Genomic DNA, 287,774 nt, shown 5'->3' on the forward strand with positions numbered 1-287,774 from the left:
TCCCCCTCCTCCCCCTCCTCCTATGACCTTCCTTCGGAGGAGTCTTCTGTCCCGTCTCAGCCTTCTCGTGTCAAACTAGCGGCGTCCAGCTAGCCCGGTTCCACTCTGGTTCACTGGGTTATGGGTTTTGCTTTGGTCAATTACATTTCAGCTCTCTGTAGAAGTGGAGGTCATTGTCACCACCACCCTCAGCTTGGGGACTTCAGCCAAAACTCTGAGACAACAGGCAGAGTATCAACACATCTTGCTTGAAGCATGCAGTCACGTACACTGTAGTTTATTGTACTTTTGACTGTTGTTGATCTTCCTCCTTCACTCATTTACGTTAATCTCTTGGCCCCTGTAGGCATTTGAGATGATAACTCCTGCTCTATATTTTTACTTATTTGAAAAAAATTGTTTATTTGACTCCGACAGAGGTGACTTAGTCTCCCACTGCTATTGTTCTGTCAGTTTTGCTGCATGCCTAGGGGTTTTGTGTCTGTGTGTGTGTGTGTGCGCACGCTCTGTGTCTGTAAGGGAAGTTATCTGCACCTGGGAAATGGGCAGAAGAGATGGCTAGGTGTTCTTTCAGTGTAACGCTGGGCTGACTCTATTCATTAGGTATTTCGAACGGCCGTAGGGGCAGAGGTTAGTTTGTAGATGTTTGTCGGAAAGAGATGAGGATCATTTCTGTCCAGAGGAATAGATAGCCTCAGAGGTTATGGTTTTTGGCCCTGTGGGACATTAACTAGTTTTGGGTCTAACCCATAATCTGTTCACTGTGTGTGCCTATCCAGCTTCCCAAGTGGCCTTTTGACCGGTTTTAACATCTTTCTGGTTCCCTCTTTATTAAATGAAATCTTTGCCAAGTGTTCTTTTTATATTTGCCTGAAAGTCAGAATTTTAACTTTTTGAAAATTATACTTTAACCATTTATAAATTTTGATACTGTTACTTGGCACATAGTGATTGATGAAGTTATGACCTCATTGTAGGTCACCAGCTCTTTCATGATAAAGTTTTCTTTTATGGCTTTAATATTTGTAAAATGTTTTTAAGGTTTTATGTATAGTATTAATGCCTCAAATTCAGCTTTGTCTGTTAGTAGCATAATAATTCCAGCTTTTGCTTTTGGTTGATATTTAATAAATTATGGGTTAGATACTTGTTCATTTTCACTTAAAATGATCTTAAATATCTCATATTCAATATCTATTTAGTGTTATCATTTGATCTAATATGGGTTTGCTCTACTTTTATTTGTTAAAATTATAAGTATATGTTTGGTCTTAATGCTATAATCTTTTGTTTTGTCTTTATTCCCTTGCAATTTTATTTATTTCCTTTATGACTTTCCTTTTTAAAATAAGTCTATTTTCCAAAGTGAAATAAAATAGTGCAGGAAAGTTTATATACTTCAGTCTCCCGTCCTCATTCTTTAGATTCTGTGGTCTGTTCTGCACCCTCCTCCCCTTCTGTTCTTCTTGCAGATTAGACGTATATAGACTGTTTCTAGTTCTTCTGTTCATGATCAACTAGAGCTTCAACCTCTGTTTTTGATTTATCAAGTTCAAAATGAAGTTCAATCTATTGATTCTTGCTATGAACTATGAGGGAGTGAATGTACTTATATCTTTCTTCCCTGTGTTTCTTCCACTTCCCAATCTTTATTTATAGTTGACTTTCTGTCCTAGCCCATTATATTATATGCTAATCCTCTTGTATTTTTTTTAGCCCTTTAAATATAACAAGGACATGTTAGAACTTTGAGTGTATAAAATGTATATGAAGTACAATGAGAAGTAAAATGAACTGGGTTCTCATCACAGCTGTAGGAAAGCCCTGTGTGTGCCTCCCTCCTCATAGCCTCCTACCTCCCCATCTGCCTGACTTTGTGCTCATCACCCCTCATGTCTCTGTCCACCTGTGTGCATGCGTTTTTATAGCTTTATCCAGCTGTGTGAGCACAGGGCGATTCGCTGCTCTGAGAGGAAGGCTCCCAGGAGAAGATGCGCTGCACAGAGACTGGCCACAGTCTGGCTTCAGCTGCTCTGAGACTTCACAACCGCCTCTTCTGGAGAAGCCATTGGGTAGGCTCCCGATCAAGTCTTTGGAAACGCAGGACTCCCATAGCGAGGTGTCCTGAAAGACCAATCTGGGACAGGTACTGGACGCCTGGCAGGAACATGGCTGGGGGCAAGAGGCTGCTTTGTGCTTTCTGCTTCTAATCTCGTCATGACTGACCTCTGAGAATTCAGGCAGTGGGGCAAGGAGGAGCACAAACTTCATCTGCATGTGGCAAAGACAGGCTGGGTGCAGATGAGGGTCTGGGACAGGCTCACGTGGGCATTCTGACCTCGGGTTATAAAGAGGGTGCAATTCAAAAGCTGACCCATTCCCCAAGTCCCTTGGCTGAATGGCACCCCTGCTTTGTGCTGCGGATGGTCTGCTCTGCCTGCTCTGCTCTCTGCTCAGGCCTCGCTGGGCCATGCAGCTTCCAGGTGTTCCCGGGCAGGCTCCCTGGTTGAGGGGCTGGGAGCTCCATTCAGCAGTGAGCAAGGCTGTGACTCAGCTCCCCCGCCTGGGTGGGGGCAGACCAGCCTCTACAGCTGGGACAGCACTTTGTTTGAAGACCTGCATCCCACTAAGTCCCTTGGTCCCTGTGTCACTCTCTTGGCTCTGCAGATGAGCAAAGCCGCTGCGATGGCTGGGACTACCACTCGGGCACTGTAGGTAGGAACTTGGTCTGCTGAGAACCCAGCTGGGTTGTTGCAAGCTCCGCCCCTTTCCATCACAATCAGATCCCCAGTGCTTAAGCCCCACAGAATCCCCTGCCATCCCTATGGGGTAAGACCAGGGTGGGGATCCCATGAAGTGACCCTCAATCCTGAGTGACCAGGGGAGCAAGATGTTCTCCCCAGCTCTCTTTCCCCACTGGAAGAACCGCAGGGTCAGGGGAAACCTCCTGGTGTGGTGTCGCACTGGCCCCGGGCAGGGCAGCGTGGCCAGTGCCCAGCCGCTCCTCCTGTCCGCGCGTGTGATGTTCTGGCGTCTGCGGTGCGGGGGATGCTTCAGCCTCACCCGTGTCCTAGAATTCTCTCCGAGGCACCTTGGCCGTGTTTGACAAGAAGAGTTGTTCGTTCTTCTGAGGAGGAGCAAAGTCAGGAGGGTCTTCTGTCATTGTCTTGGTGACGCCACTCTCCTCTGTTGTCTCTTCCTGTAAGGACACTAATATTGGATCAAGTCTGCACCCTGTGACCTCACTAACTTTGCCTTCAGGAAGGCCCTGTCTCCCAGCACAGTCATGCTGGTGTGTGTGGGCGGGACACGTTCAGCCCCTAACAAAGGAGCTTATTGATTTCTGCTGTGTAGTGGCCATCGGGGTTGTTCCTTTAGAATCTTGTATATGACGGTACCCTGGGGTCTTTTCTCCAGCGCTGGTTGGACTGTGCTGCAGGCCTGCAGGGAGAGGTCTAGCTGCCAGTGTCCTGAAAACGGACTTGGGGGAACGATTACGTGTCAGCACTCACTTCATCATCCTGTCCTTGGAGGTGTTGCCTGACCTCCAACTTAGTCTAGAGTTCTCTCGGACAGAGGTCCTGCGTGACCCTTTTCGGAGGACAGACCTCCAGACCGCAGCTTGGGTGGGAAGGGAGCATCTCTCTGCTTCGCGGAGGGACGGGGGTGGGGGCCCAACCGCTGCCACACAACTCCCATCAGTCTTCCTCGCTCGGGCGGGCGGCGCCCCTCACCCTCCAGTGTGTGATGCTGCTTGCTGGGGCTTTTGAAGTTTCTGTGCCACCGTAGGCGGTGTTGGGTGCACCTGTCTCCCCTGCCCAGTCACCGCCCAGTTGCTACTGGCCATCGGCTGTGTAGCTTCTGAAATGTTACTGCTTTTGCCTTTGGTCTCTTCTTTTGTTCTTGTGGGTTTATGGTTTTTTTTAAATCCCTGTTTGTCTTGTGAGAACTTTGGGCGGGGGCAAAACTGGATGAGGATTCAATCCTATTATTTTAACCCAGCTGTCATTCGTTCTCATAGCAGTAACTCACTGTATTTTGCCGTGTATAACATGCACTTTTTTGCCCCTGTTTTTGAGGGAAAATTAGGATGCGCATTACACGTGAGTACAATGATGACTACCATGGACACAGCCTGTGTATAATGAGCACAGAGCACAGGCGTGCACTATGCACAGAAAAATGCAGTCGTTCTGGTTCTCTAGAGATGGGTTACCTACTGCTGGCTCTCTCTTTCCTTATTGTCCTTGTTCTCAAGTCCTTTAGTCGGATGTATCTTCTGGCTGTATTTTTTCATTAAGTCTTTTTTCAAGGAAAAGCTCATTGGCAGTTGTGCCAGGAAGTGGCTGAAGGATGGCTGGGTGCAGGGCAAACAGCATCTGTTAGGCAGATGTAGCTTCAGGAAAAAAAACTTTTTCCAATCCCATTACTAGCCGGAGACCCTTTTGTTTTAGAAATTCTAGAGCCACCGTTGCCCATAGCCTTGCAGCTTTGTGAGTTTGTGAATGTCAATTTGTTGCCTTTATACTCAGCTCTTCTGGCCCTAACTGTAGACTTAATTTACTCACCGGCTTTGAACTCCGGTTTCTCATTTGTAAACTGGAGATCGTATGTAATTCCCACCTCTGAGGACTGTTGTGAGGGCAACACTAGGCCTATCCGCTCAACAGTTACTGTTTCCTTTTCTTTCTCGCTTCCCCCCCCCCCCCACNCCCCCCCCCCCCCCCCCCCCCCGTGTTTCCCCCTTTCCCTTTCTTCAGGGAGGTGTAAACGATCCTTTGCCTGCTGCCCCGACACCCCAGTCACACAGGGGTCCAAGACCTGAGCTCTTGCAAAGCTAGGCAGGGGCAGAAGCAAGCCCCAAACCCCAGCAGCAGACCACCAGGCCTGCTCTGGCAGGAGTGCCGGGGTGCACGTGCTGAGCCCTCCCCAGGGCGCTGGTTGAGACTCGACACTCACCTTTCCGGAGCTCACATTCACTAACCTGCCAGGTTAACTCAGCCCTGTGGCCATAACCTCCTCTGCGGGCTTAGCAGGCAGGGGACTCTGCCTCGAAGTGGTAACTTCTATCAGGGGAGAAAGCAGAAGACACAGCCACCTTTAACCTCAATAAAAGCGTGTTCACGCACCAGTGCCTTCGGTGAACCGGCAGCTCAACATTCAGTTTGACCATCAAATGCGCTGCTGCCTTCTCCCCGAGAAAGGCCAAGCCGCCAGACAGGTTTGTGCTCCACCCCTGCCCCACCCCTGCCGCCTGGAAGGTGGGTGATGAATGAAGGACTGGGAGAAGTGGGGGCAGAAGAACTAAAGGGAGGGACACCGAGGAAGCCTGCCCTGGTTGAGTGAAGGCCTGTGGAGACCCAAGTTTAAAGCAAATCTTAGTATCGAGTCTAGTGTGTGCAGCCCTTATGCTTACCACACGATTCTAGCTATCATGATAAGATAAAGAAACATAAGAGATGGAAGACCTGAAATAAACTGCGGCATCTGCAGACAATGGAATGTTAGTCATCAAAAAGGACGAAGCAGAGCCACATGCATTGACATGAGACGCTCTCATTACATTCTGTCAAGAGGTGACAAAGGAACACGCAGTGTAATTGACTCTGTGTGTGTGTTTGGGGAGAGACGGATGGAAGGGTGTGTGTCACACAGTTGTCTCGGAGGGTGGCATTTCAGGTTACATTGTGCTTTTCTGTTTTATTTCAATAGTGAGTGCACCAAGTTTTTAGAAAAGCTTTTTTCATTTACACACACAGAGTGGACTCTCTCTGCTTTGCATCCTCTCTTGATAAAATCATTCAAGTCCACCACCTGCAATCGTGAAAACCGAGATAACAGGATCCTCCCCACAGCTTAGCTGCTGTGAGGATGAATACAAAAGCAGAGACTTGTTGCTCAGTACCTGTTCGGGCCTCTTTAAACACATGCTGCCTGGAAACGGTTTTCTCTCTAATGAAAGGCACTGGGAGGTGAGTGGAGTGAGAAAGCCCGTGCCCCAGCTCGGGCATCGTGATGGCTCAGTCCGTTCAGTGGCCAAGACCAGACCTGCTGGGCTGGGCCGCTCCGGGGTCACTGTTCCTTCCCCAGTGCCTGCGTGCGACCCACAGACACCTTAGAGCCGGCCAGCCTGGTGGCCCCGTCTGACTTTGGGCCCTGGGTCCTCACTCATTGGGAGACCAGTGTCTAGCTTTAGAACTGCACTGATGACGACACAGGTCGAGAAGGGGAGGGCTCTGGCGTCGAAGGCAGCACGCAGTGGGACTTGGTGCAGTGGATGACGGGTGGTGGCTTCTTCCCTGGAGGAGGAGGAGCTGTTTCCCGGGTGGACGAGGGGGCTCCTTGAGACAGGTGAAGACACAGGTCGGAGTCAACACTGCACATCTGGATGTAGAAAAACAGCTGCTTTGCTACTTTTCACAGGCCTGTACTTGATTACTTGTCTGTTAAAATCAGTTTCTTTAAAAGGCTAGTGAACTTAGTTTCCTTGGAAACTTCCTTCACAAGGGTATTGCTGGCACCCACAGCTCCAAAGCACAGAAATTCGGCGCTGCCCGCTCCACCCCAGGCCCCTCGATGCGGCCGCCAGCACACACGGGCCAGGGCGGCAGTCCACACCGACACTGGATGGCTTTCTGGGGAGCCCCCAGAATTACAGGGGTATTTAAAGGTGCTTTTTGCTGGTGCACATGCTCAGTGAGTCTCTCACCCTTCAAAGCATTACGTCTGACCATTTGTAACCCTAGTGAGTGAAGGAAATAGGACCAGCTAGACTAGAATGGAAGAAAAGGGCGTAGAGCACCAGATACTATTCTTCTGACATTGGCTTCCAGCAAAATTTAGATTCTAGCAAAAGAAAACCACATTCTATTGCCAATAGATAAGAAACTTCATTAAAATGGGCGAAATACTGTCCTGGTCAGATATTAGTAACAGCTGGTACCTCTAGTGCGTTCTCAGTTCCACAGGCCCTGTTCTCGGAACGTTACGTACAAGCGCTCATTCAGTCCTCGCAACCGTGGCCTGAGGGAGGTTCCCAGGTTACAGACAGGAAACTTGCTGAGAGGCAGGGAATTCTCCCGTCCCAGGGCGCACAGGCCTCGGAAGCCACTTCAGAGTAACAACTGTTCATACAGAAAACGTCAGGGTTGGTGATGCGATGTCTCTGAAATGTGACCACACCTGGGCCTTGCACTCTACCCTGAGACAGGTGCAGTTAAGTGCAGCCACAGCTCGGGGAAGCTGTGGCCCGAGGCGAGGAGCCTGTCCACGGAGCGGAGTTTAATAGAGGGTCCCAGGTTTGCAGAACCTAGATCGCGAGGTGTTTCATCAGCTCAGGGCTCTAAGTTCTTTACGGACAAATGTTTGTTTTCAATTAAATGATAATCTTTAAAACCCTTGGAAATGAAAATTTGCAATTTGAAAGATGTTTTCAGAGAACAGGCTTTGGTTTTTTAGTAGTACATTTCAGTATTGAGTCAGTGAAAATGTTTCCCTTTGACAAAAGTTCATTCATTCCATTTGAGAAACAGCTTTATCCTTTTCACTGGGTGATAATGCATTTTAAAATCTCCTTTTTTATTCAAATAGATTTCCATTTGCTTGATATAGCTTGATTTTTTTTTAATATTCTCCAGGTGATTTCCAAGAACTTGAACTAAGCAGAGCTATTTGGATTGGAGGTGGTTGGTGGCTAACACGTCGTCCAACACAGACCAGAAACATAACTGCGGCTTCAAAGGTTTCACATGGAGGCCAGCAGGGTCATGCCGACCTGGCCTTTTTTAGGAGGCGGCCTGTTGTACAAGGAGCACACGCCTCTGGGAGGCCAGGCCGGCCAGGCCATGAAGTGCCGCGTCCCTCGAATGCCAGGAGAAGTCCTCGGCAGTCAGGAGAGAAGCTGGAGCTTCTGGTGACAGAAGGCTGCGGCAGCCCCAGCCCCGTGGAGCTGGGAAGGTTCCGCGTCTCCGAAGGAGGCCGGGAGACTCTCTCCCAGGAAGGCTGGGGACGAGCTGAAAGAGGTAGGTACTCTCCTGGGCCCTTAGATGAAAATCCACACGAAACAGTGATGCGATTAGCCATGAGAAATGGTTATGTTCCTAGACAACTTAAAATCTTGCTTTAAATTGTTATTTAAAAATAACCCTTACACACAAATCTTTAGTTTTCCCAAGGACTCACCTGCACTGCACATTTTGGATGCATTTGGGTGAATAGGACGGACGAGACACTGGGGCCCAGAGGCTTGTGCAGGGCGTCCTGGTCACGCTGGGGGAGGGGCCTGCAGGCTCCCCACTCTGGCTTGTTGCACGTGGTCCCAGCCACCCCAGTGCATGCTTTCTTAGTTTCATTTTTAAAGGGAAAACACACACACACGTGAGAAATAGCTCAATTCCCTAAGTGACACTCGTGGAAAGTCTCCGTGGCTCCACGGAGGGCCCCGAGGAAGGCAGTGCCATGGGCCTCGTGGCCGGTGACTGGAGGGGCAGACTGAAGTGAGCGGGGCTGCAGACTGGAAACTCAAACCTGGGAACCCATGGTCAATGTCACTGCACCTGGAGGGAGAGGACAACATGGGTCTTCTTTCTATGGGTCTTACATGGGTCTTCTTTCTATGTCGAAGATTTTACTTTTTATACCTTTTAGAGGAAAGAATTCCACTTAATAAACGTTTGTAAGATGCCACAGAAGCTGGGGCACACGGCTAAGCCACACTCTTAAGAACTGACCCTCTCTAGGCCAAGTCTTCTTAGTAGATGACCCGGAATTTACAAAGAGACGGGTCTGTAAGCCAATCCTTTTCCTATTTTCAGATTTGGGCCCGCGTTGCATTTTTTTGTTTCATGTATGAATTGAATGTTTCTCCATTTAAAACCAAAATTCATCATTTTAAAAAAGATTTATTTATCTATTTTGAGAGAGAGGGGAAGGGAGGGAGAAAGGGCGAGAAACAGCGATCAGTTGCCTCTCATACATGCCCTGACCTGGGACTGAACCCCCAACCCAGGCCTGTGCCCTGAACAGGAAATAAACTGGCGACCTTTTGCTTCGTGGGGCAACGCCCAGCCAACTGAGTCACCCACACCAGTCAGATTCATCCTAAATTCATCCTAAAGAATTAAAACACAGGGAACAGCTCCTGTGGGGAGGAAATCTTGACTTAGGGCCACACTCCCTAAGTCACAGCAAGTCAGACTCCGCCTGCTGGGGACAGACAGAAGGGAGGCCCAGCGTTTCTCCGGGTGGAAGTGTCCACACGACTCTGTGGCAGTCAACAGGAGGGAGTACAGGCGAGAAACTGTGGAATTCGGGATGTTCGCGACGGCCCACTGCGGATGGTAGGTGGAAACGTGAAAATTTGTAGATTTCTGTAGATGAAAACAGCGCCTTTCAAGATGGGAAGACGTACCTCAAATTCTCCCTCCCATCACATGATCACCACAGATGTCAGCACAGAAACCAGAATACTCTGCATTAACACAAAAGCTCACGTTCTTCTTGTGCTGGAATGCTTGGTGTGTAGTTCAGGTCCAGAGGTCAGATTCTGTCAGTTTTCACATGCTCACCCTGATTTTTTGTCCCTACACCATACAAGTAACTTACTCCTAACTTTGCTCCTCCAACAACACCCCTAGTTTATTTCAGTAATTATGGCATCCAGATGAGTTGATTCATTTGCTTGTCAGTGTGCTTGAGTAAGTCACTTGCTGGCCTCACGCAGAATTCAGAAACTAGATACATGACTTAAGCTCTGAAAACCGAAGTGACTCCTTGAGAAAGCGCAGAGGGTGGCACATCGTGCTTGGACCCTGGATGCAGGTCCTGCCTGGAAAGCAGTTTCCAGTCTCCACAGGTGCAGGGTGAGGGCGCAACTTCTTGCCAAGGGGACAGGGTAGGACTAGCTGCTTTGCGCAGCCTCTCTGTCGAGTAGTCAAGACATCTGGACTCTCTCCCGCCAGAGACGCTGCATCAGGGTGGGCTGTTGTGGCCATTATTTTAGTGTCTTTACCATGTACGGGCCTTGTAATCTGTAGCCGATCTTTCTGTAATAATTCCTGGTGCCAACCCCTGTGAAGAAGCAAAAATACAAAAGTAAGAAAAGAATCTCTCCTAAGCACAACTATAGCAGCCCTCAAAAATCCAGCAAACACTCCCCTCATAGCCACGCTCATCCCCACTCTCATTCCCAACAGACCAAACTACATCTCAGACCGAATCTCATTTTAATACGTATGGACCACTTCTATCATTTTGAGTTCAGGATGCATTAATGTATAGAAACTATTTCAGAGCCTGTGCATGTACAATCCTGTTGGCGGGGCTCCTTCCACGGGACTGAACCACAAGATGCCTTCACTCCGATGAAGCCCCTCAGCACTCCAGGAGGCTCGGGCAAACGCTGCTCCATGGAGCCGCCAGGAGTGAAGGTATGCTGTCCCTATGCTCACCGCCACACTCGCTGCTCATGAGCAGCAATTTCAGCAACGTGTCGTCAGTCCCATTGAATTAATGCTACTTAATTGTAACAGTTTTATTTGGTACATTTATTCGATACATGGGCAACGTATGTACCCAGAGTTTTTACCAGTTTTGTGTTTGCAAACATTTAAGGGACATTAGCTGACTTAAGGCCATCCAAAATACGACACAACCACACAGAAGCAGCTGCACTCACGGGGGGACAAAGCACGGCACACACGGCAGGACCGACTGGAGCGGTTAAAAGAACGGGTGTTCAGTCAGTGGGATGAGGCCCGCACCTGCCGCTTTACAGGTCTGTGGCGTGGGCCCATCAGTCAATCTCCCCGAGCCCCATTCCATCACCTGTAATAGGTACCCATGTTTAAGGATGCTAAGTACTAAATGGGGTGGTCCACGAAGTGTGACTGGTCCAGAGTCCGGAGAGGCCGGGTCCACAGAAACACTGGCTGCTATGGTTACTATTGCAAAGCTCCTCACGACCCGGTTTCCGATAACAGTCCCAACTTCATCTTTTGCTATGATCTCCCCTTAAACACTATGCTTCGGGCTTGGTAAATTTTTAATTTAAGTTCCTGTGTGTGTCTGGCTCTTTTTCTAGTTTCCAGGTCTTTGCTCATGTTGTTCCCTCTAGCGAGTGAACCGAACCTGAGGAGGGGGCTGTGGCAGCCTGCAGTTTATAGCCCGCTGGTTAGCAGCACAGGTAACAACCTGGATTTGCGACGGGAATCGGAAGTGGAAGCAGTCTGTTCGGACTGAACCCTTACCCTGCGGGGTCGGACACTACCTCCCTGGGGATAGTGTCGGAACTGAGCTAAGCTGCAGGACACCCAGCTGGCGTTGCAGAACTGCCTGATGTGTGGAAGACCCACACGTGTGCGTGGGTAGGTGACAGTACGCAGAGAGGAGCATGTACGGTGAGTGTAAACCACAGGGATTGTCTTTCCAGTGCTTCGCCCCCCACAGCGAACCGTGATGGCTGGTCTGCCTCTACACAGGATGAGCTCTGTTTACCTTGGGCATCACCTTGTCCTGCCAGTGGTCGGTACCGTGCACGAAATCAACTCATCGTTAGCTCTTTCAAGCCTAATTCTGTAGCCTAAACATTTGCTCTTTAGGAACAGGATTTCCCATCACGTTTTGTGTCCTACTCCCTTCGATGGAGGTAAGAAAACCGTATCCTGTGATAACAGATCGTGGGAGAATCTCCCATTTAATCCAAGGACTGCGATGCTCATCCTGCACAGCACCACCTGGTCTTTGCATCCTATCATTACTCCTGCTCAACACTATGGCTTCGGACAGAGCAAGGGGAAGGAAGACAAAAACATGAGGAATAACAGGCCAGGCAGCAGCTCAGACCCACTGAATACAGGAAGACATCTCAAAACCCTCCAAGGGGCACACTTCATTGTTTGTACTATATCCTAAAGTTCTGTAACTGTTAAGCATATCCTGCGACCCACCAATTACACTCCCAAGTGAAAAGAGAAGTGAACTCTTACATCCATTCTTACAAATGACTTGTTATTCATAAAATCTTAAACAGGAAATAACCTAAATATCTATCAATAGTAGAACAGATAAACTGTGTTATTTTCACAGAATGGAGTACTATGCAGCAACGAAAAACTACAGCTATCTGCAACAACATGGGTGATCTCGCATGTAATTTTGCATGAAAGGAACCAGATTCCATCAACGCAGAGTTCAGGCACAGGCAAAACCAGCTTTATGGCGACAGAAGGTGGAGTACTGGTCACAGTGGGGAGATGACACGGACTGAGGAAGGGAACATTCACATGCAAAAAGGAACCCAGTGGTACTTCACTATGTGTACGCCTCTCAATGAAAAACATCACATTCATTTAATAGATGTTTCTATGTGCTTTGAGAGCTCAATTTGCCCAACACGTTCAGTGAAAAAAGGTAGAAGGAGCAGAAAGACAGGCAGGTGGTTAAGAAACCACTGTCAGAATGATCACTACACCACACAGGTGCCTCTGGAGTCATTCAATGCGGCGCTTCATCCTTCTAGGATCCTACTTGCTAGAAACTATTTCTCTACCTCCTTTTCTCCCACTTTAAAAACGCACATTCAAACTGAACTGTGTGGCATGACAGCATTCAGCTGAGACACAGGTACCTCAGTGTGAAAACCTGACTCCCTCATCTTCAGTTACATGCAGAGACTATTAGCACAGGCAGGTGAACCTCAGGATTCTGATCAAAGGAGAGACGTGACTGACTTGTGTTTGAAAGAGATCAGTGTGACTGGTGCTCTGAGAACAGAGTGGAAGCTCCAGGGAGTCAGGGTTTTTGTGTGTTGTATTCACTGCAGAGTTCCTAGTGCCCGGAGAAATGCCTGGCACATATTCAAGAACTCAGATTATTTTTTCAATGGACAAGTAAGTGATCAAGGGCAGAAACAGGGAGACCAGGTAAGCAGCTACTGGGATAATCTAGGAAGATACGGTGATGCTACAAAGCAAAGTCATGGTGGTGAAAAGTGGGTGGAGTCTGGAAACATTTTTAAGGCAGAGTTAAAAGAACCTGTTGCTGTACACATGGTGTGACATAAAGAGAGGGGTACAGGTGACACAGGGTTTTGACACGAGTCAAGGAAGGGTTCTGAGAAAAAGGACTGGCCATTTACGGAGACTGGGAAGTCAGTGAGAGGAAGGGATGGAGGGGACACCAGGAGCTCAGTTTCGGCCATGCTGCTGATGAAATGGCTGTTAGATGTCCACATGCAGATGCTGAGTGACATGTGGCTTTGACAGCCTTTCTTGGTCTTAAGAGACATGGGGGTGATAGTCTCTTTACATGGGTATCATCTTGGAACGTAGTTTCTGCTGGGGCAGATGTCTTGGAAGGGGAGCTGGCCAGGGACGAAGCGTTTGTGTGGAGGGTGGCAGAGTAGGCAGAAGACAACCCGGGTCCCTTGTGAACACCGCCGACACCACGCACTCAACCTGACGCTGTCGATGCCTCTGAAGCTGTTATGAAATAATACATTTTCCATTTGGTTTAAGCCATTTTGTTTTGGAAATTTTTGTGCTATGGTAAAATAGATAAAATTTACAATTTTCACCATTTTCAAGCACACAGTTTAGGGGCATGAAGTACATTCACATTGTTGCACAACCCTCACCACCACCCGTCTCGGAACTCTTCATCCGGACAACAGAAACCACACACCCCAGTCCTCCTTCCCCCGTCGCTGGCAGCCACGTTGTACTTTCTGTCCCTATGGATTTGGTTCCTCTGGGGACCTCTCTCAAGTAACCTTAAACAGTATTTGTCCTTCTGTGACTGGTTTGTTTTGCTTGGCCTCTTCAAGGTTCTTCTATGTTGAGTTTAAGCCATTTTGAGTTTTCCGTTACTTACTAGAAATACTGTAACTGATGTGTAAGCAGGAGAACAGCAAGTGACAAATATATGAGATCAAGCCACCACTTAAAACCGCAATTCAGAGTGGTAAACTGACCACGTTGCCCTCCCACTTAAACTGCTAACGGTGTGTCCCAAGAGCCCACATTCCTCGGCCTGCTACACAGTCTTTCATGCCCAGTCTGGTTTACTCCTGCTTCAGTTCCTGCCACAAAACACCCTGCTACCTACAGCCCAGGATCACCCGACCAGGCACAATTTCCCCAACTCGCCAGGCTGGCTCTCCTGCTGCCCGTCAGCAGCTCCCCTCCTGAGTGCACCCCCATTCATCAACTAGGACCCCACATCCCCCACCCTCCAAGACATCTCTGCACAGACTTCACCTATCCACAAAGAAACTGGGACTCATAACCGCCCCCCTCTCAGTGCTGGCTGTTCTATTGTTTTGGTGATCACACCGTGCTTTATTTTACTTGTATGTCTGCATCCCCTCTTAGAATGTAAGTTCTTTGGAGCCAATAATGTCTATCATTAGGGCTTAGTACAATGTCTGGCATGTAACACTCAATTAATGCTTGCAGATTTATTGCACAGGCATACCACATTTATCGTGCTTTGCTTTACTGCTTCACTCTATTGCACTTCAGAGATCACATTTTCATCGACACTGAGGCAAGACCCCCCACCAGCAAAAAGGTTATGCCTTGCTAAAGGCTCAGATAAATTAACACAATTAAAATGTCCATAATACCCAAAGCAACTACAGAGTCAATTTAATCCCTATAAAAATACTAGTGGACTTTTTCACAAATCCTAAAATCCATGTAGATTTTAGGATTTGTGAACCTAAAAGACCCCAAATAGCCAAAGCAATCTAGAAAAAGAACAAAGTTGGAGGTATCACACTACCTGATATCAGACTATACTACAAGGCTATAGCAATTAAAACAGCATGGTGCTGGCACAAAAACGGACATATAGACCAATGGAACAGAATAGAGAGCCCATACATAAATCTAAGCCTATATGGTCACTTAATCTACGACAAATGAGGTAACACTATACAACGTAGTAAAGACAGTCTCAATAAATAGTGTTAGGGAAAGTAGAGAGACACATGCAAAAGAATAAATTGGACCACTTTCTTATACCACATAAATGAATAAACTCAAAATGGATTAAAGACTTAAATCTAAGACCCAAAACCATAAAAATCCTAGGAAAAAATAGGCAGTAAATTCTTTGACACTGCTCTTAGTGATAATGTTTTCTTGGGCAAGGGAAAAAACAACAAAGGGGACTACATCAAGTTACAAAGCTTTTGCACAGCGAAGAAAACCATCAAAATGAAAAGACAACTTACTGAATAGAAGACATTTGCCAACGATACATATGATAAGAGGTTAATATCCAAAATATAGAAAGAACTCATACAATTTAATACAACCCCCTGCCCCCACAACCCAAAACTGACCAAAAAATGAGCCGAGAACCGCAAGATATTTCTCCCAAGAGGACATACAGCTGGCCAATAGACATATGAAAACGTGTTCAACATCACTAATCACCAGGGAAATACAAATTAAAACCACAAAGAGACACCACCTGACACCTGTCAGAATGGCCATCATCAATAAATCAACACCTGTTGCAGAGGCTGTGGAGAGAAGCAAACCCTCGTGCACTGTGGGAATGTAAAACGGTGCGGCTGCTGTGGAAATCAGTATGGAGGTGCCCCCCCCCCCATTAAAAACAGTACCACCATACGATCCAGCAATCCCACTTCTGGGTATTTGTGTGAAGGAATCCAAAACACTATTCCCCAAAAGTATGCAACCCCATGTTCACTGCGGCATTATTTACAATAGCCAAGACAGGGAAGTAACCTAGGTGTCCCCCGACAAAGAATGGTTGATAAAGATGGGGTGCATCCGCACAATGGACTGCTACTCAGCCATAAAAGGGAGGGAAAGCTTGCCATCTGCGACACTGGAGGGTACTATCATGCTGCATGAAACAGGGCACACAGAAAAAGACAAATACCATACGATTTCACTTTTATGTGGAGTTTGAAGAATCAAATAAATGAACAAACCAACCAGAAACACACTCATAGGTGCAGAGAACAAACTGATGGCTACCAGATGGGAGGGGCGTTGGGTGAAAAAGGTGATGGATTAAGAAGTACAAACTGTCAGTTACACTGTAAAGTACAGCAGAAGGAATACAGCCAGCAATACTGTAGTAACTATGTAAGCTGTTAGATGGTTATTAGATTTAGCAGGGTGAGCATTTTGTAAGTTGTAGAAATGTCTAGTAACTTATACACCTAAAACTAATATTGTATGTCCAGTGTAATTTAAATTTTTTTTTCTTTTAAAGACTTTATTTTTAGAGAGACAAAAAGGAAGGGAGAAAGAGAGGGAAAGAGATGGATGTGTATATGAGAGCTACACCGACTGGTTGCCTTTCACATGCCCCCAACTGGAGACCTGGCCTGCAACCCAGGCATGTGCCCTGACTGGGAATTGAACCAGCAACCCTTTGGTTTGTAGGCTGGTAATCAATCCACTGAGCCACACCAGCCAGGGTAATTTTTCTTAAAAAAGCAAACAAACAGTTGACTCCTGAACAGTTAGGTTTCCCCTTGTACAAGTGGACCTGCACAATTGAAACCCGTGTTGTTCAAGGGTCAACCATAGTTGGGATGTGCAAATGTGAAAGGCTGACTTGGTTACATGTGGATTTTTGAACGTGCAGGTGGTCAGCACCCCTAACACCCACCCCTGACCCACGCTGCTCAAGGGTCAACAATACTTCTTAAAACATGGCACAGCCTACATCTGCCCACCGTCAGCAGCAGCAGTGAGAGAGACACAGTCCCTGGGTCTGACGCAGGACTAGACAGCTGTTGGGTAACCACAAAGTTCAGGGACCAGCAGAGCCCTGACTTGCTCTGCTTGCCGGCTAAAAGAACATCTTCACTCCTCAGCATTCCTCAGTGATGACCCCAGCCGAGCAGCCAGGTGCCCTGGGCTCTCCACTGGGTGGGCCCGGGCACCAGCACCTGGTGAGGAGGCACTCAGGTGTCCCCTGGTGAGGGGAAGGCATGACGTTGGAGCTCGCGTCCTTGCTCTTTCCGATGGCACGCTGTAGTGCTATGATGGGAAGGCTCTTTCTGGACCCTCCGGGAAGCTCTAAGTATTCTGAGGAAAGAAGTTTGACCTCTAGCCAGTCTGAACTCCAACCTCTTTTTACTTAAAAATCCCCATTTGCTTTCTTTGTGCCTCTTGCTCCTTGAAAAAAAAAATTTCCCCCGCCATTTCTGGCCAAGGTATTAGTATGTTAGCCAGCTTGGAAAGGATCACACCAGCACCCGGGCTGGAGGAAGACCATACCGAATCTCTCTCCATGCTTAGGAGGGCTCCCAGACAGCCCTTGTCACAGTAACTTTCCTTTTGTTTGCCAGCCAAGAAAAAGCAATTACATTTCATGGCTGACGTCAGCCAACCTCCTGCACTGACGTAGGCAGGCTGTCTCATGAGCCTCAGCGTAATGCCACTCCCGCCCTTGAGGAGAGTTACTCAGTCCCCCACCTGATGGCCTGAGTGTGGTTCTGCTAATCCCCGGGCTGGGGAGTGAGCAGGAGCGAACTTATCCACGCCTGTGTGACGATCCCCAGGGCTCCAGCAGCAGAGCCAGCAGTCGCTGGAGCCCTGGGGACTGGAGGGGGAGAGGAGGGCACAGTCCCAACATTTGCTTTATTTTATCCCCCAAGTGACTTAACTCACTAGAATTTACCTGTATCTGGGGGCCTTATTTCTGTCCTTAGAGACAAGATAAGTACTATTATCTTCGCCACTTCACCAGCTGTGCTGATGATAAAATGAGATAAGGTGAAAAAGAATGCCTGGAAATGTGCTCAGAGTGAAATTCTGAGATTTGGCTTTAGTGACCAGTGTTGGACACAGGTATTTACCTTCCTGGCCTCCACCTCAGGACAAACATATCTTTTTGGGAGAAGAAAATAAACTTTTCTGTGAATGCACAACTTTAGATACTAAAATGACAGGTGCCATCACAGCTGCAGATACCTTAGACAGAATGCAGCCCCTGGGCAGAGTGTTAACTGAATGGAAGGACACTGTCTGCTCAGCTGGCGGGGAGGGCGGCAGAGAGCCCAGGAAACACCTCCTTTCTGAGGCGGCTGCCACGGCTGGCCTCCCGGGAACTTGCAAACAGGGGCCCGTCCTTTCTCTAATCCCTCTTCTGTACCAAACGCCTTCAAGCCTCAAGCCCTTAGCTGTGGGGAAAAAAGATCTCTATGCTTTCTGATCCTGCTCCCCCTGCCTCTGTCCTCATCTCTCTTTTTAAATCCTCACCTGAGGATATCTTCACTGATTTTAGAGAAAGGGGAAGGGGGGGAAGTGCAGAGAGAAACATCGATGGGTTATCTCTGTAGGCACCCTGACCAGGGATCGAACTCACAGCCCTTTGGTGCGTGGGTTGACCCTCCAACCAACTGTGCCACCACCCAGCCAGGGCCTGCTCCCGCTCTTTGAAAGATGTATACCATTTAGCTTAAGACACAGTTTTGTTTATTCTAAATATTGAGGAAGAAAGGCAACCACACAAAATGCACATGCCAACTGCCTCTTATGGAGATTAACCAAAGATGAAAATGGAACAAACCTGGCTATTTACTTAAATTCTGCTGATTAGAACACAGAGGGAGAAGCAGGCAAAAGGCACAAGCCAGCTATGTGGCGCCCGAACTGGCTGCACAGCAACTCCGAGCCTCTCCACGTCGCTGCCAGCCCTTCCGCTCTAAGGGGATAACCGACAGGGTAGAGGCTCAGAACACTGAAAGTTCATGCATTTTCCCTTTAACAGAAAGGCAGGAGCAGGAAAGGAGCCAAAACCCAAACTTGCTTGTGATTCTAACTCCATTTAAAACCAAACAAATGGAGCAACAACCTTACAGTTGTTCATACTGAAGTACACTGTAAAGCCAGAGGAGAAACACACCTTTTCAGTACTTAGACACTCACTGTAAGGCACTGTAAGCCAGGTGCTCGACATGTCCCAACTGAATTTAAAACCAGCACGGCTGGAATGATCACCCCAGGAGAAACCTGCGTTTCAGGAAGGGGCGTCGCTCAAGTTCACACAGCACTGGAGCTCAGCAGCGGCCTGCCCACTTCCGACGAGCGCCCGTGTGACGGCAGTGCGGACACCGCTTCCTCCACGCTGGCCTGAAACACCGAGCCTGCTCCATAACGCACGTGCCTTTCTTTACAGCACAGAGAGGACACCCGACTTACCCAGATCACTGCACCTCCCATACACGGCACCAGTTTTTCAGTGCCCTCCGTTGGACGCACCACTAGATGGGACAAACTCGATGACCTTACTCCACCTCACTGAGAGGGTTCCTGAGAAACAGAAGAGCAAGGCCCACCGACGGGGCTGATGGCACAGGCAGGCAGTGAGACACTTTGTCAACAGACACGGTTTTACAGACTGAGAACAACTGGGGGTGGGGAGAGCTTTTCAGTAACAACTGGGTAACTTGTGGCCATCCTTGTTAAAAAGAAGATCAAGACAATGTGAAGTTTTGAGGGAAAAGGCAATAAAGATGGAAAAATGATGGGAACTAGACCCTACAGGAGGAGCAGACAAATCAGGAACATTTAAGCTCCCAGAAAAGAAGGTGCTGAAAGTGCAGACAAACTCGGAGCTCTTCACTCCGTGGAAACCTCCGTCAAGAATGAAGGAAAATGAGGACACTGCAGACAACCAATACCAGCAGATTATTACTAAAATAAATTCTCTAGGCACAAAGAAAACAATCCTTACAAATTACACAAATACCCATCAGTAGTAAAACAGATCTACTATTCAGGATCACTTAATATCATCAGAGAATCATATACACGTAAGTGAAAATGAACCACCTTAGAGAGGCTGCAAAAACTGATGAGCAAAGAAAGTGGTAAGTACACCAGTATAAATCTAGATGAATACTGACTCTACATAACAACAGTAATAATGTCTTGTTGACTTTTGAAAATATATCACACACAGAAACTTCAGAAATGAGAATAGCTAAATGGTCAATAAACACATGAAAAGACAGCCAACTTCATTAGTCATCAGGGAACATAAACTAAAACTACAAAGAAAACCCACTACACACTCACCACATTGAACTGAACATCTGACCCAGTCCTGGTGGGAGTGAGAACTGAGAGTACTTCAGACAAGTGCTTTGCAGACGGTCACAGCTGAACATTCATTCTCCCTACAGCCCGGCAACGCCAGGCTACATGTTCCGGAGTGTGTGTTCATGGGTCCCAAGACATGTACACAAGAATAATCCCAAGTCCAAACCGGAAGCTACCCAAATATCCAGCAAGAGTGAAACATATCAACTGTGAGTTATGTGCACAGTAGAACCCCACTTATCAGTGAAATGAGTGAGCGTAGCCACACACAATGTGATCCTCACAATGTTGCACAAAAGTAGCCAGAACAGTAACAAAAAAATACTCTAAAAAGGATCCCAACAAAACTATTCACCTAAGGGAATCATTATTAGGTAGTAAAATATAAAGAAAAACATGGAAGGAAACACCAAAACCATTAGGCTCCGAGGGGTGGGGCTAGGAGGGGGGGAGGGGACCATGACTGGGAGGAGCCAACACGGGGCACTTCCCAGGGGGGGCTGATTACGTTCTTGACCTTCTTTAACTTCTGATGAACTTTCCTATCTATTTGTTACAGTTTATTGTCAACTTTTGAAAATGAAAAAGAGAAAAGATTTAAGTAATTCTAACTCTGCAAATGCCGGTACAAATGGGGGGACAATTCTCCACGCACATGGAAATTCAGACAAAGCTGGGTTCAGTGGTTTCAGCTCCACAAAGAGAAAGAGTGTAACATTACTAATGTGTTTTAATATAGAAAAAAACACTGAAAAAATTTATTTGATTAAGTATTTATTGAGTGTGTACTAGAAGCCTAGATATTAAAGTTTTATCTCCTAGAATTCTTCAAGGAAAAGAAAATTCTGGGCTTATAAATTAGACATTTTCAAGTCTGAAGCAGGAAAATGAACTGAAATCTAGAGGCACATTCCTGTTATTTTAAAAATTTTTTAAAGAATTTATTGATTTTATTGAGATGACACTGGTTAATAAAGTTATGTAGGTTTGAGATGTGCAACTCTATAGCACATCATCTGTGGACGGTAGTGTGTGTTCGCCAAAGTCAAGTCTCCTCCCATCATCATTTATCCCCTTTCTCTCTCTGAGTTTCCCCCCCTTAATCCCTTCAGCTTTTCCACCGACACCCCAAAACCCTCTTCCCTCTAACAGATGTCAGTCTGTTCCCTGTGTCTATGAATCTGTTTCAATTTTATTTATTTCGTTCATTAGATTCCACATATAAGTGAAATCACATGGTATTTCTCTTTCTCTGACTGGCTTGTTTCACTAAGCATAATAATCTCCAGGTCCATTCAAGCTGCTGCAAAAGGTAAGATTTTCCTTTTTCACAGCCAAGTAGTATTCCATCATGTGACTGTACCATACTTTTTTATCCACTCATCTACTGTCATGCACTTGGGCTGCTTAAAAACCTTGGCTATTATAAATAATGCTTCAATGAACATAGGGGTGTATATATATTCCTATTCTTAGATATTACTGTTGTTAGGATATTAAGTTGCCCCTCATAGCTAGTTATGTGTTATTAAAAATGAGCCCACATCATATTCCTAAAGCTAAACCTCAAAAGAGAAAGAAAATTTGCTAATTCTACCCTTTGAAATTAGATCTGACTTTTCTGATTAGATGCACAATTGAGATGATTCATGATTACTTAATAAAAAAAATCAGTAAAATAAAAACAAGTAAAAGAAACTGTGTTTTAATACTTCAGGTTTCAGTTAATCAGCTATTTATTGAGTGCTTGATATATGCCTACCAGCATTAATTCAAGGCAAATGTATTCATTAGTTTAATTCATTTGCTACTGAAGTGAGACTATACATCTCATTGATCTCTTAGTATGACGACAATTTTTCACTCTTTGACAATGCACACTGATATGAGAGTTGGGCAAAGGCTTTTATTATGCACATTTAAAAATGAACCAATTAACTCAATGACCCTAAGTGCCTGAAATAATTTTATCTTGAGCTATTAAAAAAACTTACAAGGTTACCCGTATATAATGTCAGCTCTTCAAAGTAGCTGGTTATTGCAAGACTCTATTACAACACATCAGCACATTATTCTCCATCACTTTGGAAGACATAGAGACCATCTCAGGAGAGATACAAGGAGCAACCCGCTACCCAGTGGCCTAAGGGTTCCTCTATCCATTCTGAGGTAGTGTACTATGATGACAAAGTGAAAATGAACCAAGAATAAAAGCAGGTAACTTACAGAGCAAGTACGGAGAGTCTAAACAGAAGCTGCTGGGATAACTTGCTGTGTGCATGTGGTGATGCTGATGGGTTGGGCCCCTAGTTCTTAGGTCCTTCCCTCGGAGGCCGTCTGCTGGAGGAGGGCCCACACTCACCTCATTCAGAGCCGGGAGGCTCTGTTCCCACCGGTGTGGGAAGTTTGCTGCCACAGACCATTGTCACCACTTTGCTCATGTGCCAAACCCTCAGTGTGCCATCTAAAGAGGGACCCCTTCTATCTGTGGTCTTTTTAAAAAAACAGACTTTAAGAGGGAAAATGGGGGCACAGGTAGTTCCAGAGACCATCCCTCCACAGAAGCCACCCTGAAGCTCGGAAGAACCAACTACTCTGGGACACCAGGACTGATGGAACTCTCCCAGCAACCAGGGGCAAGTGCCTGATCTTTGGTGAGACAGCAGTGGGTGAGAGCCAGCTACCCCTCTTTCCAGGAGTGGCTGGCTGCAGCCCCCCAAATCTTTGGGCCTGTGCAGATGCTTGCTTGCTTTTGTTCTGTTCCCTCACCACCCCCTTCCCTGCTGTGCTGGCTTTCCCCAGAGTGTCTAGTTTAAGCCTGGAAAAGACATCATCCCTTCCTACTTCTCCTTTAAAGATCCAGACACTTAAGGGTATTATTAAGGAAATAATAATAAAGGATATCATTTAAGGAAATCCCTGTCAGGTCACAGGCTGATGATAGAGATAACGGAACAGAAACCTCAGGGGCCACACGCAACAAAGAATACGCTCTGTTGGGATGACTACAGTCCTCAGGAGTAATCCCCGAGGAGGGGGAGAATTGTGACCTTTATAATACTCAAATGTGCAGTTCTCAGAAAACAAAACAAAACAAAGCATACAGATAACAGGAAAATAAGACTCCTTCACAGAAAATAAAGAAATGGAGAGAAACTATTCTTGAGGAAGCTTAGACACTGGGATGAACAGGCAAAGTCAACTGTATGAAATATGCTCAAGAGCTAAAGGAAACTGAACAAAGAACTAAGGAAACCCAACAAATGTGAAAATCAACAAGTGCAACTACATCAAACTAAAAAGCTTCTGTACAGCAAAAAAATAACAAGGTATAAAGGCAACCTAGAAGATGGGAGGAAGTATTTGCAAACCACAAAATGGTTAAGGGGTTACTAACAAAATACGGAATGTACAGATGCAATATACAGATCGTGGATCATAGGAATGTATACTCGAAACCTATATGATCTAATCAACCAAAGTCACCCCAATAAATTTAATACATTTAAAAATATATAAAGAACTCACACAACTCAATAACAAAAAAAATCAGATTAAAATATGAGCAGAGGAACTGGATGTAAAAGAGCTTAAATGCAAATCAGAAGCACAGGGAGGTATCACCTCACACCTGTTAGAATGGCCACTGTGATGAAGACGAGATAAGCACTGGTGAGGATGTGAGGAAAAGAAACCTCGTGCACTGCTGGTGGGAGCGTAACTCGGTGGAGCCACTATGGAAAATGGTATGGATGTTCCTCAGAAAATTAGGAACAAAACTACCATTCGAGATAGCAATTACTCCTCCACACATACATCCAAAGGAAACGAATACAGGGTACCGAAGCAATACCCCTTGTCTGCTGCAGCATTACTCAGAATAGCAAAGATACAGAAACAACCTAAGTGTCTCGTCAAAGGATGGATAAGAAACGGTGGCATATGACTACAATGGAATATTGCTCAGCTGTAAAAAAGAAGAAAACCCTGCCATTTGTGACAACATGGATGGACCCTGAGGACATTATGCTAAGTGATGTAAGTCACAGAAAGACAAATACTGTTTGATCTCACTTGTATGTGGAATCTGAAAGAGCCAAACTTGTGGAAACAGACTAGAATGGCGGTTATCAGGGGCTGGCACAGGAAGGGGAGAGAGATCGTTTAAGGGCACAAAGGGGCAACTTGGGCAGTCCTGAGGATCTTATGCACAGTATAGAGATTACAGACAACAATATCGTATTAAAGTCATCAAAACTGTTAAGAGACTAGAACTTAATTATTCCCACCACACGTACACACAAAAAGAAAATTATGTGATGTGTTAGAGGTACTAGTAACATCACAAGGGCAATTATTGGGTTGGCCAAACACTTTGGTTTTTTTCCCCCCATAAGATGGCTCTAGTAGCACTTAGTTGTCTTTAACTTAATTCGACAAAATTTTGTTAGATTGTATCGTGACAGAGGTCATTATCAGGTGCATTTAAAAAAACATTAAAATTGGTTAATTTTTGTGTAGACATTTTAATATTGAAGATGGAAGAAAATAAACATTAAGCAACATTTTATGCATATTATGCTTTATTATTTCAAGAGAGATAAAAACACAACTGAAACACAAAAAAAAGTTGTGCAGTGTATGGAAAGGGTGCTGTGACTAATGGAACGTGTCAAAAGTGGTTTACGAAGTTCTGTGCTGGAGAGTTCTCACTGGACGGTGCTCCACGGGTGGGCAGACCGGCTGGAGTCGATAGTGATCTGAGAACCATCGATGTTACACTAAGTGGGAGGGAGCCAACATACTCAAAATATCCAAGTCAATTAAGTCATTGGTGAAAATAAAATCCGTCTTTCTTTTATGGAAAAAACTAAATGAACTTTTTGGCCAACCCAACATACTGCAATATATAAATGTACAAATCAACACGTTATACACCTTAAAGTTACACAGTATGTCAAATATATTTTAATTAAAAAATAACTACAGGAGGTATCACAACACTACATGAACAACAAAGGAACATCAATAAAGGGATATACATTATAAAAAGAAGCCAAATAGAAATACTAGAGCTGCAAAGTACAACAGCTAAAATAAAAAAAAATTATTAAAGGCGTTCACGATAGATTTGAGCAAGTAGAAAATCAGTGAACTTAAAGGTAATGCAATCGAACTTATCTAGTCAAAGGAGCAGAAAGAAATAAGAAGTGATGAAAAATGAACAGAACCTAAGGGACCAGCAGGATGCCACCAAGTGTACCAACACACACATCTGAGGGGTCTCAGAGGGAGACGAGAGAGATAAAAGGTAGAAAAAAGTATTTAACAAACAACCAAACCCTCCCAAATTTAATGACAGACATCACTCTACATTTCCAAGAAACTCAACAAGTTACAAAAAGTATAAACTCAAAAGAAATCCACAATGAGGCGCGCCGAGTCGGACTGCTGAAAGCCAAAGACAGAGACTCTTGGAAGCAGCCACAGAGAAGGGACCAGCCACACACAAGGGATCCTCAGTACGACTGACGGCTGATACCAGAAACCAGGGAGGTCAGAAGGCGGCGGACGACAGAATGAACACCTGTCAACTAAAATTCTAAATCCGGCAAAAGTATCTCTCAAGAATAAAGGAGAAACTGCTAGCCCTCCTAACAAAGTAAACCTAAACAACTTTGTTACCATACGACCTGCCCTACAAAAGTCCTTCAGGCTGAAATAAAAGGATATCAGACAGTAACTCAAAGCCCAGTGAATAAATGAAGACCACTGGTAAAGGTAACTACATACACAGATAAATGTAAAAGCAGTGTTACTACACTTTTGGTTTGTAAATCTTTTTATCACCCCTATGTCATTTAAAAGGCAAATCTAGAAAACAGTAACTTGTACATTTATGTTAATGGTCATACAATTATAAAGATGTAATCTGTCACAATAATGTAAAAGGGAGACCGGACGTGTTGGGAGCACAGTGTTCACATGCTGTCAGAATTCAGACTGGGCTGTTGTAAGTTTAAGATATTAACTGTAATCCCCAAGGTAATCACTAAAATCTAAAAAGACTGAAAACATACAAAGTATGAAAAAATACAAAGAAAAAAGACACGCATCAGTAAAATCAGAAATGAAAGAGAAGACATTAAAACCGACTTTACAGGCCTAGAAAGGGAAAGAGAAGACGAAGAACAGTAATGAGAATGTGCATATGCACGAACACACTGGACGACCTAGTTGGAATGGACATATTTCTAGAAATAGAAACTACAAACGTAAGGATCAGAAAGTCTATATAGTCCTTCAACAAACAAGGAAATTGAATCAGTCACCAAAAACACACCCAAAAGAAAAACATGACCAGGTGGCTTTACTGGTGATTTCTACCAAATGTTTAGAGAATTAACACCAATCCTTTTCAAATACTTCCAAACAAACTGAAGAGGAGGGAGGGACACTTCCTAACTCATCCTACGAAGCTAGTGATACCCTGACACCAAAGCCAAAGACACTACAAATAAAATTACAGACCACTACCCTTTGTGAATATATATATAGGAGAAAATATTTGTAATTTACAGATCTTAAAAGAGTAGTGTCCAGAAAATAACAAAAAGACAAACCCAATGAAAAAAATGAGCAAAAACATTGCTCATTTTTGAGCAGTAAAGAAGATACATAAATGAGAAGCACACAAAAAATGTTCAACATCATTAGTCACTAAGAAAAAACAAGTTAAAACCCCAGTAAAACAGCACTTCACACCCAGCAGGATGGATGTAAAAAAAAAAATGAAAGTTACAAAAGTGTTGGCAAGTATATGGAGAAACTGAAACCCTTACGCATTGCTGATGAGAGGGTAAAATGGTGCATCCAGGGTGGGAAAGTTTGGTGATCCATCAAAAACGTTAAACAGAACTACCATTTGATTCAGCAATTCCATTTCTGGGTATGCACACAAAGGAACTAAAAGCAGGAACTTGAATGGATATACACCAAAGTCATAGCAATACTGTTCATCTGGCCAAAAGATGAAAACAACCCAAATACACACACTGAATATTACCTTAAAGAGGAAGCAAAATCTGATACATGTTACAGCATGGATGAACCTTGAAGATATCATACTAAATGAAATCAGCCAGACACAAAAGATCACAAATTATATGACTGTTCTGTAGAGGCAGAAAGTAGATTAGAGGTTACCAGAGGGACTGGGAGTTACTGCTTCATGAGCGGAGTTTTGGTTTGGGGTGATAAAGATGTTCTGGAGATAGAGGTGAGGGTTGCACAACATTGTGAATTTAATGCCACTGGACTGCATGCTTAAAAATGGTCATAATGACAAACTTTGTAATATACAATCTACTACCTTCCTAAATTAAAAAAAATGACTCTAAAGTGCATTAACTATCTTCAGGTGTTTGTGGGGGAAGGAATGTGGTTTTAGGGTAGGATATGCCCAGAGGAAAATGAGGTACCCTCAGCCCAAAGATGGTCTCCTGTGTTCTGAACTTAGAAGACATAAATGACCACTATCACAGACCTAAAGCATCGGTCAGACAAGGGGGGACAGAGGAACGTCCTCATGGAAGAAAGATGGCAGACAAATGCAGGCGCTACCTGTGGGGTGGCCAAACTCCACCTAGGACAGTGTGAGGTGAGGCACAGCTCTGCTGCCGTGATTGGCACATGGAAATCTGATACTGCCATTGGGACAAGAAGCCTTGAAGGTCCGTCCAAAGACAGTCAGTCCTAAGAGAAGGCTAAATGAAGTTCCCTATAAGAAAGATGCTGGATGCCTATTAACTGCAAGTTAATGAAAACTCATTCTATCACTTGGCATCCAAAGATGGCCACCAGAACCACTCTCTTTGAGAAGTGGAATTCGCTTCTTCTCCCTTTAAATCTGGGCTGGCCCAGTGATTTCTTCAAACAACAGAATGAGGCAGAAGCCACACTGAGGGAGGCAGTCTCAAAGATGACCCCCAAAGTTCACTGTCCACTGATGTTAACAGTGTGCAATCCCTTCCCTTTGAGGATGGACTGGACTTACCGACTTTCTTCCAGACTCGGTTCTAACGAGTCTTCCATCTCAAGGCTCCCTGTCTCTATGGTCACTCGGCTGGGGGAAATGAGCTGCCATGTGCTGAGCAACCCCCATGAGAAACTAAGACCAATGACCTGTGAGGAACAGAAGCCTGCCAAAAACTGCAGTGAACTTGGAAGTGGATTCTTCAACCCCAATTGAATACTGAAATGATTACAGCCCTGGCTGACACCTTAACTGCAGCTTTATGAGATATTCTGAGCCAGAGGCACCTAGCAAAACCACTTCTAGATTCCTGACCTATAGAAGCTGTGAAAAAACTGCTGATTGTTTTTCAGCCACTAAGTAAGCCAACAGAGAAGAAATACGAGATGACCTGGGGCTTCTAAGCCTAGGCCTTCTCTTCCTTCCCCTTAGAATCCAGCTTTCCTGCTATCAGAAGTGCAAGTCACTCAGAGAAGAACCAAGGCACTCATGTCGGCAGTCTCAACTGAGCATCACTCATTGGCCTGAACTAAGACTATACACCAGCCACCTGAGCCAGCTGCCAGCCAAGGCCCTAGACACCCTGCAATGGGGATGAGCCAGCCTCTTTACGCCCTGCTGAATTCTGACTCACAGAATCACCCAGCAAACAGAATGGTTGTTTTGTTTTAAGCCACTATATTTTGGGGCAGTGTGTTATACAATGATGAATAGCAAAACCACCACTAATCAGTAGAACGTGCAGTAAAAGGTCACAGACCCTGACAGGGTACAGATCGGGGGCTTTTGGACTGCTACACCGAGCAGCAGTGATTCATTCAGAAATGATGGATAACTGGACAACCAGATGCTTAGGCAGGTAAAGGACGGGGCTGCGCAAGAAAACATTTTCCAATGGTCTAGCAGGTAATGTCTTGGAAATGTGAGCTACTGGCCTGAGATGACAGTTTAAGCTGCTGACCACATAAAAAATTGCCTGTGTATGTCCTGCTGGCATTTAAAATGCCCAAACTAAAAGGCTCTATGGAAACCAGTATCTTGGTTGCTACTAAGAAAGGCAGCATCAATATTTTCCAGGGTTATTTAGTCATCTGCTCACTCAAAGGGGAAGGATCTGTCAAGTCCCAGTCTCTAGCAGATCTAAAAGAGAAAAGTTTTATCAAACTGAATGGATTACAGCAATATCAAATACTTAGAGACAAGAATAGTACTACTGTATGGAAGTTACACTGAAAAGGTGTTCACAGTACAAAATGAACTGGAAAACAAAGTGTGCAACAGACAGCAGCTGGTGAGGAGGGTAGACGAATCCAGCAGGTGGTGAGGCAAGAAGCAGGTCCTTCCTCAGAAAAGGACCTGTGAAGTGTCTAACTCCACAATAAAGGCAGCCTCTGATATCAAAGCTCCCAGAGCTCTTGGGAATGTCATTAAGAACTCCGTGATACAACCTATTCCTAGCACCAAGGGAAAGTGTACGGCCGTGACTTCCTACAACCATACACTAAGGAACAAAGATGGAGAGAAAAAGCCTACAACTGCAAGTGCCCCCATTAGCAGGGCTACCCTCTGCGCCGTTAGCCTGTGTGTTGCCGAGACACAGGAACACTCGACAGCACGGACCTGGGAGGAGCCGTGGCACTTGCCAACCACTGTCCCTTAAACGCCAACAAACCGCTGCCTGCTCGCATCACTGCTTCTGCCTGGAAAACGTCGCCCACAAGGTGCCTATTCAGAGATATTTGAAAAATATGCACTGGTCAAGGCAGCCATGTGATGCCGAGTGAGGAACAGGTCTCAGGCACCTGATACGCCGCATACTACAAAACGGTACCCGACTCACCTACGGATGGGGAAACACCAAGTGGGGAGGGACGAGTGCTGAGAAAAGCTGCGCCACACGCCGCCAGAGTCCAGCTGCCACACGGACACCAATGAGCAAACAGTTCACTAATCTGTTACCTAACAAAATAGCATTCCATGTCATCACTGCCAGCCTGATTAATAATGATGCTGAAATAATGAAGTTCTTATAAAAGCAGGATTTTACATTGTATTTATTATCTTTAATAAGAAAGATATTAACCACTCCAAAAACAAAATCCTATTGGGATGTGCACCAAAAAATAAATGTCTATGATCATTGTGAGAACACCAAATGGAAGAAACCGAGGAATATGTGGAACCCTAACAGTATGCATTTAATTGGGGAACAATGCACTGAAAGATAAATTATGTGAAGAGATGAAATGGAAACCAGAAAGGAGCGAAGCAGCTTTTCCTTCCTTCCTGACAAGCCCACAGTAACACACATACACGCAGCCAGAGCTGGTTTGCATCTGGCAGGCCTCCTTTGTCCATTAGCAAGCTGAAATGAGGAAAAGCTCTTCCAGCATTTTGGTAAGGATTATGAGTCCATTACCAGACAGATCTAGTTACAAATGCACCCTTCTTTTCAAGTAGGTTATAATGCAAAGAAGAAAACTGCCTTTTCTTCAAATGGAGGGGGATGGGTTGCAGACTAGAACACAGGCAAAGTTTCTGGGGTCCAGTAAGTAAATCTCAACTATTTGTAGTTTAATGAAACAGAACAAATGTTATCTTCTGCCCATGTATCATCTTGTTAATCAGTGGTTGTGGGGGAGAAGACCATTCTTCTCAGTCCTGAGAAGCGACACCGGACTATACATGGCACAGGTGCACTGACCTTTGTTCACTAGGAGGAACTGTAGACGTGGCTTTAGAGTCTAACTGAGCATCACGACTGAGAATGATCTCATCTCCACAGTGACTCGTTTACTCACCCTGAGTTTAAGCGCCTCTACTCCCTTCTTTGCCTTTTTAATGGGTTTAAACCAAATGGCAATCAGTCTCTGACTTCTGAGAGTGATTTCTGTCATCAACCATTCAGACACTTCCTCATTTCTCATCACCATTGTGTGGTATCAACCTTGTACAATTCTTGGCCAATGGCCACATTAATTTTCTACTTGAAAGAACACAAATAGAACACTGCTTATGACGAAGGAAAGAGAGGGAGCTTGGGGGATAGCTGTTCGTCCAGATGCATAGCAATTAGCTTTGCGAACAGAAACCGTAACATGATTGGATCTGACACCTAACCAAAACTGCCAAAAGGAAAATAAACCCTATTCTCAAAGCCACCCTATTGAGTGGCTTTTTGAATAGCGGCCACTGACAGTTATATTTGCCTTTTTGGAAATGGTATGAGCAGTGTGACATCAGAGATCTTCAGTTTCCATGGTGATTATTAGTGATGGCATTTCAAATGTGGTTAGGTTCCACTGTATTATTTTTCGCACTTTACACCATAAGAGAGGGAGGAGAAAGGACTGCTTCATCCCAACATTTTTAAAGGAAAGAATGCTGATCATCCAAGTAGATAAACATCATGGCTTTTAAGTAGCTATTATTTGTTTACCTTAAACATGTGTGTTGACAGAAGCTACATCAGTAAGCTGGTGAGAGGTACTAAAGCACTTGGACTTAATAATGGCTAATTAATTGCTTAGACATTTACAGTAATTAACTTTTTTTTCTGCCTACAGATTATTTTATAAGCCAGTTTTTCTTTTATGACTGATTTACCCACATTTTACATGCAAAAAAAGATCATTTTCTTACTCTTAAGCAATGAATCCTGAATTAAGAAATAGTTTAAGGGAGAAAAACTTATCTTCCTCTGCAGTGTAGGACAACCTCTGGGGTGAAGACTCAGAGCTCTCCAGCCCAGTAAGAACATCCCTCAAGACAGGCCAGCATCTCGTACTTCCTTCATTTCCCCTCTCAGCCCTGGACCCCTTGCACATAGGAGATACTTAATATACTTAGTGATTCTGATGTTGATGAAGCTAAATATTTCATTTTTGCTTTAATTTTCACATTTAGAGTTGATGGTTTGGTTTGGTTACTAAGTATTATATAGAGTTAAAAATAAAGAAATAAGCAGAAGTCTAAGAATGTGCTTCATTTGATTCTGCTGAAAAGCAAGTGTTTAATTTTCTCATGTAGCTGTACAGTTAATCTTTTAAAAAAGATAAATCAGTTATAAACCTTATATTAACACCATGCATTCTTTTTTCTGTTAAAACACAAGTTCATCTGTAACCCTCAATATATTTTGTGTACAGAAGATATATCCTAGTTTTTCTGACTAGTGATTTAAATCAGATCTGCTGTGTAGTTAATACTATTGTCTAGAGGCAGAATCAAAGATTACAAATCCAAGTACCAGAGAAAATCGGCTGGCAAAATGAAGGGAGGTCATACTGAATCAGAATGTAACTGAAAAACAAATGTTACGTGAATGCAGCAGAATGTAATTGAAAATGAATTCTATGTGAATGTATTCAGTAGCCACAGTGAGGAAGGATCTGTCCCTCCATTACTCAAGCTCCTAGTTATGCCAGGACAGAATATCTGGGCTAGCCGTGTGTAAGATGAGTTTCACAAAGGCCTATAGACAAGAACAAAGATGCATTTACAAATAGATGACAAGGTCAAAAAAATGTAAAAAGTAGGACATTTAGCTTACAAAGGACCTGCAGTTGTGACGGAAGTTAAAATAAGATTAAGCTCCTTAATCTTCATTTTCATCATCAAATACCCAGCACACAATGAGACTGAGGTCAGTTACAGATGAACTGTAAGTCTACCCTAAAAGGGTGTCGAAAAAAATTTACTTAAAAGGCAATCAGTAGAACAACTGGTCATGTGGAGAGCTTAAAAAAATTAAGATACTAAGGGGCAGAATGCAAGGCCGTTAGGATTATAAAATATGATGTAAGCCACTTTTTAGTAAGAAAATAAAGGTCCATGAGGAGCAAGTGAAATGATACAAGGACACAAGGGCTGCGGTCAATGCAGAAATGGAATCCAGGCCTGCGTCCCTTCTTACACTCCACAGACGCTCGGGACGCACTGAGTGAGAGCCGCACACGAACTGGCACTACCGAAGAGACATGCAGGCTAAGGGTCACCCGACGGCGAGCAGCTGCTCCCCTTTTCACAAAAACCAATTTAAACACACACACACCATGGTACATAACACACTACATAAAGTCTATGGCTGTCTAACCACTAAACTGTATACCTGGAACCAATACAAAATAAAAAGAAAGCAAACTGTGAAAACACACACAGAAGTAAAAATGAACAAACATGGAAAGATAAAAAAATATACAAAGCATGTTATAAAAATAGGGAGTTCTGGCCAAGATGGAGGTGTAGGTAGATACGCTTTGCCTCCCTGCACAACGAAAAGGATAACAACCAATTCAAAAACAAAAAACAACCAGAACTGCCCGAAAACTGAACTGTATGGAAGTCTGATAACCAGTGAGTTAAAGAAGAAATATTCATTCAGATAAGTTGGAGGGGTGGAGATGGGCAGCCAGGGCAGAGAGCATGCACGGCAAGGCGGCGGCTGGTGGACTCACTGGTCATGTAGATAAACCGGGAGGAACAACTGGGGAGTGAGACAGACTGCGCAACTGAGGGTTCCAGTATGGGCAAGATAAGGCCTCAGAACCTCTGGCTGAAAAATCTGTAGGTGTTGTGGTAATGGGAGAAACTGCCAGTCTTCGGAAAAAAAAGGCGAGAGCTGAGCAAGTGGCAGTGCCCCCTCTCTGACCCCTCCCCTACCTACAGCACCAAAACACAGAGATGTGGGTTGTCCCACTCTGGTGAATACCTAAGGCTCTGCCCTTTACAATGCAACAGGTGTGCCACGATAAAGACATATGGCCCAAATGAAAGAACAGATCAAAACTCCAGGAAGAGAACTAAGTGACAAGGAGACAGCCAACCTATCAGATGCAGAGTTCAAAACACTGGTCATCAGGATGCTCACAGAAATTATTATATCTGCAAAATAAAGGAAGAAGTGAAGGTTTTACAGAGTGTAACAAAGAAAAACATATGGGGAACCAACAGTGAAGGGAAGGAAACCGGGACTCCAATCAACGATTTGGAACAGAAAGAAGAAACAAACATTCAACCAGAACAGAATGAAGAAATAAGAATTCAAAATAATGAAGAGAGGCTTAGAAACATCTGGGATAACTTTAAAAGTTCCAACATCCAAATCATAAGGGTGCCAAAAGGAGAAGACAAAGAGCAAGAAATTGAAAGCTTATTTGAAAAAATAGTGAAGGAAAATGTCCCCAAACTGGTGAAGGAAATAGACATAGAAGTACAGGAAGCTCAGGGAATCCCAAAGAAGTTGGACCCAAAGAGACACATCATAATTACGTTACCCAAGATTAAAGATAAGGAGACAAAGGAGTTCCCATAAGACCATCAGCTGGTTTCTCAAAGAAGGCGCTAGAAGGAAGAATTTAAGTCACGAAAGGCAGGGACCTACATCCAAGACTATTCTACCCAGCAAAGCTAGCATTTAGACAAAGTGCTTCCCAGATAAAGTCAAGTTAAAGGAGTTCATTTTCACCAGGCCCTTATTATATGAAATGTTAAATGGGCTTATCTAAGAAAAAGAAGATCAAAACTATGAACAGTAAAATGACAACAAACTCACAACTATCAACAGCTGAACCTAAAAAAACCAAAAACAAAAACTAAGTGAACAACTAGAACAGGAACAGAATCACAGAAATAGAGATCACATGGAGCATCATCAGTGGAAAGGGGGAAAAGGTGTAGAGATTAAGAAGCATTAAGTAGAAGGTACAAAATAGACAGGGGGAGGGTAAGAATAGTATAGGAGATGCAGAAGCCAAAGAACTTATATGTATGACCCATGGACATGAACTAATGGGGGGAATGCTGGAGGGAATGGGGATACCAGGCAGAGAAAAAAAGAATAGGACAACTGTAACAGCATAATAAAATATATTTAAAAAACAAGTAAGTTATAAAAATAAACACCTTAAGTCTGCATTCCTTGAAGTTGTGAATAATGGACATCTCAGGTGTCTGACTCAGAGATATAAACAGAGCAGTAATATATTACTAAATTACAGAAACAAAATGCATCATACATAGAACAAAAGTTCTAGCTTATTCATTTGAAGGGTGGCCAGATCTTGAGTCAAACAAAGTCAAGTTCTGATGTGGTTTTCCCCAAAGAAAGTGATGTGGGCTGACAGACTGCAGTGACAGGGAGCAACGCTTCCTTCCCCCCACAAGGGTCATCTAGTTCTCCCAGGGCCACTCCTCTGGAACCCCACCAACCGAAAGAAACACCCTACAGAAATCTGGTAGTTTTACTGCAGGAGCTGATAAGGACAAAGGCTCTTCCCTGTTATTTCTAGCAAGTCTCTTGTTATTTTAAAAATTCTACAAGCAGAGGACCTGAAATTGAGCTATTATTTAGATTATAATAAAAAAGCTAGAAAGAGTACAGATGCTGATTTCCATTTCCTGCTCATAAGAAGTGGAAACTGAGGTTCTTATGGGCAACTGAACATGCCCAGAGGCAAGTCAGGGGCCCTCTCTGCATGTATTATTCCTAAAAAGAAGAGATACCAAGGAGCTGAATGAGAAGTGACAGAATACCGATGCCCTCAGTTTGAAGACGGATCAGGTCCCCCCCCAGATACCAGAAAAGCACATGACTGCACTTCAGACCCTCAGAGTGCAGGCCAGGCCAGGGTCACAGACAGTATCCCTACCTTAATGGTTGGAAGAGTGCACTTGTAGGAGAGTACTGAACCCCTGCTACTCAAAGTCAGGTCTGAAGATAACTGGCATCGGTAACGCTGGGAGCTGGTTAGGAAGGCTGGCTCTCAGGCCCCAGCCCAGACCTAACGAGTCAAAATCTGCATTTTAACAAAACCTCCACGTAATTCACAATCACACCGAAGCTGGAGTTCTCTACTGGGACACCACAGTGCTCTGGCAAAAGGCTCCTGAAATTTCAGGTGATGCATGCGGAGAAGGAGTTCTGAGTCAGTCTGGCTTACCAGGAAAGGCTGACTTCTGGTCAACCACAGATTAGTCAATTGAGAGGTAAACATTTATCATCACATGTATCAATAACAATCAGGTGAACCTCGTTTAGTTCCCTCCTCTTTAGCAGGATTAAAGATAAGAGAAAAAAATTATAAAGCTAGCCATGTTAAGAAACGCTCTCTTAATCTGTCTGGATAATGCCGAAAACCATGGCCAGACTAAATGATGAAGTGAGCTTGGGTCATTACATCTTCATAATTATAATCATTAAAGGCTAAGCAAGGACATTAATTTATTGATGGGCAACAACTTACTGATTTTTTAAAAAAATCTCATTTCAACTTTCATTTTCAGAAAAGAGATTATTTTCTTTGAAGACAACAATCCGTCTTTAAGAATGGAATAGTCTAACGAGAGAAAACAAACAGTGCAGGAAAAATAGCCTAAATTCTGATCATGGTTTTCACCACATTCGTGCCTTCCTGGGGACAGCGATTTCAGTAAGCGCGCACTACTAAGGAGCAGGAGAGAGAGGGTGCGTATGTTACGTCTTGGTCGCACTTACCTGGAATGTCCTCTTCATGCCTGTTTCCCCAATTGTCTGATACCCTAGATAAGGTGTGGGGAAGCTTCCAAACAGGGAAAAGCTGTTCCCCGAGAGCAAAGTTACTGTAAACAATATTTATGGACCAAGAAGCTCTGCCTTTAAACATCTTGTACTGGCAACTGAGATTCTATTTTAATTTTCTGAACGATATTGATAACCTCCACACTGGTTTACATTTTTCTTGGCTCCATACCATCAAACTCATGTTTTCCCAAAGTAACTGGCACAAAGCACAAGACAGGAGATGAGCACAATGACCAGTACGACAGATGGCAAGGAAGACGGCACACCGACCCCTGGTCTTGCCACTCAGAGACGGAGTGCTCCTGAGAGCTCTATCCCACTGAACTGCGTAGAGGGGTCTTCTGTGTGTTTAAGCGCAGGTCGTGTACTACTCGGTTCTGTCTGATTTTGAACATAAACAGATGCAACAGAGGCCTGAGGTAGTTTTAATTGTGCTACCAAGTTAAAAATGTGAATGAATCTTGAACTTTGCACCGCCCCCCCTTACCTGATATAACAGCTATTTTCCCAGATCCATGTTCTTCTCTAGCTATTCTTTCTGCTTCCTCCATCAGCAGCATGCCAAATCCCTGTAAGGAGCAATAAAGAGGGTTACAGAATTAAGGGGGAAAGAGGTCACTAAGGGGGATCACAAAACAAGAAGGCTAATATTTAGCACTTGTTAAAAAATGTTAAGAGTAACAAAAATACAATTTATGGGAGTAAGAAAAGAGAAACCATTCAATTACACCAAAAGGACACTATAGCAGCCTAGTAACGAAAAGGGAAACTCTGCAACAAAAGACAAGAAGTATTTTGTGGATGACGTAATCTACCTAAGAGAAGGGAGTAATTGCCTGTTATCTTCTGCCTCTTTTTAAACAAGTTCTAGGCAATCTCCAGGCAATATTCTTAATTCATCAATTTTGGGGTCTATGCTATATCCACCAGTAGTTTTTTTCTAAAATTTAAAAAATGAGTTATTTATTTCTTTAGGTTGTTAGGGAAAAGTAGAACAGTTCCACGATATACCATACAGGCTGCATTTATGAAGTGGTTTAATACTTCGTAAGTGCTTTCACATTATCGTCTCCTTTGAGTCTGTAAATCAGTCGAAATTGCCGGTATTACACTATTTCTAATTTTCAAAAACAGCTATGTCATATGGTTCAATCTAACATCATATTTCACTTAGCTGAGTCTCAATTTGCCTCTTCCTCCTCCCTATCACACCCAAGAGTGTGTAATCTGGAGACGACATCTCTGAACCACTAAAACACTGGTTCCTCCACTTCTGTACTTCCCTTCGCCCTTTCTTCTTTTTCTGTCCCTTTCTCTGCTCTCTCCCCGCCCTTCCATTTGTCTTTCCCTCCTCTGGGCAATTTCTTCATTAGAGTCAAATGAAATACAGGATACCTGATGCTGAAACTTGGCGGGATCCCGACTGCTCACAGGGACTACACTTCCATACACATGCAGCTCTCGGACTATGGAAACACCACCAACCAATTCGAAACGGAAGGTTTCCTCTGAACACTTTCGTAAGCGTAGAAGGCCAATCAAAATGTCTTGATCTGGGTCTTCGTATGACAAGAATGTTTCCCAGCCACCATTTGCAACGTAATCTCTCCTTACCAATTCAACCTATGAAATAAGAAAAAATAAAAATAAAAATGTCAAAACACATTTTTTTAAAAACTAGACAACCAAGTTTATTTGTACAATTATGTGTATTTATTTAGGATAATATTCACAATTAGGAATAAAGAATGGATAATCATGACTTAGGTTTCTTTCTGTCTACTCTCAAATGTTAATAGGAGTCCGTGCCTTGTTAATGAACTTTTATAAAAGAAAAGCAATTTGACAGTTTCATAAGTACTTGAACTTCATTAACTTGAGAACCCTACAAAGATCTGGCCAGTAAAGCTCCCGTGCAGTGAAATCTCCACAGAGTCTCTAAGGTAAAATCACACCCACGTGGGGTGCACAGCTCTGGGTGGACCCCAGGCCCCAGAGCTGCCAGGTGCTCAACGGTTTCATTTTCTATTCCTTACCTGTCCCACTAAAAACCCACTTTTGGGAGAACATGTGTCAGAAGTTACTTACTTATCCCTTGATAGCACACCACAATGCCTTTAAAATATGTCTAGTTATGGGATGAAAACCCCATTACTGGAGAGTGGCTTTGTGGTAGCAATCCACTTAGGCTTTTGATTCTTCCACTCATTGTTCAAGTGGCCCTTACGTTTTGTATAAATACAAGCAGTATGTAACCATATACATACAGAAAAGGCCTGCACATGTGAGAATGGTCACACTCAGACACATTCTGAAAATGGCCAGACTGTATCCATAGTGAGGTGAACCACTCGGACTAATAGTATCTTCTTAATTTTTTGTTTGCTAAATAACAGGACTGCTGAAGAATTTGGCAAAATGATTACCTGTGGGAAATGACAATAAAATAACTCGTTTCGAGACCAAAAGTATCAATGCAGATCTCAACAATCCTAGCCTTCCAAACAGGGTTCCACAAGAGCTAAATCCCCCAGAAAACTGGACACACAGCAGACACACAGAGGAGAAGGTGATTCATGACAGACAATAAGTGCCTTTGGGTGTCAGACTTGGGTTTTGTGGAGCCCCTGTCTGCTGATAAAGGCTGGTCTAGCCACCTGATTACCACCAACGGGCGATCATTTACCAGTTGCACGCAATCAGATAAGCAGATGACGTCCAGCTTCACCTGAATGTGGCCACTAGTCACAATGTGGTTATTTACATTCAAATTGAAATTAAATAGTATTAAAAACTTAGTTCCTCAGTTGTACTTGCAACCTTTCACCTGCTTAAACGTCACATGTGGCTGATACCATGTAGGAAGGCAGAGATTACAGAACATTTACAACACTGCAGAAAATTCTACTGAACAGTGCTGATCTGGAGTGAAGTTCAGACTTGGGTTTTCCTAACCTGGCTCTTCTAGAAATTCAGCCCCCTTCATACTTGGTGTTCTTGGCTTGACATCTATATCTGATTCACAATTACTCTATGCTCTTAGTATTACTCATTAACTTCTAGGGTTCAGTCCCACCGGTAAGAAGGTGTGGATCCAGGCTTGACTAAAGATGAATGAACAGGACCTAATCTCTCTATGAAATGAAGAAACTAACCTGGTATGGCCGTACTTTGTGATGAATTTCTTGAATTCCAACCTCTCTGGTTCTTACATCTCGACACTGGCAAAAAAAAAAAAAAGAAAGAAAAAAAGAGGAAAGCAATTAATTACAAAACCAGTAAACTAATTTCATTTTTACTGAAACCTCTTCACCAAACCCTGGGCTCAAAATTAAGTTTGGACATAATTTACATTGAGAAAAAGAACTGCATTTAAAAATGAAGCCGTCTTTAATAAATCTGAGGATTAGAAACATGGAATGAAAAATATATGAAGTTAGTACAGTATTGCTTTCAAATTAAATTTAGAATTCAAAGATCTCTACCTAATATTGGAAGTAAAGAACATACATCCTAAAATATGATAATAGTTTTAACCAGGGAATATAACTATTCCTGACTTTTAAAAACTCTCATCACTTTATGACAGTTAATATTTTTACCTGCCATATATTTTTAACTGCATCATCATATTTGTATCACTTTAGAGGGATGCTAAAGACTGCTTGGTTTTTGTTTTGTTTTGCAAAGATGGGCACTGTGGGGAAAAAGGATGGGAGGGAGGGAGGGAGGGAGGGAGGAAGAAAGGGAAAAAGAGGCCTAGACCCATTTATCATATGACCTGGGCCACAGTCACAAATGGCTCTTTGAGTGTCCTTGGGAGGCAATGAGCTACCTGCCTGCAGATGATGTGGATGCAATGGCTGCTCTGTGCGGCCAAGCATGTGTGATGCCTCTCTCACTTCTATTCCACAGGCTACACAGCCTGACACTTACACTTACAAAGTCCTTCCAGTACTCAACCGTGTGTTCTATGGTTAATTTTCCCTATCGAATACATTATAAAAATTATTTTCTGGATTCTAACATATTCTACCAGAAGAAAAAGATCATCCCAGGAAATGGGATGATGTCATGACATGCAAGCGAAACTACCAACAGTGTTTAAGAAGGACTGCTATATATGTACATAATTCCACAAGAATTATTAAGAGCTCATTATTCAGTTCTATAAAAACAAAGCTATTTCCATGTCCCAGGAACCAGTCCAAGGCAATAACACTCTGCTGATGTGGAGTTCATGAACTCAACAAAAATTTATAGCAAACAAGGATCACAAGTCTCCGTAACTGCACAGCTATCATATTTATACCTCGTCTTTTATTAAAAATGGTAGTTCTATATAGTAACATGCATGTGAACATACTACATGTACATGCTCTTAATCGCAGTTTACTGAGAGGCTCTCAAGGTTTATGAGGGCACAGGGTTCAAGACAACAGCAGGATGACGTGGTTATTAGGGTAGCGGGGCCAGACCAGGCACTCCGCGGCAGTGTTCTCAGAGGGGGTGGTCAGAGAAGGCACACTGTCGTGCTTGGTGCTGGTAATTGCCATAAACACCACGAGCTGTTTCTCTAGAACTTAAAATTGTTTAAATTTTTTTGGAGGGGGGATAGGTGAGAATAAGCCAATAATGTTCATAAACTCTCCTGTGGACAAACAATTTTATGAAAAATTTTCTCCATAGTAATTTGGGTAAGAATAAAATTGGTAAGTCTTCAAACATGATTTACAATCCTCAAAACAATTTCCTAGTGCAGTCCAAAAAAATAATAAACCCCAGAATTCATAAAAAATTGCATATTTATTCTTATAGTCGAACTGTTACCTTCCAAGTACTCTCCATTAGATGCAATATACCTAACAAGACATTTTTTCCACTGCTCAAAACAGTTTTTGAACTCGTTGATTTTGATGCCTTTTAGTGCTTCTGCTGTTTTGTTTCACCTTTTCCATATCAGCAAAATGTTTCTCTTTGAGGACTTTTTTTATCCAGGGAAACAAAAATGGTCACTCAGGGACAGACTGGGTGAATAGGGAGGGTCATAGGGGCCATGCTGTTTGTGGCCAAAAACTGCTGAATACTTAGTACAGTGTGGGCAAGTGCCCATAAATCCCCCATCACAAAATAGGCAATCCTGATGAAAGTCTTAAAAACAACAACAACAACAACAACAAACCACTGAGGTCGAACGCAGCCTCTCACAGCACCACCTGCTAGTACACGGGTATAGATGGGTTGCTGGAACACTCACCTAGCAGGAAGCCTGTACTATAATGGGCCCACCCTCCAGAAAGTAATTCTGGTTTTTCTGGGCCCCACCTCGTACTATGCACGTGAACACCCCACAGCTCCATCCTAGACCTCATGAATCAGAATCTTGGAAGGCAGAGCCCAGGAATCAATGCTCAGGTTGACACCACTCCTGGCCTTTTCTCTTCAGCAGCTGTAAGCAGTTTCTAGGACACCAAGTCTGAAACCTTGTGGAGATTTAAGAATCATCTACAGAGCCCTCCCTGGCCAGGTGGCTCAGCTGGTTAGGTTGCAGGTTCAGTTCCTGGTAGGGCACATACCTAGGTTGTGGGTTTGATCCCCAAGAGAGGCCCAGATGGGAGGGAACGGACAGATGTTCTCTTCCCTCTCCCCTCCCCCCATTCCTCTCTCTAAAAGCAATACACAAATCCTCGGGTGAGGATTTAAAAAACAGAATCATCTACAAAGATTTAAACTGCAGACTCCTGGGCTCTTTGTACTTCCAGGGGCAGCAGAAAGGCCATGTTTAGTAAATACCTGGGAAACAAACCACTGAGTGGACAGACAAGAGGGTGAAGTGGGATGAGAGAGCCTGGTGTGTGTGGCAACTGCACTGTTGGGTGATTACTTCACGCGTGTAACCTTTTTTCTTTAAATGTTGTATTCTCATATTCTGTAACTATCAGTCAAGAATTGAACACTCGATACCTCAAAAGAAAAATGTTTTTTAAAAAGGGAGTTAAGCACATAGTTGGCAATCTGAGTAGATAGAAAAAACCCATTAAATCAACAATTCTTTTTAGAACAGAAAAGAAGGGGTATAAGGAATGAGATGCAGCCTTCAACATGTGCAAGCTTTTGGACCAAACTCACATGTTTTTAAGTGTGAGAATATCACAGTTTTTTGTGTTTCAGATTCCTTTGATCTCAACAGTTACAGCCAGACTCTTACCTGTATTCCAAGGTCTTTCATTCTCGCAAATGCCAGCTCTCTCAAGTTGCCGTGCTCGACTCCGGAGCTGACTAAAGGCATTGGGATATCTCTGCAGGAGAAAAAAAGACCAGCAGTTGCAAAATATAAATCATTCTCTACAGCAGAAGGGTAGAAATATTTTTAAAAGGAAAAAAGCAAACAAAAACAGAAACCAAAAAAGAAAAAAACCCTACCATGCAGATCAGAAAAGCAGAGGCTGAATGTTCTACCGTGGAGGCAAGGCTCAGAGCCCCTCTGTCCCTCAGTGTCCCCACCTGCGAGATTATGCCTTTCACCTTCCACTTGGGGCTTTTGTGAGAAACCCCTGAGGAAAACCACTTTATGAGATTACAAAGTGAAAATAAGTATATAACAACCATTAGTAATAATTTTTGACTGAAGAGACATTTGTACTAAACAAAACAAAAACATATAACTATTTTTTCTTTTTTCAAGCAAAATCCATTTTTGTTTACAGTTGCTGAACGACAAGTAACCAAAAGCCTGGCTTACTCAACAACTGGTCTCAAGGAGTAAATTTTTTTCCCTATTTCCCAAAACCCTAAATTAGAAGTGAGTCTGCATCAGAAGAGTAACAGACTGCCTACAGATGCAAGGAGACAGAATTTATTTCCCAGAATTAATACAGTGTCAAGGGCCAAACACGAAGGAGCCTTCAATCAAAAGCTGATGCCCCGAGTTCCATTCTGCATTCTTCTAGACAAACACCAGCATCTAAAGATAAAGCAGTTTTCAAAAATCTGAGGAATATGCTCAGCACACCCTGCTTTCTAGTCAAAGACAAGCCCCCAATTTGTTTTGTCTACTATCTGGTTGATCAGAAGAAAGATGTGGAACACACAATTTATCTTTTCTTCTCATTTCTGCTTTTGAATCAACTTGAATCTTTCCCCTCTCTTTTTCCTTACCCCTTCAATTGTTAAGTAAACACAATTAGCTGCTTTGTCCATTGATTCTAGTAAGATATTTCCCACTCACTCAGAAGCATTAAAAGCCAGTCAATTAGCATTAAAAACTAGACACAATAAGTCTATTGGGCTCTGGAAGTCAGCAATTTCCATAAAGGCACTATAAAGCAATGATAAATCAAAATTCTTTAAGATAATTCAACAGGGAATTCAGAGCAAGAATACCAGAGCCAAAGTTAAAGTCTTCTAAATGCCTTTTTTTACTGTAAAATACTTTATAAATAACTTGCAAATATATGCACGTACTTTCACAACTTGAAGTAAAAATATTTCATATATGATATGAAACAAATAAAATCAATGGCAATCACCGTTAGTACCATACATGACAGACACATTCAACCCCTGGTACTCATGGCGGTTCTGTTGCATTAAAGGTGCCACAAACCCTGAAGTAGCAAACCCTGAAGCACTGATCCTAGGAAAGCGCAGGGTTAGGTTCCTGCAAGCCTTGAGTCACATTTTCTTTAACTGATCAATACACAACCGTGCTCTATTTGGGTTTCTATTTAAAGGAACTTTATTTAACATTGATTCACTACATTGCACTTAGGGCCAGTGGCACTATAATTCATGCCCCAGTGAAACTCAACTAACCCTGTATCTTCTTCATGCGGCACATCACAGCCTTCTTGTGCTTGGAGCACAAGAGAGACAGCACCCCAGCCCTATGCGTGGGGGGCTGTTTTTAACAGCACAGAAATGTAACAAAATGTGTTATCCACTAGGCTGCAGAGAGGACACCGTCCACTGAGTGGAAACACACACACAGCACCCCACCACGTCCTGCCCCTCCCTCATCACCCGGCAAGTGCCCGTCCGGCACTCACCAGTGACTCCTCTCTCTGTCGCCCTCCCTGCGATGGTTGTCCAACAGGGCCTATTTCTACCATCACATCTGCATTTATTCGACGAGCCTGTATTGTAAAGAAGAGCCTTCCCTTTTCCCTGTTTATTCACTTATTTATGAACTCATGGATTCCTGTTTTATTCAGTGAGTTGTGATCTGATATTCATACATTATTTTGCTGCTTAAATTAGATTTGGCCAGTGGGCATGAATTCGGGCTGGCTTCTGGATTCTTGCAACACATTCCCATCATCCTCTGGATAGTTCCTCACTTTCTGGAAATAAGATATTCCGAGTTTATCTTGTATGTTTAGCTGCACCAGCCCTGGAACTGGTCATTTTCCCAGGCAGCCCTGATTCCTTTCAGTGAAGAGTGGTGTTTAGACATCAAGATTTGGGCACTTGCTGTGCTCACAACAGCTGAGGTGTCACTGTCTCTACACACTCAGTGCACACCACTAAGAAACGTATGTATACACATTTATACACACAAACCGTGCACATGGATGCCACGCTAAAAATCAATGGTGACCATTCTAGTATTAATTACATGACAAATACAGGTAAGCAGATTCCTGTAACTATTTCCATATATAAATTAAAAAGCCCGTGAGTTCATGCTGATAATTACAATTCTAATCCAGTACCTAAGTAATCTTTCCAGCTTTCCATTATTCAGTGTTTATAAATCCCTTGAGAAAGGGACTGACAGTGAGAATCTGGCTCTTATCTTTAGCACATTTACTTACTTGCTAAATCAGATAACTTATGTGTTCACAGTAAGCACTCTCCCGAACGTCCTGGCTGCCACCTCTACACCCCCTTCCCTACTCTCCGTTTCTTCAGATGCCAGGGACGCGGCTGTAAGTGCCTCTGTGGTACTGCTCCACAGGGGAGGGATTGGGAGGGGGAGGGGAAAGGATTACTGCCAACCACAAATGGCTCTACAGATATTGCCAACTATGGGCCACTACTTTTAAAAGACACTAAAATTTGCAATGAGAGTAAACACTCTAAGGAGTAGGTTTTATCATATAGGGTTGTTAAGCATTAAGCAGACAGAAGAATTATCAGCAGGGCCCACTAGTAATTTGGGGGGCCCAATGCAAAATGAGAAGAGGGCCTCATGTTAAAAAATTATTAATAACCTTGAGATAGAGCACAGCATCAAGCCAAGTAGAAGTCCCTACTAAACTATACAGGTCGTGTGTCCCTGAAGGGGCTCTGTTATCACAGAGCACAAGTCAGTGAGTATCTGATAAAACAGGACTTTAAAACGATGCTGAAAGTTCATAAATGTCTTTAAATTTATGAACTACAAAAATACAACATGGCTCTAAGGGCCTCCGGCGGCGGCATGCCTGTAGTACACTAAATGGGAGCTTTTCCTCATTAAAGAACAGAGCCCTGGCTGATGTAGCTCAGTGGACTGAGCGCGGGCCTGCGAACCAGAGTGTTGTGGTTCGATTCCCAGTCAGGGCACATGCCTGGGTTGCAGGCCAGTTCCCAGCAGGGGATGCATGAAAGGCAACCATACATTGATATTTCTCTCCCTCTCTCCTTCCCTTCCCCTCTAAAATAAATAAATAAAAATCTTAAAAAAAAAAAAAAAAGAACAGAAATGTGGCAATCTCCACTTTCAGTGATGAAGTCTTTGTCACTGAAAATGAAGGAGGATAATTCTATATATGCAGAACATCTTCTGTGGGCAGAGCAGTGTGTATTAAGCAATCTGGAATATATAAAGATAAAAAGACAATGTTATAGTCTTCCAGAACTTCAAAACCCATGTGAGATTACTGGCCATATGAACTTGCTCCATCCATCTAGGGAGGAATGAAAATTATTTTTAGGTTTCTCAATTTGCTTCAATCTAGTTGCATTTCCTTGGCTTGAAGAAAAATTACATTTGATAATATTCACTTTTCTATTTCAACAGGTAGTACTTCTTTATTTAAAGTTTTATTTACTGATTTGAGAGAAATATTTATTGTCTCACATATTTATGTACTCTTGGCTGATTCTGGTTCGTGCCCTGACCAAAGATCAAACTCACGATTTGGTGCATCCAGACGATGCTCTCATCAACTGAGCTACCTGACCAGGGCTCAACAGGTAGTATTTCAATCTTAGTGGTGCTAATATTTGCAAACTGCTCAACAAAAAAACCCTTCAAAGTGACGTCTAGCGCTCTTTTGGCCTAGTGCGAAGTTCCTCACACTCCAGAAGCAGGTTTGGTGGCACACTGGTGTTACTTCTCTAACGCTCTGCAGGGATTTAAATCTCGTATTGAGGAGGCTGCTGCCAAACATCGGCGGGCAGCCACAATTTCAAGGGCTCTGCCGTGCGTCTGGGCAGGATCTCGCGGACTGCACCCTTCAGGCCAGCCCTGCAGACCATCTATTAGGGTGCTGCTTCATAAAAACACTGGTAAGATGTTACTGACTCAACTGTCATAACATTAAAAGTGTAAGTTAGTTAAGGGGGAAAAAAGAGGGAGCATGGGAAATGATCAATTAAAAATATCAGTAATCAATTAGTAAAATATAGTATTTAAGAAAAAAAAGTGTAAAATGTTGTATTTTCACTTGAAATATCTTCCCTTCTACTTTCCTTCCTCAGTTCCTCTCTCTTAATACCTGTCTAAAAAAGTTTCTAAAGTTTTATGAACACTACTTACAAATAGCCTACAACTGGTAGAAGCTGTCACAGGAGAAATAAAACAGCCAGATGTTCTGAAGGCACAAAACACAAAGACACATGATCTCCCTTTACTGTGGTTTAAGTAAAAATCAGAAATAAATCAACTGTAATTGTGAAAATTGCCTGGATGAAACACTCTAGAAGGTGGCTTTTCTCTTTCGCCAGTGGTTTCTACATTCTCAGAATTTCTTTAAACGTATAAAACTGAAGAGAGAAGAAATAAGGCGGAGTCGAAACCCTGCGATTCTCTTTCCTTAAATCGGAAGGTTTCTCAGCCACTGAACACTGTCTACACACCCTGCTCCTCCGGCGCAGATCCGTACACACGGCACTGTTTTACCAGAACACAGCCGGCAAACTGCCGCTGTACTATGTGAACATGGACATGGCTTTTTGGTTCCCTCATCTTCTTGTTTGTGCAGGAGGAGAAAACTCAAAGGCCCAAAAAGGAAAAGGGAAAATTTATGAAGCTTTTTTTTTGAGCTATTTCAATAAAAAGTGCATCTCCTTTTTGATCCAAATTCCAAGACTGGAAAATTATATATAAACAGACAACTGATATGAGAAGAAACACAAATAATAAGTTACATGGAAAAATGTTAATCCTTGTTGTAACTAAGGAAATGCAAATTAATACCCCTAGGTAAATGAAATAAAAAACATAATCATCTGTAGTGTTGTGGTAAAACCAGTAACTATTTATTTACCCTAACTTGGTATTATCCTTTTGGAAAATCCTATCAATAAACTTAGCAAAAATTAAAACATTCACTTATATTCCCCCTTTTCCAGAAATAATAAAAATAACAATAATAGTAAAGATGCTTAGATCTTTCATCAGGATCTGTTGGACTGCACTGCTCTAACGGAAACCTTTGACATAGTAACAGTTCTATGTACATGCATTTTGGCTGTACTGGAGGCCAGGAAGACTAAAAAATAAAAAACATGGAGGCAACTAACATTAGAGAACAGTTTACTGAATAAGACAAATTAAAATGCTAGACTACTATCTACATTAAAATTGTAACTATGGAGATTATTCTAAGTCTTTAACCAAAAATTGCCAATGTATAAAATGTATTTCTGTGTAAAGATGTATCCCAATTTTACAAGGATTTTTGGAAAAATAATGTAAGCCTGTTATGAATACATTGAAAGTGATTTTAAAGTAGCTTTATAGAGAAAATATTTCTTTGCTTATATCAATATAGTACTATATAGCTGGAAATTAAGAAAATATAAGTTCTGGATAATTAGTAACATTCTGCAGACTTCTGGAAAAAAGTATAAAATCACACTGTTAAAAAGAACTGCACACGGACTTATGAACAACTGAGGCTCACGCCTCAGCACTGCAAAGGTCTGCTCTGGAATTTCAGTGATTACTGACAACGAAAAGCAAGTCAATATAAACTAAATCTTCATCATTTTTATGCAGTAATATACAAAGAAAACAAATAAAAGTGGGTAGAAAGTAAGTAGCAGATTATAATTAATTTGAATAAATTCTTATGCAGGTATTCATAGTAATAGTTCAGTAATAGTAAATGCAAAACATAAAGTAACAACATAGCTCAAGAAATTCTGCCCATGCTTATAGAACAAATGCTGAATTAACATTAGTCCATCCACAGTAAGTTACATTAAGTTAATGTTACATTAACTTACACAGTAAGTTAGTAACATGAAGAAAGCCAGAATTCTAATGGAAACTTATATACCAAAATAACAGATGTATTAAAAACAACAAATATAAAAATAAGGTGGGAAAAATACCATAAAGATATTAATCTTTACACTAAAAAACCTAGAAAAGAGTCACAGTCAAAGTGAAGTAAATTATCTGTCCCAAAGCATGGAAATCTGACACCGAGCTGGACTCCACATGACTTGCTCCACCAAAGGCATTCACTGTGTCAGGACTGAGTCATCACTACCTTCAACGAACAAATGTCCTCAAACTCACCTGAGACATTGCTAATTCCACACTTCTATGGAGATTTTACCTCCTGCTTTACAGCGTGTATTCCATTAAGTGCTAATTCACCTGCAACGTGTAAAGTAACAGAGTGGCACTTTTGAATGTTAGGCCTGTGCTCGCCTGTCCCCTGGGAACCCGGTACATGACAAGCTGCTGCAGGAGAAACAGAAGGGCCAGCTGGGCCCCGGGATTAGCGCCAGTGGGGGCGGGGGGGGGGGGCCTGCTGCTGCCGGAGTCCCCAGAGAGCCAGGGGTAATGGGGCCACAACAGGAGAACTAAGCACGGGGAAGTCTCTCCAATCAGCCTCAAGGGGTTTCCATACTCACGCCTTTCTCACAGCTGTTTAGTGTGCATGTTCCTACTTCTTCCTGTCACGGCCTCTTCACAGTCTTTCTATACAGACTGTATTTGCTGCTCCCGTTTTCTCGAAATCCCCTCAGGATAGTGCCCACAGTGATATATCAGTCTAGAAAATTAAGCTTTTAATGTTATAGCAACGCTTCTGTTGCTTCTGACTCACTGATTACAGCAGAAAGTGCAAAGCTGAAAGCGAACGGGCGAAGGCAAGCTCTTCCTCTGACTGCCCGTGTGGTCTGCGCCTCGTTACCTAACTGATGTCTACGGCTGTGCAATTTCTGTCCTGTGATTCCTGTTGCTGTGCTGGGAGGTATTACCTTTCGGTTACCCTGTGATTTAAGTGCCTGACATTAAGCATTTTCATTGCAGTATGAATGCTTGACATTAAGTTTTTGATTGCCAAGGCGTCCATTTCAGAAGGCATCCGTCCTGAATAAATGCGTTAGCAGCTGTCGCAGCCACCAGCAAACCACCATGTGAGGACTGAGGTGCCCCACCCATGAAGTTCACTCTTCCAGAAAACCCTGGGTAACCTGGATAACTGACCATTTGAGTGACCCCATTTCTCCCTTCCTGTACCCTAACTCCCATTTTAGGCTTTAAATTAGCCAATGAAGAGTGAACCCGTAAAAACCTAGGCCCCACCCTCGACTCCTAATAAAGGCAGGGCTCCAGGTCTGTGCTCTCTCCCAACCCCGCAAACCTGCTGTGCCCGTGGGCTTGCCAGGCACCCTCCAGGACCATCATGAATCTTGCTTCTCACAGGGTTCCCTGACAACTTTGGTGAAGTGCCCCTTGCAGTCATGATAGAAAGCACAAGGGCTTGTCCCACAACTCCGTTGCCCCCCCCCCCCCCCCCTGGGTAAAGTCTGTGGGGGTCCGCCACAAGTAATCAGGCCAAGGACATGCCTCAGGCATTCCTGGCTGAGACCCACGGAACAGGGACACTGCCATGCTCTGCTGTCGGGAAGGGGTGTCTTCACTCTGCTCTGGCTGCCTGCGTCCATTAAATGCAAATAATCTTTTTTTTTTTTAAACATTTTATTCATTTATCTTTAGAGGGGAAGGGAAGGAGAGAGGAAGAGAAATATCAATGTATGGTTGCTTCTTGTGCATCCCCTGCTGGGAACTGGCCCCTGCAGGGAACTGGCCTGCAACCCAGGAATGTGCCCTGACTGGGAATCGAACCGTGATTGTCTGGTTCACAGGCCCACGCTCAATCCACTGAGCTACACCAGCCAGGGCTAAATGCAAATAATCTTTTTTTTGGTCTTTCCTAATAATGCTTACTGCATCTTTGTTTTCCACTATATTAATTTCCATTTTTTGAAACAATCTCAAAGTTACAGAAAAGTCCCATATGCAGTACAAATAACTGTTTCAAATATTTGAAAGTAAACTGAAACAAGATGTCCCAACACCACTGGAACACTTTGACTATTTCCCACAACAAGGACATTCTCTAACATAACCACACACGACCACCAAAATCAGAGGATTTGCACCCGACCACTGTCCAACCCCAGACTCCATTCGGGCCTCATCAGTGTCCCACTGATGCTCTTCACAGCAAAAGGAAGCAGTAGGAATATTGCGTTGTATTTAGCTGTCACGTCTCCTCAGCCCCCTTTCAAAGTGGAACCCTTTCCTTGACTCCCCTAATTTTGAAGATTATAGGCCATTTATTTTCTTAGAAAGTTCCCCAGTTTGCGTTTGTCTGGTGCCTCCTCGGGACTAGATTCAGAGTACGGAGTTCGGGCTGGTAACACAGAAGTGACAGCGCAGCCACCATGTGCACTAACCACAACTGCTGACATTCGCCCTGACTGGCCGCCAGGCTTCTCCAAGGTCAGGCTCCTCTTGTCCACATTGTAGTCAGCAGGCACACTGTGGGAGGCACTCTGAAACGAGGTGCAGCCAATCCCCACTACTTGTGGTAGTTATGTTCTACAAAGTCGCCCCGAACACTTACTGACTGAATGCCATAACACTGCTCCTGGAGGAAATATAGGGCTAGGTCACATTTTCATAAGCAGATGAATACATAACCCATGTTACAGTACGTACGTTTCTGCGTAAGGACACACCCACACACGCTAACAGTGGACTTGCAGCCAGTGGTGCTGTAACCATGGCTGAGCACATCTAACACACGTACTTTCTCATAAGGCGCAGCACGGCCTGCCTGCACACAGCACTACACAACTTCCATGACTACACCGAGGCCATTTTAACAGCGAAATCACCAAGAAACAGCACAAAGATGCAAGAAAGAAAATGTGACATTAAACAGACGGTGAAAAAAGGACACACACAGATGGTCCCCCCTGCCATCCAAAACACCACAAAGTACACTTTAATATTCTCCTTTTTTCACAGCTATAATTTCCTTTTCAGATAACAAAAAACCCAGCTCCCGTTATAGTTAATATTATGTACGTATTAGGTCATGCTCACTACATGAACCCTCTGTAAGCACCCTATGTTTTGTTGCCATCCTCTCCTCTGCTCCCTGGGCATCTCAGAGGCGCCCTCCTCACTGTCAGCTCGGGCATCCTGTGCCATCAGCCCTCTGTGGGAATGCCCACTTCGCCACATTTGGGCCGCAGCAGCTGCACCATCCCACTGCCCCCTCCACAGGAACACGCTTCTCACCCTGCTCTGGCCCCAGGGCTCCCTGCTTCTCCAAGTGACAGGCCTGCAAGGTTCAGCACCTCCCAATGTCTTGGACTCCACTCTGCCGAAAAGGTTGAAATAGGGGAAGGACAATGCAAACAATTCTGACAACTGAATTTTCTACTTAACTGTCTACTTAGTATTTTTAAGTGTATTTTAAAGTACAAAGATCATAGAGGGAATGTGGGTCCTTAAGTTGGACCAATAATTCAAAGAATTTAAGAAATCAATATGTTGTAGCAGAAGTATCGTCTCAATGTCCTTTGACCTGTAAGCAACTCCATTATTTTATAGCCTTGGTAATTCTCCTTTGGTTGACAATTCTGCTCTTCTCAGTGGGCATTATTTTATACTATTTCTAACGCAATTTTTGTGCTCAGTGAGTACTAGCTGCAACAATAGGCTGTACCTGCATTTTCGTCACCTTCTGACCTTGTACAGTAGCTCCCCCCTTATCTGAGGCTTTGGTTTCCTCAGTTTCAGGTACTGCTGGGAACACCCTGCCTGGTTTCAGAAGCTGTAACCCCCATGGCTAAGGCTGAGTAAAGGACCTTGGGACCATGAGCCACTAAGGAGACAAAGCTTATCTTCCTGGTAGGGGCGCCACCTCTGCCCCCTTTTACTTCACCCTGCTTGGCCCCGGGCGGATGACTGGTTAGCCAATGACAGGTAAGATTCCTCAGGGGAGGGACAACCTAAGATAGGCATGTTCATGAAGGGGCCTCAGGGAAGGACTTGGGGGACTACAGAAAAAAGGGGTGATGGGCCCTCAGCTTTGACATAGCCTGAGTCCTCTTTCTGTCTGCAAGAAGTCTCCTAATCTCTTGGCTTCCTGACTTCCTCTGTCTGACTTAAGCCTGAAACAATGCTGGAGGGCGGTGCAGCCCTGGGCAGAAAGGGCAGTTCCCCAGGCAACCTAAGAAAGAATCCTGTGAAACCTGCTTTGCTAAGAATGCCCTCAATTTTCTGATAAGGGTCCAAGCATGAAATGAGTTTGTTTCCCCAAGTTTTATAGCCCTTTAGCTAACTGACCCTGACTCAGAATAAGCCCTCACAGTTCTTTGTATGTTACCTAGTGTCTGATCATTACTGCCTGACAATGACTGATGAGCTTTACCTGTATTCCTGTGCAAATTGAACCCAATACAAGCCCACTGAGGAAAAGGCTCCTGGCCCTTCTGCTTTGAGAGTCCAGCCACCTTTCCTCCCCAAGCAGATCATGTCTTGGTAGACTTATTCTCATCTGTGGTGGACAGCTGTGGGGGGGCGGTCCTGTGGGCAGAGACCCCCCTCCCCGACACCTTACCTGTGGTCAACCTCCAAACAAAAATATTAAATGGAAAATTCCAGAAATAAACAATTTATAAGTTTTAAACTTTGTGACACTCACACCACACCCTTCCCCCCCAGGATGTGAATCATTCCTTTTTCGGGCACATCTTCAGTGCGCACGCTGCTCACTCACTAGTCACTTGCTGGCCATCTCGGTCATCAGACTGACTGTCACACTGTGGTGCTTGTGTTCAAGTAACCCTGGTTTTACTTAACAATGCCACATCCATGTAACTTTTATCACTGTATAGTGTTAAAATTGTTCTACTTACTATTAGTCATTGTTGTTAATCTCTTACTGTGCCTAATTTATAAACTAAAGTTCATGGTATGCATGTATAGAGAAAAACACAGTGTATGTAAGTTCAGTACTACCCTCGGTTTCAGCATCTGCTGTGGGGCTGGGACACACCCCCTGCTGGTAAAGGGAGACTGCTGTATCTGTAATACAGGACTCCAGGCAACTTGTCACAGGGTGGTGGAAATGTGCCTAATAGCCAGCAAATACAGGAATGGTTTTGTTCAAATTGTACATAAGTAGCTAATTTTATGGCTTCTAAATTTTTTCCCCAATGTTCTATTTCCAGTTTTTTTTTTTAAAGCCCCATAATTGCAAGGGAGACCTTAATTTCTCTCTACGAAAAAAACAGTTGCTTTCCTTCACGCCATGGGGAATATGTCGCTCTTCCCCTATAGCTCCATTAATATCTGCAAAGAATGATTGCTGGCACTCACTGCTTTATCTTCAGAGGCTCCAGAACAGGGTGACAGACACGTGCCACACTGCGCCTCTCCACTCACTCAGTGTGCACCGAGACTGAAGTAGGCCTGGAAAGGAAATCCTGCTCTGGATCACAAGCTCCTGGACCCAGGCACCATACCTACCACCTTCATGGCTCCACCTCCTGGATTATGAGCAAAGGAAAAGAGGAATCCATGAATAAATATGACTCTGGCAAAGCAGCTTGGACATAGTGCCCTTTCATCTCCATCCCTCTCTAGTTATGGTCGGCATTCCAGGTGTTCCTTTTTCAATTAAAAAAAATTCAAGTCCCTCCATATGAAATCAGACTACTCTCATTAGAAACTGGCAACAGGCAGTCACAGATTATTTCGGACATAACAGATAACACACTACCTCTGCACTCGGTACACTCGAGTCCATGGAGGCACCAGGGCAAGAATCCGAGCCACCAACTCGATCAGGTCACTAGGGGAGTAGCTCTTGTACCTCCCTGATTTCCACAGCTCATACAGCCCAGTTCCACGAATCACCAGTGTAGGGTAAAGTTTTAAACCATCAGGACGAAAAGCAGGGTTTTCAAAAAACTCCTGTGAATAGAGAACAGAAAATTCTCCATTAGCTGTGTGTAGAGATTACATGTGCAAGTTTCAAACCTGGTCCAGCTTCTCTCACATACCCACCTGGTCCTTCGACTGCCTTTCTCTCCTTCCCATCAAGGCAGGGGATGCAGACAGAATTTACTGTTCATACAGACTCACTGGAGCACAGCATATGTCTGCTGGACTCCAAAGTCCCCCTCCATCCAGCCTGTCTGCTGCTGCACCCTCACCTCACGCCAGTCTCACCACCTTGCCTTTCTGCAAAGGCAATTTCCTCTGCCTGGAAAGTTCACCAATTTTTCTTCATCTAGCTAATCTTCAGGCCTCAGCTTAAATGTCAGTTCTTCACAGAGGCCTTCCGGACCTTCAAATGTAAGCTGCCTCACTTAAAAAAAAATCCTACTGAATTGTATATTATTGCTTTTTTAACATCATCATACTGACAATTCGTCCAGTGCCCACCTTTACCTCTCAATTGTATCCTCTTTCAATAATGAATTATTTAAACTTTTAAAAAGCTGTGACAGAGATCATCATCTGGCCTGCAAACCTAGTATGTTTACTCTCTGGCCCTATGCAGAAAGTATACAGATCCCTGATTGTGACTGTTGTGTCCTCTGACCGACTGGCACCATTCCTAACCTGAGATACACGCTGCCCATTTATTCTGGACATGGAGCAATATGTCTAATCCATCTACTTTGATAGTCATTTCCTGCACGATATCATCCCCGCTGGCTGCCATATTTCTTTATTTGGGAGATAGCAAGAAGACATAAGGCATTCACCCTTCCATGACTTTGCACTGCTAATTTGTTCTAATCTTGATTTTGCATGATACATGATGAGGAGTGAAGGTGGACTCACACGGTTCCCTTTCACTCCCACGCTAGCATTAGCATCTCTTCAGCCAGCAGTGCTGTATCTTGTGAGCTGTAAAAAGGCTTTTTGTCTTGTGCTATACCATTCTTGCAGAGCCATCCATTGTTTAACTTGCTTTACAAAGAAAGATAACTGTAGAGTATTTGATCTCTCTCACCGATGAGTCATATTCTTAAAGTGCTGTATTCTTTGTGCACAATTTGGTCTTAAGCATATTCTTCTGTAATTGCACGTAATTTTCCTTGTAACATTTTTATATTGAAGACTCATCAGGTCTTTAATAAATATTCTATCGCCACCCATAATGATTGCATGTATGCAATCATTCTCATCCTAGTTTGAATCCATGTTGGAACATGGGATTTCAGAAAAGTACTTCTGTAAATCTCAGAGACAGATGCACTGACATGCTCCTTTAAAAACACTGAGAGATGAAACTGGTCCTGGACTTCTGGTTAAACATCAAGAATTAAAATTTGTTTCTTTTCCAAAACCATAGTAAAACAACAGGAAAGAATTATTTTTTTAAAAGTACAAACCTAGAAGAACAGAGAACATCAGAAGAGACAAGAGGGAAACAGGTGATGATGATAAATTCCTGAAAGCCAGAGAACAGATGGAAGACTGGCAAATGACTTTCCAAGTGAAGAGAACTGCAAATCAAGCACCTGTAAAGGGGGACAGACAGCAACGAAAGGCCAGCTCAGCCACACCACAGTCCCAGAAGTGTTCATAAATCACGAGCAACAAGAATGGGCCGGATGGAAGAGAGCACTGGGTCAAATCAGTCCAGGAAGGGACTGATCCCTCCCCTTGTCCCTTCCTACAGCAATTACCTGCCTATGTTTTCACTGGAGAAGCTGGAAAGCCGCTGGACTCTGAAGTCCCAGCCACAAAGGAAGGCCTGGGAGAGGATCAAGAGTGAAAACACGGAGCGTAAAGTGAAGGCCAGCACACGACTGGGGGACTCCCTGCCTGTAATTTTGTGACAGGAAGGTAGACAGTTCATCTCTGGATCAATTAAATGGCACTAGATAAGAGTTCAAGACACTGACATTTGGGATTTCCCAGATGAAAGGAGAACACATCACACGAACACCTTCAGTGAGGTGCATTAGCAGTGAGCCACACCGAGCCTGCAGTCTGACTTTTAAGACCCTCACTTTGCAAGTGTGACCACTTGGCTATGGACTATTAGAAACTTGAAGGCAGCCTGGGACATAAAAAGCAGATCAAAACAAAAAGAAAAAAAGGATGTGGAGGACAACTGAGGCATTGAATAAAGGGAAAGAACTTAAAAAAACCAACTCTAATTCCATCAGAAAGATAACAAAAGCTATACTGACCCATAAAAAAGGAACAGGATATTAGAGAAAATCACACAGCCAGAATACAGAAAGAACTCTTAGAAATTAAAACTACAATAAAAATAAAAAAATTAATAGGTAGGCTGAAAGATAAAGTTGAGCAAATAGTAAGAAAGCAAGAAAAGGGGCAAATAAAACTAGAAAATATTGTAAGATCAATTTGGGATAGCCAACATTTGCTTAACAGGTTTTAGAACGAGAACATAAAAAATGGAAGGGGGAAAATTCCTGTCCAGCTGGCTCATATCTGAGGATTCCACATGCACAGACTGAAAATATTCAGAAAAAATGTTACGTTGTTACTGATGCATACTGTGTAGTTAGGCCTACAATGGTTGCATCTGTACTGAACGTGTAGGGACTTTTTTCTTGTCAATATTCCCTAAACAATATAATGTAACTACTATTTTCATAGCATTTACACTGTGTTAGGTATTATAAGTAATCCAGAGATGATTCAAAGTATACGGGAGGATGTGTGTGTTAAATACAAATACCACCCCTTTTATACAATGGACTTGAGCATCTGTGGATTTTGTTATCCAGAGGGGTTCCTTGAATGAATCCCAAGAGTACCAAGGCACCACTGAAGTAAAAAAAGTTCCCTTGTGACAGGATCCTCCAATATCCAACACAATTTAAAAACTCTTGCCAAGATACACCACTGTAAATGTGCACTACATATGGGAAAAGAAAATTTCCTAAAACATTTGTGAAAAAAAAAACAGGCTTAAATACATTATAAGATTAAAGGATGAGAAACATGGGATTAAGAAAAAACATAGACTTGTTGGCTATCTGAATATCCTATTTGTGAGGCACCTGTTCAAGTTGTTTTGCCCATTTTCCTACTGGGCTTTCCTCCTGTTGGCTTTTTCTAACAGATATGCAGAAATTATTTTAAGGCAATTTATAAGTTAATTTTGCAGAGAATTTTCCTTTGGAGAGAAATCGGACTTCTCATTTGAGCTCTGTTTTGTCACTCATTTGCTAAGATGTAGTTAGAAAAGGCATACAATTGGCTCCTCTTCCCTGTGGGTTTCTCTACAAAGATTACAAACAAGCAGGTACATCTATTCACATGAGGGCTGTCTTTGCAGTATTATTACTGAACTCATCTTTAAGGCAGTCCCCCCTTCTCTACGGTTGTGATTTCCAGGGTTTCAGTTACCTGTGGCGTGAAATTTTAATGGTCTAAAAATATTAAATGGAAGATTCCACAAGTAAACAATTCATAAGCATTAGCCTGCCTGCCGTTCTGAGTGGTGGGATGATGTCTCTCGCCCAGACGGGGCTCCTCCCTTGTCTTGCACATCCCCTGTGCACACTACATACCCACTGGCCACTTGGTGGCCACTCAGCCCCCAGACCAACGGCCAGGAACTGCAGTGCTGTGTTCAGGTCACCCTCGTTTTACTGAATAACGGCTCCAAAGTGCAAGTGTGGTGATGCTGACAAGTCAGATGTACCAAGAAACTGTAAAATGCTTCCTTTATACGAAAAGATGGAAGTTCCTGGAAAGAAAAATAATCATACACTGAGGCTGCTAAAATCTACAGTAAGAATGAATCTTCTATCAGTGAAATTGTGAACAAGGAAAAGAAATTTGTACTATTTTGCTGTTGTGCCCCATACTGCAAAGGTTATGGCCACAGTGTGTGGTAAGTGCTTAGTGAAGATGGAAGAGGCACTAAAAGTTTGGGTAGAAGACATAAACAAAAAGACAGCGATGTGCTGTGCCAGAAAGCACTGAGCCTAAACAAAGACTCAGTGAAGATCCCTTAAAAATGAATAACTACAGTCATACGACTTTTATTATAGCATGCTGCTGTCCTGTTCTGTTTTTAGTTATTGTTAATCTCTCACTGGACCTAATTTATAAACTAAACTTCATCCTAGGTATGTATGTGTAAGAAAAACAAAGTACACACAGGGTCCAGCACTGCCCGCAGTTACAGGCAGTCAGGCAATGTGGGAAGGCGCCCCCTGTGGACACGGGAGACTACCGTATTTTAAAGACACTAAGGAAATGAGCACTTAGAGACTCGGCTACTTGCTACTGCTAGAAACATGGCATATTTTCTCCCAAAGGTACATGAAAGTTGGCTACACCACTGGTCCACCTAGGAGCTGCGTTAAAGGACGTGCGCTTCAGGTGCCTTTTAGGCTTGGGGTCTGAGTTCCCAGCTACTAACCACCGAGGACAGAGCCTGAAAACCCGCTACCCAGCCAATACAGGGGACCAGTCCCAGAGCCATCTGTGAATCAATGTTGTCTCATAAGTAGGCCTTGTAACTCAAAATAATAAACTCCTTAAAAGGAAAGAATTACTAACTTCACAAATAAGGCACAGTGAATTCCATACTTTATTAACAAAACAAAAGGTAAAGTATTTTTGTGGATGAAGATAACTTGCTAAGTATTTTCATCATCTTCTCCAAAAGGAAACCCCTAAGATACTTTCCTAACCTGAGAATCTGAAAAAAAGTTTTGACCAGTGTCATTTCCCAAGACAAAGCTAACACGAATTAAGTTAATATGTGATAGAGTAGAAAAAAATCCTCAAAACCCCCAGAATTAAGTGTCAAAATTCAAAAAGCAGAAAGGGTAGATGAAAACAGTATTTTCTTTCACTGATTAATGAAATTCTGGAAGAGAAAGGCAGTTCTAAGCTTAGATGCATCAGGAAAAAAACCATCAAGCAAACAAGCGATTTAAACAGGAACAAAAGTAAAAGGCCAAAGAGAGGTTGGCAAAAATATCTGTAACAAATATAAAGAACAATGAATCCAGAATGTCCTTCCCTAGGTGTTCACAGAAATTAATGTTAAAAACATTCAAACCCAATAGAGTAACTGGTCAGAGGGCACAAACACACAATTCTCAAAAGATAAATGAATTATAATTATTTACATATAAATATAAAAATCTGTTACTGTTGTTATAAGCTGCAAGTTGAAGTGGCACTTTTATCCATCACCTCAGCAAACATAAAAATATCTTATACAAGTATACACAGAAAATACAGAAACAGAAGGGAATTGTTTAGAGGACAGATAACCCTGCTGAAATGGGTGTAAACAGCTACAACTCTCTAAAACGCAAGTAATACGGTGAGATTTGCTTAGTACTTATACTATTACCTGATAATTCTACCCCAGGGAATTTATCCTAAAGAAATCAAATTATTTTGCATAATTTAATGCAAAATAGGCATAAAAGTGTTCACCTGTAGTGCTATTTATGATACAAAAAAACTGGTAGTGCCTTTGATTTTAAAAAAACCTGAATGTGATTAAGCAAAGTATGACATGTTTATTCTATGGAGATTAAGCAGATATTTGAATATGCTAACATTTTAACAGAGACCAGGCTATAACATGGGTAAATGCTTGTTACAATGCTAAGTGAAAAAGCTTTTGAAGTAACCACTTTCATGTATAACTGTGTATGTGTGTGTATGTGTGTGTGTGTGTGTGTGTGTGTTAACCACCACACACTCCCACAAAAAGCCTGAGCACAACATCCTAAAAGGGAATAAATTAAGATGTTAGGGTTTTACTAGGTGTTGGGGCTGTGCGTGGCCCCTCCTGCTCCAGTGCCTTTCCGCTATTCCACAACGAGAATGCATTGTTTCAACGTGGGAAAAATAACCAACGGTAAGTCATCAAAAGAGCAGAGAGGGAGCAGCAGCACGCAGAGGCGTTCCTCGTCAGGCTGGTTTAAGGGAACACTTACCGTGAACTGTTCGATGTCTCTCTCCAGGCCCACATTCGGCAGATCGGGCATCATATGAGCCACAACTTTGAAGCCAGAATCTTTGGCCAGGTGAAATGACTCACACACTGCCTTCACGGTGTGGCCCCTGCGGAGAGAAAACCCACTACGTGTGACACAAATCAATGGGCACCAAGGTTAACAGAGGATAAACAATGTCTGAGATGTGTAATGCAGACAGTGCAGCTGCGGGAAAACCTCAGAAAGTCATTTTTACATCTCTGCCTCTGAGAAGGTCTGGAAGTAAATAATGTTTTTTTTAAGCTTTTTTAAAAGTTGGTTTTAGAGAGAGAGAAAGGTAGGAGAAAGAGAGGAGAGAGAGAGAGAGAAACATCAATTTGTTTCATTTATTGATGCACTCACTGGTTGATTCTTGTATGTGCCCAAGCAGAGACTGAACTCACAACCATGGTGGCTCGGGACAATGCTCTAACCAACTGAGCTACTCAGCCAGGGCCTCATTTTTACTTGAGGTATTTCTCAAACTCCTTTATGCACCTACTCAAAGTTCTGACACTAAAATTATCTGGTTTAACATTATCAGGCAAAACAAGCTTACTAATGTAAATATCTAAGTGAAAAAACAGAATAATGAGCTCAAAAACCATGGAGAAGCAGTATCCTCTTACTTTCTCTCCTTTTCAAATCTTTTGAAATGAAAGAGAGCAAGAGAGGGAGGGAGGAAGAGAGGAGACACACAACACCCACGCACAAAACAGATTTCACTCTGGAGGGTTGGAGGGCCCTTAAAATAGTGGGAAGACAGAATGCCGTAGTGGGAAGACAGAATCACTCGGGGCCAGCTGGGTAAGTCATCTTCACGTGCTCATGCTCCATTCCCACAGGAAACAAGCCCCAGTGAGAGTCTAGGCAACTGGAGACCAAAGCCTAGAGTCAACCTTTCCCCAACCGTGTTCCTGTTCTCCGCAAGACAGTCCTGGAGACCGCGGACTCCATCTCAGGCTCTGGATGTTCTCATCCATTTCCAGGGCTTCACCTTCTAATCTCTTTCTGCTAAGAACTTCCCAACTGATATGACTATGCTAGGTCTCTCTCCTGATAACCACACCCAACTACCCAATACTCCAGGGTTGCACTGTGGAATACTGTAGTTCATTAGGGACATGTGGTTACTAAAGTTTACATTTAAATTAATTAAAATGAAAAAATCCAGGACTTCCGCCAAGATGGAGGCATCGGTGGAAACACTGTGCCTTCTCCCACAACCAAGTTTGAATACAACAAAGGTTTGGAGAACAAAGACACAGCCAAAGAACAGAAAATGGAATTATATGGAAGTCCGACAACAACGAACCATTCAACCGGGACAGGTAAGAGGGGCGGAGCCAGGAGCAGAGCAGGGTCGGGCAGGAAAGAGGCAGCCCGGATCCAGTCACAGTGTGGGACACACTGACCGCGGTCGCACATTCACGCACAGTGAATGCACCAAGCAGACCCCAGTGGGCGACCCAGTGGTGGAGGGCTGAGGGCGATGGCACATTCGTGTGCAGTGGGACGAAACTCGAGGGCCCGGGTGGCGGTGGCGGTGGCGGTGGCAGCTGCAGTGGCAGCAGCGGGAGGAGGCACACGGGATGCCATTGCTCCTCTTTGACTCCGCCCCCACGTACAGCGTCACAACCCAGCAACTGAGTTGCCCTGCTCTGGTGAACACCTAGGGCTCCGATCCTGATCCGTAACAGGCACGAACAGTCCAAAAGATGGCTCAAGAAGAACTCAAAGCCCCAGAGCCGATAACTCTAAGCGACCAACAGATTGCCAGGCTCTCAGAAGCCCAATTCAAGACACTGTTTATCAGGATGCTAACAAAACTGGTTGATTATAGTCACAAATTAGAGGAACATATGAAGGCTAAACTAATTGAAATGAAGGGAGATGTCCAGGAAACCAATAGCGATGGAAAGGAAACTGGGACTCAAATCAATGGAATGGACCAGAAGGAAGAACAAAACATCCAACCAGAAAGGAATGAAGAAATGAGAATTCAAAAAAATGAGGAGAGGCTTAGGAACCTCCAGGACATCTTTAAACGTTCCAACATCCGGATTATAGGGGTACCAGAAGGGGGAAAGAAACAGCCACGAGTGGAAAACTTATTTGAACAAATAATAAAGGAGAACTTCCCCAGTCTGGCAAAGGAAATAGACTTCCAGGAAATCCAGGAAGCTCAGAGAGTCCCAAAGAAGTTGGACCCAAGAAGGAACACACCAAGGCACATCATAATTACATTAGCCAAGACTAAAATGAAGGAGAGAATCCTAGAAGCAGCAAGGGATAAGGGGACAGTCACCTACAAAGGAGTACCCATCAGACTGTCAGCGGATTTCTCAAAAGAGACCTTACAGGCAAGAAGGGGCTGGAAAGAAGTATTCCAAGTCATGAAATCCAAAGACCTACAGCCAAGATTGCTTTATCCAGCAAAACTTTCATTTAGAATGGAAGGACAGATAAAGTGCTTCTCAGATAAGGTCAAGTTCAAGGAGTTCATCATCACCAAGCCCTTATTATATGAAATGCTAAAGGGACTTATATAAGAAAAAGAAGATGAAAAATATGAACAGTGAAAGGACAGCAAACACACAGTTATTAACAACCACACCTAAAACAAAAGCAAACCAAGAGGACAGCTAGATCAGGAGTGGAACCATAGAAATGAAGAACACATGGAGGGTTAGCAACAGGGGAGAGGAAGGAGGAGAAGGGGGGAGAAGGTACAGAAAATAGCATAGACAGTAGGTAGAAAATAGGGGGGAGGGCAAGAATAGTAGGGAAATATAGAATCTAAAGAACTTGAGACACGTGGTTATAAACTAAGGGGGGGAGAATGGTGTGGGATGGGGTGTGCGGGTGGAGGGGAATGAAGGGGGGAATAGAACAACTGTAATGGTATAATCAATAAAATATATATATATTAATTTTAAAAAACCCAGTTCCTCAGACGTGCTATCATATTGGAGAGCGCAGAAAAACACTTCAATTATCACAGATCTGTTGGACAGTCTTGCTCTAAGCAAAGTTTCCAAAGTATGTGAAACTCAGTACATGTAAAATGAAACTCATCTTCCCTCTCCTCTTCTTCCCGTTCTCTCTTACCCTCCCTTCTACTCAGTCAACAAACCCTGTCCCCTTCCCTTTTCAGGACATCATTTCTGGCTGAACTTACTGCAACAGACTCTTAACTGGACCTCCTTCTAGCTCGTTCTTCTTCATCCACCCCCATACCGTGCTCCTCATAAAGCGATTTTTCTAAAATACAGATGTGCTCGTATCACAGGTTAGCTTACAACATGTCCTTGGATTAAAGCCCGAACTCCCTGGCCTGATTCTAAGACTCGTAATTTGGCTCCTCTGCGCACCTTTAAGCCTCACCTCTTGCCACCTCGCACCCTACCCCTCTAACCAAACGGAACCACTCCGAAAATCTAAATGTGCCAAGTGCTCCCACCCTCGGCACTTCGCTCCCATTTTCCTTTCTGCCTGAAGCATTGTCCTCTTCCCCACCTAACTCACACTCTTTCTGTGAGTTAGGTGTCAGTTTAGATGTCATTTTCTCAGGAAGCTTCCCTAACTTTCAAGAGACTCTTTTCCTCTCCACAGGCCCCTCCTCAGCACAGCCCCCCGCCCCCCCCCCCGCATCAGCAGCCCCACTAGTGTTCCCATCAGAGCACTCCCCGATGAGAACGGTTCTATTTGCATTCACTTTTCTCAAGCTGATTCTTCCTTGTGCTCAAAAATATTTAATAGTGCTCTGTTACCTAAAGGAAAAATCCCCCCTCATCTGCCAGGCACTCTCCCCGATTGGTCCTAGGGTGCTGTGTGCGTGTTTCTCCGCTTCCCCTTGACTTCCCTCTCCTTGCACAGCCCTCAACCATGTCTACACAAACACTATTAATGTAGCCTGGAAGGTCCAATGCAACCTCCTCCTTGAAGCCCGCCTTCACCACCCCAGGTCAAGGATTTCTGCTGCTCAATAAACTCCTGAAATCTTGTGATTTACTAATTTACCAATTAATCACAAATCTCAGTTAACCTTCCATGTGTATCCTTTCTTCTCAACCCAGTGATATGTTCCTAGAGGGAAGAGACCTTCATGCGGCTCTATCAACCTATACTTCCTTCCTTCCTCGCAGTTTGCACCCACTGCCTCACCAGCCTTCTCACTTACCACCCTGGCACCTGGTATCTGCTTCACAGAAACTGATCTCTTACATTTCACGTCGACTTCCTTGCTGTTCAAACCCCTTTCTCTGTTCCCATTCTCCTCTGCCTTTTCTCCTTTTTTTTTTAAAGATTTTATTTATTTACCTTTAGAGGGGAAGGGAAGGAGAGAAATATCCACGTATGGTTGCCTCTCATGTGTCCCCTGCTGGGAACTGGCCCGCAACCCAGGCATGTGCCCTGACTGGGAATCAAACTGCGATCCTTTGGTTCGCAGGCCTGTGCTCAATCTGCCACTGAGCTATACTCGCCAGGGCCTTTTCTCCTGCTTTAAATTACTGACCTTGAGACCTCCCTTCTGCTTTCCATTCTGGAAAAGGCTGTTTATGACAAGACTAGGAAGAGATATAAGCATGTGTATGGGCAACTAGAAAAGAGGCAGCAGGGAAAGACAGAAAGACAGAATGGAGTTAAGAGCACAGACGGAAAAATAACTCCAAAGGAGGAATACTTGTACCTCTTCCTCTAAGAGCAGGAAGAAGGGAAAACGAGCAGAACACATGCAACTGGTGGGCGTGAGGAAGGCTTGTGCAAGACCATTTGCCACCATCTCACCTGTTGGTATCTCTGGCCACATCTTCATAGACACTCTGCACCCCAATCTCCAGCCTCGTGCAGCCATAGGTCAACATGTCACTTAAATGCCGCTTCATGCAGTAATCGGGTCTGGTCTCGATGGTGATCCCAATACACTTTGTGAGGCTCCTCTCAGAATACCTGTGGAGCAAACCTAAGAGTAAACGACCTGCCACAGCTTTAGGACGTGTGCTTTGATTTAGGATGTTGTCTTTTCTTTGTCCTCCCAGGGTAAGGCAGTGGTGAAGACCTCGGGCTTTGGAGTCAGAGCACCTGAATTCAAATCCTGGCTCTGCTACTCCCTGGCACTATAGACAGGAATGGCATTAACCCCTCTGTGCTTCGGTTCCATTATCTTCGAAATGAGGATAACAGCACCTACACCTCATAGAACGACGTGACTGAAGCAGCCTAATACCGTCCTCATCATCATCGTCTGCACTATGCCTCGAACATAATTTCCTTAAAAGCAGTCATTTCAACCGTGAAAATCCTATTTTTCAATTCCTAGCCAGCAATTTTTCATACAAGTGAAAACCATCTGCATTATTTATTTCCAATTCTATATTTTTGACATGTGAATAAAAAAGGGAGGGAAGGTATATATAATAATAATCACAGGAATAATTTAGGTGAAATATCTTCTACATACAAAAAAGTCTTTCTGCCAAGCCTATTAATCTTAGCGATGATTTACAAAATTAGCAACCTTTTTTCTTTTACTAAAGCCACATATCAGAGTAGTGAGTACCACATTAGATTCAAGCTGTTTGAGCTAATGGCCTTAGTGCTGGCCAAAACCCCAGATAAATAAAAATGACTCGCTAAGGGGAGGTGTTGACGTGAGGGGCCAGGAACTAACATTCAGAGGCGCTGCGCTATATACTCCATACTCACGAAGTGCTCCATCCGCCCTATGGAGTGTGTCTAATCAGCCCCATTTTACAGATGAAGAAACTGAAGTTCAGAGCCATTAAATACTTGTCCAAGGGCGTACAGCTCCTAAAATGCAACGTAGGACTTGACATGGAGTCCGTCGGACTTCCACATCCCTGCTCCACACCTCAGCTCCTCCCACTGCTTAGACAGCACTGCACATCAGAGTTCTCGCCCCTTCACCTTCTCGGACGCCCTAGGACCCGGCAGTTCCTCAGGACGCATCCTTCCTCAGCTTCCTCACTTCTTTAGGGAGGGTGAGGGGAGGCTTTTTCTGCTATTAAATTTAATTTCTTTCTTTCCAGAGAAATTCATAGCTCTTTCTTAAAAGCAAAAGTCATAAAATTTCCGTAATTTTGGCTACTCCTTTAGGTATATTCCTTTATTAATTGTCGATTAAAACTGACTTAATGTTGATGTTAATAATAACCATTAAGAAAGTTAAGACCCACAGAACTGGTAGACTAATTTTGAAGTTTTTCACTGTAGACATTCAAACTCTTTGGTACTGTTTACTACTGTATTCTATAAGGTTTCGTATGGGATTACAGAAGCAAGAAGACTAAAGGTAAACAACCAATTCAAAGTTACTGTCAGATGAACCATAAGACAGAAAAAGGGCTCATATTTTATCAAAAATTCTAAGAAAAGAGTCAAAAGAAGTCATTTGACTTCTTAGAAACAACTGAGTCAGAAAGTCCCATGCCTCTCCAACAGGCAGACACCAAGGCCTGCAGTAATGGAGATACATAATGCCATATAGTACATGTATCTGGGGAAAAAACCATTTTTAAAACCAAAACAAACACACATATTATGGAGAAAAGAAACTACATGAAAGTTGATTTAAAAAAACAAAAGGCAGAAAACTCTGAGCATATTTAATTAGGTCCGTGAGAGCATCTCAGAACCAGACATTCTGCCCTGACTCGTGTGGATGGTAGGGCACTGTCCTGCAAAGCAGAAGGTCACCAGTCGTCGCCCAGTCAGGGTACACGCCTGGGTTGTGGGTTCAGTCCTACATGGAGTGTGCGCGAGAAGCAACACATTGATGAACCTCTCCTTCTGTTTCTCCCTCCCTTCCCCTTTCTCTAAAATAAATCTTAAAAAAAAAATCAGACATTCCAAAATCATGTCATAAATCTTCCCACTAACTGATATTTTTCAAAGCCTCCAGTACTTGTTAAAGGACGCCCTTAGGTCAGGAAGCTCAGCAGCACAAAAGGACCTCGCGCCACCGGGAAGAAGCTAGAGGGCAGTCAGTCACACTCATGGGGATTTGTCCACAGGAGAAAGAACATTCACTAGCTAATCCTTGTATTGCACAGCTTGTCAAAGGCCCAACCAAGACATACAGAGGAAGCTACAAGGATGATAAGGTCTCTGCGTAAGTAGACAGAATCTAGTACAGGACACAGAGGCAAATCTTATTGTCAAAACAACTCAACTCCATTTTGAAAATATCTTCCATCTGGGGAAATATTATTGCCTTTTGCAGGAGCAGAAATGGAGAAATAAAACATCAGTCAAGTTTTTAAAAGCCACATTTTATTTATGAAAGGTTTTTTATCACTATTTTCATTTGAAAAGCAATAAGCAGAAACGAGAAAGAATAAGGTCATCTTTCCTACAAAACCACTGTATTTTATTAGAACTTTTTGCTAATGTTATATTCAGTCCTACACATCACTGAATCTGACTTTTCATTTAATGGAGATGCAGATATCAGTATGACCGTTAATATGTAAATATGTGCACACTGGTTTTCAACTTGTCGAAGTAACATATTTGGGCTGATGTTTTATGGCCTGCTATAATTCTCTGTATCATTTAGACAGTCACCCAACAGTATGGCTAGCTTAGTTCAACTCCCATACCTTCCAGGAGCCACAGACTTCTTAAGTTCTTGGTCATCCAGGAAATGTGCCAAACATTCTCCAACCCTGACCATAAGCTTCTAAGAGACAAAGTCAGGACTTGTACCCAAGTCTTCTGATTCCCATTTTATTGCTCTTTTGGGGGATAGTACAGGGTCTCAAAGGCCTCTACCCATCAGTACAGGGCTATGTTTTCTGAATGCCGTAGGAGGGGCCCTGACGACAAAAGATGCTGCTGTTCTCTCAAAGCACAACTGAAGCCAATGATGTATGTTGACAGCATTCTTTCACAGAGGGGAGGAGGTAGGGGGAGTAGACTGGACAACAACCTGGAAATTTAAAAGCAAACAAAAACCAAATGCTACCCACCCAACCTTCACAACACAGGTCAAATCCATTTCTCCTCCCGGGCACCTTCCCACACCTCCCAGTACCAACTCTGCGCTCCCACTCCCAAAGCACTCTGCCTGTACTATAAATACAGTTTCCTTCTTATTCGTGGACATGTCTGTCTCTCCATTTTGACAGGAAGCTCCTGGAAGGCAGTATAAGCTTGAATACATTTGAAAGTAACTGCTTAAGGACTTCAGCACTAAAAACACTCCTTCAATATAAAAAAATGTAAATGTGAAGAATGAACACATGAATTCGACATAACTGAAGATAAACGAGGTCTCTCTTCACTCCTAGAGCAGCCACTAGATAATTCCGTTTACCTTTCATCTCGCAAACGACCAACCCTAGAAGATACCTAGCACTAGGTCAGGTATTCTATAGCAAGTAGAAATAATAACAGTTCTTATCCCAGGTGTGCTTAATAATCTAGCTGCAAGGATAAGACATGAAGATAACACCAGGGACCACTTAAGAACAAAGCTAGAAGTGGCAGAAATAACAACAGACGTAGACTATCTCTTGGGAAGCACACTTCTACTTCAGAAAGGGAGAAAGTGGCCCCATAAAGTGACTTTAATGTCTGCTTGCTCCGAGGGACACTGAGAGGATACAGCACATCGAACAGTAGTCTCTTTGTAATCTCTGGAAACTGGTTTCTGATCCACTCCAAGAGGGCTGTGGCACCAAGGAACACTTCTCATTGCTGTCACTGCGCCGTAGCCCTCCTTAAAGCCTCTGCCACCATGGAAGCTGGAAGTGCCTCAGTCTAGTCCTGTGTGAAGCCTCGCCAGCTCTAGGCCCCACTTCCTGAAAGGCCCATGGAAGTTTCCTACATGGACACCTCTCTACCTCCAACTCCACCTGCTAAAACCACGCTGCAAATAATAATAGTAAATGCTATTTACCATTATTAAACTAAGTAATAAAAATTAGAGTAATAATACAAATGAAAAGGATAATGGATGAAATATCAATTTTCATTAGTCACAATGTACAAACTCTTTTCTGCACCTACAGTCCCAAAATGAGTAGGCAGATTCGATAAACGGCTTTGGACGACCAAAGAGCTGAACTGGGAAATAACACCCGGGGCTCTGGTGTAACGCCCAGGAAGCAGCACCACAGAACACAGTTTTCCTCTCTATAACCAAACCTGGAAAATACCCGAATAAAATTCTATGTTTTACTAAGGGTGTCCAACCTTTCAGCGTCTCTGGGCCACACTGGAAGAAGAGTTGTCTTGGGCCACACATTAAATACACAAACACTAATGAAAACTGATGAGCAAAAAAAGGTTTTAAGTAAGTTTACAATTTTGTATTGGGCCGCAAGCTGGACACCCTGAGATGATACCGTGCTAGTGATATTCTAGACTTATGAATGACTGAGCTAAGTGCTTGGTGTGTTTGAGGATTAAAAATTAACTATCCCCCCACATCTTGTTTGAGATAGTGGTCACGTTTCCTCCCTGGCTTTTGGTAGTTATGCCAAGATCTATAAAATAAGATGGTTCTGCCCAACAAACTGTGGAAACAGAAAGGGACAGAATTTTGATTTCTGAATGAGTCCTACCTATGAAAAACTAAACTGGTGACACTGGGTTAGGAACTAGTCAGGGACCCCTGCTCCCTCATTCATGCTAGTTGACAAGGTTTAACACGTATGAAAAACATTCTGTAACATTTTGAGTTTCGATTCTTTCAGTTGCTGACAAGAATGCTATACTTTTATACTCCAATCAGACAGCAAAACCTCCAATAGCAACACACTATTAACAGAAAGAGAAAAAAATCAGTTATTTCACTTCTTTTAATATTATATTCACATTCAAATATAAGGGCAATATGCAGGATCCTCACTCCTGCTTGAGTGTGGTTGATAAGGATATAATAATTTACAGTTTTAATTTGAACACCTTACCTAAAATGCCATGTGGTGTGCTGAGTGTGATATTGTTATGCTACAGAATTCCATGATTTTGTAATAAAAGGAGGAGCGTTACTGTGCCAGAACCTGTACACAAATGAATCACAGAAACTTTCCATGGCTCAATGAAAACTAACTTGGGAACACATATTTTAGATAAAAATTCTCATGTCAATACATATCTTTAAATCATAGAATGTAAGAGAAAGAAGTAATTTTAGAGATAATCTAGTTCCACTTCCCACTTTTATAGATAAATAAGCGGCTTGAAGCAGGACACAATGCCAGTTAAAAGCAGCAGTGTGGAACCTAAGCCTGCTGCTTCGCAACGCACAGCTCCTTCCACGGCACTCATCACACACGTACTACACGCCATCTCGCCTTAAAGCACTGAACTAGGTCTAAGGGCTCCTCTCTCATAAGAAGATTATTTCTTTAAAAGATATAAAAAATGCATTATACAAAATTAGACAGTAATAGTGTTCATTAACACTATTATTCTTGCCGACTGAAAATCACAGGGAGAGGTAACAGACATTAAACTGACAGATGAAAATGCAACTACTTTAATAATTATAGTGTTAACAGACAACTAAAACACACACACTGTAAAATTGGATTTAAAAAATATATCCATCTACCATAGACTGCTGTCTGCAAGAAACCCACTCCCAGCACAGAGACGGATGCAGACAGAAGTACACACATGAAGAAGATGATACACGGGAAAGACAGTACACACATGTATGCTGTAATGGCTAACCTAACCTCAAATAAAGGGACCTTCAGGGATAAAAGATGTTTCATAATGATAAAAAGGTCATTTCATAATGATATAAAGCTCATATATCAGGAAAACACAGCATTCATAGTGTGTATGTGGCTGATAACAGATCTTTAAAATAAATGGTCATAATATAATTCAAGAAGCAGATAATTCTTCAACCACAGTTGGATACTTAGTATCTCCCTTTCAGCAACTGATAGAACTGGACAGAAAAAACCCCAGAGATAATGTGAACACTACAGCCCACCACCCTGACTGAACTGGTATCTGCAGAACACTCCACCCAACAACCACAGAACACACGTTCCTGCAAGTACACACACAGTGCGCTTACCAAGAGACACCACATGGGCCAGGCGACGAAGTAAGTCTTAATTAAAAAAACTTTAAAAACCGTAGTCATACAAAACAGACCCCTCTCTGACCAAAATGGAATTAAATTAGAAAACAGTAACAAGATGTCAAGAAAAACTCCATGTATTTGGAAATTAACCCATTTCTATATACTCTATGGGTCAAAATATAACAAATTTTAGAAAACATTTTTAACTGAACAAAAATTAAAATACAACATATCAAAGTATGTGAGATTCAACTACAACAGGAAAACGTAAAGCTTTAAATACTTATATTAAAAAAAGGTCTATAAGGCTGGCCAAACTTCTATATCTTACTGAAGTCAAAACAGAGCAAAGTAAACCCAAAGAAAGTAGAAGATAAAAATAAAAGCAGAAAACAATGAAGTAGAGAAAAGCAAAAATCAATTCTATAAAAAGAACAACAAAACTAATAAACCTCTAATTAATCAGGAAGGAAAGAAACTACAGATTACCAACACCAGGATTTTAAGAGGGGTGATCACAAGCACCCTACAGACAGACATTAAAAGTATAATAAAGGATATTATGAACATGCTCTGGCTAATGTGGCTCAGTGGACAGAGTGCTGGCCTGCAAACCAAAGGGTCACTGGTTCAATTCCCAGTCAGGGCACATGTCTGGGTTGTAGGCCAGGTCCCCAGTAGGGGGCAACCACACATTGATATGTTTCTCTTTCTCTCTTCCATCTAAAAAGAAAGTCTTTAAAAAAAGGAATATTATGAACTTAATGCCAAAAAGTTTGGTAACTTGAATGAAACAGACAAATTCCTTGAAAAATATTACACGCCAAAATGGATAGAGATGAAAACAGAAAATCTGAATATCCCCGAATCTATTAGAGGTGCTGAATTAACCGCCTAAGGTCTCCTATAAAGAAATCTCCAGCTTTGGATAGTTTTACTGGTGAGTTCTTGCAGACATTCATGGAAGAAATAACATTCATCTCATAAAAACACAGAACACTTCCCAAGTTTGTTTTCTGGGGCTGGCATAACACAAACACCAAAGCCTGACAAAGAAATTATAAACAAGGATATTACAGACCACCATCCCTCATGATCACACACACAAAATGCTTTACAAAGCATCAGCGGGTTGAACCCAGTGGTAAATGAAAAGGATATGATGACCAAATAGGGTTTATCCTAGGAATACAATTAGTATTACAGTTATTTACTATTTTACGCTATTTGCTCTGAAGTGTTCCAAAGTTGTTTCTAATTTTGTAAATTCCAGAACATTTTTTTATGTTCACCTGTTAATTTTAGAGAGAGGAGGAGAGAGAGAAACTCGATCTGTTGCCCACTCACTGATGCATTCACTGGCCGATCCTAGCATCAGCCCTGACCAGAGACGGAGCCTACACACCTTGGCACAACTGTGGGACAACACTCCCCAACTGCGCTGCCTGGCCAGGGCGAGTGCTCTGAGCTTTTAACAATCCAAATCTCACCCCACTTTTTAAGAGGAATGACAAGCTAATTCTAAACTTCATGTAGAAACACAACGGTTTGGACCTAGCATATCCAAAGCAGTGTCAGAAAACAGTGTCAGCATGGGTTTGTACTACTTGACTTTAGGGCACACTATAAAGCTACAGGGATCAAGACAGTGTGGTACTGTTACAAGGACTGAAAAGCAGGCCAGTGGACCGGGGGAGAGGCTAGCCTCACAGACACAATCAGTTTTTGACAAAGATGCCAATACAATCTGAGTGAGAAAGGAAAGTATATCATAGTTAGATACCCATACAGGAAAAACAGAAACACAGACTCCGACCTCAACACTACACATAAAAATAATTCAGTATGGATCACAGCTTAAATCTGAAAGCTACTTATAAAAACTAGAACTAGAAGAAAACATAGGAGAGTTATTTTCTCTCCTTGGAAGCAGGCAAAGGTTTATTAGAGACAATACAGAAAGGCAAAAACTGTAAAAGGAAAAACTATGAAATCAGATTTCATCAAAATAAAGAATTTAGCCCTGGCTAGTGTGGCTCAGTTGGTTGGAGTGTGGTCCCATGGACTGAAAGGTTGCTGGTTTGATTCCCAGTCAGGTCACGTATCCAGGTTGCAGGTTCAATCCCTGGTAGGGGCACATATGAAAAGGCAACCAATCAACATTTTTCACATCTCTCCCGCCCCCCTTCCTTCTCCCTTCCTCTCTCTCTAAAAGTGATGAAAAAATGTCCTCAGGTGAGGATTTAAAAAGTTTATGCTCAAAGATTATCATTAACATAATGAATAAGTCAAGCCACAGACTGGGTTTTCCTATTTGCAAAATGGAGTGCTAACAAAAGACTGCTATTCAGGATATATATAACAGACAAAACCCAGGAAAACTGTAACAGACACTTCACAAAGGAAATATATACAGAAAGCATAGGCATATAATAAAGTGCTCAACATCATCGGCTAGAAAAATGCAAATCTAAACCACAATGCGACACCACTGCACGCCCACTAGGATGACTAATGAAAGACTGACAGCAGCGTCTGTCGGTGAGTATGCGGAACTGAATGCTCATGTATTATTACCAGTAGGAGTACAAATGGTACAACCACTCAGAAAAATGCCTGGCAGTTTCTTATAAAACTTAACATACGATGCAGCAATTCCACTTCTAGTTATTACTCAAGAGAAATGCATATATATATTCACAAAAGTATGTTCACTGAAATTTTATTCATAATAACCACAAGCTAGAAATGGCCCAGGCAGCCACCCACAGAATGAATAAACAAACTGTGCTCTCTGCATACAATGGGATACTACTCAGCACTAGCACAGTACCAACTACTGAAATACCCAACAATGCTGATGAAGCTTCCTGTGACCGAAACCTTGCATGAAGACACACGCATACCTCCTTTCACTGCACATCACAGACACCGCATTTTCTACAAACGGAACGTTTGTGGCAACCCTGATTTGAGCAAGTCCACCAACATTATTTCTCTAACAAGCTCAGACGATGGTTAGCATTTTCAGCAATCAAGTATTTTTAAATTAAGGGATGTACATCGTTTTTTGGACATAATGCTTTTGCAAACTTAACAGACTATAACACAACATATATGCACAGGGCAACCAAAAAATCCACCTGACTCACTTTACTGAAATGCTCTTCATCTTCCTGCGGTGCTGTGGAACCAACCTGCAGTATCTCTGAAGCATGCCTGTATATGCTGTATGGTGCCACCACACAAAATTCTAGATTAGGAAAACCGATCCACAGACAGAAATGCAAACAACAGCTGCCTCTGGGAGGCACGGATGAGAATTTACCAGGAAGGGGCACAAGGAAACTTTCTGGGGTGACGGCAGTGGTCTCTATCTCAGAAGGCTTTGCTGCACCGGTATTTGCGTTTGTTAGAGCTCATCAAATGAGACATTTAAGAACTCTGCATTTTACTGTATGTACACGAGCTATAAAAGACACTACAAACTGACAGCGAGTTAATCAAGTGCATGATAACGTACTTGGTACTGAAGTCTGTGACCTAGTTTGAAATGTATCTCAAAACAAAGTAAGAAAAAAGAGGGACTGATGGGTGGATAGAGGAATGAATAGTTTAATAAGTATGTGATACATATGTGTGGTGTTCAATTTTTGTTTGAAACAAAATGTTGGAACAAAACAACTAATACCACTCTTTAAGATCTCTAAGATTGTATCCTAGGTTGGGCTGCCAATGAGAATACGGATCCTGGTCACCATCTACCCAAATCCGGCTGACCAAGGGAGGAAGTAAAAGAGGCCAACACATAAAGGATGGGGGCAGCACTGGAGCCGAAACACAGAGAGGCGTTTGAAGCCCACCAGAAGTCAGGCCCAGGACGGCAAGGCAGGAGACGGCCACTTTCAGACACTTTTGGGCTGCCTTTGCTTTCTTCATAACTCGGCAAGTCTATGAAATAGTCCCCTGGGGCTGGTACCCAGCATTTCCTAACACCTAGCTTTTCTAATAAACACAAGACATAGTTGAAGGGTTCAAAGTCACTGACTGGGGTGGAAGAGGGAGAGGAAGAACTGGAAACAAATAAAAAATTCCAATGGGAGAGGGTATGACTCACCCACTTCTTGATGGGTAACTACCCCTTAAACTGCATTTTGTGAAAAGAGCCAAGGAGCATTAAAGATTAAATGTAAAACTGCTTCTGGGCAGGTCTGATTAAAAATGAATAAAACAATTTAAAAAGGCAGTTCTGAGTTATTTGGCAACATTTGCATTCTGGTGAATGCGTGACTCAGACCCTACTGCCAGTCCTTTTCATCTCCAGAGCTGTGCCGTTTAGAGGACAGTCACCAGTAATTGTTCTCTCTGGAGATAACGGAAGAGTCTCGGTCTAGCTGATAGAAATCAGCGGTTATCACTTTGCTCCATTTAATGAGTCTTCACAGAAACTTCACCTGCTTTGTCCTTGAGCTTTCTGTTCACTCAACTTTCTGATTTTTCTACCTGCAAGGATATAACATACTTTTTGCTATTAACTTGCCATAAATAACTAGGTTCACCTTTTTAAGGTTTTTTTCTTAATTATAATTTTCACCTGAGGATATGTTTACTGATTTTAGAGGAAGGGGAAGAGAGAGAGAGAGAGAGAGAGAGAGAGAGAAAAATATTGATCAGCTGCCTCCAGTACGTGCCCTACTGGGGATTGAACCTGCAAACTTTTGGTGCATGGGACAAAGCTCCAACCGAGTCACCCAGCCAGGACTACTTTTTAATCTTTTAACCAAGAAACAAAACTTTAATCAGATTAGACCCATGATAACAAAACAGGGACACATGAGCTAACTTTTAATGTGAACAGACTTTTAACCTTAAATATTGTTGATGAATCTGTCACAATATGTAATTTTTAACTGAACTTAAAATTAACCTTTTAAATAAAAATCTCTGCTAAGCTAATGAAAATTTTACATCTGCGTAGTTAGCAAGCAAAAACAACGGATACTAACTAATAGTAAAAGAAATCCAAAGCTGCCCACTCTCCGTCCGAGAGGGCAGCCACGCTGGGTACGCCGCACCCCCCCCCCCACCCCACAGCTCCGACGAATACCCTCTGTGCAAGACCATGCAGAGAGCAACAGGGGAAAACACCTCCTCCGAACCTCGGGAGAAAACGTGTCTGTCCCACACTCCGCATCTCTGGGCAGCTCTTCACTTCACAAAGGTGCTCACATTCGAGAAGAGTTTTCTGTGTCTCTGGTCTATAGCACAAACCAGGCTAGTATTTCTTCAAATTATATAATGTTCTCTTCTTCCCCTCCAACAAAAAGGCAACTCTACTATTGGAAGTTAGTAGTAGAAATTTACCCCAACAAAGCAAACAAGATGCCACAAACCAGCTTTTTAAGGTTATCTAATAAAAGCACAGAGACTATGAGAAAAGAGCAAAACACGTCAAGCACGGCTGGGCAGAATTCCGGGTGGCATTTATGCACGGCTTTACAGCTCCCAGATTGTACTTTCATTACTTCCCAAGAGCCATTCATGAGATTTGCTGCAATGAAGACTCAAACCATATAAATTTTCATCTGAAAGTAAAGTGTCTGTTGCCCTCTTGAGGTAAACTGAAGAACAGAAAGAAAACAAGGCCAGCTCCTCACCACAGGAGGTGGCTTTGTTCTCCAAGGCGCTTTTTCTACAGACTCTGAGCTCTGAAGCTGGCCAGCTGAAATGCGGACTGTTTCCCCCCCAAAACAGACAACTTCCAAATACCAGTAGAACATTAGAACATTTCTGCAAAAATACAATAAAACTTCACACCAAGAAGAAAGCAAAAATTTTAAAGTTCAATGGATGAAAACGTCAAACCAGATGTATTCTAGAAATTCATTACGAAGATCTTCAGTTGGCCCAGCTCAAGACACTCTGGGAACCCCAACTGGGCTGTGAAAAGCTTTGTGGCAAAATTTTACAGGGGTTGTAGAGGACGGGGGGCAAGGCAAGTCCAGGATATTTTTACAGCTCGATTCCACTTAACAGGCAAGGCCTACAACTTAAGAACAGTTGTACTGAATAGCTGTAATATATAAGCATGGGCAGAAAAATTTAATGGTCTTGACACATTATCCTGCTTGGGAACTAGTAGGGCCCTCTGATATGCTGTGGCTATTCCAAAGTCATGGGGTCTTGAACTAATTAAGGTTGTTTTCCCTCAAATTATACTCGATTCTACACTATCATTTGATGTCAGTATTATTAAGAAAAATGAGTTGGATTACATCATCACCCCTCTTAAAGACTTCAGTGCTTTACTAATACGTGTGACTCATATTTCTGAGTGGCCAAGGTTTTGAATAAGCAGTAATAGTACGGTCGCCATCTCATTCTGCTACTAAAGCCCCAGTCAGAGGGTGAGGTCACACCGGCCAGCTGCTGCTGCAAGTCCAGATTCATGGGCATGAACTCAGCTGGCACATTACCCGAGGCAAAGTGGGCTGTTCACACTCCCCCAGTGCTGAACTCACACAGGCTCAAGGCACCGCTGATATTCGTTTCAACTTATGAAAAAGTCTGTTTTTCTTTTCATTTTTACAAACCCAAAGGACAGCAAAAGAAGTTAAGAGGACAGGGGAAATAAATAGGACGGGCACAAAAAGAAGTTCCTAGCACCAATTCCTTGAGTATCATCTATAAGCAGATAATCCCCCAAACGGTACCACCAGCCCAGGCATCTTTTGTACGGCCTGCCAACATCTCCTTGGATGTATCCAACGCATTTCAAACTTAACATATCTAAAACAAAAACCAAAACCCTCTGAATTTTCTCCCACCAACCTGTTCTTTCCGCTGTCTTCTAACTCAGTATATGACACTACCCATCAACTATCTCCTACAACCCAAACCTAAGGGTCATCCCTAATTCCTCCCTCTTTCTCACCCCAGCTCAACCCAGTCCCTTCAGGGGCGACAACAAACACAGCTCTGATCCGTCCTTTCTTCTCCCTTGTTACTGCCACCTCCCTCACCTGAGCTAGAATGGCTTCTACAGCCTTCTCTCTGGGTTCCCACTTTGGCTCCTGTACCCCTCTAACCCATCAGCTAGACAATAGCCAGAATAATCTTACTTATTACCCTGAATATGACACTTTCCTGCCTAAAACCATTCATTTACTTCCTACTGCATTTTAAATAGAAGTTTAACTCCTCAAAAACGATGCATAATCTGGCCCGTCCCTAACTTGCATCTATGAGCAGATAATCCCCTCTGTTCACTGGAATCTACCACCCACCTTGGCCCCCTCTGTTGCTAGAGAACCCTGAGTTCTTCCTCATTTCAGTGACTTTCCCTTCTTTCTCTGCTCTTGGACTGACCGAGTCTTCCGTACACTTCGAGTCTCAGCTTAAACATCACCACATCCTCCAGAGACTGACCCCATTTATTCTCCAGCACAGCAGCCTACTGTCTTCCTATTTCATAAACTGTATGCACCGTGAGGGCAAGGACAGCACCCGTCTGTTCACCACGTTGTTCCCGGTGCCGGCAGCAGGGCATGGTACCGGGTGTGTGCTCCGTAAATACCCAGCAAATGAAGAACGAGGATACACTAACTAGGTGTTCCTGAAACTTCTGAAGATAAAAACTATTTTTAAGACTTTTACTTCTTAAATCATTGAATTATGTATGAAAATTGAGCTATGAGGTATAAAAAGAATGAATCATTCTCTTCTGTTTTGTCAACTAGAATTTGAATGATCCTATATAATTTAATAATTATTAAAAAATGGCAAATAATAAAATAATGGTTATTAAATAACAGTCACTTGTTTTGTTGATTTTATAGAGGCCAAAAGTTTCAGGTAAACAGTACCCAGTGCTCTTTCTGGGTGGGCTAAACGTGACCTACCCCACCACTTGCTCCTGTGGGTCAGGCCAGCCCAAGGCGAAAAGACCCTCACAGCGACTTTGTGGACCACCCTTTCCCTGGGAACCCTGATGTCTACACACCACACTCACAAACACACACACAGAGGACTACTTCACTGGGAGCAATCCATTCCCACCAAAGAAGTAACTCCAAGAACCAGAGACGGGTGTGATGATAACTACCACCTTAAACCTACTGCGGCAATTGTGTCATGACACACGCAGGTCAGACCCTAGTGCTGTGCGCCCCCAAGTGCTGTGTGTCAGTCCAGCTCAGTCAAACTGAGGAAATGCACTTAACCTTATAATCCATCAAAAGTGGGCAAATAAAAATAATGAAACCTAGTGACTTGCCCCCTCACCGCTGCACGCTCCAAACAACAACCAGGAACGTGGACGCGCAGCTGGCTGAAGGAGTTCTGGTACGCTGCTGCTAGGGGGGTAAACTGACAACCACTTGGGAGAACATGACAAAATGAGGATTTCTTACTTGATTGCCTCATAAACATTGTTGGAGGTATGTCCTGATAAAGCATCATGTAAGTTTCGAATAAAATAATCTCTGTATTCTTCTGGAAGGGCCATAAATGTTCCACCCATCACAATAAACTCCACTTTATCCACACTGTGGCCAAGCTGCTTCAGCTGAAAGACATATGAATTCATCAGCATTAAAAAGATACAGTCACTAACCTAAGAGGGTATTGCAAATTTCTAATTTTATTTTGCAGGGTTTTCATCAGTATCATTTAAAAGTGAGACACAGTTAAACATATTTAGCAAATTCTGTGGGTTAAAAAAACAGACTCCAGAGTCTGAAAGAAAAAAATTATAGTTCAAATAAGGAGGGAGAGTGAGAATTAAAAATAATAAAAATCTTGCCCTGGCTGGTATGGCTCAGTGTAATGAGTGCCGGCCTGCAGACCAAACAGTCGCTGGTTCGATTCTTGGTCAGGGCCCATGCCTAGGTTGTGGGCCAAGCCCCTTTTGGCGGGGGGAGGAATGCAAGAGGCAATTAATTGATGTACCTCTCACACACTGGTATTTCTCTTCCTCTCTTTTTCCTTCCCTCCCCTCTCTCTAAATAAATAAAATCTTTAAAAAATAATAAAAATCTTGATGTTAATACCTACAGAGTTGAGTGGGAATTGAAAAACACATAAAGTATAAACCAGAAAACAGAAAAGGCAAATAAGAGGCATTCTTTATCAGCCACGTGCTTATGTCAGACAATGTGGTAGTCTTGGGGACAAAGAAGATAATTACATGCAATATAATCAGGACTTGGTGCAAATGAAAGAAAAAGAAGACTGGATTAGAAATAAGAATTTAGAAAGCAGTTTTAAAGTAACACTTTAAAGGTTTAAATTGTTTGTGAAGATTCTGGACACAGGTGACACTTCGAGTTTGCTTTTCAAGGGGAAAAAAGGCAAATAAAAGTCTGATGGATAAAACATGAAATATGACATCTCTACTACTAGAGATGTAATGGTACAGATCTTTAATTTTGATAGCTATAAGCAGCCAAAATTCTAATTTTCAAAAACATATTTTTAAATTTCTTGCCATATCTTATGCTAGAGGGAAACAGGATTAAGTAGCTACCAAAGTATGAACTCAAATTAATGTACTATGTAAAGGATGTCTACATTTAATATGAAAAAAAGGTAGCTTTTAAACACTTGTTCCTGAAAAATAGCAAATAATTTATACATATACACATCTTTATGTATGGAGACACACTTGCATATACATATGCATAAATACGTACATATACATTAAAATATATACTGGTATACTACTTTCCACCTGAGATTTTGTAGTTGACCTACTAGATGCTACTATGACAACTACTGGCAGTGTTTACATTTGTTTTTAATTGGACAAGTTTAAACTTGCAAAGCCTGTAAAAATAAAACTTTACTAATGTTCAGAGTTCTTGAACAAAGCAAGGCAATTTACACAGTACTTGTTTTTAATCAGTTATATGAGGTATAGTTTACATACAATGAACCAATGCATTTTAAGTGTGAATGGGTGAGCCTGGGTAGACGTTCAGATGGCGTAACCACCACCACAGGCACGATACAGGGCAATCCCACAGCCCCCGAGTGCTGCCCGTGCCTCCTCCAGCAAACTGGCCACAGCACTCCTTAGCTGGCTCAGGGAAACTGAAATTCAACCTATGCACCTATTGTCTAAGAGTTTCCACACATCTCCAGTCTGTAAATTTCCCACCATAAATGATTTTCTACAAATTAAAAGAAATCCATAGAATATAAAACCCTTAAAGAAAATAAGAGTCTCTAGAGAAAAGTTAAAAAGATATTTTTGATCTTGCTAGATATTGCAAAATAGTCTCCCTCCTTCAGATGGGTATTAAAAACTTACAATGGGGAAAAACACTTTTAGTTCTTATTTCAGGTACAATTCAAATCAAACAATAATACTTTCTAAGTATAAAAATCTAATTTAAAACTGCTCTTAGAAAACTTACCTGCTCTATTCGATGTCTTGTCTGTAGATAAGGGTCATATCTAGCACGAATAGCTCGCATGGAGGTTGGCTATGAAAAAAAGAAGATCCTGTTATGCCCATACTTAATGAAAAATAAAACGTAGTTTCAAAGGGTGTATTAATCTTTCTCAGGCTTCAAAATAATGTCCTGAATAGCATTTGGCTAGTCTCCACCCCGACTGTCACTGAGTATCTGAGCAGCAGGGCATCATCTTAGACCATATTTATCTTCATATAAACACTTATGGAAACCTATACAAATCATTACACTACTCATAGACACAGATGTGCATACATATTCAAAAGAGTTATTGGGTAGAATAACCTTTAAACAAGGTCATTAAATATAACTGACTTAACAAAAATGCCTTTATGGTTTTTTAAAGGATTTTATTCATTTATTTTTAGACAGACGGGGAAGGGAGGGAGAAGGAGATGGGCGAGAAACATTAATGTGTGGTTGCCTCTTGCATGCCCCCTACTGGGGATCTGGCTCACAACCCAGGCATGTGCCTTGATTGGGAGTTGAACTGCTGATCCTTTGGTTCACAGGCCGGAGCTCAATCCACTGAGCAACACCAGCCAGAGCTCAAAAAAACCTTTATGGTTTCACACGATGGAATATTCTATAGCTGTGAACAACACACTGATATAATATGTTCTCTAAAATATACTGTTACATGAAAAAGGCAAGGTGCAACATTTTGATACAGTATCTTGTGTGTAAAAAGTAGGATAAAGACCATCTCTGTGCTTGTAAAGGAAAGATAATCTGATTGTCTGTTGGGGAGGGAGGAGCAGAAAGGAATGGAAGGGGCCAGGAAAGACAAGAAACCTTTTCAGTAAATCCATCTTTATTTTTAAAATTTTAAACTATGAAAAACAGCTTAAAATTTTAAAATGTATGTATATATAAAAGAAGAAGTCACATAGTTAGCTGGCTGCTGGTCTCTACTGAAGAGGCTGACTGCTTCAAAAGCTTGCTCATCACCGGCTTCCTGCTTTCACTCTTGCCTTGCCCCCACTCTAATCCTTTCCTGCCACCACGTGCTCTTTTAAAAAACAATAATGGGTTATATCATCCTTTTAAGTCTTACTGGCTTTTCCTGACATCTATAATAAAATCCAAACTCCTTGCCTTGGCTTCCAAACGACTGTGGCGCTGGTCTCTCCAACCCACTCCTCCCCTGACCCTCCGTGCTCCAGAACCCCACTGTCGTTCCCAGCACGGCTCCTTGTTCTAGTGACTCTCCCTGCTGGAAATGCTCTTTGCTGATATTCTTGAAAGTCTCCTTCTTGTCACCCAGGACTCAGGTGAACTATCACCTCCTCAGAGAACCCCTTCCTAACCACTGTAGCTGAAGTATCCACCCAGCTACACCTCACGATTTTACTTCTCTGCTCACATTTACTTAGCACCTGGTATTTTTTTCTCGCATGTTTCTTTACCGTCTATCTCCTTTACTGGAATGGAAATCCCACAAGACAAGGACCTTGTGTTTTTCACTGCTGCACACACAGGGAGAACAATGTAGTGACGGAGGAGCGCAGAGTTCAAACCCCGGCTCGTCACTCGTTAGCAGTGAGTTGTAAGACCTCTAGGCCTAGTTTCCTCATCCATAAACCCAGAATGATAGTGTCTACCTTCAAAATGTGACTGATAGGGTTTAAACCTGCAAAGTGCTTATGTTTGATATATGTTAATAACAAATGCTTACATAAGTATTTCTTCAGTGACTAGAAAAATGTTGACACTCAGCAAATATTTGGTAATTTTTATAATCAGGAAAAAATAAAAATTTTAAGCTAGTACTTGTAAAATCAGATTCCAGGTGGAGTGTGATGTGACATTTCCTCAAGGCAACCTCACATTACTTTACCTCATATCCAGTGTAGGACTGTGTCGAATATTCAAAGTCTGAATCGGGTCCCCCAGGGCAGTATCTGCCAGCACAACATAAGAACGAAGATGTCAGATACAAAACTGAGGTCAACAGGCCAGTTCAAACATGTGCTGTCCCCGTAAAGCCCAGACATCAAACAAGCTTCCTTTTCAAATCCTAACAGAAGAGTCTACTTTCGCAATGTCTGCAAATAACACATTTTCTACTAAGAAAACAAGATAAACATATAAGGGGACATTATTGCAGTTATTTGCAGAATATTGCAGTCACTATTCTTCCAGAAATTTAAGCTTTTAGGGACAAATAATAGGACCTAAATTTTCCTAAGTTTGGATTGATATTCAGTGTTCTACTGGTAACTATACTGAAGAATACTATTCACCCATTTAATCTTTCTGCCTGGAATTACGCACATTCTTCTGCTATGAAGAATACTAGATAATATTTCAATTATCTAAATTTTAAAAGCTTAAAGGTTACTTATAAACATAACTGTATTCTGATATTTTTCTGACCCAAATTTTATTCAAAATTTCTGACACTTGGAATTTCCATGTTTCATTTGTCAAGTTAACAGAACTGTCTACTGAAGTTAACGGAATGTTTGTTTTGAGTTCTATATAATTTATGTATTTTTTATTGTACATTGGGACAAATTAAAATCTTTGTTTCATTTCTGAAGCATCAAAATAGCCTATCTATGGTTGCTTGTTTCAAAGGACTAACTTACAAATCCATTAAATCAAAGTTTTAACTATTACCTGCATGCACTAGTCAAGGCTCTGGGGGACTTATTAGTGGAACTGAAATACACACACACACCTTGTCAAATTCATTCTACTTACACACATATATTTCCTGTAAAACTGATGTGCGGACATCTGTGGGGCTTGCACATCACTGCCACAACAGCAATCTACAGAGGAAAGACTGATTAAAAAGCCGTTACGGAACGACCGACAGAAAACCCTGGAGCAGGCGGGCTCTCAGAAAACGGGAAAGGAAGGTCATCGCAGGGCACACGAGGGGCTTCGAAGGCCCTGGAAAGGCTGTGATTCTGAGGCTGAGCAGTGGGTGCCGGGGTGACCTCTCTTCAGTGTGATTTGAAAAGAACACTGATCTTTTTAAAATGTATATATGCACTGTCTATACCAGCTTGTATTATATTTTATAGTAAATTAAGTAAAAAATAAGTAATTTTTAAAGTCACAGTGATTTTTACTGATTTGTTTTACTAAAATAGCCTAGGAGAAAAAAACTACCACACGCAATTCTGTACAATTGTATCTAAACCTAATCTTTGTAACTGTAATTCCTTGTGACACACCAGATCTCAATACTCAGAGCAGAGACAATTAAAGTAGGAGCTAGACTTCACAGAAGGTGTGCAAAGCATTCTCAGAGCGGGTTTTGGAGCCCAGGCCAGGTACAGAGAGGGTCTGCTTGAGAAAGGAGGGCATGGTGGAAACAGAAGGCTGGTGACACAGAGGAGCAGCCAGTTAAGTTCAGGCACACACCAGGGTGAGTGCAAGCCAGCTCTCTTACTACCAGAGAAGAAAGTCAGAAATACGGAAAGGGAGGGAACTAGAATGAACTCTGCGGGCTCGATGGAACTGAAGGTACTATCGAGAACTCACTGATTTCAATGGACTGATAAATAAATATGGATGTGAATGTGTTATGAATATATGTATGAACGCATGCATGTATGTATGTATACACATACATTTCCTAGCTCGGTCCACAGAGAGAGCCAGGAAACAGCAGCACCCTAACAGCAATGGCCTATCTGGCACTCCAACCTTGGGCTCTAAATACCAATCTCTATAAAAAGAAACCAGAACTCCTGGGAGAAATAGCTCATCCCAGGGGCAAAGAAGATGAGCCTGCAACATTTCACTATGACTGAAAGCTAGAAACTGCTCAAAGAATGATGGGAACATGTAAAGAAAAATAAGACACAGAAATCAGGTTGAAAGGGCTCCCACTGGTCAAAACTGGGATAATTTGTGCATCAGAATAAATAATGATTGTAACCCACCAAACAGGAAACCATTAATCCATTCATATGAATAAATGAATAAGCGAACTGGAAGTCTGATAAGGAACAGGAGGATATTTACATAGTTTCAAAACACTTCGCCACACAAAACTTAATAAGGAAGTGGAAAAAAGTAACTTCACAGAGGAGAGGCCTGTCGGACACCACCGTGATCACAATGAAGACGCCGGTGAGCAGACAAAGGGAGCTGCGCACCGCCTGGCGAGTGCAGAAAGAATGCAGGATCGCTTCCGCACTGTTCCTGCCAAACATACAGGACCTGAGTCGAATTATGAAGAAACACCTGACTAAGCCGAATTGAGGAACACGCTACAGTATAACTTGCCTGAAATCCTCTTGTGTTAAGGTAATGAAGTCAAGGAAGTAAGAAGTGTCCAGACCGCAGAGACGTGGTAACTAAGTAATGCAACATGTGATTCTAAATTGGGTCGTATAGGTCATTACTGAAACCTGAATGAGGTCTGAGGATTAGGTAAGTTGTGTATCAGTGTGAAATTCCCGATTTTGATGGCTGTACTGTGGCAATGTAAGAAACGTCCTGTGTGTAAGAAACATGCACCGAAGTTTTCAAAGCCGTCACTTTCACAACTAACTCTTTAAATGACTGAGTTGGAAAGTGTTCTTTGTACTGGACTTTCAACTTCCCTGTAAGTTTGTGATTTTCTTTCATAATAAAAATTATTAAAATATAACTTAAATCATAGAGTAATGACCCAGAGAACCCCCAAAATATACTTTCAGATCTGAATTAAAAACTAAGAGTTTGGAACAAATGTTTTTACTTAAAATGAGACAACCACATACACCACTGATGAGGTCAATCTAATTCAACAATGTTTTCTTGAGGGCCGACTAGACAGGCTAGGTTCTGAGCTACGTAGAGCAGGTGGGGCCTGAGACTTCAAAACTATCAATGCATTGCCTCTGCCCTCTAAAATCATACTAGCTAGCAAACCTCCAGGTCATACTGAAATAAGCTGAAAGAAGGTGAAGAGATCAGTCAAAGGACACTCATGAGCCGCCCACGGACACGCACAACGGTGTGGGGACTGTGGAAGTGGGAGGTGGGCTGGGGGGGGGTGAGAAGGGAGCAAGGGGGACAGCTGTAGTAACATAAACAATATTTCTTAAAAGAAACAGGCTATTTCAATACCATGTGTGTGTAGAAAACACTAAAAATGCCCAAAGGAACAAATTGGCCGGGCCGGGGGGTAGTCAGGAAAGCCCTCCCAGGGGGCTGACAACCACGCTGAGCGAGAGCTAACTGAGCTGACAAGGTAGGAGCCAAGGGAGCGATACGCAGTTGTTTCCAAACGTTTGTAAGTAGTAGAACTCTCCTCTCAACTCCATTTCGCTCAGAGCCCCAATTTATAAGAAAGATTAAAAGCAGCAACAGCCCTGGGTGAAGCAGAGATGAGACCTGCTCCCACAGCTTCCCTGTGCTATTCTCCATGGTAGGACTTTTAAGGAACCCTGTGGTTTTGTTTAATATAGTTAAAACATTACTGATAAAGTAGAAAAAGCAATGACTTTGGAGTCAGCCAGAGAGGTGTAGGTGTGACTCTTTTCTCTGCCCCTTACTGTGCATTTTCCAATTTTGGAAAATGAAGGTGATACTTACCTATCTCTCAAAACTGTTCTGAGGATTAAATTAGAAAACATACCAGCACATTGGCTGGTATGTGGCAGGTGGGCAACATATAGTAGTACTGTTGTAATTAATAGTGACCCTACTAATAAAGAATAATAATCATGGTGTTTTAAGCAAAAAACAAGACAACAACAACAAAAAAAAACAATCCCCAAAATACAAACTCGAAATACATCACTGACCTAAATACAAAATGCAAAACTATAAAACTTCTAGAAGATAGCACAGAAGAAAAACCTAGGTGACCTTTGGTTTTGCCATGAGTTTTTACACACAACATCAAAATGCAATCTACATTAAAACTTGGAAGTTCTACTCCAAGAAAGATACTATGGAGAGAACAAAAAGACAAGCCATAGGCAAGACTGGAAGAAAACATTTGTAAAATACTGAAAGGTGTCTCTAATAAAAGACATCTATCTTCAAAATACAAAAAAACTCTACAACCCCCCCACACACACACCCGCCCCCCAAATAACCCAATTAGGAATAGGGTAAAAGAGTTAAACAGACACTCCGACAAAGAAGACAGATAGCAAATAAATATATGAAAATATACTCAATATCATATGGCATTCAGGAATTGCAAATAAGAACAAGACAGCACTACACAGGCCTTACCAGTATGGCCAAAATTCAGAAACAGACAATACCAAAAGCTGACAAGCATGTGGATCAACTAGAAGTCTCATTCACTGTTGATGGGAATGCAAAATGGTACAGACATTTTGACAGTTTTTTGTAAGCTACACATAGTCTTACCATTTGACCCAGCAATCACACTCCTAGGTATTTACCCAACGGAACTGCAAACTTATAGTACACAAAAACCTTCACACAAATATTTATAGCTGCTTTGTTCACAACTGCCAAAAACTGGAAGCAACCAGAATGTCCTTCAATGGGTAAACGAACAAGCTGTGGTATGGACAGTGGGATGTTATTCAGCACTAAAATCAAATGAACTATCAAGCTACTAAAAAGACAACCCTTCCGTGCATATTGCTAAACGAAAGAAGCTGCCCTAAAAGGCTACACACCGCCTGATTCCAACTACATGATGCTCTGGAAAAGGCAAAAGTATGGAGACGGTAAATAGACCAGTGGTTGTCGGAAGTTTGGAGCAGAGGACAGGATGAATAGGAGAGTTTTAAGACAGTGAAGCCATTCCATATGATACATGGCATTATGCATTTGGTAAAACCCACTGAATGCTATGAGTGACCCTAACGTAAAAACTTAGCTTCAGTTAATAATAATGTAGTAACACTGGTTCATCAATTACAACAAATGTACCAAACCAATGTGAGGTATTAACAACAGGGCAATCTGGGAGAAGGACAAGGAAGTTTATGGAAACTCTGTGTACTTTCTGCTCCACTGTTCTGTAAACCTAAGACTACTCCATAAAAAATAAACACAAAAACAAAGCCCCACCAGAGAAGCAGCAGGAGTAGAAGCAGGGAGATTAGGATGCGCAGCAGACAGAGAAGGACAATCAGCTGTGTGCTTGTGAGAGGAAACAGAGCGCCCTGGTGACACTGCAGAAGACAGGTTTGGCGCAGGCATGACAACGGAGACCAGTTAAGAAATGACTGAAATAATCTACACGAGAAATAATAAAAACCAAAGCCTTCGTATCAGTGGTGGTAGAAATGGGTGACACATCTCATGTCTTTTGGAAACTGAGTGAATGGGGGCACTGGGAACTAATGCGGACAGGAAGGATGAATGAGCACGTCTGAGGTCAGTTTGGGTTGGGTTACACTCGAGTGTCTACAGGCAGTGGAAGGAGAGATGTCTACCAGGCAATGTGACGTGAGCCTGCCTTGAAGAGAGTCAGAGCTGGGAGTTAATGAGTAACATCACCACAAAAAGCATGGATTCTTGGAGGCGAGCACAGAAAGAGTAGCCCTCAAAGAAATGAAGCGAGGCAGGAGGAGCAGCAGAGAGCACAGTGTTAGGAAAGCCAAGTGTATCAGGCTGAAAGGTTGCTCAATCTTTGTTGTCCGTAGTGGCAAGCTCATTCATGATGCCCAAACCCCAAATTCGAGACAATCTATAAAGCATATTGTTTAGGGATGTGAAAGTAAATGCCAAGTGATCAGCTAAGAGTTAAAAGTGGCTGCCCTTTGTGGAAAAAGCGGGGAGGTGAGAGGTTTGGAAATACTGGTTTTAAAGAGCCTTTACACTAGGTACAAACAGAATAAAAACACTTGAGTACAAAGGAGAAAAGACCAGGATTGGTGGCACTTAATTAGCCACAAAGGTAATATAACCCAGGAGATATGGCCCCCAAACAAGTTAACACAGCTGCGATCACTAGGAATGTAACACCCTCATTCAAATAAGAGTGACCGTCTTAGAGCACACCAGGGACACAGAATTCAACTCTGGGTTCCACATGTTAAGAGCATCCACATGCTCTCACATTCATCCTTTTCCTCTTAGAGCCCCTACCCTAATCCAGGCTCTGGCCACTTCACGCCTAGGTCAAACCTAGACTACCCTAACTAGTCTTGTTGTCTCCAACCTGCCCTATCTCTTGTATCCAAAGTAATTTTCTGAAAATCTATTTGTTCATACTACTCTTTTTTTCCAAAAACCTTTAGTAGTTCCCTACTGTCCAGTTTCTTTGGTGGACATTTTTTAAGGCCTTTTACAGGTTGACTTCCATCCAATGTCCCGAGTTCTCTCCCAAAAGAATGATCACTTCCAGGCAGTCTGGTGTCCTCACCGGTCCCTGCACACACCACACTTGTCATCTCTATTCTGTGCCCCGGTTCCCTGTGGCCCCGCTCCCATGGCTGGTCAAGCCTGCTCTTCCCTGCTTATATGAGCATCACTCGTGTCAAGCAAGCTCCACTCTCCTGGGCGTCCCCTGGTCCCTTTGACTGAAAGGATGTCTCCATCCTCTGGACTCCATGGCCCTCCCTGTCGTGTCCACCTTGCACAGTTATCATCTACAGAAGGACAGCACCATTAATTACCTTTTGACAGTGCCTCTTTTTTTTTAAAGATTTTATTTATTTATATATCTTTAGAGGGGAAGGAGAGAGGGAGAGAAACATCAATGTATGGTTGCCTTTTGTGCGTCCCCTGCTGGTAGTTGGCCTGCAAAGAACCGGCCTGCAACCTAGGCATCTGCCCTGGCTGGGAATCGAACCGCGGTCGTCTGGTTCGCAGGCCCGCGCTCAATCCACTGAGCTACGCCAGCCAGGGCTTTGACAGTGCCTTTTCTAAACGGCAATTATTTTGAAAACCACAAGCTTAATATGACCAGCAATACCATACCGTCAACATCACCAAGCCTCCATCTATACCTTTAAAGACACAAAACATCATTTATCCTTTTAAGCACAATGAATTCCCCCTCTCTGTGCCCTCCTAGCCTTCTGCACAGGCCTCCACTCCAGCACACACCGCAGCACACAGATTGTATCTGCCTGAATCCCCTCGCCTCCACCTCACGACCTGGGTACTACACGGAGGCAGGGCTTTCTGGCAGAACAGATACACAGCCAACATTAAATGAACTACAGCACTCACCCCACTGGCAGTTCTGATGGGTTTGGCCTTCAACTTGGGGACCAGGACCTTTCGATACTGAGGCGGGACTGCGGCGATGATGTCCACCAGGCGAGGCTGTGCCGAAAGGCCGTATTTGGCAGCTGTCTTCGTTTTCACCCTGAAAGTAAAGCAACTAGCATTATCGAGATCACAATATTTCAAGGACAAGCTACCAAAAGGATAACCTATAAATAACATCATCACTCCCCATCCTTTTACCTGATGACAACAGTGGCTTTAACATCTGTGAACATCAGAGGCCCAGACAGTGACACCATGTAACTCTCGTTCAAAATAGGGACAGAGCTTCAAAGTATTCTACCCTTTTCTCAACCTCAGCACTGCTGCATTTGGAAATATGAATTCCGCTGTGGGGGCCATGCAGTACAACTGGGGGACGTGGAGCAGCACCGTTAGCCTCTACTCACTAGCTCTCCTCTTCCTGCTCAACAACCAAAAACGTCTCCGGACTCTGCCACATGTCTGTGGGGATGGGCGGGTCACAGCTGGCTGCAAACCGCTGTCTTAGACCAAACAAGCAAAGGACAGCCATGGAAAAGTATTTAAAAACTTCTAATACAAAGCACTGTACACACAAGAAAACAGAACATACAAATATACTTTAACAATTATAAAGCAACCACTTGTGCAACCACACTTCAAAAAATAGAAAGAATATGATCAGAATTTCCGAATACCCGTTTGTCCCTTCCTGATTATAACCCTACCCTCACCCCCAGAAGTAACTTTATCCCAACAAATCACTCCTTACACTGTCACCTTAACTTCTCATTTTTAACCCATCTGAAAATATTCTGGGGTGTTTCCATCATTTTTTACAACTGTTAACTGAGTACCTGACGTGTACAAGAGAACACCTAAGGACTTGGTGTGTGAGGAGGTAGAAGGCACAGTCATTTCATGCTCCACGTTTGCAGACAGGCATGAATGAAAATAAATGTGTATGGTAAAGCACATACAACAAGGAGTGCATTGAGCGTTCAAGAGAGTAGTTCAACATGTACTGGGGAGATATTCTTGGAAAACAGGCACAGAAAAAAGAACAGGCTTCAGATATTCCTCACAAACAGGATGGCTTATGTGGAGATGCAAAAACAAAAATACATATCTTTTAAGAAATATGGGTAGCCCAACTTGACAAAAAGCAAAAGATTTTCAATGTAAAGGTACAGAAGTTTAAAAAGTTGGAAGAGTGAATTGAAACCAGACTGAGAGGCCTTACATAACGTGCTGAGGAATCTGCACTTAATTTCATAAGCTGTGGGGATGCACTAAAGTTCCTACACAGTGAAATGACACAATAAAAGATGAGACAAAGGAAAATCAATCCAGCAAGAAACGAAAGGGGACCAACAGCACAAACGGTTGCAGCAGTCTAGACTTCAGTTTAAAGAGACGGAATAGGGAGTTGGCAGTGGAAGTAAACGTGAGAGTCATAAAGAAGACAGAGGAGGCAAACTCCAGACCCTAACTGGACCTAAGGAAAAAGTTTCAAAGATAACACTAGTTTCAAGAGTGGGCGAAGGTTAACGATTAATCAGAGAGGACATCTGAGTAGGAACTGGTTTTAAGGAGGATGCTGGCTTTAGATGTCTAAGTGAAGGAGAATGACAAAAAGGCACAGGAAGTAGAAATGCTCACTAGAAACAAGACTTGTATAATTAGGGACTTCCGCCAAGATGGAGGCATAGGTGGAAACACTGTGCCTTCTCCCACAACCAAGTCTGGATACAACAAAAGTTTTGGTGAACTACCACACACCTAGAGGCCAGAAAACCAAATTATACGGAAGTCCGACAGCTACGAACCGTTCAACGAGGACAGTAAGAGGCAGAACCAGCAGTGGAGCTGGGTCAGCCAGGGCAGATCTAGGAGCACAGGCAGCCCAGAACTAGTCGGGGTGCGGAACAGACTGACCAAGGTCGCACATTCGCGCGCAGTGAGACGGACCACACAGGCCCCAGGGGGCTAACCCAGTGGTGGAGGGCTGACAGCGGTGGCACACCCGCGTGCCGAGGAGCGGGGCGCGTGGCCCTGGTGACGGTGGTGGCTGCAGTGCTGGTGGGGGTCGCGGCGGCGGCGGCGGGCGCTGGAGAGAAGCCATTGTCCCTCTTTGACCCTGCCCCCACATACGACGTCACAACCCAGCGACTGAGTTGCCCTGCTCTGGTGAAAACCTAGGGCTCCATTCCTGCTACTTAACAGGCACAAATAGCCCAAAGGATGGCTCAAGAAGAACTCAAAGTCCCAGAGCCAATAACTCTAAGCGACCAACAGATTGCCAGGCTCTCAGAAGCCCAATTCAAGACACTGTTTATCAGGATGCTAACAAAACTGGTTGATTATGGTCACAGAACTGGTTGATTAGAGGAACATATGAAGGCTAAACTAATTGAAATGAAGGGAGATGTCCAGGAAACCAATAGTGATGGAAAGGAAACTGGGACTCAAATCAATGGAATGGACCAGAAGGAAGAACAAAACATCCCACCAGAAAGGAATGAAGAAATGAGAATTCAAAAAAATGAGGAGAGGCTTAGGAACCTCCAGGACATCTTTAAACGTTCCAACATCCGGATTATAGGGGTACCAGAAGGGGGAAAGAAACAGCCACGAGTGGAAAACGTATTTGAACAAATAATAAAGGAGAACTTCCCCAGTCTGGCAAAGGAAATAGACTTCCAGGAAATCCAGGAAGCTCAGAGAGTGCCAAAGAAGTTGGACCCAAGAAGGAACACACCAAGGCACATCATAATTACATTAGCCAAGACTAAAATGAAGGAGAGAATCCTAGAAGCAGCAAGGGATAAGGGGACAGTCACCTACAAAGGAGTACCCATCAGACTGTCAGCGGATTTCTCAAAAGAGACCTTACAGGCAAGAAGGGGCTGGAAAGAAGTATTCCAAGTCATGAAATCCAAAGACCTACAGCCAAGATTGCTTTATCCAGCAAAACTTTCATTTAGAATGGAAGGACAGATAAAGTGCTTCTCAGATAAGGTCAAGTTCAAGGAGTTCATCATCACCAAGCCCTTATTATATGAAATGCTAAAGGGACTTATATAAGAAAGAGATGATGAAAAATATGAACAGTGAAAGGACAGCAAACTCACAGTTATTAACAACCACACCTAAAACAAAAGCAAACCAAGAGGACAGCTAGATCAGGAGTGGAACCATAGAAATGAAGAACACATGGAGGGTTAGAAACAGGGGGGTGGGAGGGGGAGAAGGGGGGAGAAGGCACAGAAAATAGCATAGATGGTAGGTAGAAAATAGATAGGGGGAGGGTGAGAATAGTAGGGGAAATATAGAACCTAAAGAACTTGAGACACGTGGTTATCAACTAAGGGGGGGAGAAGGGTGGGGGAGGGAGTGTGCGGGTGGAGGGGAATGAAGGGGGGGAATAGAACAACTGTAATGGTATAATCAATAAAATATATTAAAAAAAAGACTTGTATAATTAGCCAACAAAGAGAAAAAACTGCTAAAGACATGCTGTACAAAAAAGATTAAAATACGTCTTCATAGTCAAAAACAACTATTTACTTATTCTTTTAGCAAATGTTTATTAAATAAGCACAATGTTCCAAGGAAGAGGTAAAAGGTTACAGTATCTCAAGCAACAGACAAAAGGGCCAGCACAGGTGATTACATCATTGCCAGCCTGGGGGTAAGGAGAGAACAGTGTCGTTGGGGCAGATTTATAAAGTGAACATACAGTGGAAAATATGGAGGCAGAGATGAAAGACCACTCTTGTCTGAGGGTGTACCAAGCCAAAGCTGAATATGACAGTGAGGAGAAGTGGATGAACATGTCAAGGAAGGAAGGAAGGAAGGAAGGGTGGGTTGGATTACATCAAGGGAGGCTTTCCTGGAAGAGAGGTCCCGCTTCCTCCGAGACTACAGGGAAGAGCAGGGAACAGCAGGGAAGAGCAGGGAAAGGAAGGACCTGAAGTCACGTACCGCAGAAGCACAGTAGCTCTGGAAACAGACAACGTAATTCCAAATCCCAGCTTTGCCCATCACTGGTTATTTGCTCTTGGACAAATTATTTAACCTTTCTGTCTCACAGTACCCATCTGTCAAATGATGATGAGTACCTACCTCATAGTTTTTCAAAGAATCAGCTGAGCTAATATATATAATGCACTACTAACACTGACTGGGATACAGTCAACACCCAGGGGTAGGGCAGGGCTGACAGCTAAATTCTCAAGTAAAACAAAACATAAGATAGGAAACAAGTAGAATTTAATCATTTTGTTTTATTTTTTAAAAGGTTTTATTTACTTACTTTACAGAGAGGGACAGAAAGGGAGAAACAGAGGGGGAGAAACATCAATGTGTGGTTGCCTCCTATGTGCCCCTTGCTGGGGACATGGCTTACAACCCGGGCATGTGCCCTGACTGGGAATTGAACCAGTGACCCTTTGGTTTGCAGGCCAGTGCTCAATCCACTGAGCCATACCAGGCAGGGTAGAATTTAATAATTTTATAAGAGATCTATCTAAGATTAAAACTGACTTCTATTTTATAGATCCACTTAATTATTTTTAAAAGGTTTTATTTATTTTTTAGAGAGAGAGGCAGGGAGGGAGGGAGAAAGAGAGGGAGAGAAACATCAATGTGTGAGAGATACATCGATCAGTTGCCTCTCTCACGCCCCCAATCCAGGCATGTGCTGGGAATTGAACTCGCAACCTTTTGCTTTGCAGGAGGACACCCAACCCACTGAGCTCACACCAGTCAGGGCTCCACTTACTTATTTAGATCAATGTCTCTCCCCTGTTCATGGGCTTCAATTAGTTGTTTAATAACATCTCCTATGGTCAGCATCATTAGCTCAGCAGGGCTGAGATCTCCTGGAAAGATAATATTTAACAATGTAAAAAAAATCACATTATTCAGTAAAGACTTTTTTATTAGCAGTTTTCTTCCCAAAATCATTCCAACCATGCAAATATAGCTCAAGTTCACAAGACGCTAAACCCCTTCTGTTTACAATATGATCACATCTTTTGTATCTTTAAAACATGGCATCACCTATATATGGGGAGAGCTCACTTTAACAGCACATATACCACGAGAATGATAGAGACAAACATGATGAGGAGAAAGAACCTGATTGCACAGGAAAGGCCCCAGTCATTAAAATAGCTTCCCTTTATCTCCAGATTCATAGTTCTATTTACAAATCTGAGTACCTCTGATTCTCAGAACAGAGTGAGACAGAACGGGAATATTTGCCTGTCCCATGAAAATGCTATCAAGGGGTCAAGGTGGAACTCAGACCCTAGGTACCTACAGTAGTATTTAGTTTGTAATAGAAAAGATGTGGGTTTATACTTGTCTAAGGATCTTAATGCACCTCTAAGATATAGTCTGTCCACCATCACAACCCTCTCGTGGCTACTGAGGCCCCCCTTCTCATCTAAAAGGCAACAGCAGAAGCTGACATGTCCTTACACAATCCCATCCCTGCAATCATGGCTGATTCATTCAGGGACCAGCACCTACTCAAGTCAGGCCCATGTGAGCTTTCTCCTCCAGGCAAAAAACACCCGTCTCTCTTCAGCGATGAGAGCTGAGATTTCAGCTTGGGAGCTATGAGCAAGCTAGTGGTCAGTGACAATAAAGTCACTAGGGAGCAGCACTGGTGAGAAGCCCTCTCATTTACTTCATCTCATCTGAAACCTCACAACACCGGAAGGTATATTGGTATCCCACTTTATAGATGTGAAAAACTAAGGCAAGTTAAGATGCCACTGTAAATGTAACAGTTAAAACTCAAATCCAGGTCTTTTCTACACAACTGCCATGGTTTTTTCACTGTACCAAGCTACCAGTAACTTACCGAGACAAGGCTAACACACAAAGATCCAAGAGGGGAAAAAGTCCATCTATAATCAAAGGCTAAATGCTTTCCAAACCGTGTAACTCAGCACTTCAGAGTTCCATGGGCACCTCACGGGCCAGGTAACAGGGGCAGGACCAGTAGTGGAGGCAGAGGAAGGGGGAGAGGATGGAAAGGGAGGGTCTCTTTCTCCATTTCAAACAAAGCAGCTCAGCTTTCACCTGTTTAATATTGAGTTTCTGCAGAAGAATTTATTTGGAGGAGTAAAGAGGACTCAGATGATAAAAATAAAGATTTGAAACCCATCTGTACAGCCCTTTGGCATATCAAGAATTAACTGGAGAAATAAATTGGTAAGAAGAGGCTTCATGGAAGAAAAGTCACAGTGGTCTTTAAGGAAAGAAAGGGCAGCATCTGGACAGGCAAAACAGATGGCAACTGAGAAGGAACAATGCTGGGTAGAGGAATTACCTATCTTTGTACGATGGAGCACTGCCTAACCAGAATACAGGCTTTCTGATGAAGTCCAGTAAAGAATGGATTACAGGGTACATTGGCTACTAGGCAAAGACATTTAAATGGAGTCCAAAAGACAGTGGAGAACTACACATTCCCAAGTTTGGAAGTCAAAAATGAAAGTAATATTTAAAGAAAATATATAGAGAAAAAAATGCAGATACAAAAATGATCCAGAAGGTGAAAAATACATAAAATCTAGATACTAAGTAAAAGGCTCTTGAAAGGCAACATTATAAAAAAACAACAACCAAGTTTTACGTGCAGTAAAAATCTTAGATGACAGGCTTCCTCTGTACCTCCCAAGCCCTACTGGCTGTGTGAAAATGGGAAGATCAATGATTTCTAAGCTCCATTTCTTTACCTGCAAAACTGGGATAATACATACATATCTCACAAGACCATTGTGAGAATCAACTGAAATAACATCTACGGAAGCCAAAGTACTATTTAAATATTAGTTACTGATTAAGGTGGGTTAGGAGGATGGTTGCCAGAATATGAGGAATAAACTGTGTCAAGAGGCAATTTCTAAGACCTAATAGGGTTTGGTGATAGATGAAGTTAAATCGTAAAGCTGTCTGGCCCACCTGAGGAGCAAGTTAGAGGAAGAAGTAACCAATTAATTTGGGGTATGTTGGGTTGGATGGCACAGATAACTGAAGGTAACTAGGACACTTGTTGCTTCAAAGTTCTGCTGTTGATGTCAAGAGGCACAGTACTTAAGATTTTTTAAATGTTATGGTGTTTTTTTTTTGGGGGGGGGGGCAGGTTCACAGCGACAGCCTGACCAACCAGTTCCATGTCCCAAGAATAATTCTGTGCTGGGAAAGTAATTTAACTCTTTGAATCTCAGCTTCATTGGTAAAATAGAGAGGATGTCAACTTCAAAATTATTAGCAAGGCCTCAACAAAAGGTAGTTACTATTTGACTGCGCAAAATAGTGTGCAAAGACTAACACCCGTGAGAAAACATTTGAAATCTGACTCCATCCTGTTGAGAAACTAAAATGGAATTGCTCCAGGCTAACTCCAGAGATAATACAAATGGACAGAACTGTGCCACAGAACTCAAGAATAATTCCGGGTTGTTTTTAACTTACGGCTTGGGGAAAAACAACAACAGGAAAATAAAGAACTCCCCGTGCAATATGTTCTTTAAAAAAAAAACCAACCAAACAAACAAAAAACCCTAACAAATAAGAGTCCGAGAACGAGTTAAATCGACCGACCACGTTAACTACGTGGAGGTCACACCGTGCAATAAAGCTTTTTGTGCTACTTCTGGAAAATACACCAACTGATTGCCAAAATGGAAGAGAGTAGGGTAGGTTGGTTTAAAAAGCACAATAGGTAAAATGAAAAGGCAGAGGCTGGAGCCGATGAAAAGACTGACTCCAGGGGGCGGAACCCTGGATAAGGTAGCGGATTCCCGCGGGAAAAAATGGTTCAGCCCAGGACCGCCCAGGGGTGCGCCCCTTCCCTGGCACCCCAACCCCCTTTTCCTCTTCATCCCTTTACGCACCTTTCCGTTTCTGCCTCATTTCTCCGCCGTCGTACCTGCCGCCACCACCGATAATGTGGCTGCTAAGTTGGACCACGGCGAAAGTTGACAGCCACAAAGCGCCCGGCTTGTCGTAAAACAAAAAAATATGTCGTAAAGCTGCCCGCAGAGGATCGTGCGCGTACGGGCCCGCGCCTCGGTGGCGAGTCGCGGGACCGGAGGAGGCGGGGCAAAGCTTACGACCTGGGGCTTGGGTGTTAAAAGCAGGGCTTGGGTAGAACAGAGATAGGACGAAGCTTTCTTGTAGAGGCTGCGCCAGGAGCTGTGAGTGTGGACGGAGGTCTCTAAAGAAGGGAAAGGAGACTGGGCAGGAACATGTGTGGGAGATCGCGTGAAGACGAGCGTGTTAGTGTCATGAAAACTAAAATCAGAGCCTGGAAGAGATCAGGCAGGAGTCAAGGGACAGTTTGAGGTGCAGGCTTTGACGCCAGTTGGTCACCTTGGTCTCACATAAAAGGCACATGTCATTGATAGCCAGACCTCCAGGTAACCCCCGAAGGACTCATGTATAGAGCCACCTGACATTCATTATCTGGACTACTTACTGGACGTGACCAACCCTTTTGATGCCCATCTTCCAGACCACCTGACAGCCACCATCCTGACTACCTGACACCTCACTGATAACTGTCCTGGACCAACCCCAGGCTAAGATTGCAGGGCCAATAATTCTCAATAAAGTGCTTTTTGCTACAAGAGCTTTAAGCTTTTTTTTTTTTTTTTTTTGGAACATTGCTGGCTTTTTGCCTAGCTGTGATTCTAGTTTACAAACTCTAAGACCCTTGAATAAATCTCGATCATTTATTTTTAGCAAAGCCTCCAGACCTTCTGAGTTCATTCAACAGAGGTCAGAGAAGTGATGGAGTGGTGTGGGGCAAAGTGCCGCTCACAGGAGACCTTATGGGCCATTGTAAAGTCTTTGGCTTTTACTCTAAGTGACATGGGGATCAATTGGAGAGTTTTTAAGCAGAGATATGATATGACTTATAATTTAAAGTATTTCTGTTTGCTGTGTTGAGAATAGACCGTGGGGAGTGGGGAAGAGTAGAGTCTGGGAGAATCATTAGATGGCTATGATCATACCAGGTGAAACTCAAACCTCGATGCACCTTAAAACCACCAGGAGGATAGCGAAAAATCCCAGTGCTCAGATCACATTCCATACCAATGAAGTCAAAATATGAAGGGTGAGAGCCATTAGTATTTTTTAAAGGTCCCTGGGTGATTCCAGTGAGCGGCAACATTGGCAACCACTGAATGAGGTTAGAAATGATTATGATTTGAATCAGTATAGTAAGCAGTGAATGTGGTGAGACGTATTCAGATTCTGACTATATTTTGAAAATTTCAACAAGACTTCCTGACAGATCAAATGTGGGATATGACAGAAAGACAGACATCGACATCAAGTGTGACATCAAAGCTTTTGGATCAAAGAACTAGAACTATGTCATTGCTGCTAGCAGAAATGAAGAAGACGGTAGTGCGATGGGGTTTAAAAGGGATGATAAAGGGGATGATTTGGACATGTGTTTGGGATGCTTAGTGAACAGTAAGGCATGGAAAATGTTGGGGCTGAAGATACCAATTGAGAGTCAGAAGCATAGAGGTGAAATTTAAAGCTGCGAAACAGGGCGAATATGGAAAAGAGAGGGAAGAGACCAAAGACTAAGCTTTGGGTGATCTGTTATTAACAGATTGAGGAGTAACAGCAGAGGAGGCTATGGAAGTGCCTCTGGGGAGGTGGGAAGAAAACTGGAAGAATGTTGTTACCTGGAAGCCAAGTGAAGGAACCGTCTTAAGGAAGAGGCATGGATCCACTGGGTCAAATGCATTTGGTGGGTCAAGTAGGATGAGGATGGCAGATTGACTAGAATCACTGGGGACTTAAAGAGTAGTTTCATGGAATTGTGGAAGTAAAGGCTTGACTAAAGTGGGTTTATGATAAATCAAGAGAAGAGGAAATCAAGAGAGTGAGTTTAGACAATTCTTTGGAGAGGTTTTGCCTACAAGAACCACAGAGAATTGGGGTAGTAGCTGGCAGGGAAGCTGGGGCCAAAGGGAGTGTGTGTTTATTAAAATGGAATAAGTAACAGCAAGTGTGTATGCCTCTGGGAATACTCCAAAGCGGAGTGAAAATTTGATGAATTAAGAGAAGAGAGGAGCCCTGGCCGATGTGGCTCAGTTTTTTGGGCATTGCCCAGCCAAAGTGAAGGGTCACCAGTTCGGTTGCAGGTCAGGGCACATGCCTGGGCTGCAGGTTCGATTCCCCACTTGGGGCCTGTTCCCAGAGGCAACCAATCAATGTTTCACACTCACATCAATGCTTCTCTCTCTCGCTTTCTCCTTCCCTTTCCCTCTCTCTAAAAATGAATAAATAAAACCTTTTTAAAAAAGAGACAGAGAAGAGGGGAAAGAAAATACTCTGCCTAGCCCTGCAGTTGGAGAGAGGGGATGAAATCTGGTACACAAGACAAGGAATTAGCTTCCGATGGGCACGGGGATGGTGAATCTATTAACAAAGTGGAAGGCAGAACATGTGAGTGCGGATGCTGATAGGCAGTTGGGTGTGATGGTGGGGCTCTGGGGATTTTCTCTTTCAATTGCTTCATTATTTCCAGTGAGTGCAATGAAAATTCAGTCTGGTAAGCTTCCCCACACTTGTAACAGACCTAGCATTTGGGTGTCTAAGAGCAAGTATCAGGGAACATCATAAAGAATCCAAGAAGCTTTAAAAATGAGCAAAATTAATTTTTGTTATTAGGTGCCTCTGATAACTGTTGACACAAGAACCAGCCAGTAGAGGGAGAGCTAAGCATGTGGGACATGATTATAAGCATAAGGTGTGATTTTACCCAGAGATAAGAAGATCCAACACTAATGATGGTATTCACATTGGTTTTTCTTTGTTTTAAACTTTATGTTGAGATTTCTATGGTTTTCTGATTAATAAGGCACCTCATCTTGACATAAGTTCAAAGCAATTTTTAAGACCACCGTCTAAATAGCTTTAATTCTTTTTGACCTCTTTGTCTTCTGAATTCTCCCTTTGGACTAAAAACATACCTGCAGTTGCTGAGGGTTATCTAGTAATGACTGAGTCTGCCTTGGAAGGTCAACCACTACCTGAAGTTGAAGTTTAAAAAAAAAACAAATACAGTTGTTTCCCTGTATTTCACACGATTGTTTCAGTGGCCAGACACAGCGAAGTGGAACAGGTTCTACTTTCTTCTCTTCTGGACAGCATTTTATAAATACCCGTTTTGTTTTAAATATAAATATAAAATTTAAATTCCAGAAGGAGTTATTTAAAACTATGTGACTCGTTTCTACAATCCAATAATCCAAATTGTTGATTTGTGGTGAATTTCAAGATTTTGTATCAAGAATCAGTTTTATCTTCATGCCCTCCCATCATCCGTCTCTCCCAATGGTCTTGTATTTGGGGCTGTATGAACCAGTGCTCTGTCTCTTTTAGGGCTGGGGCCTTTTTCCTATAAGCTCAAGTAAGTCATATCCATCGAGATAAGTCTCCCCCTCAAAGAAAGGATGCTGCAGGGTGGAAGCTGCCACCTACTTAAAAAGGAAAAATAACTGATGTCTGTCTGCTTGTGGGAATAGGTAAGAGAAGACTGTAAGATACCCAATTCACATACTGATTAATTTAAATGAAAGGGGGGAAATAGCACGATTCAATTTCGGAGGAAGGAGGTTGTTTGTAAATAGCGCTCTGATGGCAAATCAGTTTCACTTCCGCTTGTACAAATGTGAACTTTGTGACGGTGGCCACACCGGGCTGCCTGCTCCAGCTGGTCCCACAGGTTCTGTGCTAAGGCAGGGAAACTGCCGCTGTCTCCACTGTGGATTCCTGCAGCCCAAGCAGAGAAAGTGACGTCTGGTAAGTTGTTCCTTTTGCGTCATTTATGCTGTAGCTTATGGTTGGTTTTTTTAAAAGGTTGACTTTAGACTTACAGAAAAATTGAGACAATAATACAGGGAGTCCCCATATAACCTACACCCAGTTTCCTCTCTTATGTTAGTATTTGTTATGTATTTGTTACAACGAATGAACCAATATTTATAACATTGTTATTAGCTAAAGGCTCTGCTCTATTCAGATTGTCTTAGTTTTTAGTCACTGTCCTTTGGATGTTCTAGAATCCCATCCAGGATATCCTATCACATATGGTTGTCATATCTCCTTAGGCTCCTTTGGGCTGTGACAGTTTCTTGGACTTCCTTTGTTTTTGATGACCTTGACGGTTCTGAAGAGTGCTGGTCAGGTTTGGAGGACTCACCTCTATTGAGATCTGTCTGAGGTTTTTTTCCCCCATGACTAAACTAGAGTTAGGGTTTTAGGGGAGGTAGAATTAAAGTGCCATTCTCATCACATCTCATCAAAAGGGCATGCTATGACTTGACTTTGTACATGACTTAGGACTGTTGATGTTGACCTTGCTCCCTTGGCTGAGGCAAGTGTTTGTCAGGTTTCTCCACGGGTAAGGTTGCTCGTTCCCTTCCTTTCCATGCTGCCTTCTTTGGAAGGCAATCGCTCTGCACAGCCTGCAAAATTGGAGTGTGTGTGTGTGTGTAAAATTTATTTCTTCTCCCTCTCTTGGTTTTTACAAAATAAGTCATTTCTTGAGGGAAAGTGATTTCTACTTTCTCACTTGCTTAAGTAAATTTAAGGTTGTGTAAAGGCCAATGAACTAGAAGTCAGGGTTGAGTTTGAATTGTACTTAATAAGACAATCTTAGGCAAAGTTGGGGATCATTCCTCTCCAAAGAAAACACAGGTTGCAGGCGTCCTGGGGGCAGCGTTAATATCGTCCTACGCTCCATTAACTTCAGCAGGCTCGGGGGAGCAATGTGAAAGGATTCAAATTCTGATAAAGAACGTTATGAAAACAGCTGCTTATTTTACTCATCTGTTCATCTGGGGGGGGGAGGACGTAGAAAATCACGTCACTCCAGTGCCTCCTCTAACGTATCTGCCGCTGGCGGCTGCGCTGCTGCTGTTGCAGTTCAGCTGACTCGGGTTGTGGAAATAGAACTCTTTCCCCCGGGGGGTTGGCGGGGGGTTGGGGGGGTGGGGGGTGGGGGTGGGGAAGGCCCTTGTTTCACTTTTGCTGCCAAGCTTCTGTGTTTAAATCACTCCTTTGGGACTTACTAGTCCGAAAAGCAATGCAATGCCCAATAAGGTCATTAGGAAATGTTGCCAACACCAAAGCTACCGAAACCTTAAAAAAAGGAGATAAATCCCAGATGTCATCAACATTTCATTATTTTATTAAGAATCTCCTTTTCCTTATTTCATTAAGTCAGTATTCTGTGGAAGGGGATGAGGCTTTATCAAAGACTTTTAAAGGAAATTGGGATAGAAGCCTCAAGGTGATTGGTCACTGGGGACAAGAGTGAGAGGCAGTTCATCAGTTAGGGTGGCATCTGTCCCCCCACAGGAGATAGACTTGGTTCAGGCAAATACTAGTCCCGATTTTTAGTTTAATTGTCTTCACCAAATATTCTGAAAATAAATAACATTTGTTCAGATACTTAAGTGTTTATAGAGCAACTTTGTGTGAAATACTACATTTAAGCCTCACAAGGAACTCTGGATATAGGTGTTTTTATACTCTCTTTCCATATGAGAATAAACCGAGGCTCAGAGAGGTCAGATGATTGGCTCAGTGTTATACTGAGTACTGGAGCAGGATCCTCAAATCCAGGCCTTCTGACTCCAAATTAGGAAAAGCCATCCCTGCGCTACTCACTACCTGGAGTATAAGTCCTGTGTGTCCATGCAACTGGCCATCTTGTCCACTGATGTGTTTCCAGCATCCAGGACAGTGCCTGGTACACAGAGACCCTCAATAAGTGCTTATTGGATGAATGAATGAATGAATGAATGAATGAATACCATGTCTGCCATTATTAATCTTATCATCTAAGACATTTTAAAGATACATATCATTCATTCAACAGGTATTTATTCAGTGCTGACTATGTACCTAGCACTTCTCACATGTATTAAAAATAGGCAGTAAACCGAAGTTGATCAAAATACCCCTTGAAGAATTTAGCTAATTTAAGCATTTTGATTTTTTTCCTCTTAGTGCTGCCTTGGGGTAGGGGTGGATGGAAATGAAAGGAAAGCGAGATGAATGCCGGAGGAGTCGATGGTGTGAGGCACGGGAGGGTGAGATGAGATCCTGACTGAAGGATGTTGGTAATTCCTAATAATTACCACATTCGGTTCTGCATCAGACACAGAACAGATGCAGTGGGAGTGTGATACTCAGCCCCTCCCAAACACACACACACACACACACACACACACACACACACACACTCTGGCTTGTTTTACCTCTGAAGGCTCTGAAGAATTTTCGGGCCGCAGCTTCAGTTTCAGTCTCTAAGTACAATTCTATCGAGTCGCTCTGCTCCCTTCTACTCAACAGCCTTCATTCCCCACAAGCTTCTGTCATACATTTGAAGAAGCGCCCCATCTGTAGACACTGTCCCCTCCACTGTCCCACTCGAGCTCCAGAGGCCTGGTTGAACTAGAACCTACTAGGGGCTGCTTGACGGAATGGAGAGAGCCCTGCACTTGGAACCACTCTGTGGCCTCGGGCCGTTCTTTCCCCTCGCGGGGCCCCAGCGTCCTTATCAATAGGGAAGGGGCACCAGAGTGTTCCTGATGTAATTCCACTGTGTGAGGCTGTTTTCTGTGCTCGCGTGGGAGTAACTACCGCCCATGTGTCACCTCTGTGACGTTATTTTAAGAAAATGGCCCAAAGCAAACACAAACAAAAGACAGAGTGGGAGAGGCATGAATAACTGTCAAAAGTCATAATTATTTAGCAGGAAGCTGGCTCTGTGCAACCTTCCTATATCGAGCTACATATGCACAGAGTCTCATTTAAAAGGCTATTCTTAGGCTGAGGTGCACATGAATTCAAATAAGTACGAACAGCAAAGCTTAAGTGCTAACCACATAGTTGAAGTACAAGTGAAACAAACCACAAATGAAAACCGTGCCTGTGTGAGCCACACGCATGGGCTGTTTTTAATTGCCTCTCCACAGAAACCAAACTTCCACGAAGTTACACCATCATTAACTGCTTCTCTTTGGGGAACGTGAACTCCAACATGATTTGCAGGAGGACTGTGTGCCTGTAAGTTACTTACTCCTCACAGCAAAACCAACCGAAATTCACTCATCTCAGTGGCGCTATTTTCTATTACACAGGAGCCGTAATTATTGGTATAATCTTGGTTTCAACAATAGGTGTCATTTCAGAATAAGAGCTTTAATCTTTTTGGCACCCAACGAAACCCGAGGACCTTCACATTTCAAGGACTAGTTTCATCTTCCATTCACAGGTGGGAAAGCAAAGGCCCAGAGTGATGAAATGCTCAGCGCAAAGCCAGAGCCGACCGGGCGCACTCCCCGGGTTTCCAGCACCCTGCCTTCCGCTGTGCCTTGCTTAGTCACCGTGATGACTGCACCCCGAGTGTCTGCGCCACATTCCCCTTCCCATTAACCCGCTATCTTTGTTTATAGGTGGTTCTTGTTCAGGGCCCAGTATTTACCCTTATTTCATGTTGTCCCCTCAGCCTGTTTGTAAATGATCGATCCCTTTCCATTTTCCAGGGTCTTAGTTTGCCAATCAAATGGTCCCACTCCTGCCAGGTTTTGAACATTGGCAGGGGGATTTAAAGCCCAGTTCACGACCAGCACAATGCAAATAATTTACTTTTTTTTTTAACTTCAAAGGCTCAGTATGGGGCACCACAGACTCTGCGACAGTGGGAGGCCCACGGCTAGGTGGCTCCGTTGCACGCCGCTAAACCCCATCTGACCACAGACGGGCACATGCTGACAGCCCGGGGTGGCCGTCGCATGTGCAGATCCGGTACATAAAGTCCGATTAAACGAAGCTCCTCTGATTCTGAAGGGAGCCCAAACCACTGCCCACATTCCAGAATCTGGTGATTTGGTGAGCCCCTGTGCTTCTGCCCAGCGGCCACTTCTCTGTCCCACGGAGGGCCTTCCTCAGCCTCTGTGTTTGAGTGGTGGTGGCACCGACTCTGGTGACACTGACTCGTTGGTTCCTCCGGGCCTCCTCCCACCCCTCTGTCTCTCCTGGAGCTTCCCTGTTGGAACACAAGTGGTCTCGGAGGTCTGCGGTGGAAGCTTCCACCGGAGGACCACGCATTTTGTTTTGTTCCCAGTGCCCTCTGCGGTGTGATCCTCACATCCCACTGACTGTGGCTCATTGAGCTCCTGTCTTCAGAAAACAACGGGTCTCTTCCCTGGAGGTACTTCTTAGTCCTGCATGGGAGGTGACCGATAGGCATCGCTGTAACTTTGTGCACATCATACTTCATGTACTCTTTTTTCTCCTAACTCACTTAGGCTTTAATGTGATTTAGCAATTCTAACTCAGCATTTCAAACTACGGATTGCTTGGCTCTCTCATGAATTCCAGTGACTGCACAGGGTGGTGCTTCCACTACTAGCTTAACTGGCGAACATTTCAGATAAGAACATAGACTCTTGGATTTGAAGTAGCCTTAAAACTCATGCAGTCCAAGCCAGCGTAAATTCACACTCCTCCAGAAGCAGGAAATTCATGACTTTCTAAGGAAGATCATTCCATTTTGGACAACTCTTGCAACTAGAGAACGTTAGGCCAAAATGTGCTCCCTTGTACCTTCCACCTGGGAGACCTGGTGACCCGCCCTCTTGGGGCCACAGAAAACGTGCATCGTGCCTCTTTCACACGCAGCTTTAAGGTCACATCTTTGAAGACCACTGTGAATCCCTTCCACATCTTTTGCTTTTGCCTGTGTCTTCCTTTCTTCAAGTTAAACATTCCCAGTTCCATTCATCACAGCACTCACTCTTACTGTCGCTTTATCTGCACACCTGCCTATTCCTCTTCTGTTATGCACTTTAAGTCAGGGCTCCAATCATATCAAAAACAAATTTGGTTTCTAAACATCTTTTGGCATAGACTCTTGTGGAAAGCTTTGCATTATTTCATTCACTCAGTCAGCATTTATTTCATTCACTCAGTCAGCATTTATTGTCTATCAAGAAATGCAACATTGAAGCAAATGCAGCCGTGCCCTCAGCCTAGCTCACAGCTCCGAAAGAGGGAGAGACATGAGCATAGTAAGCACTGTCACAGCGGTGTGCTCGGAGCACTGTGACACACCAGGGGAATGACGGGGCATCGGGGCACAGTTTCACTGGGGAAAAGCTGAAACAGGATCTTGAAGAAAGAGTATGAATTCACCAAGAAGGACAGGGGAAGGGTACCCCACAGAGCACGAATGGCATGTGTGAACAAACAGGGGAGTCCCATAGGGTACCCTGTCTTGCAGAGCTGTAAGGAACTGGGGTGGTCTGAGTGGGGAGTGCAAGACAAGGAATGGTGAGATAAGGACCTGAGGCTCAGGACCTCGCACATAGTAGGGGTTTTCACATCCCCTTCAACAACAGCCACCAACTAGAGAAACCATTTGGTCAGTTAATATCCACCAGCAAAACTAACAGCAAGAGGCTCTTTCAACGATGAGTTGTGATCTTCCTTTGGGGTTAATATGTAAACGAGGCCCAGCCTCCCTAACCAACGGCCTACGGGTCTAATGAGGGTTGGCAGACCAGGTGGGGGTTTGCATGTTTCAGAAGGGCTGGCGCCTCTCCGCTCTGAATGGCACAGCTGAGTGATCCACATAGCAACTCAGATACGGGGAGTGAGCACTTTCAGTGCTCCCCACTTCGGTCCCCGAATTCTCCCCTAGGCGTGAAGACAAAGAAGGTCCAGGACCGCATATCCCCACTGGGCCTGCGTGGTGCCCTCTGCTCTTTGTGGGTCCTGTTCTCCCTCCATGCCCAGACCTTCCGTGTCTGCTGGTGGACTGGAGACGGGCTGGATCCGGCACATCTCCTTTTGGATGTGCCGCTCCTTCTCTCCCTGCTGCAGACGCCCCGTGCTCTGGTGCTGCACACAGCTCCCAGTGGGGGTGTCTCTCTGGCTGAAGTGGGGGTGGGGTGTTGAGGAAGATCCGGAGACCCTGGTTACTATACCTCTCCTTCCTCACTCTGTAGCACCCCAAAGCAACTCCAGGGAACCCTAGGAGTACCCAGGGTCCCATCCATCTGTCAGATTCTTGCTCAGACTTACTGGGACTACATTTCACCGGCATGAGGTTCAGGGCTTCCCTGATGTGGGTACCGCTGTCACCAAAGCAGCGAAGCTACATAACCTCAGTTCCACAGTTCTGGTCACTGGAGATCATTTTCATTACAGAATGAGTTGTCTTAAAGATGAATAGAAAGGTCATATCAGTTTAAAGTTCTGTGGCTACAACTAGTACTGAAAACCAATGGTCAAGCATTAATTTCTGTCATATTTAAATTGATACGTAGTGTATAAGGTGTCATGAGGAATTCAAAGATTAGAATGGTCATTGCCCTTTGGGCTTTGGAATCCAGTTGGGGAAACAAAGCATAAGCAGATTCTCTGTTATTTTGGTTTTTTGCTTTTTTCATTTACAATTTCTGCTGTGCCCCCCCTCCTTTGTATGTGTTTTTAGGCTGGTTCCCCAAGTGGATGAAAGCAGGCGTTTACATAACAGGACATGGCGGAAGTGGAGTATTTGGTGGGTCAGGAGCCACACCCAGGTAACGTCCCTGCAACATCCCCGATGAATAAATAGAACCGTTTACCTTTATATGATCAGGGGCAAAGGGTTTGAGACTGTTTAACTACAGTCGTTGCTCCATGCTCTTTATTCAGAAGCTGCTTTCTCGTGATACCTTTTAATTGTGAGTGACAATAAATCATTCACCAACCACTAAACGAGCCTATTCATAACGCAGTGGACTGTCTGACCAGCAATTAAATTTGGGCCCTCCTCCCCTTTAAAAGGGTCAAGAATCATTTCAGTTGTTTTCCCCACAAAGGGAGCTGTAAGGAGAACCACACTGGAGTCCGTGAGGGTGCACCCCCGCAAGTCTGGGTGCAGGGTCCCTGGAGCCAAGGAAGGAGCCTTCCCTAGGAAGATGAGGGGAGTAACCTCGAGGTGCAGAAAACAGCAGTATCATGTCCCTTGTGTTTTGAGAATTGAAGAGGTTTCATGGCAAGGGACACTCTGTTTCCGGGTCAGTTGGGTAGTGGCTACCATGTGAGACATGGCTGGGCACGCAAACCAAAAGAATTGCAACCAGTACCGCGGCTGAACTTGACACGGAGGGAGTGCAGTTGTTCAGCTTGGAAAGATCTACGGCAGTTCCTGGCAAAGGTCTGGACGGACAATGAACGGGTACATCCTGGCTGGGGCCAGGCTCTTCGGGATCAGTTTTCAAAAGTGACAGCTTGTGGCAGCAAGAAGAAACAGCAGCAGCAGCAACAGCAGACTAAAGTTTCGTTCGGGTGGTGCCCCCCACCCCCACTCTGCCCTAGATGACTGTGAAATGCTGGAAAGACCGGGGAGTGCTTGACAGTCACAGGGAATAGTAAGAGATGTGCCAGTTCAGGCCACTGCCTTTCAGTTACAATTTAACGTAAAAATGCTTCCCTTCAATGGTATAGAGCGAAGATAGAATACTCTCTCCTTTTCAGGTGGTTTTTCATTTTGGAAATTGAAGGAAAGGTTTAAAACCCTGCGGCTTTATTTGACTTCTTCACCTTTGTTTTAGTTGAGAAATAAGCTTCCAGTGTTTTGTCAGATTAATGGCCAGGGCTTACAAAGTTGAAGGAAAATTGGGGGGTACGGACCCGTCCCTTGTGTTCCACACATGGCTAAGATTCCAACATTGTTTACACAAGAAACTTCCTGTGTTACAGAGTCCAGATCAAGGCCCGACATCCACGTGCTTTTCTTTGCAGACAGATTGTAGGAACACCCTGGAACCCACTCTGCAGCTGGCCTGCGGGCCTGAGTGGCATATTCTTCTTTGCCTCTTCCTTTCCAGCTCCAGCCATTGAGCCAGCGGCCACTTGGTGTTTAGTTCCAATGCAGTCCTTCGGTTGAGCCAGGATGAATTCTTTGAGTTGAGCTTAACCATGAAGTTAGAATGTCCGAGGTACAAGGGTCTGAAGTGCAAGCTCCTTCAACACCCTGCCACTGTGTGAGCTGCAGCTGCAGCAGAGACCCAGGCTTTGGCAAACACTATACCCCTGCACTGCAACCCACTCAGGGCCATGAGCTGGTTCCAGGACCAGCAGAATCTATGCTGGGACGCAAGGCCGAGCAGAGGGGGAAGGGTGCCTGAGCTATGTGGGAGGCTTCTGTCTGGAGCTCCGTGGTGGAGGCTGGGCCTTGTGCTTGGGTTGCCATCCTGGGTCCCCATGTGAAGGTCCTCCTCTGTGGTCCTTCAGGAAAGACGGTCTCTCCAAGGTCGCACTCAGTTTTGGGGCCTCCTGGCCTTAAGAGTGTTACGACTCTCAGGGAATCGATTCATCTTCCTGTTCACCTCACAGCCAGGTCCGAAGTTCCAGCCAGCTCCAGGAGTACTGGGTCGGGACCAGACCTACTCCTCACCCTGCTCTAACTGCTGAGGGGTGGGGGTGTTTGCTAAAACCAATCCAAAACGTAATGTTTTGGTTATACCTTTTCCCGAGGAATGTGGACCCTCCCAGCCATTTACTTCATAACCAAGGGAAACCACTGAAGTGAAAAAATCTCCACAGAACTACAAAGATCTGCTTCTTGGTGATTTCTGTTCTTGTCTACGTAAGGAAGCAGCTGTGGATGACTTTCAGTGAGGAAGGGGGAAGCATCCCCCAAATTTAATCTCTGAAGGGCCCCCCGTAGTAGAGCAGCCTCCAAAACTTGCATTTTTGTCAGCCCTCTCATTTTGCAGATGAAGAAACTGGGGCTCGCGGAGAAACGATTTGCCCTGGTTGCATGGTCCGTCCTTCCCTCCGCATCCTGCTCCCGATCGATTTCTTCCTTGATTTGAAAAGACCTCCCAGAGGCCTTTCTTCACTCCACGCTCAGCCCTGTCTTGGGCTTCTCCCCGTTGGCACTTGGTGAAGACTACCGAGCCATTTGGCTTCTCTGTACTTCCCAACAGGGAGTGTTCATTTCATTTTCACATCTCTTCTGAGGAGATAGGTTGGAGCCTGCGTTTTGGAACTCGATGCAAAGTCCTGGGAAGGAGAACCAGACTGGAACGGGCCAGCAGCGCCTGCCTCTGAAATGAGCCCGCAGGCACGCAGGGCTGGCAGGCGGCCTCTGGGACTCTCGGGGCTTGTGTGTGGATCGCGATCAGGCACCTCTGCTGTGGCCCCAGAGCTGCGCTTTGATATAACCTCTGTTTTTCTCTAGTTGATGATGACTTATTTAAAGAACCGATGAAAAAAAGGAGACGATCAGATAGAGACCAGCGGTTCCGAGCATTTCCCTCCGCAGAACAAAGTGCTCTTAAGGAATGTGAGTGTTATGAAACTGTTATATATATATTTTAATCTGGCTCTGTTCTTTTCCAAATGTGTTCAAATGGTCAAAGGAAGAGAAGGTTAAGGTCAGGAGTAGAATGAGACATTTTCAAATGATCTCGTCTCAGGAAAGAAGGCAATTTGACAATTCATCTCTGGGCTTCTCTGGAGAAGAGGGTTATTGTCCAAATAACCTCGTCCTCATTAAAGCAAAGACTGAAAGTGGTCAGTTTGTGCTTTATGGGTATTTATGTGATGCCCTTGCCTTTTCCCCCCTTTTTTTGGTTTAAAGTATAGTTGTATACAATGTTATATTAGTTTCAGGTGACGTGTTCTTTCCTTTTTGTGACCCCAGGAGAGAAGACTCTAGAAGGACCAAAGGCCATGGCCGAGCAGTGGTGACTCCTGTCTCAGGGGTGTCAGGGCAGGCGGGTTCCTTGAGGGGCAGTCGGCCAGGGGTTGCTGTGTCCCACAGGCACTGTCTCTGGTGTCAGAGGACCAGCTATGTTGTTTGACTGGTGTTTCATTTCATTTCTTTTTTTCTCTCTCTCTCCCTGTAATGCTGAGCAGACTCTTTCTGGGAAGATCTGGTACTTGAACCTGGTCAGGTCCATCCCAGCTAATACACCTCTGTTGGTTCCAGATGAAAAACTGGAGTCACGGACGAGAAGGGTTTTGAGCAACACGTACCAGAAACTCATTCAGTCTGTGTTCCTGGATGACAGCATCCCGAACGGAGTCAAGTATCTCATGTGAGTCTGATACCGACTGCCATCAAACCCTAGTTTCCTTAGGTGATTGTAGGTGCTTCTGTCCAACAACACAAGGAAATTTTCGATGAGAAACTAAGCAAGAAAGCCGAAGGTGTGCATGGCTACAGGCCATCGCTCATATTACTGCTCGTTCGGTTGGTTGAGCTGTTACTGTTGCTGGGTGATCTGATTTCATGTAAGGGTCCCAGTATCCCTACAGAGTAGAAGCTATTACAGTATTATCATCCCCTTTCACTGAAACTGAGGCTCAGGGAGGCCAAGACGTTGACCAAAGTCACACCGCTGCCCAGCCAGTCAGTCAAAGGCCCTGGAGCCCGGCCCAGGCGGGGAAACTCGGCTGCACGGGCTCAGGCCCACCCGAGGGGCTGAAGTGGGGTTGCGGCTGTGCTTCCTGCTCAGTGTTGCCCCTTGTTGTTCTTTGTGTCTGCGTGAACTTTACTTCTAGAGTCGAAATGGTGTGATTTCCACAGAACACAAAGAAGGGTGCTTCCCAGCTAGCGTCTGCACAGATTTATCATTATTTATGAGTAGAATTACCAAATACTTTCGCATAATCTCATTTGATCTCCGTGACACTTTGGTGTGGTAAACAGGGTTTATTAATATTTCTCTTTGACCAAACGGAGGGCAAAGGCTCAGGTGTTGTGACTTGCTCAGGATTAGAATTCAGGTCCTTTGTGTTCTAGTCTAATGCTCTTCCCACTGTGTTTTGATGACCATGGCAATGTGCATTTAAAAACTGATCTAGAAACAGGCTTCTCACTTTAATTGAAAAACCGCCATTGGACCCAATCTACATTGGATTGTTTGGAAGCACCGGGGCCGGGAAGAGCTCCCTGATCAATGCCATCATCCAGCAAGCCATGTTCCTGCCGGTGTCTGGAGAAAGTATATGCACGTCTTGTGTTGTTCAAGTGAGTTCAGGCTGCTGCGAGCAGTATGAGGCCAAAATCCACCTTCTGTCTGACCAGGTATGTGTCCCCTCCCTCCCTCCCTCCCTCCCTCCCTCCCTTTTTCTTCTTTCCTTCTTCCTCTCTCCTAGAGATTAACATTATATTTTCTGTAAATATAGCTGGTGCCTTTGTTGAAGGGAAAGAACGTAGTGTGAATGTTCAATAGAGCCAGATGGGGGTTCTAGCCTGGGTGCTGTCACAGCGCACTGTGGGACTTTGGGGGAAGTCCAATGACTTCCTTGAGTCCCTATTTTCTCACCGGTGAAACAAGGGGGTGGGGTTAGACAACCCTTGCTGGGTTGAATGGTCTTAGCTTTTCCAAGTATGTAGCAACCCTGCCCTGCACAAGGACAGTAGCCTCCTCCCTCTGTCAGTGATNTTTCTGTAAATATAGCTGGTGCCTTTGTTGAAGGGAAAGAATGTAGTGTGAACGTTCAATAGAGCCAGATGGGGGTTCTAGCCTGGGTGCTGTCACAGGCTAGAACTGTGGGACTTTGGGGGAAGTCCAATGACTTCCTTGAGTCCCTATTTTCTCACCGGTGAAACAAGGGGGTGGGGTTAGACAACCCTTGCTGGGTTGAATGGTCTTAGCTTTTCCGAGTATGTAGCAACCCTGCCCTGCACAAGGACAGTGGCCTCCTCCCTCTGTCAGTGATGTTTCTAACTGTGTCACGAGGGGGCTTGGCCCTGTTCTGCCTTGGCAGGAGTGGAAGGAGGAGCTGAAGAACTTGACCAAACTCCTGCACAGAACAGAGGAGCTGGGCAGGGAAGAGGCAGATGAGTGGGACAGGGATGACGCGGTGGAGGAAGCCATCTGGAAGCTGCGGATGCTTTATGGAGATGGGGCGGAAAGGAAGAGCTATGAGGAGTTACTAAGGGCAAAGCCCAAAGGAAAGATTCCCACCTCCAGAATCATCACCCTCAAGGCAGAAGAGGTAACCTCAAGATGTTTTTCTTTTTTTTTTAATTCTTTTTTAAAAACATTTTATTTATTTATCTTCAGAGGGGAAGGGAAGGAGAGAGGGAGAGAAATATCAATGTATGGCTGCCTCTTGTGCGTCCCCTGCTGGGAACTGGCCTGCAACCCAGGCATGTGCCCTGAATGGGAATCGAACCGCGATCCTCTGGTTCGCCGAACCGCGATCCTCTGGTTCGCAGGCCCGCGCTCAAAATATGTTTTTCTTTATGTATCAAGAGTCTTAAGTACAACAATTGAATCCATTTAGAGGGTTTGCTCAAGGTGTGGTGTTTTATATTTGAAATAAGTCGATTCCAAAATCAGAAGTATCCATGGCCGAATTATTGTTCATTATTTACAGCTGTCAAATGGGAATTTTTAGCGTCTTAATGAGGGAGCTTTTGTGCGCAGGGAGGACTATTTATACTTACTTGAGGAATAATTAAGGATGCTTTTGGCAGTAAATGATGAAAAAACGGACTCATAATGGCTTAAAGGACATAAAGCATAATGACTTAATGGCATAAAGGCTTTGAGTCCTCATAAAGGACTCAAAGGGGGATTTATTTATTTTCTCACATAAGAAGTCTGGAAGCAGGTGGCTTTGTGGGTTGGTGCCATGGTTCGGCATCGTCGAGCTCGGTGTCTGTCCAGTTCCTCTGGCCTCTGCCACACTGCTCTGGTTGTTTCACCGTCACGAGACCACTACTGAGGTGCGAGACCTCAGACCTCACTTCAAGGCAGGAGGCGATGGGCAAAGAGATGGCGCCTTCTGCAGCTCCCCTTTCATTGGACAGTGAAAGCTTTCCCAGAAACACCTGCAACACATTTCTGTGTAGATTTCCTTGTTCAGAGCTGATTCGCATGGTCTTTCCTAGCTGAAAGGGAGACCATTTAATAGAGAAAGCAAGAAGCAGGCTCGGCAAGATGGGCTAAGACCAACCTCAATCCACTGCCTGCACAAACAATCAGGATTCTTGTAGCATGGGTGAGGGACAGGATGGAAATTAGATGCACAATTAACAGATTATATTATACTGGTAATCAATGCTAACTTTGTTAAATTAAAATTCAATTTTAAGTGAAACCAAAATAATGGTGTAACAAATATTTAATTTATAAAAGTTGTCCATTTAAAACCCTAGTCTTTCTTGCATCTTAAAGTTCATCTTTAAAATTGTTATTCTATTTTGAAATCTGACTTTTTAAAATAAAATAATAATAATTACACTTGTTCTAGAATTTATGGTTCAGTTATCTCCTAAGTTTAACATAGTGAATCCTCCTTAAATAGTCAATGTTGTTTAACATAATTAGTCAAATTTCCTTAGACTTTTTATATTATAGTTCAAATTTAGTATATTCAATTCTTTCAAAAAAATTTAAACTGAAAAAATAAAGGCACACTTAGAAATGAAATGTACAAAACTTTTTAAGGCACTTAGCTTCTGTTTATCTAGGAAATCAAAAACAGATATAGTAGCCATTCCTTATTTTTAAATGAATGTTATAAATAATTATGTTCTTAATATCTGAAACATAGAGTAAGCCTGTCCAAAGAAACACAATGATTATAAACCTGGTTACTTTATGTGAATATACATACAACTTATGCTAAAGTGTCAATATGATATTTATTTCTTAGCTACTCTGTATTTAGAAATACTACTTCCCAGAGATGCAAATTTGCCCATTGAAACAAGGGAACAGGAAAACCCTCCCAGTGAGTGAGAGGGCACAGATTCAGAGTGTGTGGGGGGGCAGGGACTCCAGACTGGCCTGAGGGAACCTGAGCTCACCTCCCAGAATGCTTTGCTCTAGGCCAGTTCATTGGGTTGAACCCTCTTCTTCTAGAAAGAGACTTTCCAAGCCCATGCTTTTTCTTTTATGTAGGCCTTGTTGTGTCTACCTTACTTTTAAAAATAAAATATCTTAAAGAACTTTTATCATCTCCTCTTTCACAATTTCCTGTCATTGGATTAGAATGGGTGATCTCAGCTCTTTTGAGAATGTACTTTTGAGAATGTACTTCATTCTCAGCTCTTTGAGAATGTACTTCCTTATCTTTCTTCTAGGACCAGCCTATAGATATTTAGGAACAATGCCCACTATACATCCCCAATCTCCTGTCACCGGCAGTAGAAATTTGCTGCCATATACAGTTGCTGGCAGGAATGTGTCGTTGTCCCAAGAGATGTTTAGGTAGAACCAATAGGCTGAGAGCAATTCCCCATCCCACCTACCACCTTCAAACATCCTGGAAATGCCTACATGTCAAGATCTTTTTTGTACTTGAAAGATAAATTTTAAAAACCTTTTAAAGATCATATTCAGATCAATTTTTAATGCAGAAATTATGGTCACCACATCACTATCAATTTTCTGTAGTATGACCTCTCTGGTAATTATAACACTCGCCTTAGCCATGCCAGAAGAATCCTCTCTCTCCAAAATGTAGGAGATTGCGTATTAATTACATTGCTATTAAAACTGAAATGGAATTTAGGAGATACCATCATCCAGTGAAGCCTATAACTTGGCCTGAAGTCCCATTCTAACTGACTAGTTACTTCATCTGTAACTTCGTCTGGTTCTCAGAGTCTAGGCCCTGTTGCCTGGCTGCCTCTTACCATTACTCAGTGTGCCTTCAATGCGCCCGAGTCACAGCTCGTCCCGGGGGAAACGCTGGGAGAGCGGCTGCTGCGTGTGACTTTGCCCTCCTTCCTCAGGCAGGAGAGCTGTCTGTCAAGCTGGACCCCTACATCCGGACTAAGAGGAGAGACTGGGATGGAGAATCAGCTGAGACACATATCTGGCCCCTGATCAAACACGTGGAAGTGACTCTTTCCAAGTCAGAGCTGATTCCAGAAGGGGTTGTGCTGGTGGACATTCCAGGCACGGGTGACTTCAACAACAAGAGGGATGAGATGTGGAAAAAGGTGATTCTCTCTCCTATGGCTGTGTTCCCACTTTCCTCAATTCCTCCACCCTTTCTAAAGCAACAAAGAATTCTCTGCTTTCAGCTGAAAGAATTTTATGAGTTCACTGGAGTTAAATTCTTCCCCTTTCTGTGTCCTAAGCCTCAGGGCAACAGCTAGGTAAGGGCGGCCAGAGGAGCCGGTTTGTCAGGAATCACGAGGTAGGCCTGGTGGCTGGGACAGGAAGGTGTGTAACGGGGTCAGCAGGAGAGTGGCGTCAGAGTAAGCAGAGGGAACAAGGACAGAGTGGGGGAGGAAGGCCAAGGGTTGGGTGTAAGGCAGAGAATCCGACAGCCAAGGCCCCAAGGAACCAGGAGGCGGCCGCTGTGTTTGGCCGTTAGGAGCAGAAACTCAAGAAATCAATCCCCAGCGAAGTGCAGCTGATGGAAGGGCTATCGAAGGGTCTCCTGAGACCCGGCCTGGCCTCAGGGCCACCTCTAGGACAGGAGCATCTGTGTTTTCTCAGCCTCTTCTCAGTCTCTTGTGGCTGTTTGTCTTTGTGCAATTCTCACGAGAGTCCGGCTCCTCTCTTAGATGTCTCTATTTAGCCATCAGGGTCCACGTTGTGGAAAACGACCACCCTAGCCCTTTCTCTAAGTGACATTATTTAGTCCCTGCACCCATGACTGTCTGACTATCGTCTCTGTGTTTCAGTTTAAATTCCCAAGAAGGGAAAATGTGATTGATTGTTGCTTTCTCTGGATTACGTATCCGGCCCCAGTGCAATTAGCTGTGGCTGCTGGTGTTGGTTGAAATGAAAGTCCACCTGTTCAACCAAAGTCTTAGGTAGGGGTTCAGTCACCAACAAATGGGGTCTGAGCTGACCAGGAACCCCCAGATATGTCTACACCAGAGTTAAGCATTGGAGTAATTTGGTCTGCACCTAGACACTGAAATTTTTAAGAATTTGTCTCTTTATACGTTCATTTGCTTTTCATTCATCAAACACATGTAATATATAACAATCTACTAAGCACTGAGGGCACAAAGATTATAGATAATAATAATAATAATAATAATAGCAGATATTTACTGAGCATTTACTTTGCACCAGACACTATTCTCAGTGAAGTAAGCTTCCCCTTATAACATGGGGGATTTTAACCCAGGCAAGTTGGCAGTGAATGAAAAGAGGCAGAGCTTGACCTCTAAGGGGTGTGTGTGTGTGTGTGTGTGTGTGTGTGATATGTTTAAAAACACCCAGCAAAAGTGAGATCCTGCCTTCTGGGAGGAGACACACCCAACGGTTAGCAGCAGCTTCTGTGTTTACCACCACTCTTAACTACATACACCTCTGTATCGCTTGTATATTTTGTATGAACATGTGTGACCTTTACACTAAGAAGTAGAAAGCAAAATAAAAGTGTTGAATGAGAAGTAGACCTTTCCCACAGAGGGCTTATTATCTAACAGGAGGGAAACACAGGTGGCTACATGGCAGAGAGTCACATACTAGGGGGTTCAAGGTGCTGTGAGCACTGAAAAGTAGAAATTACCTCTGACTAGCACTCTTATTTCTTCAGCAAATACCCACTGAACATGTACTCAATTTTGTAATAGATTCTGGATGAACAGAGACAAAATCCTTGTCCTTGGGAGTCCCATTGTTCAGAAGGAAATCAATTAGTCCTATTAATTAACAAACTGAATCACTTAGAAATGAGAGCACAACATGATCATTTTGGAGCAGGGGAGGATTCAGAGAGGAGGCTGAAGCTCAGCCTCCACCAGGCGGAGAAAGCAGCTGGAAATGGGACCACTGAGCACGGGCCAGATAGCCAGTGCACTGTGGGAGCTGGGTGTTGGGGGAAGGATGAGTCTGTCTGGGTGGCTGGAGGGAAGGGGGTGCGGGGGTGTAGGGAGAGGTGCAGAAGACCAGCCTGGAAGTGTTGGGGGTGGGCTTTAATACCCCGTTTCCTAGGGAAGCTCAAAGGACCAGAGGGACTGGGGTGTGTGATAGAGGGAGAAAGGGCATCTTTAGGCAGAAGGAGCTCGGGAGCACAGGGTGGGAGCACAAGGGACACTGGACCGGAGCTGCAGGGGGACTGGGAGGGAGCGCCCACATCAGTGAGTCAGGAGTAGTGCAGCAGCTGTGGGACCGGGGGCTGGGAGATCTGTGACTCGTTTCTAGTCAAGATCGGGAGGAAAGGAACAGGATGGCAGCTTACAGAGCATCAGCCTATGCCCTGATTTTACAGAGGAAGAAATGAAGGCTTAGAGAGGGAAGTCATTTGCCCAAGACCATACAGCTGTTGAGTGGCAGAATTTGAACCAGAGAGTACAGAATATGTACCAGCTCAGGTACAGATTTATCTATCACCCCCTGAGAGTGTCCCCTAACCGTTTCTTTAGGAGGAAGGCAGCCCCCTTCTCCTTGATCAGTCAGCTCAGGCCTGGCCGAGAGAGCCTTTGTTTCTGCAGGGTCTCAGTGTTTGGAGTAGACCTGCTGAACTTGGTTGTTCCGGGCAGCCCCATGGAGCGACAGCCTAGGGGAGGCAGCCAGCCTCCCTCGCTGGACGGAGCCGTGGTTGCTGCCAGTTCAGATACGCTGGGCAGCTTATCAAAGGCCACTCAGAATAGAGGAGCCAGCAGATCTGGCTCGGAACACCCACTCTGAGGAGGTCGAGCTTAAGTGAAGGGATGGTTCCCAGCTCTGCTTGGCCTTGGCTCCCCTGCATTCTTGTGGTTTCTCGATCTCCTCTCACAAGAAGTTACTACAGACTTCCTTCTTTCCAGGGAGAACAGAGCCAACCCCCTACCCCATCTCTCACGCTGCCGGCTTGGCCTCTCCTGAACCAAAACAATTATGAACCCAGACTTCCCTGTTTTGCCGCCTAGAAGTCCTGAGACTCTAGGCATGTCACCTGACTTCTCTGAGGGCTATTGTCAACTCAGAGAAGGAGGGAGATGGGGGTGGCAGGGGTGCCATCCCACCTACTCCTAAGTCCAGTCACTCTTGGCCTGTAGACAAGCGTTTTGGTGTCTTCAATTCTAACTTTACCAAACCCTGGCAATTAGGGGCAATGTGTAGGGCCTGAAATTTAATCACAGCAGCCTTTATGATTGCAGTCCTCTTCTCCTGTTAGTAAACATGTATTAAGCCCCTGTAGTTTACGAAGGCCATGGGGCTTGGTTGACCTTTAACAAATACCCAGATATTTTTCCAGCAAAATAGGTTGATTTGAGAACAATAAGGAACTGTAATTCAAGGAATGCGATGTAATGGTGAACTCCATGGAAGTCCAGAGAAACAAAGGAGAGGGATGGTCTTTTATGAACCTGGGAGGGGCTTTTGTCAAGGAAGCGTCCATTGGAGGAAACTGAAAGTTCAAAGTAGAGTGACTTTCTATTGGCTGAGTTATGGCAGTCTGCCATTGGCCCAGCTGTTACTGGGCAAAGGGGACTCTTCTTCCTGCAGAGGTAGTGTCGCTTCCTGTTGGACAGGCAGCGCACGTGATATCCTGTTGAGCTCAGTAGTGGGTATTGAGTGTGTGAGAGTTCTCTCTTCTACCCTCCAGACTCCATTTCAAATGAGTTTTTGTTATTTCGTTACTAAGTTTCACAGTACAAAGGTACAAAGACCTGCCGCTGAAGAGCTTGCAGGCTGATAACCAATGATCTTCCACAACCTGACTGAGTTGCCTGAAGCTTCTCTAAGTTGATTATAATTTGGAAAGTGGGAGGGAGCAATGGTTTAATTTTTTCTGCCTAAATGTGAGTTCACCCACACAGGGAGGAGATTCAGACCCATGGCCGTGTGTCCTTAACCTTGATCCTGTGCCTGGCAGGGCCCACGACCTTCTCTAAAAACAGTCAAGTTTGTCTGACTCTAGAAACTGATGATCTCAGAACGATGATCCATGAAACCAAGAGACTCATGGATGGAAGATGGGGGGTTTGGTGGTGGCTCTGAGCAGGTTGGGGCTCCAAATCCTCAACCCCCAAGTCCGCTAGAGCAGTTCTACTTTTAAAGATCAAATCTGGCAATTGGAATTCTTCATACGATTTCATTTGAAAAAGTTCCCACTGCTAAAAACAAGTTTGAAACCCACTGTTCGAGACCAGGGTTTCTCAGCCTCGGCACTATTGACATGTGGGCAGAACATTCTCTGTTGTGGGAGCTGACCTGGGCATTGCAGGGTGTTTGGCAGCCTCTTGGCCTCTACCCTCTAGTGCCCCCCAAGTCGTAACAATTGAGAAATATCCCCAGGCATTGCTGAATGTCCTCAGAGGTAGAAAATCCTCACTAGTTAAGAACCTGGCATAAAATGCTGATTTTGTTAGCAAGTCACAAGCTTGTCACCCCTTTATGTGCACAGAGCTGTTCCCAGGAACCACAAATAAACTTCATCCCTGAGTTGGATAAGTTTTTTCATTTATAAGAAGAGATAAGATAGTGAAAGAATACGGCAAGAGAAGTGCCATGTGGAAGTTGCTGATTTTGTAAAGCAGTATTTGTACTTTTAGTCGTAAATTATAATTTCATATTCATGGACCTTTGCGATCTGAATCGCATGGTTCCCGGCTCCCTGCTGCCACATGGTGGCAGGGTGCTGAATATGCAGGGACAGTCAGACATCACAGTGATGCCCTGTGATGACAGTTTGGGGGTAGATTCATGACCAGAATTCATTCTGGAAAAAACAATAATTCCCCCTAAAGGACAACTGGGGCAAAGTAAGCCAGTGATGGATCTGATACTGAGGGTCTGACGTCTTGAATTCTTTCCATCGCTAATGCCGCAAACATCTAGGAAGCTCCCGCTATGGCTGCACACTGTGCTTGAGGTGATGTGGATTCCAAGCTGAATGGTGCAGCCCCTTCCCCTCAGGAACCTCCCAGTCTGAATTGGGGAAGGTGCAGAGAGCCAACCCTGTGTGATAACTCTGAGAGGTACTATGGCAGGGAAGTCCCGGTGCTGTAGGGTGCAGCGTAGGGGTGGCCAACCCACCCTCGATGGGCCCTTCACAGAGTCTCCAAGGGCAGGTGGAGGTCAAGCAGAGATTGTGGCAAGTGCAGAGGTCCTGAGAGATGGCAGAGCAAGTTACAGCTGAGAAAAGGCAAGGGACTCAGTGTGGCTGGGGGAGCAGAGAGAGTGCGGTGGGAGTGGGGAGACTGGGATGGGGAGAGAGACGGGCCGAGTGCGGAGCACGTGACACATTAAGGAATCCTGTCTTCTACAGCTGAGATCCTGTTTATGTCCTTGATGTGATGTGGTTGTGCTTCACAGACCATCGATAAGTGCTCAGTGATCTGGGTGATCAGCGACATTGAGCGAGTTTCTGGAGGGAGAGCCCACGAAGACCTTCTGAATGAGAGCATCAAAGCCTGCCAGCGGGGTTTCTGCAGGGATGTGGCCCTGGTGGTCACCAAGACCGACAAACTCCACCTGCTGGAATATCTGAGGTACCACGTGGGGCTTGCAGAGATGTGCCTGACTACTGTAGTGACGGAGCTTTGAACCCAGGATGTGGTGGACATTGTGGACTTAGGGAAGTGACTGTAGGGGAGGACAGAGAAGTCTAAGTGACTTCCTGGAACATCAGGACCCTTGAGTGGACTGGCTCAGGACCCTGACCACGGGGGTTCCTCTTCCAGGGTAGCTGCTTAACACCCAGCAGGTTATTCCCTTCATAGCTCAGGGGTGCTGCTCGCACGTGTGAGATGCTAACGGCTCCTCCCGGGGTTGTGCCGTGTGTTGGTCCAGCCTGGCCCCCATATGGGAAATGTAGGTGCCCTCAACTAGTAGGCACTTTCTAGAATACCCTCTGGCACAGTGCAGCTTTGAAGCTCAGATTCTGTTTTCAGATTTGACTACTCCTGAGAGTTTAAATCCATTTGCAACCAAGTTCTCAAGTTCTAGAACCTTGGCCAAAAGTAAAAGCATTCTTACAGAGGGTATTCTAACAACAACGACAACAGACAATGAAAGATAAGCATTTTAGAGCTTAGTAGATACTAATTTATATTGGTTTCCATGTAGATGTCTGCCCCCCCGACCCTGCCCCACAACTAGGAGGACTCTAACTTGCCTTTCACATCGGGACACTCTCAACGTGAAAGTTACAGAGGGTCAGCAGGTCCACACTGGGCTTTGCTGGGCACCCGGGCATATGGTCACGGGGCACAACACTGTCAATGCTCCTCTGCTCTAACAAGACTCCTTGACCCGTCACCTCTTCTGTTTCCCCCACACCCACTGAAACTCGAGTCTGGTGTCTCCAGGAACTTACCAAGCGGAGAAAACTTAATAAAGAAACAGGTTAAGGCTTCCCCTCCCGACCACCCAGCTTCTTGCTGCCACGGTCCAGGTTGGAATTTCAGCTTCACTTTTCCCTGCGGATTCCGTCCACCCTAACTCCCTCCGCAGAGTAACATCTAAAGCTCTCCCTTTCTGAAGCCCACTCTAAAACTAAACCCAAGTCACTCTAATTTAATCGATGTTCATTGAACACAGTGGTGGGCCTGCCAATTCAGGGATGTATATTGCCTCGTCACGTATTAAAAGAGGGCTTACGTGTAGATGAGAGGGACAAGCGAAGTGCTACAGACACCCAGAGAGAGACAGAGGGGGAGCGAGTGAGCGAGCTGCATTTGATCTGGGCCAGGGGTGAGCCACAGAAAATTCCACTGGTGGCAAAACATGGAGAAATGAAGACACTCTTTCCAAGTGGACACTGGAGGGGGTCAGAGGAGAGAGCGCCTGGGCCAGAGGAAGAGCCTATGTGACGGCGTCAAGGTCATGACGGTGGGCACTGCTTTCAGGGAAAGTCAAAGGCTGCCTCGACGCATGATGAGATTAGTAATTGTTGTAATTTTCTAATTTCATTTCAGGGAAAGGAAAGTAGGAAAGGTAAGTATGAACCAGCTGTTTTTATTTTTAATTTTTAAGGTTCTACTGAGATAGAGCTGATATACAAAAAAATGTACACATTTAATGTAAACATCTTGGTGAGTTTGGACATAGGCACTGACTATCTTTTCTTTTAATTTGGAAAAATTAATTTATTGGTTTGGGGGTGGAGAGAGAGAAAGAAACAAACATTGATTTGTTATTCTACTTTTTTATCCATTCATTGCCTGATATTGGTATGTGCCCTGACCAGGGAACAAACCTGCAACCTGGGCATATTAAGATGATACTCCAACCAACTGAGCTATGTGGCCGGGGCCAGACTAGTTATTTTTAAACAATACTTTCTGTGATTAATATTATATAATTTGAATATATATGCATTGGTCTCAGCCAAGTGAAGTCTGTCAATAAAACGTGCATCTTATACTTCATCACTCTTGATAATTGGATACTTTTTGCCATATTTCCCTTCACACCCTAGCAAGCTATTCAAAGTCAGCGAGAAGCTGTTTTGGAAAGAAATGAAATGATAAAACTACAAAGGAATAGAATTCTCAAGGAAAAACTAAAGGTGAGTTAACAGGTTTCTCCGTGTGTTTTTCTGCTTTTTGACTACTCAGATTTTGAGAAATAAATGTCTCTTTGATCTTGAGTAGAAGCAAGGGCCAAAGTTTGGGAGTAGACAATTTGGACTTACCTTAGTTCTATTGATTAATAACTTTGTGACCTTAGGCAAATTACTATACCTCTCTGAGCCCCCATTTTCTCATTTGCGAAATGGAAAATAACACATCTACTTCCCGATTGTTGGAAGAATTGAACGAGCATGTGGTCTGTTGAGAAACGTGTGCAGGTGAAGTCAGGGATCACCACCCAGTCCGGCCAGAGGAATGTCTCAGCGGTGTGAGAACACAGAATGAGGGCCCTCAAGTCACACTGATGGTCAGGGAGGCACTGGGCAGATTCAGGGAAAACCCTCAGCCTCCCAATAGGAATTTTAAAGAACCAGTAACTTTAGTATGGTGAAGAAGTAGGAAAAAGAGCATTTGAGATGGAGGGAAGAACATGATTGAAAAAGACCTGTTCCGTGCGGCAAACTAGATGAAAGTATTTTGAGTAGCTCAGCAAAAGGCGTGTGGAGAGGTGCTGGGAGGTAGGCCTGAGCCATATTTTTCAAGCTTGAGTAAATGTTCTGTGAGACTCTCAGTGTTTTCTTAAATTATTTTTATTGTCTGTCACAGAAATAAGTACAAATATAATGCTCCTTACTATCATAGTCTTATGCAACCATAAAACTGAAACCAATTTTCAGATAAAATATACACAAAACAACATAAGGAGTACAATATATCAGAGTTAGTATAATGTGGTAGATAATATGGTTTTGCTGAAACTTTATCTCCAGTGCTGGGTTTAATAGTAAAAACATATGGCCTTAGGTCCATTTCAATATTTAATTGCTTTCTATATTTTGACTTCAATTATATCCAAACAGAAATTATCTAAAGTATAATGTGGAATTGAACATTTCAAAGCTTTTTTTCTGGTTCAGAATAATCAGACCTCATATTTAAGCCAAAGTCTTCTACCAAACAGTTCTTGAATGCTGGTTTTAATGAGGCAATAAATCAGTAAAGCTGTTCTTATTCTCTTTAATTGTTTTTGTGGCGTTACGAAATATGCATTTTATGAGTACCTAATTGTATTGCTTCTGGAAATAGAAACGTAAAATGCTTCAATACACAATTCACGCCTGCATGTATCACTCACAATGGGGTAAATTGGTGTGTACGGGAGACAGGACAGGGCATGGGCAGCAATGCATCAGCCCGGAGGGCAAGTGAGGTTTGGCTGTTGCGGAACGAGTTCTTCTGAGGTCTGCCCAGCTGCACCTCTGACGGCCAGGTGGTACTGCAATTCTCCAACCACTTAATTTCAGTTTGAATTATTGTGAAATCTTACCTATACTGCATGCTTTCATTTGGAGCACATTTAATTTTAATTATAGAAACTATGAGGCAGAGGTTGACTATAAGGCAGTTATTCATATAAATGTCCATGCTTATTTTTTAATTATAAGAAAGTTAAGAAAAAACATTGTAAGAAAAATTACATATCCTGGAGGGTACATTTATTGATCTCCATTTGGAAATACAGTTGCCCTTGAACATGTGGGAGTTTGGGGTACTGACCTATGCAGTCACATAATATGTGTATAACCGCGTTTGGCCCTCTGTATACACAGATTCCCAAAGTGACGGGATGACTCTTAAAAACGGGGGTTTGAATTGAAGTCAATTGAAAAAAATCCACATATCAGTGGCCCCACACATTTCAAAACCACATTCTTCAAGGGTCAATTGTACTACACATTTCAGAAAGACTGTTTTCTCAGCAGTATGGAGAATGGGAGGTTGCGTGGAGTGTCGAGTGAAGACCATTAGGGCGGGTTACTTGAGAGTCTGAACTAGGCAGTCACTATAGGAATAGAGAGGAGGAGATACATTCAGGAAATATTAGGGAGGTCAGATCTACAGGTCTGGATGACTAGCTATACGTGGCAAGTAAGAGAGAGCTGGGTTTTGACTTCCTCAGACATGTCATTGGAGCTGGTTACTATGCAGCATTTACCTTCGCTTTAGCCCACCTGTCTAGAAAACCTAGACTTGAAAACCTAGACTTCTCCTGTGTGTCTCCTTTGCTCTCACGCAACTGCTACTCAAGTGTGCGGGGCTCCCGGAAGCCTACCCAGTGTCTCTGGTCCGACCTTGACCACATGGGCTTACACCTTGCCCAGTCGGACTCTCCTCTCTGCCAGGGATTCACTCATCGGCTCTTTTCTACCTTTGCATCAAAAAGGTTTATGACTCTCCACTGTTTTCTGCCACCCCCCAAATAACCATGCACACACACACTTTATGGTTTTTCTCTTTTAAGGGAGATGAAGGAAGGATTGTGGAACAATATTTGTATATAATTCTAGTATGACTTCTCTGTGATGATGTTTTTCTAATCATAAAAAAATTTTCTCTCCCCTGATTCTTAATTTATTGACATTTAAAACCATGGTTTGCTTAAACATCACTTTGTATTTAAATGTGTAAAATTACTCACTAACCACCCAGCTCAGAAACTTGCACTTTTAAAGAACCCTTTCCCAGTATTGTGTTGTGTTGTGCTGATAAGTGTTTAACTATCAACTCTCTACTAATAAAAAAGCAACAACAACAAAAACCACCAAGGCCTGATTTGTAGCGTGTGACAATTCCCATGGTGTAAAGACTCCCGCCATCGCCAGCTTTAATCTCTGTGATGTCAGTGAGGGCAGAGTCGGGAAGAGCTGTGTCCAGTGGCTCTCAGGGCTGGCACAAGCTGCCTGCGGCACGTCACTGCCTTTTCCAGGGTTGTGCTTCTTTATCCAAAACGGTCCTGGTGCTTCTCCCACTCTGAGCATTTAAATACATGTTCGAACTATTTATTCAATGCATTTCTTTTTAGAATGATCATTTTAACTCCCAAGAGAATAGTTTCTGTGCAGCAATTTCTAAACAACTTCCCACTGTGTGAGGTGTGGACGGATGGGAGCACCTCGTGTATAGAATATTGTCTGTTCCTTCTGGGCTCTTGTAGAACTGAGGGTGCAGAGCTGAAATTTGCCAAAGGCCCCCCCGAGGCCTGTGCCATTTCCTTTGCCGTGCTGAGTAATCCTGCCCCTTGTGCGCCTCTCTTACTTCAGAGGAAACTGCCCGCGGATTCCAAGGCTCTGGGAGCCTCAGATCTGGTGTACACAGTCAGCGCCCAGGAGTACTGGCAACAGGCTCTCCTCACTGAAGAGGAAACTGGTAATTAAAAAAAAATCTCAATCACTAAAATTCTCAAGATTAAACTCGGCTCGCTGAACTTTTTGCTTGAGAACTTTTTGCCCATACTTCCAGCTTGCCACAGTTTCTATACCTATTAGCAAATGATCTGGTGTTTCCCTCGGCATGGTGGTGGTGACGGAGACCACAGTTCGTCTCTCCTCCAAATATCACCAGCGCTTTGCAAAGGTTAGGACTGGGTTAGTATTTGGCTTGAGCTTCTGTATGCACCCAGCTTTGGGAATATGAAGAATTTCCTGAGTATCTATTTTTGCTTTGTTTGTAGCAGGAAAAAGTAGAAGATGTAACCCCTTTCTTCATACAACTTAAAATCTAGATGAGGAGCTATTATTAAGTCATGTGCCAATGTCAAAGTGAAAATAGGGTTTAGTTCAGTAGTGCTACGGGTACCGTCAAAGTTCAGAGAACCCGGGGATCTGTGTGCCTGCAATTCTCAGTGAGAACTGGTGAGCAGGTGGGACCTGAGCTTGGCTTTGGTCTGAGCTTAAAATGGCTTAAAATGTGCGTGCATTTCACTAGACGAGGGTGCGTTAAGGAGGAGAAGGTGTGACATGATCCCAGAAATTGGGGAACTACTCGAACAAGGGTATAAAAGAAATGATCAGCATGGCACATGCAAGAAATGGTGTAGGGAAACCTCCACGGAAAGGAATGATGGAGAGGACCGTGGGGTGGCGGCTCTTACTTTCTGACTGACCAAAGGTTGCAGCTGAGATCAATTCCTGCTCTGGAATCCCGCTCCCCGCCCTCCACCCCCACCCTCCCCATCAGAGGTTCTTCTCCCTTCCGACAGCAAGTGGAAACTGGATACTAAAGGTTATTTGATGTAGACAGAAAAATCTAGGGGGACTGAAGGGCTGAGACTCTAAAAATGTGAGCACCTTTGGTTTCATTACTCAGGTAAGGAAGTACTCATCTGGAGGGAAGTGCCCATTTTTAAAAACCACCTTTCACTTTTCTATACAGTTTGTTTTATGCCACTAGAAACATGGGTGGTCGTCATTGCTGACTCCCCCGTGGCTATTGCCGGTCCCAGCCCTGGGGCAAAGGTCCTTAGGAAGGCCCGTTTAGCAGGCGCCCAGCCCCCGAGGGAGCTCTATGGCAGTTCATTCAGACTGCCGTCCCGACCTGGTCATTGCGGTGAATTCTACTTACTGTGAACTCTGGTCTTATAAAATTGTTTGTGCTGCCTGTGAATCTCAGAAATCCCCAAGTTAAGAGAATATATCAGGAAAAGGCTCTTGGACAAGAAGAGGAGGACGGTGACCAAGTACGTGACCGAAGCCTTCGGCCTGCTGCTCCTCACGGACAGTTTCAACTGCCCCGAAAACCCGCCGGTATGGACGCCGCCTGGCTGTGTTCTCTGCCCCCCCCCCCAGGGCAGGACATTGTCTTTTACTGTGTTAGGGACTTAGGATGTTTTTACTTTTCACATCCAAGGAAGATACTGAGCTCAGAGACTCTAAAGAGAACAGAAAGATAATTAGAGGTTAAACCTGTAACATGTGAGTAAGAAAAGAAAGAAAATTTTACTTGGGACAAGTGGACTGAGGACAAAGTGTAAAATCAGTTGGCAGCAACTTTCCCCTCTCCTGAGACTTGAATGAGATGGGACGTGTTTAGCGGTGCCGGGAGTGCGTTGTTACTTATAGTGGAACGCAGACCATTCTTGCTCAGCCTGCAGAGGCATGTACAGGCAGAGCCCGAAATGTTCCTGTCTGTCTGTGGACGCCCGCCACGCCCTGGTGCTGCTGGAATCTCAAACTCAGAGCCCCAAATATGCGAGAGGAGGGGAAGTAGGAGGGACTTTCAGCCAAGAGTTTAGACTTTGACTGTCACAGTTAGAACGCGTGCCTTCTACGTGACCTGTTAAAATGACTTTTCTCATAGTAATGGACAAATCTATCTCTTTGATGGTGGTTTCTTTTTTTTCCACCCTAAAATAAAAGGAATAAGCTGCAAAAGTAGAGGCTTAAGAGAGTTCTGGAGGAAAATCTGTTGCTGGAATTAATCACCAACTGCATTTCTTCCTTGTGAGTGAGGGACTGCCTGACAAAGAGACAGTCGTAGACAGTTGACCTTGGAACAGCACAGGTTTGGGCTGCGTGTGTCTGCTCATACAGGAACGTTTTCGATGGATACATATAGTACTCTGAGTGTATTCCCCTTATGATTTTATTACTAACATTTTCTTTTCTGTGGCTCACTTTATTGTAAGACCACAGTATATAAACATATAACATACAAAATACATGCTAATTGACTGTTTTTGTTATCGGTAAGGCCTCGGGTCAACAGTAGGCCATCCGTAGTGTAGTGGAGTCAGAAGTTGAACGCGGATTTTCGACTTCACAGGGGTCAGCTCCCCTAAGTCCTGTATTGTTCAAGGGTCAACTGTGTAGTGAAAAAATTCAGACCCACCATCTGTTGAGGAAACCAGCCCTTCTTTGACAATAAATGGCTTGGGAAGCCAGCATGCTGTAAGTTAGGCTTGCAGGCAGGCAGACTGCTGTCTCTCACAACGATCCGAGAAACTAAAGGATAATTTCTGTCACAGTTGGCCCCAAATGGCCAGACCTTAGTTAACAACTGACAGCTTCCCTCATCCTTACCCCTGCAACCAACTTAGGACCAACCAGAGAACGGCAATAGGCACTCTGCTGAGTCACACAGGCTCCCTGCTCCTAGTTAGCCTGCCTGCAGCTACCCAGTGCCCACGGCCTGCAGCCAGGGCCTACCCAAGGTCATCCTACCGCCTGCCTTTGAGTCTCTGCCAAACGCAAGTGACCGTGGCTGGCTGCCTTGCGATAGCAATCTCTGAACAAATGGGCTTTGGGTGTTCTCGTTCGGTTGCTGTTTATTTCCATAGTTGCTTTCACCATCAGATTTATGCAAGTTGTGTGGCTTGTTGGTGTGCAGAACAGGGAAGGGGCGGGGAAAGTGGACCCATAGGGCTCAATGGGAGTTCAAGGTCCTGGGAAATGGCCAGGAGAGGCAGATAATAGAGCCCCGAATTTGATGTGAAAAGTACGCAACAGTAGCTTTAGGTGGTCTACGCAGTTTAGGTCAAATGTCCACATTTTAAAAATTCTATACACAAGTGAACTCTAGAGAAAGATTCACTTTTTAAAAAGATATACTTCTTATGCCTTTCTCATACCAAAAGGTCTAGTTCTGTGAGGGAAATTATAATAAAAAAGACCCTTCTGGAATCTGAGACTTTCTAATTTGACTTTGTCCTCTGAAACCCTGGGGAAAGGTTTAACCTCCTAATTTTCCCGAAAAAGTTCTTTAGGGTGAAAGTTGCCTCTCTGCCCAGCAAAAGATTGCTTTTGGAAGCGATGGTGGAAAACCAATCAGATGCGGAGCTGTGTGTGGTTGGTTTATTTTACAGACACAAAGACCGAGGCCTTTTGCAGTCAGACTCGGAGGGCTGGCCCCACGCGCGCCTTTCTGCTGATGCAGAGGTGCGGCCCCTGCAGGGGCTCGGCCAGCCTTGCAACCAGACTCCAGGCGACAGAAAACAGAGGAGGGGGCTGGTTGGCACTTGTCTGATAAGCTTTTAGAGGGAGTTGCCAACAGCTTTCTTCAAAATTCTTTGGCCTCAGATACTGGTCTCAGCCTTAGTTTTTTTTTTATGGAAAGTTGGAAGGCAAGAATTCAGTCAGTTCCTTTGTGTTCTGAAAAATATCAGACCTAAAAATGTACGTGAGTGATCATTTTTTGAGATTGTGCCTTAAAACAAACACACAAAATGATAGTTTGGGTAGCTAGTGATTTTAAATGAACAGGGCTCTAGTCAGGATTTTTTAAGGAAGTTGGCTATGACATCTCAGTGTCAAATGAGCCCTGCATTCATTCGAAGCAGGCACCAGCCCTTCCCTTTTTTCCTGTTCTTTTATTTCCAGCCCTTCCCTTTGTTATCATTTTTGTTTTTTAACATGGATTTGTTATGAGTGAGGATTTTGTGAGAATTCTGTCCAAAGGTTTTGTTTTTGTGACTTTGTCCTTATTTTGATCACCAGCCACAAATTCAAAAGAATGTGGAGGACAGTATGGGGGGGAAGTATGGCTTAGAGAATTCTCATCAGTGAAACTAGAAAACCCCCAGGGCACGCCTACACCTAAATAGGCTCCTTAAACTATCAAGCTGATGGATTGTAAGACTCCAGAATCTTCTCTACAGTCAAGGTCCAGAGAAGCTAAGTCATCTGTTAAGGTCACACGTCAATTCAAGGGCCATTTCTGTGATCAGATTTGGAACAGAATTTATAAACCTGCATTATCCCCAGTTCTCCGGGCTGCTCAGTCACTCCACAGATGTTTACGGGCTGCACTGGCTGTGCCACGCCTCGGAGTGAACAGACATGAGCAACACCGTCTGTCCCTTCAGCAAGTCCCCAGAGTCCAGGGGGGAGACGTGGAATGAGAGAGACAGAGCACAGCAGGAGGAATGCCGTGACACGGGGGTGTGCAAAATGCCACGGGAATGTGGGAGAGAGCTCTGATCGGCCTGGGGGAGTCAGGGCGGGCATCACATAGGAAGTCAGTGTCGAGCTTTGTCTGGAAGGACGAGAAGGTAGGAACAGCATGTGCAAAGGCACGAGGTCACAAAGGAAATGGCACGTTTGGGGAGTGGCAGCAGGTTAGGGGCAGCTAGCTGCGTGGGAGGACATGTCAGGTGAGGTTGCTTGAGTCCTGGCTCTGAAGGGCGGTGAGAGCCCGGCTACAGGCTACAGGGTGGCTTCTGTCGGCTGCAGGACCCCCCAAGGCATTCACACAGGAAACCGACACTGGAGTTTCCAGTTTGAACCTAAAGGCCAAGGTGGTCCCTGGTGGTTCCTCCCTTTTATGATTTGAGTTGATATTTTCCTCCCCGGCTAGATCATATTCTCCTCTGAAGAAGGGGCCAAGCCTTTATTTTTGGTGCTGTCTCTTTGTTATTCAAAGCGTGGTCCAGGGCCCAGAAGATCAACCTCACCCGGGGGCTTGCTAGAAATGTGGAATCCCAAGCCCGCAGATTTGCATCTCCTGGTGATCTGTACGCATGATAAAATTTGAGGAAACACAGGACTCAAAAACTGCTTGGTGCACAGTCGAAGCTCATTAAGAGTTTTTATTTGGCTAGCTATTCCCCCAAACCATCTAATGGGCTATACGCCTAAAGCAAGCGCAGGAGACATAGAGTTGTTCCATTCTCCAGTCCCACAAACCTTAAGGGATGTTTAACTGGGACATCAAGGAGAAGTCAACCATGGGTGATAAACTCAGGCTACATCAAATTCAAAGGAAGCAAAGTTTGAGGAGAAAGTGTCTGTAGGGAGGCGGTGGCTTCATGCTCCCTACGGTCCTGCCCCTAGAACGAGCACTTGCCCGTGAGTGGCCTGCGGAGGTTTGTGGAAGAGCAAGTACAGCTGCTGGAGAAGGCCATCGACCAGTGCTTCGCCCACATGGCACAGCCTCTGCACGAAGGGGTCAGAAATGCCAGGACTTCCTACCGACGGATCCTCAGGGCATGTCTGGTGGTGAGTGACCCTGTCCAGGGAAAGCCTGTGGCGTCTGGTGAGGTCTGCCTGATCCCCAAGGTCGGGGTTTGGGAGTGACCTGCAAGAAATGGACACTCAGATCTATAGGAGTGAAAATTTTCTTATCAGAAAATAAGGTCTTATTTTCTGATAAGAAAACCAAGCAGGAAAGGTCACGCATCTGTTGTTAAGAAAATTCTGAGATACTACTGAGTAGTTAAGGAAAATTGGGGTAAGAAAAGGCAGTTGGATGTGGCCATCGAGAGTCTTCACTGGTGACTGTGATAGGCAGCCCCAAGCCGGCCCCCTCTAGAGAGCCTCACCCCCTGGCCGTCACACCCTGGTGGAGGCTCTTCCCTCATGGAGTCAGACAGAGCTGCTCGCCGTGGGCAGCAGAGTGCTGTGGGTAGGACAGTGTGTGGCTTCTGAGGCCCGGTCTCTCGCTCAGTGGGAAGCCAGCCTTCCCGTGCTGAAGTCCACGAGGAATAGTGTTGAGGCCCCCGCCAATGGCCAGCACCACCTTCCTCACCCTGTGATGAGCCTCCTTGGAAGCAGGTCCTGTAGCCCCAGTCAGGTGACCACAACCCCCGTCGAGACCTGAGGGAACCTCACAGAGAAGCCCTGAGCCAGAACTGGCCAGCTTTGGCAAAGGCCATTGGTACATGCAGTCTTTTGACCCTCACTTGGCCACATGAGAAGGGGCCTTGGGCCTGGAACTCTTCCTACTGAGAGATAAAGAGCCCTCACAGCCTGTGCTGGGCTTATCTGGCTTCTGTGGGAGTATCTTTCCCTGTTTCATGCTCAGTGTGTACTCCTTTGTTCTGCTCAGAGCAGGCACCGAAGGTCCTCAGCCAAGCCCCCAGTTTTCTGTTTCCGATCTGTGGGGTGGGGGTGGGTTCTCCTACCACAGCACAAAGTGGGCTGTGAGCAGCTGCATCACCTGCCTCGCTGTGGAGTGGGTCCTCTGGCCACGGGGGCCCAGGCGTTGCAAGGGGCTGGCTGGATCTCGTGCACACTTTTCCTCCTCTTGCTGTGAGTAAATGCTGTACCCTTGAGCCAGTTATCTGTTCCCAGGGACCTTGAATCATTCATGGGTCTCTTTTCTGGGTGGCACTTATCTGCCTTTTAACCTTGGCTGCACAGCCTGGCCGCCCAGTGAACTGTGAAACACCAACCAGCCAACACCAGCCTGAATTTCTGACCCTCACAACCCGTGACAGATAAACACTTTTGGCTGTTTTAAGCCACTAAGTGTGGGGTAACTTGTTTCATAGCAATGACTAAGTGACCCGGAGAGAACTGTTTCTATACGAGGGTCAGAGATCCCTGGTCACAGGAAGCGAATGAGCCAGTAGGTGCTGAGAAGGTGAAGGCACGAGGCGGAGACCTCTCCTGGGAGATAAGCTGCTTGTAGAAGGAAGGGGCATGGCAGCCAGCTGCAGGCCTCCGCGAGGGCTTTATTCCATGAACTGTCCTCTTTCTGACTAGCCCCTTAATGGCTTCTTTCTCTGTGAGCGTAAACACACCCAAGGTGCCCCTATTTGGTAAGCAACTTTCCTTTGTGATCAGAAATGTGGGCAAACATTTATATGCTAGCATCATATCATTATGTAGCAGAGTAAAATACCCGAAATGTCTAATAACAAGAGAACAGTAAAATGAATCATAATACGTCTATAGGATATATTATGTGGTTGCTACCATCATTTTTACAAATTATGTATAATGAGTTAAGAAATGCTCATGTTATAGTATTAAGTGAAAAGGGAAGAATAAGATACATAGGTAGGTAGGTGGATACATAGGTAGGTAGATAGGTAGATCGAATGATGTTACACAGCCATTCACTTGAAAGGGGTTCCCTTAAAGCTTGTGTCATGGATAACAGTGTGGTGATTGCAGGGGTTAGAGGGAGAGACGTATAAAGGGGATAAGTGGTAGTGGAAAAAATACAATAAAAATACATTTAAAAAACAAAACACATGTCATTGAATAATGATCTCAAAGCCCTCTAGTGAAATTTTGGTTATGTCAGTACAAATGTATTTTTTTTTCTTTATAAAGATCCCCATCTGGCTAAAATTTATCAATGTTTCTTACAGCTCTAGCTTCATAATATTTTTCCCCTCTGATTTGTGGATTTATTTCTCTGGGGAAAAGATTGCAAAGATACACAAATCAAATTGCATTTCCTTAAATATTTAACAAAAAGTGTAAAAAAATTGCAATGGTGCTTGCCAAACTCCGCAAGAGATACCCCCCATAGGGTCGTGGCACACTTTCACTTCGTCACTGCTCATTCAGCGGATGTTTGTCAAGCACGACTTGTGCCCTCGACAGATGGCACGTACATCAAGGTGTCGGATGAGACACGGTGCCGGATCCCAATAGTGGAGGAGCCTACAGAGTAAACAGACAAATGCAAAACTGTATGAGCAGAGAAGTGAGCACAGGGCACTTTGGGAGCCTAGGGCGGGGGCGCCCCACCCACGGGATGACTGCATCCTCTCTGTCTAGCTTAATAATGAGTTGAGAGAGTATGTTGCTGCCACTGTGGTTCTTGGTAACAGCCTTCGGCCAAAGGCAATGCAGTTCTGATCTGTGATGCTCTAGTCTATGCCTGCTAAGTCCACTAACCTTCCGTTTGCTTATCTAGAGGAGCAGAGGAAACCAGGGCTTTCACCAGACTCTGAAAGCTGTTTGCCTGAAGAATGGCATCTATGCCTCTAGGACGCTCCCACGAATAGACCTGAACGAGGCCATCACGCAGCCCATCTACGACCAGATCGATCCCGTTTTTGGAGGCATTTTTAGGTAAAGGGTCTTTCCTCCTGTTCCTTTGTGAACAAGCATCTGGAGGATGTTGGGCCAGAGTCTCATCTGGAAGGATTTGTACCCCGGATTTGGGAGTGTCGAGAGTAGCTTGCGGCTGAGGGAGAAAGCTCACTTTCTGGCAAACACAAAAGCCTTCTGGGTTTGGTTTACTCAGAAATTTCCCGGGGTGGCCTGGAGAGCAGATAGAGATGTTGCTTTCAGACTAATATTATGATTCCCATTATTTTTCAAATGTCTCATACGTGAAGCGGGGGATACATTTTCTTATGGATCCAAGCCCAGGATAGGGTATTTTGGTTGGAGAGTGTGGAGTTAAGCAAACAGACGGCTTTCATAAATTTCCCTGAATGCAAAAAAGGGACTCCCCGAGGACTCGGTGTTAGGGTTTGATAGACTGCATGCTCACAGACGTGGCATGGGAGGGAGCAGGTGCCTTCCTGGTGTCCCCTCCTTCCATTCTTCCTTGACCTCTAATCCTTTTCTCCATCGGTGGAAACAGAGGCTCCTAACCTTCCAGCCTTTCCCAGTCTCCCTCCATTGCCTCCAGCACGCCGTCTGGGTCACCACAGGCTGCTGCTTGAACCGTTCTCCCTTTGCCTGATTCTCACTCACTGCCCACTTCCCCACCTCCTTTGGAACTCTTTTGAGATCATGCCATTCCACCTATGCTCACCCACCGTTTACAGGTCTGTAGGGTAAACTCCAAAGTCCTTAGAATGGCATTCAAGGCATTCCACCTGCCTTCAACTGACCTTTCTGATCTCTTCCCGAGCTGTGGCCCAGGTTTGTCCCTCAGCTTTAGACAGCCTGGAGGGAGCAGAGAGCAACTGAGATGTTCCAGGAACCACGCCAAGTACTTTGGGTGCATTGGGTCATCACCTCCTCCTAATAACCCTCTGAAGGGTTTCTGTCTTTTTATCAGTGAATGAACAGATTCGCCCAGCTCATAAGGAAAGAGCGAGGATTTCAAGCCCATTCTCTCTCCTTTGAACCAGTTGCTTCTTATTCCTGGGCTGTGCTGAAATTTCCTTTACTGTCTTGTGCCTATTGATGCCTAATCCTCCTAGTTTTCATTCCCTTAGTCTTACCCATCTCTTAAGGTATACTTCCAGTCCCACTCTTTCAAGTGGAAAGGCTGAGTTCTGAGGGTAAACAGATCAGTGTCCAAAGCCTGGCTCTGCCACTTACTAGCTGTGTGGCCTGGAAATACATCACCCGCCTCTTCCGAACCTCAGTTTTCTTATCTATAAAATGGGCATCATCACGCTGATTTCCTGATTCCCAGGCTTTGATGTCAATGGCCTGACACAGCACAGTGCCTGCACTCGTTATAGGAATGTAGTGACTGTCAGGTCTTGTCCCCTTTGCTTAAAAAGGAATGAAAGCATGCCAGCTGGCTTCCTCCTTGTCTTAGCCTCACAGTAGCCACTGTTATCTCTTAACATTTTACTTGCTTTCTTCTGCAGGGCTGGAACGCCCACAGGGTCAGCTCTGATGCCGCACATAGATGCGTTTAAGCACTCTCTCCAGGAGAAAATGATGGAAATTGGGATAAGAAATGGCTGGAAGTATGATAACTGCAAAAAACGTTTCCTGATCCAGGAGGTGAGATCCTTATATCTCAAGAAGAGCAGTGAGGTTGGTAGTGGCTTTCTTCCCAACAGACAGGATTTGGGCCACTGCCTGTCTCTCCCAACCCTGCAGTATCGGGGTCTACGGGAATCTTAGAGCAGAGGCTGTGAGCCCCACAGCATGGTGGGGAGGGAGGTGAGCTGTGGGTCTGACACAGCCATGGAGGGGCAGGGCACCCCGCAGGCTTTGTTCCGCTGGTCCTGGCCACCGACAGTAAATACTGAGATTGCGCAGTAGCCTTGGGTCCTGGGAAGAATCTTCAAAGACTCCTTAGATGTACAAGAACTTGAATCCACGTGTAACACTTTCACTCACCTCTCTATCCCATTTACCAATATTAGGAAGCATTACCCAAAGCAGTGGAGGGTAAAGAGGTGTCATATGTTTGCAGATCATTTTTGAGTTTTGAGTACTCGAGATTTTTGTCTTCGAGGCTGTCTTAGTCCACTGGGGCTGTGCTCACAAAACACCATAAACTGGGTGGCTGATAAACCTCAGACATTTATCTCTCACAGTCTGGAGCTGGAAGTCTGGTCAAGGCACAGGCAGATTTGGGGTCTGGCTGGGCCTGCTGCCTGGTTCAAAGGGATGAGGGAGCTCTCCCAGGCTTCTTCTATGGGGGAGTGATCCGAAACATGAGACCCCCTCCTCCTGACCCCATCACCTCCATGGGGCTACCACCCGATGCCATCATGTTGGGGGTTAGGATTTCAATACATGAATGTGGGGTGGAGGGCACAAATACTCCTCTCACAGCACAGGCCCTGCCCAAGTCACATGGCAACACTAGAGTCACGTGACTGTAAACAGGACCACCTGGCCTGCTTCTGTGGAAGGAATTGTCACAGGTGGCCTTTCTTTCCTGCGATTCTCAGATAAGCGCCATCCTGGGGGACCTGGAGGGGCACATCCTCAGGAAGAAGAGGAGGATCTACGAGTCCCTCACCACCTCTGTTCAGAGCGACCTGAAGCCCTGCTACGAAGGTGGGGCCCTGGGGGCCACATTTCTTTTTCTTTCTTTTTTTTAAAAAACATTTCTGCTTCCTCTTTCTGTTAGCTACCTTAGCATCCTTTTCTGCTGCTTCCCCCGCCAAGTATTTGTCCTGATGCCTCCTAGGTCCTTGTAACTCCTGTGGTCTACAAATTAAAACCAAATAATTGCAAGGGTGTGGGGGAGGTAATTCATGAGCCATCTTTATCTGTGTGTTTCTGGCTCCCTCTGTCCATCCTTTGTCTATACATCTTGCTTCTCCTTTCCTTGCTTCACTGCAGCCAGTTTAACTGTGAAATTATTTCTCACTCTTATTTTCTTAAGTACTTGTAGACTGGCTTGATAGCTTCTCATTTTTTAAAATTTATTTATCTTTAGAGGGGAAGGGAAGGAGAGAGGGAGAGAAACATCAATGTGTGGTGGCCTCTCATGCGCCCCCTGATGGGAACTGGCCTGAAACCCAGGCATGTGCCCTGACTGGGATTCGAACCGTGAGCCTTTGGTTTGCAGGCCTCCATTTGCAGGCCTCCAGAAATGCAATCCATTGAGCTATACCAGCCAGGGCATAGCTTCTCATTTTGATAGCCTCGTTATTTATTATTTTCTCTGCGAGGCAAGGGGCTGGAATTTTATAAGCTCCTGCTTGACTCACTCATTAGATTTTCTGAACAATAGTTATCCAGCTCAGGGTGTCAAACTCATTTTCACCAGTGGCCACGTCAGCCTTGAGGTTGCTGTCAAAGGGTCAAATGTAATTTTAGGACTGTTTATATGTAACTGCTCCTTAACTAGGGGCAAGGAGCTCAGCGCTGCCGCCAGGGAGAGACAAGGTGCTGGGCCAGATAAAACAAGGTGGAGGCCGGATTCATCCCACAGGCCTTGAATTTGCATCTGTGATCTAAATATTGAGCAGATTAATTTTTATGTCATGTTATTAAACTATTTCCACTGTGTGGAAAATGGTACTACGTATATTAATATATAGATGTACATATGTATATATGTATATTATGTGTGTGTGTATATATATGTATACATATATGTAGTATGCATATAGTATGCTTGTCTTTCTGGGGCTAAAGATTTCCAAGCAAGTCTTTGCTGTGGTGTAACTGTGACTATCACTTTTGCCAGAGGCAGCTCAGATCACTGGCAAAAAAGCGTGTGAGAAGATGAAAGATGTCATCAGAAGAGGGGTGGACCAGCAGGTGGCTGAGGGCATGTTTGAAAGGGCCCAAGAGAGGATGCAGCACCAGTTTCAGCAGCTGAAGGTATCCCACAACCACCATCTCAATTCCAGTCCCAAAGAGGCTCCTGGGGAAGCAGAGGAAGCCTGCACAGTGGTAGTCATCTGGGCCCAAGGAGAGCCGGATGTCTTTTGCAAAGTGGGTCCAACCCAGAGCGCCCAGTGCCAGGAGAGGCCGGCTGGCACTGGGCGCTCACCTTCACTGCCACCACAGGCTGGAGTCACGTGCTGCCCTGGGGCCGTGACCTCAGAAACACAGCCCCTCCAGGGCGCTCCTGCATTTTTCCCCTCTAACAAGTCATCAGTAGAACTGTGGTATCTGATGGGGTCCTAAGCTCTTCGTATGCATTAGCTCATTTCCTCCCCAGTGAGTCTGTGAGGCAGGTACAGCTGGCCTCCATATCCACCAGTCTCACATCCACAGAGACAACCCACATGGATTGGAAGTATTCAGGAAGAAAATTCCAGAAAGTCCCCAAAAGCAAAACTTGAGTTTGCCATACACTGAGCACTACACTGAATCCATGTGAATGAAATGGGGGGTAGGCGTGCCCTGCTAGAACCTATGTGCAAATACTATGCCATTTTATATAAGGGACTTGAGCATCCTCAGATTTCGGTATCTGCTGGGGGTGGGGGTCCTAGAACCAGTACCCTGTGGATACTGAGAGGTGACCGTGCTATCCCTGTTTTCATTTCACGGATAAGAAAACAAGGCAGAGCCGTGTAGCAACAGGCCACACAGCGAGAAAGCTGCAGAACTAGGGTTTGGGACCAGGCATCCAGGCTCAGCGTCTCCAACAATAGTATAATCTCTTACATCATCGCTTACAGTACCCAGCAGAGATTTAGGTTTGATTCTGTCTGTCTTGGAAGACAGTTCCTAACATTCTCCTGGAACCTAAGTGCTTCTGTCAACTCCACTCGGACCAGTTGTCTCGGCTCTGGGTCTCTTAGCCTGTCACCCCTCCCGGCCCAAGACATAGAAATTCTTTGTGTTAGTCCAAGCCACCGTTGGCCCTTGGCCATGTGAGTTTCCAAATTCTGCCCCAGCCCAGGCCCAGCTGACTCTCTCCTCACCTCCCAGAGAGCTGGCCAGTGGCTCTTTGGGTCCACCTCTGAACTGACCTACTCCCTGAATCAGCTCCAACCTGCTTCTGCACGCCGTCCTCCACCCCCCACATCACTGCAGTTGTGGAAAATACATTTACCCACCGTACGAAGCATGTAATTTCTCTTGGAATAGGCTAGAGATTTCTGGTTTACCAGTAGCAATTTACTTTCTGTCATTTAACATATTGTCACAGTCTACAAACATGCAGAAACTGGCCAGACTCGACAGCATCCAGTCCTCCATGGGTGTGTGGAAATAGGCCCTGAAGGTGCCCAAGAAAACAACTCCACTAAAAAAAAAAAAGGATTAGTCCTTTGACCACATACAAATGTATCTTAAGTGATATAAGTGTAGGAAGTTGCAACTGGGCAAGACCACAGAGTGTTCCCATTCCCTGATCTCACAAGGAAGCTGACCCCCCAGCAGACCTGTTACTAGCTTAAGGCTCGAAGCTAGAGCCCGGGCTGAAGCTCCAAGCACACGACTTGGAGTCAGAAGCCCCAGGTTCAAAACTAGGCTCTGTCAGACTAGAAGAGAGAATCAGTTACTTTTCAAAGGGAGACAAGGGCTGGTTACAAGAGGGAACATGGTTTTAGGTGACAGAAGGACTGAGAGGAGCAAGAGACATCTGTCAGGCAGGCGGGAGGAAAATCAGGAATGTCAAGTATGGTGCGTCATACAAAGCAGGTGCTCAATAAGCACGTATCCAGTGACTAAGTGCATGATGGGATGGTGGGATAATGAGCAGCACTTCCCCTTTTTTTCATCTCTGGTTGCTCTGATCTCTCCCATGATTCCTTGCACCCTCTTTGGCTCCCAATTCAGTCCCTCAGCACCCAAGCACAATTCCTCTTACAGGCAGGAAAGGGGATGCTGAGACAGGTGGGACCCCCACAGAAGTGTTGTCCAGCTGACTCCTGAGCCTTTCGGTGGCCCACCTGGGACCTGACTTTGACTTTGGCCAGCCCAGTCAGTACTCTGATTGGGAAACTGGGTGGGGTCCCTTTCCTAAAATTCCCTTTCCTGTGGGCTGTGCCATCCTAACAGAATGACCACCCTGTCTTGTGCAGAATGGAATCACCGAGAAGGTGAAGGGCAGCATCGCCACCATGCTGACCCTTGCTTCACCCCAAGGGGATGGTCTCTACAAGGAGCTTGCAGGTAAATCACAACATCTTTGCAAAAGGATGACGACCTTGCAGATCTCCCCCACTTCCCCGCTGTGGTGACTCCTTACTGGATCTAAATAAATTAACTTAGGAAGAATTTCCAGGGGTGGGAATAGAGATGATGATGTCAATGATAACTCCCCCACCCTTTGCTGAGCACCCGACAAAGACCAAGCATTGTACGCTGGCTCCGTGTGCAGTCTCATCGAATCTGCACATCAGCCCTCAGGGGTAGATGTTACTGTTCCATTTTGCAGATGCAGAAATAGAGACTTGGGTGACAGAATGTGCCCAAGGATCCACAGCTGGAAAGCGGCAGATTCCAATCCATGACTCTGCCTGCTGAGTGTGCACTCACTCCACGAGTAATTACAGCCCCTCTCTATGTGCTGAGCAGCACTTTCAGTGTTGAGGGTATAGCAGTGACCAACACAGACAGACACCTCTGTGCACAGAGCTCACAGCCCAGTGGTCAGGGGCAGGTGATAAGCCAAACCTTAGAGGAAAATATGAGGCATGCCGAAGGATGATAAATGCTACAGAGAAAAATAAAGCGGGAGGGCACCCTCTGTCAGGGGAGAGGCCACCCTTTTGTTCCTGAGGCCTTCAAGTGATGAGATGAGGAGTAAATCTGCTTTACTCAAGGTTGACCAATTTCAGTGTCAATTTCATCCAAAAACACGCAGAAACAGCCAGAATAATGTTTGACCACAAAACTGGGCACCACCACCCAGGCAAGTTAATGTGAAATAACCATCTCAAGGTATTGCAGGTCAGGGGCCAAAACCCCAAGGTGCACAGCAGAGCAGATTCACTTAGAATGGGGATTGCTGGGAGGGGAGGGACAGGGACAGGGGAGGAGAGGAGTGCCTGGATGGGACACAGGGCACGTTACCATGGGGGTGTGCATTGCATGTCCTTTACCCAGCCCCTGGAAGGCCCAGTGAGGGCCCAGACCTGAGTTATGGGTAGGTTTTGTTATTTGCCAGTGACCCCTGTGCTGAGAGAAGCCACTTGCTCTTACCTTCTTGCTCAAGGAAAGAGCAAGAAGGCCGGGTGTGACCAGTCTATGTATGAAACAAATCAATTGGACGATTTGATCCTTACAATTTATTCCGGATCTCACATTCTGGGACAAGTGACTCAGGTCATAACATGCTTCTCAGGGGACTTGTTTTCTGGGGACATCTCTGAGAAGGAAACTGACTCCTGGTGGTGCTTTCCGCCCCTCTGTAGACGTCAGAAGTGAGTACAAGGAGATGGAGAAGCTGCACAGGAGCCTGAGGGAGGTGGCCGAGAACGCGGTGCTGCGGCGGGGCATGCAAGAGTTCCTCCTGAGAGTGTCCCCCAGCAAGGCTGGGCCCCCCAAAGCATGCATCTGATTCTTGGGGCTCAGCACCAAGGGGATGAGAAACCACTGGGGAGCCAAATAGTGAGAATTACTTCTGTCTTGTAAACTCTAATAAAAAACATCTCCCAACTGTTTGGGCTTTATATGTAATATAGAACTCAGTATGATTGTTACTTGCGGCATAAGTGGATTACTGAGAAACATCAACTCATTTTTATTCCATAGCCCAAAGGGGTCATCTTGAGTCCCTAATGGGGTTCTAAAGGGTTAGGGACAAGAAATTTGTGTTTCATCAGTGAAACATATCTAAACAGCAGAAAGCTTCAATGTAGCGAGAAAAAAACATTGCAAAATAAAGCCATGGGGATTTCACTTTATTTACCACTTCAATCCTGATGAGACTTTTGGGTAAGGAGGCAACATCGTGTTGCAGAAACAACACGTGGAGAGCCGGCCAGACGGGGGACCAGCCCCATCACTTCCCAGGGTGACAGACGGGGCTTCTCAAGCATTTTGACCTCAGGGGACCATACAACCACGTATGCGCTTACATGCATTTATAATCCGAGTGGGTTGTGCCTATTGATATTTACTGTGTTCACAGTTAAAGTGGGTCAAAATTGTAAATAATTATTTACTAATCCATTTAAATGTAACAATAATAAACCTGTTATATGTTAATATAAATACCATTGTTATGAAAAAAAACTTTCAGCCTAAATTTAGTGAGAAGAATGACATTATTTTACACTTTTCCCAATCTTTTAAAAAATATATTTTATTGGTGATCTACTATAGTTGGCCCATTTCCCCCCTTCACTGCCTTCCACCCTGCATACCCCCTCCCACCCACATGTCCCCCCACCTTTAGTTCATGTCCATGGGTTGTACATATAAGTTCTTTGGCTTCTACATTTCCTATACTGTTCTTACCCTCCCCCTGTCTATTTTCTACCTACCGTCTATGCTATTTATTCTCTCTCTCTTTTCCCCTCTCTCCCCCTCCCACTCCCCTGTTGCTAACTCTCCATGTGTTCTTCATTTCTGTGGTTCTGTTCCTGTTGTAGTTGTTCGCTTAGTTTGCTTTTGTTTTTGTTTTAGGTATGGTTGTTAATGATTGTGAGTTTGCTGTTATTTTACTGTTCATATTTTTTAATCTTCTTTCTCTTAGATAAGTCCCTTTAACATTTCATATAATAAGGGCTTGGTGATGATGAACTCCTTGAACTTGGCCTTATCTGAGAAGCACTTTATCTGTCCTTCCATTCTAAATGAAAGCTTTGCTGGATAGAGTAATCTTGGATGTAGGTCCTTGCCTTTCATGACTTGGAATACTCCTTTCCAGCCCCTTCTTGCCTGTAAGGTCTCTTTTGAGAAATCAGCTGGAAGTCTGATGGGAACTCCTTTGTAGGTGACTGTCCCCTTATCTCTTGATGCTTCTGGGATTCTCTCCTTCATTTTAACCTTGGCTAATGTAATTATAATGTGCCTTGATGTGTTCCTTTTTGGGTCCAACTTCTTTGGGACTCTCTGAGCTTCCTGGACTTCCTGGAAGTCTATTGCCTTTGCCAGATTGGGGAAGTTCTTCTTTATTATTTGTTCAAATGACTTTTCTACCTGTTACTTTTCCTCTTCTCCTTCTGGTAGCCCTATAATTTGGATGTTGGTGTTTAAAGATGTCCTGGAGGTTCCTAAGCCACTCCTCATGTTTTTGAATTCTTGTTTCTTCATTCTTTTCTGGTTGAATATTTCTTTCTTCCTTCTGGTCAACACCATTGATTTTAGTCCCAGTTTCCTTCCCATCATTATTGGTTCCCTGTACATTTTCCTTTATTTCACTTAGTGTAGCCTTAATTTTTTCATCTCATTTGTGACCAAATTTAACCAATTCTGTGAACATCCTGATCACCGGTGCTTTGAACTGTGCATCTAATAGGTTGGCTATCTCTTCGTTGCTTAGTTGTATTTTTCCTGGAGCTTTGATCTGTTCTTTCATTTGGGCCATTTTTTTTGTCTTGATCCACCTGTTACATATGAGGGGGAAAGCCTTAGGTGTTCACCAGGGCAGGGCAACCCAGCCACTGGGTTGTGATACTCTATGTGGGAGCAGGGATCCCAGAGGGAACAATGGCACTTGCTCTGCTCTCTGCCAGATTTCAGTCCCTCCCACTGCTTCCCACAAGCAAATTGGGCCCTTCTGGTGCTGGTTCCTGGGTGGGTGGGTTTGTGCACGTTCTAGGATCCTGTGGGTCTCTCTAACAAACTCTCCTGTGAGGCTGGGTGTTTCTCCCGCCGCCTCAACCCCCATGGGTGTTTTCAATCAGAGGTTTGAGGCTTTATTTCCCTGCGCTGGGGCCCTGGGTTGCACAGTCCATTCTTTGCAGCCCAAACTCTCCAGTGAGGCCAGGAGTTGTTTCTCCCAGTTTATCTGCGGGCGAATGTGGGACCGCCCGGTCCACAGGCCGTTGCCCCGCCTGGTCCTCTGCAGCCTCGCACACCTGCTCCACAATCCGCCTCCTTGCTGGGTCTGCCAGCCGCTGCCTTGGCACAAGTCCTCTCTGCCCGGCTGCCCATCTCCGCCCCTCCTACCAGTCTGGACGATTGTGTCTTCTGTAACTCCTTGGTTGTCAGACTTCCATACAGTTCGGTTTTCTGGCAGTTCTGGTTGTTTTTGTTTTTTAAATTGTTGTTGTCCTTCTTTTGGTTGTGCCAGGATTGTGTGTGTGTGTAGGTAGGCACACCGTGCCCACCTTTGCCTCCCTATTGGTTGGATGACTCCCAATCTCTTTGTCCCTGACTTGGTAGAAGGCAGCTGCAGTCTCCTGTTTCTGTATTCAGTTGGTCACAGTATGTCGTTTTGGTTGATGCGTATGAAGCAAAGAGTCTCATACCGATACAGAGTTGGAGTGCAGACTAGTGTTTTAATAGCCTTCTTGGATATTTTCTGAATATTCTTTGATACGACAGAATTGACAAGTGGTGGTTTCTTAAAAGTTAGTTGCAGTATGGAACCTGAAACCATATTGGTGAACTTCTAAAATATTCTGTCACGTTAAAATTCATTTTTACCTAATACTTCCAATGCACAATTTTGTGGTATCAGGCGTTAGTCATTTGGAAACTATTTTTCTCTGAATTAAGCAGATCTTCAAAATTGTTGACACATTTTATTTATAATAGCAAAAACATCGCATTTGTTAATATCTTTGCCAACTTCATCAGGAAAGTCTTGAAATATTGGGAGCGTGTGAACTTCATGGTGGAGAATATAAGTTTTACAAAATTTCATTTCCCCCCAGAAGCTTGTCTTATCATTGGCAACACATACTGTCAGTTGTTTTCTCCGAAGTTNTTTGTCCCTGACTTGATAGAAGGCAGCTGCAGTCTCCTGTTTCTGTATTCAGTTGGTCACAGTATGTCGTTTTGGTTGATGCATATGAAGAAAATAGTCTCATACGGATACAGAGTTGGAGTGCAGAATAGTGTTTTAATAGCCTTCTTGGATATTTTCTGAATATTCTTTGATACGACAGAATTGACAAGTGGTAGTTTCTTAAAAGTTAGTTGCAGTATGGAACCTGAAACCATATTGGTGAACTTCTAAAATATTCTGTCACGTCAAAATTCATTTTTACCTAATACTTCCAACGCACGATTTTGTGGCATCAGGCGTTAGTCATTTGGAAACTATTTTTCTCTGAATTAAGCAGATCTTCAAAGTTGTTGACACATTTTATTTATAATAGCAAAAACATCGCATTTGTTAATATCTTTGCCAACTTCATCAGGAAAGTCTTGAAATATTGGGAGCGTGTGAACTTCGTGGTGGAGAATATAAGTTTTACAAAATTTCATTTCCCCCCAGAAGCTTGTTTTATCATTGGCAACACATACTGTCAGTTGTTTTCTCCAAAGTTATACATCGTTTTGTTCATTTTCGAGAAACGTGCACCATGTAACCAAGTGTGATTGACCATAGTTGGTCCATCAATCATTACTTCGAGCAAAAACAACGTTCTGGGGAAAAGAAACGGCAAGCCCAGCTCGCAGCTCAATCCTACCAACGCCTTTCCTTGCAATGCTGAGGGTGGTATAAGTGAATGGGTCAATACTTGATGGAACTAATGTACTGTCTCACTAAGAACATCCTTAAGTGAAACCACCTTTTCAACTGCAAAGGCCCAGTAAACGTGCAGTAGTCACCGGTATGATCAGTGCCACCGCCTGGGTTTGTGCTGAAGTGCATGGGCTTCACCCCCCCTTTGCTTTTAACCCTTTAGTACAAGGGTCAACGTGGTGAAAAAGAGAAACAACAGTGTGATATCATCATACAAGCAGTTGGACCTAGCAGACCTCCAGGAGCGTTTCGAGCACCACACGTTGAGACCTGCTGTCTCAGACAAATCATTTGAACTCCCCGAGCTTTTGGTTATTTCCCCTTAAATGCTGGTAACAGTAGAACCTGCCTCGGCACTACTGGGGGTGTCAGATGACAGTAGTGCACACAGGATATGGACACAGAGCACCCAACAGTACTGCAGGAATGGTGATTATCTGGGGGCAGAAGCAATGTCATGTGGTTCGATAGCTTCTTTGCTGGGGGACGCAGGTTCTGATCCCACCGTGGTCCGGTACGGACAGGACCTTTGGTGGTTCTGCAGCACACTCGTTTCTTCACGGAGCGAATGAGGCGTGGGCCTGCCTTCATCGTGGGGCCTAAACCGTCCTAGAGGAGGGCTGTCGTGCACCCACCTCATGGGTTTAAACACAGCTTTGGAAGAATCCAACGGCTTTCAGATATTTACGGAACCCTCTGCTGAACAGCAAAAGGGCACAAATTCATTTCTAAGGCACTTAGAACATTTACCAAGACAGAGCATAGCCTGAGCCACAAAACAAGTCTTAATGGATTTAGAAGCATTGAAATCACACAGCCTCTATCCTCTGACTGAAGTGAAATTAAAGTAGAAATCAGTACCAGAAAGAAACCTGGAAACTCTCCAGGTATTTGAGAAGTAAACAACACACTTCTAAATAACCCATAGGCCAAATGCAGGCTGTGGACTGACATCTTGTTGGGTTTATAGCTCTCTCCCCTAAACCTTAGCTTTGCCCAGATGAAATTACCTCGTTGCTGTTGCGAGCCATGGCATTGACTTCAGCCAAAGCATAAAAGGTTAGAGAGAGCTGGCGCGGGCAGTCGGGCTGCTCACTAACTTCCCGAAGGATGTAACCAAGAGCTGTCTGCCAGGAGGGCACAGAGGCCGGCAGAGTGGAACACGTGGGGAAGATGCTGGGGTAGAGTTTTGAGGCCTCAGACTAATACTAACATGAACCCAGGAGAGAAGCTCAGCACGGATGCCAGAATGAAAGGAAACACTTAAATACCAAGGGTAGGATGAAGGGGCGCGGGCAAGTTTTCAGGAGGCTGATGTTGGGAGCCAGGTCCTTTCATTCTGTTTCCATGGGCTCCATCATGGCTTCTAAGTCATAGCAGATCCATTTGCCCAGGGAGAGGAGGACTGGCTAGAGTTAGGCAGGAAGCTCCCATAAGAGACAGTAAAACTGGGGTTCGGGGCACATCTGGATTCTGGAGGAGACCGGGAGAGAAGGTGAGCTGCTCAGAAGACTGTGAGGTAGGCAGGGAACACAATGCTGTCTTTTAAAAAAAAATATTGATTGATTTTAGAGAGAGAGAGACAGAGACAGAGAGAGAAACACCACTTACTGACGCATTCATTCATTTGTTGATTCTTCTATGTGCCCTGACCAGGGACTGAACCCACAACCTTGGCTTATCAGGACAACACTCTAGCCCAGGCAATACTGTCTGTTTTGAAACAAACTTTAAATACTTGTACAGTAGTCTAATGGATAGATGTACTATCATTTATTTTAGCAGTGACAGGTGTTATATCATTAACCTGTTGTTGGACATTTTGATGGTGCTGTTTTCTCCGTTATAAATAACATCACAGAGAACACTCTTACATAGACCTCTCTGTTCCTAGCTTTTTTTTCTTTAGGTAAAATTTTAAGAATTACTTGACAGGATCTGAGGGTAGAGCATTTTGAAGCCTCAAACTGTTTTCCAGAAACCCTGTTCACTTACTGGCAGGGATGAGAATTCCCATGACACCTTTTCATTTATTTACTTTTTTAACCAAAACAGTGAGTAGGATCACATTGTTAACATTACTGTCTTGCACTGCTTGGGTCGTTACTGCTGCCAGAACATTTTTTGTGTTGATTTGAATTCCTTCTATTTGCATGGTCCTTTCGTGATCTTTGATGGTTGGGAGTTTCCCATCAGTTCATGACAATCAGGGGGAAAAACGGTGATGGAAGGAGACTTGACCTGGGCTGGTGAACACGCAATACAACACACAGATGATGTGTTAACAGAGATGTACACCTGAAACCTGTATAATTTTATTAGCCAATGTCACCCCAATAAATTCAATTAACAAATTAAAAAAATTTTTTTAAAGAGTTCCAGCCTTGCAAATTCGGTGAGCAAGCACACTCCTCCGAAGTAAGTGTTGTGGTTATTATTATTTTTAGACCCAACGGCACTGTCTCGTCTCATACGAGCTGGGCTCACTCTCAGACTCCATTTCTCGGCCTGGCTCTGCCCGGGTGCCTCTCCGCCTTCAGTTCTGGGCTGGCACCAGTAAAGCCACCAGTGGAACGGAGACGGGCCCTGGTGAGCCCATCTCAGCCCGACAGTGCCGACTGACAGTGACTTTTTCTCTCCCCAGGCTCTTCCTTTGGAGACACCACACACACCCTTCCATAATTACGTTACAGTTGTCATAAATGTAGCAATTTAACTCATTAAAACAATTAAGTGGAGCCAATGAGCTCTACTGCTGAAGAAAGCGGAGAAAGGATCATTTGAGACTGCATACCCCATTTACTTTTAAAAATAAAAACCTGCCTGTGCTAAATGGCAAATGGGAGCGTGCCGTTGGCGAAGCTCTTCTCACCGGACCTCGGACCAAGCTGGATGAAAACACAAGCGCAGCAGCTCCTCCCCCAGGAGACGCCGGAGAGGAGGCCCCTCCCTCTGGAAGCGCATCCCACGTGCAACCCGTGCCCGCGGCGGGCCTCTGGGTCTTCTGTCTCCCTCTCATTCCTCCGCACTCCTAACAGGTTGCCCAGAACAGAATAAATTCAGGCCAATTTCTTTTCTTCGACCTGAGTCGTGTCCTAATTCACTTACCTCCCCTTTCCCCAGCCAGGCAGTTTCATCTGATTAGGGACAAAGAGAAAACTGACGATGATCCATGGAATCTGGTGAGACTGCGTTCGAAATACCCTCCGTGATAAAGCCACTCTGCATCCCTGGTTTCAAGTCTTGCTGCGTGGTCTACATAGAAGGTTTTTCACTTATCTCCCCCCTGGAAGAAACGGATATCGCTGCAGGAAAGGGGCAAGTTATGTGACTGTGAGTGAACTTTGAGTTTTGGTGTCACTGGGAGGAAAAGGCAGATTTTGCCTCGAACTAAAAGACAAAAAGGCTGATGACCGCCATCCGGGAGACAGAGTTCGAGGCAGTGGATTCTCATACTCTCCTCCTCCCCCCCCCCCCCACCCCNTTCCCCCCCCCCCCCCCCCCCCCCCCCCCCCAGATCAAAAACTGTAGTAGCAAGAAGTTTTTGACGAGCTGGGAGAGTTGCTGAAACTATGGCTCCACCTGTGTCAGAAAGAGCTGAGGGTTTTTAAACGTTCCTACTCAGGCCCTGAGCGGGCAGAGCAAACGTTAGGGGGCGGTAATAGGTGACAGTGAAGGCTGTACTGAGGCACGCGTTTCTTTACAGGGGGACTCTTCTACTGGGACTCTTCAGTGCTTGTTGCTTTCATAATGGCTGTGTCCTCTGAGGCCACCCGCCCGGAAGGGTAAGTTTCTCCAGGTGAAAAAGCACACAACCCTAATACTGCCCCTCCTGCGCATATGTATAATACCACCAGTCCCTTCCTTTCAGAGTGGGGGGAGCTGGGTTGTCCTGAAAACAAGCGCACATTTAGAGGTCTCCGTCATTTCCTCCTGGATGTGGTGAGGGTCAGTGCTGGGAACTCTGCGTGTGCATGTGCAAGCAACCGGAAAGTCTCTTTTAAAGGCAGGTTCTAGTCCGCAGGCCTGCACCTGGGGCGGTGGTGCTGCCTTGCAGAAGGCTCCCAGTGGCCTATGCGTCATTCCCTGGGGAGCGAAGGTAGAGATAAAATCAAGAGCTCTGGCTACAGGTCCTCTGTCTGGGACACCCCACACAAGTTACCTGACCTCCTCAGGCACAGCCTCTCACCTCTAACATGAGGTAATAATGTGTCACTAAACGCAAAGGTCCCTTCTATCTCTCACGTTCTAAGAGGCTAACTTGAAGTTGGTCAAAGGGGTAGAGCATTTGTCCCAGATGACAAAGAGACTGGAGGACAAATAGAAAGGAACAGCAGGGATCAGTGCCCCGCAGCTCCCAGGGGGCAGCTGTTGGCAAACGAAGTGGGAAGAGCGATGCTGGATTCCCTAATAGTGTGCGGTGGAGCGGCCCTGGGGTACCAGGCACACTTCTCTGTCTATGTACACGTATATTCATTGCACTGTTGAGTTCCTGTAAAAGTCCCTGTCCATGTAGAATACATTGGCAATTCTGAGAGAACTGCTGTATGCTGGAGGGATCGACATTCCTCCAACAGCCCACTAACGGCAGGCCCCCTAACTCCCAGAGAGGCACTCTCCCCCTTCCATCAGAAAAGATGAGGCACAAGAGGACCTGGTGCTTGGCCAGGAGAGCTTCAGAGTGACTGCACAGTGTTTGAATGTGGGCCACACCGTGCTGGGTTTTGTGTGCTTGAATGTGCTGAACCGAATCCTGGAATGTAAACACCATAGGGGCCCGGGAGGCTGCTGGGGCTCAGAGAGGCCAAGGGTGTGGGCCCGGCATGTTGGCACCTGGATGCTCGGGCTTCCACCCCTCGGCAAAGTGCCTCCGTTCTCTGGAGATACTGCCACCCAGCTCGAAGGTCAGTCACACAGTAGAACAGGCTCAGTGCGTGTTCAGACTCAGGGATGAGGCTGGAGAGAGGATCCCTCAAAGAAAACTGAGAAAACAGACCTTGTTCCCTGGGAGGATGATGGCTTCTAAAGGAGGGATCCTTAAGTCAAACCCACAGTCAGAGAGCATCCGAACTGGAAGGGACTGCACAATCCACCTTGAAGAATCTGGTCCAAGATGCACAAGCTGGGAATTCAGGCTCTGAGGGGAGTGTAGGGGGAAATGAGGCTGGAGGGGCTTTCTCCTTCCGTCTGCTGAGGCAGTGGATGGCAAGGAAGGTGACCAAGTGGAGAGTCACCTGTGCTCGCGCAGATACGGCGCCTGCTGGCACACTGCCTGCACCTGGGGACACGACACGTGGGCACATGGAGACTCTGAGGCGGCAGGGTTGGTACTGTTCATGAGCAGTTTTCCCAGCTCAGGTTCTGACTCTAGCTGAGATCTGGGTCCTTGGCGGCTTCCCTCCTCCACCCATTCAAGCAACTGGGAAAGCTTGCAGAGAAAGACACTGAGATTTATGTGCAAATTCCTGGTGGACACGGTCCGCCCTGTGAGGGGCACGGTGGCAGGTGTGTGGCAGGTGTGTGGCAGAGAGCCGGTGCGTGCTGGGAAGTGGCCGAGTGCACCCGTCCAGAGGAGGAGAGATGACCTTGGACACGTGCTGGTGCTCCTTTCCCCTTCAGCCCCCAGAACCCTAGCAGCCTGTCTTAGACTCTCCAAACAGAAGGCTGAATGTGATAAGACAATGAGAAAAAAAAACTTAAAGACAAACACCAGGGGTTTCCTAGTAAAGCAGCCCATCCAGATCACCCCACACAGCAAAACTGAGTTGACCCACCCATGTCCACAGAGCTTTGAAATAGCTTTTTTAGTCCTTTGGTCTTAAATATAAAGAGATAACCAAGACTATGGAGAAAATTCTCTACCATAAAAGATAAGGACCAAAACAAACAGACTGTAAGAAACTTAGAGGAAACAGACAATTGCAGGGAGAAGAAATTTTTATTTAATATTAGTCATATCTTTAGGAAGATGCATGAATATATTGCATCCATTAGACAAAAAAGTGCTATCGTGAAAAATTATCCCAGAATGAGAGAGTCCTGGAAATTAAAAATATATAGTCATTTTTTTAAATTAAAAAGAACATTTGAAAGACATATTCAAGGCAATGTCCCCCAAAAATAGGACCAAAAAGTGAGAAGCTGGAAGCTGGAAGAGAAAGCTAGAAAAATTAGAAAATTTGTCTGGGAAGTCCAACATCTAGGTCACAAGAATTTGGGGGAAAAGAGAGCAGAAGAAAGAAAAGAAAATTATGAAGAGAATAAATTTAAGAAAATTCCCCAGAGTTATAGAACCTGAGATTTTAGATCAGAAGGTCTATTGAGTGCCTAGGACAATGGGTAAAAACTGACCTATGCCAATGCTCATTTTTGTCAAATTTGGAAACAGTGGGTACACAGAAGACTTCAAACACTTCTGGAAAAGGAGAGAAGATCTTATATAAAGGTCAGAAATAAGAATGGTGAGGGACTTCAGCACACTGAAACTTGGAGACAATGGTAGACTGCCTTCCAAATTTGGAGGGAAAACTACCTGAAACCTAGAATTTTATGCTCAGACAAACCATCCGTCAAGGGTGAGAGTAAAAGTAAAGATATGTCAGACATGCAAGGTCATTGTAAATGTATTCACCATGAATGCGCTGCATCCAAATGAGGAAGCAAGTTCAGAAAGAGAAGGCAGGCTGGTAAGACAGCAGAGGCTCCAACCCAGGATAGAATTATGGTGAAGAAATGTGGCTACACAATAGGCACGAGCTAGGTGTAGAGAGCAATGGACCCAGTATAAAGCAGATCAGAAGATCTGGGGGAGCCCTGGCTGGTGCAGCTCAGTGGATTGAGTGCAGGCCTGCAAACCACACGATCGCAGTTTGATTCCCAGTCAGGGCACATGCCTGGGTTGCAGGCCAGTTCCCAGCAGGGGACTCACAAGAGGCAACCATACCTACATTGATATTTCTCTCCTTCCCTTCCCCTCTAAAGATAAATAAAAAATATATATTTTTTAAAAAAGAAGATCTGGGGGAGATATCTGCAGAAACATAAATGGAGAGACTACCCAATGCCTTTGACTGCATCCAGAGGAGATGGAAGCCGATGATACAGGGGCAGGGGACTGGAAAAAGTGAGTGATAACTGGAAGACTAAGCAGAAAAATAAGACCATTAATAACTCTAGGGAAGCAAAATGTTGTAGAAGAAAACACAGTGCTTGTTTGGCTGTGAACAATATTTCTATCATCCTAATAAATCAAACTGAAAGAATGATCAAAACAAAAGCATGATAGAGCTGTACGAGGAGGGGAGGGAGAGAAATGTGCACGAAGCGTGAGATAAAGTCAATTCCTTTCTCCTTGTTAGAAAGTGGCTAATGCACGAAACACCAAGAAGTGGTAAACACAGAAAGCTCAAGAAGTAGCAGCACAACAGTATCACCTAGAAATGGGGACATAAGTATCAAAAGGAACCACTGAAGGATGGAAATGGGAGCCTGTGGGTATTGGGTATGGGGATGAGAGGTTAGGAAGTTGTTCTCATAACTAGCCTTACGGAATGATTTGATTAATTTTAAAGATCATTAAAATATGTGCATATCTTTGACAAATATAAAATCTAAATTAAAAAAGAAAATTTACATTTTGCACTAGTCATGGTATGTGGCCAGTGCTTCAGGAAGAAAGAAAAAAAAATTTATCTCTTTATATTCTGATTCATTCTTTCCTTTCCTCTCCCTCCTCTCTCCCTCTCCATCTCTTTTTCCATTTATTGTCTTCTATTTTATCTTCATCACTCTTTCTCAATTTCTCTTTATATTTTTTCCTTTTCTCTCTTTCTGGCATAGTAAGCAGACAAAATAGCTTTATTATTACTTATTTATTGAACATAATGTTTCCTGTTCTTAGTTCTCAATATTAAAATCATGCATGGAATGTTCTTTCTCTCCGTCAAAGCAATCTAAGAAGCAAAATTAGTTGTAAGCCATTCTTTACCAAGGTGGAGAAACTTTTCCTGTAAAGGCTCTCTTAGGCTTGGAAGGGATACCAGAAATTACTGGGCCCAACTGGTCACCTGATGCAGGAGACTCCTCCATAGTCCTCTGTCCAGAACACATTTTCCGGGCTCTGATTAAACAATGAGTGTGGGAATATGATGCTGTCAGCCAGGACGCCCAGATCCAGACAGCTCAACTGTGAATAAGAGCTTCTACCAGGTCTGTCTGAAAAAGCCAGCCATGGTTAACATAACAAGATGGGTTGCCCAACGTCAGTGTGACCTGGCAGCCAAGGAGAGGGAGCTGGAGTGCGTGTGCACGAACAACGGCGACTTCCCTGTACTCGCCAGTGGGGGCGGTGAACACCATCGAGTGCGCATCTGTGCTGTGTGGCCCTCACGTTCAAAATGACTGAGCAAGTAGAGCAATGAGTCTGCATCAGATTTTGCATTAAGCTTGAACATTCTTCCATGGAAACTATTCAAATGATTCAGAAGGCCGCAGCTATGGGAAACTGGTGATTGGCAGCTTTATCATGACAATGTGCCTGCTCATGCATCACATCTCATGCAGAGATTTTTGTGAAACATCAAATCACCCAGGTGAACCCTGGCTGGTGTAGTTCAGTGGATTGAGTGTGGGCCTGCGAACCACATGATCGCGGTTCGATTACCAGTCAGGGCACATGCCTAGGTTGCAGGCCAGTTCCCAGGAGGGGACTCACGAGAGGCAACCATACATTGATATTCCTCTCCTTCTCTCCTTCCCTTCCCCTCTAAAGATAAATAAATTAAATTAAAAAAAATCACCCAGGTGACTCAGCCCCCGTACAGTTCAGGTTTGGTGCCCTGGGACTTCTAGCTTTCCCCCAAACTAAAATCACCTTTGAAAGGGAAGAGATTTCACACCATCAACGAAGTTCAGGAAAATACGATAGGGCAGCTGAAGGTAATTGGGGGAACTGTGTGAGGTTCCAAGGTGTCTGTTTTGAAGGAAACTGAGGTATCATTTTCCTATGTACAGTTTCTTGTATCTTGTATCGTCTTCAATAAACGTCTCTATTTTTGTAGAGACTTGACTTCATACAAGTGCATGAAACCTTCTGGACCAACCTCATATATATTGAATGGAAGCCTGCCTCTCTCTCTCACATAGTTAAGAAATCACCTAACACTGCTCCCCACGACAGCCTTTGATATATCTACGAACAGAAACACGTCCCCTTGAGTGGTTTCTGCTCTGGGCTGATCACTGCTCCTTCCTGTTGGTTTCTGGACCCTTCGCCACCCTAGTCACCCCCCTGGGCGCCCTCTAAGCTGTGAATTAATCTTCCAATCGGCGGCACCTAGAACTGACCATACTTCACCAGGTATGTGCTCTCTGTGCAGACTGCAGGAGCTCCGTCACCCCCATTCGCTGCTCCCCGTGCTCCTACTAAAGCAGCCTGAGTTCTGAAGCAGCGGTTTCTCTCAGCTCTTGCTGACTTACATCAACCTCAAGGTCATCTAAAATCTTAGGGTTTTTTTTCATTATGTGCCCTGAAAAGCCCAGTATCCCATACCCTGGGTGCGGGCAGGTAAGTTTTTCCAACATTGCTGTCTGCCTCACATGCATCACACAAAATCTCTTCTTCTGAGTTTTGGCCCAAATTCTCGCCGTTTTGTGGTCTTTCTTATGATTCATTTGAGTGAACATGTTTGGCTACCAGTTATACATTCCTCACCTCATTCCATTCTTCATTCCTCAATGACTTCATCATGCAACTCTGACACAAAATTTCTATCATCTCAGCTCCAAGACCCCCTTGGAGCCCTCACCATGTGGCCCATTTCGGGCACCCTGGGCCATTGAGTTTGACGGTGGAAGAAGGTCCAGGCAAGCCCTACTCTTGGGTCTCTGGCCTGTGCACACGACAGGGAGGGGACTCATCACCTTTGCTGCCTATCACCCTGGACCAGGGTCAGAAAACCTGGGCTGTCTCCCATGATCCATCACCCCCACACCTTCCAGGAAATGAATGAAAATGAGCTGAGCACACAGAGGTGCAGCAGTTGGTCGGGAAGATTCCATGATGGCTGAAGAGCCGGGAACTGCACAAGGTGGAGGCTCCTGACCCCACTGTGCTGGACTCTGTGCCAGCCATCAACAGCTGGACACTAGAGAGAGAACCACACTGCAATTAATACTCCATCTGTCAGGAACTGCCAGCTCTGAAAAGCAATAGCAATGGCTAACCCTTGTGAAGTGCTTTGGGTTCGCAACATTCCTCTTCTTTGTACAAATCCTTATGATGGGAAGGCAGGAGTCAGTAACCCAGTTTTATAGATGAAGTGAGTATTGACCGAGGTTCAGTGACTTGCCCACTCCCACAGCTCTCGGGAGGGTAGAGCTGAAGGTCAAGACCGGGTGTCCTGCTTGGAACCCAGCCTTCTCCCCACAAAGCATCTCTGAAGCTGACTGCCTGGGCTACCTGTCAGTGAATGTTGACTTACCACCTGCTTGGGCCTGGCCCTGGGCTGGCTGCTGGAGGGCGGCACAGAAGAGCGTAACACGTAGGCCTGGACCTTGGTGAGCTCAGAGAACCTGAAGCGCTTTGTCAGGCACCTGGCAGGTGGAACAGGCCCTGAGCACTAGAGCCACTGAAAGAGGAGGAAGCCCAGTTGGTGGAGAAAACTCCAGGGCAGACACAGGGCTGGGCTGTGTCTGAAGGGTGAGCTGCGTTGGAAAGACTGGGAAGGTGGGGGGGGGGNGGTGAGCTGCGTTGGAAAGCCTGGGAAGGTGGGGGGGGGGGCAGTGCACAGTGGGCAAAGTCTCAGTGGGTGGGTGTGGGTGTGGGGAGGTGAGAAGGGGCTGGCCTAAGTGCTGAGGATGGAGAAGGTGAGCCAAAGGCAATGGACAGCCATTGACCTTCAACAAGGGCATGAAACCCATATTTCAGGTATCCAGCTGACATTTATAGGTTTGTGCTGCAGGATGAGGAGACAATGACAAGTGGGACATGGCCCCTCCCTCAGGAAGGTGACGGTGGGGATTGCCTCCTCATCCTCTCAGAATGAATGGCTCCTTATCACACGCCAGCAGCGTGGGGCACCTTCCACTGTTTGGCACTCAGAGGATAAGCCTTTCAGTTTTCTGAAGTTTGTTTTCCTTTAAATGTAAACAAGTCAGTCGGCAACCTTAGCTCAGAATTTCCATCATTGTGTCCTGTGGAACGCTAGCCCTGCTCTCTATTCAACTAAGGATGGAGAAGCCTCAATGCTCCACCCCCTTCTTGGAGAATCACAGTGCTCAGTAGCACCTTCAAGGCTCTGATAAGTCCTGCAGTTACAGAATGCCTTTCGTTTTGACCAGAGAACCCTTTCTCAGGGAACTTCAGGAACATCTATGAAACCAGTGGGCTCATAGTCACTGCCTTATCTCATTCGACCTTCCCAACTGCCCTGTGGTATGGGGCTATTATCTTTATATCCAGTGAGAATATATAGACCAAGAAGTGAAATGATTTGCCCAAGGCCACACACTAGGATTGGTCAGATGAAAGTCCAGGACTCAACACTAATAAACCTGTGGCTTTGTCCCTAATTCAGCCTTCCTACACCTTTTGAAGATGTTATTGTACTTTTCTTAATTAACAAAGTATACCTAAATATTTGGGGTGGGGAGATACAGAAACTTATGGAGGAGGAAATAATCACTAGGAGTGACTTAAATCTGACCTGGCACAGACCCTCCCAGGGGCCTGGGCTGCTTCCCGATTCAGAGACACACCTTCCCCTGGGTGCGTGGGCCCTCCCTCAGGTGCGACACCTCCCGGCAGGGGCTGGGACTGCTGGCTGGGGGGGGCTGATGGGGTTCCCCTAGAGCAGACAGGTGCCTAGAGACAAACAAGAAAAATCAGAAAGCATTTATACCACTGATCAAACAAAGTTCTATAAAAAAACACAAAAACTAAATTTCTGTATCATTTTACGTGCACGGGAATTACTTTTTACCTACGTGGAGGAAATTGATGGTGTAGTTAAATATCCACTTTTTTAAAACGATAAATCCAAATTCAGGATCTTGTCGTTCTGCACTTTCCACCTGGATGCTCCTGCCCAGCTGAGTGCTGGCAGAAAAAGATGAACGCTGGTCGATGAATGGCGCGTAAAAACTTTTTTTTGAAATACTTGTGTTTGACATGAAATAGGTTAAACATCACAAGAAATACTAAAGGTAAAAAATATAAAAACCATATAGTTTTTCGTAGAGGAGGCCACAAATGCAGGCAAAGCAAGGCGCCTAGACAGTCCAGTTCGCAGAGACGGAAAGTAGAACGGGTTCCAGGGGTGGGGGTGGGGAGAGCAGGGAGCTGCTCAGTGGGCAGAGGGTTTCAGGTTTGCCAGGTGGATAGCATTTTGGAGATGGACGGAGGTGATGGTCACAGCACAATGTGAAACTATTGTTGGTTGGCCAAAAAAATTGTTCTTTTTTTTTTCATACACTGGCTCTAGTAGCATTTAGTTGTCTCTGACTTCACTTGAACAATTTTGTTAGAATGTATTGTGACAGCTGTCATACCAGCATACCTTTAAAAAGCTCATCAATTTTGGTTGATTTTTTGTGAAGCCGTTTTAATATTGAAGATGGATGAAAATAGGCAACATTTTCAGCTTATTGTGCTTTATGATTTCAAGAAAGGTAAAATTGCAACGGAAACACAAAAAAGATTTGTGCAGTGTGTGGAGAAGGTGCTGAGACTGATCGAACGTGTCAAACGTGGTTTGTGAAGTTTCATGCTGGAGATTTCTCGCTGGACATGCATGGTCAGGGAGACCAGCAAGTTGAGAGCGATCACATTGAGACATTAATTGGGACCAATCAATGTTTTTTTAAATATATTTTATTGATTATACCATTACCTACCAGTTGTTCTATTCCCCCCCTTCATTCCCCTCCACCCTGCACACCCCCTCCCCCACCCTTTCCCCCCTTTAGTTTATGACCACGTGTCTCAAGTTCTTTACACTCTATATTTCCCCTACTATTCTTGCCCTCTACCCATCTATTTTTTACCTACTGTCTATGCTACTTATTTTCTGTATCTTCTCCCCCCTTCTCCTCCTCCCACTCCCCTGTTGCTAACCCTCCATGTGTTCTTCATTTCTATGGTTCCACTCCTGATCTAGGCGTCCTCTTGGTTTGCTTTTGTTTTAGGTGTGGTTGTTAGTAACTGTGAGTTTGCTGTTCTTTCACTGTTCCTATTTTTCATCTTCTTTTTCTTATATAAGTCCCTTTAACATTTCATATAATAAGGGCTTGGTGATGATGAACTCCTTGAACTTGACCTTATCTGAGAAGCACTTTATCTGTCCTTCCATTCTAAATGAAAGTTTTGCTGGATAAAGCAATCTTGGCTGTAGGTCTTTGGATTTCATGACTTGGAATACTTCTTTCCAGCCCCTTCTTGCCTGTAAGGTCTCTTTTGAGAAATCCGCTGACAGTCTGATGGGTACTCCTTTGTAGGTGACTGTCCCCTTATCTCTTGCTGCTTCTAGGATTCTCTCCTTCATTTTGGTCTTGGCTAATGTAATTATGATGTGCCTTGGTGTGTTCCTTCTTGGGTCCAACTTCTTTGGGACTCTCTGAGCTTCCTGGATTTCCTGGAAGTCTATTTCCTTTGCCAGACTGGGAAAGTTCTCCTTTATTATTTGTTCAAATAAATTTTCCACTCGTGGCTGTTCCTCTTCCCCTTCTGGTACCCCTATAATTCAGATGTTGGAACATTTAAAGATGTCCTGGAGGTTCCTAATCCTCTCCTCATTTTTTTGAATTCTTGTAACTTCACTTTTTCCTGTCTGGTCATTTCTTTCTTCCTTCTGGTCCACTCCCTTGATTTGAGTCCCAGTTTCCTTTCCATCACTATTGGTTTCCTGTGCATTTCCCTTCATTTCAATTAGTTTAGCCTTCATATGTTCCTCTAATTTGTGACTATAATCAACCAGTTCTGTGAGCATACTGATGACCAATGTTTTGAACTGTGCATCTGAGAGTTTCGCTATTTCCTGGTCACTTAGCGTTATCGGCTCTGGGACTTTGAGTTCTTCTTGAGCCATATTTTGGATTGTTTGTGCCTGTTACGTCTGAGGAGCAGAGCCCTAGGTGTTCACCAGGGCTGGGTGACCCAGTCGCTGGGTTGTGACGCTGTACGTGTGGGCGGGGCCAAAGGAAAGCAATGGCAGCACCCTTTGCTGCCTCCTGCCACCACCTCGGGCTGTGGGATTCGTCCCACTGCGCGCGAATGTGGTCAGCCACTGCTGGGTTCATTGCTGGGGGCTGCGTGGTCTGTCTCACTTCTCACTCCCGCCGTCCCAAGCCCTCCCTGGGTCCGCCCAACGCTACCCCGGATGCCTAGGCGCCTGGGGTCGGGGGATCTTTCCTTCCCAACCCTGCTCCACTGCTGGCTCCGCTCCTCTTACCTGTCTGGTAGAATGGTTCGTTGTTGTCGGACTTCCGTATAGTTCAATTTTTCTGTTCTTTGGCTGCATCTTTGTTCTCCAAACCTTTGTTGTATTCAAACTTGGTTGTGGGAGAAGGCACAGTGTTTCCACCTACGCCTCCATCTTGGCGGAAGTCCGGGACCAATAAATGGTATACCACACAGGAGGTAGCTGACATATTCAAAGTACCCAAATCAATAAAGTTAGTGGTGAAAATGAAAAACATCTTTTTTTATGGAAAAAACCACGTGGACTTTCTGGCCAACCAGAAAGTTGGCACAACCCAATATCTGACATCACTGAGCTGTGCACTTACAGGCTGCTTGCCCTCGGACAAGTCACTGAGTTCCTTTGCCTCTGTAAAAAGGGAATAATAACAGTACCTACCCCACAGGGTTGTTGTCAAGGTGAAATGAGTTAATGTAAGAAAAGCAGTTAGAATTGCCTAGCACATGGTAGATACCATAAAGTGTTTTCTCCTCTTTTCATCTTTTCCCTTCTCCTCCTCCTATTATTATTATTATTACTGTTAATATTATAATTATTATATCATTACTATTTCCCCTCTGTGATATAGAGTCTCATATTGGAGCTGCCCCCAGGGACGGTCAGGAGGCGCAGTCACGGAAAATGACTAAGACATTGCTGACTCAGCTGTGGGTTGGCAGCTGTGCTGGGAAGAGGGCTGAGCCTCAGCAAACCGCTCCCCTGCTCCCAGTACTTGATCTGACCCTCAAGTACTGAGGCTGAATTTTTAACCAGCGAACGGGGGCCTGTTTATAAACGTTACCTTCAGAGCTCTGACCTCGGCGGGACTGTCCGCATAACTTGACAGTATGGCCATGGCTCAGAGCATTTTTGCAATTTGCCTAATGCCTTCCCCCCTCTCCACCCCGATGTGAATGTAAGTGCTCTGCTAACGTTTTGGTTAGACCTCCTTTACTGAATGTGGTCGATCATGTGTAGGGCTATGGTTATTTCTGCCCGAGCCCAGCTCTCATCGTGGAGGGCCACCCCCTGAAGACAGCGAGCTTGCCTTCCCCGACTCCTGTATCCCCGCTCCGGTGTGATGTCAGTGCTTCCTGAGTGCTGGATTTGCTGCGGAGGTACGCTGAGGCTGACTTTGGGAGTCACAGGACACTTCTCACTATCTTCCGTGTGGCCAGTCTGTGTCCTTTGGGGGTGCCCATGACTTTAGGAAGACACAAAGTAATTTTAAGCTAAGTTTGGAGACTGCATTAAAACAACACCAATTCTGTCCTATAAATAAGTTTACAAGGCTGGTTTCCTTCATGGCTGGTCAGCCAGATCTGCCTGCCATTCTCCTGGAACGCTTCCGAAAAGTACTGTGAACCAGGCTATTGCAATAGGCCTGTGAAGACCAAGGCTGACCTCGAAGCTCCAGACCCAGCAGCCATTCCGGTGCGTGGCTGTCATGCCAAAATTGGCCACCAGAGGGAGAACGTGTTCCAGACCTCAAGGAGGGGGTTGCTTCCACAGCGGCTCCAAAAAGTTTGTATTTAAAGACTGGCCACCAGAGCAGCGGCAGTTCACATCTTAGTCAGTACCTAGCAGAGCTGCTGGTGCCTCCACAGAGCATCTCCTGAGCATTGCCCCTGGCTGAACAAGGCGAGGCACCAAGCTGGGGACACCCCAGCCACAGGCCCTGCCTCGGGCCCAAAGCTGAGTCTTGCAGCCTGACTTGATCATCCTGGAGAAGTGACTCTCTGAGGCGAGTCACTGCCTACCCCTACAGCCTCTTTCTATGACTGTGCCTGGCTTTGGCTGGCTGTGGGCACAGGCTCCAAGGGGCTGCCTGGGTCTCAGTGCAGTGGCAGCCTCCATCTCTCCAGCCACTGCGGTGAATGCCGGGAACTGAGGGGACAGCCTCCGCGGCCTCAGTGGAGGCACTAGGGTGAGTCTTTATCGCTTTGACACTTTGACACTAACTGTCCCAGCACCTGGGCATGGTGTCCCAGAGGCAGTTGGAGGACTCTGAGACATGGCGGAGGGGCAGGGCACGGTGTTTAGGGACCCTCGGGCTCTGGAGCATGGAGGTGCAAGCCCCGGGGGGTACCATCCCTCTAGGGAAGGTCCCAGGGGCAGCCTGTGGAGATCCTCGGGGCTCTCGTCCAGCTGCCTGGACTGGTGAGTGTGAATCCACAGGTGCCACAGAAAGCTACTGCCTTAGTGACCACTATTCCCAGCTCATGCCACTGCTTCAGAGCCTACTTAGGGAGCAGTTGGTACAGGTGACAGTTCCTCTACATGTGCAGAGCATGTGTGTGTGTTTGCATGTGTGTGCACCCGTGCCTAGTGGTGGGATGTACGAAGGGGGAGCTCATTTATAAAACACCCACGTCTCTCCCATGTTAGGTTATGGTTTAGGTTAACTGAGTGCAGTTAGAGAAGGAAAGGCCCCAGAACCTCCTCCACAATGCTCTCTCCAGGGAGGGCTACATTCATGCTGATTGGTTTTGATGAGTTTATCGCCAGGCAACCCACAGACAGGCTATGAGCCCTGCAGAATCAGGTGCTGGAACCCAGAGACAGCATCTCGCAGCCACAAGCAAGGCTCATGCCACCCCCTCGACAGGGAGCGCTGGTCGAGTCCTCCTGCTGCCCAGAGCAGGACCGAGAGTCAGGGCCTGGGTTTCAGCTCTGGTCTGCCTTCACGGTGGCCTTTTGGGAAGGGAGCCCCGAACAGCATTGTTTCTGGCACTGTCACGGCAGGATGGAGGCCTCGGGTACCTGCAGACCCCTGACCTCGCTGCTGGGCACAATCAGAAGATGCCGGGGGCTGCTGGTTCTCACCAGACTCTGCCACCAGCATCCTGTGTGCCCTTGTCCGGGAAGCCCTTCCACGCCCACTCTCCCACAAGAAGCTCTTGATAACTGAGTGGCTGGCAGATATGCTTCTCCCCATCACAGAAATGAGGACCTGAGGCTGCGTGAGCTCAGCTGATTGGGCCACATTCCCAAGTCATGAGAAGTGGAGCCAGGCTAGGACCCCAGGTCTGCGGGCCCACACAGGGCCACCTGGGGAGGGGCTATGGATGGCTGAAAACTTCAGCTCTAAAATGCATTATCAGGACACTCGACAGGGTCAGTGAAGTGTCCTGTCCATGGTGGGGGGGGCGGCAGGGAGCCCTCCTCTGACTTGAAACACAGAAGTCCAGGCTCCTTGGACTCCAACCACAGGGCACCTTGGTGTCCACACATTGCCCATGTTTCCATGGCCCTTGTCACCTCCCTTCCACTCTCAGAGCCTTTCCTGGGCCCCCTGGAAAAGGGGCCTCTTTACTGACTCATGTGGATGCTGAAGGTGGGTGCTGAAAGGGCTGGATACATCCAACTGTGTGGCTGAGCCAGTGCCTTGGTTTGGAAGTGTTTGTGTGGCACTTCACTGCTATCCGACATCCATTGGTTCTCACCTCCTTGTGACTCAGTTGGCCTATCTTTAAAATGGGAATGATACACTGTCAGCACCTGCCCCTTCACAGTGCTCCTGGGAGGACCGAGGGATCCCAGATGGCCGACAGTCTATAATTTGTGGGGTGTGTGCACACACGGGGGGATTTGCTCCATGGTCAGCATGCTCAGCGGTTAGTGGTGCGTTGTCCAAGAGCACAAACTTGGCCCTAAGCCCCTAAGACCAATGATGGAAGGGTCCAAAAGAAAACCTGGGGCAGACAGAACCTTCTGAGTTTCATTCCCAAGTTAACAAACATAAGCAGAGCTGGCTGAGCATTTGCAGTCTCATCTCGCTCACGTCTGGCCTCCTGCTCGGCCAGCCCCTCTCCCCAGCAGGATTCCCAGGGCTCCTGCTCTACTAGCTGAGCGGTGGGGAGGGAGCAGAGCCGGGCCACCCTGCAGACACATTCCAGGTAACAAGCGGTGCGTTCTAGCTCTGGTCCGGAGCAGATGAGCAGAGGGGAAGACAGAAATGAAGTCCTGACGCCAGCATTCCCAGCCTGGCAGCTCTGCTCTGTGTGACCCCTGGGCAGCGTGCCTGTTGCCTTTGGCAGAGAGGAGACTGCCGCCTGTGGAGGACACTGGCCTCGGGCTTCGCCGCCGTGGAGGACAGAGGGTGGGCTACTGCCCACAGAGCTGAGAAACCAGGGAGGGTCCCCTGTAGCTTAGCAGGCGTGGAGCTGCTCAGGGCCCCACCTAGAGGCCCTTACTGGGTGGAGGACTTGGATGGGTGGTGGGTATTGGGAGACTAGCAAACCGGACACAACTGCAGCATGGAGAAGCTGGGGTGGGAGCTGTCCTCGGGTCTTCGGGTCTCCGGAACCCCTAGGGCAGGGAGGTGAGATCATGGCAGAGCTGTGGGCTCTGCTCTGCACACCCCCCTCACCCCACAGGCTGGGAAAAAGGCTTGCAGAGACAATGAACACCCTGATTGTGCATGTGTGTGAGAACACGTGCACATGTGTGTGAGTGCATGTGGGCACACACATGTGCGGCAAGCATGCACAGACATGCAGGCGTGGCATCTTGTTACTTGAAAAGACAAGAGCAGAACATGCTGTTCATCCCTTCTGGCTGTCAGAAGGACAGCTGAACGGGAACTGGTCATTTATGGCCTCTTCTCCGCCCTGGAGTCAGCGGTGTCCGGAGGCAAAGGTCACGCCATGAAAACGGGATTTGCTCTGCTGGCAGGGCCCGTCGGCCAGCCTCCTCCTTCATCATCCCTGTTCACTGAAAGGGTGCTGATGCCATCGTTCCCACCCGCCCGTGAAGGGGAACTTGATGACTGGCTGCTCCTTTCAGTCAGCAGGTGACGTCCCTCCCCGCACCCCGTCCTCCCGCCCCCTTCTGCTTGCCAGGCTGCTGTCACCTCCTTCCAGGTGGCAGATGCTTAGCTGGCACTCTGGGCCTCAGAACTGAGTTTGCCCCATGCTGGACCGAGGACCCATCCATCCTCCCAAGGACTTGAATTTTTCAAGGAATTCACTTTTTACAAGTGGAGTTTTCTGATTCAATACCCATACAGTCGAAGGTCACCAGAATGCAAGTCAAGCTAAACAAATGCCTAAAGGAGAGAGTAACTTATAAAATCATTGAGCACATATGCAATATCAAGTATTTTGTGTAAATAAATACTTTGTAATCTGGCTGGAAAAAATGAATTCTCTCATTATACAAAGAATACATCAAGCAAACCCAGCAAGCAAAGAGAGGCACACTTCCCCCACTTGGCAATGCACCTGAAGGACCAGGACACCCCCTGCCCCCCCCCACACCCACAGTCTTCCCCGTCACATACATGGGACGTGTGTACCCTACGAGAGGGGGCAGCATTGCACACGTCTGTGTAAATGGGGCCGGTTCACTTCAGAGAGCAGAGCACTCTCCCGGGCGCGTGGGTGTACACTTTCCTGGGCGCACGGGTGTGCTCCTGGGACAGCACGGGCAGGACCACAGGCCCCAGCGATCCAGCCTCACGGGCCACTCAGGCCCCAGGGCCCTTCCGGAGTGTGAGGCTGTCCGGGTCTTACCGTCTGTGGGTCCCACTGAGGCCAGCTCGGCTGGACAGGAGCGGTGCTGGTCTTAGCTGTGTGGGCCGGTGGTGCTGTGCCTGCCTTTGGGTCCAGTTCCCCTTGGTTCTAGCCTGGAGCGGAAACCCAAGTCTCTGACGGGCTCAGTGCCCCCGGGGCTCAGAAACTGCTCCATTTGAGTCAGAAGAGTTGGCTCCTCCAGGCCCGGCCCCAGGATGTTTCTGGGTGGCACCCACCCTCCTCGGCTCAGGGTGCCAGCCCCACCACGGGCTGCTGAAGATGGATCCCACCATCAGAAAGGTCCAAAGGGCCTTGGCCTTCCTAAGCACAGAGGAAATGGGAGGGGAAGTCAGAGTCCTAAGGACCCAGTAGATGCCACCTGTTATTGAGGCTCAGGGTCACAGGTGGACACCCCGTTCTGTCCGTTTGTTTCTGTTTCCACCTACAGTTTGTTCTCTGTCTCCCCCCCGCCACCCGCCCCCGACCTCCTTCCTCCCTCTCCTCTTCTCTTGCTGTCTCCCCCGCTGCTGCTGCAGGACAGATGGAGAACAAAGCCACATACTTGAACACCATGAGTGACCGCGACACCGGCTCCATCTTCGAGGAACCCTTTGATGGCAGGAGCCTGTCCAAACTGAACCTGTGTGAGGACGGTGAGTGCCTCTGGCTTGGTCTCAGGGAGAGAGACCTGTCCCGAGCCCCACACCCAACCTCAGCGTTGTCCCAGGGTGGGCTGACCTCCCGGGTAATACTGAACTTTATGCTTTGAAAGGTCTTTTCCACGTGTCTTCTCATTCGTACAGCTCAGCAAACTTTGTGATCAGCAAGATTTACATGGTAAAATGTCAGTGTCCATGTTTCAGATGAGCTAGTGGAGGCTGAGAAAAGCATTAGCGGTGAGTCAGCTCATCAGTCGTAGAGGGGCCCCAGCACTGAGTCTCCTGACTCCTTTTGCCTCTCTCCTCCGAGTGAGTGAGGCTGGGGCAGATAAAAGCATCTGAACTGATGAGCCTGGACCCTCTCAGGTGAGGAACCTCCAATCCATTTCCACAAACTTTTGTGAGAAGAAAACACTTTTCCAAATGCTCAACTTCCCCCTGGGTCGGAAGCCCCAGGTTCCCCATCCCAGAGACCCAGATGACCCTGCATCTTAGGGGGCTGATTATTTTCTAACACTCTGGCGATGAGCTAATGTAGCTTCCTCCAAAAACAGCGCAGAGCTTTGCCAGCAGCCTGACTCCTGTGTATCCAGCACAGAGCTTGGCAGCTAGTAGGTGCTTTTAATAAATGCATACTGCACAGATGCACACACTTCTGTTTGCATTGAGCATAGGAGGGGACAGCATTGTCCGCCCTTGGAAGATGGACAGAAGGAAGCTCACGGAAGAGTCTTGCAAAGACTTACGGTCAGTGAGATAGAGACAGTCTGTATTAGTCGGGGCCCTCCAGACGACCAGAACCAGTGTGGTGTATACGTACACATGTAGAGAGACATATTGTGCAGAACTGACTCATGTGATCATGGAGGCTGAGAAGTCCCACGATCTGCCGCCTGCAGCTGGAGACTCAGGAGAGCTGGGGGTGTAGTCCAGTCCCAGGCAGAAGGCCTGAGCACCATGGGAGCCAACAGTGAGGGCAGGAGAGGATGAGATGAGATGTCCCAACAAAAAGCCGCTGCCTTCACCTTTTCTTCTCTTTATACCCTCAACTGATTGGGTGAGACCCACCCACACTGGGGAGAGCAATCTGCTTTACAGAGTCCACCGATTCTAAACTTAGTCTCATCCAGAAACACCCTCTGAGACACACCTGGCAATGACATTTAATCTGGGCGCTGTCATGGCACAGCCGAGTCACCACATAAAATTAACCGCTGGGCAGGCCCTTTGTCGAGCACACATTCGGTGTGTGCTCCACCTGCTGCCACCTCCATTGTGAAATTATTTGCAATGGAAAATGAGCCTTCCTCGTGCTCTAGCCATTTCTTCTCCCACAAGGTGCCGTGTGCAGAAGGGGAAGCTGGGTGGCTCAGGAAGGCAGGGCCTGAGAATGGTCTCAGCACAGAGAAGCGACAAGGTATTGTCAGGCTGGTGCCACTGTACCCCCTCAGCTGCCCTAGCAAACTGCCCACCATCTCCTCCTCTGGATCCCCGTCAACACACGTATGTTGAGAACCCACAACGTGTCAAGCTTTTGGTTAGGTGCCGGGGATGTTGCAAAGAGAAATGAATCCGTCCCTGCCCTGGAAGGGCTATGATCCCAATGGAAGGAACCAGCTGGGGACGAGTGGTTACCCATCATTTAAGTAGGCGAACACATGTGTGATGATTGAACTCAAGCAGGGAGCGGCCTTGCTGGAAAAGGCCTTAAAGGCTGAATACAACTTTGTAAGAGAAGAGGCAGGTGGGGAAAAGTGTGGCAGGCTGAGCCACACTAATCCCAGCCAGTGTTTCTGTCAGACTAAGGACACGGGGGTGGGGGCGTGGGGAGAGGAAGGCCCCTGGGGCACTTGGTCTCTGGCCGGGGCTCAGCACGTCCCCACCAGCACATCAGCAAAGGCCCAGNTGGAAGGAACCAGCTGGGGACGAGTGGTTACCCATCATTTAAGTAGGTGAACACATGTGTGATGATTGAACTCAAGCAGGGAGCGGCCTTGCTGGAAAAGGCCTTAAAGGCTGAATACAACTTTGTGAGAGAAGAGGCAGGTGGGGAAAAGTGTGGCAGGCTGAGCCACACTAATCTCAGCCAGTGTTTCTGTCAGACTAAGGACACGGGGGTGGGGGCGTGGGGAGAGGAAGGCCCCTGGGGCACTTGGTCTCTGGCCGGGGCTCAGCACGTCCCCACCAGCACATCAGCAAAGGCCCAGTTGGCTTTTGTATTCTTGTTCCCGCCCTCTTCCCACCGGCCCATCCATGGGGAGGCCTGGTTTAGCAGGAGAGAACAAGGGCCCAGACCAGGAGGGGTGACTGAAGAACCACCAGGCCCAGCCTGGGTGCTAGCGTGGGAAGGGCAGGGTGGGGGCCCGCAGGGTGAGGAGAGGCATCACCGGGTCACTGTACCCTTTTCCTCTTCCCTTATCTTACTCTCTATTTTATGAACCCCAAATTTAAAAAGAAAAAGATGCTTGGAAGCAGAAGGACTGAAAAATCAGTAATCCCAGCTACCGCGCTTCCCAGGCCCCCCGCCGTGGGGCGATCTGATCAGAGCACGCGTCCTCAGGGGCACCCGAGGCCCAGCACCCCATGGACTGTGGACGGTAGAGGTCAGAAGATGTGGGACTGAGGTTGACTCACCCCTCCCAGAGTGTGTGGTCTGACAAGGGTACGTCCCCTCTCAGTGTCTGGGGGCAGGGCCTCAGTGTCTGCATGGGTCAAATGCAGGCAGAGGGGTGACTCTGAGGTCCGTCCAGGTCTAAAGGTCTGTACGTAGAAACAGATTTGGTCACTGCATTGGGGGTGTGGGCCTTTTAGTCGGGACACGTCACTACCCCAGGCAAAGCCAGGCAAAGGTTCCCACCTCAGTGGGAGTAAAACCCCAGGCACTGACCTGGCCGAGGAAGCTGACTTTCACGCTGAACCTGCTGGCCCACTGGCCGGGGGCTGCGGCCCCCTGGAGTTTGTTCCCCTGACTGGCTCAGCTCCCTCCCTCCCCTCCTTCCAGTCTTCTTCGCTCAAATTTCACCTTCCCCAGGAGGCCTTCCTGCCCCCCTGCACTCCTGACCCCCCTGTCCTGCTGCGCTTTTTCTTTTCCCCCCCCGTAATCCTACGTCCTTCTAAAATTACATATGTAATTTTCTTACAATGTTTATCATTCACTGCCTATACCTCATGGGAAGAGCAGACTGGACAAGGACAGCATCTCTGTTTTGTTCACTGATGTCTCCCAGCCCGGCTTGTAGTAAGTGCTCACTAAGTGTTTGTTGAATGAATGAATGAATGAATGAACAAATGAATGAACACAGGTGTCCTTGACATTTAAAGGGTGCAACGCAAATTCATTCCAAGTCTGATTTCCAAATCATCCGGATCTCCCCTGGTCTTCATTCCTGATCCCAGGAACAGGGGTTGGGAGGGGGAGGGAAGGAACCCCCAAAAGACTAGCCTGCTGAGACACAGCCAGCTACCCAAAAGCTCACGGGTTTCTGGTTGGTTTTTCCCTCCCCCTTCATTTCTAAGAGGAACGTGACCTCTGACTTGTGGAAATTCCAGCCAGGTTTCATCTGTGTCCCCAAGACTTGGGGAACCTCCAGGAATCCCTGGAGAGTATAACGGGAGAGGGGAAGAAAGGGCGGGGCTGGCAGGAAGGTGGGTAGAAATTGATAGGAAAGAGGACAGAGGGCAGAGGTGGGGGCAGGAAGGGACACCCGAGCCACTCGTGGCCCTGAGAATTAAAACAGTGTCTGGTGGGCCTCACAGGGGCTCCAAGTCCTTTCCCGATTTTTCCCCTTGAAGGCAGGAAGACAGGGAGGAGAGGGGGCACCGCCCCTTGGCCCTGGGGAGACAGAGTCACAGGAACGCAGCCCAGACAAGAGGGGTGACCTGGGCTGCAGGGGTGACCTGGGAGTTCCACAGGTGGCGCTCGGACAACTTCCCCATGCCTCTCCTCTGCTCTCCTTTCTTTTCTGTTTTTTTCTCCTCCCACGGGGGCTTTATCCCTTCCTTCTTCCCACTCACCAGGTGAGAAGGGAAGGTGCAGTCTGTTAAGTGCCTTGGTTCCGCTCCCCCCTCCCCCCATGAGGAGCTATCTTGCCAACTCCTGCCTCCTTCACAGCTCACTCCCATGCCCCACTGTGTGACATCGTTGCGACCTCTCCCTCCTCTGCACCCACGGCTGGGGCACCTCTCAGGACTGGCATCCTTGTTGGAGCCACCTGTTGATGGGAAGTCCTTGAGGGCAGGGTCTCCACCCAGCAAAAGCATTGGTTCTGCCTCTTTTGCTGCACTACCATGGAAGGAGAAACTGCACAATTCAACCTCCAGGGTCCTTTAGCCAAGACTCCTCTCCCTGACCATGCCCTCCGAATACCTCCCTTCCAACAGAAACCCAAGCAGGGGCTAGCTGGGCCTCTCACCCCTTTCCCTTTCTTCTCCTTCCTCTTCCTCCCTCTCACCTTCCCCGGTCCTTTGTTTTCTTGCCTATACAGCTGTAGGCCTCTCTAGTCTGGGCTCCAGGACGTGGAGGTGGAGGGCCTGGGCGTGGGTGGTGTTTGGCCTGCCTGGCTCCTCCACGGCCCTTTCCCCCTTTCCGAGGGTCAGAGAGAGGTGTTAGTGTCAGAAAAACATTGCAGTCAGCTCACCCAGCGGCCTCAGGCCCTCCACCACACCGGTGGCGTCATCCTCCAGCCGCAAATGGGAGGCTGGTGGAGGTAATGACTTACACATGTCCCTGGCTGCGCTGGGACGCCTGCTTGCTGAGTTCAGGGCCCAAGCTCGCTGTTCCCGCGTTCCTTCCCCATAAAATTAAATTATTCTCTATGGGGAACCCCCACATTTACTTTCTCATCAATCAAATCTTCCCAGTTCATCTGGCGTCTCTGAGCACCGCTGGGCTGCCGCCCAAGGGGAGGAGTGGATTTCCTGGGAGGGTCTGCCTGGGGCCTCAGGGGGTCACCGCCCTCTGCAGGTCGGAGACCAGCAGAGACTTTAACTCGTGCAGCACCGAGGTCTGTCCCTGTTAAACCACGCGGAGAGCAAAGTACTGCTACAGGAATGTGTGGTCCCTGGGGGTGGGGCCAGGCTGGGTCCTGGATCTCTCCTGCCCAAAGGACCGTCCTACCACAGGATGGGAGCAGCCTGGGGAGATGACAAGAGCCTGGATTTCAAAGTCTAGTAGGCCTGGGCCTGAATTCCCTCCACCGTGCTGGTTCTGTGGCCTCGGGCTCCGTACAGGGCGTTGCCACCTGCTCCTTTCGCTCTCTGCCACGCTGGAGCTGATGATCTGGGAGCCTCTGAGAGGAGGTGGGGGGATGGGAGAAAGGGGGGCTGGAACAATTATTCACCCAGCTCCTGCTCTGTGGAGTCACCTCAGGCTGCTGTGCACCTCCCACCCGGGGTCATAGCTCCTTGTAAGCTGTCCGCTCCACACTGGCTTTCCCCACCCAGGCTCCAATGACTGCTCCCTTTTTTGACCCTGGGGGCCAGAGGCGGTTATTGCCCAAGGACACCACTTCAGCCCTTGTGGGCATCTTACACCCCGACACTCCGTCCACTAGATCCTGTGAAGTTTCCCAGTGTGAGTGGGCTGTGTCCCTGCCCTTCATCTTCAGCGCGCCCATCTGCACAATGGGAACGGTGTTGCTCACTTCGCAGGAGCAGTGGGGAGATGGGTGGCACACCCCCATAAAGCACCTTGCACCCAGCCAACCCACCGTGCACATGGGTTTCACCTCCCTGACCTGCAAATCCTGGGAATATGGGGTGGGGGGCGAGGAAGAGGGACACACCCAAGCCACCTGTCAGGTACCCTCGGCCTGGAGAGCATTTTAAGGCTGGTTCTTACCTTCTCCTAAAAAAGCAGTTGGTGGAATTCCTCATGAAGCTTAGATACTCAAAGAAAATGAGCAAGTTCTTTTAGACTTGTTTCCCAAATAGTGAATCTTTAAGAGATATTCTGGGTCCCGAGGGCTGCTGGTTTGGTGGCTTGTGTGAGGCTGCCCGTTCCCCCACCCCAATTAGAGCGACTGGCTTCCACAGACCTTCCCGAATGAGGTTTGCAGCCAGAAGGGTTGAGAGATGCATTTTCTTGACCCTGGGTGGGTGGAGGCTGAGTCTGGCGGGGGCCAGGGGACAGGGAGAGGAGCCCAGACACCCTGAGGGCTCCTTCCCACACTGATGGTGTGAAAGGAGCCCGTGTCCCCTTCCTGCGCCCAAACCCCCATCGCTAAATTGTGCCCTGTCCTATGGGGTGTTACTCTGGGGTGTGCGGGCTGTGAGGATGGCTCTGAGGGGAATCTACCAGCCCGGAACACTCTGTGGGCTGGAGGAGGACCTACAGGGACAGCCCAGCCATAAGTGGGAAGGGGGCTTCAGGAGACAGCCTGAGTGGAGGGTGCTGAGCTTCTTCATTGCATCACTGTTTCTCCCCACCCAAGGACCTTGCTCTTCTGGTTCCTGCCTTTCATTCCCCTGTTCATTCATTACTTTGTTTTTTCATATTCATCCCTCAACAAAAAAGGTGATTTTTGAGTGCTCTGTAGGTGCTATGCACTGGCTAGGGCGGCAAGGGCTGCAAGGAGGCATGAGATGAGGCCCTGCCCTCTGCTGTGTTATGGTCTCACCAGCTGGTCTGCCCCTCTCTCCTCCTGCCCTCCCCACTGCCCACCAGCGTGGTCCAAAGGCAAAGCTGACCTGGTGGTCCAGCAGGAAGGACATTCAGGGTATGGACCATACGGTTGGTGCAGATCACAGGCAGCCTCACTGGCCCCGGGTACCTGTGTCCAACGTAACACCCTGAACAGTCTCGCCTGTATCATGCTGGGGATGGCACTGTATGGTGGCCAAAAGCCCAGGCTTCAGAGCCAACAGGCTCTGACTCTGGCTGGTCACCTGCTCTCTCACTGTGGAACCCTGAGCAAGTTCTTGGCCTCAGCTTCCCCTGCTCTATAAGATGGGGTGCTCACAGCTCCTGACAGGGGTTATTGCAAGGACTGCATTTGTTACTCTATGTTAAGACCTCCCCACAGTGCCTGGTGTATATACTGAGCACTCATAAATGTTAGATCTCAGTGTGAGAATTGCTGTAGCCCTCAGTCTGTCTGGTTCTACCCCGGAGCACACCCATGGCGGTCTAGTGCCACCATACTCCCTGTTTTTGGTCTGCAGGACAGCGAGCTCCTCTCCTACCTCCTGCCCAGGTTCACCCAGTGTGATTCCTCCTGTCAGAGGCTGAGCAGCTTGACTGATGCCCCTCGAGTCCAGAAGCCCTGGCTGCTCTCCATCTCTTTCCTAGGCCTTCTGCTCTGGCTCCCCCCCGCCTTGTCAGCTGTCCACTCACGCATGGGCTGCAGCATGTACACCTGAGTCCCCTCTGGACTCTTAAGTCCTTGAGGGCAAACACTGTCCACCTTGGGTTCATCTTCATGTCCCCAACACCTAGCACTGTCTTGCACAGGGGGACACCTCTGCTTGTGGAATTACTGAACACATTCTTCTTCACCAGGCATAGAGATACAAGCTTAAGACAAATTGAAGGAATCGTGACTTCATGTATCCAGACTACAGGGCTTTCCTCTGCTGCTGGTGCACGCGGAACCAAAAGGTCCTGGTTCCTGCCCACAGTCCCGTGAAGGCACGGATACGTAAACAGGCGTTGCATTATAATTTGATTAACACTTGGATGAAGTACAGGCACAGTCCAGTTAGAGGGGAGAAGGAGGAGCCCTCCATCTGCCTTGGGGAGGGAGGGAAATATCGAAGGGCAGGCTGCCGCGTGCCTGTTAGGCAGGGCAGGGAAAGACTTTCCAAGCCAAGGGAAGGAGCGCTCAGGCCGGGGAAGCCTAGTACTGGGAGGAGGTAGTAAACACTCACTTATGGAGCTCTGCCAGGCCAGGCACTGTTCTAAGCATTTTACAAGTACGAGTTCATTTGATCCTCACATCCACCCAGTGAGATGAGTCTTATTATGACACCCAAGGGCCATATGAAGAAACCGAGGCACAGAGAGCTGATAACTTGCCCAGGATCACAGAGTTAGGAAGGGCTGGTGTCTCAGTCCATTCGAGCAGCTGTAACAGGATAGCGATGACTGGATGGCTGAAAAACAGCAGAAATGTATTTCTCACAGTTGTGGAGGCTGGTAAGTTCAAGGGCAAGGTGCCGGAAGATTTGGTGTCTGATGAGAGCCTGCTTCCAGGCTCATAGAAAGCTGTCTTCTCACTGTGTGCACATATGGTAGAAGGGGAGAAGGAGCTCTCTGGGGTCTCTTTTAAAGGGACTAATCCCATTCATGGGGGCTCCACCCTCGTGACCTAATCACTCCACAGAAACCCCACCCCCTAATACCATCAAACTGGCTGTTAGGTTGCAACATATGAATTTGGTGGGGCATAAACATTCAATCTATAGCAGCTGGTGTCAGATTCACTGACTCTTCAGCCCACACTCTTAATTGTGTGAAGCTAAAGCCAAATCATGGAAGGTCTCCTGCGCCGTCTACAGGGATGCGGGCTTCTGGAGGACCTGGGAAGCCAGCACATGGTTGGAGAGCAGCGAAAGCATAAGGTCCGATTTGCCTTTTAGAACGGTTTCTCCGGCTGCAGCAGGACAGTAGATTTCCCTGCAGGAAGGTCACCAATGACCTCTGCACAGCCATGTCAGTGGAGCAAGTGAGGAGAAGCCCGAGTGCAATGGGTTAAGTCTGACTTGGAAGAGGAGGAGAGGACCCTTGTGCCTTGAATGCAGACTCTGGTTTTGAGGCACCTGGTTGTGAGGCTGGGAAGTAATCAGCAGAGTGGCAGGGGGAGTATGGGGTCGAGTCTAGGTGGGATAGTCCAGGAGGGAAATGCTGGTGCCTCAGAAGTGGAGGAGGGGAGCACTGACCCAGTGCCCGGGGTAGGCTTGTAGATTAGGGCGGCCAGGTTGGTGGGATGTGTGGCAGTGAGAAGAGGTCTGGGAAAGAGGTCTGGCTCATGCCGTGAGAGGTCAGGAGATAAGGAGGCACAGCAAAGGCGACTGAGAAGGAGCACCAGTGAAAGAAAAAACAGGAGTGTTGAGCCCTGGAAGTGTATTGAGGAGGAAGGGGTGACCATCCGTGCTGATGCTGCTCAAAGGTCAAGTTGGAAGAGCAGTGAGCGTTGGCCACTGGGCTGAGCCACTGGAGGTCAGTGGTGACCTGGTGTATCAGTCAGCTCAGGCCCTGTAACAAAATACCACACAGACAGTGTGGCTTCAACAACAGACATTTATTTCTCGTTGTTCAGAGGGCTGGAAGTCCAACATCAGTGTGCCTCGAGGGCTGGTTTCTCCTGAGGCCTCTCTTCTGGGCTTGCAGAGGCGGCCTCGTGGCTGCGTCCTCACCGGGTCCTTTCTCTGTGCGAATGTGCCCCTGGTGTCTCTCTGCGTGTCCAAGTCGCCTCTTCCACTAAGGACACAGTCAGATCAGACTAGAGCCCACCCATTTTAACTCAGTCACCCCTTTAAAGGCCCCATCTCCAAACACAGTCACATTCTGAGGTGCTGGGGGTTAGGACTTCAACGTAGGACATTTGGGGGAAACACAATTCAGCCCTCGACACCTGGGAAGAGCAGTTTCAGTGAAGTCGTGTGGGAGGAGGCTGACTGCAGTGGGTTCAGGAGAGGACTTGGATGTGGTGTGAACCTGCAGTTCTTGGGGGAAATTCTGTACAGGAAGATAAATGGAGAGGGGATGGGAGGTCAAGAGAGACTTTCGTAGCCCTGGCTGGTGTAGCTCAGTGGATTGAGCACGGGCCTGCGAACCAGAGGATCGTGGTTCGATTCCCAGTCAGGGCACATGCCTGGGTTGCAGGCCAGTTCCTGGCAGGGGACACATGATACATTGTGTGTCCTCGGCAGAGGCAACCATACATTGATATTTCTCTCCCTTTCTCATTCCCTTCCCCTTTAAAGATAAATAAATAAAATATTTAAAAAAAAAGAGAGAGACTTTCGTTGTTTAAGGTGGAAGAAATAGTGGTACGGTGTGCGCTGGTGGAGGGGCACCGTGCAGGCGGAGATGTGGGCAAAGCAGAATTGCTGGAGTTATGTCCCTGAATAAGTGGGAGACGGAGGAATCTGATGGTCAGGTGGGGGCAGTGGCTCAGCCAACAGCACAAACAGTTCGACTGCAGCAATCAAACTGCAAGGTCAAGGGTTAGCTCACTGTGGGAGCATAAGGAAGGTATTTCCTCTTCGCCTCTTCCTCTTCGTCTTTCCTGCAAGTGGAGCAGGAGGAGTAGGTCTGGAACAGGCAGCTCAGAGATGAGTGTGACCTGGACTGGGAGCAGGTGGCAAGCCCACTGGACAGCTTGCCGGGCTCGCTTGGGTTTAGTGATCACGAGCCTAAAGCCGGACCAATCAAGGTGTGCTCAGCGATGGAAGTGTGGAGAGGCAGGGTTAAATCTAGCCGGGGCTAGAGTGTAGGCAAGGGGTATGAGGAAGCCAGAGAGGGACAAGGCAGGGGAGGGTGGGTGGAGAGAATGAATAACAAAGGTCACAGAGCGTAGGTCAGGTAAGAGGGGAAGGAAGGACGTGAGGGGGAGAGATGGTGGAGAGGCAGCGGGGCCGTGGTTTGCAGGTGCTGGTGAGGTGAGGCAGAGCCAGAGCCGGAGCCCTGGAGGGAGCGCTGCAGGACAGGCTGGCTGGGTCACAGGACTTGGAATTGGAATTATAAAAGGGTCCCGTTCTTGGTAAAGCCGACAGAAATGTAGCGAGAGCCCCGCAGGCAACGTTCGATGATCTAGTCGCCATGTGACCGGGAGAGCAGGCACAGATGAAACTAATTTCAGGACAGTAATACATTTTATTTAATCTGATATAGCCCAAATATTACCTTTCTGATATGTAATCACTACAGTACTTATGTATTTTTTCTCTCATGCTGAGCCGTCAAAATCCAGTGAGTATTTTGCATTTGGAGCCCAGGGGCCCCACGGTGTTCACGGCGGGCAGGAGAAGGCCTGTTGGCAGAAAGTCCTGTGAGGAGGTTACTAGACCTACGGGGGCGGTCCCATTGTAGGGCATATGGATGTAAAATGACTACATGGTACACCTGTAATTAACCTGATATTGTATGTCAACCATACTTTAGTAAAATACACAATAAATCAAATACCTTTTTACAATGTCCTGTTAAGAGAGGAGGCTGCAGGGAGGGGATGAACTGCTTGCCCCTCCCCTGACACCTCACTGAGGGCTCGGGCTTTGGCACCACCATCACCACCACCCACACGTCTCCTTGGGGAGCACAGGGAATCTAACTGATGGAGGGGCATTAGGAGATAGGACTCACTGGACACCCGGGGCGGACAGACGGCCGCAATCGGATAAGGAGGGTCAGTTTGAAGACTAATGAGGACAAAGGAGAACTGAGGACAGGTGTCCCCAGGGACAGCCACACCTGCCAGTTTGCTGGGACCATCTGGGTTTATGCCTGCTGTCCCTGCTTGTCGTTTAAGAGAGCAGGACTCCCTCTTAAAAGTGTCTCTGTTTGAAAGTGATCTCATAGTTTGTCCTTGAGTAAAATTGAGCTTGACGGTGTCCCCTCCCTGGGGAGGTTTATGTCAGCGGCTTTGTTCTCCAGGGTGTCAGGGCCTCAGTCGACTCTTCCAGCTGCAGGAATTCATTCTGTGCTTCCACAGCGATGAGGACCCCCTAGCCCTGCCTTCCATTAACAGGAAAGGCAGTGTCATAAGTGTTCTAAGCATTTCCAGGGTTCTTGGGGAGTTGCCTTAAAGGTGTAGGTTTATGTCGGGGATCCCTGAAGGCTATTTACAGACCAAAGGTAAGAAGGGGCTGTGTTGCTCAGGGGTGGAGCTGAGAGGAGCCTGCCTGCTCCCTGGATGCCCGGGGGGAGCCTCCGGGACCCTTGGCTTGCTGGTGCCCCCTTCCTCCACCTTCCGTGAATGTCGCCCTCAGAGGGCAGTTCTGCTTTGTGATCAGAAATATGAAGATGGTTGTTCTTGCTGCTCTATTCCTGGGTGTTTTCAATGTTCCAAGGTCTTACTTAGGGCTTGGATTCTAGGAGACGTTGAACCTTTTTTGATGAAATTCCATCACCAAAGGAAACCCGGAAATGGAACAATACCTAGACCCAATGGTCAACTGTGGTCAAGAGGCGGCATGCTCTCTGGCTGCAGTTCCCGTGTTGGGATAAAGCAGAGGCAAAGCCTTGGGCTGTCCCCCGGGGGCGTCTGAAGCAGCTAGTCTGGGGACTGGGTGCCTGAACGAGCGGGAGCCGCCCTTTTCTTGGCTGTGCTGAACAGGCAGGAGGGATGGACTCTGGAAGTCAGCACTTATAACTATGGCCGCTTGCTCAAGAAATGGCTGCTGGGTGAATGAGAGGGTGGTTCTGTGGCATTTCTTCCTCTGCCTTTCCCCTAATCACACCACTATCCCTCCTGACCTCACAGCTCCTCCTGCCTGAGAGGCTGAACCTCCCACTCTGCCACTTGCTCTGGGCAAACCACCTCACCTCCCTGAGGCTCAGCTTCGCCTTCTGGAAACAGGAGCAACAGCACCGTGTACGTGACGGTTGCTGGCCTTAGAACAGCTGTATCGAAGTGTTTACCCGGAACGGAGAGTTGGGGAGTGGCACTGTTGCTCTATTGTGTCACACCATTGGCGATTCCAAAGCTTTTCTAAAAAGTAGGTGTTATGATTTTTTAGATCTCATGAGGCCAACAGATCAGGAGTAGCTGCCATTGAAAAGACGGTCGGTTGCCCACGGAGGCAGGCGGAGCGAGGGGCAACCTGAGGCACGAGTTTTCATTATGGTTCCTCGGGGAGGAACAGGGAAGGATGGGTAAACGGGCTTGGGACTGGCTCATCTGGGCTGTCCCCAGTTGTCTGGTACCCTGTGGCCCTAGGGCAGGCAGAATAGGAGGCCCTACGTGCCAGAGCCGATAAAGGAGGGGGTGGGCTGAGCTCTGGATCTGTTGTTCCGTATGTGGAAGGCTTGGTTGTTGGGAGAGCCCTTTATTTCTGGCAGGCCTGGGAGCGGCAGTCTCCCCAGTCAGCAAGGCCACAGGGCACAGAAGCATCAAGTAGAAGCCAGAAAAAGTGGTTACTGCTAAAGCCTAAACAGTGCCTTGGAGTGTCCAGTAAATCTGTGTTGAGTTATTAGTCTCATTTACCTACAAACAGCCACAGATGTTAACTGAGCACCTGCTATAGGCCAGGGCCTGTGGGGTCCAGAGAGGAGTCACAGACCCTGCCCTCTGGGAGCTGACCCTCAACAAATCTGTATTCTCATTGATTTATGGGTTCCATTCTACTTACATTATTAGCTAATCATCATTGCCACGTTTTTTTCCAACAAAGATCCGTACGTGAGAAGGGTGGATTCCAGGCCTTACCAGGTGACAGAGGTCCATCATCTTCTCTCAGATTCACTAAAATCCCGTCTGTGGCTCAGCCTGCTCTGCTTTCTGTGCCGAGCTGGGGGCTTCTGAGCCTGTAGGCTTCGGGGACATTTCCAGCTCATTGCCACAAGGGTGCCGAGCTGGGGGCTTCTGAGCCTGTAGGCTTCGGGGACATTTCCAGCTCATTGCCACAAGGGCAGCACCCATTGGGACCTCAGACTTCCTGTCTTCAAAACCAGATACACAAATGGCCCTTCCAACTCAGTGGGTGGCAGAGTTGGAGGAGAGAGGCAGAGGGTGTTACCCGTTCCTGCCCTGAGGCTGGACCGATTCATCAAGCCAAGGGGCCGGGAGAGAAACTGGGACTCTTTTTCGGGGGGACCCAGGCCACTCTGTAGGAGGAGGGTCTTTTGGCCTGAATTTAGGGAGAACCTTTGCCCTGCTGTTGTCTGGGTCTCTCTGCATCAAGACAGCGATTCTTCCCCTTCTTGCACTGCCCACGGTGGGCAAGTGCAGGCATCTTCCGACAACCCCAAGATCTATTTCTTCCTGAGGACTCCCTGGCTCCTCCCTTCCTCCCAAGGGGGAAGACAGGGCCAGCTCACCTTGACTGCCCTCCCCACCCCTCCCACCTGGCCTTCTCTCCACCCCTCGGCCTCAGCTGCAACATAATCTCCGCACCACCCAGAGCCCCTTCCTCCTCCTGCTTTCCTCCTGCAGAAAATAAGCACACAAGCCCCTGATTGTTCTCAAGAATTTTTATGCAGAGTAACTTGGGACATCCATAGGGGTTGATAAAAATAACAACTATTGCAGGGAAGTCACAAAAATACAAGATCTCTCTAGGAGTACTGGGAGAAACTGTTGTAGGACATAATAGCGTCTAAGATGAATGAGCTTTGGCCATCCTTCCACCTTCTCCCCGCCTCCCTTTCTTAGGTCTGGGTGTGGAAGGCTCAGACTCATCTGGTCCTGCACTGGACTATTGTCTCCTTTGTTTGGCGCCCCCACCAGGCATCTGCCTGGAAGACTCAGGTCTGTGGTCCAGCCAGGCAGAGAAGGCTGGTGTTCACTGTACCCCAGCAGGTGGGTTGGGACCCTCCCACGCTCAGGTCAGATGGAACTGTGGGAGGTAGCTGTCCTCTGCAGTGTCCCTGCCTTACCCCTTCCTCTTCCATTTGCCGAGGGAAAGTAAACAGAGGTCTCCATTAGAGCCAGAAAGGGATGGCAGCTTCAAAGACAGGGGTCATTTGGGACTGCCATTGCAACAACGTGAGTGGTGAGTAACCAGAGTGAGGAGAATGAAGTCAGCCGTCGGGGCTTAAGAAGATCCTTGGGTGTGATGAGCTCTGTGGTCCCGTCCAGAAGTAAAACCTTATCCCCAGCTGTGGGATCAAAGAGAACAAGAAGAAAAGAACTGTTTGTCCTTGATGAAACTCATTAGGTGACAATGGCATCACTGCATCCTATTTTTTATGTGGTTCATGGCCCCAGTCTCTTGGGAAATAAGTATTTAAGTACCCACTGCGGTCGCACATAGTTTGTGAGTAATTTGTTAATGAGAGGAAAATAAAGTCAAACAGGCAATTCCCCAAAGGCTCTGAAATGCTGGTTAAGAAACTGAAAAATCAGTTTTTCGGGGAAGGACTGAACTGAGGAAGGGGCTCGCTCACCCGGCTTTCTCACAGTCTCGTGGTCCATGTGTGGCACAGAAGGCTTTGGATCCGCCTCCACGGAGCCCCAACCCCATGCTGCCCCCTGTGGGAGGGTCAGGGAGACTGGGACCCAGAGTTTCCGAGGCATTGACATTGGAAGAGGGCGATGTGTCTCCTGATTCATCCTCGGCTCGACCCTCTGGGGTTACGTGGTTTTCAGATAAACTTTTTTTCCTGATCTTTAATCCTTGCTGCCAAGCCCCTCCCCACCCTCTGCAGACAGCATTTTAACCAAAGCTCTCGAGGGTGGTGCTCTTATTCATTCCCGTGATCCAAAGGAACCCTTTGCAATGCTATCCTCCTGGAGTAGTAAAATAGTCTGAGACAATCCCGTTTTGACTGTGTCCTATTAAGAAGAAATCAAAATTAAAAAGAAAAAGCCAGCTCGCATAATAGCAAGCCTTTCCATTGATTTTCCAGGGATGTGTCTTCACATTCTTTTGATCTGACAAATGCCTTACTCCAGAACTGTGTGCCCCTGGGCCATAGATGTGGGGCTTCCTCTCGGAATCAGGCTCAGAACGTCCGGGGGGTGGGGTGGTGAGGCCAGGCCTCCAGGTGGCTAAGTTCCGTGTGTGATCACGCTACTCAGCTGGGATGAAAGTGTCGGTTCAGTTCCAAGAAATTAATTGCTCCTGGGGTTTAGCTGTTTGAGCACCGAACAGCAGGCACTCCAAAGTCATGGGTGAACAACCAAAGACAAGGTTTTGTCTCTTTTTTTTTCAGACCAAAATTTTGCTCAAAAACATGTTTTTACAGCCAGCAAAAATGTATCAACTACTTGCGTAAGACAAATGTAAGAGATGATCTTTGCAGCAAGAAACAAGTGCCTTTCACTCACCTTTGTTCTTGCAAAGAACTTACTTCGGTGCTGCTGCCTGCTGGTTGAGGGGGGGAGAGGTCAACGCGGTACCTCCTTTTAGAGCCTGGGGCAGATGGAGATGGAGACAGACAGCTGACTAATGAAGTTACTGCTGGAGGCGCGTTCAAGGCTGCGACATTCTTGAAGTGGCACTTAATCCGTGGTGTTCTATCTTCCAGCATGCTCTAAATTCTGAACACTTAAAACGTTTGGTTTTGCTTCTCTATAAATAAAATCTCCTTGGAGCACACCAACTTTTTTCTTGCAATTTGTCACCGAGCCGAGATTGAATGACTTTGAGTTGGTGTTTCTCGGACGTGACTGTGTACAATACCAGGGTACTGAAGAGGCCGTGAAGTGATATATGGGTGTAAATTTGTTATTTTAACAGTTAGGTATTTATTTTAATGTGGAATAGAGAGATGCTAAGCTTCCACTTGTGATGAGGCGATCACATTTCCTTCTCATATAAATTCAAGTTTTAAAAATGTGGAGTGACAAAGAAAATAACCGCCTAGGGACACACAGCCATGTGAAATTACACAGGCCAGATGCAGACAGGATGGCCAGAGGTGGGAACACCATGCGTCTGACAGCTCCCAGCCCACGGGCAGCATGCGCTCCACGCTGAGACAAACAACATTGTCCCAGCCCAGCACTGGGGACTTGTTCTAGACGTCACTCTGCTTTTTTTTTATATTCCATTTCCTCTCTCAGAGCCACTGGCATTGCCCTCTCCAGGTCCCTCCAGCCCTTCCTCTTGGCTTTCGATCTCCAGCGATGCCACCCTCATTTCTGGAGGCCACTGCAAGAGGAAAAACCTTGTCCCTTGATTCTCCCACATCTTGGAAGAGCTTTGTTTTTGTTTCATGTTTTTGTGCCACGTTCTCCCTTGATCCGTCTTGTGTGTGACCATGTCTACAAACAACTATGTTTAATAACTAACAGATTTGTCTCATATTTTCTCCGGAACTGTTCTCATAGGAAGGAAGTCTTCTTAAAGTCACAGCTTTCCCTACATAGCTGTCAATCAGACGATAAAGCTGAAGAGGCGAGACAGTGGGTTTCAGCCTCTCTAGAAAGGCCTGGACTGCTACTCTCCTCCACGCAGGACCACTTCCCAACACGATGAAGCGCAGCCTCCGGTGTTCTGCTTGTCTCTCTTAACACATATGTCACTCACACCTGTGTAATAGTTACCTATTCACGTGTTTTCTCCCCCTCAGATGCTCACATCTGAGGGGCTGTGGCCACAATAATTTCTTGTTCAACAAGTAGTTTCTGAGTGCCTACTATGAGCCAGGCACAGGGCAGTTGGCAAGTGAACGAGGCTACAAAGTCTCTCCTGCCTGTGGTGTGTTACCTTTGCATTTCCTGTTGTTTAACACACGTGCATTAGTCACCAGTTGCCACATAACAATTACCCCAAAACTAAGCAGCTTAACACAAAGAAAATTTAGTCTCACCTAGTTTCTGAGGAAGCCATGGGTGTGCAAGGAAAGCCAAGATTTTGTTTATTTTTTCACATCAAAATTTGGTTCAGAACTACATTGATGTATAATACAGTCTGGCCGGAGTGTGGGCAGCTTCACTAGGTGATTCCGGCTCAGCATCTCTCATGACACCGCTGTCAAGACCTCAGCCAGGGTGCAGTCGCCTGGAAGCTTCATTCGGCCGGAGCATCTGCTTCCAGGCTCGCTCCTTATCATGTGGGCTCCCACACGGTGTTCATTGGCACAGCAGCTGGCTTCCCTCCGAGTCATTGTTCCAAGAAAGAGAAAGAGGGAGCAAAAAGGAAGAGGCAGTGTCTTTTGTCTCATCTCAGAAGTGACACGCCATCACTTCTGCCATCGTCCATTTGTCCCACACACCACCCTGGTGCCAAGTGGGAGGGGACTTCCCAGGGGTCAGGGATCATCCGGGGCCACCCCGAAGGCCGTGTTCCACAGCAGAATGCTCGACGGTGGGTGCTCCAAAAACGCTTGTTGAAGTATTACCCAAACATTTCGTAGGTCAAAGTCTGTTCTTTTTTAAAAATACACTTTATTTTCAAAGCAGTTTTAGTTTACCCCAAAATTAGTGGAAAGTGCTGAAAGTTCCCATATACTCTATGCACCTCCCGGCCTCCCCCACCATCAGCATCTTGTAACACAGTGGTATAGGTGTTACAATTTATGAACCTACATTGACACATCATTACCATCCAAAGTCCGTAATTTACATAAGGATTCACACGTGGTGTTGTACATTCTATGGGTTGGACAAATGCGTGATGATGTGTGTGCATTATTACAGTGTGACACAGAATAGCTTCACTGTGCAAAAAGCCCTCTGTGCTCCACCTGGGGGTCCCTCTCCCCGCCCAGCCCCTGGCAACCACCATGTTATTAGTGTCTTCATAGTTTTGCCTTTTCCAGAATGTCACAGAGCTGGACTCAAACAGTATACAGCCTTTTCTGATTGGCTGCTTTTACTTAGTAAAATGCATTTAAGGTCCATCCATGTTTTTTTCATGGCTTGATAGCTCATTTCTTTTATTTTTTTAAGAGACAATTAAGTGAGTGTGCTTATGCCCTGGCATTACTGAGTGTATCATTCTGGAGTGTTTTCAATCTTCCACTAAGTTTAAATAATTTGAATGGTTTACCCAGCTAACCGGCTGCTGCTGTGTTAAATTAGAAAGTCAACAAATGTGTTATGAGCAGACTAAATAACTTATCTTTCCCCTAAATTGTCTTCTTTCCTTCATGGCCATATTCTCTAGTCATCTTGCCAGCACCATTCACGTTCTGCTTGTCTAATAATTTGTGGAAAACCTCTATTTGAAACCTTATTATGTTCTATTTAAAATAGATTTTGTTGCCCGTGCAAAGTCATCGAGTCTTGCTAAAAGAACTAACCTCTCTCAGAGAAAGGTCTATGTTCTGTGTGTCCCTTGATGAAGGGACCTCACACCAGAGGGTTCTTTCTACTAGATTGAGGCCTCAGGCAGTGGGGAAGGGAAGCACTCCTTTCTGATGGGAAAAAATAGAGCTACATCATTGCACTTGCCTCTTACAGTGAGCTAGCAACACGCATGCAAAGGACAAAGGCGAGACTCGAGTCAGCAGTACTGTTGGCTGTGGGATTTTCCTCTTCCTGGTCTGCCAAGGTTGAAAGTCGGTATAGACTTTATTTTTTATCCTCTGCCGAGGACATGCTTATTAATTTTAGAGAGAGAGGAAGGAAGAGGGGGAGAGAAATCTTGATGCGAGAGAGAAACATCAGTCAGTTGTCTCTTGGAGGCGCCCTGACTGGGACCTAACACACAAGCTAGGCATGTGTCCTGACTGGGAATCGAACCCACAACCTTTCAGTTCATGAGATGTCACGTCAACCAACTGAGCCACTCCAGCCAGGGTGAAAGTCAGTACAGACTTTAAATAAAAGTTGGTGTTCTAATGAGCAAGATTAAAGAAAAAAATAGTCCTTACCAAACTGATTGGTTTAGGAAAATGTTTTCATGCCTAGAGGAATGAAGAGGGACTTACTTTTTTGTTTTCTACCACAAGTGAAAAAATTCCAAGCTCAATGATAATTAGCACTAATCTGGCACTTTATAAATTATGATACAGTCGGGCTATGAATGCATATTGTTTGCACTTAATCCTTGACTGTATTAACATTGAGCTTACTAAATGGATCGCCTTAAATTCAGTCAAATTACACGCCTTGTGCCTCCATAAAAATGTTGCATGGGGAAAAAATCAGCTATTTTTCCTTGAGAGAGAGAAAAGGATTTCTTGATATAACGAACCAGTCAAACAAGATTCCACTGGAACTGAAACAATGAAAAGAATATCGTTTAACTTAACTAAACCTCCAAAGGAAGCAAGAAGAGGGTCAATGAAGGCCAGTGAGCGGAGAAGCCCGGGACTGGCGGGGATAAATCTCTGGATAAGAGCATTTTGGCACGGGTATCTCCCGACCCATCCCAGCAGTTGGTCTGCCACCGTCATCATCTAGACAGGAAGCTGGGCTCCGAGCCGGGGGGCTGGAGCGGGCACCACGGCCGTGACCGTGAGAACTCCTATTTGTACCACTGGCAATGCTACACCCACCACACTGACTCTCAAAGGAAACAGACTTTAATACTTCGCACCCAGACAGCCAGTAACTCTCACAAGAATAAAAAAAAGGTGAAATGATACAAGAAGCCTGCATATTTAGGAGCAAAACAGTTTATAGATCCTAGTGTGTGGCAAAGGATGAAAAATTCTGGCGAAGGAGATTTAGGGGGCATTAGAAATATGTACTTTGGGTGAGTCTTAGTGGAAAATCAGTTTGACTCCTCAAAAATTGCTAATATTCAAGGGCTGACGAGAAGTTGTCTTTTTTGACAACTTGCTCCAAATTGCTCCCGATGTTTTTTGAAACGATTATGTGATGGTTTTCTACTTAGCTGCTTTAACAGCAGTATTTTCAATACGATGGGGTAAATGAGTGAGAAAATTCCCTCACCTCACAATGCCTCTGGGGGGCTAGGGCCCCGACATCGTCACCACCGCTTCCCTCACAGTCACCAAACTTCCTGAAGGCCACAGAGGAGCTGGTGATACCTGAGAGGTGGTAAGTAGCCCTCCCCAGGTAGCGCCCTAGCAAACCCAGAGTTACCAAGGAATTATAAACACCACACCGTCTTGAAAAACATTTTTGGAATATCAGTTATTTCGGCCTCTTGGTGCCAGCCTTTCTCTGCTGCCACGTGTCCTCTGGGTGCAGTGCACTCCAGGTGCTGACTGTGAGAACGGGCACACTGGGGCGTGCATGTTCTTGCCCCCAGTGCTTCTTACTTGCCCTGCTGGGGTAGGCGAGCATCCCTTCCTTTCTGCTGTCATTTGACGTTGAAGGCGAAGGTCAGTGAGCTTCCAGCCTTGGCACGGCCGCAGAGAAGGGTGACTCAAAGGAGGAGTCCAGCTGAAAGACGCCCAGCAGCCAGAGCACCAGGGGCCCACCCACAGTCTGCCACCAGCGCCTGACACCTGTATGGGAGGGGCCGGACTGAACTATTCATTAGGCTCAGCAGAGCGCTGCTGTTTGCCGTTCTGTTTGGGCCAGAAGCTGGTGAGCCTGGGGGAGCTTCACAGAAGGAAGTCACTATGTTTTCTGTAAATCTAACCCGAGGGTACAAACCAGTGGTTAGGCCCAGCACTCAAACGTGCTTGGCTTATACTCCATAGTGGCTTTTGTTTTTTGTCTTGCTTGTTGTTGTTTTAAATTAGTTGTTAACACTTAAAAACAGGGAGATTTCTTAAAATCCCTTCTGGCTTGTCTTAAAAATTTTGGATCTGGCAACACCCAGCCTTCATCTCTACACCGCAACCTCTTCCAGACAGGGCGTGAGCTGTCGGGGTCCCAGGGCCCACCTGGCCCGCTCCACTCTTTTCCATCCCTTCCCGGGGTTTGCAACCCCTGTTTTCGATTCCCTCCGTGTTCTCCAGGCCCCACGGGACAAGGATGTGTTTATAAAGAACACATATCCCAGGCTATTTGTGCTTTCTCCGCTGCTTGGACTAACTCCAGGAGGAGAGTTCATGTGGGCACGTGAGCAGTAAACATGCCTGGAGGGCTTGTTCAAGAGCCCGAAGGGTGGCCTTGTGATTTCGCTTTTATGTGCAATCTAGCGAAAATGTTCAATAAGGGAACAAACCTGATTGAAACAGACTGGTAGGTCCAGAGAGCAGACTGGTGAGTGCCAGGGAGGGCTTGGGGGACTGGGTGAAAAAGGCAAAGGGACTAGGGAGTACAAATTAGCAGTTACAAAACAGTCACGGGGATGTACAGTACGGCAGAGGGAATCTAGTCCACGACATTGTGAGACCTACGTAGGGTGCCCAGCAGGCACTAGAAACAGCAGGTGGAAGACCTTGTGAAGTACATGATCGTCTGACCACTTTGCTGCATACCCCAAACTTCTACACAATACCAGTGAATGTCGACTGTAGTAAAAAATAATTTAGACATTTTTTCAGAAGACCGCAGAGGATGGGAGGAGAGGTAGAAGCTGGAAAGCTTGCCTGGTTCTGCAAAGCTCCGCGTCGTCACGGCTGCACTACAGATGTGCATGTGAGAGGCTTGCTCCACGTGCACACCTGCGAGCATTGGGGAGAGAGGAGACCAAAGACAGGAAAAGCAAGTGAGGTTTTCAAGTGTCTTTTCCTTTGTCTCCTCTCCTTGCCCTTGTCGTATAGCTCCATGCCAGAGACGACGGGCAGGCGGCTGCTGCACCCAGCTCGGCTCCCTGTCCGCCCTGAAGCATGCCGTCCTCGGGCTCTACCTGCTGGTCTTCCTGATTCTCGTGGGCATGTTCATCTTAGCAGGTAAGAGCACCCTTTTCTGTCCTGGCCTGTTAGGATGTGGAAGGACCTATGAAGGACGTGAGGGACTGCCAGAGAGGAACTGGAGAGCTGAGGCCTCCGCCCTATTCCCACAGTTCTGAGCCTCAACACTGCCCATCTCCCCACGGAAACGTGAAGGAGAAAGTTTTCCCGCTGGCACCACTGTTAGCCGAAATGCCTGTTTCTTTTGCAACGAGTCATTGGCAGGGGTTACAGGAGCTTGGGATTTCTCTGAGTCCAGGAACAGGGACCTAGTTCCTCCAAGTGGCTTCTTGCCTTTCCCAGATTGTTGTGTGGTGCTGTGCATTGTACTGGGTCTCCCCGGAGCTCTGAACTGTGGTTTGCACAGAGCATGATGGGCCCCTCGTCCTGGGCTGTGATGAAAATGATCATGAGAGACTTTGCTGCCGAGCTTCATCGGGGTCATGGTCACGGTCAGCCTGTTGCCCTTTTGCTCTTACTGGGGTGGGATGGGTTTGCCCCAATTCATTTGAACCCTTCTCCCCCGTTTCTGTCTGCAGGACAGGCTGGTGGTGGTGGGCTAGAGTTTGGAACACATAGTGTAGGCAGGAAGGAGCAGAGCACAGATGAGGGAAGGGATCAGAGGGAAGACTCCTTGCTCTGAGCAGCCCAGGTCATCCCCCATGGGTCACCCCACCGTGACAGAGGTAGTGAAGGCAGAGAGGCTGTGGTGGTCTCTCCTGACTTCCACCAAAAGGGAGAGATGCTCAGTACCCACCATTCTCAATGGAGGGATGTGTGTAAGGCTTGACAAAGGAAGTCAACAGATCAGTTTATTCCAACCTCACTTGTCTTGCATGAGTGCCTTCGCTGTGCCAGGTTCCCGCTAAGATTGAAGACACAGCTAAATAAGAGTCAGGGGCTTCCTGAAAGGAGCTCTCCATCTAAGGGATGAATCAGGGACACACAGATGGAGCCCTGCAATAGGGACTGTGGTGGGGACGGGAGTGCTGATCCAGAGGACGCACACAGAGCAGGAGTGTGGGTGTGGCGGGTGGGGGTGGGCCAGAGCAAGGCTGCAGGCCAGGCTGAGCCGACTGGGAGTGCGGAGGGCGGGGTCCCCGGTTAACTCCAGGGAAGGCATCTGGAGGTTAAGCCCTTGCAGATGACCCTTTGCTAGAAATTCTGAGGCATATGCTTAGGACCTCCCTGGTCTGGCCTCACTTTCTTGGAAGTGAAAATAGTCACCTGGGCCTCGTGACAGGATGTTCAATGCTGCCTTCGCTCTCGGGTTTCTGCACTCAGGGAAAAGGGCATCCTCAGAGGTGGTGTCTGTCCCACCAACCATAGACCTGAAGGGCAGCCAACAGCAACAAGGAGGAAACTCGTGATTCATCCCAGGAATGATGTCCAGCTGGAGGACGATTTGAACATGTTCTTGGGCTATTCAGGAAGAGATTGGGATCTGGGTTTTGTGGGCTTAGCAGCCACAACCATAACACATTTTCAGAATTTTTGGAAAGTGTTTCAGCTCAGCAGGAAAGTGGGGCTGTGGTATTACAACTTCTCTGCTGAATGGGAACTTTTAGGTGACAGAAGAGGGTGCAGAGGAGAGTCAGGCCTGGCGGGGGGGACCCTGGGGCAGGTCTCTGGAGGCCCAGAGGGCCTGGAGGGGTGTCCTCTCCTGGGAAGAGAAGATTTGCAGGGGATGAGGGTTCTCTCTCAAGAGCTGCCATGCTGGAAAGAGCAAATATGTTCTGCGTGGCCTCAGAGGGTAGAATATCCACACGGGCGGATTTTACCAAGAGACAGATTTCCACTCAGAGGAGAGGAGAGCCCTGACAAGCAGACCTGTCCGGAGGGAAGGCCTTTCTGTCGGCCTGGGGTCATGATGGGATGTGCGACAGCATCCTGGGAGTTTCAGGAAAGGGGATGGAACACAGTTTCTCAGGCTAGTGCAAACGTTGCCACACTTTCTTGGTTGTTGCACGTGGAAACCGGGGCAGAATGTTGATCATTACCGCCTTGAACCTGAAGTTCCTGGGTGCCAGACGGCCTATGTGGAATACAAATTTCGGTTGGATTGGAATGGATCTGACGAAACGAAGCATCACACTTTACCTCTCAGCTCGTGGGCACGGCCACTGTCGCCGTCCCGGGTTCTCATTTGAGAGATCAGGTTGGCCTCTGGGAAGGGTTTGGTGAGGGGTAATGAGTGAGCGACACAGTCACCAGCCGTCTCTCCCCTATGGAGGGGCCTTAGGAATTCAGTGGACAAGTGTGGGGATTTGAAGGAGGCCCTACCTAGCCTTAGGGGGAAGGAAGGCTGCTCAGATTACCTTGACTGAAGACCTCCAGTGACGCTTCCTTTCAGAAAGCACCACGGGGGTGGGCAGATCCGTGGTTCAGAGTAAGCCAGAGCTTGCCTGGCCCTCTGTCGGCTGTCCTGCTGTGGCCATTTCCCCACCTTGGGAAGGACATGCTTTCCAGTGCCCTGCTGGGGTCACCTTGCACAGGATGTGCTATGGGCTGAACTGTGTCTGCCCCCTGATTTCCATATCGAAGCCCTAACCTTCCTTGTGCTGGCATTTAAAGAGGGGGGGGCCTTTGGGAGATAATTAGGTCATGAAGGCGGGGCACTAATGATGGGATTAGTGCCCTTCTGAGAAGAGATGAGAGGAGAGAGATCTCATGAGGAGACAGGGAGGAGGGGCCATCAGCAAGCCGGGGGTGGGGGAGAGCGCCGCACCAATGATCAAAGGTCCCCGCACCCTGCTCTTTGACTTGCCAGCCTCCACGGAGACAAAGAACATCTGTTGTCTAAGCCGCCTAGTCTGTGGTGCCCTAGCTAAGACAGGAGGAGTTCTGTCTGAACCACTCTTAGACTTCAAAACCTGTTCGTCAGTAGAAAGTGCATACATCTTTCAACTGGGTGACAAAATTACCCCCGAGACCCAGCGGCACGTCTGCACACCCGACTGGTGACACATGATTGGGGTACAAATGCTTCCACTTACTGTTTTTCTAACAGTAATTGTAATCTCATGGACAAAGGCTTACTCTATAAAACCTCACACGGGACTTCTCTCAATTCACCTTTCCATCTACACATCACTCCAGATTCATTTTTGAACAGTGCGGAAGTCCTGACTTCACAAACAAGAGACTTAAGACTGAATGGCCATGTGGTCAGGAGGTCCTCAGCCCAGCACTTCAGATGAGATGTTCTCTGCTGGACTTCAAGGGTTAGAGGAGGTTCCATCTTATCCGTGACTATTTTGGACATCACTGTGGTCATCAGACATCACATCTTCCTCCCCTCTCTTGCCATCAAGGAACTTGAACTCCCACAGTGAAAGTGAAATAGCAGAAAGGGGAAGTGTGAGCACCTGGGGGCCTAACTGGTGGGAAGCTGGAGCATCACAGCGACGTGGCCCCCAGAGTGGGACCAGGGAGAGCTCCTCAGTGAGGTGCGGGCCCCTCTCACCTCCTAATTTAGTTCTTTCCTAACAGCAGCAGTCAGACATCACCGTCGTCATCCTTAATAAGGGCTTCCTCCTTTATGAGTCCTTAGTGGGTGCAGGGCAATGGAATAAAACCCTGGTTTTGTGGTTCATTCAGGCTGCGATAACCAATGCCACAGCCTGGGGCATGGAACGACAAACATTTACGTCTCTCAGTTCTGGAGGCTGAGGAGTCTGAGATCAAGGTGCTGGCGCCTGGTGAGGTCTCTTCCTGGTGCACGCTGTGCCCCTGCGTGGTGGAAGGGGCCAGGGATCTCTCTGGAGTCTCTTTTACAAGGGTGCTAATTCCATAATGAAGGCTCCATCCTCCTGGCCTGATCACATCCCAAAGGCTCCAGGTCTTAATTCCATCACCTTGTGGGCTAGGATTTTAACATGGGAATTTGGGTGGGGCATGAACATTCAGTCTGTAGCACAGGAATAAAAGAATCGTGAGAGATGTGGGTCCTGCTCTGCGAGCATAGAAAACTCTAAACACACATACACATCAGGGCAGCGTGATATCACTAATGTTATAGGCCTAATTATGCAAAGGGAAGCCTGGTTGCTTGGGGCGGGCTCAGCCTGGGGAGAGCTGAGCACCCAGTGATCCATATGCTGTTTGAACTGAGCACCACCCCCCGCCCCTTTTTTTTATCACCTTGTTTCAGGCAGGTCTGGCCATGACTCCACAATCAGAGAACAGTGTGCTAGAGCCCATACACCTTTATACAGCAGATCACGGATACCGTTACGCATCTTTGAATTAGGCACAGGAGGCCCTCAGCCTTTCCTGGGACACTGTCAGAAGCAGGGCTGTGCAATTCCTTCCCACGGTTGTGAGGGTGCCGCTGAGGACACTGCTCATTCCGTCACACAGGCTGACTAGGAGGGCCCGTGGAGGAGTTGTTTTCTCCTTAGAAGGAGGTATGCTGTCCTTGAGGAATCAGTTTCCACCTTCGGGAGACTGTGAATCTGAGAGTAATTAAAATTGCTTTCAAGGAGGTAATGAATGCACTCTGGGAGTTAGTTTTCAGCCCATTGTAGGATGTGTGAATTTGAAGGTAATTAAAATGGAAACCTGGGGACAGATGTGTGTGGTCCACCCACAGCAACTTTGAGACTTTGTGGGAAGCAGCTTCCTGTCGGCCTCGCTCCTCCCTCCGTTTCGCTGTTCCCACCTGTTTTCCCTGTATCTCATTCTCGTCTGCTGTTACCTTGGTGTAGTTTAGGTCTCCGTATAAACTGCCTTAATTCTTTCTGGAAGAAGAAAGCCTGTTATGCATAGGTTTGTCTCTGAAAAGATTCTCCTCAACTTAATTCTACAAGTGCATGACTTCTCACATATGTGAACGGATGAGTGAGTGAAAGAGGAAAAGGAACCTTGGAAGGGATCTTACCTGTGGGAAAAAGATGATCACTGCAGCCCTAGACCAGTATCCAAATACAGGGAAATACAGAATCACTGCTGAAGGGCATGTGCTAGTAGAAGGAGGTGCGTAGTTAGTTATGTCCATACACACATCATCGTATACGCTGCATTAGCATTAGAGCGTTTATAGACACTGTTAACGCAGGCAGGTTCATGTATTGCCATATACTTCTTAACACCACAGACTTTCGGATCAGCCTGTCTGGGTTTGAATTTCCACCCTGGCCCCTCCGTTTCCAGCTGTATGACATTGGCCAAATTACTTGACCTTTCTGGACCTGAGTTTCCTCATCTGAAAATGTAAGGGATAACTGTGTCTGCTTCCCTGGGTTGTTTTCACAGTAAGCATGATAAAAATAGTAGCTGTTATTGTTGTTATTATAGTATTAGTTCTACCACTACCATTAGTATTATCACTTGTTTTCTCTTGGCTTTCTTTGCAGACAATTAAGCTTGACAATGATGTGAGATGAGAGTTAGAAAAACTTGGGCTTGGTCCCAGCTTGTCCATTAACACTCTGTAATCTCGGGGAAAATCACTTTGCTATCTGAACCTCAGGACACTCACTTTGTAAAATGAACAGGTTGGACTGGATTAGTCTTTCTCAAACTCTTTGGTCATGACGTACGGTAAGAAGTATATTTTAGACCTGGCTGGTGTGGCTCAGTTGGTTGGGCATTGTTCCGCTAAGCCAAAGGTCACAGGTTCAATTCCAGTCAGGGCACATGCCTGGGTTGCAGGTTTGGTGCCCAGTTGGGGTGCATAGAAGAGGCAACCAATTGGTATTTCTCTCTCATGTCGATGTTTTTGTCCCTCTTTTTTCCCTCTCTTTCTCTCTCTCTAAAAATAGATAAATGAAATATTTTTTAAAAAGAAATATACTTTACATGACAATCAGCTCACACATGTCCATGCATATACACAATAAATAGTCTTAAATGTGTGATGCATGCTAATGATTTTCTACTCTATTCTATTCCATTTTTTACAAAAATGGTCACAACCCATACATTTATTTCATGATTCATGAAAGGCATACAAGCCATAGTCTAAAAAACAATGGGCTAAAGGATAGTTTGATTATTCTACATGTCCTTAAATTCTGAGAGAATAGCTATATTATCTTTAGGCTATGGGTTTTAAGGCTAAACTTCTGGATTCAGATCTGGGCAGAACCACTGCATGGTTCTATCATCATGGGGCAAATTATTTAACTTCTTGAATCCTAGTTTCCTCATCTATCAAGTGGAATGTAATGGTACCTACCCCACTGAGTTGTTGTGATGACTAAATTCACTAATACAGGAAAGCTCTTAGTGCCCGGCACATAAAAATAATCACTGTGAGATGCTATCGACATCGTCATTATCGTTGGAATAACCAGAAGGATTTTGCTCTCAGAATAGCAAAAAAGACTGCCTGAGGGAGCCTGGGCTTGCTGGGATGGTGCAGGGCCCAGCATACCAAACACAGGAAGGTGTTTTCAGCACTGTGGCTCCTCAGTGGAGGCAGGGCGTGAGCGAGCCAGCTCCAGGCGTCGGTGCCCTGCCTGACACCGGGAGCACGGGCCTCGCCCGCACTGTCCCAGATGGACGAGGTTCTACTGAAACCTCTACTGCGTTTCTGCTTCTATTGAAAAGAACAGCCACAAACGGCAGGAACTTCTGCCTAAGTTTCCTTGACCATCCCAGACACCTGGTTTCTAGTTCCTCTTGCGGGAACAGCTCATAATAAGGCTCTCTCCTCATCCTCATCTCCTTCAGCGAAGTGAAAACACCAGTAGCCACTCCAACAGTAGCTCCTCCGGCCTGGTCTGGAGACCTTTGTGTGTATACGCCCCTGTCTGCCCACTAGCTTCTTGATGTTGAAATCATCAATGTATGTGCTTACTCCTCTTCTGGTCCAAAAGGAAGCTCTTTCATGATAAGGTGCTGTGTCTTTTCACCTGTGGGCTCCCAGTGCCTAGCCAATGCCCTGTACATAGTAGGTGCTCAGCTAATGGTTGGCCTAAACCGAACACCTCAACAAGATGGCTGCTCTTGCCGCCATCCTCACCCAGCTAGCTCCAGGTTTGCACGGCAGTTAAGTGGAGACTGTAGAGCTGGTGGGGTCTGGCCAAGGCAGGATGTACTGGCTCCTGGTGGCCCCCTTTGACCTCGGCACCCACATGTGCCGATGTTGCCTGACTCTGCATGAGCCTTTCTAGCGCCAGCTCACGGCAATGCATGAGCCCACTTCCAGCGGACGGCACACTGTGCAGCCATTTAGTAACCATGCCCATCCTCCACCCTGCCCGCACACCAGATCCCTTTCAAAGGAAAGGCTGCTCAGTAAGCACTCCTTCCTCCTAGATCAGTGTAACTGGCTTTTGCTGGTGGTGTTGTTGCCTTAGCTTCAGTTTGGATGGTGTTAGTAATCTCAGTTACATGTCATTGCCCTGGCTGCTGCCGAGTACTGCAGCCTGTTGGACCAGTTTGAGCCTGGATCCCGACATCTGTCATTTAGCTTCTCCTCTCAGCCTGTGTTGACAGGTCTGAACACGCCCGGGCCAGGCTCCGAAGCCAGTCCCCATTCCACTGCCTGCAGACTAGTGTGCTCTTCCCAGGAGGACATAACCAAAGGCACGTCAGCCCAGGCACACACTTTACTGTCCTGTGAGGTGCCGGGGGGTCACCTCAAAGGCCCGCCACCTGCATTCTTCCTTAAACCTTGACTTCACTCAACTGAGAAACTGCCTTCCCTCCTGCCTCCCATCTTGGCTGGGTGGACCTGTCTGAACTCTCAGAGCTTCCCCAGCAGAAGGTGACTCAGTCTCACCTTAGCTCCAGGGGAGTGGGAGGAAAAAGGAAGAGAGTTTTGACATCCTGAGTTCTCCACCAACTATTCCATTGCCCTATCTCTCTGACTGGGATGGATGCCTCCAACCATGCCCCAGGTAAGCAAAATGAGCATGCGGGGAATCTCACCTGCAAACTTGACAATAAGTTCCCTGAGTCTCCTGTCAAACCGTTACAATAATTAGATAGGACAAGGCAGAGGCCCAACCTCAGCTACCTCCTGCTGGAATCCTTCCTGTAGACAAAGGGTCAAATCTGGCTACTGCCTGTTTTTTTCAATAAAGCTTTATTGGCACACAGCCATGCTCATTCATTTAGGTGCTATCGGTGGCTGCTTTTGTGCTACAGTGGCACAGTTGAGTAGTTGTGACAGAGACTGCATGGTCTGCACAGCTGAAAATAGTTAGTCCCCGGCCCTTCACAGCAAATGTTTGCCAACCCCCTCCCCTCCACTAGGCTGATATTGGCCATTAATTAGCCCTTTATCTTTTACCTCTGGCTCGAACTTCAGAGTTCTCAAAGAATTTTCACATGTGTTACATCATTGAATTTTCCCAGCCACCGAAGGAATCTAGGAAAGAGTTCCCAGGGTGAGGGTGAGGAAACAGGCTTGGAGGGGTTGCCAGTTTGGGTCCCGCCACCAGGGCTTCCCTTAGGCCAGGCTCCCATTGGAAACAGTATCTAGCTCCCAGGGGCGAAGTGAACAGGCCGTGTCAGGCTGCCGGGGTCCAAGCCTTGACTTTGCCACTGATTGTGTGACCTTGGTTGAGTTATTCAAACTACCTGAGCCTTAGGGGAAGCACTCCCCATCGAAGCACTGCAGTGAGGACTAAATTAATTCATCCATGTAAACTGCCAACAGCATCTGTGGCACGCGGTTGAGGATCATCAGCTGTCATTGAACATGACCTTCACCAGCCATACCACAACTCAGCCCTCATCTAACTGTGCTACATGGGAAACAAGAGAGACACTTGTCAGCTGCCTCAATTTCCACCCCAGGAGCCAGGATCAGAGGGAGCTTTGGGGGCCCTGTGAATGCAGCAACCAGATCTTAATTTAAGCCAAACACGCACACACAAAAGATAGGAATGGGCTAAAGTTAGTCTCTTTTTTCCTTCTGTAGCTTGTATTTCTCTCTTCATGGCTCAGCCCTTGTACCTTCCAAACCTACCTTTCCTTCCGCTTTCCGGTTCTACTTTCTGCTGCGTGGGCCAGAGTTACCAAGTAGATTTTGTCACTAACGAATGGGTTTGAGTCTGGACTAGGGTTGAAGCTGAGCTACTGATGAGCTCTCGTTCCCCACCCTTTGGAATGAAAGAAGTTATACACTCTTGGAATTTCTGCAACCCTCCCATAGGCATTGCGCCTCGTCTGCCCCCAACCAGGGGCCTGGCACTGTGTTAGACACAGCGAGACAGGAGGAGGGACAAAGAGAAGCCCCCGCTGTGAAGACTGCACCAACCAGAGAGCAGAGACGCAAAAAAACAAACCATCAGACACAGCGCAAAGGAAAGAACCAGGCTACCTGAGTTCAAATGTCAGCTTGTTCATTTATAAGCTGTGATCTGGGGAAATTGTTTAAGCCTTATTTTTTTAAAAAAACCATTAAAGTGGGAATAATAATAGCCACTTCTCAGTATTGTAACAGTTCAGTGAGATAATAGATAAAGTGCTTTGCACGATGCCTGTTTATACCAGGGGCTCAACAAATGTTTCTCTGTAAATCTCAGAGTGGAGGCACCATAGCATTCTGAAGCGTTCTGATGAACATGAAGCAATTCGGTGAAGCAGTGGATTGATTGGTCTTCTCTGCTGCCTCACCCCGACCTGCTTCACCTCTAAATCTTGGAGTAATTAGGAGTTCAGTCCTTGGTCTTTTTCTCTCCTTTAACTGAACTCTGTTCCAGGTGACGACCGTCACATTCCATCATTTCACCTTGGACTTTGCCCCGAGTTCCAGGCCGATACGTCCAACTACTAACAGAACTCTGGATTTTCCCTCCCCCAGGCCCCTCCCTCTCTGTAAATGACACCACAGTCCACTCGGCTGTATTAACCGAGAGCCAAGGAACCCTCCTAACTTCATCTCACCTGCCTCCTGTGGCCACTTCAGCAGCAAGCCCTATTGCCTGTCGCCTGCACCCCTCCAGCTGTGTCCCCCATGTGGGGTTGCCACAGTTGGCAAATGATCAGGCTGCCCTGATCAAGTTGGATTTCAGATAAATGGCGAATAACCTTCTAGTAGAAGCGTGCCTGTCATGTGTGGTGGGAGGGCCCAGGAGGAACACAAGGCTGAGAGCTTCTCACATAACCAGCTAGTCTCTGGGGCGGGAGTGTGTGTGTGTGGGGGGAGGGTGCCGGTGATAGTGGGCAGTTCCACTGCTGTGGCCTCCAGGCGTATGATCTTGTTAGGATAATGTCCCCATGCCTCCCATCTCTGAGAGCCCCTCAGAGACAGAAAACCCGAGTCTTTTTGGCCCCAACTGCCATTCCAGCTGGCAGCCCAGTGTGGCCTGGTGGCCGGCAGGCATCCCCTGGGCTCCTACCCTCTCTGAGCTTCTTCTCGAGAGCCCCACGTTTCCTGGTTCCTCTATGGAGCAACCCGAGGGAGGTGGGAATCGGGACAAGGACCAGGGTGGGCACTCCTGTATGCCCGTCCCACCCTGCTGGTGCGGTTCCCAGTCCACAGCCTCCCCTCCTCAGGAAATCCCAGAAGGGATGTGGGCCCAGGCTCTGCTCCAGCTCAGGGGACACGAGTGGCCTCTCTCAGAGGTCCCGCACCAGGCTTCTCCCTGAGGAGAGCAGCCGCGAGAGCCCAGCTGTCAGCTGGTTGGGGCCGGTGGGGCTACCTGGAGCCAGCATGTCCCCACCCAGGTTGCAGAGATTCTATCTGCATGAGCCCCTCCCCCACTTAACACCTGCACTGACGCGGGTGGGTCTCCCGAAGTGAACTTGTTGGAAGCAACGTTGCCAGTGCCCAGTGGGGGGATGGGGGAACCCTGGCATGGGACTCACTGTGGGAGGGTTTCCTTCTGCAAAGTGCTTTGTTTCTTCTTCTTGCTGTTGTTGAGGACAATGGGATCGGGCCAGTTGTCCTCTGTGAAGCATGTTATCTGCCAGAGTTTAGGAAAAACTGCCTCTTTCCGGGAGGAGTCAGGGAAAGGGGTCTCCTACTTATTAACCCTGGTCCCCTGACCATTAGCTGTGGCCACTGAGCAGGAGTAAACAGGCAGATTGCCTTGAGGAAGTCCATGGCCTTTCAGTGTCTACAAAAGCCCTTCATACCCTTGAGCTCAAAACTCCTACTCCCCTGACCCCAAGGAAATGATTACAAAGGAGGAAGCCAGGCCTGCGAACCAAACTCCTGACATTTTTCACAGTCGTGCAAAACTGGAAAACCCAGAAATGTCCAACTTTAGGGGGTTGTTTAGCTAAATCACGGTCAATCAACACCCAGGAATATTACACAGCCTTTCTGAAGGACACAGGGAAATGTGAATGGAACTGCGTTAAGGGAAGGAAGGCTGCCCCACTGTGTGTACGCACTCTGAGAGCAGTCACGCACGCAGATGTGGGCAGACCCACGGGGGAAGGGTGGGGGGGACCCTGGAGAAAGGAAAACAACTGTGGTCCATTTTCCCAGTTGTTGGTGTTTTGATAAATCCCCCCTTTTAAACAGCCATGGGCACCCTTGGGTGACTCTGAGAACACCCCACGTGGTGTGACTGCCCTAGCGCCACCAGCACACTCTGAGGTGGCCCCGCAGGTCCCCCTCACTCCCTCCCCTGACCTGTGCCTGTGCTGCCCCCACCTGGTTCCGGATGCTGCCAACAGAGGTTCCCTGGAGCCTGGGCCTAGAGGATGTTCTTGCCGCAGGCAGGAGATGCTGGGCCAGAACCCCGAGGGTACCCTGCCAGGGAGAGGCGGAATGACAAAACCAAGGCCTGGAAGGGTTAGTCCTGACCTCAACCGTTGTAAATGGAACCGAGGCCCAGGGCGGGGATGTGCCCTGCTCAGGGTTTCCCACGCTTCTCTGGCCAAATGGGAACTTGTGTTTAAGGCTCCAGGCGCCCCCAAACCCCTGATGCCCCAGGAAGGCCTGTCTTCCAATGTACCCTCCTCAGGGGACCCAGATGTCACTCAGGCTCAGGCGCATGTTCTGGTGTCTGCCTTGCTGATCACTGCTTTGCTGATTTTTAAAAAAATTACACCTACCTTCTTTGGGAGTAAAGTCATTATTTAGGAATAAAGAGAATAAGTCAAATGTTCCAAGTTTGCCTTTAAACTGTTTTTCTTTTAGCTTTCTCCCCTCACTTTACTGAGGTACAATTAGCAATTAAAAACTGTGTGTATTTTGGTGTACCGTGTGAAGTTTTGATATATATCTGTAGTGTGAAATGGTCACCACAGTCAAGGTAATTAACATAACCAGGACATCGCAGGCCACCATTTGTGTGCATGTGCGTGTGTGGTGAGAACGCGTCAGGTCTGCGGTCTCGGCAAACTCAAGCACAGAATGCAGCACAGCCATGCACTGCTTACTGACAGGGCTATGCTCTGAGAAATGCGTTGTTGGGCGATTCCATGGAGTGGGCGTCGTAGAGGCACGGACACAGACCTGAGTGGTGCAGCTCTCCGCACACCTAGGTCAGATGCGATAGCCTGTAAGTAGAAAGAAAGCACTAAAATAATGATGAAGGCGCAGTCTAGTAATTATGTAAAGTAGTGACGATGTTACATAAAGTGGTCCTTTATTATCACTATCAAGTTTGTGTGCTGTACATGATACGTGCTATACTTTTGTTTTGGAAATTTTCCGCTTATTTAATTTTTCCCATCACACTTGACATTCAATATTATTTTATTTTAGTTTCAGGTGCACAGCAGAGTGGCTAGACGTTTGTATAGTTTAAGAAGTGACCCCCTGGTAAGTGTAGTGCCCGCTGGCACCATACACAGGTGCTGTACTTTGACACAGTGGCAGTGCAGTGGGTTTGTTTGCGCCAGCATCACCACAGCCATGTGAGAAATGTGTTACACTGGGACAGTGTGATGTCACTAAGCAATGGAAATTTCACAGCTCCCTTGTCATCTTCCGGGACTACCATTGCATATGCGGTCTGCTGTTGACGGTGTTGTTAACGATTGTCACCATGCTGTAGATCTCCAGAACTTCCTCACCTTGAATGACTGCAACTTTGAACCCTTGACCAGTGTCTCCCCACTTTTCCCTCCCTGTAGCCCCTGGAGACCATCATTCTACTTTCTGATTTTATGAGTTTGACCTTTTAGACCCTACACATACGTGAGCTCATACAGCATCTGTCTTCCTGTGTCAGGCTTACTGCACTGCCGTAATGTCCTCAAGGTCCACCATGTTGTGGCAAATGGCCCACCCTAATCCAGCGTGACCTTAATTCAATTCAATTACGTCTGCAGAGACCCGCTTTCTGAACAAGCCTGCATTCACAGTTCTCGGCAGACACGAATCCGGTGGGGGACACTGTGCGCTCTGGTGTGCCCGGGAGCGAAAGTGCACGGGGAGTGCTCCCTGGGCAAAGCGGCGAAAGGGAGGAGGCACTGCGGGCCTCCTCTTCCACTGCGTCTCAGGAAAGCTCCCCGTTTTGCGTTTTTTTCAAGATAAGCGTAGTCAGGTGCTGCCTCAAGAGGAAAGAGGAGAGGCTCAGGTAAACAAAATGTGCTGTTCCAAAAGGTCCTAGAGACAGGAGGATGGCACACTACGCAGGGCCCAAGGGGAAGCACCAGGGTGGTCAAGAGGCAGAAGACCCTGAATGAGGGAAGTGCTTAGGCCACGCCCTTTAATGGGGTTTCTGCAGGACAGTGCAGAGTGACCAGTTTAGGACTGGCTAGTTTGAAGAATTGTGGAGGGCTTTGGGCTACTGGGGTGGCCTCTGGTACCTGGTACCTGGCCCAGGGGTGGTTAGGACAGAGAAAACTTGCCTCCTGGGGTGCACAGGCGGGATAGAGAAGGTGCAGCCCTGCCTTGGCTGGCTCACATCATTGAAGGCAAGCTAGGGCTCTCTGCTCTCTCTAAGCATTGGCTAGCCAGGGAGGGGCAGCTTCTCCCCACCCAGGAAGATTTGTTTAAGTTGTCAAGGCATCATAACATACAGAACATTTGTACTATGAGTAATAGACCACAACCACTCTACCCTGTGCAAAGAGGGAGGCTCTGGTGTCCTCTGCTCCGGGATCCCGCCCTTGAGCGCAGCCCCCTGGCTGCCCGGAGGGACACGCTCACATTCTGGACTGGCCTCTCTCTCCCACCTTTCCCTGTGGCCCTGTGTGAGTCAGCAGCTGCGCTGGAGAGAACGGGTCGCAGCACCAGTGGTCCGGCCTTTGGCGCAAGGTCCCAGCACTGTCGCTGGCTGTGTGAGAGCCTTGGGAACTGCTCTTTGGCACATTGATGGTTATCAGTTGTTCTACTTGGAAAACCCATTTCCACTTTGGGGCTCTTTAGAGATTATATCAGGGACCCCAGGTGGATAGTTATTGGACTAAGCCTTCCAAGTCCCATCAGCTCTGAAAACTTCTAGCTCGGGACCCTGTTGGCTCCCTCAGACCTGCCCTTGCCCAGCCTGCTTGTTCACGCATGTCAGTCCCAGCAGCCTGGCCAGCTCACTGCAGCTCCAGTGCTGCCTGCAGGACACCTGTGCCCTGGGGCAGGGGCGGTGCCCCACCGCAGCTCCCAGCTCCTCTGGGGAGCCATGCCGGTGTCCACCAGCCCATCCTTGCCCAGGCCACCTGTAGTGGAGGATGCAGAGGACGCAGAGGGAGTTTCTCATCCGGCTCTGGTCTCCGGGACCGACAGTTTCCGCAGGGAAAAGTTCTCTTATGGGACGTGGCTAAGGCCCAAGGAGGCCAGTCAGGGGTGAGGTATGCGTCACTGCTACCCACACTCTTCTTGCCTCCTTCACGCTCTGACTTATCGTGGGCAGCCGAGGCCTGGTTTCTGAGCTGCCCCATTTGTTGTACCCAAAGCCCAAACATGTGCCCAAAGCCCTGCCCTCCCACCCTCACCACCAGTGGCACCGTGACATCGGAGAAGCATAGTATTTCACACCGTCGTCCCGCTTGACCCTCACACTGTGCTGTGAGGCAGACATCAACCCTGTTGTAGGCGAGGAGAGGGGGGCTCAGGGAGGCGGAGAGTTCTTGCAGGTGGTGGGTCCTTGTTAAATGTAGATGGCCTTGGCAGGACGGGGCTGAGCTGGACTTGGGCTCTGGTTTCCTAGTCAAGCTCATTCCACAGATGCCCACTGCTCACACAGGGCTTCCACCTGGCCCCACAGGGGCAGGGGTGGGGGAGGTGGGGGGAGAAATGCAGGTGGGCTGGGAATCAGAGCTTTGGGCCAGGCAGGCGGGGCTCTGTTCACACGAGACCAGAACGGGCCTGGGACAGGGTCTGACCGAGTTCACTGTTCTGTCCACCAAACCGCGTGGCCTCTGGGCAGAACTCGGTAGGAAGCGGAGGCACCTGGTGGTGAGGGAGTGGGAGTGGGTTTCCACAAAGAAGACTGGGTTTGAGCCAGTTCTCTGTCCCACCGTTTGTGCCGGTTCACACAGCCTGGCCATGCGGGGTTTACGACGTTTGCTGTCACGGCCCGTGTTACACAAACAGACCTACCAAAAGGGCTGTGACACCACGTTTGCAAAGGACTGTGATGCTGTAATTACAAAGCAAACCATGTGAACTCTCGAGGATGGAGATCTACATTTTCTGGGTAAAACTGCAGGTGGTGGAGAAGTTGCCGCTCCTCTCAGCAGCCATTGCTTTCGGCTTAACTAGGCATTCGGGGCTGGAATGATTTCTTTTTCCCTCTCAGTCTTGGAAAGTGTCCCACAGCTGGAGCCGCCTGCACTCAGCTGTTTGTTTTCCCTCCTCAGAGCGGGACTTGGGAACGTTCCCCCAAACCCCAGAGGAATGGGCCGTGTTAAGAGCTCTCGTGTGCCCAGGACACAGACGCCAAGTCCACGGGCCCCAGGCCACACTCTTCCGCCCAGCCCCAGGGCCCCCACCTCCACAGTTGAGGGCAGAGCAGAGGGGGGAAGGGAAAGAAGATTCCAGCCCAGGCCCCAGGCCAGGCCCCGAACTGCAGTTGTGAAAGCCGAGCTGGGCCTGCAGCAGGCTGCTCCCAGGTGGCCCGTTTATCATCTGGCCTGGGTGGGACTGGGCAGAGCCTGAGGAACGCTCCTCTGGAGAAGCTGGACCCAGCCAGGCTCTCACTCTCCTCTCCCCACCCTCACCCCCGGGGGTGAGTCCCCAGACCCCGATGAGGCTTACTGCATCTTCCTGCCCCACCCCATCCCAGCCCTTCTCTTAATTTCCCTTTAGAAAAGTTTTGAATTGTGGTAAAATAGAATAAACATAAAACTTACACCGCAGTAACCGTCTTTAAGCAGACACCTCAGTGGCATTAAGGGCATTCACATGGTTGTGCAAACTTTATCCCCATCCACCTCCAGAACTCTTTCCATCTTCCGGAAGGACACTCTGTATCCTTTAAACACTAACTTTCTGTTCCCCACCCCCTAGCCCTGGGAAACTACAGTGCTGCTTCCTGTCTCTCTGAGTTGGATTACTCTAGGGCCCTCATGCAATATTTGTCCTTTTATTTCACTTAGCATAATGTCCTCAACGATCATTCACGTGGTTCCATGTGGTAGGATTTCTTTCCTTTTTAAGGCTAAATAATATTCCTCGATGTGTGTTTTCCGCTTTCTGTTTCTCCACTCATGCATTACGTGCACAGGGGTTGCCTCCACCTTTTGGGCCGTGCACAGTGGCGATGAACATGGGCGGAAGACTGTCTCGTTGAGTCCCTGCTTTCCACTGTTTTGGGTGGAGGCCCAGAAGTGGGATTGCTTGCCCTTCGGATGTTTAAGCCAGATTGGTTTTGAGGGTCCAACATGACATTCTGACCACTGGGACCTCTGTCTGCTGGGAGAAACAGAACTTAAGAGAGCATAAAGGAGAAACCCCAAAGCTAGAGGGATCCTGAACCTCAGCCATCTGACAGCTCTCCTCAGCACAACTGGGTCACTACAACAAAACCAGGGCCAAGTTGTTATTAGAAATGCAGATTCCAGGGCGCGCCCCATTTCTAAATCAGAATGTCCAGGCTGTAATCGCAGAGCTGCTCAGGTGCTCCTGACTTGCAGGATGTTTCAGAGGCCCTCCTTGACTCCCCTCACTGGGCTGAAGACAGGGAAAGGAGCCTCCTCTGATTCTCTGTGGTCCTGGGGACACAGGCGTGTCGGTAACGACCTGTCCCATGCACCCAGTCTTCTGGAGGTCAGATCCTTGGGTCTGGCCATTAGCCCTGCCTGGCCAGGCTGTCTGTTACAGTCTGCATGGGTTTTCTAGGGCTGTCATAAGCCACAGACTGGGTGGCTTAAGTCATAGAAATTTATTTTCTTATAATTCTGGAGTCTGGAAGTCCAAGGTCAAGGTGCTGGCAGGGTTGGTTTCTCCTGAGGGTCTCTCCTAGGCTTGTACATAGCTCCCCTCTTGCTGGCCTCGGTGAGACTGTCTCTCTGCGCACGTAGGTGCTTGGCGTCTTTTCCTCTCTTATAAGGGCACCAATCATATCATATTAAGATCCACCCTAAGAGCCTCATTTAAACTTAACCATCTCTTTAAAGACCTGATCTCCATATACAATTAACATTCTAAGGTCTGGGATTGGGATTTCAACATAGGAATTTGGGGGTAAGGGACACAGTCCAGGGGTGTCCAACCTGCGGTCTGCTGGCCACATACAGCTCGGGATGGCTGTGAATGCAGGCCAACACATCATCATAAATTGATTTAAAACATTATGAGGTATTTTTGTGATTATGTGTCACAATGTACTTAATGTGTGGCCCAAGACAACGCTTCTTCCAGTGTGGCCCACAGACGCCAAAAGGTCGGCCACCCCTAGTTAGCCCACAACATGATCCTTTTCTCTTTCTTTCAGGAGATGATAATTTTAAGTTATGTTTCTCGAGCATAATAAGGCCATAAGGAAATAGAACACTACTCATAATTTCAATAGCCTAAAAAAGCAATTATTTTCAATAATCCCAGTTTTCTTTTAATCTTCCTATTCGTGTACACATTTGCTTAATATTTTGGCACATGCATTTCCCACGTTGTTATAAAGCAGACCTCATAGCTGTCATTTTTAGGGCTCCGTCCAAGTCCGTCTAGTTGATGCACCGCGATTCAACTGTCCGGGGTTTTACATTCACGACTCTCTGGCTTTTCACTGCTGCAAACAGGAGGGCAACAAGTTATCATCTCTGTGCTATTGTGTTTCCCTTTTTTCGGATTATTTCCTCGGAGTTAATTCCCAGGGGTGAGATTCTTGAACAGAGGATGCGGACATTTTTATGATACTTGATACATTTTGGCAAACTGCTTTTCAAAAGTATTTTACACTGTCATCGGCAATGTATAAACACACTAGTTTCCACCATGATCTTGCCAGCATGATGTAGCACTTACCTCATTATTTTTAGAGAGATTTTATTTTGTTTCATTTTGCATTCTTTGATAGCTAATAATCTCATAAAGTTTTTCATACATTTGATTATTACTTATATCACCTCAAGGAAACTGACTCTTTAAGCCTTTTGCCTGCTTGCCGATGTGAGGCCAAATCATGTATTTATTAAGCACCTACTATAGGCTCACTACTGTGGGGTGCTATGAGGTGACCAAAGAAGTATAAGACCTAGTTTTTACAGTTTCCAGAAGCCTACAATAAACAATCATATTGTTTTTAGTTATTACTGACTTTTTTGTATTCGATCTATTGCTTTGCACATTGTGTGTGCTTAATAAATTTTGTTAAATGCCGTTCAATCCCAGAGAGCAGGTTGATGCATTTTGTGGTTCACAGAAGTGTGCATTCAGTTCACAGGAATGCGGAGCCCGAATCCAAAATGAGCCTGAAATTCAGAGGAATGGCCCTGACATGAGACTCCAATATGAATGGACGTGAGTCCTCTCTTGAGCGTCAGGGAAGGTACACTTGACAGCAGGTTTAAAGCCAAGTTTGGGGTCTAGAGGTGTAGTGTGTAGCATGATGGCGGCGACTGCCCTTCGGACTCCACACACACTAGACAGCAGCACAGCCCTTCAGCGTAGGCCTTTATTTTTTCAACTTTTTCATTTTGAAATTATTTAAACCTACCGAGAGGCTGAAAGCATTGTATAATGAGCACCCTTACACCCTTCATCTCGGTTCATCGGGTTTTAACCTTCTGCTGGTCTGTCTCCCCCACCCCCTCCCCCCCACCCAGCTGTAGTTGCTGTGTTTGTTGTTGCGGAACCACCTGAGAGTCAGGTGCAAACTTTACCCCTAAACACTTCAGTGTGTATCTCCTAGAGCAATAACATCCTCTTATATCACCACTTAGAGCTATTAAATTCAGGAAATTTAATGCTGGTACAATACAGATATAAATATATAGTCCATAATTCACTTTCCTCAACGGCTCCAGTAATGTCCTTTACAGCAATTTTCTTTTTTGGCCCTGACACAGGATGCAATGCAGGGTTGTGCATTCCGTTGTCCCATCTTTTCCGTCTTCTTAGATCTAGAGCAGCGTCTAGTGTTCACGATTTTTCATGACGTAGGTATTTTTGAAGAACTCAGGCCAGCGCTTGGCAGGATGCCCCCTCACTTGAGTTTGTTTCATTGTTTCCGTGGGACTAGATACAGGTTAAACGTTCTTGGCGGAGACACTTCCTAAGTTCTGCTCAGAGCATCCCACAAGGGGCAGGCATACTGAGTCACTTCATTCCTTTATTGGTGACATAAAATTCGAGTACTTGGTCGAGGTCTTTACTGTGAAGGTACCTCCTGTTCCCTTTCTAATGAAGAAGTGACCTGTGGGACACGCTGTCATACCGTGTAGAGAAAAACCATTTTCCAACGATCTTTCTCTCAATGGTATTAGCATCTTCTGATAATTCTTGGCCTGAATGAGTTATCCCAAAGCTGGCCATAGAGCGGCGTTTTCTTCCCGCCCTCCTCAGTGCTCCTCTCCTCTCTGAGCTCTGCAGTTGCGGGTGGGTGCAAATGACAGAGGGCTGAAGTCAACCCGGTTGTGTGAGACTTGTCCCCACCCCATCGTTAGTGATGTCACGGGGGCAGTGTGACACAGGCCATAGTGGGAGTATTCACACCTCAGGGACTGGCCTGCCTTGCGAAGTGGGATTGTGGATTTTGTCCCGGAGAACCAGTTGTTAAACATTCACCACTGGAGGCAGACAAGCTGAAACCCATTTAAAGAAGAATGATTTGGGTCGTGAAGGGACTGGAAACCTTAAGGGAAGGGGATCTGTCTCCCAATGTTTAAATAACTATCTTGTTGGGGATCTTTACTATACAGGGGGTGACCCCTTACCACCCCACCAGCCATGCAGGTCACTGAACAAGTCCCATACCCTTCTCCTCCCCCACCACAGGCCTTCCTGGGGAGGCTGGCAGGGGTGGCAGGGGACGCAGGGGCTGCAGGTCACCTCAAGAAGGGGAAGGCTTGCTTCTCGCCCTGGTCCTCGAGGGAACAATGTGGATGCAGACAGACGGGGGTGCAGAGGACCTGGAGTTCCTGCTGACTGGCATTCATGTTCCTGGTGCAGTGAGTGCAGAGAGTTGCTTGTAAGAATGGGAGGCTAAAGCAGGCTTGGGCAGTAAGGGGCGTGAAGGTTTTGGAGAGCAGTTAAGGGGATTTTCTTTGTCCCAGCCCAGCAGTTCACTCAAGGCAGTTCAACTCCAGGTACATCCAAACAGCATGAGAGTGAGCCAAGAAGGCACAAGTCGTGAGCAGGACTGTGAGGTCCAAGAGGTAGAGCAAGGGGCGGGGAGTGGTTCCGGCTGCCCTGGGCTGCTCACGGATGAGTACAGAAGTCGGCGATCTGCCCAGAGGCTCGGGGCCTTTGAAAGCATTTCTGAATCCAGGCACAAGAGTGATTCAGGCATAGCCAGAGGAGAGCTCTTGGGGAGGGTTCAGTTATAGGATCTGCCCATTGAAGACAGTGGGCAGGTCCCCTTGTGGTGACCGAGCTGACGAGCTTGATGGCCACGGTTGAAAAGAGAGGAGTCAACATTCGGGATCTCTTTGGAAAGTACCAAATAATTTTGGGGTCCTAGGGAAAGTAGGGCTGGGGGTCCCTGGGGTGAAGGGTGGAAGAGGCATGTGTTCAGGCTGCCAGAAAGTCACAAATTCGAGGCAGATGAGGAGTCAAGGTGGGTAGAACACTCTCATTTAGAGCTGCATGCAAGGAGGCTGAGTCTCGAGGCCTGGCTGTCACTAGCTAGAGGTGTAGAAGTCATTTCTTCCCTCTGCCCTCAGTTCTCTATCCAATACAACCACAGATTAAATGCTGGTCCAGAATTTAAAATTAGGTAATGTACATAACAGCACTATGTAAAATGTAAAACTCTATAGAAGTGTTAGATTTATGAGTGTGAATTAAGCAAATCTGATAATGAGGAGAGGGGTTGAGGAGAGGATATCCATGAATACCAATAGTATGAATTTGAATAGGGTTTTGCAATGTATGCGGGGCTTTCTTCCCACATATTTGATTTCCTCAAATGTGATAACGCCTTCCTAAAACACGTAACAGTGCCCGCCCCACAGTAAGAGCTCAGTTACTCTCCCTTTAGTCCCCGCAACAACCCAAGGTACATGTTCTTAATTCTATTTTTAGATGAAAAGGGAGAGACTCATGATGGTGAATTTCCTTGTCCAAGAGGAGCGAGTTAAGTGGTGGGTAAGACTTGAACCCCAGCCTTAGGAGTCTAGCTTCATTAGTCCTTCCTTTCTAATCAATGTCAAGAACCCATCTGAGTCTCAGAGTCCATGAAATTCTAAAATCTACCCCTTTCATGTTGTCTTTTGCACTTCACATGATGCTGTAAGATTTTGAAAAATTGGGGACATGAGATGCAGTTTTTTATTACAGCATGTTAAAAGTTGTTATTAAAATTTTTTCCTTTTGTAGAAACATTTCTGAACCCACAGAATAGCACACTGTGATGGATGACTATCGCTGGCACGATTTCACGTCGCTCTTTTGCAACACTGAATGTTTGCAACACTAGCGACGTCCAGCCTCGTATGCAGGGCGCTCTGGGGAGCAGTTGCCGTCTCAGAGCAACTCTCACTCCTAGTGTCCGTGTTTTCAACAGGAAAAACTCTGCTTGTTGGGGCGGGGTGATTTTCTGCATTATCGTTGATGATGGTTTGCGTTATCGTTGATGATGGTTTGCATGGAAGGGCAGGTGGGCAGATTGATAGATGAATGGGTGGGTGGGTGGGTGGGTGGACACCTAATCTGGCTTCCTCGACAGCAGAGTGGTGCAGCAGAGAGACAGGTGCACCGGGTTTCAAGGGATATGAGCAGTAGCCCTGGTCCTGCCACCAAACTCTCTAGACGACCTGGGACATTTTTCACTCTTCTCAGCCTTTACTTCCCCACCTGAAAACAATATGTAGATGACAATTAAGATCAACTTTGGCTCCAAGCCTCCATGGTCTCATGGTGCCACGGGCCCACTCTTTGAAGAATGGCAGTGTGAGAGATTTGACACATGAGCTGCAAACCTCGTGTCCTGAAAGAGGAAACCCAATAAGGGTTGCCTAGATTCCTGGCAAGTCTGGCCCAGATATTTTTTTACATGTTTATTAGTGAAAATAATTTCCAACCTCCTTAGAATATTTTATGACAGGCTTGACAAGTGAAGAAAGATGGACCTGAGAGAACTGGCCAGTGGGAGTGCTCACACTGCTCCAACTCAGAGCCACGCGGAAACGCTGGGGAGCTGATACCGAGCTGTTTGAAAACAAGCGCTTACGGAACACAGTGTCCAGGCAGATCGAAGTGGAGAGACGTGCTCCCTCACTGATTTTAGACTGTGGCCTCGTGCGACTGTGCCAGGAGGCATACTGGGCGACGGGGGAGGGCCCCTGTAACCCAGCCTCCTGCTAGCGGGCCCCTGTTGGAGCAAGAGGGACAGACTGTGCTCTGGGGTCTGGAATTGCCATTCACAGGTAGTGTGGTCTTGAACAAACTGCTCAGTCTCCCTAAGCCTCATCTGTAAAGCCGGATGCAGGAACCTGTTTTGTGTTCTTTCATGAAATGGTCAGTCAGGTGTGGCCACAGAGGAGATGGAGGAGAGGCTCAGGGATGCAAANGAGCCACGCGGAAACGCTGGGGACCTGATACCGAGCTGTTTGAAAACAAGTGCTTACGGAACACAGTGTCCAGGCAGATCGAAGCGGAGAGACGTGCTCCCTCACTGATTTTAGACTGTGGCCTCGTGCACTGTGCCAGGAGGCATACTGGGCGACGGGGGAGGGCCCCTGTAACCCAGCCTCCTGCTAGCGGGCCCCTGTTGGAACAAGAGGGACAGACTGTGCTCTGGGGTCTGGAATTGCCATTCACAGGTAGTGTGGTCTTGAACAAACTGCTCAGTCTCCCTAAGCCTCATCTGTAAAGCCGGATGCAGGAACCTGTTTTGTGTTCTTTCATGAAATGGTCAGTCAGATGTGGCCACAGAGGAGATGGAGGAGAGGCTCAGGGATGCAAAGTTTATTGCATCCCTCACAGGCCCTGGAGACAGGAGGACGGCACACCACGCAGGGCAGAGGCAGCAGACAGGAGTGAGGGGAACCTGCAGGCCACATCCTTTACTAGAGTTTGCTGGGGTGGGTGGAGAAGGCAAGGAGAGGGGAGGGGTGGTGAATAACTTAGGGTTGCCTAGTCTGAATTGTTTTGGTGGGCTGTAGACTACAGAAGCGGTCTCTAGTTGCCTGGTTCCTGGCCCTGGGATGAGTAAGGCACAGGAATATTGCCTCTTGGGGCCTGATAGAGGAGGCAAGGCCTCGAATTGAATATCACAGGCATGCTCCCAGCTGGACTGTTTGGTATCTCTAAGAACTGGCTAGCGCAGCATGACCCCCTGAAGCTTGCAGGGTGATTTCAGGAGCGGTATTAGGATGACTACACAGAGACATCTTGTTTACAATGCCAGATTACAGCACCAGACCACTGCTTTCATGGTGCATGTTTGTTTTTCCACCGGGAGGTGAAGCTGGGAGGAGGGTCTGGTGGGGAGACACCGGAGCTGGCGTCAGGGCACCCGCACCCAGTGCCAGCTTGGTCCCTTCTTAACGATAAGACCTTCAAACATTTGCTTAGTTTCTCTGAGCTGTAGCTTTCTGCTCTTTAACACGGGGACAATAGTGCTTACTTCCAGGTCATTTTGATGGTTTGGTGGCATGAGGCACATGGAGAGTCTGAAGTATGGGTAAGAATTTGATAAATGAGAGCTACCCAGTGTGGAACCAGGGATCTCCTTCAGAGTCTGACTGTAAATGCAAAACGCCACACCTGCCCCTTGTGCAGGTGACCCTCTTGCCTTCGGGAGAGAGTTCCCATCGATGAATGCTGTTTTGAGTTTTGTCGTCTACAGTATCTTTCCGTCTGCTGTTGGCCATCAATAGCACATTGGTTCCACCAGTCTGAGGATTTCGTGTCCCCAGATGCCTTGTCATCCCTAAGCACCTGAGCCTTCCTCTTCTTCAACCTCCAGTTCCAGGAGGCCACAGATTCCCGACAGTGTTGTTTCTCACCATGTCTTGTGTGTGTCCCTCCTCGCTGGCCTGCCCGGCATGGCCATGTCCAAGGCCCTCCTCTGTCACCAGGACCACAGCTTCCTACCCTCCTCCAGTTCCCATCCTTTCCGGTTCCTTCTCTGCACTGCTCACAGAGGCATCGGACAAACACACACAGAAGCCATCTCCCCAGGCCACCGAAGAATGGTCACTAATTATACTAACTGTATCCAACTTCTATAGATAATCTTAATGTTGGGTTTGGTGGTTTTTGGTTTTCTCCCCAAGGAACATTTGGAAACACATTCAGACAGAGGAGCCTTAAAACAGGTTCTTCGTGTGTGTGTGTGTGTGTGTGTGTGTGTGTGTGTGGTTTTCTCCAAAAGTAAACAGGGAGGCAAGGGACTTCTTTCGACTTCTCTGGAAATTGACCCTCATTATCCCCAGGTGACTGATTCCAGGACCCCCTCAGAGGCTCCAGTCCGTCATACAAAGTGACAGCTCATTTGCGTATAGCCCATACCTGTACATAGGCTGCAGCAGGGCCTACACTGCACCTCATCTGTGCAAATTCAGTGTAGTGCTCCATGCATGGCAAATTCAAATTGCTTTTTGGAGCTTTCTGGGATTTTTCCCCCCAAATATTTTCGATCCATGGTTGGTTGAGCCTGTGGGTATGACACCCTGAGATACAGAAGGCCAACTGTATTTAGCACTACCAGACCCACATCATGAGCTGGTACCTCACATATGTATTGCCTAACTTATTGTATGAATAAACTAACGAATATCCTAAATTTGAACTTAATTGTGGTTTCTTAAGACAATGGAAAATCAAGGCGTGAAGAAGCAAAACTCCAAAGGGGGATGGGAAGACAGCGAGCCTCTGTGCTGGGGGAGGAGGTTATACCCTGGGATTTCTAAGGAAGTCAGAGCTCGAGGCATGGGCTTGGTGGTTTACTGTGAAAAGTGATCCTGAGGAGCAGGAGTAGAGGGCTGGGGAGACCAGAAAGGAGGAAAAGCAAAAGCAAGGACGTGTCCTTCAGCTGGGTTTTCACTGTGGCCAAGGGAGCTCAGTCCTGCCAGGACCTTCCTTCTAAGGGCGTTTGTGTGAAGAGCTGCAGAACTGTCTTCTGTGGAGAGAATTTATCTACCAGTTTCTGCCCACATAGGTCAGGGTTTCCCAAAGGTCAAGGCCATGCATGAATGAGGTCCAGTTGAGTCCCGCAATCCCGAGAAGTCCCAGAAGCCCTGGGGCAGACGGTAAGAGATGAGGGGTATAGATGAAGTGAGGGGCTGCCGGTTACACCCACCCCCAGTTGATCACGGTAGCCCCGGCTGGAGTGAAAGCTGGGCTGAGAGAGAGGGAGGTGGGACCAAGGGCTGGCCTGTCTTTCCCTGCCAGTCCAAGTTCTTCTGTTTCCAAGAAGGGATGTGGGCACTTCTGTGCCTCATAACACTTTCCATTTTCAATCATTCACTCATTCACCTGTTTATTGACCACTTACCAGGGTTCAAGTTTCTGTGTTGGGCACTATGTTAGTCTAAACTGCAAGTTCCTAATTCTACTTGTGAATTCACGAAGAATTAGTCTCTTCCTTGTTAGATTTATGTGCTTTACCAAAATGCCGGGTGTCCCGACGTTGTTGGAAATGATTGCAAGTCCTCTTGCCTCTGAAATGGGAATCCTGGGGTCAGTCCCTTCAATAGGAGCCTTTTGCCTTATAATTCCTCCTGGATCCCTTTTCCACAATAATCACAGGGAATTGTGTGAGACTCTGTCTGCCTGGCCCCCCAAAGGGGACACTTGTGCCAGGAGCACAGAGGATCGAGCCACACCCCTGGGGAAAGTAACAGACACAGTGCCTGGGTTTTCTTCCTCTGAGGTCATGGCTGTCAGCTGGCCACCAGCCGGCATGCGCTCTGCCCATTCTCCAATTTACAGCTTTGCTCACCCAATGTCCCTGCCAGAGATACGGCCTGTTTGTAAAGGACAGGCCCCAGGGCTGCAGCCACCTCACCATTTTAGGGGCCAGTTCCTTTGCCTCTTTGTTGGATCCTGCCTGTAAGACCTAGAATTGACCACCTTCGCTCGCTCACTTGGAGAGCCCTGCCAGTCTCTGAACTGGCAAAGGCAGTGCAGGTATGCACTCAGGGTATCATATGGACGCAGGCAAAACTGGCGCCCCCCGGGAGCCACTGGTGGGTGAGTCTCCAGACTGACAGCGCATTGGGAAGCACAGACACCTGTGCAAAGACAGAGTCTGCCTGGTTTCTTTCTCAAAGGGCCCCTCTGATCCGAGGAGCTGGCTCGTGTACCTTGGGAGCCGCAGGCCAAGGAGCCAGCCTCCAGTTTGTAAAGGCTCATCCTGGACATCCTGCCGAGCTAGCCCGGGGGCATGGGGAGCTTAAACAGAAAAGCTTGCCCCAAATTTACCCATCTGCTGCCCTCCTCTTGGTCCTTAGGAATGTCCCCTAATACCTCCCCTCCCCCACCTGCTTTATTCCTCCTGCCTCAGCCCTTCACTTACAAAACACAAATTCAAACGTAAAAGTATCAAAAATTTCCAGAGAAACACAACAGGACATTAAGCCCCAAGCCCAGGGTCCCTTGAGCGTGAAGCCCTGTGACCAGCAGGTCACATCCCGTGAGGCTGGCTCTGGTATTTCCTACTTCTGGGGTGAGGGGGACCCTAATGAAAATGTGATCACCTTAAGTGCTAAAGATGTACAGTTAACCTCTTCATTAGACAATCCTGAATGGACGTTATGATCCACTTTTTAATTAATTTTCTGTGAAAGCTACATGTGTCCAGATCCCAGTCAAGCCCACCCAGTTTTGCAGACCACCTGAAAGAAGGCCCCCTGTCTCTTTCTCAGTGTTTATGCTGAAGTCCTGACTTTGCAGGTTCATTTCAGCCCCACCGTTCCCCCACTCCGCCCTTAGTGTGATGTTCAGTGAGTTCCGATACCCGCCTTCCTTCCGGCAGCGCTGCTGGCCTGCATGAAGCAATGGAATAAGCCTAGACTTAGAACGAGACGGGGCCACCCCCTTCTAGCAGGATGGCCTTGAGCTAGTTAATTGCTCTAGTTTCTTTTTTTCCTTCTGTCAGCTGGTGATACTATCTGGCCCCGGGCTTGGGGGGACCACGTGAGAACTGTGAGGGACCCAGCAGGCTTCCAGCCACTGCCATCCCGTGGGCACCTCTGTGACATTCCTTAGATGCTACTTCTCACGCTCTCCTAAACCTTGGACAAGACCCTCCCGTTTGTGCTTCTGGGACTGGTACGGGGCCTCCGCTTGGCAGCTGCTGGTGCGTGCCCCCGATGGCCCCTGCCTGGGGAGGGGGTGGAGAGAGTCTGTTTGTGCTATTTTGGGGGCAAGGGAGGAAAAACGTGGGGCCAGCAGGGCCTCAGATACTCAGTGGCCTGAGCCTGCTTTCGTGCTCTGCCACCTGCCTGAGCTCTTTCGTCTGAAAATGGACCTTGAAATTCCACTTCACAAGGTGGTTGAGAAGATGCAACTTCTAGTAAGAGACTAGGACTGAGTGTGGCACACAGTAGGCACTTAAACAAGTCATCCCCTGCCCTGCTTCCCCATATGGATTTTGGAGTTCAGCACGTGGCTGACTGTCCGAGCAGCAGTGGGAGAGGACACTGTGGATGGAGGGGTGAATGACCCGGTTCATCCTTATTTTACGCTTACGGTTGTCTCTAGACTGCTCGGTTTCACCCTTAAATGAGACTATGAATATGTGCCTGCCTGGCCTACTTCCTGAGATTAGTTATGTTGAAAAGCGAGGCAATAGATGTGAACTTGTATACGAATATGAAGGGCTGTTGACACCAATGCCCCAGGTTTGTGTCACTGAGCATCAGACAGAACTCTGCTTTCTTCCTCCCAACACACACATGGATCTTCTGCCCACAGGCACTGTTGGTGTGCCGGGGGAGGTGGCCTCTCTGGTCAGTCACATTGGAGCACCTTGACTTTGCCAGCATGTGGTGGTTTTTCTCATGAACGTAAAGGACAATTATGGAACAGGAAACTGACTCGGGACTGGGGTGTGCGTGGGAAGGGAATGCTGAGCAGATAAGGAGGCTGCGGAAGAAACATAGGCACCAGCCACTTAGCCCAGGGCATGGCCTGAGGCCAACGTTAATACATTATTCATGTATTATTGCAAATTCTACATGGACACATTAATTAGTGGCCAGCAATTAACACTGAGTCAGAATCCACATTTGAATCTCTACATGATTCCCACCAAGCAGCCTGACTCCAGTTTAAGCTTATGATGGGAACTCACTGCCTCCCTAGCTTCTTAGCTATTTGTGTCTCTCAAAAAGTTTGTCTTAAAGTCTCATTTAAGGGTGAAACAGAGCAGTCTAGAGACAGCTGTAAGCATAAAATAAGGATGAATTGGGCCGTTCACCCCTCCGTCCACGCTTCTGTGCCTCCCCCCCTTTCAGCAGCATCCCAAAGTGGTCAAGAGCTGGGAGCTCTGGAACCAAACTGCCAGGCTCAGCCCACCTCCTGCACCTACTGGCTGTGTGACCTTGTGGGCCACTTAGCCTCTGCGTGCCTCGGTTTCCTCGTTTGGAATAGGAGGAGGATGACAATAGTTATCTCATGGGGTGGTTGTGGGATTGAGTGTATGGACAGTGCCTGGCACACAGGGAGGACTGGAAACGCCAGTCAGTACTGTTAGTCTCTGGTTTATTTTCCCCTCTGTGGAAGCATGAAAGTTGAAGAACAATCAAAGCCCATGAAAAGTAAACGCACCAGGCAGAGAGATAAATGAACTGTCTGCAGAAACACGAATTAAGGGAGTCACACTCAAAAGGGATTGTTCCCTGTTGACAACAGTGAACATCTGGAAGAAATTAAATGGGGAGACGGAGGGTGGTGTGGCGTGTGGGCTGAGGGCGAACTGTGGCTGTTAGAAGGAGAGACCCCATTTCTGGGGTGGGCAAGTGGTCCCCCCAAAGGGAGGCTGCTCTGGGCTTATACAACACGACTCGATGCCCAGGAGTGCTTACCCCTCAAGATAACTTCTGTTCTGATTACCACAGGGACCTAAAAGGTCCGTGTCGTTCCTTTGAGCTAATGCATTCCCTTAAAAAGGCCACTTCCAAAATACAAATACACTCACAAAACAACATTTTAGATCTGGAAACTTACAATATGAACATTCTAATACTCAGTGCACTGAGGTTTCACCAAAACTGGCACAATTCAAAGTCTATAATGTATGTATAACTTCTATCATGCAGGCAAAACTTTGGGGGAAAGTGATTTGGCTTGAATTTTTGAGCCCTAAAAATGTCTATACCTTTTGATAGTTGATTGGTAGATCCAACTCCTGGGAATCTGTTGTTAGGAAACATTTCAAAAGAAAGGAGACCTCGCCACATTTCTTTTCCATTAAAAAAAATTAGTAGTAAGAGAACAGGTAGATTACAACACACCCCCTAGATCTCAGCCCCCGAGTGCCCGAGTCTGCGCAGGTCACGAGCTTCCAGGAGGGAGCCCTCGGATGCCAGATTCTAATGCTTAAGATGCATGTCCCCTCAGCACTATGAGACAGCAGCTTATTATAACCAGGGAAAGGAACCGCTCCACGAGTAAGAGTGGGAAGTCACTGAGGAGAGGTGTCTGTCTGAAGAGGGACATACGGGATTGGGAAGAAGGGTCAGAGGAGGCAGAGAAGGGAGGGTATCAGTATAAAATGTGCAGCCATCCGGAGGGGCCCTTGACGCAGTAGGTGGGCAAGAAGGAAAGGGACCCTGAATGCAGGAGGCTGGAAAGTAGTGTTGCCTAGAGCCTGGCTGAGTCTGCTGCAGGCAGGGCTCCCGCGGGCAGCTCTGGGGCAGCGTCTGGCGCCATATGACTGACTTGCTGGGCTACCTCGGGCCACTTTAACAGCTCTAACCGTGAAAGAAGACAATAATGGCCCCTCCCCCCTTGACTTGAGAGGATAACAACACACAGTATCTTAGGGTGAGCCTCATGAAACTGCTGATATTTGACCATTCTCAACGTATAGAAATGACCATTTCATATGGACCAACCTCCTACCTATGAGATTCCCAGCAACTCCCAAACTAGTCTGCACCTTGGAATTATGTCTGGCTTTTAAAAATTTCAAAGCATGGGTCACACCCAGACCGATTCAATCAGAATTTCTGCAGGTGGGACACCTGACCAGGTGATTCTAATGGGCAGACAAGTGTGCGGACCACTGGCCTAGCACAATGCTCGGTTACTGTAAGGTGCTCAGCCATAGCCATCTCTGCTTTCCCTTCATCCATCGTTCATTGAGCCCCTGTTGCATACCATGTTCTGGCACGGCCTGCCTCTTGGGACCCAAGGACCTCCCTAGTGGCACTCATTTCTCACTTTCCTCATCCGCAGTGTCCAGGCCACGAAGCTCCCCAGACGACCTGAAGGTGCTGACACGCGACGTGAACCGGCTGAACGAGAGTTTCAGGGACTTGCAACTGCGGCTACTGCAGGCTCCGCTGCAGGTGGATCTGAGCGAGCAGGTGTGGAAGGTGCAGGACGCACTCCAGAACCAGTCGGACTCGCTGCTGGCGCTGGCGGGAGCGGTGCAGCGGCTGGAGGGCGCGCTGTGGGGGCTGCAGGCGCAGGCGGTTCAGACGGAGCAGGCGGTGGCCCTGCTGCGGGATCGCACAGGCCAGCAGAGCGACTCTGCGCAGCTGGAGCTCTACCAGCTGCAGGTGGAGAGCAACCAAAGCCAGCTGCTGCTGCGGCGCCACGCGGGCCTGCTGGACGGGCTGGCGCGCAGGGTAGGAGTCCTGGGCGAGGAGCTGGCCGACGTGGGCGGTGCTCTGCGTGGCCTCAATTACAGCCTGTCCTACGACGTGGCCCTTCACAGCACGAGGCTGCAGGACCTGCAGGTGCTGGTGAGCAACGCCAGTGAGGACACGCGCCGCATGCGCCTGGCGCACATGGGCATGGAGCTGCAGCTCAAGCAGGAGCTGGCTGTGCTCAACACCGTCACAGAGGACCTGCGCCTCAAGGACTGGGAGCACTCCATCGCTCTGAGGAACATCTCCCTCGCCAAAGGTAGGGACCCCGCGGTGTCTGCCTGGGCCCTTTCTGTTCAGGACTTTTCCCTGTGCACCCTCCCCCAAGGCTCTCCCCAAGCTGACTTGACTTTGGAAGCCCATACCTCCTTTATTAAGGCTTGCTCTGCAGGGCCCTGGAAATTTCTGCGCAAATGGCCTATGCCCATTTTCAGGCCTGTACACGCCCCTGTGTGCCCCTACCCTCAGAGAGTGCGCTCAGTGTCCACTACCCGGGTCATGACGATGGCCAAGGGTGGTGATGAGGGAACTGGGTAGTCAGAGCTTGGATGTGCCAGCTGGAGTCTCCAAGGGTTTGGGGCAGGGGGTCATGCTGCAGGCTCAGGCTGGGAGGGGTAAAGTGCCACTCCAGTGAAATGGCATTCCAATGGTAGTGCTACAAGGAGTTGGAATTCCAAGTTTGAACCTGGCCTTCCAGACTGTGATAGAGCAATGCGGGTTGGGGCAAAAGTAGGTTTCCAGTCGCGAGTACATGAAACACAGAGTTTATTCTGATATTATTTATTAAGTATTGTATTATTTTCTGTATGAACAATTGGAAACCCACTTTTGCCCCACCCTATATTTATCAGGGTAGAAGAACATATTTAATTTAACAGATTGTCAGCTTCATTTATAACTCTTAAGTATAATGGCAAAAAATGCACAGGACTCCATTTGTACCCTTGCTCAAGGCCTACAAATATTAGAGCTTTTTGAATCAACCTCCCTGTCTTCCGCTGCTTCCACTCCCGTGTCATTGGTCCCTCCCCACCTCTCTCCTACTCCTTTCTTTTTCTGTCCTCCCAGCCCATCACTGTCCCAGGAAGCTTTTAGAAAATGCACTTTTCCTGCATCACCATCTCCCCCACTCAGAACTCACCATGGACCCCCAAGTCCTGCCGAATTCATTACAAACTCCTTAGCTTCACAGTAGACAATAATTATACCATTCTGAACACCAGCCGTGTCTGATACAGTGCCAAGGGCATCCTCTTACGGTGTCTTTTTAAAACAACACGTGCGCTGCAATTCGGAAAGCCGCTCACAGTTGCCGGCTAGGAGGAGATGGTGCCAGGGTTTGGACCCAGGCCTCTCTGATCCCAGAGCTGGTACGCTTTCCATCGCTCTCGTGTCCCCAGCCTGTCTTTCCTGCCTTCTCCAGCTGTTCTCCCAATGTGGTGCTTGCAAACAGAACTGTCTGCCAGGCTGGTGGAGCAGCCTCAGTAAGTGAAATGATCTCAGTGTCAGGGGAATAGTAGGAGATATGGCAGGTCCAGCCCATCTCAGCCAGGCAGGCATTGACGAGGTCTTCCTATTTTTCAAGAGAAACGTAGAATGTTCTAGAAATTTTCATTGTTTAACACTGTGAGCCAAAGGCAACACATCTGGGGGCCACATATGGTTCATAGATGGCCAGCTTGCATCCCTTGTCCTGTGTGAGGCATCCAGTCCAGTGGAACACGTCTTGTCACTGGCCCAGAGACAGAGCCCGCCTTGCTGACGGCCATAGCTTTACTCCAGCTGTGCCTCCTTCTTCCTCTTCCTCCTCAAGTCCCAAGTCCTTCTGATCTCACTCCAGACCTCATCCTCCAAGAGCCTTGCTGGCTTCTCTAGCTCACCCATCTCCCTCTCTGAGCTCCTGCACTTACCAGAGCAGAAAATAGTAATGACAGAGCCTCCTGTTCATGTGGTACTTCCCGATTTACAGAGTGTTGGGGGTATGTTACTTTGTTTTAAAGTGGGTCCCCATGACTAGCTGTGAGGCTGATGGAAGGCAGGTTTCATTATTGAGGGCGGGGTAGGATTCCTACAGAAAAACAACTGAGGCTCCAGGAGGAAATAGCTGATTGACTCAGGGCTGCGCAGCTGGTAATGATCCGAGCATGGACTTTGGTTTTCAACAGCTTTAATAAGGCGTAATTTACATGCTGTAATATTCCCCTATTTAAGTGTACAGTTCAATGACCAAGCCAGGACTTTTAGCACAGTGCCCAGTGCTCATTCTGCTACACCAGAGCCTCCCCCTGCCTCTTCATCCCTACATCCCCTGGTGCCTAACAGTGTGGCACATGTAACTGGGACTCGGTAAATGTTTGGGGAACAGCCATTACATCTTGAGCGTGAGCAAGCAGAGGACTGGTTTTCTTGTCCTGGGTCATTTTGGGTTTCATCTGTCATAAATCGAAGGAAGGCTAGATGCAGAATTTCCTCTTTCAGATCCACACCACTGGGATCTTAGCTTTTCCCATCATCTCTTTTCCTTGACCTCCTCGTCCCATCGCAGGTGCTGAGTAATAAAGCATCTATACCAAATCATGACCTACTATAAACCAAGAGTTTCATCAGCATCAATTCTCTAAATTCCCATTAATTCTCTAAGATATTCAAGAGCCTTAATCCTCCATTCTGCAAAAAGGTGTTATTGTCCCCACTCTATAGATGAAATAACTTTCCCACTGTTTCTTATGCAATTGGAAAGTGACAAAGGTCAGAAAGCGGGTTGTTCTGGCTCAGAAACTGTATTCTTGTCACAGACCATCCTACTTTCCAGGTGGAGAGAAGGGAGCATGGGCCCTTGGACTCCATCCCTGTACTTGAAGGTAGTCCCTCCCAGGCTCTCTTCCCTTTCTTCCTCTTCTGGTCAACAGGCATCACCACCCTTCCTTCTGGTGATCCTCCTCGGCCTCTCTGAGTATTTCACATCCTGGTTCTTTCATTTCCAGGCTCAGGTCATTTATTTGCCAAGGTTCTTCCAGTGGAATCCTCTAAGTGGTCTTTCTTTGGTTCTTAAACCAAGTCCCACACTCAGTTTCCCTGAACTAAAAGTTTCATCTCAGTCCTGCCCAGGCCTGCCTTCCGGTTTCCCCGCTTTGCCTTCTTGATGGGCGGCTGGTTCCTCAGAGGGCACCCCGCTGGGCCCCTCTGGCTCTCAGGATCACCACTGCATCTAGTCTTTCTCATGTCCCTCTCTTGTGGTTGTCAGGGGCCCACCTGGTATGAGTAGAGAATTCTGTTGGGCGTATCTGAATGTAATTACCGTTCAACTTCAAAGAGACAAACTACCCAGGCTTTTGATAAGGGATGGTTTATCCCACAAGCTTCCCTGCATTTCTAGACTGCTGTCCGAGTGGCCTTTTTGCCCTAGCTTTGTCCAGTTCCTCTGTCCAGTTCCTCTGTCCAGTTCCTCTGTGTGTACGCACATGCGTGTGCACACATACACATATTTTCTCCTTCCTCGCTTGGAATCCACAAATACTCAGCGATGTATATTTTTCAACTATGAGTTTATTTATGTTATTCTTGAGCTTGACCCCAGAAGGTTTTCATTTCCTTCCTTTGTTATAGTTTTCCCTGAACCTTGTCTCCAGTTTGTCTTTTGTGTACATTCACAGCAGTACAGCTTTCTGCTTTGGGTTTTCAGTATTAATCAGGTCTGTTGAAATCTGCCTGTGACTTTGAGAGCAGCAGAGAACCTACACAATCAGAGAGAGGATGCAAATGGGTGTGGTGGCCAGGGGGCGATAACCAGAGAGGGGAGGCATTCCTGGAGGGGGAAGGGGAGAGCAGACGCCTGGAGGCAGAGCTTCCACCACGGTCAGATGGCTCTGTTTGCTAGGTGGTCATTTTCCAGAATCACAGAGTATGAGCCTGATAATAGGTCTCTGAAATCAGCCAAGTCCGCTGCTCTCCCTGAGGACCCCGGGGCTCAGAGAGGGGAAACGACTTGCCCAAGTCGGATCCCGAGGCAGTGGCCCAGCTGGGAGTAGAAAATAACACCTCTTGATTCATGAAAACAAGTTGGCAAAGCAAATTTACCTGTGGGCTGCTTTTCTGAAGAAAAAAAAAATACCAGAACACCATCTGGTAGAGAGTCCAGTTCAATCAATGTTTATAAAGGCGGTGGTGTAATGTTGCGGAGCCGTGGGTCGTAGGCTTGTATGCTGGGACGGGGGCCGCCAGCGGCCAGAGATGGGTTGGAGGTGTTGCGTGTCTGATCAGAGCAGCATGGAGATACTGCTTCTCCCCCACTAAGGACTGGGAAGCACGGGCTGGTGACTCCCTGGGAGGGTTGTAAGGCACTCTGTCATTTCCCCTTCCATGTCTGACTCAGCTGGGAAGGAAATGGATAGCATGCTGTGAAAATTAGCAGTTGCACCCAGCCCCACCCACCACCCCATTTCCCCTTGAGGCTCAGGGGATAGCTGGCCTTGCAGGCCAGGACTGCAGCCCTTCTGGGTCCAGGTTTCCTCATTGGTGAAATGGGGCTGACAGTCCCTGCCCCGTCTGCCTGCTCAGGGTGGTGGAGAGATGTGGGAATGAGGGAAGTGAGAGCTCACGAAAGTGTCCCTGTAATGGCACTCAGAACCCAGTGCCCGGGTGACATCAGGGAAGCGAAAGTAGGGTGAGTGACTGAGGAGCTCCGCCCCCGTCGGCTGCCCCCAATTTAGTATGGTTCTGGAGGTGGCGTTTACGTCATGATTTTGGTCACTGTTGTGCTGGCATCAGGCCCACTCTATCAGCTGTCGTGAAAACTTGTTCTTGGCAGGTTATAGTCCAGATTCCGGCACACACAGGCCCCCCACCCATGGCTACTCCCAGGATCCGGGAAGGGAGAACGGATTGCTTTTCCCTCCCCGAGGGCTGGTTCCCAGAAGAATCCTGGTGTTTCTCCCACACGCCGGGTCACATATTCTTTGTTTTGTTCTGGAGATGCTCCAGCTGGAGCGCCTCACAGGCAGCCAGGCGAGGGCAGAACGGCCCTGGGGGCAGCGTGGGCAAGCAGGCCAGACTGGGACAGGCTCTGAGAGGGGACCCCAGGCACCCGAGTCCTACTCTCCATGCCCCTCTAGGAGGGGGGCAGGAAGCAGAAGCTGGCATATCAGACCAGAAGCACCATGGAGGGGGTTCTGGGGCTGCTTTCATGACTGAAGAGACATAGACCCCACTCCTTTCTATCTGAGCCCACCTCCATGCTCTGGCCTCTCAAGTGGTGGAAAAGATGAGAAAGTGACAGTGTGCAAAGTTGAGAAGTTCAAAGGCCTATCTGGGTACCACTGGGGCCACTGATGCCATAACGGCTTCTAGGACTGGCCAGAAGCCGTTCTTTGAGTTGCCGCCATGTGGCAGGGGCTACGTGATGCCCAGGGCCACAGAGACGGAGCTCTAGCCCTTCAGGGGGGTCTGTCCTCTTTGGAGACCACTCTTGAGGTAAGTGCCCATGCCCAGCAAGTGGGCACAGGGTGACCTGACCAGGCCCAGGTGTGTCCCCTATAGGGAGTTTGTGCACAGTAGTGTCCGAGGCCCTTTCCAGCTCTGAGACGTGGGGCTATGCTCTGGGGCCCTAAGAGATCAGAAGGGTGTGCATGAAGGTGAGCTCAAGGGCTGAGAGGGGCAGGACTCTTCAAAAAGAAAGGGTTTAGAAACACCCCGAGGAGGACGTTTTTGCTGAGGTGGGAGACAGTTTGGGTCCAGGAGCATTAAGTATGTCGAAGAATGGATCAGTCGGGGATGACCTGCAGGGTTCTCCCACAGAACAGGCCATGGCACATTGTCCTGTGAGGGGCCCCCAAGGGTACTGAGTTCACTTGATTCTGATGAGATTAATTAACAGAATGAGCATGATGGGTTGGAGAGAGAAACGAGACAAGGAGCAAGGCCACAAGGACCCCAATGAGCTTGGTGCCAGTGAGGAAGGAGGTAGAGATGTGACATGGGCGTGTCCCCGATGACAAGCCTCAAAGAGTGACAGCCCGGGGGGGGGGGCGGGGACAGAGCAAACAGAGGAGAGACGAAGCAGCTCAAGATGTTTAGCCTGGATTCCTGATAAAATGATAAAATGTCAGAGCCCAGGACTGCATTACCCAGGGGCAGACATGGCTGAAGAAATGCTTGGTCCTCAGAGCACTAAGCAGCCTGGCCCCACGAGACTCGGACTGGCCACATTTCAGTCTCCTTTGAGTCTGTGGGCCAGTACCACCTAAGGAGGCCACTAAGGTCTGAAAATCTTTACTGTCCACCCTGACTTCTGCCCAGTTAATCTCTAGGACAGGCCCTCAGGAACCACTGTTTGTGTCTTAAAAACTATGTCCACGTGAAGGACGTTTTCAAGACTTCTCTCTGGATGACCCAGCCAAGCTTGGCAGGGTGATTTCAGGTGCAGGTTAGAATCCCCACACACTGTCATCTTAGAATCATTCTGATGAGGTGTTATGAAAGGTGGGTACGGCTTGGTAAAGATGGCCATGCTACTCAAAGGTTACCAAGCCCCTTTACATCCATTATGTCATATAATCCACTTACTCCTCACTACACATCCCTGAGAGAAGAGTTTTTACTTAGATTTGGTAGAGCCAAGACCTGGCACCCAAGATGCTCTGCATCCATAATCAACCCCTACCTTCTAAATGATCTCTGCTACCCTGGTTCCCATCATCCGGGTCATTCCGCTGGACAGTACCTCCCTTTGTAAGAATTACTCTAGAGAAGGGCCATTCATTGACTCACATATCAGCGCGGAGAGAACAAATTGGAGCGTCTGGCCCATTGCATCCTTGGCCTGCTCAGTTCCTGGAGCTCTGGGTTCCACGCCGGGAGGGCTGGAGGGGGCAGAAGAGAGTGAAAATGGAGGGGTGCACTGGGGGCAGAGGGAGGCAAGTCCATCCCTGTGGCGCTCAGGAGTGCAGAGACCCAGGGACCTCTCTCGGTGCCCTCTTCCAGCCTTTCCCTGGACAGAGAATGCTGGAAGGGGAGTTAGGGAGCTGATCTGATGCTTCACTTTGTCTTTCCTTTGCTATATAATCTTGGCTGTGTTCTAAACAGGTTCTGTGTCTCAACTCTGTCACCTGAAAACTGGGAGCGATGTGGCCTGACTTTGCTTTTCTCCATAGAAAGGAGGAAGTTGCCTCCAAACCCAGTCCACCTTAAATGATTTGTGTAACTTATGCATTTAAAACTTGTTGATTACTTTTTCTCTGTGCATGTGCCATTGAATTATTACACAGCTGTCTACTTTTGGTAGGGTCTAAAAATAGTGCCAACTTCTGGAATGTTATCAGTACATCTTGATCTCGGCCTTCTGGTTGTTTTGTGTGTATTAACACCCTCTGACCTCATACACTCATTCATTTATCAAATATTTATTGTGCAAGACATCGCTGCTCTGCTGCGAGTATACATGTTTTGATTCCCTAGGGCTGCCCTAACAAAGTACTGCAAACTTGGTAGCTTGAAACAACAGAAATTGATTCTCTCACAGTTCTGGGGGCTGGAGGTCTGAAATCAAGGGGTCCCCAGGGCCACACTCCCTCTGAAACCTTGAGGATCCTTCTTGGCCTCTTCCTAACTTCTGATGTTGCCTGAATCCTTGGCATTCCTTACTTTGGAGACACATCACTGCAGTATCTGCCCCATCATCCCGTGGCATTCTCCCCATGCGCCTGTCTGTGCTTTCTCTTCTGAGAAGGACACGAGTCTTATACTGGCGTTAGGGCCTGCGCTACTCCAATATGACCTTGTATGAACTAATCCCACCTGCACAGACCCTATTTCTAAATCGGGTTGTATTCTGAGGTTCTGGGTGGACGTGAACTTTGAGGGGATACGCCTCAACCCAGTGCAGTATGGTTTGCGTTCTGCTGGTTCTCTGATTTTCTCACAAAGCAGCAGGTCTGGGCAGCTTAGAGCCTGGATCTTCATAGCTGGAAGAGGGATGGCAAGGATGCAGTCCTGTCTCAGGGAGCCAGCCATTTGCTAGGAAAAAGAACACACATCCGTTGTCCTGTGACTATAGGACGAGGCGGTGTGAGGTAAATGTGAGTGGCACTGAGTCCATGCATTCACACAGGCTGTGCCTTCTTTCAGCAGGAGTGGCGGATCAGAGAAGGTTTGGCCAAGAAGGTGACAAGGAGCAACCCCTGGGGTGTGGAGAGGGCTCATTCTGACAGCAGAGGGACAGGGAGGGCTCCCGGGCCTGCCAGCCTGGGAACAGCAGGCTGCCATGGTGGGAAGGCTCAGCCATGGTCTGGGAATGGCGAGACGTCTGGCACAGTGAGTGAGGCCGAGTGGATGGGCGCCAGACAGCCCCGAATTAAAACCGTGGCTCCTTCACTCACCAGCTGGCTGTGTGGCCACAGACAAGTAACTTCAACACCCAGCTTTCTGGTGGGAACTGAATCCAGTCACACACGCTAGAATTCCTGCTACGCTGGAGTGTTGCCCTGGAAGGAAGCCCTGCTCAGGAACAATCAGAAACCCCTTCTTCCGTCCAGGTGTTTCCGCCAGCAATCTGAACATGATCCTGGCCGCCTCCCCTGCCTTCACCTACGTTTAGCCAAGGCCTGTCTCCTCTCCTTCAACCAGCCGCTCACAGCCCTCCCGACCGCTACTCCCCTGATTCAGGGCTCCACCCCTTCACCCTGGGGTACAGCCTCCTCCTCGTCCTCCCCTCCTCTGTTCCCCCTCCTGTTCCAAACCATTTTCCAACACCTTGTGCACAAATCTGGTCACACCTCTCTCAGGCTCCTCTGGTTGGGTCTGGTGCCACCAGGGTCAAGTGCCTGGGTGCCGCCAGGCCCCCAGGGCCCTCTGCTTTCTCACCTTCTTATCCCATCATGTGTCCTCCTCTCCTAGCTTCTAATCCCATCGTGACTCGAGTTTATTTAAACTCTCATAGGAACCGTTCCCTCTTCTTGGAACGCCTTGCACTCTGACTTGGTCTGTTCTGGCAGCTCTAACAGTGTACCACAGACTTGAACAGCAGACATCTACTTTCTCACAGTTCTGTAGGCTAGACATCCGAGATCAGGGTGTTGGCAGGGATGGTTCTGATGAGAGCCCTCTTCCTGGCTTGCAGAGGGACACCTTCTTGCCACATGCCCAAGGAAGCGTGTTCACCTGCAAGAGGGAAGGAGGGAGCCAAGAGAACTATCTGGTGTCTCTTCTTTCAAGGGCACTAATCCCATCGTGAGGGCTCTACCCAAATGACGTCATCTAACCCTGATCCCTCCCCAAAGGCGCCATCTCCTAACACTGGCACACCGAGGGCCAGGGCTTCAACTTACACCTTCAGCAACCACAGGCATTCAGTTTACCACGCACTGCCTTTCCTCCCTTTACTTAGTCACTTTCTGTTCCACCTTGAAGTTTCACTTTGGGTATTACTTCTTTCAGGAAACTTTCCCTGGTTTCCCCACCCACACCCACAAGACTGGGCAAGATGGTACCCTGGGCACTTCTAAAGCACCATGCTGACCCTCCCTCTCTTTAGGAGGGAGTTTTGTTTCCTCTGCAGGTGGCCTCTTCCAGAAAGCCACCCTCTAACCTTGGTGCTGTTTGTAACCCTTTCAGGACCACCGGGCCCCAAAGGAGATCAGGGCGATGAAGGGAAGGAAGGCGAGCCTGGACTTCCTGGATTACCTGGCATTCGAGGTAATGGGGAGGCCTGGTGAGGACCTGGGCCGACGGGGAGGGGAGGGGCTCCCAATCCATTCCCAGCCCTGTGCTTCCCCGTTGGTATTGGTCATGGGGCTCCCTGGGCCAGTGCCCCATCAACTCAGCCTCCAATGCCCTGCTCTGGGAAGAGACTGATGTCATACTGGTGTAGCAGCAGGATGGAGCAAATACTTTTCCATAGCAAGTACCAGGATTCGGAGGACAAGGGTACCTGGGAGACTCGCAGCTCCCTGGAGCCACCTTCCGCCCCAGGAGTCAGGGTCCATGTGGCAGGGCCTTCGGAAAGAATTGTGGGTGTTCTGCGATCCAGACGACCCTCTGTTTATGCCGTGCCCCCCTCAGTGAATCGCCAGGCCCCCGACACCCCCACCTCTTGCCAAACCTGTGCAGGTCAATAAACACCTGCCCCTCTCCTGCCTCTCTGTCCCGCTACACACTGGCGACAGCCCTGAAGATCCGGTGGCTGGTAGGGAGGGTACCCTCTGGCCTTCTGAAAAGACATAGTATGTCCACACGCAACGTCATTGATGGGTTCTGTGATTTTAAGTGAAACAACATATAACAAAACCAACTGACCATAGGCTAATCGATATAAACAAATGAAGTTCCTACAACACCTCATCAATGTTACAACAGGACGACGTCGGGTGAGATGACATCATTCAAGGCCATGCTGTGTGTTCTTCTTAGTCTCGTGGGCTCGGAAGACCTGCTCCATTACTTTATCAAACTTTGCACCTCAGTCTGTCCATGCCTGAGCCTCTGCCGGGAGCAACGTTTTTCTAGGAGAGTGTGTAAAAAGGCTTCTGAATAATGTAAGAAAAGGAGAAGTTTATCAGGGGAGATGTGTCTTCTTATTTATATCAGGAATCATACCTCCAAACCATCTTCTTTCTAAATCTCTAAGGAGGTTGCCAGGAGCAGAGGCAGAGGCTGGTGGAGGGAGAGCCCGTGGCCCTGCCCCACCTCAGGGAAGCTCCCTAAGCTGGGGATGCCCAGGGACTCCCAGTACTGTGGAACCCCTTTTCCTGCTTTGGGAAATTGTAGGATGGGGAGCCCTGGGCACATCCTGCCCAGGATTCACAGTTCTGCAGTGTCAGGGCCATTGGACTTTAGGAATGTTGCGTTAGGATGGAGAACACAAAAAGCCTTTCACTGAGGTCCTGCCCCCCTCTTGGGGCCACCTGTCCTCTCCCAGCCATTTGACACTAACTCTGAAGGAATAATAAGTGAGAGACAGTTTTCTTCACAGCAGAGAAAAAGCCCAAAGAAAACCAATTAACATTCAAAGCAGCAAAGAATTAATCAGTTAATTAAGGTCACTCTGCTTTACAGAGATAACTGTGGACTTCAGTCAGGCCCCTGAGGACCCAGGGCTGCCACTGGGTGACAGTGTTTGTTGATTCTGGCTCTTGCTGTTGACATGCATGGGGGCCTGTGGGGCCTCCTGGTCAGGAGCCCCAGGGCCTGATCTGGTAGCAGGCCCTCCTCTCAGCCTCCGACCCCCACCTCTGTACTCCCCTACTGGCCACAAGGCAGGGACCTTTGGGGAGCTGTTTTATCTTCTTCCCACCCTACGTACCAGTACACCCTCTTCATCAGAGTGAAATGAAGCCAACCAACGATGAGCTTTGAGTTCAGAAAGGCCAGGGCTCGGAGCCTGCCCCCAGCACTCTGCCATGTGCCTGTGGGCTGGTTACTCAGTCTCTCTGGGGCTCCGTTTCCTCACCGGTATAACACCGGTAAAGTGAGGCTTGAATAAGATTCTTTATACAAAGCATCCAGAACAGTGCCTGGCACATTAAAAACAAACAAAAAAATCTTGCCAAATCTAAATCTCCAGCTCAGCTAGAGGAAAAGGGACATCTCCCCAATGGGGCCACCACCACCATCACTCACAGTAGAACTGTATTTTTCTGGGCGGGGGTGGGGGGCAGTGTCCAGCCCAACTGGATAAAAGGTATTGATGAGGCAGGTTTGCACTGACCTTTGGGACAAACTGACCAAAGCAACGGGAGGATTAACGGTTGAAGTCAACAGCTGGGCCAGACAATGACCTCCAGGGGCCCCAACTTGTCTCTTGTCTCCCCAGGTCAACCAGGGGAGAAAGGAATCCCAGGACGACCTGGCCTCAAGGGTGATGATGGGAGGCCAGGAGCCACAGGAGCGATGGGCATGCGCGGGTTCAAAGGTAATAATGGATCTCAGAGCATCCTGGCTCTCCGCCAGCCCCTGGGCACCAGCCCGGGCATTGGAGTGGGTGGACCGGCTCTGAATTCTGGCTCTGCCACTGCCCAGCTGAGTGACATCGAGCAAGTCACTTAATCTCATCATTCAACCTTAGTTCCTTCATCCCCAAACTAGAAATCCTCATGAAGCCGTATCTCACAGAGCTGTCATGAGGATTAAATCAGATGTATCGAATATGTGTCTAGACACGCTTTGTAAACTCTGAAGTACTGATGAAATGCATGGGAGAACCGGGATTACTAGTGGTGGCAGCCCAGGGGAAGCCAAGCCAGGAGGTGGGGCCGCAGGAGGGACAGCGTCTGCAGACCCGGCCTGCCACCTGCTCTCTGGTACTGCCGCATTCCTCACAGTCTGTCACAGTCTTTGTATTCCCCAACTATGCCAAACTTTCACCAGTTCTCAGCTTTACATAACCAATAGTGTTTCTTCTCATTTTTTCTTTCCCTACCAATAGTCACCTGGTTCATTTTTAGAGGAGCCCACTTTCCGCATTCATTGTAAGAGTGTCCAGACCTCCTATCGTCCTTGCAGAAGAAGATGATGAAATATGATGCTTTTTGCCCAGGCTCAGCCTCTTCACTTCCGAAGATGAAATCTAAGGAAAATGTGCTATTAATCATTCCCACCTCATGTCTCGAGTGGTCCCTTAATCTTGCATCACTAGGAACTTTTATTCTACTTTCTGGCTGGTGGTTAAACAGGCTGAGGCTTTCCTCCCTTTTATGATCCACATTTTTAAAAATTGACTTTGAAATAGAGTGCAAAAGCAAGCATGCTTGTTGAAAAAAATTAGCAGTACAGAAGTGTAGAGAGTATAAAGTCAAAAGTCAGTCCCCTGCCCTTTGGTCCCTTAAGCTCTTATTCGTTAGAGTGACTACTATAAACAGTTTGGAGCACATTCTGCCAGACCTTTTCCTAACCACATTTGTATTTACATATATGGTTGCCATTGTTTTTTCAGAACTTGGATCACACTTAGTATCCTCCCTTAGAACTTGCTGGTTTGCTTTTTCTCACCAGACAGCATGCCATGGGCTTTTGTCTGTAGATAGCCTTCTGAAGGTACTTGGAATAGAATAATAGAATTGCCTGGTCATTGTAATGCCTGATTCAGTGGTGCCAGGACCCCCTACTTCTTTATAGAGTGAGATGCTAGCTGGGAAAATAGCTCTGTTCTTTTGACCACATTTTGGGAAGGAAGTTCTACAATTCCCTGGGGACTCTCCCTCATGTTTTATAGCCTCCCCCACTGGTCGGTCCATCGCCTGACCCAGAACCTGGGCTCTCTCTCTGTGTAACTGAAGACTGTCCCTCCTGTCCTGTTCCTATGCTCATTAGCGCGAACTTGGATGTGCACTTCCAAAACCTTGACTACTTAATAGGAATATCTTTGCTTTGTCTTCCTTCTGCTGGATACCATGTACTCCTGCAGGCTTTAATAAAGAGGAAATGAAACTTCTCAGCCGGGTGCCTCCTCCTCCCCAGGGTGGGCCAGCCAGAACGGGCAGCCTTTGCTGAATGTTGCGCCCTGCAGTGCTGCCGGCTCCAGCGGCGGGCCTCCCTGGTCTTGGGTTAATAAGTCTCTGCAGGTGATGCTTTACCACTAGGTTCATTTCCATTCCTAATGCCAGTTTTTCTCCTCTGTTGCAGGTGACCGAGGCCCAAAAGGAGAGAAAGGAGACAGAGGAGAGGATATGAGTAAGGACATTTTGTTGGGGTCACTGGGGTCACTGTGGGTGACAGCACAAGAGTAGCCGTCACCCAGAAAGTCCCACAAGTTTGGGGGTCCACAGGCTGGATCCATGGGCCGAGGCTTCGATGTCAAAGGAGCCCCCTCCTGCTTCAGGGTTGCAGTGAGGGGGGTACACTCCAGGGGCACAGGTCAGACTTCCGGGTGTGGTGCAAGCCCAGAGGTGTGTAGAAGGATCTGGAGGCAGACGGCCTGGGCTCCTCACTGCTCGCTGGGTAATCTCTGTGCCTCAGTTTTTCTCATCCACAGAATGAGGATGAAAGAGCCCTAACCTCGCAGGATCACGGTGAGCATTCAAGGAGTTAATCCACAGAAGTCCTCATTCCAGTGCCGGGACATGTGGTTAGGACTCAGGAAGGGTCGTTATTATTATTATTCTATGTAATAATAGAATAATAATAATACATCGATTCAGACGTGAATCGCCTCCTTAAAAACGCATGACTTTCCTGAGTATTTACATGAGGAAAGGCGAGGAGGCAAAGCAGAATCTCTTTTGTTTTCTTCCTTTGCTACTAACTGAGCAGAGATGCGAGGGAGCTCAGGATCGGCAGACCACCAGGTCTAGGAAAGGGCATCTTTCTGACAAGGGTCCTCCCTAAAATGTCCACAAAGCAAGCCAGTGGATCTAGTTGACACTCTCTTCTAGAGTTTATTCCCACCCCACCCCCAAAGGGCTACATGTAGAACCTTGGAGAGACTGCCAGAGGAGAATGAGTCCCCTAGCCAAGTCTCAATGAATAGTGTCTCCTCCCCAAGTTGCTAAAAAACACCAACATCTCATATCTGTTGGGTTCTGAAATGCTGCCACCCTGTGCGAGGCAGAAGCGGATGGCCCCTTCCAGGGTGTCTGTAGCCCTGCCTTGGCTCTCTAAGCAGACAGGGCTGGGGAAGGCCACCTGTCCCCAGGTGAGACACTCAGGGACAGAGAGCTCTGCAGATTCACACTTTGGACCCAGATGGAGGATTTCCCCAAGGGCTGGGATGACACCTTCATCCCAGTCACGTGTAACCAGAAGAAAACCTCGCTCCTTAATAGCGCCCTCTCCCAAGGTGTCCTGAAACTTCAGTCCGCCTCCTGCTTCCTCAGCCCTTCCCTTTCCCAGGGCAGTGATAAGGATCAAACAGGAAAAACGCTTGTGACAGCACTTTGCCACTGAAGTGATGGACATACCTGTAAGACAGGGTAGGTCTACATTTACTCTAGACTCCACACACCCGCCTCATCTTAGATGCAAAAATCCACAAAGCAATATATGTGCTTCGCGGTCTGTCTAGCATTATCTAGAGTCACTTTCAAGGGCAGCCAAAGGCTGAATTAGGAGTGTCCAGGCTAGATGAGATCTGCTGGACCCTGCAGGAGCCAAAAGGAAAGTTTTGATGGCAAAGGAAAGGGGTCTGGATATGATCTAGGACATCTGTGACATATCTGAGTCGCATTTATGAATTGGGCTGGGCACTGTACTTTGTCTTTGGGCGGCTGCCTTCCCCGGCTCTCTTTGTTGACTGTGCCGAGAAGGAGTGTGGCATTTAGCTGTGCGAAATAAACAACTCCTGATGGGGTGCAGGAAGGGAGGGACTGTGGAAAGATGACCTTTAAAGGGAGATCAGAGATGCTGCCCACATACGAGAGGGATGCTTGTCAGGAACTGTTTGGCAGCTGTTCTTCAGTGGGTTTGAGGGGAGAGAGGAGGTCTGCACTAGCTGAGCCTGGGGAGAGGTGGCAGTCATCTGTCCCCACTGATTCCAAGGATGCTTTTATCACCATTTAACTCACCTCTGTGGGCCCTGCCGGCCGGTCTCTGCACTTGGGTCGGGGTTCTGAGGCTGGGGGTGCAGTATGGGATGTGGGGGCTGAGCCACAGTGGTAGAGGGCCCCACCCACCCCTGAGCCTGGGTGGGGAGTTTGGGAAAAGAGCGTCTAATCCACTTGGCCCTGGAGCCTATTGACAACACCAGGAGAGGCTGACGTAAGCTCTGGCAGCCCGTCCTCAGGGACTGCTGGCGTCCTTTCCTGCCCTGAGGAGCCCAGAGGTCCGACCACAGCCCTTGCACAAAGCTCTAAGCCTCTCCTTCCTGCCCCCAATGAGATCCCAAAATGTGATAGGCTGGGGAAGCGAGGTGGCTCAGCAGAGATGGCTCCATCAGTGGGCCTTTCCACAGCAGGCGGAGGAAGGCAGGAGACATACAGGAATCGTGAACAGCAAAACCAAAGGCCATTCAGCCATCTCCCCGTTCTCAGAGGCCCCAGGTGGGGAGCTCGCTCCCCCAAAGCAAGGGCAGGGGCAGAACCTGAAACCTAAGCCTCTGACTTCTCTGATTCTGGAATGACAGCCTAGGTCCCTGGTCTTGAAGAGTAGAGCTGGGCTCCTTAAAACCCCCAGAGATTCCCTCACCTGGACATAAGGATTTAGGGCCTTAGGCTGAAGGGGGCCACCGAAGCAATTCAGAGCTGAGATCCATGCCTTCCCACGGCCTGCTCCCCCTGCTCCGGGCCTGCCTTTGACCACATAAAACCCATAATGGGATGAGACTCCTGTAAGGTTTCCAAGGACTCCGATCCCAGAGGCATTAACTCGATCCCTGGCACTGAAACTCTGAGGAGGAAGCCAAGGATCATCTTTCAGAAAAGTGCAGAAATTCTGACCCACACGGAGTACCCACTTCTGGGGGCTGTTAGTCATCCCTGGGCCCAGGGCAGCCCCGCCATGGGATTTCAGGGGTGGGAAGAAGGAGCTCTCAGCCTCTGAGGTCTACCCTCCCTGCAGAGAGGAACAAAGCGGAGGCTTGCACTGAGGCTGTGGAACCTTGACCGACACCTCACTTCCACAGCACAAACCTCAAGTTCCAGCAGGTGGGGATGTTACTGCATGAAAGAAATAGATGAGAAAAAATAAGATTGACCACTTGAAACTGGAAATTGGGGGTTCCCTCTGAAGAGGGGATTATAGAGAACACTACCCTGTACCCATGTTGTAAGTCAACGTTACAATATATTTATACAAGATCTCGCAATTGTTTACTCCTATTTTGATCTAGTCTTAGGATTTCAGAGTTGGGTGGGGTTTCGGATCAACTCCTCTCCCACGTCCAAGTCCACCCCAGTTTAGAGGTCACTAGTGACAGGGAGCGAGAGCAGAGAGCTGGAGAGACCTGCCACATCCTCAGGTCAGGGCGGGGCCCAGCTGCGTCTGGAATCCAGATCTCCTGGTTTCTGCTTGATGGGAGGGAGAGGGGTTTTTCATTTTGTGGGGGGTGTTTTGGTTTTTGGGGTTTTTTTCCAGGCAAGGGTGATGTTAGTCATTCTGTTAGATGTTTCTCTTTGGATGGGGAGTTTGGCCAGGAGAAAAAAAAAGTTACATATATACATCTCAAGACAGAAAGACATTTGCTTTACCCTTGTATATGGTCCATTTGCAAGAAAAATAAACAGTGTTTTTGCACTTAGGGGGTGGGTAAAGGATCCAGTTTTGTTTCAGCCCCACAGCATGAATTTAAAGCAGGATGTAAGTTCAGATTGTTTAAAATTTTTTCCTCAATTTGGTTTCACATGGAAAATACATGCAGAACAACCCGAGGGTTAATTCTGAGCCAGCGCATGTTGACAGTTATCAGTGCCATCTCAGAAAACCTGAAGACCGTCCGGCATCCTGTGTGTGTTTTTAATAGTTAGGGATGTAAGTTTCTTTTCTGGGCAGGGGGGAGGGGGGCACAGTGGGCACTCCAGTGTGCAGTATAAGCTCAAAACAAAGGGTTAGGAAGGTGGCTTCTAGACAGTTTTTTTTCCCCCTGGTGGCTGAGATGTTTCTATCTCTGCTTTTGTTTTTAATGTATATTTACTGTCTTTTTTCCATGACCATTTATCCCCTTTTACCCTCCTCCCCCAGCCCGCAGTCACCACACTGTTGTCCGTGTCTATGAACCCTTTTTCTTTTCTGCTTGACGCCCCCCACCCCCAGAGCTATCAGCCTGCTCTCTATCTGTGAGTCTGTCTCTGTTTTGCCTGTTAGTTCAGCTTGTTCATTAGATTCCATGTATGAGTGAAACCATATGGCATTTGTCTTTCTCTAACTGGCTTATTTCACTCAGCATAATGATCTCTACGTCCATCCATGCTGTCACAAAGGCTAAAATGTTCTTCTTTTTCGCAGCCAAGTAGCATTCCATTGTGTAAATGTCCCGTAGGTGCTTTACCCACTCCTCTACTGATGGTGAACAGTCTATTTCTGGTTTAGAAGAAGGCAAATAAAGACAGTCCTTTGCAGTCCGTGGATTCTCCTTCCCCCCTCCCTGCCCCTACAGCTGGCTGTAAGGCAATCTGTTTGGGATAAGGTAGCCCTGGAAATTAGCCTTTTTTTCAGGCAAGGAGAGACAGAGCTACTGGACCTTTGATACACAGTGACATTTCTTTATTCACTTAGCGCATCGACATCCTCTTTTCCTCACACACCTCAAAAACCCCAACAACAACATGATCTGAAAGCAAACTCCTAAAAAAGGAACCATTCACGTAATACTGCCAACACACTCGCACCTGTCAGTATGGGGAGGATAGCACCTGTGCACATTACGTCACTTAATTCTCATGGTGATGTTCAGGAGGCATGATTAGGTGCGCGTGAGAGAGGCGGGGAGGCTGAGGAAAGGGTCAGGACCCTGCCCGGGGTCGCCGGAGTGAAATGTTTCGGGTAAAGAGAACCATCCATGAACTGGCAGAGTGTTGCCTGATAGATCCAAATAGTTTTCATGGCGAAGGTTTGGGGTGTAAGAAAAATACAGTAAGGCCAGAGAGGTATGCGGGGATCCATGGTCAGGAGTTCGGCCTTGACCTCCGGGCACTGGCAGCCAGTATGGGCTGTAAGCAGGGAGCAGCATGGCAGCAACTGACCAGGGAGAGAACCGGTGCTGTGACCAGTGCCAGGCACAGGGTGGGCAGACCCTTCCTCCCCTTGGAAAGGTCCATGTCCCAAGTTCATGTTTCTCTGTGGCTCCTGCTCCTTCTCTTGTCTGAGTCGCTCCGCCTTTAGAAAGCCCTGCTTGTCAGAAACACAGCTCCTGAAAAGACGGCATGTGAGCTCTGGGGAGCAGCACAGGCCCTGGGTGGCAATTAGGAATCCGAGGCCCCTTCTGACCCATCCTGGAGGCGGGTCCCTCAGCCCCACTCCACGCCACCCCCACCCCAGCCCCACCCCTCACCCCCCACCCCCGCCAGCTGCAATTTCCTCTTCCCGGGTTTTGCGCAGAGAATGTGATCTGGCCTTTCAGATGCTCTGGTTTGCCAAAAGCCTGTCTTAAGCCTTCCAAAAACAAATCCTGAGCCTCTGCCCGAAAGCTTCCTAGTGACCCCTTCCAGGAGAGCTTTTACACGGCTGTGTGCAGAACACAGTTCCGTTTGGATTCATCCATGCTGCCCTTGGTCTGACGGCTTCAAATAGATTCGAGAGGGGCTGGACAAACAGAGGGCCTGGCTCCTTTAAGAAGCCAGGTGATAAAATGTGGGTGTGTGGTGGGGGTGCCTGAGAAAAAGTGTTGAACTGAATAGAGGAAAGAGCGTTCCATTTCTAGGAACAGCTGAGCTAGTGAGCCCTGTGCCTTGTGCCTTACGAAAGGCAGGTGAGAAGAGCCGCAGTGCGGCCCCAGCGAGGAGAAACCGCTCAGGCAGGAGGAACCCAGCCCCCTTGGGGGATCGTGGCTCTAACCGTGGTGCTGAGAGGGGCTAAGTGGTCATTAACAGGACAGCTAGTGCTTCTCTAAGTATATGTGAAGTGAAAGCAGGGGCCAACTGAGAGCAGAAACGGAGGGCTAACTGGAGGGAACTAAGCACGCCAGGGTTTGGAGGTTATGTTAAGAATCAGCAGCCAAGTATGCAAGTGCAACCTGAGAAGTTTTGCTCTTTTGACTGTTAGTCTAGTGGGGTATCTCACGTGTGTGCGCAGAGGTAACCAGCTTGACTCCCTTTCTACAGTGAGTGAGGAAGGGGCCTGTTGCAGGCTATGTCTCCATGTCCCTCCTAACCCATGTATAGCTGACACTGCGGTGCCCATCCTTCCAGAAGGGAGGGAGGGGCAGTTCCCACTAAGACTGCCCCTGCCGACTCCCTGGGTGACAGCGTGGTGGTCTCTGGGCTTTGCCCTGCCAGAGAACTCCTTTAGAAGCACAAACTTTCAGACTGAAGGTGATGGAGGAACTTTCTCCAAAAGCAATGCCTTGGCACCACTGACAAGTTAAAGTTTGGGTCTTTGATGTGGGTTTTTACAAAGTTTTAAGTTGAGATGTACTATAAAACCAGGGATGGTTAAACAGTTTATGTAGAAAGCAATTCAAGCAAACTGGGGAATTGTTCTCAGTTCCCTTGACCCTGCACCCTCTCCCCTTTGGGGTGGGGGAAGGCGTGCTGCAGGCACGGAGCTTAAATCCCCGAGGTGCCTTGCAGCGACTTCCAATGTAATTGAATCAGCTTTAGCAGCATGAACTGTGCAGCCCCACTTCGACAGTGGGAAACGCCCTTGGACTGTACTTGGAACCAGTTATCTAGATGGTTTTACCTCCCCTGGCACTGGATTTCAGCCTCTCTTCCAAAGAGCCTCTGTAGAATTCTTATGGAGCAAAAGATGAAAGACAGAGGCCAAGCCTGTGGACACCCCGGAGGTCTTGTGGGCTCTGCAATAGGAGGGGGTCACGGCTGGTTTCCTCACTGACTCGAAAGCGGGGTGAGTCCCTCACCACAGGCCTCTGTTCCGCAGCACGATCCTTGGGGCTTACATTGAGTTCAACACTGGTTCTTGAGAACCGACCACCCCAGTCACTGAGCTCGTGTATGTTTCAGAGTAACCCTAAGGTCTGAGTGGTTATCCCAGATGAGAAAACTATTATGAGAGGTTGACTTACTTGCCAAATGTCATAGAGCAAGAAAGTGGTCCACATGGTGCTAAAGGCAGGTTCTGTTTCCAAGGATTCAAACTATGGGGAGAGGGAAGCATTCCGGCCAGTGGTGCCTCAGGCTTTGAACTTGAAGGAGAGCAAAACTGAGAGAAGACACAGGGCAGGGTGGGGACAGCATGTGAGTGAGGGCAGAGGGCATGGAAGAGCCTTCTTAGGCAAAGCCCCTAGTTCTCGACATGGGGTTCAGAGGTCGAGGCAGTGGGTCCGTGAAGCCTTTAGCTGTGAGGAGGTGCGGATGAGCACCCCACCTCCTCACAGCTATACGTGAAATGAGAGCTCAGCATCATTGACTTTCTCCTGGCTCCACAGCATTCCTTTCTAGTTCTAAAGGCCTGGCTACTCTCATTGCCCTTTGAGAGGCCCTGGGAGCAAAAGCAAGACAAAGGACTAACCTCTGCACCAGGCCACTCAGGAACTTCCTACAAATCAGCTCCGGGCAGAACTTCTGGGCCCTGGAGACGTCCTCTCGATGTGATGGGGAGAGCTCCTGCTCAGGGCTGGGCAGGCAAAGTGCCTCGTTTCCTGTTTGATCAGACAGTTTTCCCTGCACACCTACTAGGGGCCAGGCAACCATGAGCAGGCATCGGAGAAACAAAATTGGGCGAGGCAAACGTCTCTTATCTAAAGGTCATGCATGAGAATGGGGAAGACCAACAGGCGAGTCAACAGTTAAAACCAATCCAGCATGACTAGCAGAGTGTTAACTTGGGAGATATTTCTGCTGCCCCTTCTACCAGTGATGCCCCAGCACCCAGTGTGACCTCCAAAGACACAGAATCTTGGTCCCGCTGGGCCGTGGGTCTGGAGACTCAGGTGTGGCCACTTTATTACGTGACCTTAAGAAAGTCACTTTCCATGCTGGCCTGTGCCTCTCAATTGGTTGGGCATCATCCTGTAAACCTAAAGGCCCCAGATTCGTTTCCCAGTCATGGGTTCAGTTCCCGGTCGCAGCACCTATGAAAGGCAACCAGTCGATGTTTCTCTCCCTCTCTTTTTCCCTCCCTCCCAGTCTCTAAAATCAGTAAGCATGTGCGGGTGAGGATAAACACACAAACAATGAAAAGAAAGTCACTTTCCTTCTCTGAGTCTCAGCTGCCTCACCTGTTAAGTGGGTGGGATACCACCCACTCTGGAGGGGGACCAAAAATCAAATGAGACCATCTAACAAAAGTGCTTTGAGGAGGCACAAAGCACCATGTTAAGAGCATATTAAGTTTCCTAACTGCCATTAGGAAATAGCATTTTATAAAGCACACCCACAGGCCAGACCACATTTCGAAAGCAATGCCCTCCAGCAGAGCCTGACCAGAAATTCCTCAGTTTGCTTGCTGGATGGCTCCCGCCCTGCCCCCAACATGAACCACATTTCCCATGGATGTTGGGGGGAGGGTGGGGAAGAAATGTCCTGTCTGCAGAAGGACGGAGCCTGACTTTCTCCACCTCGGGGAGGTGGGGCTCTGAGGCCCTGGGTGGCTGCGGGCACGAGGAGTTCTTTCTTCACAAGAGAATAAAAGTTCAACTTCCTTTGCAGGCAGCTGGTCCAGATTATGCCCTGGGCTCTATTCTGCAGCTGCAGAAAATCAGAGCTTATTTTCCCAGCCCCATCTGTTTATTTCTGTTCACCACAATCTCGGGCCTGGAAGTCAGGATAAACAAACCTAACGGAGCGAAGCTGTGGTGTTGCAGGCTCAGGGTGGTTTCCCTCCTGTCCTTTTCTTTAGAGGCCAAGTTCTCTGGGCTATGAGGCCCTCCTGATGCAAAGCCAGGCAGGCTCTAGGGCATTTAGGGATCAGTTCTGTTCCCAGAGCCCGCAAGGGCTGGGAATCCCATTTACCTGTTCACTTGCTCCCTCACCTGTCCAGTGCCGTGTGTTGAGCACTGCCATGCGCCAGGCTCTCCGCCCACAAGTGAGGCTGCGATGGGGAAGCACGGGGGCGCCATGGCCCTAGTGTTCACGGAGCTCACCCTGGCCAGGGCAGAGAGAGTTGGAAAGGGAAGTGGCAGTGCCACATTTCTCGTATGTGGAGAGTGCACACTGGTCAGGGAACCCCTCCCGGAGGAGGTGACGGCTGTGGGCCTTCCTCACGAGGCCTGACAGCTGCGGAGCTGGGGCTTGACCCCAGATGCATCCCTTGTAACAGTGTTCTCAACCCTGGCAGTGCATTTGTATCACCTGTGAACTGTTGGAAACTGACCCCCACCGCGGACAGATGGTAAAGCGCCGAGGGAGGTTCTTCCATGCAGCCTGGGGATGAGAACCACCGCTTTAATCCAAGGCTCTTTTCCTTCCTTTTAAAGACACTAGTTACTGCAGCCCCTGTAGGGCTGTTTGGAGGTACATGAAAGGTAGTGTATGTATGGAAAGGGATGTTATTAAATATTTGTCTTAAGTATTCAGTCTAATAGTATCTCTGTGGTTTGAAAAGGAAAGGACTTTGCACCCTGGTGGGTGGCTCAGTTGGTTGGAGCATTGTCCCATACACCAAAAAGTCATGGGTTCGATTCCTGGTCAGGACACATCCATAGATTGTGGGTTTGATCCCCAGTTTGGGTGTGTATAGGAAGCAACTGATCAATGTTTCTCTCTTTCCCTCTCTCTCCCTCTTACTCTCTCTCTCTCAAATCAATGATAAAAAATCCTTGGATGAGGATTACGAAGGAAGGAAGGAAGGAAAAAAGGGAGAGAGGGAGGGAACTTAGCTCTTCTCTCAGGTGCTGCCTTATAATAGCTGTAAGACCATCAGCAAATTACTTGACTTTTCTGGGCTCATTTTCTTTCCTGTTAAGTGAGAGCCATAATAACTAACTCATGGGGCTGTTGCAAAGAATAAGCAAGCAAATAAATGCATGTATGAAGCACTTTGCACAGCGCCTGACATGTAGTGGGCACTGAGTACACATGAGTTCCTTTCACCGTCTGCCCTTGACTCGAAACCTGTCCTGGGTGGCACCCAGAAGTTGGCTTTCTTGTAGCTGGGTTTGAGGGTGGCTCCGAGCCAGGTGTGGACGGGCCCTGCAGGTAGTAAGTGGTTCTGAGGCTACCCCAGCCCTGGAGACTGGTTCTGAGATGGCAGCCACTGGCTCTTAAGCTGTCCTCCCAGACCTGTGGGGCCGAGTAATGAAGCCACTGCCTCAGTGGTGCTCCCACCAGATGCTGGAGAAAGAGGAAGATATTTCATACCTCTCTTCCCACTTATAAACACAAAACGCAAAGCATAGAGAGTAAGACAAAGGTAGGAAATAATTTGATGAAGAAACATTGGAGCCATTTGGAGATGCCAGTTCCTGTGAGTAAAACCAGATGCTGGTTTAGAAACCCTGGAATGGATTCCCGAGAGATACTGTCAAGCTCCCTTCCATTTCCAGAGGCAGAATGAGCAGCTGTCAGGCGTGGTACGAGAGGAGAGGATTCCTGTGTGTGAAGTGGGAGAGGGCTGCACAAGCCCCTTCCGGCTCTGGGGCTCAATAGTCAAAGCCCGGGGAGTCTGGGGTAGATCCAGGCTGCTTTGTCTGGGACCTTGATTTTCCTATGGAAGTATTTAGAAGGCAAAGAGAACAACAACAACAAAAATAAAACATTCATTTTGAGAGACTCCCCACATATAAGATTTGTAAGGTCTATGCTAGGCTCCTCCATGGCCTCAGGCCTAGCTCCACATTCCTGGGCCATTCCAGAGCTGTCTTGCTTAAGGAATCACATCCAGCTCACATCAGAGAGCAGAAAGTTGCTGACAGCAGGAGCCGCAGCAGCCCCATCCCCGTCCCCTAGTAGGCTAAGGAGCCAGGAACTGCACCCTGGGGAGGGCAGAGGAAGTTAGGAAGAGATAAATCCAACTGGAGGGATGCCCCCCACCCAGCTCCCTCTCCCCATGCAGGAGGGTTGCTTTGCAAAGAGGTTTTCAAGGATATGTTCTGGCCAGTGTAATCGAGCAATCCTCAGCAAAGCATGAAGACGCCTCAGAGCTGACCCACATGTTGCTGGGCAAAGTGCTGACCAGCCAGGGATGGGAGCTGTCAGTGAGAGGTGTCCATAACTTGCCACATGCTATTGCTTTTGAGCACCACCATGACGCCCATTTTAAGAAGAGGGTAGGTGTAGAGAGGTCACATCTGGCCAAGAGCGGAGTTAGAATTCAAACCTAGTGCCTAAGTCCAGATCCAGCCTCTTCCCACTCTCTCCTGTTGCCTCCCCACAGCAATCACTGCCGCCGCGTGTTCCCCGGTCCAAATTCCCGAACCCACCCAGGGCCCAGGAGGCACGTAGCAAAGCAGCCCTTGGATTGGTGTGTTGGGTTCACAGAGGCTCTCTTTGGGTATTTGTGGTGACAAGGACCAGGAACTCATCTGGTCACTGCAAATGAGAGGGGCTTATAGAGAGGGCACCTCCTTTAGAAGATCAGGACTCATGGTCAAGGTGGGCCTTGCAGAGCCTGGAATGGGAAGGCCATTCAGACACGAGGCAGTTCTGAGGCCACAGCACCAGGGGTTCATGTCCACACACTCATGTCTCACTTTCAGCGTGGCTCCTTAATTTCTGTCCCTGTCTCCTTTTGCTTCTGCTTCTGCTCATCTCTTGCCATTTCCCCCAGCTCAGAGAGTCTGGGTGGTCCTGCAGGCTATCATCCAGTGGTTTGGACAGGGCCTCACCCACGTGTAGGGAAGCGTCCATAGGCTCACACCTCGATTGGCTTGTCTAATCCCAGTCTTACTGCATTTGATGTTAAAGATAAACAAAGCCAGATGATGGTTACAGTGGACAGGACAGATTTTCATCAGTAACATATAATTGCAATAGAGAAAAGAGACCAGCACAAATTGAATGCAGTTTTGATTTGTACAGAGGAGACTGGGCGTCTTAAAGAGATGATGAGGAGCCTTGGCTGGTTGGCTCAGTGGATTGAGTGCTGGCCTGTAAACCGGGAAGTTGCTGGTTCGGTTCCCAGTCAGGCCACATGCCTGGGTTGCAGGCAGGGTCCCCAGTAGTGGGTATGTGGGAGGCAACCACACACTGGTGTTTCTTTACCTCTCTTGCTCCCTCCATCCTCCTCTCTAAAGGTGAATGAATGAAATCTTAAAAAATAAAAAGACAATGAGGGGATAGGAAAGGGGACGAGTGGGGGCTTAGTAGATCAGGGATATTAAAAATTACAAAAACCAGGAAGGGTCTTGGTCCCTATGAAATCCATCTGGCCCATCCAAGCCAGATTCCTCCCTCCCGTGGAGGCTGGGAGGTACAGGCCTATCTTCAGGAGTTGACTGGACAAACAGTAAATTCTTCTGATAACCTTGCGTTTTCTCAGGCAGGCACTTTAAGGGAGGCTAGGGCCAGCCAAGGGATGCAGCTTCGAGCTGTTGAAAATTATGTTAGTGTTTTGTTCAAGTCTTTATAAGCCGAGGTGGAGGCTGGGGTTTGGTCAAGGAGAGAATCTTTGTCACTGATCCACTAACCAGCCCTGGGAAGTGAGTGTGACTGGTGAAGAAATGAGGAAGCCCCAGCTGCTCAGAGCCTCCAAGACTTAAGAAGAGCAGTGGCAGTGGCCTTGACCAGCCCCCAGCTAATGCCCTCTGGCTGGCTCAGCTCCCTCACCGCCGCCCCCTTCTGTCTGCCTCAGACCCACTCCTGCGGCCCTTAGTGGGGGCATTTTTGCTGAATGTCTTGGGCATTTTTACATGCAGAGGAGAAGCGGGGTTAATATAGGTCTGTGTCCCCGTGGCTGGGTCAATATACAAAGATGAAGCAATACATAGGGAGTCTACCGTGATCTACAGAAAGGCAGCACAAATAGATGCAGCCCAGAGTCGGGACCCCAGTGACCGTGTGGACCATGAGCGCACAGCGTCCTTCCTGCAGCACCACCGCTCCTGCCCAAGCTGGTGGGATCAGTGAGGGGCACAGCACCCATTCTCAACGGCCGGGCACTAACGATGGAGGCTGGAACCAGAGGGAGACAAACTGTAAGGCATTCGGCTGGGGATTCCGGTTGAACCCTCTAACAAAGTCACGTATCCATGCATCCTTCTGGTCTTCATCCCATCTATTCTTCAAACATTTACTTAGCATTTTCAGCCAGCTAAGCATAATATTAAGTACTGTGGGGTCATGGACAAAGAAAACATCATCTCTCTCTGCAAGGAGCACTTCCCTATGGAAAATAAGAGATGTACGTGTAGCCCTTAGAGACAGAGCTTTTCTCACGCTCTCTCAAGCCGTGCCCTCTGGTCCGAGGAGTGCCAGCCTGCCTCCACCTTGGCTCCATAGGTTGAACCTCGAGCCAGCTTAACTCTGAGTCATGGCTTAGGCAGGATTGAAAGTGGCCGGCGTTGGAAAGAGCAGTGGTCTAGGAAGAGAGGGACCTGGCATTCCAGTAACAGCCGGTCACTTCCTCTTTCTAAACCCTCAGTTTCCTCATTTCTAGATGAGGGTTTTTACCGGGTAATCCCTGAGATCTCCCCCAGCTCTGTCATTCTGTGCTCTTATCTAGAATGCCTGGAGGACAGATACATGCATCCTCAGCACGTAGCACACTTTTGGAATGTGGCAGGGATTCCCTAAGTGTACCTGGATGGATAAGTAAATGAGTGATAGAAAACGAAATACATATATTGATAAAGAATGAATACACATAAAGCATCTTCAGCACCCCAAATCTGTGCACAGGAAGCAGAATAATCCTGGACTTCAATGAATATTGTCACATTCCTCTAAAGCTAAGGCTGGTTTATCTTTCCCTGACACGCTCATTTTCAATACAAACTCAGCAGTTCACAAGGGCGTCCTACTATCTCGGTCCTTCTGTAACTCTTAGGAGAAGCCAAACTGTTTCTATGAACTTGGGGTAGAAGCATTACCGTTCAAGGTTAATGTGACTAGGATCAAAGTCATGAAGCCCAGAGATCTCATGAAAACTAAAGACACTGGGAGAAAAGAGAAGGTCTGGACGGAATTGGCCCAAGAGTTAAGTGTCAAGTCCAAGCCCCAGCCAGCTCTTCTACTGCTAACTGAGAGATGACCTTGGGCAAGACACATCACCTCTCTGGGCCTGTTCTCTCGTGTATCACATGAAGAGTTTAGACTATGGGATCTCCAAGCATCTGCGAGCTAGATGCTTCTCCATCATCTGGGATGATTAGAAAAGCCCAAAGACTATGGGACTAGTACATAAAAGTGGCCCCGTGCACTCAGTGACGATGGCGTCTATAGCCCACAACTAAGCCGAAGAGAGTTGTCACTGGAGACATCCCTGGAAAATGCAAGGCTTCCTGGTCCAGCACTGTGTCTGTTCTTATCCGCAGTCTGACCCCATCTGCGCCTCAGCTGCACCCTCTTTACTGAGGGGCCAGGTCAGGACTGAGCTTCAGCTGCGATCCTGTTTCAGGCAGGTGGAGGAAGCCTCTGCTGTTGCTACCTGGGTGGCTTGCATAATGGGAGGGTGGGTAGAGCAGGTCAGGGAATGAGGAGGTGGATTCTGCGCTCTGGAAAGCTTGGAACTTTCTAGCGAGGTGGAAAGCTCCAAGCAGTGGTTGGACCCACTGATGTGCCAGAAAACTCGATAGCGAGGTGATCGAACCCTTCAGTCTGGGAGAAAGCAAGGAGGCAGCCCAGCTAGAAAGGGCCAATCCCTGGGTTCTTCTTCTTTTTAAAAAATATTTTATTTTATTTTTTTATTTTTAGAGAGAGGGGAAGGGAAGGAGAAAGGGAGGGAGAGAAACATCAACGTGTGGTTGCCTCTCACGTGGTCCCCACTGGGGACCTGGCTCATAACCCAGGCATGTGCCCTGACTGGGAATCAAACCACAACACTGGTTCACAGCTCACGCTCAATCCACTGAGCTACACCAACCAGGGTTCTTCTTCTTCTTCTTTTTTATGCTTTTATTTATTTATTGTTAGAGGGGAAGGGAGGGAGAAAGAGAGGGAGAGAAATATTGATCAGTTGCCTCTCACACGTCCCCCAATTGGGGGCGTGGCTGGCAACCCAGGCATGTGCCCTGACCACAATTCCCTTGGTTCTTTACATTAGCGTCTGGTCTGAGCTTTTAATTTGAAGGAATTCTTCTCTGTTTGCTTTTCTGTGTAGAAGCAGGGAACCTCTGGCTCTAAATCTGGGGCAACAGGGAAAAAACAACAACAGGGGCCCTGGCCTGGGAACATCCGGGTATCCCCCCTCTTGGGGGTTCAAGGAAAAGCCCTGCTCAGGTCTCCCCATCCAAGATGGCGCCTCCGCTCGCTCTCCATTCCCTTTCTGTGTTTCTGTGCCTTGATGGTGATGCGCTCATCAATGCTCGGACTATATATTTGGGTTAACTTGGGTTATTCAGATATATTTGTATCTGTTTTTTTGGCTTCATTGTTTGTCTTTCCCACTACAAAATCAGAGACTGTGCTCTTGGATGTGCCCACAGCACCTAGAACAGGATCAGGCCCCCGAGAGGTGGGCAGTCACTTACTTCGCTAAACAGAAGCGAACGCAGGGAGTTCATTCTGGCCAGAGCAGAGAGGACATGGGGACTCTGAACGGCGGCCTTGGCGGCAGTCTTGGCTGCCCAGCATCCCCATCCGGCCTCTTCCTATTATTTTGACTTGACACCCTGAACTCCGCTTGGGCTGCTCAGACCCGCAGAGCCCTCCTGCCACTTTCCTTTACCGATGCCCCATACCGGGGCTCCCTCGGAGGCCTCCTGGCCTGGGTTGGCCCATGGCCACAGTGACAGGGCGCTGACAGAGGCGAGACTGGCCTATGAGAAATCAAGACTGACATCTCAGCTTCGGCCAGCCCACCGGCCAACCCACCCAGGGCCAAGCCCCCAGCCAGGGCTAGGCCTCATTGGCTGCTGCTGGCTCTGAGCTAGCACGTCACTGCGGCCACAGGGGGCTCCTCTGTCTCAGACCCGACCTCTGCATTCCATCCCCGTCCAGGTGTTCCTGCTCCAGATTTCTGTGTCCTCTGGCCCATCCTCTGCCGTTTTTGACAACCTAGTGGGAGCTTGTGTTTTTAGTACATCTGTATGGGGAGAGCGGTAAGAGGTGCAGAGTGCAGAGAAAATGGCCTTGGACGTTTCCTGGGGCCTGTGCAAGCCATCACCCTGTACTTGTTCGGCATCTTGGGAACGGTGTGGTTTCCTGGTGACTTCTCTGGTTCCCTGCGCAGAATGTGCTGGGGTTGCCCCAGCCCGGGCAGCATGTCACAGGCACGTGCCCAGTCTGGGCTCCTCTCTTTTCTCATGTGGGGCAGATGTGGAGTTAATTAATTCTGTCATTTCCCCCAGAGGCCTATGAAGGTCTTTCCCAATGACTGTCACAGTCATTGGAAGCGGGAATCCCCCAGCCCACCTGGTCAGAAAGGAAAGAGAAAAGATAGTCCAAGGCTGGGGTGCTTATTGGGAGCAGAACTCCATCGGGTTTGCTGTTGTCTCTAGCAGTTCACACAGGGGTTTTTCTGCATTGAGCCACCCACGTGTCACTGGGTCACAGTGTCACAGTGCCACATCCCTATCTCCACCCTACATGGCCCAGCTGATTTCTGGCTGCAAAAAGAAGACAACTTTGACCTTTCCCTTGGCCTTGAAACCCCTGAACATTGGAGCCAAAAGGAACATTGCAGAGCATCAAAGCCTGCCCTTCCCAGTGCCAGCCAACAAAATCATTTGGGCCACTTGTGAAAAAACAGATCCCTGATTGCTGCCACCAAGATTCTGACCCAGGAGGTCTCAGTGGGCCTGGGAGCCAGCATTGCCACAGGCAGAGCAGAGTGGATTTCAGGGCTGATCTCTGCGACACTATGCAGGTGGATACATTCATCCACACGCACGGACCATGTAACGTGGGCTTTCCGTGATGGCGATGCGTCAGTGTGCGTTCAATTGCAACTAATACAGCACTTTGGCGGGGGATGTTGAGAGTGGGGGAGGCTGTACCTGTGTGGGGGTGTGTGAGAATCCTCCATACCCTTCTGTCGACGTTGCTGTGGACCTAAAACTGCTCCAAGAAAGTCCAGTCTATTCTCCCAGACACAGAAAACGGACTGATGGTCACCAGAGGGGAGAGGGGTTGAGGGACTGGATGGAAAAGGTGGAGGGATTAAGAAGCACAGAGAGGTCGTTACAGGGTAGTCATGGGGAAGTATAGTCACTCATAGAGTCACAGCTCTGGGTGGTGCCCAGGGGGGCCTAGAATTCCCAGGGGGGCACTCTGTGAGGCGTGTGACTGTCTGACCACTATGCTGTGCACATGAATGAATACAAAATAATGCTGAATGTAAACTGACTTAAGAAGGAAAGAAATGAAAGTCTCATAAAAGAAAGTAAGAGGTGGAGAAAAGAAGCCTGGTAAAGGGCAGTGGAAACATGGTGACTTGTGGGGGCCGCAATTTCGATTGTGGCGGTGGCCCCAGGCCCCTCTTCCCTACCAGGAGGGGGTTGGTGGAGGGGAGTCAGGGAAGATCCCTGGGGGCGGGGGCTGTGTATCTGGAGCAGAGTGGTGACTGTGGGCTGCTGCCAACAGGTGGCCCGATGATCCGGCTGGTGAATGGCTCAGACCTACACGAGGGCCGCGTGGAGGTGTACCACGACCGGCAGTGGGGCACCGTGTGCGACGATGGCTGGGACAAGAAAGATGGGGACGTGGTGTGCCGCATGCTGGGCTTCCGAGGCGCAGAGGAGGTGTTCCGCACAGCTCGATTCGGGCAAGGTAAGGGGCTTTAGAGGAAAAGGACGCAGGGAAAAGGCCCAGGGGTCCTAGGATGGGACTCCTCTCCGAAGCTCTAGTCCCCTCTGCAGCAGTCCTGCCATGTGTCACCTCGCCTCAGTCCAGACACTTCTTGTGACGGGAAGCTCATTGTCCCCCAGGCAAGCCTGCCTGTCTTGGGACAGTTCTGATGATCAGAACATTCTTTGCCCGGCGCACTGTGCTGAAGGGCTAAAGGGACTTGGGGCCAGCTGAGAGGAGGGGCCGTGCGTCCTGCCCAGAGAGGGAAATGGAGCGAGGCCGCATCCAGACTGGCCGTGGAGCCCCCCTCCTCACAGCTGCCTTTCTTCCCTCCCCACGACAGGCTGCTGCTGGTGTTGCACAGAAGCTTGTCCCTTAGCCCTCAGTCACTGTCATGGACTGAATATTTGTATCTGCCCCTAATTCCTATGTTGAAACCCTAATCCCCACCCGACATCGTTTTGGGAGACAGGGCCTTTGGGAGGTGATTAGGTCATGAGCTGAGCCCTCACAATAGGGTTGGCACCCTTATAAAAGGGACCCTTAAGCCCAGGCCAGGTGGCTCAGTTGGTTGGAGCATCATCCTGTACACCAAAAAGTTACGGGTTTGATTCCTGGTCAGGGCACATGCCTAGGCTGCGGGTTTGATCCCCGGTCAGGGCGTGTACAAAAGGCAACTGACCAATGTTTCCCTCTCACATCAATGTTTCTCTCTCTCTCTCTCTCTCTCTCTCTCCCCCCTTCTCTAAAATCAATAACTCGGGTGAAGATTTTTTTAAAAAGGAACTTCCTGAGAGCCCCCACATCCTCCTTCTGTGGGGACACTGAGCGAAGTCTAAACCCACAGGAGGACCCTCGCCAGACCCCGATGGCCCTGGCAGCCTGGTCTCCAACTTCCAGTATCTAGGACTGGGAGACATATCCTGGGCCACCGGTCTCTACTGCTTCATCAAAGCAGCCTGAGCAGACTAAGAATCCCACTGACCGAAAGTGACTCCTGATGCAATCTGTTGTGACAGCTGGTGGAGAGCAGCCGCTTGACCCCGCACATACTGGCCTCTCCGTTTGAAAGGCCAGAGTACACAGGGCATTCAGAGGGTCCCACTCCACAGGGGCAGCCCCTGGGGACAGAGCACTCACCTCCCACTTAAGGTTGGGGGCTGGATTTCAGTTGGTTTTCTTCCAGAAAAATTGCCATTTTTGTTTGCATAAGGAACAGAAACAGGAGGAACAAGTTCTTGCCTTTCAATGTTTGAGTCTAATGAGGACTTCTTCCTAATAAGTGGAAGTAAAGCTTTTTGGGGGAGGAACCCTCAAAAACTCCCTTAGAGAAGCCACAATAGGCCACTTGAATGTCATGGCCAGTGTTAGCCCAAAACAGACGTTGTGGCCTTGGCCGTCCCCCTTGATGTTTATATCAGATGGCACGTGGGGACGTTTTCAAACTGCAACTCAATTCTTTCAGCCAGTCAGCAGGAAGCTGGCCTTGCTTCCATGTACACATCAGATCTGTGCCATTCTTTTTCCCCATCACGGTCCAACACCTTACGGCCTGTGACATTCAAGACCTTGACAAGTGGGCTGGCCTACCATTGTGAATGGGTGTACAGAGAGAAACGGGGGCCTAGGGAGGGGAAGGCACCCACCCAGCCAAGCCTCGTCTGGCGCCCTGTCTCCTAGCCCAGCTGCACCCCCTTCTTTCCACAGCAGTTTCTGTGCACCTTCCGTAGCCCAGGCGCTGGGCCCAGCAGGGGCAGCACCGAGATGAGTCCACTGACTGTGAGTTCAATGTGTTTCATTTAGAAGTGAAGGTGGACACAGTTATAGATCCCGAACAGCGTCGCCAGGGTGATCACACCAGAGCAGCCCTGAGAGCAGAGGGGAGGGGTTGCTCGCCCATCCTGGCGCAGACAGGGCTGTGTATCAATCCGGACGCCCCTTGACCACAGCCCCCTCCCTCACTGGCCCCCCACCTGACTCTCAGTCCCGGGATGCCCACTGCTCAGGCTCACAGGGTCTCCCGCACCCACAGCCCCTCCCTCCTGCCACTCTCACCCACTCCTCTTCCCCCTGTCTGGTCCCTTTATCTCTGTGGGTCCCACACATTCCACCAGTGTCTGCCTCTATGCTGTCCTTGGAATCTGTCCCCTCCACTTTGTTCTCACTACTCCTGTCTTAGGAGCTCAGGCAGGGAAGACCAGTGGTTAGGAGCTCAGGTTCAGGGGTCAACCCAGCTTAGAATTCGATGTCTGCCCCTTGCTGGCTGGTGGCCTGGAGCAGATTTCTTAACCTCCCCAAGCTTCAGTTCTTCCACTTCTGAAAGGAGATTACAAGGGCCAGGTTTGGTTTCCTTAGCTTGGTCCTTTAGGCCCTGCCCTCATCAGCCACATGAACCTACTCGCTTTCTCTGAGCTCGTGTAGCTATTCCATGTCCCTTCAGTCTGGAATGCCTTTCCCTTTTCTCTTTCTGGCTATTCCTACTCTGCTCCTACAGTAGCTCAGTTGTCACCTCCTAAAGGCCCCTCCCACCCCCCTCTCCACCCCAACCCCATTTGATGCTCCCAGAGTAATTGTGTGCGTATCTCTGTCATAGCACCGCTCACAGTCCCTGACATACATGTGAGCGTCGTGTGGGCTTCATAGCTTCAACCCCCAGAACTGTGCCTGGGACATAATAAGCACTAGAGAAGCATGAGAGGGAAGATGCTGGGGGAGGAGGAAGAGACGGAGGAAGGGATTCCTGTGCCCGCCTGCTCTGAATCCTGCCCAGGGTTATACAAGAAACTGCCAACCCCCGGTAGTTCTCTCAGTGGTCTGACACTGTAACACTTTCCCAGAGGAGGCTCAATAGTCAAATTATCAGCTACTCTGGGAAGACCCACATGAGAGAGACCTAAAGATGTTTAATTTTACATTGGTCCAAGAGCTGCTGGAGAGGAAGCGAATGTGGATAGAGAAGGTGGAGGGATGGGGCTGGAACGAGGTCTGGGAGGAGGTGGGCGGGACTAGAGTCCAGCACGGCTGGGAATCGTGCTTGGACCTGCAGAGGACATCTTCCCATGAGACAGATGAGAAGGAGGTGAGGCTGGGCAAAATGCAGACAGACTCGCAGGTGAGAGTGGGTGCATTAGGAGTGTTCGCTTCTAATCATATCATTGTTACTGTTTGGGGCCCCCCTTTTTTTTCTAAGAAAAAATTCAAACACTGGGAGATGGCTTAGTGCAAGGCTCAGCGAACAATAAAAGACCCAGCAGCAAATATGTTAGGCTTTGTGGGCCAGACGGTCCTCTTACAACTCAACTCTGCAGTTGTAGCATGAAAACAACCATCGACAAAATGTAATCAAGTGATGAGGCTGTGTTCCAGTAAAACTTTATTGACAAAAGCAGGCAGTGGGCTGCATTGGCCCAGGGTTTCCCACCCTCTGGCTTAGTGTTTGTGCTGTGTACTGTGGTTCTATAACGAATGAAGACTGGACCAGCTGAATGTCAGAGGCCTGGGTCATGGTCTCTTAACCTTGATGGCTATGGGACAAATTATTTGATCTTTCTGGGGCCTCTGTTTTCCTGTTCTTAAACATCTCTGTTCAGTAGCTATCCTGCTGCCTTCTGTGTGATGCTCCCATGAAAGCCTAGAGGATTCAGTGTACTTTATTCTGTCTCTTAATATTACTCTGAATAAACGTACAGAAGCTCAAATGTCAGCTCCTTGAAGCAGAGGGATTTTTGCCATTGTTATTCTAGCTTTTCTGTCCAATGACGTGGTCTGAACACCCAGCACAGTGCTGAGCACAGAGTAGGCCCTTAAATAAGTGTTGAACAAATGAATGACAAGGAGCAAATGAAATCTCCACTGACTCGCCCCAACAGTATCCCCTTCCAGTTGTCAGAACACCTGGCCCCTAGTCCCGGTGTTGCCTGCATCATCCCGACCTGTAAAGTGGGGAGCAGAGGGCCCAGCCTGCTCACCTGCTGGGCTTCGTTAGGGAGCTCCAAGAGGGCAGCCAGGTGGGAGCACGCACTGACACAGACGTGGACACCTGCGTGCATCACGCAGACCTGGTTAAAGCACAGGCTCTGACTCAGGTCTGGGTGGGCCCGAGACTGCATTCCCAGCAAACTCCCAAGTGAGGCTGCTGCTCCTGGTCCTCGGGCCATGCTCGGAGGAACCAGAGGTCAGCTCCGAGCCTCGAGCCTCGGTGCCTGGAGTCACAGGAGTTTCCGCCTCCCTGACGCGGGAGGAGCAGAGGTGTTTTATGGGTTCATTGGCCCTTCACCCCCGGGCTGTGTCATAACTGCAGACTCAGTGCTGCGGATTTAACGACCCTGCTCTCATCTCATCAGCTCTTGCTTGGTGAGCATTAGCCAGGGCTCTCTGGCTAAACACCAGCTAGAGTTCGGAGCCTCACGGTCCTCTGTGCGAATTTGGGCCCCTAACCTTGGGCCTCTTAGTATTTGGCAGCCCCCTCTATTTGCTTCTTTATTTGTTTTGGGTGTAAGTCACCCCACATTGCTTTTGGGCCTGCAGCCTCTTCCTGGGTAATTTGTAAACCAATGTGTTTTCCAGGAGGCATTTAATCTGCGAATCATTGCTTGGCCTCAAAGGGTTTATTGTGTAAGAGGCATAGGGTACGTGGCCAGAGAAGAGGTTCTGGGGAAGAAGTAGCATCCAAGACAGCGGAGCATCCAAGACGGCGGAAGGAGGCCTCTCCTCCCACCTCTGCCCCCAGTTCACTCTGCAGTCCCGCTGACAACAGATGCTGCAAAGCTCCGCACAACAAAAGTATTCCTTTGTGTGATTAGTTCTTGGGTGAATGACAGTTTTAGGGTTTACCAGTCAGTGCTGACAAGCCCTCTAAAAGGAGAGGTTGTCTGGCTGCTGAGAGATGGGACGGTGGGGGTGGTCGGCAGAGCTAGCATCAGAATATAGGGACTAGTCATGATCTTATTTGACCTGCTCAGGTTGACATAGCCAGCAATGTTGAAACCCATTTTATGACCTTTAATTCCATGCTTTTTGGTGCCAGTTTATAGACCCTAATAAGTTAGGGTGCTAGAGTGACCAGCCATCCCAGTTTACCTAGAACTTACCCAGTTTTAGTACCGAAAGTCCCACATCCCAGGAATTCCCTCCCTGTTTCAAAATGGAAGTGGTCCCCTAGATGGGACCAGGACTTGAGTCGAGGTCCGTCCTGCTTTGCAAAGCCCCACTTCTCCTGCTGTGCCAGTGCCTCGCACCCTTGAACACGTAACCACTTGGTTCAAAGGCAGGTCCCAGTTCAGTGGGTCCAGGGCGGCCCCGAGGCTTTGCACTGCTAACAGGCTCCAGGTGATGCCTGTGTTGCGGGCCAGGACCACACCTGGAGTGGTGAAGCTGTACTCATTGCTCCCATGGGAGCCCTGAAGCTCAGCCATTCTTGCCAAGGACCCCCAAATGGGCTTCCACTGCGTAGGGCCTGGCAAGATCATCAGCCCAGAGAGCCCCCCTAGACCCATGGGTAATGGTCCTACTAGTTCATCAGTGGGGGACTCCAGGTGACTTTGGTGCGGCCTACTCCCCTGGCCACCAACCCCTCTAATTTCAGAGAAGCCATCTCCATTCCCTCTTGGAGCCTCACTCAGCTGCCCCATTCCCCTGACATTTATTGAGGGACCTTAACGCCAAGTTTATGTCTCTCAAGGCTCAGGTACAATCCTGGAAAAGCCATCTAAAGGCTCCCCTGCCTGGGCACCTTCAGACCAGTAGGTTGGTCCCCTAAGGGCCTGGGTAAACAGAGCTGACTGCAGGAAAAACTCAGATAGATTGTCTTAGGGACCCTGTTTGTTGGGAACTGAGCTAATTACTATGGTTAGGGATGCATCTCCCTGCCATCAAATATATGTCTGGTTATCATGTTAACTTCTGGGGTCCTCTGCCATTCCAGCACCGATATTTGGGGCTCATAGAGTAGGAACCATTGAGGTTAAACTTCTACATATTGCAGATAATATTGGCACTGAAATACTCGGTAACGGGGCACTGGGTCTATCCAGTCCAGTATCTGTCTGACATTGTCCCTCTGACGTGGCGCTGCCTGAGTAGTCATTAACAAAGACTGTGACGTGTCTTATCTCAAAAGTTACGCAGTGTCTCGCTATAAAGCATAGGCCTGGAACATGGTAAGACTTGGGCTTGAGTTCAGATTCTTCCACTTGCAAGCTGAGCAACCTTGTATCAGTGGCTTTGTGTGCCTCAGTTTTCCCATCTGTAAAGTGGGTTTCTTAATGCCTCTCTCACAGCACCGTTGTGAGAATGGAGGAAGATCCTATGTGTAAGATGCCTGATGCAGGAAATAGTCAGTAAATACTACCATCACCACTATCGATCATTGTTATTCTGCCCTCAAAAAACAGAGCCCAGAAAATAGGTGTTTGAACTTGGTGGGGTGGAGAGGGAAGGTGGGAGCCACTGGATTTGCCAGGACAGCCTAGGGCAGCCTGGCCGAGGACTCTTACATCCTGTTCTCCTGCATACCTGCTAAGAATCTGTGTTGACTTGTCTCCACAGGCACAGGGAAGATTTGGATGGATGATGTCACCTGCAAAGGCACAGAGAGTTCCATCTTCCGCTGCACCTTCTCCAAATGGGGGGTGACAAACTGTGGACATGCTGAGGATGCTGGGGTGACGTGCATCAGACAGTGAAAGTAGACATAGCCAAGGTCTGGACCCTACTGACCAGCCTTCCTGCATTTCTGGGGTGGGAGTCTTGCTTTGGGCTCCCCCGATCATGCCTCTGCCCTGCCCAGCTCAGCATCCTAACCTCATCCCTATCCTGAGACTACAGTGGCCTGTCACCATCCTCCTCTTGGACATTTGCTCCAAACTGTAACTCCGGGACCTACTGCCCACTCCCCCCTTCCACCAGAGTTCCTGAATGTGGAGACCTGGTCAGCTGGATTGCCATTTTCTGCAGCCTTCTAGTGCCGTACATCCCGCCTGAATATGCATGTTTCCTTCCGCCCATTAGTTATGGAAGAGTGTTGAGACAGCATTGGGGACAGATGGCACAGTGGGGATGGGAGGGAGGTATAACAGCGTTCGCGCTTTGGATAATTCCCAAGCCTGGGTGCAGCCAAGGCTTGACATCTCCCTTCCCAGCAAGAGAAAATACTGAGTGATTCCTTTTCCCCTCCTTACGCTGCCTCTGCATCCTTTTGTTACTTTGGGAACGTGACAGCTGTAGGAGTGAGTGGGAAACGCAAGTCGCATGCAGGAATTCAGTTGCATTTGGAGAAGGGGAGTGAAACTCACGTTCACTGAGCGATCCCCAGGTGTGCTACATAGTATCTTGGGCGCTAAATGTATTTATCCACTTCGCTGCATTTCTACAAGGCATGTTAGCTTAGGTAGTACCTCAGCTCCACTCCCCTAGCCTAGAAGGTGTAAATTGAGAACGACTGAGACCATTGTTTCTGCCTGAAACTTGGTGTGTCTCTGCTAGGCTTGAGCAAGGAGCTCTTGGTGCAAGACCTGCATATCTAGAAGGTTACAAACTCCAAAACCTGTGGAGTGTGAGTGCAAGATCTCCCATCCACGCAAAAGGAAAGGTGGTTTGGAGGGTGACGTGGGTGACGTGGGGCTGTCGGGGTTAAACTGAGACCAGCACTCTCAGTCGTCTGGCAGTCAGGGCTAGAGCCGTGGCCCCTGTGTCTCAGAGCTGTCTGGAGGGGATGCTGTGGAACCTCCCAGGCCCCTATGGGGAGGATCTGCTGATGGGAGAACATGTGCCCTGATGGGTCCTAGAGGAGTCGAAGGAATTGAGGGTTTCTTATCACCTCCAGGGGAAGAACAGGCCCTGGTCTTCTGTGCGTTCTCAATCAGCACCTGTCTCCTAGTGACAGGGGATCACATTTTGCTTTTGACACCAGGGGGCGGTCCAACTGGGCCACCTGTGCATTCCAGGACTCGGTGAGCTACATGGTACTGAGGGGGCGCAGACCCACCTTGCATGTGGGAGTCACAGACTCTCAATAAGGCCTCAGACACACAGCCACCTGTCCCATCAGGTGAGCGTCAGCCTGCCTGGGGGGAGTGGCGCCTGGCACCCTCCAGGGGTGGGGCCAAGACAGTTCCTGTCTGACCAGTAAATCAATATGTGCTATTGGTTGTTCTTTGCTTACAATATGCTTATTACTCATTAACGTCCTGATGATCAGAAACTCTCCTTCGGACCAGCTGTTTGCACATCTCTCATGTACTCATGCATTTTTCCCAGCACTGATCCATGTATGTGTATATACACACGGCACTGTTCACCGCATAGCTCAGCATGTTGCAAAGTTCGTGTTAAAAAAAATGCCAAATGTGGAGAGATGTCATGTTGGGTGAAATAGATTCTCGAGCTGGTTCTGGCAAAGAACCCAGCTACGCCACCGCTGAAGACCTGTGTGACACTTTCACTCGGTCTTTCTGTTTGGGAAACCACAAGTCTTGTTTTGCATCCAATAAAAATGATGGTGATAAGTGTTTGAACCTTAAAATGAAAGTCTACTAGTTTACATACCTACTTAAGAGGACATGGAGATCCCCATGGACCTGCATTTCAGGGACTACAGGAAATTAGGCTTGGCCTAAAGTACATCAGATCTTTTGTAAGAAAGAATTTCAATAAAGCTTAAAATATGTCACGGAGGAACTTCGCGTCACATTTTTTTCTCACAAAAACCTGGTGGGGAGGACTGGTAAGAATTGGACTGTGGGATCATTTCTCAGTGGGGATGGCAAATGGACACCTTATGAGAAGGAGCCTTCATGCCCTAAAGGGTGATAAGCAGGCTGGACCAAGGACATGGCGGAACACAATGTCTCAAGCCTCGCTCAGTCACCTGCGGAAAGGGGCCCGAGCAACGGAACAGTAACCGAGGCTCGGCTTATGGGAGAATTGCTTTGTTGTCAATAAAGGAAGCAACACTCGCCTGTTTTCTCACCTCTCCGGAGGTTTTACTCAGAGATGTGCTTCCATCAGAGTTCTGTTCACTCATGAGATGATCTCCAGCTTCAGGTGCGAGGTCTGTGAGGTCGCTGAGCCTCAGCACCTGATGACAGGCAGGACCTCCTAGCCTCAGGACCTGGGCAGTGCATGGGGACTGCCCAGGCCACCGCATCATCGTGGCCACATGCTCATAGCTGGCACCTCTGGAATATCTATCTCCTGGCCCTGGGCTTGCCGTGGACCATGATAATTTGGTAAAGGAAGTTAGTAGAGAAAAGCTGACTTCTGGAAGTCCACAGAGGGGTACCCTGTTTTTCTCCTCCAAAGAGCTTGGTGACACCCTCCCCCTCGTCACTGTGTTTCCCACTCTGTGAACAGCCCCCATGGAGGCGGGCAGCGGCCTCTCCCCCTGCCCTCTCTGATGTCTACAAGGCATTACTAATGCCCTCATCTCAAATGCCCATGAAGGACAACTTTGGGGCCTGTATGTGCTGCAGTTACCCCACGCACTGTCACGGATGTGATGTGTGGAAAGGGTGTTAGAAATTTGTCCACCATCAGCACCCCTTAGTTTCTTCAGCCACATTGTTTTATGGCAGTTATCCTAACATTTCCATAAAATGTCAAACATGTGAGTCACTTGTCTTTATCTTTTCTAACTAGCTCTCCCTTCGACCCTTCATAGCATGCCCCCTCTCTTCCCTCTTCTCCTCTCCTTCCCCTCCACCTGTAGCATTTTGGAGCTGAGATGAGCCTCGCCGTTTATCCCTCTCCACCTGCACACCCTGCAGTTAGAAAAGGCTGAGGAGCTTCTGCGGAGGACCTCTGGCTCCCTGGGTCACTCTCCCCCACCCCACCCCCAGTGACGGGAACCCGAACTAGTCTCAGTGCTGCATGAGCTCCGGGAACGCTGCTTCCTCAGAAGTCGTGCTAGCAGCCTCATGGGGTTCACACAGATTGCTGTTCAGCTGACAACTCAAGGGGTCTTTCTGGAATTTTCTCTGTGTACCTCCTTACTTTCAGACACTGTGCCCTGCAAATCCCAGCCACCTTGGCCTCCCCGAGCCCCAGTCTTTGGCTCTTGGCCTTGGTGCGGTGGCCGGACCCTGGGCTCCCCTCGTGCTGCTCTCTAGGACCGGCTCACCTCACTTGTCATATTTTCTCAGGGATCACAGTCTTGTGCTCCCTGTGGGCCAATGTCTGAAATTAGGTTTCAAGTATTTCGGACAATTCTCGGGTTATGACGAAGGAAGGATAATTTTGGTAGGTACTCTCCCATGGCCCCAAGAGAACTTTGGGAACTCTCGGTCGGATGGAACTGTGAGGGAAGGGTCTACACTGTTAAAATGCAGCACCACCTGAGCATTCGTCTGAGACTAGCTCCGGAAGGAGTGTCCCCTCGTCGGGAGGGGGCTCCCCTTCACACTTTCTCAGGGCCCCACCCACTCAGACTCCTCCCAAAGGTCAGCCCCAGCGGCTTGCTTGTTTTTCCTTGGGACCAGCTGAATTAGCCTACAGATGCAACAAGGAAATGATATTAGAAAAATACAAACAGCTTTAGCCCTGGCTGGGCGGCTCAGCCGGTTGGAGCATCGTCCCATACACCACACATTGCAGGTTTAATCTCCGTCAGGGCAAGGGCCTAGGCTTCGGGTTTGATCCCCAGTCTCCCATGTAGGGGACTCAACTGATCAATGTATCTCTCTCTCTCAGATCAGTGAAAGCATGTCCTCAGGTAAGCATTAAAAAAGAAAAGAAAGGAAAAACACAAACAGCTTAAAAACAGACAAGTCTCCAAAATACAAGTCTTGCACTCTTCACATAACTACTTGACTTGTGGTCCCAAAGAGCTGGTAAAAATGTCCTGGCTCCTTGCCTGACCCACCTGCCTCTCAGCTCCACCTAGGTCCACACAATGGGCGTTTTCTTCAATGGGCATTTTCTTATTTCCCATCTCATGTTCTAAAGCAGAAAATTGTGCACTGGCTCTGTCGTCCACCAGGGCTGCGGTCACCAATAGCACATCCTGGGTCTGAGGGACAGACCTCTCACCCTTCCTCACCTGACTGACTCAGGTCCATTTCAATGACACAGTGACTTGTCTGTCTCTCCCTGTGGAAGCCCATGCCCTGTCCCCAATGGGGAACGGTTCTGACAAAATTCTTGCCCTTCTTTCAATTCTGTAGTCATGGAATTAGTATTACTGAATGTCTATTCTATTAAGGGCCCATCTTGCTGAAGGAGATGCAGTGATCTCCTGGAGCTGCAGGAGATCCAGGCCACCTCAGTTCCTGCCCTCACGGGGCTTACATTCCAGCTCTTATCCTCTCGTGGGTTTTCGCATAACATTAAGCACACAAGGAAAATAATATACAACAACAGAAAATACACGGGAGCAGGGTGCAGCATGGCTGCTTACTAACCTACTCATGCAAAACACAAATAACTCAGTTGTTTAAAAAAAATTTGAACACCATCTTAGTTGCTGGGCCAACAATAGCACAGGTGGCTCTAGTTTTGCAAATAATCAACAACAGGAAATGGAAATGCTCACACACTAGGACTCTAAGTCCATTCATTCAAGACAGTAGTAGCTGCTCATGTAGAGGCAATAGCTAACATCCCCTGAGTATTTACCATGGGACAGGTTCTCTGGGCTTTACAAGACCAACCCCCCTGAATCTTATAACCACTGGTTCTCTTCCCAGTTCTGCAGAGGTGGAGGGGAGACTCAGGACTGTGAAGATCCCACACTAAACAGGGAAATTAGGACCAAGAAATCTTAAACACGACACTCTTGTTACACAAGTAGTGATAACACCAGGATTCTCAAAGGTTAACGCTGAGGAAAGCGGAAACAGAGATCGTAGATGACTGGTAGAATACAAGGTATTTGGGCCCTTGGGTCCTGTTAACGTGATTACAGAAATAAAGAGCTCTGACTTCCATTAGCTACATTAAAATGACCCATGCACCACGTACAGAGTGAACCCACAGCAATGTCTTACAGTAGGACCAACCCACAAGTAGCTGAGGAGCAACAGCTGTGCCGTCTGGTCTGGGTGTGTTCTAGGCTGCCCCACCGGGGTCTGTGTGAGTGCACTCTGTGCACTCTGGGCAGCGACGAAATCACCCCCTGTTGCACTTCTCAGGACACATCCCCATTTGTTAAGTGACACAGGACTGCACGGCTGCAAAACCCAGGCTAGTCTTCACTCTTCTTGTCGGGCCATCTTTGGGACAACACGGAGTCCAACCTAGAGGAGCACCCGGAAGCCCCCTCTTTTTAGGTCTGCTTCTCTCCTCCTTCCTTACCCCTTGCCCAACTCCCAGGGTCCCCGCTCCACGGACTCCGTCCTGGATGGCAACGGCCAGTCCTTGTGTCCTGCAGGGGGGTGCACGTACGACACCAGCGAACCTCTGTTATTTCTCCTGATTGCCTCTCAGCCTGATGTTGGTGTGAAGCTCAACAGTGCCCGCCCCTCCCAAAGGGAGGACAAGGAGGAACGAAGGGATGGAGGTACTGAAAACCCCATCCTGCCATAGAGAAACATTTCCGAATGATGGCCTGCTTTTAATTTTCTTAATTTGTACAATGACAGGACGTAACACATCTAAATGTTTACTGAGCCCTTTCCTTCCACCGGGCACACTGCCTGGTGCTGGAGAAACAGGTTGCGAGAGACAGTCTGTTCAAGCCTCAAATGATTGTAAGGAAGAGAGTCACTCAAACTGGCTCACCTGAGAGATTCTGTGCAAGCCACTCACTCCCCGGTCCAGTCAGCTGTGGCCCATCTAGAGGAGCCGGTGAGAGGGCACAGTCACCCGGTGGAGACTCCCCTCCTTTTGTGCGAGGGGTGTTCATCTCAGGGGCAACGGGAAGCGAGCAATATTAGCATCTCTACACACAGTCCCTGCCCTCAAGGTGCCCTCAACTCAACAGAAAGGAGGACAACGAGAGTGGCAATAACCGAGTTTGCTGAGTGGAGTGGCCAAGTCAGGCATTGAAATTAAAAAGCACGGAGAAGGCATGTCTGACTCAGGTGCAGGGCTGAAAGGAAGTTTTCGACGAGTGCTGACCCCTGAGATGAATCTTGGCGGGCTCAGATAGCTACATCAGAAGGCTAAAAACTGAAAATGTGGACAATACCAAGTGTACATGAGGCTAAGGAAGACAGGAACTTCTGCGCCCTGCTGTGTGAGTGCTGGCGCAGCTATTCTGGTTAACGTTCGGAGAGTATTTAGTACGATGAAATACGGTTGAGCCTATGACCCAGCAATCCCGCTCTGAGTGCACATCAGAGGAATTTATGTCAAAGAAACAGGTAAGTAAATTGTGGTGAGTGCATACTTTTGAATATTGTGTAAAGGAAACAATGAAATATACACAGATGTATATATACATGTAAGTATATATACATGCATACATACAGCAACACAGAGCTCAAAGTAGTATAGAGTGAAAAAAGATAGAAATTGAAAAGTATTATACTTCTGCTTCCAGCCAAGATAGTCAGACGTGGATAAATATAACCACCGTTTTCCTTGGCATCTAAAACTCTTTGAAAGATAATAAACTGATCAAAAAAATTAATAACAATGCCTTGTGTCAGAAAGAATGTGAAGCCAAGGGACCCTCGCACGTTGCTGGTGGGAATATAAAATCATGCAATCACTTTGGAACACAATTGGGCAGTTTCTTTAAAAGTTCAATGTCAATCCTAGGTGTTACCTAAGAGAAATAAGAGCACAGGTTTGCACAGAGACTTGTATACAAATGTTCCTGGCCGCTTTATTGGTAATGTGCAAATCTTTGAACCACCTAAATGCCCACCAAGAGGTGGAGATGCATAGACAAAGTGTGGCGTATCTGTAGAATGAACAGAACTGTGGATGGACAAAGCGAACGTTGAAAATTTAAAGAGACAAATAGTATTGACAGATACAAAGTAAAACTGATCAAGCAGAAAAAGAGAAGATGGACATCTTAGGAATGTAAATGAGGACAAAGTAGAGAATAAAGAGAAAGTAAGAGAATATTGTAAACAACTTCCTGCCAGTGTATTTTTTAAAACCGTAGATAAAATTTAGGTAAACACTGAAATGAGACCAGAGGCTCCCTAGGGTCCTGCCGTTCTCTGGAAGGGTGGATGCTGGCTATCAGTAGCATGGACAGCTTCACACTACGCTCCACAGCTTATGTTTCTGTAGCTTTACTGGGTAACCAGCCAGAGAGCTTAAGGGAACTTGAGGGGCAGGAGGGAAGAGCAGATGTCAAGTAAATGGGAGGAAAAAAGGGTTTTGTAGTATTGTATTTCCCTCCTCTTCAGGAAGACCACTGTTGGCTCTCTGGTGACACCCACAGGCTAATGAGAGAATGAACGGTAACTGAAAGCCCTTGGGAAGGAACAAAATGTCTAGGGCCGAAATCGAGATTTCTGAGGCCGGCTATAACTGCATGCGAATCACCTGGAGATTTTATTCAAATACAGATTCCCATTCCGCTGGTCTGGGGCGGACCCCAAATTCTGCAGCACCCAGGTGATGCTGCGAGGCTGCTTGGTCACAACCACTTGTTGAGTAGCAAGCCTGTAAGGGATTTTCAGAGGAGGACACGCCGGAGGTGGAAAGGATATTAGAAGTCATTGTGTCCAACCTCCTCATCCTGCCGGTGAGGAAGCTGAGAACAGAGAGAGAAAGCAGGAACCGCCACAAATGTAAACGATGTAAGATGTTTCATTTCTCTAAACCCAGCTTTCTTGTCTTTAATAGCAAACTACGTGAGTGCAGAAATGCTTCCCACCTCTAGTATTTAATGATCACGGCACTCGCCAGGACCCCCCCCGCCCCCCCCCCCCTGGAGGGAACAGCGCGGGTCCAGCTTAGTCTGCTCCGATGGGCCCTAGAGACGAGGTTGGATGGCAGAGGCCACCAAAGACTAAGCAGATCACCAAATGAAAATGGCTGTTTTGTATCATGGATGATCCCCCCCCCCTTTTCTCCTTAACATGCTCCTGGCTGGGGAAGTAACCAGTTCTAGATGGGGTAGCAGATACTCCTGGTTTCCAGACGAAATTTCTCCTTCCCAGAGGGAAAGTGCCCCATCCGGATTCCTGGAGGGGAGAGAAATCACGGCCAGAAATCACCACGGGTTCTTCCTCCCATCATCTCTAGTTGCACAAACACAAAAAGGCCAACTCCCCAAACCGCAGCTCCAGCACAGCATCCACCAGGTGCGGCAGGGCGGCCCCAGGCCCGACCCTCACGTGTCCCTGAGTGTCCACTTCCTCAGTTTCCATGGAAAGCCCCTGCCCCACGCCACAGTTGCTCCCCGTAGCGAGGATACGGGGGAAACAAACGGGACTACTGATTTCTGATTCAAGGACGTTTGGAGACAAATTCCACTAACTCGCAACTACGTTAGGTGTAATTGGCCCAAGATTTGGAATGAATTACCTTGAAAAAGCAGCTGACTCTGCACTATATAATCCAGGACCTTGGGATGAATTACCTTCCCAAACCACAGTTAATTGGCAGAATATGGAAATAAGCACTGAGTCATGGAATTCATTAACATTACCATTTAAAGCAATGGCTAAACTGTATGAAGTTAGAAATGCAGAAACTGTCACTTATATGTATGCTCTGGCATGGGGTGGTGGAAAATTCCCCGGGCTGGGAAGCGGAAGATAAGGGCTTTATCCCGGAGTCAGCCACTTGCTAAACGTGCGTCCTTGGGCAAGATGGCCTCCCCGGGACTCGATTTTCTACACTTGTTAGATGAAGGGCTTCATTAGATGATTCCTCAGTTCCCTTCCAGCTCCAAAATTTGAGACCTTTTTGTTTTACATGGTAAATTTTTTTGTTTTAAAAAACAGATTACACAGTTTTCATATAAAAGATGAGATTTTAGCCCATGTGTTTTTTTAAAAAATAAACACACATGCCAATACTAGCCTAGGAGAAAATTCACGATTCCTACAGAAGAGAAATGTTGCTAGTGAGATGCCTCTTGCACCTTAACGGTGTGCCCAGGAGTGCATTCTGCTTGGGAACTGAGCGCACAGTGAGGCGCTGGTCATCCGGGACCTCGGTTCTGTCCTACATTCTTTCTTCAGCAAGTGCCACCATGCTTGGCACATAGCAGGACCTCCTAAATGTTGAGTACGTGAACAAAAAGAGTCATGTCATAATTCAGAAATTGTAAAATTCTGGCAAGGCTTAAGAACAGTTTCCTCCATCCTATTTCCAGTTACTGTCCTACCTGTCTCCTCTTTAAAGCTAGATCTCAAGAGATGACCTACGACTCCATTTCCTCGCTTCCCACTCCCTGTTTGACCTGTCACAATCTGACATCTACCCTTTTACGGGCACCGACACAGTCGCAAGCTTGCTGGTGGCGTCTGCACGGCTGTGATAATGGGAAATGTGTATATACAGAGCCAGCTTAGCCGTACCATCTCAGAAAATAGCTTTTGCTCTTTTCAAAAGGCTTGACCTATTTTCTGTCTCTTTAAACGTGCCTATTCTAGACATTTCATATAAATGGAATCATGCAACATGCAGTCTCTTATGACTGACTTCTTTCATTTAGATTTATCTTTTCAAGATTTATCCACGTTGTAACATGTATGAGAATGTACTTCATTTTTTCAAAATTGGTGAGTAACATTCCACTGTGTGGATATACCATATTTGACCATCATTCAGCAGGTGCTTGGGTTGTTTCTCCCTTCTGGCTATTGGGAATAATGCTGCTATGACTGGTCGTGCACAGGTTTTCACGTGGACGTAGGTTTTCATTTCTCTTTGGTATGTATGCATGAGCAGAATAGCGGGGTCAGATGGTAAATCTATGATTAAACTTTTGAGGAACTGACACACTGTTTCCCCAGGCAGCTGCTCCATTTCACATTTCTACCAGCAGTGTATGAGAGTTCAGGCTTCCCCACATCCTTGCCAACACAGAGCGGGGGCTGACGAAAAATTCTGCCTGCCTGCCCCTCCCAGGAAGACTCCACATCCCTTAAGTGAGAGCTGGGAGAAGCCCGGTGTTCCTGGCTCCACCTGCCTGGAATGGGATTTCTGTCCCGTGGAGCAGGAAGTGGGGAGGGAAGCAGTGAGTCACAGCACCAGGGCTGTGAGGGCTACAGACCCTCACTGTTCTTCCCGAGTTTTACTAGGTTCTCTCGAATAAATATTTCTTTATTTGCTACATACCTTAAGGACACTTGCCAGAGATTTCAAAAAATAATTTTCAGCAGGAATGCTTGTTTGCTGGAGACGGCAGAGCTTCTGATGCTGTCTCTACAAAAGCAGGAATCTACACGTCTGGTGTTTAAAGCCGCAGAGATGGAGGTCATTTGTGACACAGCATAGAAAACTCCTACATGGGGAACTGGAGTTCTGTAAAATGTCCTTTGAGAAACACTAGTATAGACTAACCAAGCACTGGAATACATTGAGAATTCGATTAGTAGAAAGTGATAATATCTGATGATTAATGAAAATATATTAATGGCACCTGATTCAACAGTACGATCATTTCATGTAAGATTATAAATGGAAGAGCATATTTTTCTCATTTGATAAATTATGCAGGACCAAAGCCCCCCCCCACCCTGCATCTCATGCCAGTATATATCAATTACAGGCAAATCCATCTTAGAAGGTTAAGCGAGCAGTGGCTTCCATACTTTTCTGACCCGATAATTTACAAAAAATATTTGAAGACTGTTGTAAGGTTGCCCACTTTTAATATTTTTCATTTAAGGACATTGTTAAAAACCCAACCGCATGGCCCTCCCCATTTGGAATCTGAGAGGGTGTTCAAGAGTCAGGAAAGCAGGAAGGCTGTAATCTCAGGGTTAGGAAGGGTGACCTTTGTAATCGAATGCATTTACACGTCTAAAAGGTCACTTATTCCCCTTATTTTACTCCTTTTACAACAGACCTGTGTTACTGACTGATCAGAAAGTTGGCATCTTGGAACCACTGAAATTTGCAAGCAAAACAAATAAAATGGCAAACTTAATGGGCTCCCCTGTTTCGGCTAGGTGCCTCTCCCCCCTTTGTACATTCTGGATGAAGCCAAGACTTCATTTCTGTGAACATATAAAAATCAAAACACGGAACGAATACTTATCTTGCCAAAATATTTAATAAACACTTCTCTGAATACATAGCTATCACCGTATACTATATTTACATTTTTATACTCAAGTATTAAAGAAAGCTGGAGAGGTAGAGGAATCGATAAGGTAACCATGTGTACATTGACATTCAGCCATAAATGGAGATGAAGCAGTTTTGAAATTAAAATGTGTTGAATGGGGAAGTGGGAGGCAGTATGAAATGTCAGATTTATACAACAATTTTCAGGAACACGGTTATTTTGTTAAATAAGGAATACTTAGGTCCATTATGAACATACTTTGGGCTAAGCCCCCTGCATACTTTTCTGCTGTCATAACACATCTCTGAGAAAGTCCCCTGCAATCGGAGGGCGGCACAGCTGCTCTGGGCTTCGCCCAGCGCTGGCTAATTTCTCTGTAATTCTTTATGTAGCCAATAAAGTCTCGGGAGCCTTCTTACTGTGATTAAACACTAGCAAAGGCCTCGCCAAAGCCACTTAGCAAAGAATTGGCTGTGTTGGCTTCCAGAAAAGATCAGAATCAAATTCTGTGGAAAATATGTCACTTTTGAAAAAAGGGGTCAGCATTCATTTCTGGCACCGTGGAGTCTGTGGTCAAGGCGTCCCCTCCACAGTGTTTGCTGGAGGTGATGGAATGCATCGCCGCTGCCTCCTTTTCCATTTTAATCCCATGTTGCTCCTCCAGAGAGTTGTATGAGTTATTTTTCTCCTCCTTTTTCCCTCTTCAAGAAAAATCAGGTAATGTACTTCTCCCACAAATTATCTGGAAGATGAGGAGTAACTGGAGCAAAGAAAAATATATTCCTAACAAATAACATAAATGTCTCCCCCTCCTCCTTCCTTGCATTATAACGTGGTTTGAAGTAAATAATAATTCTGGCCAAAAGTGTCCCCTCTGGACTTACGGTGGGGAGAAAAGCTCAGACTCCATCAAGTCAAAGGAAGCTGTGGGTTGATGACACTCCAGGCTTCACCGACAGGTCAGGACAGCCCTTCCCTACAACTGGGCTTCCGGGGCTGGAAGGGTTTCTGTGCAGCTTACAGCGGACAGTATAGTCACCTGGGAGTCAGAGCCCTGGGTCAAGCTCTGATGGGTCAACCAGCAGCAAGGTTAATAATCAAGACAGGACCCTAACCCTGCCAGAATCGGGAAGTCTGGGTCAGTCCGACGTGTGTTGAAACTAGGGGTCCTCAGGGTTGCACAGTTTTAAGATTGAAAACATAAATGATGAGGCAATTGACAGGGAATATGCATGATTGAGGCAGGGACTGGCGTGGAAGGAAAAATGTTGTCCCAGCATGTCCTGGTCTGACCCATCTTGTCACAAGCAAGACCAAGAGAGGGGAGTTCTCTTCCATAAATACTAAGAAATAACAAAGTCTGTCTTGTGAAAGAAACACAAAGATAAAGGAAAGACTTTCAGAGCTACAAATGGTACATCGGACATATGCACCTTCTCTCCCTCCCAAAACCCTGGTGAAAAAGAATAAAGCAATTTTGTCTTTTAAAGGAATAAACAAGCCCTGGCTGGTGTAGCTCAGTGGATTGAGCTCGGGCTTGCGAACCAGAGTATCGTGGTTCGATTCCTAGTCAGGGCACATGCCTGGGTTGCAGGCCGGTTCCCAACAGGGGACACACGAGAGGCAACCATACACTAATGTTCCTCTTTCCTTCCCTTCTCCTCTAAAGATAAATGAATAAAATATTTTTAAAAAGTAAAATAAAATAAAAAATAAAAATCTAAAAAACAATGAAGCTATCAAAAACTATTAAGATCATGTAAACAAGATTCGGGAGCCAATTTGAGGACATTCCCACTGGCCAGTATGGACAATAGCTGCAATGAATTAAAATCCATCAAATCTGCTGAAATGTTATAAAAATGTTTTTATAATGATTTTCTTATTTTAAGTAGTCACCTGTGGAGGATGATTGGCAATCAATTTAATTATTTTGAAAACTGGTAAATGAGTGGAAAGAATGCAGCATTTATTTATTTTACCATTTTTCTAAATATTTTATTGATTGATTGCTTTTAGAGAGAGAGGAAAGGAGAGAGAGGGAAACATCAACTTGTTGTTCTACTTATTTATGCAGTTACTGGTTGATTCTTGTGTGTGGCTTGGTCAGGAATTGAACCTGTAACGTTGGCGTACTGAGCCAACACTCTAACCAACTAAGCTATCCGGCCAGGGCTATGCCACCTTTTAAAATGTAAATGGTACAACTGGATAACAAAATAGTATTTGAGAGGGAACTAAGAAATGAACAATGACTGATAGAGTTGAAATATTGCCATCTTACTTACACAACGGAATAGGACATGGCTGTGAAAAAGAAGGAAATCTTAATGAACAAAATAAACAAATGAAATAGAAACACTCAGAGATACAGCAACCAGACTGACAGCTGTCACAGAGGAAAGAGGACTTGGAGGGGGGGGTGAAAATGTGAAAGAATTAAGCAAAAATAAAAACCCAAACTCATAGACGCAGACAACAGTATGGTGATTACCAGAGGGAAAGGGGGTTGGGGGGGAGGTAGAGGAGGGTAAAGAGGGATAAACGAAGACCGAAGGAGACTTGACTGTGGGTGGTGAATGCACAATACAATATACAGATGATGCATTATAGAATTGTACACCTGAAACCGGTATAATTTTATTAACCAATGTCACCCTAGTAAATTCAATAAAATAAATAATTAAATAATCACCATTTTGTAACTTCCAATAAATTTTAACGGATCTGGGAATCGAGAATCAATAACTACTAACACCACAGAAAGAGAGACAGACAGACAGACACGTGCCTCCTGGTGAAAAACCATGCCACCAATTAATACTTAATACTCATGCGAAACAAAAACTTATAGAACTGCAAGAAGACAGCTCTGCAATTGTAATTAAAGGCTTTAGCATCCTTCCTTAAGTAGTCAATAGTACGAATAGAGAGGAAATCAGTGAGGATACAGAAGACGTCATATATGTAGAACACACATTGTTCTGTGTGTAGAACAAGTCTACTGCACAGCCCAATCTCGCCGACGCTTCTAGGCCAACCCACTCCAGACTGCAGAGTGTATCTTTTCTGTGCGTGCACATGGAAAGTTCTCTAATACAGACCAGTGTTGGGTCACAAAAACAAGTCTCAGTAAATGTAAAAATACATTTCAAACAAAAAACTTACAGAGTATTTTCTCTGACTCAATGAAATTAAATTAGAATTTAAAAATACTAAGATATCAAAAACTCCAAATATTTGGAAATTAAAAATCATCCTCCATTAAAGAATAAATTACTAGAAAAATTTGACAATATTCTGAACTAAAATATAATGAAAATGCAATGTATCATAATCTGCGTGGTGCAGCTAATGCAATGTCTAGAGGGAATGCGTAGCTCTAAATAGAAAAAGGCTTAAAATCAGCTATCTAAATCTCAACCTTAAGAAGTTAGGAGAAAAAAAGAGGATTAAATTCAAAGCAATTAGAAGGACAGAAATAAAATAAGTGTAGTAATTAATGAAATAAAATATAGATGAGCAATAAAGAAACTAAATAAAGGCAAATGTTCATTCTTTGAAAAGATTTGTAAAGTCAATTATATCCTAGCAAGACTGGTCCCCTCCCCCGCAAAAAGGAGGGAAACACAAATTACTAAAATCAGGGATGAAGGAAGATCACTACAGATACCACAGAGATAAAATGGCAACAGGTGAATATAATGAACAACTTTATATTAATAAATGTGAGGACTTATATAAAATAGACAAATTCTACGAAAGATACACTTATCAAGCCTGACTCAGAAAGAAAGAGAAAACCTGAATAGCTCATATGTATTAAAGTAATTAAATTTGTAAGTCACAGAGGAATTCTATGAAACATTTAAGGAAAAATAGCACTAACTTTAAACCAAGGAAATGGAAAATAGAAAAGGAAGAAATACTTTCCCAATATTTTGCATTCAGCATAACTTTGATATCCAAACCTAATATGGATGTTATGGATATTATGAGAATTATAGGCCAAAATTCTTCATAAATATAGATACAAAAATCCTCAATAAATATTGACAAGTTAAATCCAAAAACTTCTGTCTGTGATTATTTACATAAAGTCCAAACAATCAACTAGAACTAATAAATGAAGTAAATGGCAGGACATAAGCTTAACATGCAAAAATCAATTGCATTGCTCATACTACAAACACAAAATGGAAACCAAAGTGGAAAGCAAGACTATTTACAATAGTATCAAAAAACATAAAATACTGAGAATATATTTAACAAAACATATACAAAACATCCGCACAAAAAGACTATAAAACCATTGCTAAGAAGACCTAAATAAATGAGGGATATATTTTGTTTATGGATGTGAAGACTCCACATTGCTAAGATGTCAAATTGATAAGATAATTCAGAAATGTGTATGGAAAATTAGAAAACCTAAAATAGTCAGAACATCATTAGAAACAAAAACCTCAGTTGGAAATCTCCTGTTACCTGATTTAAAGAAGTGCTATAATAGTACACTAATCAAGGCAGTGTGATTTTGGCCTAAGAACACATGAATTGGTGGAATACAAATTAGAAACTTCAGAAATAGGTCCACCCACATACGGTTCATTGATTTTCAACAAAAGTCACCAAGGTAGTTCAATGGGGCAAAGTCTTTTCAATGAGAAGCACTGGAAGGAAGGAATAGACATGTGGGGAAAATAAACTTTGACCCTCTACTTCACACCACACAAAAATGGACATGACCATAACCCTAAATTAAAGCGAAAACTATCAAGCTTCTAGAAGAAATGGGAGAATATCATCACACTCTTGTTAGGCAGAAATGACATAAAAAGCCCTAACTATGATATAGAAATGACGTAAAAAGCCCTAACTATGAAAAACTGTTAAACTAGATTTCATCAAAAAGTTTAAAATCTGTTCATAAAAACATGTCAAAAAAGCAATAGGCAAGTCAGTCAAAGACTGGGAGAAAATATTCATAGTATGTATACCCAATAAAGGATTTGTTTTCAGCATATATAAACAACTCAAACCATTCAGTAATAAAAAGCCACACAATCCAACAGAAAAATGGGCTAACCACTTTAACAGACACTTATAAGAGAAGTGATATGAATGACCAACGGGAACACGAAGGGTTGCTCAGCAGCATTAGCATCAGGAAATAGAAATTAAAACCACAGTAAGGTACCACTTTGCACCCACTAGAGATGAAATCATGCACTGTTATTGGAATGTAAAATGGCACAATTTTGGGAAAGCAGATTGGCAGTTACTTTTAAAGTTAAATATACACCTATCCCATGACCTAGAAATTCCACTTTTAGTATTTACCCAGAACTAGTGGAGAAATATATCCACAAAAAGACTTGCACAAGAATGTTTATAGCAGTTCTATTCATAATATTCCCAGTTTGGAAACAGCTGTAATATTTGGAAGAACAGTTGTCCTCCCACCAACAGGAGAAGAGAGAAATTAATTGTGGCAGATACATCCGGGAACAAGCAGCACATGCTGTATGGTGTCTCCGATATGAAATTGAAAGACAGGTAAATCACACAACAGAAATCAGAACAGTGACCACCCTTCGCTGGTAGGGATTACCCGGAAGGGGGTAAGAGGAAACTTTCTGCCTGATGGAAATGTGTATTATTTTTATCATAATGTTTGCTACCTCGTATATATTTGTGCATTTTGTGTGAGATAAGTCAAACGTATCACTGTGCACTTAAAATCTATGCATTTCATTTTGTGTGAATTTTGATCCAATACAAATTAAAATAAATACATTTTCAAGTAGTTTTCTTTTAAAAAAGGAACTCGAGATGCAAAAAGGCGTGACTTCCGTCTTGATTCAACCTGGACTTTTTAACTACATTCTGTTTGGAATTTTAGGCCAAAACCACATATCAATTCAATGTGATATCAGCTCAGCTGGGTGGATGCCTTCCCTAGCTTCCCTTCCTTGCCTCTCCCTGTGGCTGGAGAGCAATACATCTGGGAAAACCCTTTTGGCCTTCCTCTTTGACAATGTTCCAACCCTCTTCTTGAGGGACTAACCTCCTTTAGTTTTGGTAATAGGTCTCTAATGGCCCCACGGGTCCTGCAAGATGATTCTAGCCCATAAACACCCCCCACGTTAATTTGGTCCTTCTCAGTCCGTGGCTGCCGGCCAGTTAATCCTGCTCAATTTCTCACCTGGACTTCCACAGTGCTCTCCATCATCTGCCTCTCCCCCACCTCCCAATACAGACCAAGGAGGCGTCTCCTCTAACACATGATCCTGCCACTCTCCTGCTTTAAATCCTTCCATGGACTTCCAATTCCTACTATTGGAAAAGCCTGCAACCTGGCCTCTACCTGTTGTCCCAGTCATTTGCCTCTATTATTTGTTGCTCTGAACGATGCATCCTTTTCTTTCTCTTGCCTCTGCACATCCTACCCTTGGGAGAGCCCTGCCTCTCCCCCTCTTCCGCAGTCAGGATGGTCGTGGAAACTTACCCATCAAGCCCCACGTCAGTGAGATCGTTCTCACATCCCAAGCACAGTCCAGCTCCCATGATCTACTCACCACATTGTATTGTATCAATTTATTAACTTCTCTGTATGCTCCCCCAAACCAGGGTGGGTTTATGTATACATATCTTGTCACCTTTTTAACCTTCCGCCTCTGGCTCAGGATCACTTGTTCAATGAATAAGTGAACAAATAAGAGAGGGAGGGAAGGAGTGAATGAGTCCACCCACTCTTGGTGTTTGCAAGAGCAGTTCTTAAAGTGCAATCCCTCTTCCCACGCACACGGAAGAATCTTATCAAAGTCCACTTAGTTCAGGTTTATCTTTCTTTCTTTCTTTCTTTCTTTCTTTCTTTCTTTCTTTCTTTCTTTCTTTGTTTCTTTCTTTCTTTCTATTTATCACCTCTCCTCCATCCATTATAATAAGCTCTATACCTAGCTCAGGACAGATCTTTGATTCAAGATTGCTAAATATGTGTTAATAATACTAATAGATACGAATAGGCACTGGACCCTTGGTGGGGGGCTTTCCCTCCCCCACCCCCACCTCTCTACCTATCTCTCCAGGGAGCAATTCAGAAAAGTGGGTGCATCATGTCACTAAAAAATGATCTCTGGTTAAGAGCAGTCTGGTGGTATTAAGCTCTTGCTTGGGCTTCGTGCACATGTGTGCACAGCTTACCCAGCTTCTCCACTTAACTATCTTCTTGGAGAAAAGGGCCTGAACTTATGATTTCCATATGCCTTGAGGATATCTGGTTTACTTCCCTTCACACCTGTGTTCAGTACATGCTGTTTCTAACTGGCAAGATTATTTCCAACAGCATGCAGTAAACAGGACTTTCATCCCCCCTAGGACCTCTCTCTGGCCTCCCTGTACATTCCAAGTGGATAGTAAGTAGTTAAAAGGTAAACCATCAAAAAACCCTTCCCACTGCCCACTATACTGATTCACCCTGAGAAGTACATGCATGGCCCATGGACATGGACAATGGTGTGGTGACGGCCTGAGGGAGGAGAGAGCTGGGTGGAGGGGAAAAGTGGGGACAACTGTAATAGTGTAAACAATAATAAAAAATTCAAAACACAACATTTAAAAAAAGAAAAATATTTCCTGGCTGGATTAGAAAGTAAAGAGCATAGGGGAACAAAAGCAGCGCCAAGGTGCGGAGGTCGTGGCCAGACGTCGGGGCCAGTGCGGAGGTCTTGCACAATCTCAGAGGATGAAATATTGGTCTTTGTGCGGCAGTGAGTAGGCGTCTTCCCCGAGGGAGGGTTAGAATTCCCTGTCACATCCTCTCAGCTTGCTGGAGCGCAGTGGAGGAAGGAACTCATCAATTACAGGCCACTCAGATCCCAGCACATCTTCCAAAGCACTTTTGTTTTCCAAGCCCCATATGCCCAGAACCAGCAAAATTTCTCTTCTTATTTGGGAGGTAGGAAACATCAGAGAGCTGCAGTGGAAATCTTTAGCCCTTAGGGAGGATGAGTAACGACTGGTGGCGCCCAGCCTGCCCAACAGGCATCTGTGCGGAGCGCCTCTTGCTTTGCTCCGAGGCTGCACTGCGCAGCGTTAGGAATCTGGTTCGGGCAAGCAAGCAAGCGGAGTCCCCATTACAGCTCACCCAGGTTCCCGGTCCTGCTTCCACCTCGTGATCACCGTCCACCTAAACTGTCCCCAGGGAGGAAGGAGCGGTTTAAAGCCAAGAGTAATTAAACTGCAATAAGGCGTTATGTTTGCCCCGCGTTTTACCATTCCCCCACCTCACTTAGGTGCACCCGTGAAGAGGATGACAGAAAGAAGGCCAGAGGTGGTTTCTTTGTGCGGTTAAGCAGGAACGGCAAGTGTGACAGTCCCACAGGCTGAGAGGTTGAGGCACATCTTGCAGGTGTTTGGAGCCACGCGGAATGCAGACTGTGAGTGAGGAGACTAGCCTCTCGCAGTTTCTGGTGACCGCCGGGCACGCCTCGGTTTGTGGCCACAGGCCGTGTCCTTGAGGCCCGTATCTTCAAGCCTCTCCCAGCTCATATTCACAACGCCTTTTCCGTTATGAGTCTGCGTCAAATCCCCTCTGTTTCCTCTTAGCAGGACACCTGTGATCGCTTAGAGGGCTCGCTGGATCTCCCAACATGATCTCCCCATCTCCGCTTCCCTTCACTTAATCCCATCTGCAAAGACTCTGCTTCCGAATGAGCCCACATTTACGGATTCCAAAGATGGGAACCTGATGTCTCTCTGGCCAGTATTCAGCCGGTTTTCTTTTGCCCATTTTCTGCCTGGGTTGTTTTCTCTACTGCTGACTTTTGAGAGTTTTGGGTATAATAGTCTAGATACAAGTCCTTTGTAGATACGTGGTTCACAGATATTTTTTCCTGGGCAGCAGCTTGCCTTTTCGCCCTCTTCACAGGGTCTTTTGTAAAACAGAAGTTTTTCATTGTGATGAGGGTCAGTTTATCAACTTTTTAAATAAAGCATGCTTTTAGCACCGAGTCTACGAACTCTTCACCTAGCCCTTGGTTCTGAAGTTTGTCTGCAAGTAACACCAGTCTGTTTCTAAAAGTTTTATACTTCTATGTTTTATATTTTTCTAAAAGTTTTAGAGTTTGTGTTTTACATTTTTCTAAAAATTTTATAGTTTTATATTGAACCCTGATTTTTCCTGTTGTTTGCTATGATGAGCTTTATTACATAGTTATGAAAATTTCTAGGATACTATCGTAGATTGCATTTCTGTTGCATTATTCACTCTCTTCCCTTTATGAAGATTATATACCTATGATCATTGCCTGGCAGGAGACTGAAACTGAAAATATCAAGTCCAAGGATATATACTATAGCTGTGATCCAAGAGTCAAGAGACCATTGCTACCACTTTAGATGTCTTTCAACGCCCACGGAGTGAGTGATTAGGTGCTAGGACACAGCTGTAGAAATGCCCAAACCACACACACAACTCTGCTTGCCAGGGGACATAGGTGAAGGGGCAGGAAGGTGGCTCCATGTCACGGCTGCCTTCCGAACTGCACCAAGTACCTCTCACTGGCAGAATCAAGTTCTCAACCAGAAGAGCCTATTCACTATGTCCACTGTACATGTCACTAAACTTCCCAGGTGCACTTTTCATCACATACTTTCTCCTCTTTCCTTTCCTTTTAAAAATAAATCTCGTTTATCACAAAAGAGAAGAAAAATAGAGAAACCACTGAAAACAAAATGTTCGGCTCAATGATTCATCGAATCGAACCCTTCGAGATGTGCACCACCTTGCAGGTTGAGAGCCGGACTGCCAGCACTCTGGGAGCCCTGCCCCTCGTCCCCCGTCTCTTCCTGCTCCCGTCCTCCTGAGGAGCAACAAACCTGGTTTTCAGGGTCATCATTTTGGTAGGTTTAAAGAAATGATGCCAGTTGAACACACATCCCTAAATACTACAGTTTCATTTTGCCTATTTATGAGTTTCCTATATGTAGAAGTGTGCAGTATTATATTTGTGTGTCTAGCTTCTTTGCCCAACATCATAAGGTGAATCCTACTTGGTGCAGGCAGCAACAGTGTTGTGTGGCATCCAACTGTATAAACACACCACCATTGCCCTGGCTGGTGTAGCTCAGTGGATTCAGTGCAGGCCTGCGAAGCAGAGGATCATGGTTCAATTCCCAGTCAGGGCACATGCCTGGGTTGCAGGCCAGTTCCCAGCAGGGGACGCATGAGAAGCAACCATACATTGCTATTTCTCTCCCTTTCTCCCTCCCTTCCCTTTTAAAGATAAATAAATAAATCTTTAAAACAAACAAACAAACAAAACACACCACCATGTATGTAGCCTGTCTGCTGTGGACGGGCACTGGGGTGCTTTGCCAGTTTGGCTGTTACAATGCTGCTATAAACAATTAAGTGCATGTCTTTTGGTGCACATATGTATATTTCATATAGCTACATATCTAGATGAAGATAATGTTATGAGTTAATTTTTGTATGAGGTGAGGTATAAGTAAAGATTCTTTCCTCCTCCTCCCCCTCCCCTCCCTCCCCACCTCCTCCTCCTCCTCCTTCTTCTGCTTATGGATGTCCAATTGCTCCAGCATCATTTGCTGAAAAGGCACAACAAGTTTTTTTGTTTATGTTCCAGCCGGAGTGAACCCCTACATTAAAAATCAGACCATGTCATTCTCTGGTTTAAACTCTTCAATGGCTTCTTGTTGCACTAAGAGGACACCTACTCTCCAACCTCACCCTGGGCCCCTTTGCCCACTCCCCGCTATGTCCAGCCATCCTACCTTCTCCCCCAAATACTTCAATGCCTTTGCACTTGCCTTTCCCTCCACTTGGAAGGCTCTTCTTCCACTAGCTGCCCCTGAGAGTGGTTCCCCGGATCCCTGAAGTTTCAGTTTAAAACCACCTCCTCAGATAAAGCTTCTCTGACCACCCTATGAGAGGACTGCCCTCTACACGCCCCCACCATCTGTCACAGCAGCTGCATATGCCCTGCACAGCCTTGATTGCCATTTGCAAGTGCTTGAATCACTTACTTATCACCTACCTTTCCTAGAAGATGGTAGGCTCCATATAAAGGGGGCGGGGCAAGTTTTTTATCTGGCTGCCCACTCTCGGTTCCCCAGTGTGTAGCCCTGTGTCTGGCACACAGTAGTCTCATCAAAAATACTAGTTAAAATACTTATTGCTAGGCCACAGTTTGTAATGTGTCCAATTTTGTCCCAATATCAGGGAGAATGTCCTGTAAACTAGAGCTGTATGAGAAGAAACAGGCTGCTTGGCACGTCAGAAGTCCTCTCACTGGAACGAGATGACAGGCATTTCCATATTTTGCGGAGCCTGACAAACAGCATCTGTAGTTCCTCTCAACTCCAAGACGGCGGGAGTGGGAGTGGTGGGGGAGGAGGAGTGGGTTAGTCAGATTACCAATGAGTTCATATTTTAGGCAAATCCACTGATGACAAGGGAATGAAGTCTGGTTTAGAGAATCATGCATTTTTAGTCCTCAAACCAGAAGCTATTAAGAAACAGGTAAATACAAGAATGAGGAGGTATATGGGAACCAGAACTCCTCGATTTCCTTGTGATTCTTTTCTTCCCCTTCCCCTGTGCTGGAGCTGACTACTCTCAGAGCTGCTCAGTGACTTAGCCTGCTCAGGCTGCCACAACAATATACTGTGGGCAGAGCGGCTTAAACAACAACACCATTCCAGGGGCTAGAAGTCCAAGATCAGGGTGCAGCACAGTTGGGTTCTGGCGAAAGCTCTCTCCCTAGCTTGCAGACTGGCGCCTTCTCTGTGTCCTCACCTGGCAGGGAGAGATGCGTGGGGAGAGTGCTGTCTCTGGTGTCTCTTCCTAGGAGGACACTAATCCCACTAGACTAGGGCCCCACCCTCCTGGCCTCATCTAAACCTAATTATCTGCCAAAGGCCCCCACCTCCAAGCAGGGTTAGGACTTCAATATATGAGTGTGGGGGTGAGGCACAAATATTCAGTCCACAGCAGTCAGCAAACATTGTTTCAGGGAATATTAAGACATTAAGTTAATTCAGACCAACTTCCCAGACTTGTTGCTGAAGGCTGACTAGATGCTAATCCAGGCAGAAAGAGTGTCAATGGTTTTGCAGCCTGCAGGGGAAATGTGTGCATGTGCTGGAGACATGAGAAAACAGGAGTGCTGGGAGCTACCATGAATTCAGTGTAACTGGAGACCAGATTTGGAGCTGGAGGAACCCAAGCTAGAATCACACAGGGTCGAACCCTAAGAATTTTCCCCCCTGAAGTTAATGAGGAACCCTGAAGGATTTCCAGCAGGGGAGCGACCTGACCAGATTACCTGTCAGAGAGATTAACCAGGTGGCAGTGTGGCAATCACTAAAGGAGAGGAGCGGCCAGGGGCAAGGGGGCAAATTAGGAGGCTATTGGGGTCATCAATAGTGAAATGTGAGAATTTTTAGGGCCCAAAGCAGAGGAAGAGGGGATGGGNCTGGAGACCAGATTTGGAGCTGGAGGAACCCAAGCTAGAATCACACAGGGTCGAACCCTAAGAATTTTTCCCCCTGAAGTTAATGAGGAACCCTGAAGGATTTCCAGCAGGGGAGCAACCTGACCAGATTACCTGTCAGAGAGATTAACCAGGCGGCAGTGTGGCAATCACTAAAGGAGAGGAGCGGCCAGGGGCAAGGGGGCAAATTAGGAGGCTATTGGGGTCATCAATAGTGAAATGTGAGAATTTTTAGGGCCCAAAGCAGAGGAAGAGGGGATGGGGTGGAGGAAAGGGATTTTAGAGATGCCTGAGGAAGAACTCTGGATGGGTGAAGGAAAGGGAAGTTCGTGGCTCATTCACTGGAATGGATGGAGGTCCCATTCACTAAACCTGAGACGCAGAAGAGAAGCGCGGTTGGCCGAGGGGAGGAGGGGGGTGTACTCAGGCAGCCTCAGCTGTGGACCCAATGGCTCTGGGATGCCTGAGCAGCACCCTACAGATGTGTCGAGTTGACGGGTTGGATATGCAGATGTAATGAGATGAGATTTTGAAATTTTATTTTTTTTCTTTCTCTTCCCTAAATGTTCTCACCATTCTTCTAGCAACATAGATATGGCCTCAAAGAGCATTTAAATGTGACAGCTGTAGAAAAGAGGGGGAATGTTACTATTTCTTTTTCCCTTTTCAAACTAGAGTCCTGAAAGTCAGAAGGGAGAAGCCCTAAGTGGAAGAGCATTTGGAGTTTATGCTGTAACAAGGTGATGGTGCAGATGTTCCTTGGATGCACAACCAGCCAAGAGTGAAATAGGGAGTTTGGGGCAGAAGCCAAGGAATCCAGGCCCTTCACACACTGAGAGAAATAACTGACTCAGGTTGGAAGCTATTTCCCATGACGGCTATCTGGTATACAAGATTTTGAGATTAACGATCACATTTCACTAACATTAAGTTTGTGGAGTTGTGATGTTTCTATGAATAATCTCTGGAGGTGCTTTTATGGTTACAAGATGGGGAACAGAATGGTTATAAGTATGTTTTTACCCAAGGGCCTTCATGCTCGTGAATATTTTCTGCCTCATCTCACACCTGTGTCAATATCCTCATCTCCTGAGAGTTTCTTTTCACAAGCAGCGGTTAATTAAGCAGCTCTCGGTTTCTGGCTTTAGGTAGGATTTTAGTAGCCAGTAAAAATAGAAACTAGAGGGTTTGTAGAAAATGTAGGACTTAATAAAAAGTATAGAAAATGATAAATATTTTTATAAGGTGGTGAGGTCTGTGTTATGCCTCCATGAAAAAACTAGAATGAGAGTAGAGTGAAGGTGCACTCTGACCATCTGTACTCAGAGAGGACACCCAGAAAGGGGAAGGCTGTGGAGATGGGTAGGGTTGTGTGTGTGGGCCTGCCTGTCTCTGTGTGTGTGAGAGACTGAAGAGATTTTGAGCACATTTGTTAAAGAGGAAGTCTAAGCTCAGCAGGGGTTCAAATCCTGACTCAGTTACTATTTATTAGCTCTGTGACTTCAGGCAAACTAGTTAACCTCTCTGTGCCATAGTTTCCTCATTTTAAAAGTGAGGTATGTAATCACAGCAACATACATCCAGGTCCCTTTTGTATTGTCAAGTGTGTGTGTGTTTCTGAAGGCACTTCCCCAACCCTGCCCATTGCCCCCCCACTCCCATACAGTCTAAGCTCCTCCCAAGCAGGAGGGAGTTCTGTGACTTGATCACGGTTGTGTCTCTTGTATTAACTGATACAGTGTTTCCTATGCAGTGGCATTCAATGCACATCTGGAACATACTAGGTACTCTATAAATACTTGTTGAATAAATGAACAAATGTTGAACTGAATGTGGTAATTACAAGTTAGCAGAATTTCCAGATATCTACTTTTCTTCTCAGCCAAAAGTGATTGC

General features: G+C 46.9%; 3 protein-coding genes across 6 annotated transcripts; 2 read left to right on the forward strand and 1 right to left on the reverse strand.

Annotated features, from left to right (window-relative positions):
• Positions 1–9,055: 9,055 nt before the first annotated feature.
• On the reverse strand, positions 9,056–99,893 carry ELP3 (elongator acetyltransferase complex subunit 3). The gene is made up of 15 exons (XM_037042220.1): positions 99,805–99,893; positions 96,672–96,771; positions 91,865–92,003; positions 85,448–85,518; positions 84,579–84,642; positions 82,679–82,747; positions 80,672–80,826; positions 65,975–66,136; positions 61,145–61,271; positions 54,952–55,145; positions 42,903–42,993; positions 39,850–39,915; positions 38,090–38,317; positions 37,182–37,263; positions 9,056–10,068 (listed from the first exon to the last, which is right to left on the reverse strand). Exons 1-15 carry the CDS (start codon positions 99,821–99,823, stop codon positions 9,992–9,994), a joined length of 1,644 nt encoding a protein of 547 aa, XP_036898115.1. The 5' UTR covers positions 99,824–99,893; the 3' UTR covers positions 9,056–9,991.
• Positions 99,894–103,619: 3,726 nt separating this feature from the next.
• Positions 103,620–145,715, forward strand: NUGGC (nuclear GTPase, germinal center associated). 3 transcript variants are annotated; one of them, XM_037042221.1, is made up of 19 exons: positions 103,620–103,741; positions 110,451–110,538; positions 113,190–113,294; positions 113,943–114,051; positions 114,821–115,043; positions 115,730–115,960; positions 118,713–118,922; positions 124,192–124,367; positions 125,796–125,814; positions 126,299–126,388; positions 129,554–129,659; positions 130,902–131,035; positions 135,059–135,223; positions 137,880–138,037; positions 139,525–139,663; positions 140,566–140,674; positions 141,816–141,952; positions 144,112–144,202; positions 145,447–145,715. In XM_037042221.1, the coding sequence occupies exons 2-19, from the start codon at positions 110,496–110,498 to the stop codon at positions 145,590–145,592; spliced, it is 2,391 nt and encodes a 796-aa protein (XP_036898116.1). In that variant the 5' UTR covers positions 103,620–103,741; positions 110,451–110,495; the 3' UTR covers positions 145,593–145,715. The 3 variants fall into 3 exon arrangements, with proteins under 3 accessions (XP_036898116.1, XP_036898117.1, XP_036898118.1); XM_037042222.1 differs by having other exon boundaries at positions 114,827–115,043; XM_037042223.1 differs by lacking the exon at positions 110,451–110,538.
• A 19,945-nt stretch (positions 145,716–165,660) lies between these two features.
• SCARA5 (scavenger receptor class A member 5) lies at positions 165,661–263,881 on the forward strand. 2 transcript variants are annotated; one of them, XM_037042225.1, is made up of 9 exons: positions 165,661–166,061; positions 170,187–170,303; positions 192,493–192,621; positions 223,436–224,110; positions 233,458–233,538; positions 235,655–235,753; positions 237,463–237,510; positions 255,006–255,191; positions 261,756–263,881. In XM_037042225.1, the coding sequence occupies exons 2-9, from the start codon at positions 170,192–170,194 to the stop codon at positions 261,890–261,892; spliced, it is 1,467 nt and encodes a 488-aa protein (XP_036898120.1). In that variant the 5' UTR covers positions 165,661–166,061; positions 170,187–170,191; the 3' UTR covers positions 261,893–263,881. The 2 variants fall into 2 exon arrangements, with proteins under 2 accessions (XP_036898120.1, XP_036898121.1); XM_037042226.1 differs by having other exon boundaries at positions 170,192–170,303.
• The last annotated feature ends 23,893 nt before the right edge of the window (positions 263,882–287,774 follow it).

This window comes from Sturnira hondurensis, unplaced genomic scaffold, assembly GCF_014824575.4.
Source record: "Sturnira hondurensis isolate 20B ecotype Veracruz unplaced genomic scaffold, ASM1482457v3 Scaffold0003693, whole genome shotgun sequence".
NCBI classification, from domain to species: Eukaryota; Metazoa; Chordata; class Mammalia; order Chiroptera; family Phyllostomidae; genus Sturnira; species Sturnira hondurensis.

Bases quoted from the DNA above. Each gene is read 5' to 3' on its own strand.
- ELP3 (XM_037042220.1), bottom strand. The intron at 84,643-85,447 runs GTAAGTAGAATG...TTGTGCTGGCAG, and splicing joins TTTACAGGAAATATATGTGT to ATACTGCCCTGGGGGACCCG. The intron at 10,069-37,181 runs GTAAGGGGGGGC...GCTTCTTCACAG, and splicing joins GAAAATAGCTGTTATATCAG to GGGTTGGCACCAGGAATTAT.
- NUGGC (XM_037042221.1), top strand. From the start codon at position 110,496: ATGGCGGAAGTGGAGTATTTGGTGGGTCAGGAGCCACACCCAG. The intron at 141,953-144,111 runs GTATCCCACAAC...TGTCTTGTGCAG, and splicing joins ACCAGTTTCAGCAGCTGAAG to AATGGAATCACCGAGAAGGT. The intron at 144,203-145,446 runs GTAAATCACAAC...GCCCCTCTGTAG, and splicing joins TCTCTACAAGGAGCTTGCAG to ACGTCAGAAGTGAGTACAAG.
- SCARA5 (XM_037042225.1), top strand. From the start codon at position 170,192: ATGGAGAACAAAGCCACATACTTGAACACCATGAGTGACCGCGACACC. The intron at 170,304-192,492 runs GTGAGTGCCTCT...CTTGTCGTATAG, and splicing joins ACTGAACCTGTGTGAGGACG to CTCCATGCCAGAGACGACGG. The intron at 235,754-237,462 runs GTAATAATGGAT...CCTCTGTTGCAG, and splicing joins GGGCATGCGCGGGTTCAAAG to GTGACCGAGGCCCAAAAGGA.